We start from the raw sequence: 243,658 nt of genomic DNA, 5'->3' as shown, positions 1-243,658 counted from the left end.
CATAAGGTTGCAAGATTTGAGTTTGGCTAGTTTAGAGAAAAAAAACCTAGTGGGGTGGGGGGGACATGATAGCGGTCTTCCAGAGTTTGGTGGGCTGCCCCAAAGAGGAGGGGGATCAACTTATTTTCCAAAGCACCAGGAACGTAAGAGAAGAAACAATGGGTGGAAACTAACCAAGAAGAGAAGCAACCTGGAATTAAGGAGAAATTCCTAACAGGGAGGGCAATTAACCAGGGGAACAACTTGCCACCAGAAGTTGTGGGTGGTTCTTCCCCAGTCACTTGTTTGAAATTGTATAGGGAGTCCTGCTTGAGCAGGGGGCTGGACTAGAAGACCTCCAAGATCCCTTCCAGCTCTATTCGAACAGACTGGGAGTTTTTGTGGGGGCAGCATTATTGCCTATCTGAGCCACTCCAGGTAAGCTAGCGTCTTTGCTGACACAAAGGTGAACTTTCCAATCCACCCACAAGTAAACAAGCCACAGCTTAGCGCAACCAGTGAAACTGACTAACATTTGTGGTTAGGGTGAAGTTTTAGACTCCCAATTTGAGTCCCGAGTAGCTCTCAACGTACAACTGTTCACTTAGCGACCCTTTCAAAGTTACGACGGCACTGAAAAAGTGACTTTGGGGCTGTTTTTTCACACTTACGAGCGTTGCTGGCATTCCCATGGTCAAAATTCAAACGCTTGGAAACTGACACCGATGGTAAAAACGAGGCAAAACTTTACTTGACGAAAGTCTCACTCAGCAACGGGAATTTTGGGCTCAATTGTGGTCGTAAGTCGAGAACTACCTGTAGACGAACCCCAGGCCAATTGCTTCGTTTACCTCTTGGGATTCCTTCTGTGATGAACGGTCCAGAAGGGAACCTCGCCTTGGATAAACACGGAAATAAATCGGTAAAAGACAGTTGAGTTCAGACGACCCGGAAAGCCAACAAATTAATTTGCGTCTCCTCTCCAGCGCTCATCCAGGGAATTAAAAGAACATTAAGGAGGATTGTTAGGTTTGACATTTATGTGGGCTTTACAGATTCAAAAAGTTTCCCATGGATTATTTTGGCCTAACCCCAGCAAAGCCCCCTCCCCTCCCCCAAGATCCAGCCTAGACAAAGCATTTGGGACAAGATAACTGAGCCTAACTCCAGCCTATTCTCCAAATTCCTTTACAATGGCTTGGCCGGTCATTTAAAAAAAGAAAAAAAAACACGTACAAGGCGTATCCCATACGAATGGCGGCTCATTTTTTGTAATTTGCAGCTGGAAAACAGCCTTTGCAAAATGGACAAGCGGCTGATTTTTATCATGTGCTTTTTTTGGCAGGAATCTGCTCACGCACCAAAAAAAAAATCCCCCTGCAAAAATAAAGAATTGACACCACATTTAAGCATTAGGCAGTCAGTCCCCTCTGAACTTTCAGAGGTCTGTTGTTAAACAGGAACCTGAATCCAACTTCTTACTTTGTCTTTCCATCAATGGAGGGGGGGGTTTTTGCAAAAATAACGGGACAGTTTCTCATGCTGGAACAGTCAAGGGACTCCCTTCGGGCTGGGTGGCGCATTTATAAACAAGCCAAGTTTCTAGCCCTCGTGACTGCAAGGCGATTTGAAAAAACACAACCGGGAATGTCCCTTGTTAAATTCTTCCAAAATTTACTTGGATGATGATCCATCCCACCACCACTGTCTTCTTCCTAAGCTTCTTAAGCAGGGGCTCTTTTTAAAGGAGCCGGAGAAACAAGGATCCAATGTTTCACACACACACCTCCTTTGAGGGCTCCAGATTTGTGAGGGGCAGTGGGGTGCATTTGAGGCCACATCCATCTATCGATTCTGTGTTTGCAATGGCTGGTTGGGGCCCAGATCAGATGAATCTAGAATTGAGCTAAGGCCTCAACAGCTACAGGCAGCAGAGGGCGACCTGTTTAATCCTCACCCTTCATCACACAAAAATCCGTGGGAACCTTTTTCTCCGAAGCCCAAGCGACACACAAACTTGATTGTTAAAACGGGGCAATCATTTTGTCACCGTAGCCCAGCATTTGTGGAGCACTTTGTAGATGTCAGTTATTGATGGCCTTATAAAAATCAGGCTTACAAGTAGCTGCCAAAATTGTGGAAACCTTTTGGGACAAGTGTATTTTCTAAAATGAGCTAATAACACCACTTTTTTTTTTTTTGGAGTAGTAACCGTAAAATCATATATCAATGGAAAGATAATTGAATCAAGAATGCAATGCAAGAATTTTTAGGAAGGATTTGCTATTAGAATAGCAGTGACAGTATAAGGAAGAAAACTGAAACACGTAGAAAAAAGGAGATATACAAAAATGATCACCATAGAAAAAAACGAGATATACAAAAATTTATCCCCATGTCAATTAATGCTTAGTTGGGTAACCTTTAGCATGAATGATGGCCTTCCCATGGAGTGAACCAAGCCTTTGAGTTCTGCAGCTGTTATCATGTGAAACCAAGATTGAAGGATGGCTTCTATTAACAGGGTTTTATTGCTGGGTCGTTTCTGACTAACAAGTTTCTTTAGTCGGCTCCATCGATTTTCAACTGGGTTAAAATCTGGGCTATTCCCAGGCCATTCCAGCAGTGGAATAGGATTATCTTGAAACACCAAAAAAAAATCCCCCTGCAAAAATAAAGAATCGACACCACATTTAAGCATTAGGCAGTCAGTCCCCTCTGAACTTTCAGAGGTCTGTTGTTAAACAGGAACCTGAATCCAACTTCTTACTTTGTCTTTCCATCAATGGAGGGGTGGGGGTGGGGTTGCAAAAATAACGGGACAGTTTCTCATGCTGGAACAGTCAAGGGACTCCCTTCAGGCTGGGTGGCGCATTTATAAACAAGCCAAGTTTCTAGCCCTCGTGACTGCAAGGCGATTTGAAAAAACACAACCGGGAATGTCCCTTGTTAAATTCTTCCAAAATTTACTTGGATGATGATCCATCCCATCACCACTGTCTTCTTCCTAAGCTTCTTAAGCAGGGGCTCTTTTTAAAGGAGCCAGAGAAACAAGGATCCAATGTTTCACACACACACCTCCTTTGAGGGCTCCAGATTTGTGAGGGGCAGTGGGGTGCATTTGAGGCCACATCCATCTATCGATTCTGTGTTTGCAATGGCTGGTTGGGGCCCAGATCAGATGAATCTAGAATTGAGCTAAGGCCTCAACAGCTACAGGCAGCAGAGGGCGACCTGTTTAATCCTCACCCTTCATCACACAAAAATCTGTGGGAACCTTTTTCTCCGAAGCCCAAGCGACACACAAACTTGATTGTTAAAACGGGGCAATCATTTTGTCACCATAGCCCAGCATTTGTGGAGCACTTTGTAGATGTCAGTTATTGATGGCCTTATAAAAATCAGGCTTACAAGTAGCTGCCAAAATTGTGGAAACCTTTTGGGAAAAGTGTATTTTCTAAAATGAGCTAATAACACCACTTTTTTTTTTTTTTTTGGAGTAGTAACCGTAAAATCATATATCAATGGAAAGATAATTGAATCAAGAATGCAATGCAAGAATTTTTAGGAAGGATTTGCTATTAGAATAGCAGTGACAGTATAAGGAAGAAAACTGAAACACGTAGAAAAAAGGAGATATACAAAAATGATCACCATAGAAAAAAACGAGATATACAAAAATTTATCCCCATGTCAATTAATGCTTAGTTGGGTAACCTTTAGCATGAATGACGGCCTTCCCATGGAGTGAACCAAGCCTTTGAGTTCTGCAGCTGTTATCATGTGAAACCAAGATTGAAGGATGGCTTCTATTAACTGGGTTTTATTGCTGGGTCGTTTCTGACTAACAAGTTTCTTTAGTCGGCTCCATCGATTTTCAACTGGGTTAAAATCTGGGCTATTCCCAGGCCATTCCAGCAGTGGAATAGGATTATCTTGAAACACCAAAAAAAAAAAGTGGTGTTATTAGCCATCAAACCTCAAAAATACACTTTTCCCAAAAGGGTTCCACAATTTTGGCCACTACTGTACATGTGCCAATGAATGTGTGTGTATCAGTGTTTTCCTTACGTGGAAGAATTTAAGCATAATTTTAACTGTACCTTCCTGCTACTTCTATTACAGGTCTTCATTTTAAAGTGCTGAGGTTTGTTTGTTTGTTCTCTGACTTTTCTTCCAGATGCTGGCCAGCTGTTTTAGCTGTACAACAACCCAGGAAGGCAGGATAAACTAAGGACAGCAGCTTTCATGCCTGAATGGGAATTCTCCATCTTGATCCCCTCTAGAAGAGCCCGAATTCAATCGCATCAAGCCCAGAGAATGTACACAAGAGAAGGTATCTCCTGGCAATCGAAAGGGATAGAAGCTTGTTTATTTTTTAAGCCAAAGCTCGAATTTTCACCCAGGCAAGACGTCTGTGGTGGGTATCATATTGGGTGGTCTCTTTTTTAGAAGCGCTCATGCCTGATAGTTGCCAAGCCTTGAAGGCTTGCTGTTTATATTTGTTTCATTTCTGTTTCGTTTTTTTCTGTCTGGAAGCAGAGTTGCCAAAAAAAGAATTGCCGGCCCAAGTAGGAATTTATTCTTGGCCTGTTCACAGAATGGGAGAGTTGGAAGGAAAAAAACAAAACCCCAAGCAAACAAACCCTGAACTAACCATGGCTAGCATGTTATAATCAGTATCCACCCATGCATTCTCTCTCTGGCGTCACTCAAAAAGGTAATTCTCTACGTAATAGAGAAAAACGGGCATTTGTTATAGATTCTATTTGGAGAGTGATTGATCAATTTAAATCAATCATGATTTATTTATTTATTTATTTTATTTTATTTTATTTTTATTTTTTTAATTTGCATTTATATCCCGCCCTTCTCCGAAGACTCAGGGCGGCTTACACTATGTTAAAGCAATAGTCTTCATTCTATTTGTATATTTATATACAAAGTCAACTTATTGCCCCCCCAACAATCTGGGTCCTCATTTTACCTACCTTATAAAGGATGGAAGGCTGAGTCAACCTGGGGCCTGGTGGGACTAGAACCTGCAGTAATTGCAGGCAGCTGCTGTTAATAACAGACTGTCTTACCATTCTGAGCCACCACAGTATATATAAGCATAAGCATGAAATAACTTTACAATATATAAGCATATGTATAAGCATGAGTATGTAATAATTATATTAATTGGATATAACGAAAGGAAACAATAGGACAGGAACGGTAGGCACGCTGGTGCTCTTATGCACGCCCTTACTTACTCATTTTATTTATTTACTATTTATTTATTTATATTTATTATATATTTATTATATTATTATAATATATAATGTATATTATTATATTTACTCATCGTCATTCTTAAGTTTACTCTTCATCATCCTTTAGCAAAACCTCCATTACCCAAGAGAGTCTACCTCAATAACAGGCAGAGGGGTAAATAATTAGGGTTGGGTTTGCATCCAACACAATCCACCCAACAAAACAAGGATAATTCTGTGCTTTCCCAGCCAGAGAAAGAATTCTGCACATGGTCAGAGGTGTTGAATCTACACACACACACACACACACACACACACTGCTTGGATCTTGGGGTGGTGGTGGTTGTTTTTCACAAAAGAAATTGGGCGTTTTTCTGCGAGGTTGAGAATTTTCCCCGAGTCCCTTGAACAAAAACTCCGGCTGACTCAGCCCCGCCCACTCCTGCCCGCCGTTCCATTTATAGGCGAAGGTCGCAATCAAGGCGCGACGTCTCCCTTCTTTAGGCCCCCTTGCAATCGCCCTATCTTTTCGACAGAACCGAATTTAGGCGGCCGGCTGACTGCCTGCAAGAGGCAACCACTTGGGGAGGGGGCAGGGAAATATCCAATTACCGGGCCGGGGAAAGAGGAGAAGGGAAATCCTCACGCGAGAAGGAAATATCCCGCGTGGGGGGGGCGTGTTTGAAGACGGTCCCGCTAATGTATTCGAGCGGGGGAGGCAATCGGATAGACACCTGCATGGGGGCCTTTATCTCCAAGGAGCCTAGAGCGTCGAAAAAGTCCCATTAGGTTAGGAGGACAGGCAGAGTAGCTGGTAGATTTGCCTTGTTTCATGAATAATCCACTTTTAAAGCGGGGGACAAAAAAGAGCAATATTTATTTTGCAAAAATCTTCATTTTGCAAAGCAATATTTATTTTGCAAAGCAATATTTATTTTGCAAAGCAATATTTAGTTTGCTTGAGACTGAGCCACTTCTGGGCATGCGTTTTTGCAAGGGGTGTCGGGGGAGAGAAACAATCAAAGTCGAAATTGCAATTTTATTTTGGTGGGCCAACGCAAACCTGAAATGAACTCTGCCAAAACTCGCTACTTAATATTCTTTCAGTACTTCGGGGCCAAATATAGGTAAGATAAACAGCGCGCAATACAACTTGCAAGTCTTTTAAAAGGGGCGGCAGGGAAATAAAAACTTAAGGTTGGTGGGGGGGAGAAACCCCACCAGGGGTAAAACGATGATTGACATCCTTGGGTCATCAAAGAAAGAGAAGGATAGTTGCAAGAAATTTAAGTTTTTCTTTGCAATCACTAATAGTGCCCTTAATGTGTTAGCCAGAGAGAAACCACCCGGCCCATGTGCCATGCATGGACTTCTTGGCTCCAATTCTCAAGATATTTGCTTCTCTTCCATCAATTCTATTCTGATATTTTGTTTTGGAGGAAGAGAATTTTTGCTTAAATGCGTGTAAATATCCCCCCCCCCCACTCTACTTTTGCATGTTGAGTAAAAGTTACAACCTTGGGTCCGGTGGTGGGTTTCAAATTTTTTTACTACCAGGTTCGGTGGGCGTGGTAGAGGAAGGATACTGTAAAATCTCCATTCCCGCCCCACTCCAGGGGAAGGAGACTGCAAAATCCCCATTCCCTCCCCACTCCAGGGGAAGGATACTGTAAAATCTCCATTCCCGCCCCACTCCAGGGAAGGTTACTGCAAAATTCCCATTTCCTCCCTACTCCAGGGGAAGGATACTGTAAAATCCCCATTCCCCCCATACTCCAGGGGAAGGATACTGTAAAATCTCCATTCCTACCCCACTCCAGGGAAGGTTACTGCAAAATCCTCATTTCCTCCCTACTCCAGGGGAAGGATACTGTAAAATCTCCATTCCCGCCCTATTCCAGGGAAAGGATACTGCAAAATCCCCATTCCTGCCCCACTCCAGGGGAAGGATATTGCAAAATCCCCATTTCCTCCTGATCAGCTGGGACTGAGAAGAGAAACAACATAGTTTGAACTTTTTTAATAAGACAGGAACGGGAAAAGCCATCCAGGTTTCCAGAGACTCATCTTTCAGGAACCACAAAGCTCGAAGTAGCCATAGTAAACGAGATGGGGGAATATATGGCATTTCCATATTGTTGGAACCCAGCCAAGCCTTCGTGATTCTGAGTCTGCTTCAGAATTTAATTTTGAAGTCCTTTGTTGGGGCACAGCATAGATCAAGCCAGCCATTGGGGAGAATAAGGAAGGATTATCCCATTCACCCAATTTTGACAGTCAAGGTAATTTGTTAGCCTGGACAAGAGATTTTCCAATTATTTTAGGCCAAGGAACCTGTTAGATTTTTTTTTAAAAAAAATGTTTCTCAGAATACCCAATAGAGAGGCAACGCTCTCGGGATCGAAAAACAGCTGGGATCAAGTAAACTTTTGTTGTTGTTGCTCTTAGCCTTTCACAAAACCTCAGGGCTCCCAGAACAGAGTCTGGGGGCTGGGTGGGAAAAACCCCGTTCTCAGGCAGTGAGAAATTTGCCAGGTTGAGTGATAGCAGGAAGAATTGGAATAATTGGAATTTAGCATGTCGGTGACAGCTGTTATTCATATACGGATTTGTGTCTGCACCTGCCACTTTAATATTTTCATTTGCTTTTTAACTTTGTTAGGCATTTTATTATTAAAAAGGCAATTATTTCACACAAAAGCCCCTGCCACTCATTCTTAGCAAAAAAATAAATAAATCTTCTTTTAACCTACCCCGAGTGGGTATATTTTGGTTCTTGCCTTCAGAACTATCGCTTGCTTTAACTTCAAGACTGAAAGGAGATAATGAATTGGGAATAATAATTGTTACCATAATTATCTACATTACGCTTAAAAAGTGGGTTTAAAAGCTGCTGTTGGAATAAGAGAAACAGCCAGAAGTGCTAAGGCAGCTGAACAAGTTAATTTTGTGGGGATGTACCTGCTCAACCGCAACAGATAGGAAAGAGTACGATGCCCTGGGTATTGGGTTCAAAACCTACCACAGTTACCAGTTTTGGCCTGTCTCTCTCTTCCTTTGGGTGTGGCAAAGATGAGCACACCTGGACATGGACATGTGATATATATGTGTGTGTGTGTGTGTGTGTGTGTGTGTGTGTATGTGTATATATATATATATATATATATATATATATATATATATATATATATATATATATATATATATATAGGTCTTTGGTTGTTCGGTTTTCTATATATATATATATATATATATATATATATATATATATATATATATATATATATATATATATATATATAGGTCTTTGGTTGTTCGGGTTTTCTCCGTGTAAAATTGGAAGTGTCTTGGCGACGTTTCGTGAAGTCTCATTCGTCATCTTCAGGCTTGAGCTTCGTGCTTCTGGGAGCAATGTGTGATCGCAGCTGTTTCTTCCTTTTAACTGCTAGTGGGGTTTGAACTGATTGGGTGGGAGCTTGGCTGTGCTCTGATTGGATGGGGTTTTCTGTGCTCTGATTGGCTGGGGTGTGTCCTGTGTTGGTGGGGGCTTGGTTGTGCTCAGTCTAATCTGTGCTGCAGGGGATTTGAGCTGGTGAGCTGCACTGCTGCTGTTTGGCTTTGTGGTCGTGCTACATCTTCATAGTGGGTGTCAGTCTGCTGCATGTATGGATTGGAGGGTTTGAAGTGGCTAATGTTGCAGCTGCGGTCTGGCTTCTGGTCCTTGGTCGTGCTTCCTGATCAGTGTGGGTTTGGGTGTGCTTTCTGGGTGGATGTGGTGGTGACATCCTGTGTGGACCTCGTGAGTGTGGGTCTGGTGTCATTCCTCGTGTTAGGGACACGTTTGTCAATAAGGGCAGGTTTCAAATGGCTGGTAGGCGGAGGTATCATCTCGCTTGTTCATGCTGTGTGGGCGTTTTCTATCTCGATGGCTTCTCTGATTATTCTGTTGTTAAAGTGTTCAGTTTTGGCGATAGTTCTGGTCTTTTAAAGTCAATATCGTGTCCTGTGACTTTAAAGTGTTGGACCAGGGAAGAAGTTGGTTCCTCTTTTGAATGAGTTCTTGTGTTCTTCAATGCGTGCACTTATTCTTCTGTTGGTTTGTCCAATGTATGTGGTGGGGCAGGCGGTGCATGGGATTTCATATACTCCTTGATTTTCTAACTCAATTTTGTCTTTGGGGTTTCTTAGGATGGTGGATATTTTTTGGTTTGTGCAGAATGCTGTCTTGATGTTATGTTTGTGGAGGATCTTGCTGATTCTGTCTGTGGTGCCTTTTATATATGGGAGGAGGGCTGTGCCATTTTCTTGTTCTCTGTCTTCGCTTTTAGTGGGGGGTTCTTTTTGTATTAGTTTGGTAATCTTATTTCTGGAATCCATTGGATGTTAGTACGTTAGTGAGAGTGTAGTTCGGTTTTAGGTGTTGTTCGTCAGCTAAGCATTTTGTTCTAGAGATGAGTGTCTTGGCTACGGAGTTGATCTGTGCTGGGTGGTGGTGTGAGAGTGCATGCAGATAGCGGTTTGTGTGTGTTTTCTTCTGGTAGATGGTGTGTCCTAGGGAGCCATTGGGTTTCTTGTAGACTAAGACATCTAGGAAGGGAAGTTGGTTGTTAACTTCTGTTTCCATGGTGAACTGTATTTTGGGGTGTAGGCTATTGAGGTGTGTGAGGAAGTTTTCAAGTTTTTCTTTTCCGTCAGATTATGAAGGTGTCGTCACGTATCTGAGCCAGAGTTTGGGTTTGTGATCAGATTTTTCTAGTGCTTGGGTTCCAAAGTGTTCCATGTAGAGGTTGGCAATGACAGGTGAGAGGGGTGATCCCATGGGTGCGCCTTCTATTTGTTTGTATTTTTGTCCGTTATAGATGAAGTATGTGTTGGATAGGCAGTGGTTGGTCAGATCTAGTATGTGCTTGGGGGGGTTATATTTGTTTTGGATAGCTGTCAAGGCTTCTTTGATTGGCACTTGGGTGAAGAGGGATATGACATCAAAGCTCACGAGTAGGTCGCTGGGCTGTAAGTTTTGTTTCTTTATGATCTCTATGAACTGGAATGAGTTTTTTACGTGTGAGGCGATGGATTCTGCATAGGGCTGTAGTTGTTTGGCGAGAAATTTGGCTAGGTTTTGTAGAGGTGAGCCTATGGAGCTGACTATGGGTCTGAGTGGGGGTTCCTTCTTTGTGTATCTTGGGAGGCAGAGCTTAGGGCATCTGGATGATTTCTCTGGGAATGATTCTTTGTTGGATTTCTTCGCTGATGGGGAGGCTTTTATTTTGGATCTAGTGGTTTTTCTAGGTAGGTGGTGGGGTCTGTTTTAGGGGCTTGTATGCAGGGTCTTGGAGTAGGTTGGTTAATTTGGTTTGGTAGTCAGATGTGTTCATAACCACCGTGGCGTTGCCCTTGTCTGCTGGTAGGATTATTATGCTGGTATCTTTTTCAGGTTAAGTAGTGCTGTCTGTTCCTCTTGGGTAAGTTGCTTTTGGGTGGCTTGCTGCTGCAGAGGATGTTGGTGATTTCGAGTCTGATTTTGTTAGCGTCATCGGGGTTGATTTTGGTCAGGCTGGTTTCAACTCCATATAATGGTCTCAGTGGGGATGTATTTGGGAGTGACTGCAAAGTTGAACTTTGGAAAGGACATCGGTTTCAGCTTTGGTGAGGATCCTATCTGAGATGTTATGCACTGTTTGTTTCATGTGTTGCTGTGAGGGTGGAGGGGTTTGTTTCTGGCGTTCTTGTAGTCTTCGGAGTTTGTTGGTGTGCGTGTCTGTCTTGAGGGTGGTCTGTGTTTCGGCTCTCCAGACGGCAAGTTGTTTGGATTTGTCCCAAAGTGCAGGGTGCATCTTGTTGCTGAGTTTGAGGTGAAGTGTGAGGAGATCTTTGTTGATTTGATCTAGGAGGAATCTTTTTGTGTGAAGTTCATTTCTGATTAAGGCCAATTCTGTTCTTTTTAGGATGCGTTTGGTGGCTGCAGAGTTGGAGTGGAATTTCAATTGGAAGCATTTGGGGATTAAATTTTCATCGCGGCAGTTTCGTAGGAATGCGAGGTCACATAAAATGGAAGCTCTTTGGACTTCTAGTTTTTCATAGGTCCTGGTCAGATGGTGGATTTCCTCCCCGTAGAGGTGCAATATTTGTTTTCTGAGGTTTTCACTAAAACCCAAGACAGAGAGCAAGAAAATGGCACAGCCCTCCTCCCATATATAAAAGGCACCACAGACAGAATCAGCAAGATCCTCCACAAACATAACATCAAGACAGCATTCTGCACAAACCAAAAAATATCCACCATCCTAAGAAACCCCAAAGACAAAATTGAGTTAGAAAATCAAGGAGTATATGAAATCCCATGCACCGCCTGCCCCACCACATACATTGGACAAACCAACAGAAGAATAAGTGCACGCATTGAAGAACACAAGAACTCATTCAAAAAAGAGGAACCAACTTCTTCCCTGGTCCAACACTTTAAAGTCACAGGACACGATATTGACTTTAAAAAGACCAGAACTATCGCCAAAACTGAACACTTTAACAACAGAATAATCAGAGAAGCCATTGAGATAGAAAACGCCCACACAGCATGAACAAACGAGATGATACCTCCGCCTACCAGCCATTTGGAAACCTGCCCTTATTGACAAACGTGTCCCTAACACGAGGAATGACACCAGACCCACACTCACGAGGTCCACACAGGATGTCACCACCACACATCCACCCAGAAAGCACCCAAACCCACACTGATCAGGAAGCACGACCAAGGACCAGAAGCCAGACCGCAGCTGCAACATTAGCCACTTCAAACCCCTCCAATCCATACATGCAGCAGACTGACACCCACTATGAAGATGTAGCACGACCACAAGCCAAACAGCAGCAGTGCAGCTCACCAGCTCAAATCCCCTGCAGCACAGATTAGACTGAGCACAACCAAGCCCCCACCAACACAGGACACACCCCAGCCAATCAGAGCACAGAAAACCCCATCCAATCAGAGCACAGCCAAGCTCCCACCCAATCAGTTCAAACCCCACTAGCAGTTAAAAGGAAGAAACAGCTGCGATCACACATTGCTCCCAGAAGCGCGAAGCTGAAGCCTGAAGATGGCAGAATGAGACTTGATGAAACGTCATCAAGACACTTCCAATTTTACAGAGAGAAACCACCCGGCCCATGTGCCATGCATGGACTTCTTGGCTCCAATTCTCAAGATATTTGCTTCTCTTCCATCAATTCTATTCTGATATTTTGTTTTGGAGGAAGAGAATTTTTGCTTAAATGCGTGTAAATATCCCCCCCCCCCCACTCTTCTTTTGCATGTTGGGTAAAAGTTACAACCTTGGGTCCGGTGGTGGGTTTCAAATTTTTTTACTACCAGGTTCGGTGGGCGTGGTAGAGGAAGGATACTGTAAAATCTCCATTCCCGCCCCACTCCAGGGGAAGGAGACTGCAAAATCCCCATTTCCTCCCTACTCCAGGGGAAGGATACTGTAAAATCCCCATTCCCCCCATACTCCAGGGGAAGGATACTGTAAAATCTCCATTCCTACCCCACTCCAGGGAAGGTTACTGCAAAATCCTCATTTTCTCCCTACTCCAGGGGAAGGATACTGTAAAATCTCCATTCCCGCCCTATTCCAGGGAAAGGATACTGCAAAATCCCCATTCCTGCCCCACTCCAGGGGAAGGATATTGCAAAATCCCCATTTCCTCCTGATCAGCTGGGACTGAGAAGAGAAACAACATAGTTTGAACTTTTTTAATAAGACAGGAACGGGAAAAGCCATCGAGGTTTCCAGAGACTCATCTTTCAGGAACCACAAAGCTCGAAGTAGCCATAGCAAACGAGATGGGGGAATATATGGCATTTCCATATTGTTGGAACCCAGCCAAGCCTTCGTGATTCTGAGTCTGCTTCAGAATTTAATTTTGAAGTCCTTTGTTGGGGCACAGCATAGATCAAGCCAGCCATTGGGGAGAATAAGGAAGGATTATCCCATTCCTCCCACCCCCCAATTTTGACAGTCAAGGTAATTTGTTAGCCTGGACAAGAGATTTTCCAACTATTTTAGGCCAAGGAACCTGTTAGATTTTTTTAAAAAAAAATGTTTCTCAGAATACCCAATAGAGAGGCAACGCTCTCGGGATCGAAAAACAGCTGGGATCAAGTAAACTTTTGTTGTTGTTGCTCTTAGCCTTTCACAAAACCTCAGGGCTCCCAGAACAGAGTCTGGGGGCTGGGTGGGAAAAACCCCGTTCTCAGGCAGTGAGAAATTTGCCAGGTTGAGTGATAGCAGGAAGAATTGGAATAATTGGAATTTAGCATGTCGGTGACAGCTGTTATTCATATACGGATTTGTGTCTGCACCTGCCACTTTAATATTTTCATTTGCTTTTTAACCTTGTTAGGCATTTTATTATTAAAAAGGCAATTATTTCACACAAAAGCCCCTGCCACTCATTCTTAGCAAAAAAATAAATAAATCTTCTTTTAACCTACCCCGAGTGGGTATATTTTGGTTCTTGCCTTCAGAACTATCACTTGCTTTAACTTCAAGACTGAAAGAAGATAATGAATTGGGAATAATAATTGTTACCGTAATTATCTACATTACGCTTAAAAAGTGGGTTTAAAAGCTGCTGTTGGAATAAGAGAAACAGCCAGAAGTGCTAAGGCAGCTGAACAAGTTAATTTTGTGGGGATGTACCTGCTCAACCGCAACAGATAGGAAAGAGTACGATGCCCTGGGTATTGGGTTCAAAACCTACCACAGTTACCAGTTTTGGCCTGTCTCTCTCTTCCTTTGGGTGTGGCAAAGATGAGCACACCTGGACATGGACATGTGATATATATGTGTGTGTGTGTGTGTATGTGTATGTATATATATATATATATATATATATATATATATAGGTCTTTGGTTGTTCGGGTTTTCTCCCGTGTAAAATTGGAAGTGTCTTGGCGACGTTTCGACGAAGTCTCATTCGTCATCTTCAGGCTTCAGCTTCGTGCTTCTGGGAGCAATGTGTGATCGCAGCTGTTTCTTCCTTTTAACTGCTAGTGGGGGTTTGAACTGATTGGGTGGGAGCTTGGCTGTGCTCTGATTGGATGGGGGTTTTTCTGTGCTCTGATTGGCTGGGGGTGTGTCCTGTGTTGGTGGGGGCTTGGTTGTGCTCAGTCTAGTCTGTGCTGCCGGGGGATTTGAGCTGGTGAGCTGCATAGCTGTTGTTTGGCTTTGTGGTCGTGCTACATCTTCATAGTGGGTGTCAGTCTGCTGCATGAATGGATTGGAGGGGTTTGAAATGGCTAATGTTGCAGCTGCGGTCTGGCTTCTGGTCCTTGGTCGTGCTTCATGATCAGTGTGGGTTTGGGTCTGCTTTCTGGGTGGATGTGCAGTGGTGACATCCTGTGTGGACCTTGTGAGTGTGGGTCTGGTGTCATTCCTCGTGTTAGGGACTCGTTTGTCAATAAGGGCGGGTTTATATATATGTTTTCTGAGGTTTTCGCGAGTGTTTGTATGTAGGTTTTTGGTTATTCGGGTTTTCTCCCGCGTAAAATTGGAAGTGTCTTGGCGACGTTTCGACGAAGTCTCATTCGTCATCTTCAGGCTTCAGCTTCAGAAGACACTTCCAATTTTACACGGGAGAAAACCCGAATAACCAAAGACACACACACACACACAAACATATATGTATATATATTCATTCTGAGGTTTTCATGGGTGTTTGAATGTAAGTCTTTGGTTATTCGGGTTTTCTCCCGCGTAAAAATGGAAGTGTCTTGGCGATGTTTCGACGAAGTCTCATTCGTCATCTTCAGGCTTCAGCTTCGTGCTTCTGGGAGCAAGCCAAGACACTTCTAATTTTACACGGGAGAAAACCCGAATAACCAAAGACCTACATACATACATACATACATACATACATACATATATATATATATACATATATATATATATATATACATATATATATATATATATATATATATATATATATATATATATATATATATATATATATATATATATATACATACATACACATACATATACATACACAAAGTTTTATTTTCTTTTAATATAAACATTTCATCATTCATTAAACAGTGTGTCGTCTGGGTACAAATTTTTTGTGTCATAACAGTTAAAGCTTACCACCATATTCATTATTTATATCTACTCTTATCTTAATAACATGTCTTTCGTTGTAACATTTCTCTTCTTATTTAATTTTATAATACATTGCTTTCTTATTTATTCTCTTAACTATTGATAAAATAAATCCCATTATTATAGTAATCAGATTCTTCCTTTCCTTTAATTGCAAGTGTTATTCTATTCATTTCTGCACATCCTAATATTTTCTTAATCACATTTTCACCTGTAGGAATCTCTTCACCTTTCCAATTTTGTGCAAATCCAATCCTAGCTGCGGTTATTACATGAATAATCAAATATACATTTTCTTTACTATAAGTTTCTGGTAAAATCCACAACAGGAATATCTCAGGTTAACCTGGGCATGTTGGTTGAGGGACAACTGGGCATGTTGGTTGAGGCCAGTGGGATTTCCAAAAAGGTTTGGAGGGAAATATAAATAAATAAAGGAATTCTAGATAGCCAGGAAGGATGGGGATCTATTTAGAGACTGCTGGACGGGGAAGTCTTTGACCAAAAAAAAAGGCGACTTGGAACAACCAAGACTGGGGTTACCTCTCATCTTCTCAAGGCACCGATTTTGTCCAGCAGGTGTTGCGTTGACCCCGTTGTAAAAAAAAACAAATAGTTTCACTTGTGTTTTGTTTTTTCCTTTGTCCCCTGCAGTGGTGTGATGGCTTTGCCCCCCAGCGTGCCAGCTGTTGGTGTGGAAAATCACTTGGAGGTAAGGAAGTGGCTTAGGATTGATCCAGCATCCGGGGGCGGGAAGGGGAGGGAGGGTCCTGCTTCCTTTCAGGAGAGAGGGGGCTCGGCTTTTCCCCGCAGCCAGAAAAGAAGCACCCAAAGTCATCGTCTACCTTGAGTTTGAAGCCTAGGTTGGCTTTGGCTTCCACGTGCTGTTTGGCTCACAGTCGCCCCCTTCTGGTTGGTTTGGGCCTCCCAACCACGAATCTGCTGGTCCAACCCTGCTGGGATGTCTTTTAAAGAGATCAGCTGTAGCGGCTGTGCGGTTTGCCTTCCTCCGGGGCTAATCCACTGTTGAAAAAGAAACAGCCGCCTGAGCAGTTTTATTACCCAAACTAACCAGGGGGGGGGTGGTGGTGGCAAAATTGGGCTCTCCCCGAGTGCGATTTCAAAAATCTGGAGCTCTCCCCAAAGAAAGCCAGCATGGCTGAACGGTCTACTTTGCTTTTCTTTTTTTTTAATGTGCCGGCTGGGATGGGAGGAAATGGGATGTCTGCTTTCCTGGCTGGGATTTTTTCATTTTCCCCTCCCCGGTTTTCTGGTGTCTTTTTTTTTTGGCAATAAAAGCTACCCAGAAGAGATCTCTGGAAAGAAATCTTTTTTTCTTGGACCCCAAAAGTCTGTGCTGGGGCCAAGAATTTCTTCCCAGGCAATCAAAAGCCGCAGGAGAGGCTCGGCTCCTTTGGAGAAACAAAAGGGAAAAAGGAAGGGAAATGCAAGAGAGGTTAAAAAAAATAATAATTGGCTGGCCTTGGGGCGATTATCTGCAACCAGATCCTACTGGATCCTGCTCCCCTTCCCCTTCCTCTCCCCATCCGTGAGAGTTTTGCCAATTGTTCTCTGCCTCTGTGACCCTCTTAACTTGCCTTAAAGGAGGAGGGTTTGCAACTAGCTCTTTGCACCTGGTCACCTAGTGTAAAAGTAAAGGTTCCCCTCGCACATCTGTGCTAGTTGTTCCCGACTCTAGGGGGCAGTGCTCATCTCCGTTTCTAAGCCGAAGAGCCAGCGCTGTCCGAAGACATCTCCGTGGTCATGTGGCAAGCATGACTCAACACCAAAGGCGCACAGAACGCTGTTCCCTTTCCACCAAAGGTGGCTCCTATTTTTCTACTTGCATTTTTTTACGTGTTTTCAAACTGCTAGGTTGGCAGAAGCTGGGACAAGTCACGGGAGTTCACCCCCTTACACGGCACTCGGGATTGGAACCGCCGAACTGCCGACCTTTCGATTGACAAGCTCAGCGTCTTAGCCACTGAGCCACCGCATTCCCCCCCGGTCACCTAAGGCCAGTTTAAAAAAAAAAACAAAAAACTTCCAGACAACCAGAACTCCATAAAGCAAAAATTCGTGGCCCTTTCTGTGTTTCTCCTCCTGCTTTTTCAGCTAGAAATGTGTAAACCTCTAAAACAGGGGTCTCCAACCTTGGCAATTTTAAGACTTTGTGGACTTCAAAGCTGGCTGAGGTATTCTGGGAGTTGAAGTCCACAAGTCTTAAAGTTGCCAAGGTTGGAGACCCTTGCTCTAAAACTCCCCCATATGTGAGGGTCTGTTTCTTCCCCTATTTCCAGAAGGCTGCAGAAAATCTCAGAGCATCTGAGCCGGTCAAATTTGTCGTCTCCAGCCGCACGGACGCTGGGGTACATGCCCTGTGCAACAGTGCCCACCTTGACATCCAGAGGAAGGAGGGGCAGCCCCCCTTCTCCGAAGACCTCCTTGTCCAGGTGCTTAACAAGCATCTCGGTTCAGAGCCCATCCGGTGAGTTTCTTAAAAGTTTCCAAAAATGTGGATCTTAAATCGCTTTCGTGGCCCAGTAGTGAACCAGAGACCCGACTCTTCAAAATCTCTGCTCCCCTGGGGGCATGAATGGGATTAACTCCATGGGTTGGACTAGAAGACCTCCAAGGCCCCTTTCAAGTCTGCTATTCTGTAAGAAAAAAACAAACAAACGTGGCTCTGGTTTGCGTTTTAGTGCAAGGCAATTCCTCCATATGGGTGTTGTGACCCAGGCTCAAGTAGGTAGTAATAAACTTAGTCGGTGGAAAAACAAACTTTATTCGAACAGCTGGGAATTACTTCATTCCCAGCGTCGTTCAACTAAATTAAAGCAAATTCCTCCCAACACAAATTCCTCAGTCCTATCACAAACCTTGGTCCAATTAGGCAAACTGCCAAAGGCCTTTCTTGGCAAACGTTCAGAAGTCACAAAAATAAATGCAAGACGTAGACGAAGCAGAAGACGAAGCTAACAATGTTGTTTTCCGGCAAAGCCCAAACGCTGTTGCTGGTCTGTTTTAAGCCTTATGGGAGGGGCCGATCATCTCTTGGCCTTACTCCTGAGTCGTCCTCTCTGCTTGAGCTGCTCTTGCCTTCTGGCAGCTCTTCTCATGCGTGCATTAGGAACCACTATCGGTCTCTGGAGACTCTGGAGTCTGCACCTCACTCCTCGATGGCCCTGGCCTCACTTCAGCCTCATCGCTGTCCGACTCCATTTCCAACTCGGTAGTCTGCTGATGGACCACAACAATGGTTTTTTTTGTTTTCAGTGGCCCCTGAAAGTAAAACTAGAGTGGGATCACATCGCCAGATCGTTCTCCACCGCGATCTCCTTGGTTGTCATGGCATCCATGCAACTTGGCACCCTCTCAGGGCGCACACACCTACTCTCCTGGCTGGCTGAGCCACTTGGGGACAAGGGCGGAAGCTGCATCTCATTCAGACGTTACATAAGCTGGGTGCTCTCACCCCCCACGCTCTGCACCACAAGTGGGAGAACTGGTTCCAGCCCGCAGAAAAAGGGCAGAACCGGCGTCTCTTCCCACACTCCTCCTCATCTCTTCTCTTTGAGTTTCCTCTTCGGCCTCCAAATGCATAAACATAACAGAATAACAGAGTTGGAAGGGACCTTGGAGGTCTTCTAGTCCAACCCCCTGCCCAGGCAGGAAACCCGACACCATTTCAGACAAACGGCTACCCAGCATGTTGTCGGTCCAAAGCGTCTTGAACTCTGAACCTGACGCGAAATAAAATCCGTGCCTCCAACCATCACGGCCGACGTTGCTTTTGGGTTTTTGTTTTTTTGGGTCTTTTCTCCTCTCTCTGGTGTGAGGTTTTTAAACAAAAGGCCTGTTTGAAAAGCTGCTCTCCCCTTGTGGGATCAACCCCTCCCTCCCCTCGGGCCCCTGCTATGCCAAGAGAGCATAGAAAAAAGGGGTTGGGTCACTCACCCAACACTTGTCCTTCCGTCCTCCGCTGCTTTGTCTCCCTAAGCTGTGTTTTGTTTTGAGAAACCCAGCTTGGAGGCCGACCGAGCGTGTTTTCCATTTGAGTGCGCTGTTTCCTGGATTCTCTTCCCCTTTTCTCCCCCCCAACCCCACCCAAACCCAGCCTGGACTGGAGAAGAATTTTTGGCCAGTGCCTAAGATTTTTTTTTCATGCTTTGGCCTGAAACATCGAAGGCTATGTTGTTTTTGTCCCCCTAAAATAACAAGAATCGGAAGGAATGAATGAATATGAATGAATGAATATGAATATTTTAATTTGTATACCGCCCTTCTCCCGAAGGACTCAGGGCGGTGAACAGGCAGATAAAATACAGATACACACAATAGTTAAAATATCCCTTAAAAAACTAATTTAAATTTGCCCAAATATTAAAATAACATACACCCCCATAAAATTTATTTATTTTTTATTTATTTATTTTTCAAATTTATATACCGCCCTATCTCCCTAAGGACTCAGGGCGGTTCACAGGCAGTTAAAATACATATAAATACAGATTAAAAACAACAATTAAAAAACTTATTCTATTGCCAAATTTAAAAAACAATATAAATAATAAAAAAACCCTTAAAACCAATAACTTTAAAATCTAATCCAGTCCCGCGCAGATGAATAAGTGCGTTTTAAAATTACAAAACTTTAAAAACCCATCAAATCCAATTAAAATTTAAAGGTAAAAATCAAGCTAGAAGGGACCTTGGAGGTCTTCTAGTCCAACCCCATACCAGTGACGGCTAACCTTTCTCTTCTTCGGGTGCCAAAAGCGTGCGCGCGTGCCACAACCCATAATGCAGTGCGTGCCGGGGGTGAAATGTAAAATTTGTCACTACCAGTTCTGTGGGCGTGGCTTGGTGGCGGTAATGTGGGTGGGCGTGGCCAACTTTTTTTTTTAACTTTTAAACGCATTTTTTCTACAACCTCTTCGGCCGAAGAGGTTGTAAAAAAAAAAAAATGCTTTTAAAAGGCTCCTCTGACGATCCCAGCTGAGTTGCCTGATCGTCAGAGGAGCCTTTTAAAAGCATTTTTTCCACAACCTCTTCAGCTGAAGAGGTTTTAAAAGACTCTGACGATCCCAGCTGAGCCGTATGATCGTCAGAGGCTTTTTTTAAAAAAAAAATGAAAAGCATTTTTTCGACCAAAGAAAAAATGCTTTTAAAAGAAAAAAAAACCCCTCTGATGATTGCGCAGCTCAGCTGGGCATGGGGGGACGGGGAGGGGCAGGGATTTTTGCTACCGGTTCTCCGAACCAGCCGCCACCAACACTGAGGACCTGCCTAGACTTGGCAATTGAATTCCTCAGGAGAACGTTTACCTCTTAAACAAGGACTTGAGAAGTCTTGGGTTCAAGTCCTGGACACTCGGCAGGTAACTTTGTACCAGACAATTTCTGTCTCTCTCTCTCTAAGATGGAGGGAGGATAAAACGAAGGGAGATCTTCACATAAAAGCAGGGAAGAAATGCTCCCGGTTCAAACCAGATTGCGTGATCTGGTAGCGATCGTGGCTGGTGGTTTGGCGATCCGGTAGCGATGGCGGAGCAAAGCTCCATCCACCCACCTGGGTGTCATTACTTCCTGGTTTTAACCAGGAAGCAATGTGTTTTTTACCTTCTGCGCATGCGCAGGTTTTGCGCATGCACAGAAGGTCTGCGCACGCACTTCCGCACCGGTAATGAAGGTAAGTAGATTTCATCCCTGCGTAAAAGCCACATTGAATGAAAGACGGCGGAGAAATTCAATCGCTACCTCTTCTCCTTTCCTTTCCCCAAAGCGTTCTGAGCGCTTGTAGGGTTTCCAGCAACTTCCACGCCCGTTTCTTGGCCCGGGCCAGGACATACGTTTATCGGGTGGCCACAGGCTGCACAGCCTCTTCTGATCTGCCGGTCTTCGAACGGGATCTCTGCTGGGCAAACTGGCGCGGGTAAGTCGGTGTTTCTGGATCTGGCCACTTGATTTCCCCCCCACACACACACACTCCCACTTTTGAGCCGTAACATTTCCGATGTCGAAGCCACAAGACCAGGTCTTGTGGATCTCCAGCCGGGGGGGGCCTGCAAGATCTTCTTCACCAATCTGGGTTGAGTTAAGTAATTCAGAGCCGGCTGGGAGAGAAAACAACCCTGGACCCTGGCATCTGCAGCGTAACCAGGTCACCCATAAATTATGCGGTGACAGGAATGTGCCAGGACATGCGTGAAGATACTTCCGCAGTCTGCTTCCTCTCCATGAGTCGCTGTTGAAAGAGCCACTGAGTCGCCTCGCTGGGGATCGTCGGATCTCGATGGCTCAGCAAGTTTTCTCTGAGCTGATAGGGAAAAGCTGGCGGTCTCAACAGTGGAAGGAGCCAACAGTCTGCTGTAGCTGCTTAATTCAATCACTTTAAGAGTGTTGTTTTTGTTCCCCCTGGATTGGTGGGGGGGGAACCTGCTCTCTTGGGGCCTTAATAGATGTGGCTGCAATTTTCTTCGGTAGAGTTGGAAGTACATTGTCCTCGCCATTGCTTTCTTGCAGATTTCTGCTTTTATCCGTAGAGACAGCTTTCTCGGGGGTCTCCCACTAAAGGGTAGCCACCACACACACACACCTAAATCCTAACAAAATCCTACTCTGGATGGTGGCCCATTTTAGTAGGCACTAGCTGCTCCTGCTGTAGAATTAAGGTGCTCGTATTTCAATCGGCGTAAGAAAAAAACCACACAGGTGAAAAATAGACTGAATTTCTAAACAGCCAACAGTCAGAATTCCTTTCTATAAACTGCTTTTTCAAATACCAGGGCAGGGGTGAGGTGGGAGCTTCAGCTGTTATAAAATAGACAGAAATTGTGTCTTCCTATCCTGGGGAATATTAGCTTTTTCGCTGTTCACTTTGAAGTCTCCGGGCTGTTTCAAAGAGCCTGGCGAGTTTTGTTGTGGCCCGCCAGCGGCCAGCGGAGCTGGTGGCAGACTCCGACAGTGAGGAGGTTGGGGAGGAACATGGGCCAGTCCTGGAGTCTGGGGAAGCCTCTGATGAGTGCTCTGCGTCAAAGGCGGAGATGGGGCCTGGGCCGTCTGACAGTTATCAGCTGCCTTCGGAGTCGGACATCAGTGGGGCAGAAGAACAGCTGGAGCTTGTTCCCAGTGTGCGCATGCACAGAGCTGCCAAGAGAAGGGAACAGCTAAGGAACAAGGGTCGACTCAGGAGTAAAGCCACAGGTGGACGGTGAATGGCCCCTCCCACAGGGAATAAAGAGGAGCGAAAGGGGAGGGGAGCTTGCAGGAGACAATTAGTTCGCTTCATGACTGTCAAAGAGATTCCTTGCCAAGTTTTGAAGATCTCAACCTGGCAGCTCTCCAAGCCAGAGAAGGTCTGTGACTGTAAATTCTCCCATGAGAGTCTTTGCTGGATGGGAATGAGAGGAATTCACAGTAACTTAATAAAAAGGGGGTTTTGTCGGGACAAGGAGTCTGCTTCATGCTCCATGGGAAGCCTAGGTCAGACACAAATTTCCCCAAAGAAATTCAATATTGGGGGGGGGAGAGGACCGCTAGGTCTGCTTTGTAGAGATGCTGGAACAGAGCAATTGAAGCTGATTTTTTTGCAACGCATTTTCCTTCTCTGAAATCTTCAGGGGACGAGTTAGGGACAGGTGGTCTCTCTGTGTGGTTGCTAGGAGTCCAGAGGGACTTGGTAACACATCCTCCGTCTTCTTCCCCTGGTTTAGCCACCTGAACTTGGCCGCCATGCAGGAAGCAGCCACGTTTCTGATGGGAACCCACAACTTCTCCACTTTTTGCTCAGCCAGTTCAGAGACGTCCGCGAGAAACCCCATCAAGACCCTGAACTTGGTCGAGGTGAGGCCTTCCCAGGGCTTCCTTTCCGAGCACAGCAAGGACAGGTGAGCCTGCCTGGACCTTCAGTCGTAATTTTGCACCTTTTTCTCTTTCTCCCCCCCCCCCCATAATTCCCCCCCATTCCCCACGATGGTTGCTAGTTTAATGAGCAGCGGTTAGAGTGCAGTACTGCAGGATACTTCTGCTGCCTGCCGGCTGCCTGCCTACAATTTGGCAGTTCGATTCTCACTGGGCTCAAGGTTGACTCAGCCTTCCATCCTTCCGAGGAGGGTAAAATGAGGACCCAGATTGTTGGGGGGCGATAGGGCTGACTCTGTAAACCGCTTTGAGAGGGCTGTAAAGCACTGTGAAGTGGTATATAAATCTAAGTGCTCTTCCTTCCTTCCTTCTTTCCTTCCCTCCCAGTGGTTAGAATGCAGTATTGCAGGTTAATTCTGCCCGTTGCCAGCAGTTCGATCCTGACCGACTGGCTCAAAGTTAACTCAGCCTTCCATCCTTCCGAGGTGGGTCAAATGAGGACCCAGATTGTTGGGGGCAAGAGACTGACTCTGTAAACCGCTTAGAGAGGGCTGTAAAAGCATTGTGAAGCGGTATATAAGTCTTAAGTACTATTGCTGCTAAGACAATATTTTGCTGGAGTATTCCATATTATGTGACTGTAGCAATGGCTTTTCTTAACCCAAGTTTGTGTGGCGAAAAGCTTCTTTTGAGCCATGCAGGAATCAGCCACTTCTTTTAAGCGGTGACTTTGAAACACCAGGATTGACAGGTGTCATCTGGAGGCGTGTCAGGAAGCAAGAAAGAAAAGATGGGGGGAGAATATTAATGTTGCTAGAAATGGACCAAAAATGAAACAGAAGATCTCGGAGGAACGGGATCTTCCCAAGGATAAGAAACCTTCCTTTGAATGTTTGACGTTAAGCAATTTGCGTCTAAGAAACTGAGTTTTGAAGGATTTAACTATAAGTGTGAGATGGAAAAAGGCTCCACTGGCAGGGAAGGTCCCAAGAGCTCTCCGTGGTCCTGAAAGCTCTGCACTCTTCAATTTTGCTGAAGCTCAAGACTCAGAAAGCTCACACTCCAACCCTGCCCGAGCGTTTGCCAGCTTCGCTGCGAACCTTAAGGACTAGAAACTCGTCTGTCAAGAGTGGCTTCCGAAACGCAAAGACTGCGATGGTCACTCAAAACCGTGTCTTGTGACTTTTATTTCAGACTGGGCTTGTGGTGGGGGGACTTAGGGAAGGAGTGGGCAGGGCCAATAAGACACACACACACATACACATCACATAAGCCATGTGGCTGTTGAAAGGACATAGCTGTAAATTGGGGCTCCCCCAAGTTGCTTGAAGGAGACCAATGAGAGGATTCGATCTCTGCACAGAGGAAGCTAGCTTGTCGGGAAGAAGGATGCGAGTTGAGTTGAGTTGAGCTGGCTTTCTATCTGCAGGAAGAAGCTACAGTTCCTTTGTGCAACACAATCGCAACTCACTTTTGAGCGAGAGGGTTGAGTCAGGCCTTTGGGGTTGGATTTCACAACCTGAGCGCCATCCGAATGCGGGAGGAGGGGAAAGGATTTGAATCCGCATCTGAAGCCCACAGCTTCAGTGAGAAGGACCACCTGCTAAGCTGAGGGAGGCATTTCCATGTGATCCGGGGGAAAAAAATAAAAATAAAAAAAGTCCTCGTGGTTGAATCCATGAGTTTTCCGAGGGAGTTTCTCCTACGCGGATCCATCTCTCTGGAGTTGGCAATTTAATCTTGAGTTTTCCCCACCCACGAACGCTTGCCCGGCCTTTGCTCAGAAATCTAAGCAGGGAATTCATCATCAAACTGAAGTTTCTTCTAATGGTGGCTTTGTGCTGGCTGTGCACTGTTTAAAGCAACCGAGCACCAGCAGGGCAGTCCGAGGTAGACTGCCGCTGTACATGAGGGGGCTTTTTTAACCCTTACAGATTAACCCACAACGGCCTTGTGGGTGAGTTTGGGTGGGAATCGGGTGAAATGCGACCAGTTCGTACCAGTTTGGGCACACCGGTAGTGATAAATGCTACAGGTTCGGGCAAACCAGTAGTTTTAAAAACTACCGGTTCGTCCAAACCGTTTTTTCCGATGATCAGTTGTGCTGCGCGATTTAAATTCTGCTTTCTAGCGAATCTAAATCGCACAGCACGGCTGTTCCCCCCCCCTTCACTGTTCTACTTACCTTGTTAAGACTCCTTTTTCCGTGCGAAGCGTGCATTCGCACGGAGGATCACACCACTGGTGGGAATGTTTTGCTGATGTTGTTGCAGCCGAGGGGCTCAAGCCGAGGTTCGGCATTCAGTTCAGCTGAAGGCTTTGCGGTCGGTTAGATCCTCTGAACATTTTTAAAAATCGTGCTAGGGGAAGAGTTCGAGGGGCTAAACTGAGGCAGGAGATGAAGACCCCCCCCCAAAACACACCCATTTCTGAATTGTGTTACAAAAGACCCGTTTGGGCCTGTTGCTGAAATAATGAAAATAGCCAGCCTTAAAAAGAAATCAGGTTCCTAGACCTTAAGATTATTTCAGAAGCTACTTTCTGAAAACTCTCCAGCCAAGGGGACATTCTCCCCTGCATTAGAAAAGCACTTGCAAAGCAGGTGTGAGACTGGAACACAGCACAATAATTTCAGTTTGCTCAGAAAGGAAACCCATGGCTGCAGAACTACAATTCCCCCATTAATTCTGTCTGGAGAGGAAAAGGGTTACAGATTTCCTGGTTTTGACTTATAAGTCCCAAATCTGTAGATTAATGCAGACTCCTTGACAAATGAATGGGGAAAGACAGGTAACAGAGTTGGAAGGGACCTTGGAGGTCATCCAATCCAACCCCCTGCTGGCGCAGGACACCTGTACTAGGGATTCGGACAGATTTGGGAACTGCTGAATTCGACCTCTTCTTCCAAATTTTATACAGGTTTTGGATTAAATCCCAGATAATTCTTTGCTGTTGCATTCAGAGGTAGACAGCTTCTGTCCGCAGAGGATCTGTACAGGTCTCCTGCATGAGCAGGGGGTTGGACTAGATGACCTCCAAGGTCCCTTCCAACTCTGTTACCGTTACTAGTCCTGAGCAGACACACTGACTGACCCAGGGAAGGAAGGACAGAAAAGGAGGCACCTTGCAGAGGAGAAGGGAGGCATAGAAATGTAATGAATAAATAATAATAATAATAATAATAATAATAATAATAATAATAATAATAATAATAATAATAATAATAATAATAATAATAATAAAGTAGCATCTTTCTCTCTGTATGGATTTTAATGCTGCCTATTGGCCCAATCTTTTTTTTACCCCCAGCAACCTGAAGTTTTGGGAATTGGAGTTTGTAAGCCGATCTTTCCTCTACAAACAGGTAGGGAGAATTTTCCCAACTGGACAACTTTGAATAGCGGCGTTAGTCGAGACGGGTCGTTTGTGGGCCTTGCTTTCACCACAAAACCTTACTCAACGTCACTCATTTCCACCAGTCACATGACCACCACCACCTCCCCCAGCTGGTCATTAGGAGAGAGAACCAGTTGTTAAAAAACACCGGGAATCACAAAACCTTTTTATTATTATTTTATTTATTATTTATTAGATTTTTATACCACCCTTCTCCCGAAGGACTCAGACATCTCCCTCCCTCCCTCCTCCCTCCCATTCTCTCTCTGTACCTCTGTCTCTGCCCTGGCCGCTTCTCCATCCCCCTCCGTCGCCCTTACCTGCTCAGGCCAGGCGAGGAATGACCGGGAGGGGAGGGTGAGAGGCGGGGCCAGTGGTGGGATCACCTGACAGGGAGCCACAGCAGAGAGCCCCAAGAGCTCTCTGGAGCCACAGTTTCCTGACACCCGTCCTAGATCATTTCAAACGAATGGTTGTCCAATCTCTTCTTAAAAACTTCCAGTGTTTACAACTCCTGGAGGCAAGCAGTTCCACTGATTAATTGTTCAGGAAATTTCCTTAGTTCTAAGTTGCTTCTCTCCTTGATTAGTTTCCACCCATTGCTTCTTGTCCTGCCTTCAGGTGCTTTGGAGAATAGCTTGACTCCCTCTTCTTTGGGGCAGCCCCTGAGATATTGGAACGCTGCTATCATGTCACCCCCTAGTCCTTCTTTTCATCTGACTAGACGTACCCAGTTCCTGCAACCGGACTTCAAACTCCCATCATTCCAAACCAGCCAGCCCAAGAGTGAGTTTTGCTCAGGGCACCACGTGAGGCCACGTGGGCAAACAGGGATAGAGGCTTCTCAGCAGACCCCAAGCATAGCTGGCCCTGCCCGCTTAGGTAGAATAAATGGATCACGGTGCAGATGATTCAGAAGTGAAGGAGAAGGCGAGGCCGGCTCTCGTGGAAGCATCCGCCTACATTGGGTTAGCCACGAGGAGAGGAGGTGGCGGTCTGTTTTTCAGCCGGTACTTGCAAAAACAAAAAGTAAAAAAGCCTTCATGAGTTTCAATTCCCTCCCCTACACACACACACAAACACACAGTCTTGTGGCTTGCTTCAAAATAGCTCCGAAAACAGCTGCCAAAACGCTCCCGGGCCTCGCCTGCCTCCGACAATGGCGAGTGGGCGACAACGTGCCGCTTGCAACCTGCAGGAGCCCAGCTTTTGCGGCCGGTTGAAATGACGCGAGGGAATCGGGGTGGGTGGCAGTCTCGCCTCCTTTGCCGAAGGGAAAGAGCTTGCTTTCCCCAAACCCACCGAACCCACCTCGGTTCGGGTTGAAGAAAGGTCGCCGGGCGCTTGCTTCTTTCTTCACAACCCACCCTCCCTGCGGGGAAGGCCGTCTTTGGGAGCTTTGGGGATTGGATGGTGGCTGAAACAGGCTTTGAGACTTAGGGCACGACGGCTGCTTTCGTGGACCCCGAACAAAAGTCTCATCCGTTTCCTTGAGGCCACATTGTGGTGCTTTGCAAGCTAAGCTTAAAGATAAAAGAATCCAGACAATTTGTGTTTTAACTGCACATCCTCAGGAAGCAAACCATGGCTTCTAGGATCTGTAAACAGGTCACGGCTTACTTGTGGGCTGCAAAGAGGGAGGAAAAGGAAGGTCCTAAAGGTTGCCTAGTTTAAGAGATACAGGGATACTGGTAATCCTCGACTTACGACCGCAACTGAGCCCCCCAATTTTTTTGTTTGCTAAGTGAGATATTTGTTAAGCGGGTTCTGCCCCGTTTTACGACTTTTCTCGCCCCGTTCGTTAAGGGAATCCCTTGCGGTTGTTAAATTGGCAAGGTGGTTGTTAAGCGAATCTGGACTTCCCCCGGGGACTTTGATCGTGGCAAGGTCACAAAAGGGAGATCACCTGGACCCCCCCCCCCCACAGGACACTGCGACCGCCATAAATATGAGCCACTTGCCAAAACATCTGAATTTTGATAGCATGTCACAAGTGTGCAAAAAACAGTCGTAAGTCACTTTATTCAGTGCCGTCGTAACTTTGAATGGTCACTAAACGAACAGTTTTTAAGTCAAGGGTTGCCTGTATTATTCTCCCAAGAAGCGAAGTCTTGTTGAAGAGGGGATCAACTGGGATCCAATACATATTTGAGGTGAAGATTAAGTAAAATCTTGTTCCTGATAAGAGGGGTAACCCAGAACATAGGTCGCTTCTCCCTCTCTTTCAAACAGACAGCTATGTTGTGGCCCGCCTGTGGCCAGCAGAGCTGGCAGCAGAGTTGAAGAGTGAGGAGGTTGGGGAGGAACCTGGGCCAGTCCTGGGGGCTGGGGAAAGCTTGGACGAGGCTCTGCATTGGAGGCAGAGGAAGGTAGACAGCAGCGAGGCAGAGGAACAGCTGGAGCCTGTTCCCAGTGTGCGCATGTGCAGAGCTGCCAGAAGACAAAAACAACTAAGAAAGCAGGGTCAACTAGGGAGTAAAGCCACACCTTGGAGGTGATTGGCCCCTCCCAGAGGAAACAAAAGAAGAGCGAACGGGGAGTTGGCTTTTGCAGGAAACAATTTGTTCGCTCCGTGACTCTGAGAGACTCTGTGCCAAGTTTTGCCTTGTATTGTGTTTGGAAACTAATTACCTGGCAGCCTGCCAAGCGAGATAAGGTCTGTGTTGATAAATATTCCTTTGAAAAACTGTTTGGACAGGCCTTGCTGACTGTGAATGAAAGGAATTCACACGCCAGGACCAATTCCTGCTTACCAATTCCTGCTTCCTGCTTTTTTAAGGGAGCCTAGGTCAGAACAGGCTATTTCTCGGGGGGACTCAGACTAGATGGCTTCTGAAGGACTCACCCAACCCTCCAATTCTGTGTTTCCATTCCCCAATTTTGCCCACCAATTGTGCCGATTATGAAACTTTGGTGTTTTCAACCCTTTTTAAATTCCAGGTGCGGCGGATGGTCGGGGCATTGGTAGCCGTGGGTCAGTCCCGGTTACAACCGCACCACATCCAAGAACTCCTAGCGGCCCGGGACTTGATGGCTTATCCGCCAAACATCATGGCGCCCCCGGACGGACTCTTCCTCAAGCATGTGGAATACTACAAAAGTGGTGAGCATCCAGGAAGTCTTTGGGTGTCTGGTGTTTCTAGTCCTCATGAAGACTCGGAACCAGCTCAAACAGCTGTACCGTCAATATTTTTCTGTTTCCAAGGTTTGTTTGTTTGTTTGTTTTTTGCACTGCGGTCTTCACAACGGACTTCTTGGTTTTCTCCCCAATATTGCAACGGGGGAAGAAGGTGGGGGGGATTGAAAATTGAGGCTGACATCCACCATTTGCCTGAAGTTGAAACTAGTTCACTGCTCAAGTCTTCCAACCAGGGGTGAAATGCTCCCGGTTCGGACCGGATCGCTCGATCCGGTAGCGATCTCGGTTGGCGGTTCGGAGAACCAGTAGCAATCGAGCGTACGAGGCTCTGCCCACTCACCCAGCTGTCGTTACTTCCTGGTAATGTGTTTCGTACCCTCTGCGCATGTGCAGAAAGGGTGTGCGCACGCATGTGATGCACGCATGCGCACTTCCTAACCAGTAAGGAAGGTAAGTAGATTTCACCCCTGCTTCTGTAATTCTTTTTCTCTTCACTGTCTTGCAGATTTGGAGACAGAAGATTGAAATGGACTATTAATTTCTGCTTAGAGGGTATATTTATATATATATAAATAAACTTGCTTAATCCGAAGTTTTTATCTGCCAAGAAATGATTCGTTTTTGGGGTGGCTAAGGAAGGCATGGACTCGGAATGATTTCAGATTTAGATTCTTCCTGGCTATCCTAAAATGTTCTCTGATAAGCAGATGAGAGAGAAACGTCGTTTTTAAAGGCTGTTTTGGCTGTGTTGTGGTCCACATAGCCCCCCCCTCACCTCCAAAAAAAAACATTTGTGTACTCAGAAAAGCAAAAAATAAATCCCTTTTAAATCCTCCCCTCACCTTTTCAGGTATCCATCCGAGATCAGCAATGTGATCTTGAAGTCAAGTGAGATTCTTGAGTAATTTGTCTTACTAACAGGTGAAAAATACATGCAGTTAATGAGCTTTTTTAGCGCTAATTTTCTACAATTCTGCAGAATGACATGCTATTAAGCAGGGCTCTCCAACCTTGGCAACTTTAAGACTTGTGGACTTCAATTCCCAGAGTCCCTCAGCCAGCAAAGCTGGCTGAGGAACTCTGGGAGTTGAAGTCCACAAGTCTTAAAGTTGCCAAGGTTGGAGATCTCCACTATTAAGGCTCCTTCTGTATTCTCCATGCTTGTTTGGCAAGTGTATATATCACCTTAAGGGCATCCCCCTTTTAAGTGTTCTGCCCTCAATTCATCTAGCAGTCAATTCACCAGGTAAAGTACCATCTTGAGCTTCTCAACTGAATTTTAAGTTTCTAGTCCCTAGTAATAAATGAAGAAGAGCTATTGCTCGGTACAGAATCTGGTCTCCCCTCCACTACCGCAACCACCAGCAAAGCGCAAGCCTTTGCCAGCTTTTGCTTGTGCCACACCAACCCTCCGTTGGGTGAGAATTTGCAAAACACTTTTTTTTTTAAAGACTCCCTTTCAAAATAATGCATCTTAGCAGAATGTAGACTTAGTCGCGTTTTTACACGTTAAAACACTTGACCGCTGCGGAAAGAGTGAATCTTTTATTCCGTTATTATTCTGCTGTCTTTTCACTCCCTCCCCTTATCGGGGGGGAAAATTGTAAGGTCAGGATGCAGAGCTCATAAATTCTGTAAACATTTCGGTTTTTCTGCTCTTAAATCTTGGGGATCTGCGCCTCGGTTGCGCCTTTGCAAACCGCAACCTCGAACTCTCTCTTCCTCTGCTTCCTGCGCAAAAAGGTGTCTGGGAGGCCCCCTTCGGTGTCGGCTGACACGTAGGGGAGGGTTGGTGGGGGGGGGAGGGCAGGGGAAGGTAACATCCTAAAAGTCAAAAGGAGACGAAACTCAAGCTCAGATATCTTCACAGAACACCAGGACGGCTGAAGACAGATGCAAACAGGTAAGTTTTAATGTGTGTGTTTTTTTAAAATAGCGATGAAAATGCACCAATGTTCCCTTAAAATAAACCATCCGCCACAATTTGTTAATAAAAAGTTTTTTTATTTTGAACACATTAAAACACAAGACAAACATACACCATTTATATACGTAAATGTTTCTTAGCAGCTATTCAAAGCGGTCCTTTCTTACTATTTATACATATTTTAATTCTATCTTAGTCTACTTTTATATTGTCCATCTTCCTTTATTTCATCTACATGTCATCTACATTCATCTACATTTTCTTTATTTCATCTACATACAGATTTTACCCTGTTGTTCAGTTTTCATTATCTTTCCTATTTTCCAACCATGCGTACCATCTACACCAGACCTTATAATATTCTGTATTCTCTTTTTCTTTGATTTTTTTGGTGAAAATTGGCGCATTCTAGGATTTTCTTAATTAAATCTTCTTCTGTTGGTGGGTTCTCCTTCTTCTGCGCGTAAGCTATACGTGCTGCTGTTAATATGTGTAGTATTAAGTATTGTGTATCATTTGTATAGTTTTCTGTTGGGATCCCCAATAAGAATTGTTCTGGCTCTCCCTTTATTGATTCTTGTATTATCTCCTCTAACCACTTTTTGTTTTTTAGCTCAGAATTGTTTTGCTACCGGACAGGTCCACTTGCCACAATTTGAGTGTTCCGGTCATCCTTTCTTTACTTCTCTCTCTCCCCAACCCCTTAAGATTTTTCATAGTCCTGAAAACTTTGCCCAAACTTGCTAGGAACTTCTTCCTTTTCTGCAAACTGGTGTAATTCCTGCTTTCTTACGTCTACCGTGGTTGGGGGATGATGGGTGCCCCAGTCCAATATATAAAGAGAGGGGACTCCTGGGGCCCAGCTAGCCTTTCAGTGGTTTGGCTAAGCCATGGTTTTGCCCACCCCACCAAAAACTCAACCAAAGTCAGGCTAGCTAATCCCAACTGCAGGAATGCAGCCAGCCAGTTTTATTTTTATTTTTCAATTTTCCAAGTGGGTTCCTCCAATTGGCTCCCTTGTTTTCCAAGTTGACTAGAGGTGGGCTGCAGAGCTTGAGCTCGCCCGGCTGCCTTCGCTCTCAGCATGATGGGCTGAGAGAGGCTTCCTGCAGACGACCAGGCCCGGGTACGAATCCTGCTCCAGAGAAGATGGAAAACCAGACGGCGGCCAACGTCAGCCACGAGTGCAGCCTTCGGGCCGACTTCCAGTATTTCCTCTTCCCCGCCATCTACATTCCCGTCTTCGTGCTGGGCTTGCTGGAAAACGGGGCCGCCCTCTACCTGCTGACCTGCCGGATCTCGCACCCGCCTCGCTCCTACGTCTACCTGCTCAGCCTGGCCGCTGTGGACACCTTGTTCGTCTGCATCCTGCCCTTCAAGATCCACTACCACCTTCACCACAACAACTGGGTCTTCGGGGACGTGGCCTGCCGCCTCACGGGGAGCATGTACTTCCTCAACATCTACCTCAGCGTGGCCTTCTTCACCTCCATCTGCGTCGACCGCTACGTGGCCGTCTTGCACCCCTTGACGTACGTCCGGATCAAGAGCGGGCACTACGCCCTGATCGCCGTCGTCCTCTGGGCGGTCGGGCTGAGCTTCGCCGGCTCTTTGATCCTGGGAGGCCCACTCGACGCCAACGTCAGCAACGCCCATGTGTGCTTTGAGAACTTCGGGGAAGCCTCCTGGAAGGGGCGCATGCTGCCTTACAACATTTGCGTGCTGATCTTCGGGTTTCTCATCCCTTTCGTGGTGATCTTGATCAGCTACCCGTTGATTGCCCGGCGAATTTCCCACATCTCGGAGAGCGCTTTCAAAAGGAAGGCGTTGAACACCATCTACCTCATCCTCTTCATCTGCGTGTCCTGCTTCCTTCCCTTCCACCTCACCCACCTCCTCCATCTCCTCATGCGCCTCGGCCTCATCCGGAACTGCCACTTGGCCACCTCCATCTACCAGCTCCGCCGGGTCACCTTAGCCCTGGTTAGCTTCAACTGCTGCCTGAACCCCGTCTTGTACTACTACACCGTGGCCAACAGGCGGTGGCCCTGCTGCCGGCTGCGTTGGCAACGACGAACTTCCAAAGTCTACACGGTTTGCGGTGACCGCAGAGGACGCCTTGACCAGAGAGCGGCATTAAGCCTGGCTGCCGATGAGGTGATGCTGATGAAGGTGCCAAGGAAATTCGCTGGGGATGTCGTTCGTCAGGAAGTTTCACGTGTCGGTTTAGGTTGTGGAGAGGGGCTACCGCCGTCTGGCTTTTCAGTTCAGTGGGGCGTTTAAAATAAGAGTGTCGGCTTTGGCTGAGACGGGCAGGCGTGCTTAAAATCGTCCCGTCGACATTTCAGAAAGCAAAGTGATGGTTTAAATCAGGGGTCCTCAAACTTTTTAAACGGGGGGGGGCCAATTCAGGGTCCCTCAGACTGTTGGGTGGGGGGGTGGGGCTGACCGGCTGGGTGGGTGTGGCTAGGTCATGTTGCTAGGTGTGTGTGGCCAATTTAATAGTCCATTGAACTATGTTTAATGTGTTTTATTTGCTTTTGTTTGCATGTTGTTCTTTTGGTTAACTTTTCTTTTTACTAGATCGTTTTTTCAGTTGTTTAGGAGTCTAGTGGTCCACTTCAGAAAACTCGGCTTGGAGCAATTTTTCTCAGCCCCAAGGAGCATGAGAAATCTCTCTGTCTCTCTCTCTCTCTCTCTCTAAAATGGGCCCTTTTCTCTCTTTCTCTTTCTGTCTCCCTCTCTCTGTGTCTCTATCTAAAATGGGCCATTTTTTTTCTCTGCCTCTCTAAAATGGGCCATTTTCTCTCACTGTCTTTCTCTCTCTCTCCGTCCCCCTTCTCTTTAAAATGGGCTGTTTTCTCTCACTCTTTCTCTCTTTCTCTCTCTCTCTCTGTCCCCCTTCTCTCTAAAATGGGCTGTTCTCTCTCACTCTTTCTCTCTTTCTCTCTCTCTCTCTGTCCCCCTTCTCTCTAAAATGGGCTGTTTTCTCTCACTCTTTCTTTATCTCTCTCTCTCTGTCCCCCTTCTCTCTAAAATGGGCTGTTTTCTCTCACTCTTTCTCTCTTTCTCTCTCTCTCTCTGTCCCCCTTCTCTCTAAAATGGGCTGTTCTCTCTCACTCTTTCTCTCTTTATCTCTCTCTCTCTGTCCCCCTTCTCTCTAAAATGGGCTGTTTTCTCTCACTCTTTCTCTCTTTATCTCTCTCTCTCTGTCCCCCTTTTCTCTAAAATGGGCTGTTCTCTCTCACTCTTTCTCTCTTTATCTCTCTCTCTGTCCCCCTTCTCTCTAAAATGGGCTGTTTTCTCTCACTCAGTCTCTCTATCTCTCTCTCTCTGTCCCCCTTCTCTTTAAAATGGGCTGTTTTCTCTCACTCTTTCTCTCTTTCTCTCTCTGTCCCCCTTCTCTCTAAAATGGGCTGTTCTCTCTCACTCTTTCTCTCTTTATCTCTCTCTCTGTCCCCCTTCTCTCTAAAATGGGCTGTTTTCTCTCACTCAGTCTCTCTTTATCTCTCTCTCTCTGTCCCCCTTCTCTCTAAAATGGGCTGTTTTCTCTCACTCTTTCTCTCTTTATCTCTCTCTCTCTGTCCCCCTTCTCTCTAAAATGGGCTGTTTTCTCTCTCTTTCTCTCTCTCTGTCCCCCTTTTCTCTAAAATGGGCTGTTTTCTCTCACTCTGTCTCTATCTCTCTCTCTCTGTCCCCCTTCTCTCTAAAATGGGCTGTTTTCTCTCACTCAGTCTCTCTTTATCTCTCTCTCTGTCCCCCTTCTCTCTAAAATGGGCTGTTTTCTCTCACTCAGTCTCTCTTTATCTCTCTCTCTGTCCCCCTTCTCTCTAAAATGGGCTGTTTTCTCTCACTCTTTCTCTCTTTATCTCTCTCTCTCTGTCCCCCTTCTCTCTAAAATGGGCTGTTTTCTCTCTCTTTCTCTCTCTCTGTCCCCCTTCTCTCTAAAATGGGCTGTTTTCTCTCATTCTGTCTGTTGTGACTCCGGCTCCCGAGCCTGTCCTCACGGAGGAAGATGACTCTAATGATGGGGAGGAACTGACAAGGTCTCCCTCGCCAGGACCCTCCTTTCTAGCAACGCCTCAGGTTCCAGGTGATGGCCAGGAGGGAGGCATGTCGGAGCACTCTCTAATAGGGAGTGACGAAGATCAATCATGGATAGATCCCAAGCAGCGTCGGAGGGAGGCATGCGCAGCAAAGGAAGAGGTGTGGAAGGGCCAGAGATTGCTGAGTCACTGAGCTACACCCCACAGGGGATAAAAGTGGGTGGGGTTGCTCTGTAGGCTCTGTGACGGACAAAAACTGCAGATCGTGAGCTTCGAATGAGACAGTTTTCGGATTTAAGGCTTGAACTTCTGACTATTCTTGGAACTCTTGGTTGCCCCAGCAACAGACTGCAGCTACGCTGACTCCTGGAGGTGATAAGAAACTTGGCAGGCATTTGGAGAGCAGCTGCCAGAACTTTTATCGGCCAAAGGAAATTAGGTCGGCTTATAAGAATAAATTACTGGCAGACGTCCTTGCTCGTGTGTTTTTCCTAGGTGAGGTGAGGGGACAGAACACTGTCTCTCTCATCTCCCATTTTAGAGAGCAGGGGGACAGAGAGAGAGAGAAAGAGAGACATAAGGAGAGAAAACGGCCCATTTGAGAGAGAGGAGGGACAGAGAGAGAGAGAGTGAGAGAAAACGGCCCATTTTAGAGAGAAGGGGGACAGAGAGAGAAAGAGTGAGAGAAAAAGGCCCATTTTAGAGAGAAGGGGGACAGAGAGAAAGAGGCAGAGAGAGAAAGAGTGAGAGAAAAAGGCCCATTTTAGAGAGAAGGGGGACAGAGAGAGAGAGGCAGAGAGAGAAAGAGTGAGAGAAAAAGGCCCATTTTAGAGAAGGGGGACAGAGAGAGAGAGGCAGAGAGAGAAAGAGAGAGAAAACAGCCCATTTTAGAGAGAAGGGGGACAGAGAGAGGCAGAGAGAGAAAGAGTGAGAGAAAATGACCCATTTTAGAGAGAAGGGGGAGAGAGAGAGAAAGAGAGACAGTGAGAGAAAACGGCCCATTTTAGAGAGAAGAGAGAGAGAGAGAAAGTGAAAGAAAACTGCCCATTTTAGAGAAAAAGAGAAAGACTGAGCCTTCTTTCTTGGTTCTGAGGCCCGGTGAGACTCCTCCTAACCCTGGGCCAAGGGCATTTTTCTCACAAGATGCCTGGCGCTTGGAGACTGATTTATTTGCGACCAGGAAAACCAATAATACCGAAAGTAAAACGTCTTTATTAAAACAGGAGAGAGAGAGAACACAAGTATTTTACACTGCTCCTTCTAGGGTTGCCATCACATATTTGGGGACAGGATGATTGTCCTGCATGCAGAAGTGTCCTGTGCCCCAAAATTTGCGTTTTTGGGGCACGCGCCTCTTGGCCAAGGAAAAATGAAGACATTTCGTTTGTTTGCAGAAGTAGGAGGGACCCAAAAGAAAAAAAAGGAAAACAAAGGGCATTGAGGAGGCAGACGGAAAGGAAGACGAAGTGGGAGAGTTGAGGGAAGAAAAGATGCTGGGAAGATGGGCGAGATGTTCCCAAACTCCCAACAATGACGTAAAACAATTCAATTTTATTTTTTCCTGTCGACCCACAACTTGCTTCTCTTTTTGCAAGCCTCAGCCCTTCTCGACAGCTATCAGTCTGTGGCAGCAGCCGGAGGCGCCCAGAGGCTCACCCTGTAATCTGAGGCAGGGCTTTCTTCAGCAGAGACGTCACGTAGCTCCCCATTTCTTCATCCTGCACACAGAACCCAGGTTCAGGGTTTCGATACTGGCGGTCCTTGACTCACGCCCACCACCACGGAGCCCAACCTTTCCTGCCGCTAAGCGAGAGAGTTGCCAAGTTTTGAGCGACGACCTTTCGTGCCGCGGCTGTTAAGTGAATCGCTGCCGTTCTTACAATTAAGGGAACGACACAAGTTGTTGAGGGAATCTCACTTCCCCCTGGGCTTGTCAGAAGGCTGCAAAAGGGGAACGCATGACCCCCCGGGACAATGGCAACCGTCATAAATATGAGTCAGCTGCCAAATGTCGGGGTTTTAATCGCATGACCATGGTGAAACAGTTATTTTATTCAGTGCTGCTGTAGCTTCAAACAGTCAGTTAACAAGTCCAGGACTATCTTGCTTTGTGGACTTCCAATTCCCAGAATTCCCCAATGACCTTCACTGAGGATTCTGGGAAACGAAGTCCTCAACTTTTGGAGCGGGAACCTATATCGGGGAAGGCCGTTCCAGATTCGCACAGACAGACTACTGGGGGTGGTACAAGATACAGATCACCTCAGTGGGTGAAATCCAATTTTTTTAACTATTGGTTCTGTGGGCGTGGCTTGGTGGGCGTGTGGCTTGGTGGGTGTGGCAGGGGAAGGATACTGCAAAATCCCCATTCCCTCCCCACTCCTGGGGGAAGGATATTGCAAAAACTCCATTCCCACCCAACTCTGGGGCCAGCCAGAGGTGGTATTTGCCAGTTCTTCGAACTACTCAAAATTTCCGCTACCGATTCTCCAGAACCTGCTGGATTTCACTCCTGGATCACCTGCAGCTGGAAGCTCAGTTCTCTTATTAACAAAGGAAGCCAGATGTAACATTTCAGCCCCTCCTCTTCCCCCCCCCCACCACACATCTCCTCTCTTAAAAATCAGATTTAAAACCTTACCTGGTACGTCCAGGATACCAGCAGTAGTTTGGTGGCGGGATCTTCGGACTGCACCGTAACCTGGATCAAGATGGATTCCACCATGATAGAGGTGTCTGAGAGATGCTGGACGGAATAATCCTTTAAGGCGCTGCGGAGAAAACAGCCCCGAGCTGAATCCCTCTCAATCTCTTCCCAGGGCCTCCAAGAGTGGCTCCACTACACACAAACTTTTATTCTGGGATAAACTTCTCTACCCAGACAATGCCAAGGTCATCATCATTGTCGTTTAACGAACCCCATAATCCCTTGCGGGGTGGAGTCTCGGCAACCGAATGGAGCTAGCAGAGCATTTTATTGGCCGGATGCCCTTCCTGACGCCGGTACGGAGTTTTGTTCAGCAGATATATTCTCATTGTGCCCAGAGAGAAATATCTGCCTCTACCCAGGATCGAACTCGCAGCCTCCTGATTGTGAGGCGAGAGCTCCACCTCTAGGCCACCGCACCACTCCCCAGACAATGTCAAGATTACCTGATTTAATTAAATCCCATTTGTCTCGCATTTTTAAGTGCATTTAATGTGACATGATATTAAAGCAGGTTTCAGTGGAGGTTCCCGTCCATGTGAATTTTCTCTTTCCAACCAAAGCAAATTTCTAGTCCTCAAGGTGAAGGAAGATCGTGGCTCTTACCAAATCCTGTCCCTACCCCCGAGCGCTTACCTTTTCAGGTGGTTGTAAACACGCAGGCCGGTCTCATGTTCCTTGCGGGGGTCTTGGAAGTGGATCCGGCAGGTGAAGCGCAGCTGGTGCTCCCCCAGCCCCAATTCCTTCAAGGCTTGCTCAGACGAAACCAAGCGGAAACTCTGTCCGTAAGCAAAAGAGCAAAGAAAAAAAAAAACTCCTTCGCGATTCACAGGCGGCAGCATCGAGGGCCAAAAAAGGACTGTTCTGCCCATAGACTTCCTTCGCTGTGGAATTCCTTTCACCCAGACAATCGCAGCCCCTTTGTCTGGGGAGGCCACCTCATTTGTCTGGATGACACCTCACCTGGTTTGCTTGGCCAGGAGAAATCGTCACAGGGTGGCTGAGGTTTTGTCCTCTCTGTACCAGGTGAGGTTATAGGTAGGAAAACTTACCAAGCATTGGGGGGAGGAGGGGACTACACTGCATGAAGATTCGTACTGAGCTCGCTGGGGAGGAGACTCAGTCCGACACTGCTGGTTCCTCCCAGTTTTGGCATAATGTATTTACCAAGGGTGGGATTCTACCGGTTTGCCCGAACCGGTAGCTCCGATGATCAGCTGGGAGCGAACCAATGGGCCCACCCGCCCGCCCCTGCTGTTTTCCTATCTTTATATTCTCAGCTGATTCGCGCGACAGAGCAGATTGCTGCGCCTCAGCTGTGTTTCTCCTCCGAAGAGGCACGGAAGAAGCGCGCAATCGCCGAACCGGTTGTTAAATCGGAAGGATCTCACCACTGGTATTTACCCAAAAGGAGAACTTTGGGCCTCTAAATAAATTCTTTAAGCAATGTCTTTTGGAAAGGCTCTGGAATAAGAGCCTTTAATTCTTATTAAATTATTTGCCAGCCTTACGGAGCTCCTCGGATTCCCTTTTCCCTTTACTCACATTATCCTTGATAATCAGGGTACCATGCAACAGCTTCGGCTTCTTGGAGGCCGGCGAGGGGCCTGGAGAGAAAAAAAGAAAAGTCGAGTCTTGGGGGGGGGGGCTTGGATTTCCAGCTCTCCTGCTCCCCAAATTCCTTCCCTCCAGACCATGTCCCTTGGCCCCTTGGAGGCTGTAATGGATGGTGGCTGTCAGGGCAGCGCCACCACCAATGCTCCCTCCCTACCACACGTTCCACCAAGTTCCCTTTTCCAACATATTCCAAAACCTTGGGTTACTTCACCCCATGGCCCCAGGCCTCCATCTTCACCACCCACCCTGAGTATTAATCCAACCAGTTCAATCTTCAAACTCTTAACATGCTGCTCAGGTTCCAATCAAGGAGAGTATTTTTAGCTCGGGGTTAAAATGGGTCCCTGGTGTCTTCTTGCAGACATCAGTGCTAGGAGGAGGAGGAGGAAGTGGACTGTGGGGTCCCTGGTGCTCTCTCAGCTTGGCTGTTTTCTCGCAGATGTTTCATTCCCCAAACTAGACGACGTCATCAGGGAGGACTTCTCAAACTGCCTGTTATTTGCCTTGCCCTGTCTTCCCTCCATTGGCCTAGCCCACCCTACAAATAGCCTCCGGGTTTTAAAACACTGGTCCCAGATGGCTATTTGGGGACAGCTTCCTTTCCCTCTCTCCCTCCGGAAGGTTTTATATTACTGTGCTGATCTTAGACCCCACAAAGGTTAGCCTGAATCTGCTCCCATTAGAAACAAGTGGTATTTTTTTCAGCTAGATAAGGGCTGGAAGTCAGAGAACGTGCTGGGAATAGAAGCCTCGAATCCAAGGGTGAAATGCTACCGGTTCGGCAGAACCACTAGCGACGGCCGCGGATGGTTTGTAGAACTGGTAGCGGCAGCAGCACGAGGCTCCGCCCACCTGCCCTGTCGCCGTTTACTTCTTGCTTTTAACCAGGAAGTAACCTATTTTTTACCCTCTGCGCATGCACAGAAGGGTTTGCACATGGGCAGAGGGTCCGAGCGCACGCGCGCGGCACGTGCATTTCCGAATCGGTAGGGACGGTAAGTAGATTTCACCCCTGCCCGAAGCTCATGCCTTCCAAGGCAGCTGGATTACCACTCCCATCGGCCCAACCTATTTAGAAAGCACCAAGTTTGGGGGTGGGTGGGGATGCTGTGCCCAGAGCAAAAAAAGGCTGCAAGATGAGCAACAGCGTCAAAGAGTGGGTTTTCCTCCCCGTAGGATAGTAATGATGGCTTTGCCCCGTGAGACCTACCAACAGCCAGCTCTCTCTTCAGGAGCCCGAGAGAAATATCCACCGGGATGTTAGGATTGGTGAAGACAGAGACCGTTTCCCCATTGGCAGGCATGTAACACTGGACCCCTGCAAGCGAAGGAAAGCCAGGTCTTGGGTTAGCTTGGGTTGGGGCTTCTGGTTTAATCCCAGGGAGGAGCAGAAGGACTGCCGTCTGAAAAGGGCCTCTGGTGGCTCAGACTGGTAAGACAGTCTGTTATTAACAGCAGCTGCTTGCAATTACTGCAGGTTCAAGCCCCACCAGGCCCAAGGTTGACTCAGCCTTCCATCCTTTATAAGGTAGGTAAAATGAGGACCCAGATTGTTGGGGGCAATAAAAGCTGACTTTGTATATAAATATACAAATGGATGAAGACTATTGCTTGACATAGTGTAAGCCGCCCTGAGTCTTCGGAGAAGGGCGGGATATAAATGCAAATAAAAAAAAAAAACGCTGGTGAATATCATATCCATAATATCTAGGCGGGGAAACGGTTGCAGATCCCAGCGTCTGTTACTGCAGCTGGCATTCCCAGCCCCAAGTCAGCAAACGAGACCTAACCCTGCCAGCCCTTTTGCTCGTCCCCGACTGGGCTCTGTTAAGAAGAAGAAAAACCAAGTTACCCAAATGTAGCGGTGGCATTTCATTAACCCCAACGTCCGGCTGCTTAATAGCAATAGCGCTTAAGACTTATATACCCGCTTCACAGTTGCTTTTACAACCCTCTCTTAAGCAATTTACAGAGTCAGCCTATTTGCCCCTCAACAATCTGGGTCCTCATTTGACCCAACTTGGAAGGATGGAAGGTTGAGTTCCACCTGGAGCCCGTCAGGATCGAACTCCTGGCTATGGGCAGAATTAGCCTGCAATACGGCAATTCTAACCACTGCGCCACCACGGCTCGGTGTCAGTGCTGCTCCCAGGAAATGCAGAACTGAATCGGAAAACCAGCCGATCACCCCGCTTGCGACCCAGCACTGGGCTCCCTCTTCCCGCTGAGCCACTCCGCCTTTCTTCGGCATCAAATCCGTTCCAAGCTTTCCGCGTTTCGAGAAGCCCTCGGTGAACCTCAGGGGGCAAAAGGCTGCCCAACAAACCCCACCCACCCACCCATCCCAGCATTCCTGCTCAAGACTGGAGACGTACGGAACTCTTGCTCGATTTTCTGCTTCAAAAACTCCATCTTCTTGGCCTCGCCGTGGACCAGCAGGACGTTGCGAGGCTCGGCTTGCCGAATCAGCTGCATGATGCCCTTGGCGTCGGCGTGTGCGCTGAAGGACATGTATTCCACCTGCATCTTCACTTCCAGCTGTGGGGAGCAAGGCAGAGGGGGCAAAAAAAAAAAAAGTGACTGAGGTCGGGCCCGACAACCTCTATTTTTGTGCAATTTAGAACGTAGAATGCAATGGCTCAGTGGCTACGACACTGAGCTTGTCGATCGAAAGGTCAGCAGTTCGAATCCCTAGCGCCGCGTAACAGGGTGAGCTCCCGTGACTTGTCCCAGCTTCTGCCAACCTAGCAGTTCAAAAGCAGGTAAAAAATGCAAGTAGAAAAATAGGGACCACCTTTGGTGGGAAGGTAACAGCGTTCCGTGCGCCTTTGGCGTTGAGTCATGCCAGTCACATGACCACGGAGACGTCTTCGGACAGCGCTGGCTCTTCGGCTTTGAAACAGAGATGAGCACCGCCCCCTAGAGTCAGGAACGACTAGCACATAATGTGCGAGCGGAACCTTTACCTACTTTTAAAAAAATCACCCTGTATGTAGCAAACTAGGCAGGAGTGAAGACCTGTGCTGAGATTACTTGCTAAACAGCTAAGATTTCAACACTTAATCTCCCCCCCCCCCCATTTTAAATTGTAGTTTTGGACCTAACCGCATCCCTTCACTCCGCAAATACTCCATCGATAGTGAAGTAAGGAAGCAGAGATTGCAATCCATCTCCTTTTTAAAAATAATTAACTGTCCCAGTTTTTAAAAAGCAGAGATCCTTAACAGCAGTAAGTTGTTTTGGATACACACCCACACACACCCCGTCCTCTCACAGAAGGTTCAACTCACAATTTGTCTTCCTTCCATTTCTAGCTTCCGTTGCCCGCCCAAAATTTTGTGGCCCACCGTTCCTTGGACACAATACCCTGGCATGATGACCTGGGGGAGAAAACCCGGAAGGAAATTACAGCAGGGCATAATGGTTTTGAGAATACAAATAGTAGTTAACTCTCCCCACCCAAAAGCACGTACACAAATAACAAGCGAATTAAAGATCTTAAAAAAAAGATCCATCTCATCCTGGGCTCCCTTTTTTTGAACTATTACCATCTGGCAGACGGTACAGGTCAATAAAAACAAGGACAAATAGGCTGAAAAACAGCTTCTATCCCAGGGCAATAACCATACTGAATTCTACGGTATATAGTGCCGTATCGGGTTTTCAATTTCAATTATATAGAATGCAAAGGATGCATGTTTGTGTTTTTATTTTTATAGTTATAACGTACGCTGAAGACGGCATTTAATTTCGTTGTACCGTGCGCAGTGACAATAAAGTAAACTAAACTGAACTAAATTTTCAAGGCAACTGAATGCAAATTCACTTTCACACAGAGTTAAAGCAGCCGAAAGCGGACAACGCAACATAACAGACTAATTTGCCTTGTTAATTCTTTTCTTAACCCGCTGTTGGGGGGGGGGGGGGGGGCTAGCTCTTCAAAAACCAATGGAAATTCCTTGTAAAATATGCTCCTTGTTGCACTCTTCCTCCTATGTGCATTTTAAACACTGGATTGCCGTCAAGAATTAAAGCACGCAGCAAAACCACTTGCAACTGCCAACCCAGGTTGTGGATAACTCAAGACACCATGCTGACTTGTTTTCTAAGTTCACTCGAGGTGAGGTGCCTCCAACTACCCCATCAACAAGGAATCCCAGAAAATATCACAAAGGTCTTCGATGGCTCAAAGGAGGGTTTTATTTTTGTGATGCCATTGTACAGAGTAGCCAACAGCTACCATTATTGTTGTGGCCCACCAGTGGAAAGCGGAGCTGGCAGCAGATTCAGACAGTGAGGAGGTTGGGGAGGAACATGGGCCATTCCTGGAGTCTGGGGAAGGCTCTGCGTCAGAGGCAGAGAGGGGGGCAGGACCGTCTGACAGTTGTCAGCTGCCTTCGGAGTCGGACATCAGTGGGGCAAAAGAACAGCTGGAGCCTGCTCCCAGCGTGCGCATGCACAGAGCTGCCAGGAGAAGGGAGCAGCTAAAGAACAAGGGTCGACTTGGGAGTAAGGCCACAGGTGGATGGTGAATGCCACCCACCCCAGAGGAAATAAAAAAGGAGCGAAAGAGGAGGGGTGTTTGCAGGAGACAATTAGTTCATTCCTGCATTCTGGCCAAGTCGGCCTGGCCACTCTCCAAGCCTGATAAAGGTCGGTAATTGTGAACTCTCTTGATAGACTGTGGGAGAAGAAAGACTTTGCGGGAGAGGAATTCATTGTAAATTAAATAAAAGGGGTTTATCGGGACAAAGACTCAGCTTCGTGCTGCTGGGAAAACCTAAGTCAGAACAATTATTAGATTGGAAGAATGAGCCCACTCACCCCATTTAGTAGCAGCCTACTGCCTAGCTAAGGTTGCCACTAGCTAAAGCTGAATGAACTGTTCTTTTCGGAACAAGACTGCTGGGCTCAGGGGGCTTTAAGGACTGATCCAATAGATAGCCTGTTTTTAAACATTTAAACATCCCAAGCACCCAGGCCATTCAAATAATACTTTTAGCCTTTCTCAGGCTGAAAAATGCAAGCAAATCTTAGCTCAACCTCTCTGGGCAATTCATTCCTTAAACGGTGGACTTGACGTCTCCCTCCTACCATGTTTTTCTCGTTGCCAGCCCATTTCTTGAAGATATGGAGCGACTGGCCCGCATGCAGCATCCCTGGCGTAGCGAACACAACCTAGTCGGGAGGGTGAAGGAAAAGAGCTCAGATCAGTTCCTCCAAGATTACATCGGTGGTTTCATAAAGATTCCTCCCTTGGCAATCCGAGTTTAGAACAAGTTGCTGTAGCCAACTTGCCCCGGGACAACTTGCCATGGCCAATTCGCTGCTGGACAAGAGTTACATTTAACATCGAAGAAATAGCAAATACAGTGCTTTTACAGCCCTCTCTAAGCCCAGGGGTCTGCGAACTTGGCTCTTTTAAGACTTGTGGACTTCGACTCCCAGAGTCCCTCAACCAGCAAAGCAAAGCAAAGCAAAGAGCCAAGTTCGCAGATCCCTGCTCTAAGCGGTTTACAGTGTCAGCATATTGCGCCTCAACAATCTATGTCCTCATTTCATCCAATGGTGGAATTTAATAATTAAAGGAGGGACAAAATGAAACACATATGACAAAAATTAAAGCATGTTTAAAAATCATTTTAAATAATGAAGTCGAATTGTTCTGCGGCGAGTTGTCCCATGGTAAGTTACCTTGTCAGTTTTGGAAGGCGATTTTCTTTTTGCTTCTTATATTTTAGCTGGGGAAGTTGGGAGGGGGTTGTTGTTGGAGCGGTAGAAAGTTAGTCATAACAACATTCCGTATTCAAGGACTTTTACCTGCCCCTGATGTAGACTGCCTGAAGATTGTATCCAATTGAGTGTGAAGACTTGATTGGACAATGTGTTGAACTTGTGGGCGTGGGGCAGGGGTGTGAATTGTCAACTGGGTGTGGAAAACCTGGAAGCTTTCAGTTTCGGGTTTTTCCAGCTGTGCCAACATGACATCTCTAATAAAGTGGAATTTTGAAGAACCTCAAGCCTTAGAGCTTTATTTCGTTGGGGGGGTGTTCCTTGGAACCCTGACATTATCCTGTGGCCAACTGGCCTTGGCGAGTTAGCCGTGGGAAATTCTCCCATTCTGGCCTTTACACAAGCACGCCATGGTTTTCAGTGCCACCCCACCCCTTACCCACCTACCCCCTGCGTTCATACCATGGGCCCAGGGTTGTCAACATAGGTCCTCTCAAAAGCTTTGATGTGCTTGAATTCGAACATGTTCCTCTGGACAAAAGTCTTCCGGATCTTCTGATTGGTCCATGTGATGAAGAGCTTGTAGTAGTGGTTTGCCTTCTCCGTCAGCCCCGTTGAGAAGTAGATGGGCGCCTTCAAATTCATGCGCTCCCTGGGATTGGGGGGGAAGGGGACACAAACCGTGTGACCTTCGCTCTTTCTATGTGGCCCCCACTCCCATCCCATGTTCTGCGCTACTGGTGAAGTTGCAAGCAAAGCTGCTTCGTCCCCTTAACTCGGCTTTCAATGGGATAAAGGAGGGGAGGATTTAAAACCTGACTGGTGGGGGAATTCTGGGAGTTGAAGTCCACCAGTTGCTAAGGTCGGACACTCCTTGCTAACAAGCTAATCGCAACGCTTTGGGAGTGAAGATTCCGACAAGCAACGTGGGTTTTCTCTCAGCAGCGAGAGAATAATGATTTTAAGGCAAAGGACAAAGGATTGCTGCCTACCAGAAGGTCTCCAGCAAAATGCAGAGTTCTTGAGCCCGGCCCAGAGCAAAGACTGGGATCAGGACCTGTAGGGAAAGAAAGCAAGAGGGAGGGAGGGAGGAAGGAAGGAAGGAGAGAGAGAGAGAGAGAGAGAGAGAGAAAGAGAAAAAGGAGAGAAAGAAAGAAAGAGAAAAGGAAGGAAGGAAGGGGAAGGAAAGGAAGAAAAAGAAAGGAAGGAAGAAAGAAAAGAAAGAGGAGGAAGGAAGGAAGGAAGGGGCAGGAAGGAAGGAGGGAAAGAAAGGAAGGAAGGCAGGAAGGAAGGAAGGAAGAAAGGAGAAAGAAAGAAAGAAAGAAAGAAAGGAAAAGGAAGGAAAGAAGGAAAGAAAGAGAATACCAGCATTAATTTCAGATGGAAAACGGAATTAATTTCATTTGATGCTGCTCCCGTCCCATTTCTCTCTTTTCTCCAAACGGCTGCGAGACAAGGAGACACGAGTGGGCCCCAAAGAGCAAAACTGCCTCCCCCACACCCCACACCCCATCCCTCAGAAGCGAGCCAGCTTCTGGTATTTCCGCCCACATTGGAACGTTTCCCACTGCAGACGGTTCCGTCTTTGGAGCAATCCAGTTCAGAGTCTCCGGGGTCCCCTACCTTCCCTCCACGCTCGATGGTCTCATGGACCTTCTTCAAAAAATCCCTTTCTCTGCAGCGTTTGGAATCCCTGATGGTGGTGGCATAGGTGGATTCGGAAATCAGCAGGTCGGGGCGGCATTTGTCAATCCAGGCAGCCCTGAAAAAAAAGCAAAGCGCAGAAGGTTTCAACACCAAAATATGCCACTTGCTAGATTACCTTTTTTCCCCCCCTTAATATCTGTCAGGGTATAAAGAGTTAATAGCTGTAAGCTGATGAGAGGTTGTAAGCTGAGGCAACCGGAAGCTGATGCAACGGGAATGAGGCAGCAGGGATACTACCACTTTAAGAAGCCGGATAAGAAGCTGCCTATATAAGGGAACCCATTAGAGCAGGGGTCTCCAACCTTGGCAACTTTAAGACTTGGGGACTTCAACTCCCAGAATTCTGGGAACTGAAATCCCCAAGTCTTAAAGTTGCCAAGGTTGGAGACCCCTGCATTAGAGGGCATTTTCTTGTCCTCATGCCTTCTCCTTATGTTCTCTCTCGTGTATCTCAATTGCTCTCCCTGTGTAGCTGTATGATAAGGTATTTAACCACCTATAAGTCTGAAGATATTTTGCTGTAGATAAAACCGCTGTTAAGTATCTAAAGGCGCTGCGTCCTGTGTGTTTTGCTGCTGGGTTTATCTCGTAAATACTAGTCACGCTGCCTAAACTCTGACATCATCACCCTCTGCCAACTTGGGAGTGTTATCAAAGGCAACGTTTTAAAAACAACTGAATTATGAACTCACAGGTTATCTTTTATTACACCCCCTTCAAAATAAGTGGAATTAAAATCAGTTCTCCAAATCAATTTCTCCCACTCAGTGGTAAAATCCACATTTTTTTTTACTACCGGTTCTGTGGGCGTGGCTTGGTGGGCGTGGTATGGCTTGGTGAGCGTGGTAGGGGAAGGATATTGCAAAATCTCCATTCCCACCCCACTCTGGGGCCAGCCAGAGGTGGTATTTGCCGGTTCTCTGAACGGCTCAAAATTTCCGCTACCGGTTTTCCAGAACCTGCTGGATTTCACCCCTGCTCCCACAGAATCCAAAGCACTTACCCCAAATGCCGGTCTGGTGTCATGTTATAGTCACCCTAATGAGAAGAAGGAAATTTAAAAAAATATTTTATTTATTCCATTTACATCCTCTTCTTTTCGTATCAAAGTTTACACTCTAGAAACATCAAAAACACCAAAGATAAAAATCAATAACTTAAAACAAATGTTAAAAAAAAACAGATTAACCTTTAAAATCTGATTAAAGAGGTGTTGTGCCTCGCCCGCCCGCCTCTCCGCAGCCAGGCCCCTCTCATCTCCTGTTATCTCAGCCAGAGACTGATAGTGCAGACGAATGGCCTGGCATGCCTTCAGCCCCCAGTCCTGGCACCATGCCCGACAGACTGAGCAAGACGAATGGCCTGGCATGCCTCCAGCCCCCAGTCCTGGCACCATGCCCGGACAGACTGAGCAAGACGAATGGCCTGGCATGCCTCCAGCCCCCAGTCCTGGCACCATGCCTGAACAGACTGAGCAAATAACCCCCCCCCCCAACAGCGTGTGAGCGTGAGGAGCATGAAGCCAGTCACGAGCTAGAATTGCCGGCAGCTGGAGGGTGGACAGATCCACGCTTCCGGAGAATGGAGAGGCGACGTCAGCAAAAGGAAGGGTGGGGCAGGCCTGTATAAGTGCTGAGTCATGGAGCCGCACCCCATGGCCTATATAAAGGACCTGCTTTCTGGCTTTCTTTGAGTCAGGCAAAGTCTCATCTGATTGCTGAAGTCACACCTTGGATTCCTGCCTGCCCTGAGAACTCTGACAAGACTTTGGCAAAGCTGCGGAGGCTTCGTGGCCACGCTTGATACAGACTTTCCAGACCCGGCCGTCAGAGGAGGAGTGGGACACGACCAGAGGTGTGCTTTAACCGATCTTCTAAAGAGTACATAGACAAATGCAACACTGCAGAGAAAGTGTTTGCTAGGGGCCTAAAACTCAAGGGGGCCTTCCCAAAGATTCAAATTTATAATCCTTCAAATTTATAAACCTCCACTTCTTCTTCTGCAGTAGCAGTACCTTGCCACAGCTGCAGGAGGGCAGTATTTACTCACATCTGCACTTTGTAACGACCAGGTATGTCCACCAGGGGCAGACTTTACGGTCCTTTGCATTTGGTTGCTTTTAAATCAGGCTAGCTGCCTTGAGCGCTTATTATAGCAGAATAGAATAGAATCACAGAGTTGGAAGGGACCTTGGAGGTCTTCTAGTCCAACCCCCAGCTTAGGCAGGAAACCCTACACTACTTCAGACAAACGGTTATCCAACCTCTTCTTAAAAACCTCCAGGGTTGGAGCATTCACAGCTTCTGGAGGCCAGTTGTTCCACGGATTAATTGTTCTCACAATTAATTTCTCCTTAGTTCTAAGTTGCTTCTCTCCTTGATTAGTTTCCATCCGTTGCTTCTTTGTCCTGCCTTCAGGTGCTTTGGAGAAGAGCTTGACTCCCTCTTCTTTGGGGCAGCCCCTGAGATATTGGAAAACTGCTATCATGTCTCCCTTAGTCCTTCTTTTCATTAAACGAGATATACCCAGTTCCTGCAACCGTTCTTCATACGTTTTAGCCTCCAGTCCCCTAATCCTCTTGGTTGCTCTTCTCTGCACTCTTTCTAGAGTCTCAACCAGTTTCTAGATGAAATCAGTTTCATTTAGAAGGTGAAAGGATTACTGAAACAATAACAATAAAAGCAGGGCCTCAAAGGGTAACCTCTGCTGTCTTTGACCAGTGGTAAATATCACACTGAAGATATAATTTTAATTGTTAGTTCCTCAATGCCTGAGCCTTAATGAGAGTATAAGAATATTAAGCCTCAAGAGATCAGCCTTTGGAGTTCTTTGTCATGTCTTCATTTCTAGCCACGTTTCTATTGGGAGGTGCAGTTCCTTAGTCAGCTCCTAAAATACTCAGGGTTTGAACAATTAAACCAACATCTTACTCCATCTCTGCAAATCTTTCAGCCCAGGAATGACGGGATGATGGTTATCATGCCCAGGTAAGCAGTGAGTTCCATCTTACAAGAAGGACCTTGCAGAAAACAAGAGTTTGGGTTGAAAAGGGATCGTGGAGAGAGATGCGACGGTTTCGTCCAAATCACTTACAGTATAAACCACCGATTCACAACCGACTTTGATCTGGAACATCGCGGCCCCAAGGACGTGGCCAGCATAATAGGCCTTAATCTCCAACTCGCTGTCCACCTAAAAAAAAACAGATACGTGATCGTAAAGAGATTGAAGGCGTTTTGTGAAGGCTTGCGTAACTATTTTTCAAAGATTTCCCAATTTGGATCATCTCCCAAATTTAGTCAGAACCCAAAGAACCTGACCAGACCTAGCCAGCTACTAAACCAGATAATAAGAGTCATCCCAACTGTTTGTTTTTTTTCCCAATAGCAAATTTGGCCAGTTCGCCACTACTGGGTGAATAAGTGTCCGGTGTAAACCCCGACATCGCAAAACGTGTCTAAATTGTGCACCTTATGTAGTGTGTCATTTGTGCCATGCGGTGATCCAGTGTGTGTGTCATTTCCTGTTCCTCCAGGACTAAGAAATGTGAGGATTTACAAGATACATTTATACAACAAATGCTCTTTTCTTTTAGCTCGTTTGTAGTCAGAATTAAGACTCCTCCCCCTCCGCCAAAGAATGGGGTGTGATATGTCTTTCTTGACCAAGTACCCCATTCCTTGGTCTCACCACATCTTGGATGATCCCAGAGTAAATGCAGCTATAAATATGAATGCCATCACTCTGCTAAACAAATAATTCCCTCAACACTGTCAAACGATTTACTAAGTCTGCACTACTATTAATCTTCTCCTCGTTCCCATCACCCATCTCCTCCCACTTATGACTGTATGACCGTAACTTTATTGCTTGTATCCTTACGATTTATATTGATATTGTTTCCTGATTTCTTATTTGTACCCTATGACTACCATTAAGTGTTGTATCATTAAGTGTTAAATTTGTACCCTATGACTATCATTAAGCGTTGTACCTTAGGATTCTTGATGAACGTATCTTTTATGTACACTGAGAGCTTATGCACCAAGACAAATTCCTTGTGTGTCCAATCACACTTGGCCAATAAAAAGTTCTATTCTATCTATTCTATTCTATTTGATATGATTGCTTATTTGTTCCCTATGACTACCATTAAGTGTTGTATCATTAAGTGTTAAATTTGTACCCTATGACTATCATTAAGCGTTGTACCTTATGATTCTTGACGAATGTATCTTTTCTTTTATGTACACTGAGAGCCTATGCACCAGAGACAAATTCCTTGTGTGTCCAATCACACTTGGCCAATAAAGAATTCTATTCTATTTACCTTTGTTCAATATGCAGGGTGAGATGGGTGCCCAGATACTTTTCCGACTTGGGCAGAAATCCCTCCACTACTGCAGAATGTTCTGGAAATCTGAGCTACGTGGTCCAAAGATTGCCCTCTCCCTACCTGCACAGTCTGATGAAGGTGGACAGCCACCACCTTCTTCATGCAGTCTTTGATCATCTGGGAGGTGAAGAAGTTCGTCTCCCCTTTCTTGTCCACGGTGATTTTCCGGAAATCTTCCAGGAGAATGGGGCAAATGGCTTTCGTCGGGTGGGTCATGTAAATCGGCCCATCGTAGCCGACCATCTCGCTGAAGTAGGGGAGGGCCCCACAGTGATCCAGATGGAAGTGGCTGGGAAGGACACACAAGGAATCCAAGATGAGCTTTACAAAGGACTCAATCAGGGAGTTTCAGTTTCAGTTCAACTCTACTTTGGGTTTGATTCATAATTCTACAAACCAGTTTCAGAACTGATCTATAAGACATGATAATAGCATTTAAATTACTATATTTTTTGAAGTACAAGACGCTCCGGACTGTAAGATGCACCTAACTTTTTTGGGGAGGAAAACAAGGGGGGGAAAAACTGCCTCTACCTCCCAGCAATTTGCGTCCTTGCAGCAAACGGCGGAGGGCGCAAAGACACAATAGGCAACGGCAATCCCTGCAGCCTGAAACAGCTGATGATTGGAAAGCTGATCCAACCGACAATCAGCTGCTTCTGCTAATCAGGCTGTGCTGAAGCTGAAACTGAAATGGGCTATTTGCTGCCAAGAGGCAAATTGCTGGGAGGCAGAGGCCAAAGGATGCAGCGGGGCTACATTCGGTGTAAATGACACACCCAAATTTTCACCCTCTTTTTTTGGGGGGGGGGGGAGTGCATCTTATACTCCAAAAAATACGGTAATAGAACTACAGCAGAGACTGTTTTGCTAATTGTTGATTCAATTTCTGAGCACTGTAAGAACAAAAGAACCTCTTTACAGACGGATACAGCAAATGGAATTAATCTGATGTGCTTGTTTAAAAAACTGTCCCCCAAATGTCAATCAAAGAAATAAACCACTTCAAACAACTATCTTCCGGCAAAATTTCCAGCCCCAGAAAATACTATAAATAAAAAATCTCCGAAAAACACAACAAAGGGGCAGAACTGGAAAGGCACAAGCAGGAAAACCTGTGTGAAGTTTACAAGAATTCCAGAGGTTTTTACATCATCATCATCATCATTATTATTATTATTATTTGAAACATCAGGATCTCACTGACATCTGCAAACTTGACTGGGAAATAGGAAAAAAAAATGACAAAGCGCAACAGTGCAGTCAAACCTGTTCTACAGAAGGCATCTCGGGCAGCACAGGCCAATTGGGTTCATAGGTAGTAAAGGTTTTTTTTCACCTGCTGAAAACACAAGACAGATGCGCTCACCTAATGATGACACAGTCCAGGAAGTCGGTCAGCCTTCCGTTCTGAGTGATGTAGGAAAAATCAGGAAACCGCCTCTAGAAGACACAAAGGAGGACAGCATGTCTGGGATTTTTTTCTCCCTCTAGCTCTTTGCTTTCCATTCCAGCTAGCCACAGATCTCAGGCTGCCTGGACCATTTTGAGCCAGAGATGCAAGAGGATGAGAGTTCAGAGCCCGGTTTACAAGATGAAACACAGCATGGCTTCTTCCATTGGCATCAGAGAGGCTGCCTAGCCCTGACCGCTCAAAAGCCAAGAGGACTTGGAATGGGCTCCAATTATTTTGAGAAAGTAGTTTGCTATGCGGCCGCCATTGCTCTCAATCTGCCTTAAAGACAGATTTTTTTTTCCTGCCGGATTTAAGGGGTTCAGCTTTTATTTTCCTGGGCTCCAATTATTTTGACAGGGAAACCGCCGTTCAGAAAGTAGTTTAGGATTAGGGTTAGTGGGTTTAACCCTAGTTAGTGGGGGTTAGGGACTGTTCAGAGATGGATAGATTGACATTGATAAAGAAGATACAGAGAATAGGTTTTATCAATGGTTAGAGATAAGAGGTAGACGTTAGATGAAGAAACATTGTAAAATATGAATGTTGTCTATAATTATAAGCATGCTAGTACAATTAATATGATCATAAATAAGTTAATATAAGTATAAATATTGGTGTAATTATTATGTGCATTATTATTACCACTATCAGTGTATCTGTTCTTTTCTTTTTTTTTCTTTTTGAAAAAAAACAAAATGCCTGGACAATACACAGTCTTCAAAGTATTTATATATAAATAAAAAACTTGACTTGCAGAAAAAAAAAAGTGATTTGGGTGGGGCAAATTTGCCCATCTCACAAATTTAAGGAGGAGAACCCACAAGCTATAGCTCTACAGAAGGGGTCGGCAACCTTAAACACTCAAAGAGCCACAAAAGTCCTAACCGGAAGTTCCCATTCAATTCTGGAACTGACCAGAAATTCAGTTCCCCCACCATAGAGTCTCCTTCAAGCACAGTGTCCTTTTTCCTCTGCTGACCAGAAGTCCGGTTCCCCCCACCATAGAGTCTCTTCCTAGCACGGTATCCTTTTTCCTCTATCTGTCCTAACCGAAAGCTCTATCAATTGTGGAGCCGACCGACAACAGGGAGCTGCAGCAGAGGGATGAAGGAGCCACATGCGGCTCCAGAGCCCCGGGTTGCTGACCCCTGCTCTAGAGGGACTACAAAAGCCATCTTCCCACAGCCTTTTACTTGGACGGCTGAAGTTCACAGAAGATGAAGCTCAGCCTTTCTATGCTCCAAGTTGAACCTTCCACGGAGATTTTTGGGAGTAATCTCCAGCCAGATCAATTAGGGTGCCACACCATGCGCCAATCTCACGTACATCATCATTGAATCCCATGTGCATCCCGCAATCCAGCATGACGTTCTTCCCTGCAATGGACACAAGGATGCAGCTGCGACCCACATCTTGGCCAGCTCCTGAAAAAAAGCAAGCGAGAGGGAGAGAGAACAGACAAGTGAATTGATTTAATTAAAAAAATACAGGCTTTTATTGATATTTCATTGGTATCGCTCACATTTGCATTCATTGCTGCTTTCTCTAGTGTAGTTAAGTTAGCATCCACCCCTCTCCTAGAAGAATGAAATGTTTTAGGAAATATTAAAAAGGCAGAATATTATATTTTCCCTAAAGGAGGAACGTGTTTCTAAAGACAGAAACTCAGAGGTTCAGTTCCCTGCCCCCAGCAGATATTTGGTGCCCATTGAGAAGGACTGGGCCAGCCTATCTACAAGACAAAAAGATCTCCAGCTCCAGGGTGATGGGATTAAGACATGACCCTCCAGCACATTATAGGATTATCTAGCAGCTGGGCTCACCACATGGCACAACCACCTGGGGACATTGCATCACCCTCCAAGATTCAACCAAACCTGGGAGCTCGGATAAAGTTAGCTATGACCCCTGCATAGCCCCATGGGAGCAACCAATAGAATACATGCCCTTGTCACAGGAACAGGAAGCTCAAGGGCAAGGCCCAAGAGAGAGTATAAATAACCCTCAATCACTCCATGTGTTCAGCTGTCCGTGTCCATCAATAAATCATCTTTCCAATCAGCCTCCATGTTTCCAGTGTTTTTCTCCAGGCTTTGACCTGAACCAGATGGATATTTCTTCCAACGCTGGCAAGCCAGGAATTCCACAGACGAGCAGAAAAACTGATAAGATGATCACTGGATGACTGTTTTCACTTTTTTTTAAAAAAAAAAATCAACCTGTGTTGCTTGGCCAACTTCCATACAAGGAATTCCTGCTTCAGTATCTCCAAACACAGCATTGAAACATGTATTTGGGTCAATCCAGAGCCAGGAGTGCAAACAAGCCACTGTGTTGTTTATTTAATCCACTGATCCTTCTCTAACCAGCCTCTCCACGGTGCTTAACTCAGGCACTGCAATTCTCCAACCTGCACAAGGCAGGGTATAGAAATTTGTGATGTCTGGATTTCCCCACTTTTGAAGGAGACTCGCTTAGGGCAGAGTCTGCTGGTTCAGTTACTCCAGATCCCCATTTTTTTTCTGACCGCCCCCAAAAGGAAAATTACCCAGGGGAGTGACTTTTATTTCAGGCATCCCGGAAGGACGAAGACTTCCCAAGGCTCTGCAGTGATCACCGTCTCGGCATTACCGGCGAGCTCGAACAAAGTTTCCTAGAGAGACGAGAAAGACGGTGCTGAGCCACGTAAGCAAGGGGAAATATGAAATCTTTAATCTTTATTTCTTTAAGTGTGTCCAATCACACTTGGCCAATAAAAAATTCTATTCTATTCTATTCTATTCCTATTCCTATTCTATTCTATCACTAGTAAAAAGGCTTGATTTAAACCAACTCAATTTAAATCATAATTTTTAAAAAGCCGCCGTCATCTCTGTCCTGCAGCAACTTCTCCTCTGACCTGCTGTTGATTCATCGACAGTCCCAATATTGCAGAATATATAAATAGATAGAATTCTTTATTGGCAAGTATGATTGGACACACAAGGAATTTGTCTTGGTGCATACGGTCTCAAGTGTACATAAAAGATACGTTCATCAAGAATCCTAAGGTACAACACTTAATGATAGTTATAGGGTACAATTAAGCAATCAAAAAACAATATAAATATAAATATATACTGCCTCATGCTACATAACTAAGCTCTATTTCATGTGGAATAAACTAAATTATTAAGGTAAAGGTTCCCCCGCACATGCGTGCCAGTCGTTTTCCAGCTCTATACATTAAATTATTAATAGAATAGAATAGAATAGAATAGAATTTTTATTGGCCAAGTGTGATTGGACACACAAGGAATTTGTCTTTGGTGCATACGCTCTGAGTGTACGTAAAAGAAAAGATACCTTCATCAAGGTACAACATTTACAACACAATTGATGGTTGTACCTTGATGAATGTATCTTTTCTTTTATGTACACTGAGAAAAGATACACTGAGAAAAGATATATCTTAAGTAGAAAACTATCTTTAGATAGATTTTTTTTTTACTCCAAAAGCATTTTATTAAAATAAACTTGATAAAAATAATAAAAAAATCCGATTTAAATTTTTTTAAAATCCGTTTTTTTTGTTTTTTTTTAAAGAAGCATCGATTTTTATCCACCCGGCTTTGTAATAAGTTACTTGCAAAGGCCAGAGAGAGGCCAGTACCCGTCGCCCAAAGTCTGGACTACAGTTCCCATCGTCCACCACCACCCTCCATGGTTGCATGGCCATGCAGGCGGACACAGGTCCTAAAAAGGGAGGGGGGACCCCCCCCATTGTTCGACACATCCCCCAGCAGGGCGGGGATGCTGGGAACTGTAGTCCAACCTGGAAAAGGTGGAAGGGCCACCTTGCAACGAGCAACCCGCCTTTCCCCGCTACTCGCCTGACTCCGGAGCCCATCGCGCATGAAACTCCCCCGCCCCCACCAAAACCTGGAGTAGCGCGCATGCGCAACAGGGGACTCCTTGGTATCATAGATAAACGAACAGGGTAGATCGCCCCCATAGTGACTTCCTCTTCCGGGTCCAATAATAATAATAATAATAATAATAATACTATAAAAGACAGAAAGAGAGAGAAAAAGCGCCTCTGCAGCAAAGAGATGGGTTCCTTCGGCCTCTTTCCAGATTATTTATTACATAAAAGTGAAGTCAGGCGAATGAATAATCATCCAAGAAGAGGCTAGTCCAGGGGTCGGAAACTTGGCTCTTTTAAGACTTGTGGACTTCAACTCCCAGAGTTCCTCAGCCAGCAAAGCTGGCTGAGGAACTCTGGGAGTTGAAGTCCACAAGTCTTACAAGTGCCAACTTTGCAGACCCCTGGGCTAGTCTGTTTTACACTTTTATGTTATTTTTTAATTTATTTATGGAGTTTAGTTTACGCTTTTATTTTTTATTGATTTACTTTATTTTACCCTTTTATTGTACACTGGGAGTACAGGCACCTAAGACAAATCCCTGGTGTGCCCAATCACAACAAAGCCAATGAAGAATTCTATTCTATTTTTTTAAATTAATTTTTTAATTAATTTAATAAATTAATTTAAACAAATTAATTTAAATAATTTAATAAATTAATTTTAAATTATTTTTTTTAAATACCTACATATATTGTTATGACAAAATAAATAAATAAAATAAAATAATTTTTATCAGAGACGAGAAAACAGCCTCCCGCCCACCGCTGAAGAGTCGCGCATGCGTACCGCAGACCCGCCTTCCCCGGAAGCGGGCCGCTCTTCTCCGAGCCCGTTTTCTGAAGCCGTCATTGGCCGGCAGCGGCAAAAAAACCCCATAAAAATAAAAAGCCGGCCAGCCGGGAGCCTATTGGCTTAGCGGGAGGAGAAAGAGGCGGGTCGCGCGGGCCCGAGGAAGGTCCTCATTGGCGAGTCTGAGGAAGTGGGCCGGCCGAAGCGGGGAAGGACGAAGGGGGTTGCTAAGGTGAGTGAAGGCGCCGGCCGGGCAGAGGAGGGGAGGGGGAGGGGGAGGGAAGCCCCCTGGGAGGAGGAAGAAGAAGCCCCTCCCATTGCAAGGCTGGGCGGGGCTAAACCTTGGGCTGGGGGGGCAGGGACCTAGAGAGTTGGGGAGGGGGAGGCTTCTGCTCTGTCCCATCCCTCAATCCTAGACAAAGTTCTGAGTTCGAAACAAGCCAGGGAGCTGAATTCTTATGTATGAACAATTTCAGTATTTGAGAGTACAGATCTCCTGGGTGAGCAGGGGGTTGGATTAGATGATCTCCAAGGTCCCTTCCAACTCTTGTTACTGTTAAACCCAGAATAAGAGGCTTATTAACCTGGATGATGATGGATTACCGGCTGATTGTTCGGAGCCGAAGCAGATCCCGGGTGGAATTCGGCACTTCTGGTATTTCTGGTTTCCTTTTTTTAAACATTAATCGGAAGAAGCGAGTTGGAAAATCCCCGATTCCAGCTTTTAACTCTCTCTGCTGGATTGGTTCCCGCAGAGAGTTCGTGGATCGGCTGGATCCACTAGGATCACATCAGGTTGATCTGCTGTTGAAAACCATCCTGGCTTTGGATTTGATTGCCTTGGCACGCTTGGACTCTGCCCTGGGCAAAGTGGTTGTTGCCTTGGGACACACACACACATACACCCAGCAAAGCTTCACTGGTTTTAATTGGGACTAACTGGGGCCGGGGGGGAGAATTAAATTTTTAACCCGATCGCTTGGATCTGGCTGCCTGCCTTCCAGGCTAACCAAAGACTTAAAACCAATCGATAATATTTGCAACTGAATGGGACACAATCTCAGCAAAAGTACTGATTCATAGTTCTCGACTTACAAACCCTTCGTTGAAATGACCGTTTGAAAAAAAAAAAGGGACTTGTGTTTTCACACTTAACGACCGCCGCAGCGTCCCCGTGGTCACGGGATCCGAATTTGGGACGCTTGGCCAACGGGCATGGATTTTACGATTCATGCCTTCGCGGGATCCTTTTTTTTTGCGACCTTTGGACAAGCAAAGTCAGTTGGGGCAGCCAAATTCCCCTGAACCGTCGTGGGACGAAACGGAACGACCCGCAGAGATTCCCTGAACAAAACGGAGCTCATCTCACTGAACAAATTGCCTTTTTCATTTAGCGGTGGAAATTCTGGGAAATTCATGGTGGCCCTAAGTCGAGGACTACCGGCACCTATATTGAGGCAGGACTTTTCCTTTCAAGCAATTCTTTCGAGGTTGAGGTTGTTATAAGGGGGGGGGGGAAGGGAGGGAGAGAAAGCAAGCTAGACCAGTTCAACCGGCTAAACACCGATGGATCATTCCACCCCGTCTCCCCCACCACTCCGCACTCCCCAAAAAACAAACACATCCTTTTAAACTGGCTGTTTTGACAGCTCTGAATCGCCCTTCCCTTCACCTTCTTGTTCAAGATTTCGTTTCATTTCCACCGAGGGCCCCGGGCATCTGCTTCCGACTGTTGCAAGTAATAACAGGAGCTCTCTTCTTACCCTTGGAGGTTCTCCTGAGGCTCTGTTTCCATCTGCCTGGAGTTCTCGCCTCCGTTTTTTTTTCCCAGCGTCACCACCATGGCCGACCGCGAGGACGTTCACGGCTTGAAAGATGTGCTGGTCATGTTCCAGAGCTGTCTGAACGGCAAGGAAGAAATCCTCATGGATCCATATTTAGGGGGCTGGAAAGGATTAGTCAGGTAAGAAGCTTGGTCGTTCGATCTGCGCTTTGACCTAGGCTCAGAATCTGAAGCTGGGTTAGAGAAACAAAAACGGTGGGGTTAGAATACATTTTCGAGATTTTTCTATAAAAGATAGGACGGGTCAACGGCATTGCCCAGAGGATCATTGGTTGCCCTCTCCCCATTTTTGGGAGAGCTTTATAGCTCCCGCTGCCTTAAGAAAATTCAAAACGTTCTTAAAGATCCATCTCATCCTGGGCACTTTTTTTTTTTTTGAACTATTACCACTGGCAGACGGTACAGGATAATAATATAATATAATATAATATAACAACAGAGTTGGAAGGGACCTTGGAGGCCTTCTAGTCCAACCCCCTGCCCAGGCAGGAAACCCTACACCATCTCAGTCAGATGGTTATCCAACATTTTCTTAAAAATTTCCAGTGTTGGATCATTCACAACTTCTGCAGGCAAGTTGTTCCACTTATTAATTGTTCTAACTGTCAGGAAATTTCTCCTTAGTTCTAAGTTGCTTCTTTCTTTGATCAGTTTCCAATAAAGTCAAGAACAAATAGGCTGAAAAGCAGCTTCTATCCCAGAGCAATAACTATATTGAACTCTACTGTATAGTGCAATTTTTCAATTCAATTGTATAGAATGTGAAGGATGTGTCTTTGTGTTTTATTTTTATGGTTATAATGTACACTGAAGATGGCATTTAATTTCACTGTACAAGGTGCAATGACAATAAACTAACTAAATTAAAGTTAGTGACGGATCAGTCTAGCTGTCATGCCCTGTACAGTCAAACCTTGAGCTTCTCTGACAACTTTTTAGTTCAGACCTCACCCCGTGAGAAATGTTCTGTTGTTTCCACAACTGCCTGGATAATTGATGCGATTACATAAAAGACATAAATTACACTAAAAAAAAACACCTTTCCAACCTGAATTAGTTTGTGATTTTATTGAATTCAATGAATAGAATAAAATAGAGTAGAGTAGAGTAGAGTAGAATAGAATAGAATAGAATAGAATAGAATAGAATAGAATAGAATAGAATAGAATAGAATAGAATAGAATATTTTATTGGCCAAGCGTGATTGGACACACAAGGAATTTGTCTCTGGTGCATAGGCTCTCAGTGTACATAAAAGAAAAGATACCTTCATCAAGAACCATAAGCTACAACACTTAATGATAGTCATAGGCTACAAATAAGCAATCAGGAAACAATATCAATATAAATCGTAAGAATACAAGCAGCAAAGTTACAGTCATAAGTGGGAGGAGATGGGTGGTGGGAATGATGAGAAATTAATAGTAGTGCAGACTTAGTAAATAGTTCGACAGTGTTGAGGGACTTATTTGTTTAGCAGAGTGATGGTGTTCGGGGAAAAACAGTCCTTGTGTCTAGTTGTTCTGGTGTGCAGTGCTCTATAGCGTCCTTTTGAGGGTACAATGCAGGCATTATTTGCATATAGCCCCCCCAACAATCTGGAAATGGTCCAAGGATCTCCTGCTTGAGCGGGCGTTGGGACTAGAAGATTCCAATTCCGTTATTCTGTATCTGTATCCATTTATTCTATATCTGGCTCCTCATTTTACCTACCTCGGAAAGATCGAAGACTTGAGTCAACTTTTGAGCCCTGTCAGGGTCGAACTACAGGCGGGTGGGCAGAGTTTGCTGCAATAACGGCACTTAACCACTGCCTACGTCCAGCGGGTGTTGACTAAATCTGGAAGGGGGCATCCATTCCCATTACTTTATCATGACGAGGTCTTTCGGGTTTTTTTGTTGCTCTCTCTCCGTGCAGATTTCTGAACACAATGGGGCCAATCTTCTCCTTTATCTCCAAAGACGCGGTGACCAAAATCCAGATCATGGAGAACTTCCGCAGCAGCGAGCAGCAGGAGGACTACGTCACCTTCCAAGCCATGGTGAAGTACGAGCTGGCCAACGGGCTGGTGGATCTGAGGGAGCTTGGCTCCTACCCTGCCTCAGGCTGCCGAACTATCCTTCGCCTCCACCGGGCCCTGCGCTGGCTGCACCTGTTTTTGGAGGGCCTGAGGACTAGCGGCCCGAGTTCCAAGACATCAACGTTGTGCACAGATTCCTACAACGCTTCCCTGGCCAACTACCACCCCTGGATCGTCCGCAAGGCAGCCACCATGGCCTTCTACGCCTTGCCCACCCGCGACGCCTTCCTGGAAAACATGAGAGTGGGTACCACCGAGGAGGCCATTGAGATGTTGGGGGAGGCTCTGCCCTACATCAGCAGCGTCTACGAGATCACCGAAAACCTCTATGCGGAGCACAAGCTCCTCGACCTCCCCTGAGGTCCAAAGCTGAACCCAGAGCGGCAGCTCTTCCTGCTGCTGAAGCCCCCCCGGATTGCCTCGAAAATCATCTCCTGCTCTTATCAATCAGGTTTCTTCTTGGAAAGCTTTGAGGCCTTCAAACCATCCCTCTGTTTGGGTTTCTGGCACTGAAGCCTTTATGCCGTTTCCCCGATCAGAAAGCTCTCTTCCTGCCCCCTTTCCTCCTTCCAAAAGCTTTGATCCAGAAATGCATCCAGTCCCTGATCTCTTTCTTTTTCTTTCCTTCCTTCCTTCCTTTCCTTTCTCTTTCTTTCTTTTTCTTCCTTTTCTTTCTTTTTTCTTTCTCTCTCTCTCTCTTTCTTTTCCTTCCATCCTTCTTTCCTTCCTTCCTTCCTCCCACAGCCCACCATTACAGCCAACTCCTTTCCCGGATGAGGAACAACTTGGAACCGTGGCAAGGTTTTCCTTTCTGCTCTTGACAACCAATCAATCAGTCAACCAACGCCGGAGATGGCAGTCCTGCCAAAGTGCAGCTTTATTCCCCCATCCAAAACCTGGGAAAGTGCAGGCGGTAAGAGAGCGGGAGAATTTACTTAAGTGTAAAAGGAGACACGAGAGCCGAACGACTCGCCTTGCCTGGGTTTGGTTGAGCCACCCCTCTCATCCACAATCAAGGGTGTGGGTTTCCAGCCCAAGAAATGCAGTGCCTTCGACGAGGGTTTGTATCTAGCAAACGGTTAAAAGAGCTGGAGAAATATGGATGTTTTTGATCCCCTGAGATCGCTTTAGGGCAGGACTGGGCCAAAGGAGCCCTCCTTCTCAGCCTGTATCTGCCCATCTCAGTGATGGGAAGGATGCTGGGAATTCTAGTTCCAACACCTGAAAGGCCACTCCTGAAAGCAGTTTTAAGAACAGAAGCACTGCTGGATCCTCTTGCCAAATCTACAGGTGGAGGAGGAGGAGGAGGCAGTGCCCAAAAACCCTGTGAACAATCTCTCTTGAAGGCTGGAAGCTTAGCTAAGCGCTCTTACGACTCTTTGTCAAGGAGAGGTTTGAAGAAGGATCCTGGGATTATCCACACGCTGGTTCCTTAGCAGTTGCATCATCGCTCATCAACTGGAAAGCACGCAATCTTTGGAGCGGGGAGAAAAATAATAATAGCCATGAAGACAATCCATTGATTAGCACCGACAATGTACATCGGCAACGCCTTTTCTGCTTCCATCGCTGTTGTTCTTGTCGTCTCCCAACACACATCTCTTAACCTTTCTCCCTTTATGTTGGCAGTGCACTTAAAAAGAGTCTTTTAGGGCTACACTTCCGCAGCCTCCTACTCAAGGGCATTGGCTTGGTTCTGAAAGAGGCCTCAACCAAGCGAGACAATCAAGACAATTTTCTAGGGCTTCACTTCTTTTCCTTGACGGCTGAATTATTGGGCACACCTTGTTCCACACACTCCAAAAAAAACACACCAAAAAAATTGTGCCGTTCAAGCAGCGCAGGGCTATGCTAAGAGATGAAAAAGACAGACTTTTCTGCGCTACGGGCTAAAAAAAAACACAAAACAAAACAAGGAAACCGCCGGTGACTTGAACATTTTCATTTCCTTTTGTGATCTGGTGACCCACCTCTCTACTTCATGTCGATCCTTGCAACTTTTAGGCAGCTAGCACATCAAAGGAAGAGGCTGGGCCACCAATTGCTAAGCTTACACTTCCAGCTTTGAAGGAATCCACACACGTAAGTCCTTTTAAAGCCAGGCCAGTATTTAAAACCGGTATTCCTTCATTTGCAACCAACCGTACTGCTGTCGCTTCATTCTGTTTGAAAAGTGAGCTTAGCGGCTCACCCCTAACAATTGGAGCTATTGGTTTCAGCCGACTCTGAGCAGCCCTTCTACCCTTCCCGATTATTTATTTATTACAGCCCGAATCTCTGCCTGCCGATTATTATTTTTATTTCAAAGGGAAGTAGTCGGGCGAGGGGGAGGATCCTTCCTCTTCCACACCATTGCAAAACATTAAATTCAGCACCGATTAAAGGCTGCCGCTGTACCTCTGATATTAAGACAATCCAACGGCGTTCGTTTATATGTGTGTATGTGTGTCTTTCAAAGTGGGAGTATTGGTTGTTGTTGTGTTTTTTTTGTCACAGTGTTTTGAGAAGATTCCCTGTTTTATTTCTTTCTTGGTACCGATGTAATTTAAGGTATATTTTTTTATATTTTCTACCTCCGATCTGTTGAAATTACAAGTGCTTTTTTTTGGGGGGGGGTGCCCTAGAAGGAGATTTCCCCCTAGAACCTGGATGTATTCTGCATTGACTCTTGTCCTTTACCGCTTGCATTGCTCGGCCTGAAATAAAACATCTCTACTGCAGCTCAAAACAGATGTGGTTTTTTTTTTCTGCCATTCCAGCAGCTGGAAGATGGCAGGAAACAAATTGGGGGGGGGGGAAGAAAGGCCCTTCTCTCCATCTTCACCCCACACTTCCCTCCTAGTTTTTTAGAATATGAGCAGACTGGCTTGTCCCATTCCAAGGGGTTCATCTGAGTTAAGATCCAAACAAAACTCGTATTGCCAGGCTGCGGCAAATGGAAGGATGGCAAATACCAGTTGAGCCACCTGGAGGTGAACAGAACGTTCCAGCATTGCAAAATTATGACATTCTGGACATCATTTAAGCATTTCAGACGCCGAGTTTCATCCTTTGATGAACGCTTGACATCATGACATTGTAATAATATTATACCACATCACAGACAATTGTATATTTGATATTTGCCCTACAGTCTTACCTGTTGTGACCCAGGCCCAAGTAGGTAGTCAAAAACTTAGTCCGTGGAAAAATAAACTTTATTCGAACAGCTGGGAATTACGTCATTCCCAGCGTCGTTCAACTCAAAAGTAAAACAAATGCCTCCCAAACACAAATTCTTCAGTTATCTTACAAACCTTAGTCCAATTAGGCAAACTGCCAAAGGCCCTTCCTGGCAAATGTCCAGAAGCTACAAAAACAAAGACATACACGAAGCAGAAGATGCAGCTACAACGTTGTTTTCTGGCAAGCCTTATGGGAGGGGCCAATCATCTCTTGGCGCTACTCCTGAGTTGTCCTCTCTGCTTGAGCTGCTCTTGCCTTCTGGCAGCTCTTCTCATGCGTGGATTAGGAACAGGCTTCTCCTGTTCCTCTGCCTCACTACTATCAGTCTCTGGAGGCTCTGGATCCACACCTCACTCCCCGATGGCCCCGGCCCCACCTCAGCCTCATCGCTCTCCGACTCCGTTGCCAGCTCTGTAGGCTGCTGACGGACCACAACATTACCTGCCGAGAACCCATATCCTGCCTTTGGGGAAACACCTCCGGTTTTGCATTCGAACACAAAACCTGGAACGCAAGCTGGCCAAGCGGAACGCTGCATTAGCACGTGGATCAGTCAAAGCGTCCTCTGTGCCTATTTTGCTATTTTGCTAAACAAATTCACTCAGGACGGCCCTTCCAGGCAACTCGCACAGCTTTTTAGCATTCTTAAGAGGCATCCGGTTGTGAATCGCTGCTCGCTCAAAAGCTGCTTTGCAATGCAGCACAAGAAAACAATGCTCCTGCTAGTGGTCGGCCTTGCCTTCGATGTCGCCCCAGCCCTGCAACACAGCTGCTTGTCTTCCCAGTTTAGAAGGCCCGGGGACTACATCTTGGGTGGCCTGATCCCATTCACAGTTGGCACTACCAATCTGTCCAGCCAGACTTTGCCAGAGCTTCAGAACTGTGGGAGGTAAGAACAATGCCAACAGAAGCCGGTTATGTGGGGCAAAGATCCAGGATTTTTGGGGTCCAATTAAACACTTTCTGCAGTGCTGCTCTTTGCTCTAAATCAGGGCTGTCCAACCTCAGTGACTTTTAAAAGGTTCATGGATTTCAATAATGATGATAACGGTTACAGAGTTGGAAGGGAGCTTAGAGGTCATCTAGTTGAACCCCCTGCTCACACAGGGGACCTATACTAGGGATTCGAATTGCCGAACCGCCGACCTTTCTGATCGACAAGCTCAGCGTCTGAGCCACTGAGCCACCTAGCCAGGCTCAACTCCCATGCTTGGCTGGGGAATTCTGGGAGTTGAAGTCCACACGTCTTACAAGTCTCACCGAGGTTGCACACCCCTGTTCTACGGCCTTGTGATGTATCTGTATGTTGGAAGAGTGCAGTACTGCAGGCTACTTTTGCTACCTGCCGGCTGCCTGCAATTTCGCAGTTCGAATCTCACCAGGTTCGAGGTTGACTCAGCCTTCCATCTTTCCACGGTGGGTAAAATGAGGACCCAGATTGTTGGGGGCTAGAGGCTGATTTTATAAACCGCTTAGAGAGGGCTGTAAAGCACTGTAAAGCAGTATATAAGTCTAAGTGCTATTGCTATTTTCCTCCCTCCCTCCCTCTCTCCAGTTAGAATTTAGTATTGCAGGCTAACTCTGTCCACTGCCAGGAGTTCGATCCTGACCGACTGGCTCAAGGTTGACTCAGCCTTCCATCCTTCCGAGGTGGGTCAAATGAGGACCCAGATTGTTGGGGACAATAGGGCTGACTCTGTAAACTGTTTAGAGAGGGCCATAAGACACTGTGAAGTGGTATATAAGTCTAAATGCTATGGCTATTGCTATATAGACACTTTGAATACCGATCCATTCCGTTCTAACATTTCTAAAACACAGCAAAAGTTGAAATGCACATCGCATCTGCTATATCCTGAGGGTGGGCGTGTAGGAGTTGCATGCCGATCATGGAACAAGCCAATTAAAAGACAGAGACAACAGAAATATATATATATAATATCTCGGAATAAAATGTTGCCACCACCAATGAAGAAAGATCACAAAAGTGCATTTGTCACATAAAAGTAATAGCTTCTTTTAGAGTTTAAAATAGCATTTACACATAAGCAGCTATATATTAACTATACAGACAACTGGAGTTTTTCATACAATATCTACAAAGAAGCCCTCCCCAAAATTCAGAAAAAAGGAAGATGATATTAGAAATAAGGGGAGTGGGCCATTCACACATCATCAAGAACACAGTCTTGGGTACGACCCAATGCGAAGATATTTTAGAGAGTTGGTGGGCAGGGATTTCATTTCCTGCCTTTTAATTTCATTTACTTCAATTATTTTTTCCTCTACTGTACATAAAATTCTGTCTGCGTCATTCTCATTTCTGATTAGACTTAAGATGTTCCTGGGACTTCGCTCCTTACTGTCCAGTAAAATGCAACAAGCGGCTAACTCAAAATATCCAATTTCAATGTTTTCTCCAGGCCCAAAACAGACTCCCTAGTTGGCAACGGGAAGGATGAATGGGGAAGGCAGACATCCACAAAAACGTGGCTGGCTTATCCCATCACAGCTAGGTGCAAAACTTTGGGGAGTTGGGGATCTCCCTGAAGCAGAAAAAGGAGAATGTGTCAGAGATTTTAAAAGGGTAAATGCATCTTTCCCAAACCTTGTCTGAATCAATAAGCTGGAACATGCTTGCTTCGATGAATTCACAAGGACTAGCTTCTCTGCACGATTGATATCGGATCATGCTGGCCAGCAAGATAAAACAGCCACGTGGAACCACAATACAATGTTCTTCAAAGAGAAACATTTGCTACAGTTTGCCATTAGCTCTTAAAATCCAAGTATTAAGTCAGAATGGTTTTAAAAAATAACAACAGCCAGAACAAGGGGACCTGTTTCACCCCCACTACCATAGAGGACTATATAGAGAGAAAACCAGTGTGTGTTTGTATCAGTAGTGGGTTTCAAAACCAGTTGCTACCAGTTCGCTCGTGGGTGCGCACGTGATGTCCAGGCGGGTGGGCGGAGCCTCCCGCCGCCGCTACTAGTTCGCCCAAATCAGAGCGAACCAATAGCAACCCAAAACTGGTTTGTATGTTTTATATATATATGAAGAAGCAACTTGGGGCAGCAGTTGGGAATAGATTCCCTAGCTCTCTTTGATTACCAGATCTGGGAAAACAAAGTTATCGCCAAGTGCTTGGAGATTCACAGAGACCCAAGTGCCTGTCCTTGATATACATAGGTGCGATTGAAGATCTGCCTTTGCCAGATTGGTGCCCACTAATTCCCATCATCCACATCCAGGGAAAGGGGACAGCAGCAGGAAGGTTCTGCACTGTTCACACAGGACAAAAGCTGCCTTGTGTTGCGTTTGCATCACACTCCCCTAGCCAATGGTCAAGGTTGGAGGGAGGCACGGAATGGAGCCCCTTGAGGGAAGGGCACAGAAGGCCGTCTGGCATCTGGAATTCCGTAACAAGACTGGTTCAATTTTCCTCAAATTGTCCTGGGAGGTTGTTTTTTTTTCCCCCCCTCTCTCTCTCTCCTTCTCTGCCTTTTCACCATTTTCCCCTGAAGATCAAAAATGCGGCAGGTGATAAATGTCACACAAATAAGAGAACAACTGTGTAATTCCTCACCCCCTTCCTACACAACCCCTCTTCTTTCCTTCCTACTTTGATTGGCCTTTCAGAAAACCAGGATCTAGGCCACTTCCCCCCCCCCCTCAATGAAATCTTCTTAATTCAGAACGGGGGGACGGGACATAAACTGCAAACAATATCCAGATGCAAACACAGCCAGCAAAGTGCAAAAGTGGGGAAAGGCAGAATTTTCCTCATGTCAACAAAACCGTTGCACTTTCTTGCCATCCGGCTTGGAAACCTGGGTAGTGTGGCGGCTGTGTGTTTTTGTGTTAATGCTTCGGCCGTTTGCAACGTGTCAACGTGCAGGTGTCAAAGGAAAGGATTTCCCTTGGGCCAAATCTTCTCTGGAAACAGGAGCGCCCACAAGACATGCTTTTCCAAGGACAGCTGGACCGCTGGCTAGCAGAACAGCCAGAGCATAATAACAGAGTTGGAAGAGACCTTGGAGGTCTTCTAGCCCAACCCCTTGCTCAAGTAGGAAATGTTATAATTTCAGACAGGTGGTTACCCAATCTCTTCTTAAAAACCTCCAAGCGAAGGGGGGTTTCATTCTGCCATGGGAAGGTTTGGTCCAGTCTCAAAAAGGAAGGCAAAATTGTGGCGAGAGAGAGAGAGAGAGAGAAAGAGAGAAAGTGGCAAGACACAATTTAGGGTGTGTGACCATGAAAGGCAGGAATCCTCTTTTCTGTCTGTAGCAAGGAGAGGGATGGATGGAACACCACTTGGCAATAATTGCCTGCTGGACTGCTTGCTGAAGCCTTCGCAACCATCAGAATCTTCTTTCAAGGTGTAAAATCCGGCCACCCAAAAAAAGGTTCGGAGGAGAAAATTAACCCGTCGGGTTTCTCACAAAATGGTCTTCCCTTCTTAAGGGGAAAGGCTCAGCAGCTACAAAGAAAACCCTTAATGAAAAATAGCCCAAAGGAAGGAGGAAACAGACCTGCAGAGAGATCTTCACCCATCCTTGCAACGGGGTTCAAAAAAAAAAGAAAAAAAAGAACCCAGGCACACCCAATGTCACCCACGCCCCAGTTAGTTGTGTTGTCTTTATCAAAGCAAATCCTCGTCGTTCTAAGTTTTGATTTCCCCCTAGACTGGAAAAAAGGGAACCAGAATATATATATATAAGATATATATATATATATATTAAAGGTGCAAAATACGCAGGACCGGAGAATTGCCAATGTTGCTTCTGTTTCGTTTCGTTTTAAACCATGATATAAAATACAATCCCTTGGTTAAGCCAAAGAGAACACAGTAAAATTGCACTGAGAAAAAGTGCCACGCATAACGAAAGCTCATTTAAGAGATATCTAAGAGAGAACATCTATCAATCACATTCAGAAAAAAACGGAAGGGAAGGGAAGGGAAGTGGGGGGGGAGTGGAAAGGAGGTGGGAAGACAAAATATGCCCGATTGGCAGATTTAACATCCTGGAATCTCTCTTCCCCGTTTTTTTTTTGCTGGCAAAACACAATCAAGAGTCAGAAGGGTGTGACATGCAAAAGATTGTCAAGAGGGGTGGGGGCGGCGCATGGTGATTGGGAAGCGTGTAAGGGGGGTGTGTGTGTCGCTCTCTTTCCCCCGTTGCTTTGAAAGAGTCCTCTGCATGGACTCTCTAGGAAGGCACTTCTGTTCACATGATGTCCACGAAGAATTCGCACGGGTTGCCCATGGCTTTCTGGAAGGACTGGCGGCTGCCGGTCAGTTCGGGAGGGATGGAGCTAAGTTCCCGCACGGGGGGCCCTCCGGGCGGCCCGCTGATGGCGTAGATTTTGCCACCCAGCTTCGGGAAATTCCCCAGAGAAGGCAGCCCACCTGGCGGGCCGTAAGAGTGGTGGCTGCGAGGACTTCTCTCGCTGAGAGTGGCCGAGACGTGGCTGCGGTGGCTAAGCTGGCTGGGGGGCCGCTCGTGTCGCAAGACGCTCCCTCCACCCCTGCTCCAGGTGGCTGGGTCCGAACCGCTGCTGCTGCCGCCGCCTGCTGACTTGCGGTCCTTCTCCCGACGCCGGCTGTTCTCGCTGTTGCTTCGGTTAGAGCCGCTACTTTTGCTTCCTGCAAAGGGGAGGAGGTGAACGAGGAGGAGGAGGAGAAGGAACTGGATTAGGCCCGGGAGAAAAGAAGGCGGTCGGCATTTGCTCACCCGTAGGATGATGGGCGCCACGGAAAAAGTCCTTGGGAGTGATGAAGCAGAGCCCGCGGGATGAAGGCGGAGGAAGATGGGATGCGGAAACATGCGGAGATGCGCAAGCGAAGCAAAGCGGGAGCATGAGGTCAAAGGTTGGGTGCGAAGGGATGAAGCGAAGCAAATCAGACACTGATACGTCAGGATAAGGTACTGTGCAAATAATGGAGTCCCTGGGCTCCAAAATCCCAGGTTCGGGGGAGATTAGATTGACAGAGGAAACCCTGTAACTAAGGTTTTAGTTTTAGCAAGGTTCTCTGCCCGGTTGTTGGGTGGGCGTGGCCATGGTGGGTGTGGCTGAGTCAGCCTCCTGCACCATGGTGGGGGGGGGTTGCCCTCTCCAGGCCCCGGAGGCTTTCCTCGAGCCTCCAGGAGGGCGAAAACTGCCTCCCCAGGATCTGGAGGCCCTCTGGAGGACGGCTTTCCAAATTTCTGGTAGGCCTGTTTTTCGCCCTCCCCGAGCCTCCGTGCGCATTCTGCACTTTCCTGCATCCAAAACGGGCCGCGTGGGGGGCTCCTGGGAAAGGTGGGCTGGGGTGAACGTGGCCAGCCAGGAGTGGGATTTGGGGGTTCTCTGAACTGCACCGAATCTTAGCTAGAGGTTCTCCCGAACCCCTGCGAACCTCCAGCAGCCGACCCCTGCCTGTAACACAATGTTGCAGTGTTGACTACTCTCCGGCGGTTTTCAGCCCTCGCTCATAAAATATCCTATTCTTTTTTTTCAATAGCCCCTCTGCTCTCACAAGCTTGTGGGTGTGGTTGTCCCTCCCTTTGTTGTTGTTGTTTTTTTTGAAAAACAGGTCTGTACTTTATATATTTGGGCATACATCAAGGAAAACAGTGGCCCCCTGTGCTTCTTAGTTGCCTTTTTCGGCTATGGAGCCGGTTGGCACTCGCCATGGAAGTTGTGTGTTAGGAGAACTCGGCTGACAAATGATGCAACTGATTGAAAAATGGTTCCCATCAGTGGTAGAATTCAATTTTTTTTACTACCAGTTCTATGGATGTGGTGTGGTGGGCATGGCAGGGGAAGGATACTGCAAAATCCCCATTCCCGCCCCAGGAGTGGGGGAAGGATATTGCAAAATCTCCATTCCCTCCCAACGCCTGGGGGAAGGGTATTGCAAAATCTCCATTCCCACCGCACTCTGGGGCCAGCCAGAGGTGGCATTTGCCAGTTGTCTGAACTACTCAAAATTTCCGCTACCAGTTCGCCCAAACCTGCTGAATAGCACCCCTGGTTCCCACTGAACTGGCTGTTTTGAACGATCAACCTTAGGCAGGAGAGCTGGGGGTGGGAAGTCTGAACTAAGAAAAAATATGTTCCCCCCCCCAAAATGCAAGGGCTCCAAAATTAGTTGCAAGGCAGAGAATAGATAAAACCTTTTAGGGTTACAAAGGAAAGTGCTTGGATTCCTATCTTCAAAGGTCGTGCTCAGAAATTCAGGGATGGACAATGAGGGAGAGGCTTTTGAGTGCGTTGTGATAGGATTCCTAACACAGAAAACAGACTATTGGCTTTCTAGCAGAAAAGTGGCTTCCCTGGATGTATTTTCCTTGAGAAAAGAACTAGATGGATCCCCCCACCTCTCCAGCTACCTGTTTTTCCTTCCTTCTATTGTCAACTTCCATTGGGAAGATGCTCAACGGCAGCAAAATACGAAAGCTCAAGAGCTAGCTTGCCATCCTTGCTTGCCCACAGGCTGTTGTGGTCTGCCAGCAGCAGCCTGCGGAGCTGGCAATGGAGTCGGACAACCATGAGGCTGAGGAAGAGCATGGGCCAGTCCTGGAGGCTGGGGAAGGCCCAGAAGAGGGCTCTGCATCGGAGGCTGAGGTGGGGCCAGGGCCATTGGGGAGTGAGGACTCCAGAGCCTCCAGAGGCGGACAGTAGTGAGGCAGAGGAACAGGAGAAGCCTGTTCCTAGTGCACGCATGAGAAGAGTTGCCAGAAGGCAAGAGCAGCTCAAGCAAAAAGGACAACTCGGAAGTAAGGCCAAGAGATGATTGGCCCCTCCCATAAGGCTTAAAAGACCAGCAATGGCGTTTGTGCTCTTTGCCGGAAAGTTGATAGCTTTGTCTTGTTGCATTTGTATCGGTGTCTTTTGAACTTTTGCCAAGAAAGGCCTTTGGCAGTTTGCCTACTTGGACCAAGGTTGGTGATAGGAGTGAGGAATTTGTGTTGGGAGGAATTTGCTTTAATTCAGTTGAACTACGCTGAGAATGAAGTAATTCTCAGCTGCTTGAATAAAGTTTGTTTGTTTTTACACTGACTGAGTTTCCTACTACCTACTTGGGCCTGGGTCACAACACAGGCTAACTTTGCTGAGTGATGTCTTCTAGAAACCACCTCTTTCTGAGCACAGAACTTTCCATGGTGCTGAAATGTCCACAAAAGGTTGAGGTGTGATTTAAAATTGTTGACTTGTGACTTTGAAAAACTCTAGCTCAGTGTTGGGATTCACATATTGTAGCAACCGGTTCGCCCAGGACCAGAAATGTGAGCGTGCGCGCATGCACGCATGCTTTTCTCGTGCGCGCGCCATCCGCGCATGCTTGCGGCATCACAAAACACGGCAATCCGCTCCCGCGTGCCATCCACACATGCGCGCGGTGTCAAACAACACAGTAATTCGCTCATGTGCAGCGTTCAAAACACAGCGATATAGGATCCAGAAGCCCACTGCAGGTTGCTACTACCGGTTCGTCCGAACCGGTCCGAACCGGCTGAATCCCACCACTGTTCTAGCTGCAACCGAGATTGGTTTCTGATTCTCTGGGAATTCTGCAAGCAGTAATGGCAGGGCACAGGGTGCTTTTTAAATACAGGGTTTTTTTAAAAAAAAAAAAAATTAAAGGACTTAGATGAGGAAGCGGGGAGAAACAAGTTCAAAATTCCAGAGGACGGGAGAAAGAAAAAGAGATGAGAATCTACATGGACTGAAAATGAGCTTTGGAAAGGGAGGAAAAAATATGCTTACCAATCCTTTATGAATCCTTCAATCTAAGGCTTGCTCGGGATAAAACAAGGGAAGAGCAATTACCGAAAGCAAAGTTCCTTACCCAAGAGGAACGTCAGAGGAGCAACACTTAAAACAACAACACATATCAGCCAGAATAGCTACTTAAATGACTCTGGCCCTCTTTTCACATATACACTCATAAAACAGCTGCGTACAAAGTACTGCTTGACTTACAACCACAACTCAGCCCAAAATTTCTGTCGTTAAGCAGGATATTTCTTAAGCGAGTTTTGCCCCCAGTTTACGACCTCTCCTGCCATAGTCATTAAAGTGAACCACTACAGTTGTTAAGTAACATGATTGTTAAATAAATCTGCCTTCCCTCTTGGTTTTGCGTGTCAGAAGGTCGCAAAAGGAGATCACGTGACCCCCCCGGAGGGACACTGCGACCGTCATAAACATGAGTCCCAAGTGTCTGAATTTTCAGTCACGTGATCTTGGGGATGCTGCAATGGTTGTAAGTCATAGAGTCACTTTTTTCAATTTGAACTGTCGTTAAGTCAAGGACCACCTATACTTTGCTGGCAAGCTGGGAGCTCTGCAAGAGCCAGCACTGAGTTCAGAATTCAGGTTGTTGTTGTTGTTGTTGTTGGGAACAATGCTCATCCTTGGACACTTGCTGGCTGGAACAAACCCCTTTGTCGACATTTGCACGGTGTGTCGTGAATCGCAAAGGCATCACCCCGGAGGCGCAATCTGAAGAGCACCGAGCTAAGGATCAGCACAGTTTGCAGCTGCTAAAGGTTTCCCCTGATCAGGTTAAGGAACCCGTGTGAATCCAGGCAGGGCAGCTCAGCTGAACGTCGGTCCCCTGACCTGGCGGCGGTAAGCTAGGAGTCGGAACCCCGTGCAAGATGGACGCAAGGGGTCCGTGAGGAGGGAGAGGCAAAGCGAGCGCAGGGACGGGGAGAGAGGAAGAAAGAACGCGGAACAGCCAGGTGAGCAGGAAGGCAGAAGAAGCTGGCATCCGAGAGAGCCTACCTTCGCTGTGCTGGCTTCCCGCGCTGCCACTGCCGTAACTGAAGCCAGGGTCCTGGTAGGCTGGCGGGAAACACGGAGGGCCAAGGGGATACTGGTAAGGATAACCTTGCCCCAGCGGCCAAGGCGTGGAGGGGTGCGGGAGGGGGCCCAGGGTGTCTTGGTCAGAAGCCCCGCTGGAACCGTTGTTGAGGTTCATTGCAGCCATATCTGGAAGAAAGGGGGGAAAGGGAGAGGGAGAGAGAGAGGGAGGGAGACAGAGGGGGAGGGCGAGAGAGAGGGACGGAGACGGAGAGAGAGAGGGAGGGAGAGGGGGGAGGGAGGAAGAGCAGGAGGAAGGGAGAAAGATGGGGAAGGAGAGAGATGGGGAGGGAGGGAGAGAGGGAGAGGGAGGTAGAAAGAGGGAGACAGGGAGGCGAGGGAGGAAGAGCAGGAGGAAGGAGAAAGATGGGGAAGGAGAGATGGGGAGGGAGGGAGAGGAGAGAGGGGGAGGGAGGGAGGGGAGGGAGAGAGAGGGAGGGAGAGAGGGGGAGGGAGGGAGAAAGAGCAGGAGGGAAGGAGAGAGATGGGGAGGGAGGGAGCAGGAGAGAGGGAGAGAGGGGGAGGGAGGAGAAGAACAGGTCAATAAGCAGAGAGCTCGAGTGAACTCCTACCTGAGAACCAGTAGTTTTCCCTCAAACTGGATCAGATAAAATTTAATTTTAATTTTTTAGATTTTTTTTTTAAAAATCCCACCTTTATTCTTCTATTATTTTTATAAATAACTCCAAGGTGACAAGTGTATCTACTATCCCTAACATTCTTCCTCCTCCTGTTTCCCCACAATACCAACCCTGTGAGTTGGGTTGGGCTGCAAGAGAAAGACCGGCCCAAAGTCACCCACCCAGCTGGCTTTCATGCCTAAAGCGGGACTAGAATTCCCCGTCTCCTGGTTTCTACCAGGCGCCTTAACCGCTAGACCAAACTGGCCTTTCTTCGCTCCACGAAAGGAAGTCTTTTCAATAGAAACGCTAATATCTGTTAAGTCGGCAAGTTTTGACTCTCGGGAGGAGTTAGGGAAGCAGCTTGCAACTCTCTTTTGGGGAACACTTTTTCCTTTTTTTAAAAAAAATAAATCCCAATCTACACTTGGGATTTCCTGGTGGTCTCCCATCCCAGAACAGACCAGCTGTTTCGTGATTCCTCACGGTCAGATAGCTGCTGTCCACAACTGAAGCAAGAATGGGAAAGAGGCAATGATGATGTTTTTTACAAATAGAGAGAGAGAGACACGTGGGAAGTTGATAGTTTTAAGTGTCAAGGTTCCAGGTAATACATCCCCAGCAATGAGAACTCCGAGGCAGGCACATTCCTCAGCAAACAGTCGTTGTAGTATCTCAAATGCCCACTGACATTCCAAAGTCCAGTTGAAGGGTTGGCCAGGCCAGGCTTTCTGGTTCCCTCCCCAGTTTTTAGTAGTTCCGTGATACGAAAGCTATTTTGGCAAAGGAGAGTCATCTGGACCATAGTGGATTTGTTTTAAAAACAAGCCCGTTTCACCACCTGCCCAGGGCTCCCATCAGCAAAAAAAACCTAGCTCAATTGTTTATGAAGCAAATGTAAAGGCTACATGGGCACGCGGTGGCTCAGTGGCTAAGACGCTGAGCTTGTCGAGCGAAAGGTCGGCCGTTCAGCGGTTCGAATCCCTAGCACCGCGTCACGGGGGTGAGCTCCCGTGACTTGTCCCAGCTTCTGCCAACCTAGCAGTTTCAAAAGCAGGTAAAAAATGCAAGTGGAAAAAAATAGGGACCACCTTTGGTGGGAAGGGAAGGGCGTTCCGTGCGCCTTTGGCGTTGAGTCATGCCGGCTACATGACCACGGAGACGTCTTCGGACAGCGCTGGCTGTTCCGCTTTGAAACTGAGATGAGCACCGCCCCCTAGAGTCGGGAACGACTAGCACACATGTGCGAGGGGAACCTTTACCTTTTATAGGCTACATGGAGTTCCCTGCAGAATCATATCAGATGGGAGGAGGGTCCAATTTATAGCAAAATTTTGGAGGGGGTTTATAAAGTCCATTGGTTGACATTAAGGGCTTGCTTTAATTTCAAGGTGAGTTCCCCTTTTCTAATTGTGTAGAAAGAGACATGTGCATAAATACAAATAGACCAAAAACAGAACACGCCAGCCGAAGTAAGCAAAGGGAAAACTACCCAAAAGAGCAGCTTTATCCAAAGGAGACGTGCCACAGAGGCTACTTACTGCCACAAAGATCTCCAAACACATAATAGCACTGCTCCGAGAAAGTAATCTTATTCACAGTGTGTCTGAGGTAGCCGTGCTTCAGCATGCTGCTGGCGTATTTCCGGGCTTCTCGGCGGTCTTTGAAATCTTCCACGTGGGTGTAAAGCCAGTCTACGACATCTGCTCCTGCAAAGAAGAAGCAGAAAGATATCTATCTATCTATCTATCTATCTATCTATCTATCTATCTATCTATCTATCTATCTATCTATCTATCTATCTATCTATCTATCTATCTATCTACCTATCTACCTACCTACCTACCTACCTACCTACCTACCTACCTACCTACCTACCTACCTACCTATTACCTACCTACCTAATTTATCTATTTATCTAATTTATCTACCTACCTACCTACCTACCTACCTACCTACCTACCTACCTACCTAATAGAACAGAATAGAATAGAATAGAATAGAATAGAATAGAATAGAATAGAATAGAATAGAATAGAATAGAATAGAATAGAATAGAATAGAATAGAATAGAATAGAATAGAATAGAATAGAATAGAATTTTTTTATTGGCCAAGTGTGATTGGACACACAAGGAATTTGTCTTTGGTGCATACGCACCAAAGTATAGTGTACTTTGTGTACATAAAAGAAAACGTTCTCTCAGTGTACATAAAAGAAAAGATACGTTCATCAAGGTACAACATTTACAACACAAATGATGGTCAATATATCAATATAAATCATAAGGATTGCCAGCAACAAAGTTACAGTCATACAGTCATAAGTGGAAAGAGATGGGTGATGGGAACGATGAGAAGATTAATAGTAGTGCAGATTTAGTACATAGTTTGACAGTGTTGAGGGAATTATTTGTTTAGCAGAGTGATGGCCTTCGGGGAAAAACTGTTCTTGTGTCTAGTTGTTCTGGTGTGCAGTGCTCTATAGCGTCGTTTTGAGGGTAGGAGTTGAAACAGTTTATATCCTGGATGTGAGGGATCTGCAAATATTTTCACGGCCCTCTTTTTGACTCTTGCAGTATACAGGTCCTCAATGGAAGGCAGGTTGGTAGCAATTATTTTTTCTGCAGTTCTAATTATCCTCTGAAGTCTATGTCTTTCTTGTTGGGTTGCAGAACCGAACCAGACTATAGAGTTATAGTTATAATCTACCTATCTACCTAATCTACCCTATCTATCTATCTATCTATCTATCTATCTATCTATCTATCTATCTATCTATCTATCTATCTATCTATCTATCTATCTATCACTTCTCTCTCTCTCATCTAGTTTTATCTACCTACCTACCTATCTATATCTACCTACCTACCTACTTACCAACCATCTATCATTTTTCTCTTTCATCTAGTTATCTATCTATATTTACCTATCTATCATCTATCTATCATTTCTACTGTAAATCTCTATCTCTATCTCTCTATCTATCATTTCTCTGTTTCGAGATAGATAGATAGATAGATAGATAGATAGATAGATAGATAGATAGATAGATAGATAGATAGTCAGTCAGTCAGTCAGTCAGTCAGTCAGTCAGTCAGTCAGTCAGTGGGGGGAGCCGGATTCACTTAATGAGGGTAGGTGATTCGCTTAACGACAGTGGCAAAATAAGTCATAAAATGAGGCCCAACTCTCTTGACATCTGTCTTACTTAGCAACAGACATATGGTCGTTAGACAGGGACTACTGTAAGTTGCCATTCAAAATCAGATACTCTGACAACTGCCAAGGTACAGCCTGAGTTATCCTCTAATCATCTGTCAAACCTAGGCAATGAAACTTTTCTTTGTAAATCCCAAAGGATGTCCGGGGTCATTCTGGATTGATCGGGGATAAAATCCTGAGCAACGCTTCCACAGGAAGTTTATTATTTATTTTATTTGTTTTATTTAGGAGGTTGATACTGCCACCTGTTCGCACATGGCGACTCAAGGCGACTTACGAGAACATAAAAACCTCATATAAAAAACAATAATAAAAAGAGAATCATGTAATCAATTAATAAAATATAATAAAATAACCCTCCACAACCCGCCCTGGTGAAAACATATTACACAAGCCATTGAATGGGCTCCACCTCACTCTGCGTTCCCCAAACCCGCTGGCATAATCAGGTCTTCAGCGCCTTCTGGAAGAGGGACAGAGCGGGGGCCATTCTAATCTTTGGGGGGGTGTTTGATGTTCCAAGAGAGAGGGAGCCACCACAGAGAAGGCCCTTCTTCTGGGACCCACCAGGTGTATCTCCCTAGGGCAGTGATGGTGAACCTTTTCGGCACCGAGTGCGCATCTGGGCCACAACCCACGAAGAGGAGCCCAGGGCACATGCGCGCCCCCGAAAATGAACTTCCAGTTTCAGCTACTGAAGTTCTGGTTCCAGCCAGCTACTCTTCCGGCTTTCTGGCACGTATGCATATGCGACGATCAGCCGGCCGGCGCACATCCTCCCAGAGGAAAACGGAAGACCAGCTCTTCAAGTTTTCGGCACTGCCGCATGCAAAAAGGCCAGTGGATCGTCGCAGATGCTTGCACGCCAGAAACCCGGAGGAGGAACGGGCGACGCCATGCGTGCCAGGCGACATGGCTCCTCGTGCCACTTCAGGCACACGTGCCAGAGTTTCAGTGGTGGGTTGCTACCAGTTCTCCCTGGTTTGGGAGAGCTGGTAGTGGAAATCTTGACCTGTGAGCGAACCGGTTCTCTCCGTCTGTCAATTGGGCCCTCTCGCTCATCCCCACGCTATACATACCTTTATTCCTTCGTTTTTAGCCCAGCTGTAAGGCATGGCAGAGTGGATTGCCATGCCTCAGCTGTATTTTTATTAAATGCGCTTGCGCAAAGCGCAAGTTCGGCGCACGTGCGAGCGTAGCAAGCAGGTGCGTGGCGATCACGCGCAAAGCATGTGCATGAACCGAACTGGTGGTAAAACTGCTTAGAAACCACCACTGCAGAGTGTTTTGTCTGCGCCCCCCCGAGCCGGGGGCCCTGCCAGAAAGTGAGGGGGAAGGGCCATCAGGACTTACCTCTGGAGCACCGGCTTCCCTGGCTCAGCTCCAGGAGCCAGAGGCAGGCTAGGTGGGAGAGATAATGAGGCCTCCGTCCCCTGACTCTTTCCTCCCCCCAGGCCACGCCTCCAGACCCGACTGATGGCAATCAGGCCTGGCTGGACCCTAGGTTTCATAGGCAGGAGAGGCGGGAACAACAGAAGCAGGGGTGGGGCAGGCCTAGGAAGTGCTGAGTCATGGAGCCACACCCCACAGGATATAAAAGCAGTGAGGGCTGCTATGCTTCTTCGTAGCAGGCAAATCAACTGCTTAACTAGAGCTGAAGTACTGTTTGTTCCTGGTTGACCCATCGGCATCAAGCGAGATAACAGAGACACTCGGCAGACACTCGCTAGTTTGCTGCCAGAAGCTGATAGTTGTCGGCTAATTAAGTCATCACTCGGACTGAGGCGAGGGGGGAAAGAACACAGAGGTTCACAAACACGGCCCTAGGGGGTGGGAGTTGCTGAGGGCAAACAAATTATTTTTTACCTGGTTCCTCATAGCCGCATTGAAAAGAAAAAAAAAACTTGGGAGACATTTGAATACCGAACTGGGAAGAGCTTACCGATCACCGCGTTGGAGATGGTGATTTTCAACCACATCCTGTCCCGAATTTCCAGCCCTGAATCCGGCAACTGCATCACTTTGACAATGGTGGCCATGTCGGTTTTCACTGTCAACGGAGTCTCGTCCAATTCTGAAAGGGGGGGGGAAGGAAGATCGGAGATGCTGATTCCGCGGAAGGAGGATTGGTCAGGAGAGGAAAAAGAAGAGCAAGGCAGAGGGAAAGAAAGCAACCTCACACAGGGGCAGCCTCTTGCGAGAATGGAAGGGAAATTTCTGCTTTGGGTGTGTGTGTGTTTGTGTCTGTGTGTGACCATAATAAAATCAGATTTGGTTAGCTTGTTTCTGAACTTTGTGGGACTTGGGCAGGGTGCCAAAGAAGACAAAGTTTTGTGATAAGGCCGAAGGACTTTTTCTGAAGGACTTTGTTTCGGGCTTCATTTGGACTAAGCTGGGAATGAAGTAATTCTCATTTGTTCTAATAAAATACGTCTGTTTAGGACCGATTTGTGTCTGGTAATAACTACTCGAACCTAGGTCACAACACTCAGCGCCTTAGCCGCTGAGCCACCGTGTCCTTTTCCTTCGGTGGGAGTTTTCTTCCTAGGCCTTTTTTTTTTTTTAACTGCGCTCTGTGCTCAGAAATTGTAAATAAATTGTAAATCTGTCATCCTTGGGATAGACTTGGTAGGTAGGCCAAATCTAGCCTACACATCTGGTTAACCAGCCGTCATAATATTGCAGCCCAAAATGAGGAACAGAACACGAACGTTCAAATGGCTCAGGCAGTGTAATGCAAGACGCCCCACCCAGGCTATTTTGCCCCCACCCATCCCCCAAGGCTCCTGGCATCTGGATGCAACCAAGCCTTGACCGGAGGACACTAAATGATGGAGGCAGTTCGGTTAGTAGCAAGAAAAGCGGTGTGGATTTTTTGGCTTTGCCGTGTTGACCGTCGGAAAGGGAGGTGGGTGGGCGCTGCTGACTGCCGTAATTCCGAGTCTTGTTTCATTTCCTTTGAACAGAGTTGGAAGGGACTCTAGAGGTCATCTAATCCAACCTCCTGCTCAAGGAGGAGACCCTGGCCTATAAAGTGAAATTCCAACTTGGGGGTCTGCTTTGGTCTCCTGGTGTGGGGCTTTGGGTGAAGGCTGGAGGGAAGCGCCGCTGGTGGCGAAGAACCGGAGGGCCTCGTTCCAGTGGGACTGCATCATGGCCTGGAACTGGCTGACCATCTCAGCCCACTGAGCCTCCAGGCGCCGGTACCTGGCCTTGCACTCCCGCAGGTCTTCCCTCTGCTTGGAAAGCCTATGCTCCTAGTCCTCAGTGAGATGCTTCTACTGAGCCTCCTTCTCGGTCAGATCCTGTTTTGCCAACTCTTTCTCCTGGTGGCTGCTTAGCTCCAACAGCTGCTTCCTGTTGGGGCCCTAAGGAGCCCAGGTAGGCAGGCAAGGAGTGGCTGGGAGGGGAGGGGCGAGTAGAGGCACCCCTCGACGCAAGTGACATCAAGTTGGCCACGCCCACCTAGTCACATGACCACCTAGCCACGCCCACCCAGCCAGTCAGTAAGCAGATCACATTAGTGGTCCGCGGGATTTAAAATTATGAATTTAGTGGTCCCTGAGGTCCGAAAGGTTGGTGACCCCTGGACTAGAGGACCTCTAAGCTCCCTTCCGACCAAAGAACTGCTCTGGATGGGAACCTTCAGAGAGGCCCTTTAATCCTAGAGTGCACTAAGCGTCTGGACTGGTGATTGTTGGGCAAAGAAGAATTGGTCTTCTTTTAGGGCTCCTCTCTCTTAAAGGGCCAGAAATCATTTTAATGTGTATTTATTTGGGGGAAGGGTTAAGGTTTGAGGGCCAGTGTGATGTGTGTGGTGGGAGAGGGCACTGTCTCTTTTTATCTCTACTCTGCCAGCCCTGCGCAGGAAGGAAACCTGCCTGGTCCTGGCGGCAGGGTGACTTACTTTCCGAATCGGGAATTGAGCTTGTTAGTGAGGAGCTGGTAGAAGTGATGATGCTCATGGAAGGACTCATACCGTAACGGGGGTACGCTCCCGTCAAAGCCGTGGTATGAGAAATCCAGGCCGCGGGGTCGATCGGCCGCACCGGCTCAGCTGGAGGGAGGAGGAGGAGGAGGAAGGAAAGAAGAAAAACAAAGCAGTCAGCCCAACATTGTTTCAGTTTCAGTTTCAGTTTCAACCTCAGTGGGGGGGAGAATAATAATGTTTTGAACCAAGAGGCCATGCGAAATGTTCACAAGCCCGCGCTTCTAACCACATCACAGAAGGGGCGGGGGGGGGGAATCCCCTTCTCTACAGCCAGCTCGAAAACGCAGATTGCCAATGTTTTCAAAAAGTATGGATTCCTTCAATCAAGCTCAGCTCTTAGTAAGCACAGAAGCAGTGGGCTTTTGATCTGGTAGGGGATGTTTTGCCTATTTGTCTTGAGCTTTCCTAGTTAGTTCCTCCAGAACTAACCGGACAAAAATCCTGCATCAGCTAAGATGGGCTATGATCTACTGTATAGCTGCGCCATAAAGGTAAAGGTTCCCCTCGCACGTATGTGCTAGTCGTTCCCAACTCTAGGGGGCAGTGCTCATCTCCATTTCAAAGCCGAGGAGCCAGCGCTGTCCAAAGACGTCTCCGTGGTCATGTGGCCGGCATGACTCAAGGCGAAAGGCACACGGAATGCTGTTCCCTTCCCACCAAAGGTGGTCCCTATTTTTCGACTTGCATTTTTTTACCTGCTTTAGAACTGCTAGGTTGGCAGAAGCTGGGACAGGTAACGGGAGCTCACCCCGTCACATGGCACTAGGGATTCGAACTGCTGAGCTTTCGATAGACAAGCTCAGCGTGTTAGCCACTGAGCCACCACGTCCCTGCAGCTGCACCATGGTAAGCTATTAAAAATTGATCTCTCTTCCTCTGGCATAGTTTTCCTCCATTGCCACAACCTGCCCATCCATCCATCCATCCATCCATCCATTCACTCACTCACTCACTCATTCATTCATTCATTCATATTGAGCATTTTTGAACCTCCCTTATCTTTCAAAGAAAGAGAATACTGACTGAATTCCATCCCTGCATATTACTGTATTTCTGATCACCCAAGGAAACCAAACAATTCATTAACCATCAGGGTGATTTCAAAACATCTTCCTTGGCTCTCTATAGAACGTCTATATTTACAATACAGGAAAAACTAAGACATACCTCACCATCATCATATTCCTATATAAAAAAAAAAAGTCTGAGAAGATTTGGTAACAAGAGTAAGGCGCTCCCAAATATTTATTTATTTACTTATTTATTTATTAAATGCATAGGCTACCCATCTCGGCTAGAAGCGATATGAATATGAAGCATTGCTCTGTGCAATTTTTACCAAACGTAGAAGGATGTTGACTAAAAAAATACTTGATATTCCTTAACGCCGAAAACTGTAGCAAGGAGTGGTCACTCACCCCTGGGGATTGTGAAGTAACTCCTGGGGGTAGGGTCCCAGCATTTGGCCACTGTTAAGCTGATGGGTCTGGGAAAAGAAAACCATAATAATAATGATAATAATGATAATAATGATAATAATGATAATAATGATAATAATGATAATAATAATAACAACAACAATAATAACAACAACAACAATGTACAATTTATTGACATCGCGGTATCAGGAGATGCCAGAGTCGGAAAAAAAGAACTGGAAAAAATCACGAAATATCACGGCCCGGCCATCGAAACTACATGGCTATGGATGAAACATGTCACAGTGGTACCCATTGTCATCGGGGCACTTGGCACCATGTCCAAGAATTGTATAAGATACATCAACCAATTGCAGCTTCCTGCAATAACACCAGTGGAACTGCAAAAAACTGCACTACTTGGAACATCGTACATCTTAAGAAGGTACTTGGTTGATACCAAGGACGCTGGCAGCAACCCCTATCAATCACTAGCACCAGTCAGTGGTATTTGTGATGCATTTTTGAATGTTCAGTTGACTGAGTTTCATGTTTAATGAATAAAGTAAATAATAATAATAATAAAGTAAATTATTATTATTATTAGGGATTCGAACCGCTGAACGGCCGACCTTTCGATCGACAAACTCAGCGTCTTAGACACTGAGCCACCGTGTCTCAAATCTTAGGCGCCCACAAAAGAAAGAAATATTAGTCAGAATCCACAGAAATTTGCCAAACGGAAGAAGCTGGCTTCCTCCCTGCTCAAGCCCTAAGCTTTATTTTCGCTAGGAAGAGAAGCAGCACGGCTTGGATAGTATTCCCTCATTCATTTACTCACCCGGGCTTGGAGACAATTTCCCGTAAAACCCGCACAGCATCATCGTTGCTCATGTTCTCAAAGTTTACCTCATTCACCTGCAACATATCAGTGTATGGATCAGCAAGGACGCGGCCCAAACCTTCCCCAATGCTATTTTTTTTCAGGTTACACTGCCCATCATCCTCACGAATGCTGGCTGGCTGGCTGGTTGGTGGGGGCCTTATATGGAAACAGCCCTTCAAAATTTAAATGAGAAAGCGGGCATGCCAAGGGAGGAAAATGAGGCCCGGTTTAAGAAGTCACCTCTGCCGCCACCTTCTCAGTGGTGCGTTTCAATTTTTTTTTTACTACCGGTTCTGTGGGTGTGGCTTGGTGGGCGTGGCGTGGCTTGGTGGGCGTAGCAGGGGAAGGATACTGCAAAATCCCCATTCCGTCAGAGGTGAAATGTGAAATTTGTTACTGCCAGTTCTGTGGGTGTGGCTTGGGGGGGGGGGGTTTAATGTGACTGGGTGGGTGTGGCCAACTTTTTTTTTCTTACTTTTAAAAGCATTTTTTCTACAACCTCTTCAGCAGAAGAGGTTGTAAAAAAATGCTTTTAAAAGCCTCTGATGATCAGGCAACTCAGCTGAGATCGCCAGAGGAGCCTTTTAAAAGCATTTTTTTAACAGTCTCTTCGGCCGAAGAGCTTGTAGAAAAAATGCTTTGAAAGGGTTCTGACGATCCCAGCTGAGCCATGCGATCATCAGAGGCTTTTTTTTTAACTTTTAAAAGCATTTTTTCGGGGGGCCCCAAAAAAATGCTTTTAAAAGTAAAAAAAAAATCTGTTGATCACGCGGCTCAGCTGGGCATGCGAGGGGAAGGGGGGGCAGGGATTTTTGCTACTGGTTCTCCAAACCACCCACTGCCATCGCTACCGGATCAAGCGATCCGGTCCGAACCAGGAACATTTCACCCCTGCATTCTGTCCCAATCAGCTGGGACCTGGGAGGCAGAGAATAGATGGGGGCGGGGCCAGTCAGAACTTTTACTACCGGTTCTCCGAACTACTCAAAATTTCCGCTACCGGTTCTCCAGAACCGGTCAGAACCTGCTGAAACCCACCTCTGCACCTTCTCAACCAACCTGTAAAAGCATGTCGCCTGGCTCGATCCGTCCATCCGCCGCCACTGCCCCGCCCTTCATGATGGAGCCAATGTAAATGCCGCCATCGCCCCTGTCGTTGCTTTGTCCTACGATACTGATGCCCAGAAAATTGTATTTTTCTGACGTCAGGAAAGAGAACAAAAATATAGTACACAAAGAGTGTTAAAAGCAGATTTTCTGTCAGGCCTGGAAGACATCTTTTGCATTGGGCCTTCAAGCCTGCCACATTTAGTGCTGTGGGAAACTGGGAGGGGGGATTGTATGGAGCAGGGGCAATATGTAGTCATAATGACATTCCTTTCTCAGAGTCAAGGACATCTTGCCCTGCAGCTGGAGGGCTAGAACTGGGAGGCATCTTCAGTTGGGACAGTGCTGGGATTGGACCATATGATGGACATGTGGGAGCTGGGCAGGGACCTGGACTTTCCTTTGGGTGGGGAAAACCTGGAAGCTTTCCGATTTGGGTTTTCCCCGATGTGCCAATATGACATCTCTAATCAAATGGAACTTTGAGGAACTTCAAGCCTCAGAGTTTTCTTTCATTGGGGGTGTTACTTGGAACCCTGACATTTTCCCTGTGTGACCTCCAAACCAGAGCGAAAGGCGGCAGTTGCCCAATGCGGATTTGACACCGATCGTAATATAATTTTTCGCGTTCTCAAGATTTCAGTGCCCACGAATCTTGCCCAGTGGGGCTTACCCATGTTGAGGGTGACGGTGATGATGTTGAGGGACATGGTGGAATCGGTGATGCTGCTGAAGGAGGAAGACTGGAAGACAGAAGAAGAGAGAGAGAAAGAGAGTCAAGATGGCAAAGCTTCCAATTCTTGGCGGCCAGAGTTCAGCTGCAAAACACCCCAGGTTGTCTGGGAGTGCCTGCCATTCACCAGCGGCGAGTACCTGCTGCTCGTCACAAGTTTATTTATTTATGTATTTTGTATTTCTGAATACGCCTATCTCCCTCAAAGAGGGGCTCTGGGCAGTGTGCGATATAATATAACTGATAAATATGACGACGTATCAAAAATCAACATTAGAAATTAAACATTTAAATTGGGGTTAAAAATTTGCAAAATTATTGAACGATTCAACATCAAAACAAGGGGGCGGGGGGGAGCCTAAGATGGCCATTTAGTGTTGGATTATTACAGGCGAGGTGGGGCTCCCCAAGGGATGAACCAGCCCCAGAGTTGTAAGGTCCTCTGGGGCCCCCATACAAGACCACAAAGCCACGGTTGGACCCCTCTGTAGAAGGACAAGAGACTGATGGCTTCAAATGAGGAAGAGGAGGAACCAGATGCCACAGTGCTTTCTGTAAGGCCATAAAAAAACCTGTTGAATTGTTCTATAACAGGGGTCTCCGACCTTAGTAACTTTAAGGTTTGTGGACTTCAACTCCCAGAGTTCCTCAGCCAGCAAACCAAAGCTGGCTGAGGAACTCTGGGAGTTGAAGTCCAACAAACCTTAACGTTACTAAGGTCGGAGACCCCTGTTCTATAATTTTGCAATTTTTAACCCCAATTTAATGTTTTAATTTCTAATGTTGATTTTTATACGCTATCTTTGCCACCACTCGCTGAAGCCATCTCTGACCTACGTCAGAGACCATCACCCAAGCTGGGAATGTCAGCCTGATCCAAAGAAGAGGAACCGCTGGGACATTTTCAACCTAGACTTGACAAGCGCTGCAATCCCAGCCTCTCACCCGGTCGATCTGTCGCATTTTCTGTTTCCGTCGCCTGCGCTTGTGCTTCCGAATCAGACGGGATGACGTGCTCTGCTCCGTCGAGCTACTCAGCCTGGAGGGAGAAGAAAAGAGGGCCGGATTTGAGAAAGCAGAGCACAGCTCAGCCGCTTCGGTTCTTGGATGGTTGGTGCTTCTGGGCCGCGGGAGGAAGAATGGATAGAGAGAGAGAGAGCAAAGGAGGGAGGGAGAGAGGGAGGGAGAGAGGGAGGGAGAGAGAGAGGGAGGGAGTGGGAGAGAAAGAGAGAGAGAGAAAGAGAGAATATGGAGGAATATGGATTAGCTCCAAATCATTAATTTAATTCAATTCTGTTTGGCTTCAACAGGCGGGTCAGACTGGAACTAATCCAACCACCTCCCATAAACTGAAGAATTGATGATCAGTTGTTGTTGTTGTTTTTTTACTAAAGTTAGGAAAGAATTTTATGTGTCAAGAGCAAGCCCTATTTACAGATTTAATATTCCAAGGCTTTAGCAGTTCTTTTTCGCCCAATATTGTTGTTTCTTTCACCAAGGAGAAACAATTGGATCAGATCTACTCTCGTCCTGAGACTGAATTACCTAGTGGAAAAATAACTCCCAGGTCTTCACGTTATAAATCCGCTGAATGGAGTCACTTGGAATCTTACATCCAAAAATACTGAAGTGGGCCGATTTGATTTTCCAAACTGTTCTGGAGAGAAAGTGAGATTTTGCACTCACAAAAGTCTTTCTCCAGAATCAAATCCGTTAAGAGGCAATTTGACTCCATTTCAAATTTCAGTTCAGCCTGGGAAATGGATTCAGAAGTTCTACTGAATTGGTGCTGGAGTTCTGCATGATCCTAAGGAGACAAATACTGCACCAAAACAAATAAGGGGAGACAAAAGTCAAGGAAACTCAGGACTACTGTTGGCCTCTTTCCAATTTCGGCCTCTTTCCTTACAGTCCCAGGCGAGAACTCTTCACATGCCTAGAAGCACCCTGCCCAAGCCTCTGGTGAATTAAAAAAAAAAAGACAGAGTTCGCAGCCCTTATCCAAACTTGAACCTGATACATTGAAGATAACAGGAAGGAAACATGAATGAAAAGGACAGAGACACACAAGAGAGATCAAGAAGAAGAAGGAAGGGAAGGAAGGAAGGAAGAGGAGAGGGAGGGAGGGAGGGAGAGAAGGAGAGGGAGGAAGGAAAGAATAATGGGAAGGAAGGAAGGAAGGAAAAAGAAAGAAAGAGAAGGGGAAGGAGGGAGGAAGGAAAGAATAATGAGAGGGAGGGAAGGGAGGAAGAGAAAAAGAAGGGGAGGAAGGAAAGAATAATGGGAAAGAAGGAAGGAAGGAAAGAGAAAGAGCAGGGGAGGGAGGGAGGGAGGAAGGAAGGAAGGGGAGGGAGGGAGGAAGGAAAGAAAGAATAATGGGAAAGAAGGAAGGAAGGAAAAAGAAAGAGAAGGGGAGGAAGGAAAGAATAATGGGAAAGAAGGAAGGAAGGAAAGAGAGAGAGCAGGGGAGGGAGGGAGGGAGGAAGGGGAAGGAAGGAGAGGGCAGGAGGGAGGAAGGAAAGAATAATGGGAAAGAAGGAAGGAAGGAAAAAAAAGAGAAGGGGAGGAAGGAAAGAATAATGGGAAAGAAGGAAGGAAGGAAAGAGAAAGAGCAGGGGAGGGAGGGAGGGAGGAGGAGGAAGGGAGGGAGGGAGGGATGGAGGAAAGAATAATGGGAAAGAAGGAAGAAAGGAAAGAGAAAGAAGGGGAGGGAGGGAGGGAAGGAAGGAACGGAGGGAGGGAGGAAGGAAAGTCCAATACTCACATCCAAGCGGAACCGCAACGTTGCTCCCTATTTTAACGGGACAAGCTTTGAACCCCCACCCCACCCACCCCCAACTGGCACAACAGGCCTCCCCAATACCGACTGCAAATGCCCCTTTCGCAGCAGTGGACAAAAGTCTCCTTGTCTCCCCCGCCGAGCGCAGCCCCTCCTTATTCGCTCCCCTCCTTCCCGGAACATCTCATGGTCTTATGAAAATCACCTTTGTGAATACGGGAGAACATACCTGGAGACATTCCATTCTCTTGCTCTGCCTGGCTGCCTGGCGCGGCGTTTTTTGCACACGCCAGAAAGGAAACCTGCTATGCTCGCGGCTTCTGAGTTTTGGGGGGGTTCGGGTGTAAAAGAGGGAGGGGTTTTGTTTTTATTTTTCCGTTCGTTTATTTATGCAACGTATTTACCATCCGTCTCACCTGGAGGCGACTCTAGGCGGCTTATCATCATTAAAAAAAATAATAGTAATTAAAACCTAATTGCTGGAAACGCAAACAAGTACAAGGTACCTACTTCCATATATGGTGGCTTTGCCCAGAAGTCAAAAATTTTTTGGATTAAAATACAAAAATGGCTAAAAGAAATCACACACTGTAATATAGAATTGAAACCTGAACTGTTTCTTCTGGGGATTATTAAAGGAAATTAGCCTAAAAGGATTAAATATTTGATTATTCACATAACCAGAGCAGCAAGAATTGTACTTGCACAAGCCTGGAAAATTTCTTCTATACCAACAGACTGCAATAATCCGGAAAATTTTCGAATGCAGAAATGGACAAACTTACCTTAGAATTAAATAATAAGGAAGACTCGGAATACAATTTAACTTGGGAAAATTGGTATCGATGGATAGAAATTAAAAATAAGGAATGTATAGAATAAAATAAGATACAAAATGTGTTTAAATCTGTTGATTAAGTAGGAATATTTGGGAACAGACGTACAAAGTTAAGAATTATGTACTGTCAGAATGACGTTGAGTTGTACAATTATTATGGATGTGCTTTTGTTATAGATGTATTTTGACTTGTATTTTAGGATTTTAAATGTTAATAAAGGTTAAAAATTAAAAAAATAAAGACAGACTAAAAGGATAATATTAAATTTAGTGCTGGATTCATTTTGGGTATAAGGCGAGTGGCCTGATGGACCCAGTCACAGCAGCCCATGATGTCCGTCTGAAATGGCCAGTCCTAAACAGAACAGCACAGATGATGGGAGCTACAACCGAACGTAGGAGGACAAGGCAAGGCAAGGCACACATAGGCAGTCTGCGAGAGGTTTGATTTCACAACCACAGATGTGAAAAGCCTCTCTAGATTGCAGCAAACCAGAGCCAAACCTCAGCCAGTGGGGCGACGCTGTGACAAAATAGGCCAATGCGGTTCCCAGCACTAGTCATAGACTTACAGTAGCTCTCAAAATGGAAGAAATGATGGTTCCCTGTTAGGAGTAGAATAAGAATAACAGTCGGAAGGGACCTTGGAGGTCTTCCAGTCCAACCCCCTGCTTAGGCAGGAAACCCTACACCCACTTCAGACAAATGGTTGTCCAACCTCTTCTTAAAAACTTCCAGTGTTGGAGCATTCACAACTTCTGGAGGCAAGTTGTTTCACGGATTAATTGTTCTCACTGTCAGGAAATTTCTCCTTAGTTCTAAGTTGCTTCTCTCCTTGATCAGTTTCCACCCATTGCTTCTTGTCCTGCCTTCAGGTGCTTTGGAGAATAGGTGGACTCCCTCTTCTTTGGGGCAGCCCCTGAGATTTTGGAAGACTGCTATCATGTCTCCCCTAGTCCTCCTTTTCATTAGTACTGTGTTCTGTTCTGGGTGCTGTGAATTCTAGCTTCCATGGCAAACAGTGAGGGATTAGGTATTCTATTTTTTTTTTTGGAGCCCAATATCTAGTGGACATTCAATTGTTTAGTACTGACCTAAAGGGAAGGTGTGCTCTGAAGCAGAGGTTGGTTAGCCACTGCTAGGGGTTCCCACATTCAGCAGCAGGGGAAACCAATCTGGATCAGAGTCCCACCAGCTCAGACGCCATGTGGACAAAGCAACCCCCTGTAGCATCTTCAAAAGGCTTGGAGTTTCAGCTGCCATCAGCCTCAGCAAGCTAACTCAATGGCAACTGTGCTCCAAAGTATTTATAGGACCCACCATCGCCCAGGTGGAGGGGTGGGCTGCTGGGGGTTCGCAGGGGTTTGGGCGAACCTCCAGCTAAGATTCTGTGCAGTTCGGAGAACCCCCTAAATCCCACTTCTGTCTGGCCCCGCCCACTCCACCCCACCCCTCCCAGGAGTCCCCACGCGGCCCGTTTTGGATGCAGGTAAGTGCAGGGCACGCGTGGAGGTTCGGGGAGGGTGAAAAATGGGCTTACTGGAAGTTCAGGAAGGCCATTTTCGCTCTCCCGGAGTCTCGAGGAAAGCCTCTGGAGCCAGGGAGGGAAAAAACACCACCACCCCCGCCATGATACAGGATGCCGACTGGCCACGCCCACCATGGCCACGTCCACCCAGCAACCGGGCAGAGAACCCCTTGCTAACATTTTTGAAGCCCCACCCCTGCTCAGGTGAGGTCTGAGAAACGCTCCTGAAAAGCGTGGTGGGGGAGGCTAAGGACTTCCTTACCTGCTGGTGTTTTCTTCATTGTCCGAGTCTACAAAGCTGCTGGATTCAAGCTCGCTACTCATCACGGTTGAGGAGCTGTCATAACCGGGCGGTGGCTCCCAGAGTCGGTCAAGTTTTGGGTGTCCATTGATGCGAGAGACTGCAGAGATCAAAACAGACGGAGGCAAAGGAAGCAGAGGATGGACAACGTAAATAACCCTTGCAGAAAGGAAGTTAGAAAAGACAACCACCAATCCTCAATTTACAGCCATTCGTTTAGTGACTCAAACGGCGACTTGTGATCAGCTTCGCACTCACGGCTCTTGCGGGCCTCCCCATGGTCATGTGATCAAAATTTGGATGCTTGGCAACTGAGATGATGGCAGGGTCCCGGGGTTCATGTGATCCCCTTTCGTAAGAAGCCAGGTTCACTTAACAGCCACCTTGCTAACTTAACGAATGCAGTGACTCGCGTAGCAGCCGTGGGAAGAAAAGCCATCAAATGGGGCAAAACTCACTTAGCAACATAAATGTTGGGGTCAATGGTGGCCGTAGGTCGAGGATTACCCTGTTTCCCCCAAAATAAGACCCAACCAGAAAATAACTCCTAGCATGATTTTTCAAGATGCTCGTAATATAAGCCCTACTTCAAAAATAAGGCCCAGTTAAGATTGTCAGCCAGATGGAGGCATTTAGTACCGTATTTTCCCCAAAATAAGACCTAACCAGAAAATAAGCCCTAATGTGTCTTTTGGAGCAAAAATTAATATAAGACCCGGTCTCATTTTTGTGGAAATATGGTACCTGTTTTTAATTATTTGATTTGTACTGGGGTTTTTTCCCTTCTCTAGTGAGCATTCAAGGCACCTAACATGTTTTGTCACAATCTAAATGAATATCAACCGTTAACATTCTGTAATAATAGTTCAGACATAAATTCTTTTTCTGTAGGTCTTGGGAGACTTTTGTTAGTACCTTCTTTCCCGCAGGATAATTGAGACAGCTGGAGAACATGTGGCAAAGAACACAGCAGAACAATTGCAAAGAAAAAGAGTCCCCTGGAGTTGGTTGCTATTAGTTGATCTGGTAAGCAAGTTCGGACATCTTTTTATTTCCCGGAATCTCTGCCAAACTGAACTTACGGACTGGAAGGGTGGGAAAATATCTCTTATAGATTAGCAGGATGGGCAGCTTAGCCCACGACAGATTCCTCATTTTTTTTCTAGGTGGGTCGTTTCCCACAGAGAAAGAGAGAGAAAAATATATCGGTGTCCGTTCCCACGTAGTAGAGAATTAATGGCCCACACACATTGCTTGCTCACACCGTCTATTTCTAGAAGGAGGAAAGAGAAAGGAAAAAGGGAAGGGGTGAATCTGCAGCCAGACTCTGAAGAATAGGCTGGATTTTCTGTGTTTCTATTTGGTCACCGCTGTGTGATTGCTACCGGTAGATGCTCAAAACTGAAAAAGACCCTGAAATCCCCACGTTACCAGAAAGGTTGGTGAAGATGATGAAGTAGCAGAGATGGCAAAATTAACTTAGGGAAAAATCCAGAATGCAGCTGCGCGGGTGATTGAGGGAGCACCACGTTGCTCCCGGGTAACACCACTCCTGCGCAGTCTGCACTGGCTACCTGTGGTCTTTCGGGTGCGCTTCAAGGTTTTGGTTACCACCTTTAAAGCGCTCCATGGCTTAGGGCCCGGGTACTTACGGGACCGCCTGCTGTTACCCTATGCCTCCCATCGACCCGTACGCTCCCACAGAGAGGGACTTCTCAGGGTGCCGTCTGCCAAGCAATGCCGGCTGGCGGCCCCCAGGGGAAGGGCCTTCTCTGTTGGAGCACCTACTCTCTGGAACGACCTTCCCCCCGGTTTGCGCCAAATATCTGACCTTCGGACCTTTCGCCGGGAATTAAAAACTCACTTATTCATTCAAGCGGGACTGGACTGATTTTTTAGACTTTTTAAATTTCTAAATTTTAATTTTAAATTTTTAATCTTTTGTAATTTTATATGGGGTATTTTAGGTTCGTCAATTTGACGGTTTTAATTCGGCCACCATTGAATAAGTATTTTAAATTGATTTTTAACTTTGTATATTTATTGTTTTTTATCTTGGCTGTACACCGCCCTGAGTCCTTCGGGAGAAGGGCGGTATAAAAGTTTAATTAATAAATAAATAAATAAATAAATAAACAACTACAGTTTATGGCAACTCCTTACGGGACTAACAAAGCCCCTAAAACAGTGATGTCTAACCTGTTTGCTGTCGCGTGCTAAAAGCGGGGGGAGGTTTGGGGACGTCGCAGGTGCGTGTGCCCACACCCATAATTCAGTGCCTCTCTGCACATGTGCGCACGACACACACACACACACCCCATGCCCCGTTTTGGGCCTAGCAGGCCTCCCTGAAGCCTCCAGAGGCCGGAAATGGCCCGTTTCCCAACTTCCGGTGGGTGTGGCAGGCCTGTTTTTCACCCTCCCCAGGTTCCAGAGGCTTTCTTTCTCACGCGTGCCATAGGTTTGCCATCATGGCCCTAAAATGAACGATAGCTACATATTTTGCGGCAGGGAGTCCCGCACAAATTAATCGTGCACCAATCCCGAGGGAAGTCTTGCCAGCTGCTCGTCTTTAGCCACCTCTCAGTTGGTTTTCTAGGACTGAACTAACATATATTGTGATTAAGACACCAGGATTGGAAAAGCCAGACGCAATCAGTTGGCCCACCCCTCATCCAAATAACCAATATTTGCAGCAGAGGTGGGATTCACATAATTTAACAATCGGTTCACCCAGCACTGAGCGCATGCGTCTTTCGCGCGCCTTCGCGCGCCCAGCCTCAAAAACGTGCCTAAATAGGACAGCATAGAACCGTGGCGGGTGGGCGAGCCGACCTGCAATTTCCGCTACCGGTTCGTCCGAACCGCTTCGAACCGGCTGAATATCAGTTCTGATGTACAGTGATGTACAGGAGGCGGAGCTTCTAGGCAGCGTTTGATTGGTTCCAAAGGCTTCAAACAGCACCATCCTAGCCCAGCACAGTGCTTCCTGCTGCAGCCAGATCTGAGAGCAACATGGCAGTGGAGGAGGGTCTCGTGTGTCCCTTCTTGCCTGTCCTGCAGTGGCTGACCATGGCCCAAGCATGCTGAAATCCCAGCAATGACCATCGCGGAAGCTCCACTCCCCACCCTTGGAAATCTATTGAACCCACCTTCAAAACACCTTATTTTATGCCCGGGTAAGTTTCTTTGAGAGAAATAAGGGATTATTATTGTGTCTTTCTCCAGCCTAGGGATGATCAAACTGTACGCCCAGCAGTTCAAGCATTATGGCAAAGTATACGTGGAGTTGGCATTTTTCCCCCCGCCACAGGATCAGGAAGCGCTTTTTCCTTCCTCTCTTCTCATGGGACCAAAGCTACTGCCAAGCACCAGATCCTGCCAAATGCACACTCTGGTGCAAATACCGTTTTTTCCTCTGCTGCATTCTTACACACCCCGACTCCTTGCATTCCCAACAAGACGAACTATCATGTAGCCATCACTCTCAGCAATTCCCAAAGTCTGTAATTTTTTTTAAAAAGAGGATTATTATTTTTTTTTTTTAAAAAGCCTCTTTCATATATAAAAACCGGTAGGGCTTCTTTCAAAACCAGTTGCTGATTATAATCTAGAAGGGAGCGATGTCAGAAGCACTAGGAGTTCAGAATTTGCGACTGGTGACCAGTTTTCACATACAATATATGACCGTTGGAGCATTTCCATGGTCACACGATCAAAATTTGGCTGCTTGATCCCACGATTCAGTTAAGAACGGCAGTGATTCGCTTAACAACTGTGGCAAAAAAGGTCATAAAATGGGGCAAAACCAGGGGTGAAATCCAACAGGTTCTGGAGAACCAGTAACAGAAGTTTTGAGCAGTTCGGAAAACCGGCAAATACCACCTTTGGCTGGTCCCAGAAATGGGGTGGGAATGGGGATTTTGCAGTATCCTTCCCCCAGGAGTGGGGAGGGAATGGGGATTTTGCAGTATCCTTCCCCCAGGAGTGGGGAGGGAATGGAGATTTTGCAGTATCCTTCCCCCAGGAGTGGGGAGGGAATGGGGATTTTGCAGTATCCTTCCCCCAGGAGTGGGGAGGGAATGGGGATTTTGCAGTATCCTTCTCCCAGGAGTGGGGAGGGAATGGGCAGGAGTGGGGAGGGAATGGGGATTTTGCAGTATCCTTCCCCCAGGAGTGGGGAGGGAATGGGCAGGAGTGGGGAGGGAATGGGGATTTTGCAGTATCCTTCCCTCAGGAGTGGGGAGGGAATGGGGATTTTGCAGTATCCTTCCCCCAGGAGTGGGGAGGGAATGGGCAGGAGTGGGGAGGGAATGGGGATTTTGCAGTATCCTTCTCCCAGGAGTGGGGAGGGAATGGGCAGGAGTGGGGAGGGAATGGGGATTTTGCAGTATCCTTCCCCCAGGAGTGGGGAGGGAATGGGCAGGAGTGGGGAGGGAATGGGGATTTTGCAGTATTCTTCACCCAGGAGTGGGGAAAGAATGGGCAGGAGTGGGGAGGGAATGGGGATTTTGCAGTATCCTTCCCCCAGGAGTGGGGAGGGAATGGGCAGGAGTGGGGAGGGAATGGGGATTTTGCAGTATCCTTCCCCCAGGAGTGGGGAGGGAATGGGCAGGAGTGGGGAGGGAATGGGGATTTTGCAGTATTCTTCACCCAGGAGTGGGAAAGAATGGGCAGGAGTGGGGAGGGAATGAAGAGTTTGCAGTATCCTTCACCCAGGAGTGGGGAGGGAATGAAGATTTTGCAGTATCCTTCACCCAGGAGTGGGGAGGGAATGAAGATTTTGCAGTATCCTTCACCCAGGAGTGGGGAGGGAATGGGCAGGAGTGGGGAGGGAATGGGGATTTTGCAGTATCCTTCCCCCAGGAGTGGGGAGGGAATGGGCAGGAGTGGGGAGGGAATGGGGATTTTGCAGTATTCTTCACCCAGGAGTGGGGAGGGAATGAAGAGTTTGCAGTATCCTTCACCCAGGAGTGGGGAGGGAATGGGCAGGAGTGGGGAGGGAATGGGGATTTTGCAGTATCCTTCTCCCAGGAGTGGGGAGGGAATGGGGATTTTGCAGTATCCTTTCCCTGCCACGCCCACCAAGCCACACCACGCCCACCAAGCCACACTCACAAAACCGGTAGTAAAAAAAAATTGAATTTCACCTCCGGGCAAAATTTATTTAATCTCTGCCTTGCTTAGCAATGGAAATGTGGACTCAGTTGTGGTTATAAGTGGAGGACTACCTGCGGTGAGAAAAGGAAGGTACACTGTCGATCCCAAGGGAGGAAATCAAATTATTTTCTGTGTTGTTGTTTTTTTTTAAAAAAGCCCACCACACTTATACAAAAAATTGACTTAATCCCCAACCCTAGTAAAAATCAAAGAGTTTAGATTTAAGCACACATCATCCCCATAAGCTGCTGCCCGATTAGGCAGAGCTACAGTCAAATGTTTTTTGTTTTTGAGGATTTTGCTGGTGCAGAGAATAAAAAGACTCGCTGCGCTCCTAATTTCACTTGTAAACCCTCTGCAACGGGGCTCTGCGTCTCGTCGCTTCTCAGTTGCAAATTCAAAAAGCGTCACCTGCAGACTGCTAGTGCCTAGGTGCCATTAGCTAGGTAAGTAGAACCCACCCCTGTATCAGACAGTCCAATCCACCACGTTGCCCTTCGTGGAAAAATCGAGTGGGGTAAAATGATGAGAGTGACATTTGACACCCACCCACCCCCATCCGCGTCCGGAGTTCTGAACAAAACTCAGATTCTTAATTACCTCTCTAATTGGAGCTTTTTCTCTTTCGTGCTTCTCTTTAGGAAACACGAGAGGCGGGGTTGGCAGCTACAAAGAACCCTCAGTTCATAATGAGGATTCCAAATAGACCCTCCTAAACTTCCAATTAAGTATTCTGCTTTTCCCTTTTTAATCGGAATTGGTCAATTGTCTCAACCTTGCATGGCGTTTATTGTTTCAAACCAGGGCGAGGGACTCGTCCCCTCGCTCCTGCTGTGGCAGCAGGCGTATTGCTTCCCATTAAAGTAAAATAAAACCAGCAAACTCGCAGACAGAGGCTCCCTTAATGAGACCCCAAACAGGGATAAAAGCAGATTTTGGCACATAAGGAAAATACAGCCCATTTCTGGCTTGTTTCCATGTACCCCCCACACTCCCTGTCAGTGCAATTATTCCTCAGCAGAAAAGGACTCGTCCCCTCCTGCAGGCTTGTGTTAGGATCTGTGTGCCCAAGACTGAGGCTGGCATTACAGAAGAAAGCTGCTGCCTACTGCTTCACAGATGGCCCGGCTCCCCTCCGAAGAAGGAAAAGGGTGAAGAAGAGGACGTGAAGACAACTGGAGAGGGCATCGTTCAGAAGAGAGCTGTTTCTCTGACCGGCTTCTGACCTGACCAGCATTCTCACAAAAGGCAAGTAAAAAGTGATACGCTCACGGCGATACAGGCAAACCAGCCAAAATGAACTACAAGGTACTAGAGAGAGGTTCATATCCTACCATTCGTGGGTAAGGCTGGAAGAAGTCCTATAAAATCCCCTCTAAATCTTGAGGGAATGTTTGGAACACCAAAATACACCCCCCACACTTCCAGGAAAGTGGGAATCCTAAACGGAATGTCATTACAGTACGGAATCACAGATTTGGAAGGGACCTTGGAGGTCTTCTAGTCCAGGGGTCGGCAACCTTAAACCCTCAAACAGCCACAAAGGTCCTAACTGGAAGCCCTCCATTCAATTCTGGAGCTGACCGGAAGTCCAGTTCCCCCACCATAGAGTCTTCTCCTAGCACGGTGTCCTTTTTCCTCTGCCGACTGGAAGTCGGTTCCCCCACCATAGAGTCTCCTCCTAGCGCAGCGTCCTTTTTCCTCTACCTGTCCTAACCGAAAGCCCTTATCAATTGTGGAGCTGATCAGCGACAAGGAGCCGCAGCAAAGGGATGAGTCACATGCGGCTCCAGAGCCCCGGGTTGCCAACTCCTGTTCTAGTCCAACCCCGTGCCCAGGCACCACTTCAGACAAATGGTTGTCCAACATAAAAACTTCCAGTGTTGGAGCCTTCACAACTTCTGGAGTTGTTCCACGGATTAATTGTTCTAACTGTCAGGAAACTTCTCCTTAGTTCTAGGTTGCTTCTCTCCTTGATTAGTTTCCATCCATTATTCCTTGTCTGGCCTTCTGGTGCTTTGGAGAATAGCTTGACTCCCTCTTCTTTGGGGCATCCCCTGAGATATTGGAACACTGCTAAGACATCTTCTAGTTCCTAAAAAGGCCATTAGCCATTAGCCTGGGAAGTTAAACCAATACCTGGGATAAAACAAGCAGGAAGCTACTTCCACCTTCTTGCCAAGAAAACAACACCAAACGGTCCATGAAGTCACCAGGAGTTAAACTCAAAAGGAGATTCTGCATTTTTAAAAACGATTTAGATAGAACCTCTTTCTATATGAACTTGCATGCTCATTCAGCACACACGGGGAATGTTTGCTTTTAGTCATTACATGCCTGTGGATACTGTAGCATTGAGTGTGTGCTGATGCTGCCCCAGACCTTTGCAACAGGCACCTTAAAAGCTTTTCTGATTATTTCTTTTCTCTGTAACTCCTCCTAACGATGTGTTTTAGGCTCCCGGCTAGCCTCCGAAATGCAGGCCAATCCAAGGCAATCAGAGGCAAAGGAAAAGAGCTCACTTACCATCTTCATGGCCTTCGCGGTTCCTCCGCCGGTGACGATCCCGCCGGTGGCTGACGACGGACTCGGTTCCAGTTTCGTTGTCCAGCCCATCTCGGCTGCTTGAGGCATTTGGGCTGGGGAAGAGGAAGAAGAGAGGGCAATCAAATGCGGCGCGTGCTCTTAAGGCAAGCTCTATCACCGTGATGGCGAATCACACAGAACCATGTTGCCTGGCACGTGTGGAATTGCCAGTTCCTCTTCCAGGTTTATTTATTTATTTATTTATTTATTTTTCGTATTTTTATACCGCCCTATCTCCCTAGGGACTCAGGGCGGTTAACAACCAAATAAAAATATACATATAAATACAGATAAAAACATCCATTAAAAAACTTATTATAATTGGCCGAATAATTAAAATGATGATAATAAAAATAGTAAAATCCCCATTAAAACCAATTCGAATTTAAAATCTAGTCCAGTCCTGCGCAAATAAATAGATGTGTCTTAAGCTCGCGGCGAAAGGTTCGGAGGTCCGGAAGTTGACGAAGTCCTGGTTTCTGGCGCACATGCGTGTGCGACGATGAGCTGATCTTTTTGCGTGCAGCAGTACCAGAAACTGGAAGAGCTGGTCTTCCATTTTCCTGCATGAACATGCGCGCCAGCCAGATGATCATGCGTGCCAGAAACCCGGAAGACTAGTTGACCGGTGCGCATGTGCCGGAAACCAGAAGTTCATTTTTGGGGGGGCGCATGCGCCCTGGGCAGCTCCTCTTCCGGGTTGCTGTCCAGACGAGCACGCCTGCACTCCGATTCGCCATCACTGCTCTCTATCATTTATATGGAACCTGTTAATAAATCTTCATTATTATAACCTCACCAAAGTCTTATGACACATTTTAATAAAATGTGTTCGCTTGAAAAGGCGCCACGGATTGCTTCTGATTAATAAATCTTCCACTATTAAACCCATTATAAATTGTGGACATGCTTCAAGGCCAGGAATATATCAAGAAGACTATATGAAGAAGACGAATACTCAAGGAAAAGAAACAATGACATAAAATGGAAAAGTATTTATTTTAAGAAAAGCAAGTCCCTGGCTTAATTGGAGGCGAATACACTGTTGCAGCTTTATGGGATGTATCAGCTTTTTGCTTTTAAAATATAACAACAACAGAGTTGGAAGGGACCTTGGAGGCCTTCTAGTCCAACCCCCTGCCCAGGCAGGAAACCCTACATCATCTCAGACAGATGGTTATCCAACATTTTCTTAAAAATTTCCAGTGTTGGAGCATTCACAACTTCTGCAGGCAAGTCGTTCCACTTATTAATTGTTCTAACTGTCAGGAAATTTCTCCTCAGTTCTAAGTTGCTTCTTTCCTTGATCAGTTTCCACCCATTGCTTCTTGTTCTACCCTCAGGTGCTTTGGAGAACAGCCCGACTCCCTCTTCTTTGTGGCAGCCCCTGAGATATTGGAACACTGCTATCGTGTCTCCCCTAGTCCTTCTTTTCATTAAACTAGACATGCCCAGTTCCTGCAACCGTTCTTCATATGTTTTCGCCTCCAGTCCCCTAATCATCTTTGTTGCTCTTCTCTGCACTCTTTCTAGAGTCTCAGCATCTTTTTTACATCGTGGCGACCAAAACTGAATGCAATATTCCAAGTGTGGCCTTACCAAGGCATTATAAAGTGGCACTAACACTTCACATGATCTTGATTCTATCCCTCTGTTTATGCAGCCCAGAACTGTGTTGGCTTTTTTAGCAGCAGCTAATACATATGTTGTATCTTTTTTTAAAAAAAAAGCAGATTCATAGATTGTTTCTATTTGGTTAGCATACAAGGCTCAAAGAACTGAAAAAAAAAATGCTTTAAATTCCCTTTGGTTACAAGGTGGCATCTTTTGTTATTTTTCACCTGCTCATTTAATCCCAAACTCTATGAGGTCTGATAAACGAAGTGGAAGCTCCGTTAATCCGCTGGATTAAGTTTGGAGAGCGGAGAAATGTTATTTTTCTTGGGTCTTTTTAACTGCTATCGTTCGGCTGGGGGTTCACACAATGCATTCAGCACTGCGCACTGGTGAACGGGGTGGATAGGCTCAAAAATGCGAGTCTTCAAGTTGTTCATGTATGTGTTAAAGATAAAGGTTCCCCTCGCACATACGTGCTAGTCGTTTCTGACTCTAGGGGGCGGTGCTCATCTCCGTATCAAAGCCAGAGAGCCAGCGCTGTCCGAAGACGTCTCCGTGGTCATGTGGCCGGTATGACTCAATGCCAAAGGCGCATGGAACGCCGTCACCTTCCCACCAAAGATGGTCCCTATTTTTCTACTTGCATTTTTTACATGCTTTCAAACTGCTAGGTTGGCAGAAGCTGGGACAAGTCACGGGAGCTCACCCCGTTACGCGGCAGCACTAGGGATTCGAACCGCTGAACTGCCGACCTTTCGATTGACAAGCTCAGCGTCTTAGCCACTGTGTATTGGCGAAACTAAAAAAAAAAACATTTTCTCTGACCATGCAAGGGAACAGCCAGGAGAGGGCAGAAACATCAATGCAAAAGAAGGAAGCAGGCTGGCTGAAGCAATCAATCTCCCTGTCACTAACTGTTCTAGGCGGGAATGCTACACGCAGGGTGTGACCCATTCCCAGGACGGGGAGGTGGGTGGGTGGGTGAGGGAACAAAGTAAAAAGATTGTCCTGGACGCAGAATTCCTGATTTTATCAGCTTTAAGTGTCGTACTCTTTGTTTTATTATTATTATCGCCGTTATTTTTAACTTTCTGATTCACCCTTGGTTAGGATATCCCACTCAGTACGAGCCAAACTCTTCTCTTTTTTAGAAACTGTTTTATAAGAATGTTTGAAATAGGAACAAGAAACCCGTAACCCCTCCAGATGTTGGGCTGCTACAAAACAGGATAGTCCTTTACTTGCAACCATTCGTTTAGTGACATTCGAAGTGCAATGGCACTGAAAAAGGTCACCTGAGATGGATTTTTCATATTTATGACCCAGTGGTGAAGTCCAATTTTTTTTTTTTACTACCGGTCCTGTAGCTTGGTGGGCATGGCTTGGTGGGTGTGGCAGGGGAAGAATACTGCAAAATCTCCATTCCCACCCCACTCCAGGATAAAGGATACAGCAAAATCTCTCCTTCCCTCTCTATTCCTGGGAGAAGGATATTGCAAAGTCTCCATTCCCACCCCACTCTGGGGCCAGCCAGAGGTGGTATTTGCCGGTTCTCTGAACTACTCAAAATTTCCGCTAGCGGTTCGCCCAAACCTGTCAGAACCTGCTGGATTTCACCCCTGTTATGACCGCTGCAACATCTCCATGTTCACGTGATCAAAATTCAGACCCTTTGGCAACTGGCATGTACTTATGACGGTTTTAGCGTCACGAGAGCATGTGATCACCATTTGTAAACTTCCCATCTGGCTTCTGACAAGCGAAGTCAATGCGGGGGGGGGGGGAGCCAGATTCGTTTCATGACAACATGATTCACTTAACAACTGCAGTGATTCACTTAACGTGGCAAAAAAAGGTCATAAAAGCTAAACCTTGGGCCGGTTTAGCTCTGCCTGGTAAGGCCTGTTATTAAGAACACAAAGCCTGCAATTACTGCAGGTTCGAGCCCGGCCCAAGGTTGACTCAGCCTTCCATCCTTTATAAGGTAGGTAAAATGAGGACCCAGATTGTTGGGGGGGCAATAAGTTGACTTTGTAAATATATACAAATAGAATGAGACTATTGCCCTATACATTGTAAGCCGCCCTGAGTCTTCGGAGAAGGGCGGGGTATAAATGTAAACAAAAAAAAAAAAAATGGAGTAAAACTCCCCTAACAACTGCTTTGCTTAGCAGCAGAAACTTTGGGCTCGATTGCAATCGTAAGTCGAGGACCGTCTATATCTGCAGGGACACAAGTCCACTGACTTTTTGAAAAAGATGTTAGTTAAAGACATGTTTCTAAAATATATGTAGGCCTGAACTTACAACAGTTCATTTAGTGACCGTTCAAAGTTACAACCGCACTGGAAAAAGTGACCTATGACCGTTTTTCACACTTACAACCTTTGTAACATCCTCATGATCACGTAATCAAAATTCAGATGCTTGGCGACCGGTTCATACTTATGACGGTCACAGAGTCCCAGGGTCACACGATCCCCTTTTGGAACCTTCTGGCAAGCGAAGTCAAGGGGGGGGGGGGAGAAACCGGATTTGCTTAACAACCGTGTGACTAAGTTATCAACTGCAGTGATTCGCTTAACAGCGGTGGCAAGGGAGGTCGTAAAATGGGGCAAAGCTCGCTTAAGAACTGTCTCGCTTAACAACAGAAACGTTGGGCTCAATTGTGGTCGCAAGTCGAGGATTATTTGTACCCCATTAATACATTATTTCTTAAAACCTGTTTTCCACCAGCCCTGTTTTTTCACTAATTTAGCATGACAATTATAACGAACATTCTGAATAGAGGGAAAATACTTTGTCGATGTAGAGAGTTGCTGAGTCAAAGTTGCCAGCGTTTTTTTCACAATAGGGACAAACCAAAACTTGCACCACAGTGGATATTAACATCTAAACCCGCGTTATGTGACGCCTGTCATTAAAGGCAATTAATCCCTGCTCGCTTCTCGCTATCTGATGACTTGCGACAACGCCACCTTCTCCTCTCACCAAGGCTGTCAAAGTAGCACCCGAGTAGGAAACATTCTTCTCCGTGGGAAAAAAAATGACGCTTTGCACAAAGCAATCCTAGCATCCTATTTATCAATCCTATTTACTAAGACTGTATTACAGGGGTGAATCCAGCAGGTTCTGGACAACCGGTAGCGGAAATTTTGAGTAGTTCGGAGAACTGGCAAATACCACCTTCTGGCTGGTTCCAGAGTGGGGTGGGAATGGAGATTTTGCAGTATCCTTTCCCTGCCATGCCCACCAAGCCAAGCCACGTCCGCCAAGCCATGCCATGCCAAGCCACGCCCACGGAACCAGTAGTAAAAAAATCTGAATTTACTATTCTTCTTCTCATCCTTCCTATTACCTATCTCCTTCTACTTATGACTATAACCTTGTTGCTTGTATCTTTATGATTTATATTGTTTTATTTAGTTTCCTAGTATGATTTTGATTGCTTATTTAGTATCCAAGGACTATCAATAAGCATGGCATCTTGTGAGTCTTGACGAATGTATCTTCTCTTTTTATGTACACTGAGAGCATATGCACTAAAGACAAATTCCTTGTGTGTCCACTCACACTTGGCCAATAAAGAATCCTATCCTATCCTATCCTATCCCATCCCATCCCATCCCATCCCATCCCATCCCATCCCATCCCTATCCTCCACCTATCCTATCCTATCCTATCCTATCCTATCCTATCCCATCCCATCCCATCCCATCCCTATCCTCCACCTATCCTATCCTATCCTATCCTGTCCTGTCCTGTCTTATCCTATCCCATCCCATCCCATCCTATCCTAACCCATCCCACCCCTATCCTCCTCCTATCCTATCCTATCCTATCCTATCCCATCCCATCCCATCCTATCCTAACCCATCCCACCCCACCCCATCCCATCCCACCCCTATCCTCCTCCTATCCCATCCCATCCCATCCCATCCCATCCCAACCCATCCCATCCCATCCTATCCTATTTCTATTGAGATCAGCAAAGAGTGGACAGCTTGAGGCTTTCCAGCTTTTGCTGGATTGCAGTTTCCACCTTATCTGACCATTGGCCATTCCAGCTGCTGAAAGTGGAGAGATCCCCCCCCCCATTTTTCGCAGATTCCCCCCCATTTTTCCATTTTTTTTTTAAATTCTGGAAAACGCCCATGTTAAAATCGCATGCAGCAGAATGAGTGTGGTGTGTTGAAATGTTTAAATCGAACCATACTGAAAGGAAGGGGGGCGAGAGTCTCCGATGCCTCCGGTTCGCTCCAGGGGAGGAGGAAGATCGGTGTGGCTTTCGGCGCACTGCGATCCGCCATCCGAATGGGAGCTCTCGGCCAGGACCAGCTGCAAGACAAGGAGGTGAATTAAATGAGGACGTCAGGACGAGGATACGCAACTTTCCGTCCTCAATGTTGTGGAGGAGGGTGCCTTGATAACCATCATCCTGACTTCTGAAAACAACCACCTTGAGCGGCTTGCTTGACCGAAAAAGGACTATTGCCCATCTGACCCTGTATTGATACTAAACAATTATACTTGGGGGAAATCCAAACTTTTTTTTAACTGCAGGATATGCAAACAGAAGCCAACAGAACCCCTCTTTGAGGGATGTCCTTGAATATGGAATGTTATTATGACTAACTTTCTACCGCTCCAACAACAACCCCCTCCCAACTTCCCCAGCTAAAATATGTGGCAGTTAAGAAGCAAAAAAAAAAAAAAAATTGCCTTCCAAAACTGACAGTCCATGGGCCAGATCTGGCCCGCGATGTGGTCGGATCCGGCCCGTGCGTGCGGCCATCCTGGAAACTGTAAGGGTCCAGCCCACCCCATCCCGGCATGCGTGTGTGCGCATAGGAGCTGGTGAGCGCACGGGCGCACAGGCCTGATCTGGGGTGGATCACCTGCACCAGCATCTCTGGCCTTTCACGCAGAGGTGGGTTTCAGCATGTTCTGACCAGTTCTGGAGAACCGGTAGCGGAAATTTTGAGTAGTTCGGAGAACCGGTAGTAAAAATTCTGACTGGCCCCGCCTCTGTCTATCCTCTGCCTCCTGAGTCCCAGCTGATCGGGAAGAAATGGGGATTTTGCAGTAACCTTCCCCTGCCACACCCACCAAGCCATGCCACGCCCACCAAGCCACAACCACAGAACCGGTAATAAAAATTTTTGAAACTCACACTGCTTTCGTGTGTGTGTGTGTGTGTGTGTGTGTGATATGCCCAATCAGCCATGGCCACCCCAGCCACGCCCCTCCCCTCCTGACCCCAGGAAGGCAACCGCAATGCTGATCCGGCCCTCGAGTTTTGAAATCGCGTTTTGACACCCCTGCTCTAGGCACGAGAAGCAGGATTGTATTCAGAGCTATCCTGGGCCTCAGCTCATGTCTGTTTACCTTCCAACCTGAGAGAGATCTTACACTAACAGATTTTTCTTCCCTTTCTTTCCACGCTCGTACTAGAATGAGGTTCAGCGCAAAATAGCTGTGTGTTTCTCATCTCAGCGAAGCCCGCCTTTCGAAAGAATTACCCCGGGGGGGAAATGCTAAAAGAATACCAAAGGCAAAACCCAGCCAGTGACAGAAGGCACCAAATTGCTATTCCCCGAGCTGATCTGCAGGGGAAATGTTCTTCGGAAAGAAAATGTCAGAGAGGTGGACTGACAGAATGGCGGGGCGGAAAATACCAGGGGACCATCTACCCCTCTGGCATCATTTTTGCTGATGAAAAGGTTTGCATGAATTAAAAGGAGGCGGGAGGGGGGGAGAAATCAAAGAAAAATGCAAATGTTACATGTGTTTTTTTCCCCCCCCTTCCCTGTTAGGTTACTAACAGGAAAATGCTTCCCCGAGAGGGAGTGAGAATTCAGCGTAGGTGGGTTTTTTTGAGGTGGGCGTGAATGACGTCTTCATTAAAAGACTAACAAGACAAGTGAGCGCAGAGAAGAAGAAAAAATATTCTAGGGCTGGAGGGAAAAACACATAGATCGGAGCAGTTCACGTTAGCGAGCCAAGTTCTACAACGCACCCTTTAAAAAAATCTATTTTTTTGTTGTTCTAAAAATATGCTGTAATGTGGGTAGGTAATGTCTTTTAAAAGATCTGAAGACCTGCCAATTCTAATTTCTAAAGGGACAAGAAACAAACAAACAACAACCCAAAGGCTTAATACTTTACTGGACAAATTGAGAATTTAAAGCTAAGGCATTAGGTAACTTTGCCCATTGCAGCCATGTTAAAAAGGACAAAGCCCAGGGGTGAAATGCTACCGCCTCGCATCGGTTCAGGCGAACCGGTAGCAGCGGTGGGTGGTTTGGAGAACCGGTAGCGGGGGCAGCACGAGGCTCCGCCCACCCACCCGGACGCTGTTAAAACCAGGAAGTAACCTCTTTTTTTATCCTCTGTGCATGCGCAGAAGGGTTTGCGCCAGGGGTGAAATGTAAAATTTGGTTCTGTGGGCGTGGCTTTGGGGGGGTAATGTGACTGGGTGGGCGTGGCCAACTTTTTTTTTTTTAACTTTTAAAGCATTTTTTTCTACAACCTCTTCGGCCGAAGAGATTGTTAAAAAATGCTTTTAAAAGCCGGTGATGATCAGGCAACTCAGCTGGGATCGCCAGAGGAAAAAATGCTTTTAAAGAGCTCTGATGATCCCAGCTGAACCGCGCGATCATCAGAGGCTTTTTTTTTTACTTTTAAAAGTATTTTTTTTGGCCGAAGAAAAAATGCTTTTAAAAGTAAAAAAAAAACAACAACCTCTGATGATTGCGCAGCTCAGCTGGGCATGCGGGGGGGGGCAAGGTTTTGCTACTGGTTTTCCGAACCACCCGCCGCCATCGCTACCAGATCGGGCGATCCGGTCCAAACCGGGAACATTTCATCCTTGGTTTGAGCATGCGCAGAGGGTCCAAGCGTGCACACGCCGCGCACGTGGCACGTGTGCCCTTCCAAAACGGTAGGGAAGGTAAGTAGATTTCACCCCTGGCAAAGCCTATAAAACACAATATGAGAGCTTGCATGGATTTTAATCATATAAAGAACACTGGGTGCTTTTATTTTTACAACAAAGTAATTATTTAAGATAAATCTGGATTTAGATCTAAACTTAAAAGATCGGAAACCTTGGTTTGAAGCTGACCAGGAAGGCTGTAGAAGACATGATCAGTTCCAAGGGACAATTCTCTATAGAAGAGGCCACTATGCTAAAGTACACGTTTCCTTCTATACAGAAAAAGCCATTGTTACTCCATGATGGATTGCTTGGCAACCATTTTTTCCACCCATCCCTCTGCCTGGCTGGTTTTTTTAGAACAATCTTAAGGCTGAACAGATTTTATCCGTTTGTCTGAATTAGTAGCAGACCTGGGAAAGAACCATGCATGAGAAAAAAAGAGAATCATACCACCGAGGCTTACCGGGGGTGGGGGTGGGGGGAGTACCACCCTGCATGGCGGGATGCGGTTATTGGGAGAGGGGAAAAAGCATGACATCATCTTCGGCCAATCAGGAACCAGTGCCAAAGCGGCAAATCAGGTGGGGTTTTCCCAAAGGTTGGGGGGGGAGGAAAAATGACATCCCGTTATTGCAGCCGATGAAACAGAAAATTGCCTACAATGGCCAACCCACTGTGCGCAACCTGTGTCAGCCGGCACGCCGCCCCAAGACAGACAAGGGGCGTTTTGGCAAACAAAGTCAACCTCAGCAGGGTGGCCAAGCATGGTTTTTCAGCCGAAAAATGGAGGCGGCTTTCAAAAGAGGGGGATTCAAAATCGCCAACTATTGAAGGCAATTAGCGATGAATTTGCAGAACGGGCTGCGGACGGGAGGCTAAGAACAGGAATGGAAGAATTCATAATCAAACCAAAAGGAGCTCGGAAACCCGTAAGATACTTGAACCTCAGAGCTGTGGCTGGGGAAAGAGCCAAGTCTTGCAACCTCTCGTGTTTTTTCTTCTTCTTCCGGAGATATATATGAAATGCACGCAAGACCTGGCAAGTGACGGGTCCCATTTTGCAAAGACACCCCCCCTCCCCGCTCCAACCGTGTCTTTTGCCCGCGTCAATGATCTGGCAGAAGTGACTCCACGTACCCAGGACACGACACGTCCGTTGAAACATGGGAGTTTGGCGTTGTCATCCGAGATCTCTTCCTTCACCACCCTGGGAGAAAAGAAAGGGGAAAAAAAAAAAGGAAACATCAAATCTTTCCATTGGATGATAAACCTGACAAAACCTAGGTATAAAAGGTGACACGGGAGCGCACAAAGGAACAGCTGACACCTAAATATCGGCATCGTTCAGGTGCAAAAATCCTCAAAACGAGCACTTCACACACCAAGGTCAAGCCAGCGAGCCAAAGTTTCAGATTCCAAGACAGGAAAAAGGAGCAATGCCCGCTCCCATAAATGGGAGGGGCAAAAAATGTTAGAAGGGGTGGGGGAAAATAATCAAGAAATAAACCACATGCTTTGAGAAAAGTTAAGCATCAACTCGTCACTGCTAGGAAATGCCCTGTTCTTAATGATGCCCCTTGCCAGGGAGTGCACCAGCTCAGTGGGAAGCATAGATCGACAGCAGGGGTCTCCAACCTTGGCCACTTTAAGACTTGTGGACTTCAACTCCCAGAATTCCTCAGCCAGGCTGAGGAATTCTGGGAGTTGAAGTCCACAAGTCTTAAAGTGGCCGAGGCCTTAAGGGCGGAGCAAGCAGATGAAACTGTTCCCACCTCCAACCCACAACAACCCCATTTCAAGTAACCGCACTTTTGCCAGCTATATAAACACAGCTTTTAAAAGGGCCATTGCTCAGCAATAAAATATTCAGCAGTTCCGTGGATTCAGAGAAGAGCTTCATCTCAAACGCACAACTACTACCCGGCAGTTGATAATTATTCCCAGTTGCCGCGAGAGCATCTTTTCAGAGACGTTTAAGGCTCATCATCAGGATAAAATCCGAACTTTGCTTTTCAAACTATCTCAAAATTATCTTTCGTTTTCACCACAGAGCCAAGAAGTATATAGGATTAAATATAATCCAGAAAGCAAGAATTCGACGATTTGGAGCGTATTTTTCTGAAGTCTCAGTGGACGGAGGCGAAGAAACCGAGGAAACGACATTCCTCCTGTTTTATTTTTATCGCATAACCCTTTTCCAAGTTTTCCTTCTCCCCTGCTACCTTTTCTGATCTGTTATTCCCCTGCCACCTCCTCCAAACTTTTATTTTGCCAATTTTCAATCAGTGCTTCTCTACATATGAATGCATGCACGCAGTCTGAGCCACAAAGCATTCCCTTCTGCAATCCATTTGTTGTTGTTAGTTGCAAAGTCGTGTCCGACCCATCGCAACCCATGGACAACATTCCTCCAGGCCTTCCTGTCCTCCACCATCCTCCGGAGTCCATTTAAGCTCATGCCTACTGCTTCAATGACTCCATCCAGCCATCTCGTTCTCTGTCGTCCCCTTCTTCTTTTGCCCTCAATCTTTCCCAGTATTCGGCTCTTCTCCAGGGAGTCTTTCCTTCTCATTAGGTGGCCAAAGGATTTGAGTTTCCTCTTCAGGATCTGGCCTTCTAAAGAGCAGTCAGTCAGGGTTGATCTCCTCTAGGACTTGGATCGTCTTGCAGTCCAAGGGACTCGCAGGAATCTTCTCCAGCACCAGAGTTCAAAGGCCTCAATTCTTTGGTGCTTAGCCTTTCTTATGGTCCAACTTTCACAGCCATCCATTGCAACTGGAAAAACCATCGCCTTGACTAGACACACTTTTGTTGGCAGGGCAATGTCTCTGCTTTTTAGTATGCTGTCTAGAATTGCCATAGCTTTCCTTCCCAGGAGCAAGCGTCTTTAAATTTCTTGGCTGCAATCCATACAATCCATCAAAGAGATAGGACTCAGGAGCGCCAACGGCAATTCAAAATGACCAATTCAATTCCAATCTTATGAAAGTAAAACAGCAGGCTCCCCACCCCAGCAAAAAAAAAAACAAAAACCCACCAAGTTGGGAAACAGCCACAGACCATATTTTTCAAAAATCGATGGGTAGAGGGGGAAATTATTTTTCACCAGGGAAGTCATCTCCTGCAGTTTGCACAGATTACATTTACAAAGGGGCTGCGGGACAAACCGATTGTCTAATCGCAACAAAAAAAACAAGTCGACAAGGCCACAGGGAGGCTGATATGAATTTGAAGTAGAAATGCATCACACAATAAAACAGGGTCTGTTTTTGGAACCAGGTTGTCTGTTCAAATGTTGGAATGTCAGGGTCAGTGGGTGGCAACCTGGATTGCATTCGTTTGACTGCATCACAAATTAAAACAGACTAACAAGAGTTGGAAGGGACCATGGAGGTCTTCTAGTCCAACCCCCTGCTCAGGCAAGAGATCCTATATCATTTCAGACAAATGGTTGTTCAGTCTCTTCTTAAAAGCCACCAGCGATGGAGCACCGGCAACGTCCTCTAACTTATCAGGAAATTTCTCCTTAGTTCTAAGTTGCTTCTCCTTGATCAGTTTCCACCCATTGCTTCTTGTCCTGCCTTCAGGTGCTTTGGAGAATAGGTTGACTCCCTCTTCTCTGTGGCAGCCCCTCAAATATTGGAAGACTGCTAGCATGTCTCCCCTGGTCCTTCTTTTCACTAAATTAGACATACCTGCAATTCCTGCAACTGTTGATCGTATGTTTTAGCCTCCAGTCCCCTAACCTTCTTAGTTGCTCTTTTCTGTCTCAAAAGCAGCATCCAAATGTGTGTAATCAAGAATTTAAAAAGCAGAGGCTTTTTAAAATGTCTTTGCCTCCGGGCCCCCTAATCATCTTTGTTGCTCTTGTCTGCAGTCTTTCTAGAATCTCAATGTTTATATATACATATATATTTGTTTTCTGAGGTTTTCACGGGTGTTTGTATATAGGTCTTTGGTTGTTCGGGTTTTCTCCCGTGTAAAATTGGAAGTGTCTTGGCGACGTTTCGACAAAGTCTCATTCGTCATCTTCAGGCTTCAGCTTCGTGCTTCTGGGAGCAATGTGTGATCGCAGCTGTTTCTTCCTTTTAACTGCTAGTGGGGGTTTGAACTGATTGGGTGGGAGCTTGGCTGTGCTCTGATTGGATGGGGGTTTGTGCTCTGATTGGCTGGGGTGTGTCCTGTTTGGGTGGGGGCTTGTTTGTGCTCTGTTTAGTCTGTGTTTAATCCCCTGCAACACAGACTAAACAGAGCACAAACAAGCCCCACCAACACAGGACACACCCCAGCCAATCAGAGCACAAACCCCCCATCCAATCAGAGCACAGCCAAGCTCCCACCCAATCAGTTCAAACCCCACTAGCAGTTAAAAGGAAGAAACAGCTGCGATCACACATTGCTCCCAGAAGCTGAAGCCTGAAGATGATTTAATGAGACTTCGTCAAACGCCGCCAAGACACTTCCAATTTTACATGGGAGAAAACCCGACCAACCAAAGACCTATATACATATATATATATATTTATATGTAGGTCTTTGGTTATTCGGGTTTTCTCCCGCGTAAAATTGGAAGTGTCTTGGCGACGTTTCGACAAAGTCTCATTCGTCATCTTCAGGCTTCAGCTTCGTGCTTCTGGGAGCAAGTGTCGCCAAGACACTTCCAATTTTACACGGGAGAAAACCCGAATAACCAAAGACCTACATACAAACACCCGCGAAAACCTCAGAAAACAAATATATATATATATATATATATAGAAGTTCTCTTTCTCTTCTACTTAATAACTGAAGTAGAGCAACTGTTTTGTTTCCCCCAAAACCCAGTTAAGGTGCTCCATTTTCACTCTGCAAAACTGGGCTGTGTGAAGATCCCCTTCAGAGATTCGATTCGCAGAGGTTTGTCCCCCATTTCTTCATGACACGGGAGCAATTTAATCCCCCCCCCTAAATGAGCCAAGAGAGGCCTTCCAACTTCTCGCCCTCATTTGGAAGCCTCTCTAAGCAAATCTAGACAGCATACTAAAAAGCAGAGACATCACCCCAGTGGTGGGTTGCCACAGGTTCGCCCCGGTTCAGACGAACCGGTAGCAGTGGTGGCTACCGGGAGGCTCCGCCCGGACGTCATCAAATACGATCTGCGCAGAACCGCATAGTCAAAGCTATGATTTTCCCAGTTGCAACGTCTGGCTGTGAAAGTTGGACCATAAGGAAGGCTGAGCGCCAAAGAATGGAGGCCTTTGAACTTTGGTGCTGGAGGAGACTCCTGCGAGTCCCTTGGACCGCAAGGCCATCCAACCGGTCGATCCTAGAGGAGATCAACCCCAACTGCTCTTTAGAAGGCCAGATACTGAAAGTAAAACTCAAATCCTTTTGGCCACCTAATGAGAAGGAAGGACTTGCTGGAGAAGAGCCTTGTTGTGGTCCACCAGCAGCCCTGCGGAGCTGGCAGCAGAGTCGGACAGTGAGGAGGCTGGGGAGGACAATGGGCCAGTCCTGGAGTCAGGGGAAGACCTGGATGAGGGCTCTGCATTGGAGGCAGAGATGGGGCCAGGGCCATCTGGGAGCGATGCGCAGACGCCGGAGCCGCCAGAAGCGGACAGCAGAGGAGCCTGTTCCACGCATGCGAAGAGCTGCCAGAAGGCAAGAGCAGCTAAAGCAAAAAGGACAACTGGGAAGTAAGGCCAGGAGATGATTGGCCCCTCCCATAAGGTTTAAAAAAGCAGCAACGGCTCTTGGGCTCTTTGTAGGAAAGCAACGTTGCTACAGTTGTTCCTAGTTGGCATCTCTTGTTTCTGAACTTCATGGGGCTTTGCCAAGAAAGGCCTTTGGCAGGGTGCCAAAGAAGACAAAAGTTTGTGATAAGGCCAAAGGACTTTTTCTGAAGGACTTTGTCTTGGAATTAGTTTGGACTAAGCTGAGAATGAAGTAATTCTCAGCTGTTCTAATAAAATACGTCTGTTTAGGCCTGATTGTGTCTGGTAATAACTACTTGGGCCTAGGTCACGACAAGCCTAATGCTGGGAATGACGGAGGGCAAAAGAAGAAGGGAACGGCAGAGAACGAGGTGGCTGGATGGAGTCACTGAAGCAGTCGGTATGAGCTTCAATGGACTCCAGGAGATGGAAGACGACAGGAAGGCCGGGAGGAACGTTGTCCATGGGGGTCACGATGGGTCGGACGCGACTTCGCAACTAACAACAACTCAGCACTTGTGGAAAGGAAACATTTTTTAAGCTTGAAGACAGTGTGGGAAAGAAGCCGGCAAAGAAGAGCACGGCATCAAGGCCTCTTTCCACTTTATTCCCCTGTCTGAGCCAAGTGGCAAATCTGTACAGGCCTGTACAGAAAACAGCCGCTCACCCCAAGGCGAAAAGGCATTGCTGCCAAGCAATCAGGCGGAACAAAGCTGACAGTTTAGTGATAAGGCGGCTGAACTTGATCAAGCAGGCAGCTCTGGCCCTTAGCAGCTTTTTCACAACGTCAGGCACGGCACTCATGTCTGGGCATCACACCAGGGAGGTTGGCCCTCAACGCGGTGAAATCAAAACTGTCAGCCTTCCTATATAAAGAGACCATAGAGGCTGGAAAAAACTTTCTCCCAGTCTGGTTAACACAAAAACTTTGACGTCTGACTCAGCCTCTCTTCCCAACACAAAGACATCTAAGGTCAGGTCAGGCACAAAGGAGGGGAGAAGGTTCCTCCAGATCAAGCTTTCAGGCTAGCCTACGGTCCGGGAGCTCCTGGTGGTCTTCCATCCCAAGGACAAGGAATAAAAAGAACAAAGAGAAAGATGAGGGGGGGGAAAAATAGTCCACTTCTTTTCCTAATCAAATACAGATACAAGACAAGAAACAATGGGTGGAAACTAACCATGGAGAGAAGCAACCTGGAATTAAGAAGAAGCTGCCTAATAGTGAGGACAGTTAACCAGTGGAACGGCTTGCCACCAGAAATTGTGGATGCTCCAACACTGGAGGCTTTTAAGAAGAGACTGGACAGCCACTTGTCTGAAACAATACACGAGCACACAATAGATTTAAGCTTAATGTGAACCGCTCCAATCTTGATTGCAGAAAATATGACTTCAGTAACAGAGTTGTTAATGCCTGGAATGCACTACCTGACTCTGTGGTCTCTTCTCAAAATCCCCAAAGCTTCAACCAAAAACTGTCTACTATTGACCTCACCGCATTCCTAAGAGGTCTGTAAGGGGCGTGCATAAGAGCACAAGCGTGCCTACCGTTCCTGTCCTATTGTTTCCTTTCGTTATATCCAATTAATATAGTTATTACATACTCATACTTTTATATATATGCTTATATATTGTGTAGTTATTACATGCTTATGCTTATATATACCGTGTGACAAAATAAAATAAATAAATAAAAAAATAAAAATAAAATAAATAAATGGAGTAGGGTCTCCTGCTTGAGCAGAAGGATGGACTAGAAGATCTCCAAGGTCCCTTCCAGCTCTATTCTGATTGATAAGATACATTGCAACTCTTGAAAAACCAGCATGAATGACCAAACCAAGCGACAATCTCTTTGAAACCAGCTCAGATGTGGACGCTTGTGGTTTCAAATGCAAAAGAAAATATAAAATAAAAACCTTTCCGTGAGGCAATGAAGTTAAAATGGAAGATGGTATACCTATCAAAAAATTATAGCCAGCTTAGCCATTTTAACTCTTTCCTGCCTCGTCCTTTGGTTCCTTCTAGTGCTCATCTGCAGCCTTCATCAAGGCTCAGTTCCTAATATGGATTTAATTCTGGTTCAGTGGTTTCCCACGAGTATATTATTTAGTTATATATTTGCTTTTCAAGTCTTGCAACAAAAATAACCAATATTCCAAATCTGTCTGGTCTCCCAATCTGTTTAAGACTTTCTTAAATCAAGACACTTTTCTTCCCTGCTTTTATTGCAGATTATTGTAAATTTTTGAGACTCTGTTTAAAATTTCTTAAATAGTGTAAGCTGCCCCTGAGTCTTCGGAGAAGGGCGGGATATAAATGCAAATTTTAAAAAAAAATCCTAAAAAAAGTAACACTTACCAGATAACAAATTAAGCTTGCTGTTTTGAAGGCCTTTAGCATGCACATTAAAGTAGCTAAATTGAACATTTCCAAAAGTGAATAGAAATGGTACTATAGCAGCGGTAGGTTGCTCCCGGTTCGCCCCGGTTCAGGCAAACCAGTGGTGGCGGCAGTGGGAGGCTCCGCCCACCCGCCCAGACATCATCAAAAATGCTCTGTGCATGTGCAGAAGCGTGGTGCGCTTGAAAAGCGAGCGAGCACGCCCGCATGTTATCGATAGCAAACCGGTAGCACCAGGATTTGAATCCCACTACTGTACTATAGAGTTTCCTGCATGAGCAAGGGGTTGGAGTAGAAGACCTCCAAAGCCGCTTCCAACTATATTATTAATTATTCAGAGTGACTGTGTTCTTATGAAAGGCTCTGCCATTCAGAGCATTCATTCTCATCTCCCAATCCTCCAAAGCAGGGGTCACCAACCTTTAGGATCTCAGGGATATTCGTAATTTTAAATCCCATGGACCACTAATATGAATTAGTGACAGAATGGGGTCCTTCAGGCACTTAGCTTGGCCATCTGTTAGTGGAGAGAAGTGCCCGGGGTCAACCCTAGCTTTGCTCTACATTGCAGCTAAGAATCTCAAATATGGCCAAGAATGAATGTTTGTCTTGTAGTCAGCCTGGGTGCTAGATCAGTCCCCTGCAAACTCCGTCTTTCAAGGAGCCTGGCCAAAGTTTTGCGCGCTCCATGCTGAAGCGCTTAGACTCCCAGGGAGGGAAGGGAAGGGCTGGAGCTACTAAACAGGTGGCCACACTAAGTGCCTGAAGGACCCCATCCGATCAGCAAGCGGGATTAATCGCTTTGGTGGGCCGGATCTGGCCCAGGGGCCGTAGTTTGAGGATCTCTGATTTAGTGCAATATATAAAATGCAAAAATGCAAAGATTTTTCTGCAGACCACTAAAATATTCTCATGGACCACCAGTGGTTCACGGACCACTAGTTGGTGACTGCTGCTCCAAAGCATCAGTCTAACTCATTGGTCTTTCATTCAATTTTGGAACGAGTTGCCTCCGGATTTACGCCAACTTCCCGACCTCCGGACTTTCAAGCGGGAATTGAAGACGTTACTATTTCATCGGGCGGGACTAGCCTAAGTATATTTTAATGTGCATTTTAACTGTATTTTAAGCCGGTCTTTGACCGTTTTAGTTGATGGCCTTATTAATATTTGTTTTTAAAGTCTTTTAAATTTGCTATTTATCTGTTGTATTTTAAGATGGCTGTACACCGCCCTGAGTCCTTCGGGAGAAGGGCAGTATAAACATTTAATTATAAATAAATAAATGAATAAAATACAACGGTTCTTGTCACCACTCATTTGCAAAGACATCTTCAGTCAGCCATGACCCGCACCGGAAACCTGATCTTGTTTGGATCCGAGACCACCAGGAAAGCTGACGACGTCAACTAAACGAGGGAATTGGAAAAGGTTCTGGAAGAAGGCAGGTGAAAAGCCAGGCACCGAGGTCAACTTGCTGTATTGCCATTTTTAAAGACAAAACGCTAAACGCTAACTTAAAGTAAGGTTTAGTAAATTGTCTGGGTCCAATGAGGTTACCCACCCTTGTTTTGTGAATGAAATTTAAAGTGCTGCCCAGAACTCCGGAATGAATCTTTTTTTTGGCTTTATATTGCAAAATGAATCGCTCGGGAGAGTGAATTGCAAGAGGTTGGCAGTATTGATCCACATGTGGAATTCCAGAGACGAGGGGTCCTTAAGTTATGGCCCGTGGGCCACATATGGCTTGCCGAAGCCATTAATCCAGCCTGTATGGGACCACGAGGCTACCCCACCCACATCGCCCCACCTACCTGCTGCCCCCCCACCTTCTGGAGGCAAAGGGGGCCAAAAACGGGCTCGTTTTTGGGCGGCAGAGTGGTCCCAGCCAAAAGAAAGAGGGAGGGAGGGAGGGAGGGAGGGAGAGAGACAATGCAGCCACATCCCTTCACTAACTTCCTTTCCACCCCCAGGAGCATAACAAAGTTTAATTTCTGCGTATTGTATAATGGACTGCTAAATTGGCCATACCTACCCAGTCACATGACCACCTAGCCACGCCCGTCCAGCCGGTCCAGCCATGCCCACCATCCGGTCCCGTCCCCCAACAGTGTGACGGACTGTGAATTGGCCCCCTGCCTAAAAAGTTTGAGGACCCCTGGCAGAGACCATCAGTCCTCCCCACTGCTAATGGAAAGGGGAGGATAACACTCAAGAGGCTTAAAAACTCCAAGCAGCCATCCATTAAATTTCTGCCATTTAACAAGTCAGGGGCTCAGGGCAAACGCCTCCCCTGTGGCTGCCAGCTTCGTTTTCATTTTCTTTTAGTAGCAATTACAGGCAAGCCAAGAGAACATCCAATTCTTAAAATAGCTCCTACTTCTTCCTTTTTTTATATTTTTATCTCCACCCCAAAAAGTGCTGAGAGAGATTCCAGGAACAGGAGAGGATAGGAGTTAGTGCGATAGATAGATAGATAGATAGATAGATAGATAGATAGATAGATAGATAGATAGATAGATAGATAGATAGATAGATAGATAGGTAGGTAGGTAGGTAGGTAGGTAGGTAGGTAGGTAGGTAGGTAGGTAGGTAGGTAGGTAGATAGATACAGTAGATAGATAGATAGATAGATAGATAGATAGATAGATAGATAGATAGATAGATAGATAGATAGATAGATAGATAGATAGATAGATAGATAGATAGATGGGGATGGATGGATGGGTGGGTGGGTGGGTGGTAAGTCGAGGACTTCCTGTGCAAAATATTTGGTTGTAAGGAACTTCGAAGGTCATCTGCTTCAACTCTCCATTAACAAAAAATATTTACTGTGTTCTTGAAGCAGTGGAAAAATTCCTTTTTCTGAATTCCCCAGACACACATCAGACACACAAAAGCATACACAGCTATGCATGTCTTCTAAGGTTTCCATCTGTAGGAAGTTAGTATCAGGGGTGAAATGCTCCCGGTTCGGACCGGACCGGCCGATCCAGTAGCGATGGTGGTGGGTGGTTTGGAGAACCGGTAGCAAAAATCCCTGCTCCAACCACCCATGCCCATGCCCACCCAAAGCTTGCCGCTTCTTTCCAGCTCACTCGCTTTTCACACAAACACACACACACACACACACACAAATGCTCATCTTACTGAGCATCACACCTGCCTAGCTTATAGGGTGTTTTTTATTTTGTATTTGATTTCATTGGATTGTATATATTTTTGGCAGCGGTGAAATGCTCGCGGTTCGGTCCGGTTCATCTGAACCGGTAGTAAAAAATGTAAAAAAAAATATGTTCCAATGATCAGGTGAGCAACACGCCATCTTCTGAACTTTTTTTTTTTTTACTTTTTAAGCAATTTTTTTAGTTAAAAAATACTTGTGAATGAAATTTAAAGTGCTACCATTTTAGTTAAAAATGGTTTAGAAAGGACTTTTTTGGTTAAAAATGCTTTAAAAAGTATACAAAATGTTCAGAAGATTGTGCGTCGCTCAGCTGATTGTCGGAACTTTTTTAATTTTTACTTTTTAGGCATTTTTTTACTACCGGTTCTCCGGAACCGGTAGTAAAAATGCTTTTAAAAAGTTTTTTAAAAAAAGGCTCCAGGGATCACAGCTGTGGCACGCGATCGTCAAAGCTTTTTTTTTTAAACTTTTAAAAGAATTTTTGGTTGTTAAAAAAATGCTTTTAAAAATAATTTTAAAAAAAGGCTCTGAAGATCGTGCGCCACAGCTGACCCTGCCCTCCCGCCCTGGCACGCTATTCTACTTACCCCATGCCTCCTTTTGGCGTGCACTGCGTGAGCGGGCACCTTGCATTTGGTGCGTGGTGCGCACCGTGCATATGCGCTTGGCGCTTGGCGCACATGTGCAGCCAGCGAACTGGTAGTAAACCGATGCAGATTTCACCACTGGTTTTTAGTCAGATTGTACTGCATTTCACTGTTCACTGCTCAGAGAACTTCGATTATTGTATTTGTTTTTTAAAAAATGACATAAATAAATGAATGCTTGGCAATTGGCAAGGACTGCCTTTTTCAAGCTCGCTACTAGCCTTAACAATTAGCTTTTTTTTTCTTCTTCTTCTTCTTCTTCTCTTCCTCCTCCTCTGTGGAAGAGCTGGGAAAAAGTTCTCTTAATGCTGTCCTTCAGGTTTCTTGTTGAGGCAGGTAATGCCATTAACAAGCTCAAAAAAACAAAACAAAAAACCAACCCTACCAAAGCAGTTATTATTATTATTCAAATCTGTGAGATAAACAGCAGAGAATTGGTTTTGCGCCCCAGGCCAGGCGATATCTTTAGGATTTTACATCTAAGCCTAAAACCCTTTTCTGGCAATGTGGGAAGGAAAAGACCAGTTTATCAAAGGGCATTTCATGTAGCAGAGATGCCACGAAAAACCACTGTGGCCCAGGAAGCCAGAGTTGGTAGAGTGGTAAAGATGGATTTTGGCATAAAATGGAGTTGTTGGGGGCAGAAATGAGAAGAGAGAGAGAAGGGAGTCAAAAAACACTCCCTGATCCTCTTAGTGGGACAATCGTTCTGTTCCTTTCCTGTATCAGCAACTCCGAAAAGTTCATTGGGAGTATTGGAACATAACCCCCCAAAAAAGAGCCAAGTGCCAAATTTTACATAACAGTTTGCCAAGTCTGCCACAAGAATCTTTTGACTCCCTTAACAAAAGTTACAAAATGCCTGGGGTTGCCGTAATAAGAGGAAGAACTGTGTATTTATTAATAAGCAGAATGTCTACATTTGCTAATCCAAGGTCATTTAAATTGAGGCTTTGTTGTACACGCAATAGAATAGAACAGAACAGAACAGAACAGAACAGAATTCTTTATTGGCCAAGTGTGATTGGACACACAAGGAATTTGTCTGTGGTGCATATGCTCTCAGTGTACATAAAAGAAAAGATACCTTCATCAAGGTACAACACTTACAACACTTAATGATAGTCATAGGGAAGAAATAAGCAATCAGGAAACAGTCAATATCAATATAAATCGTAAGGATACAAGCAACAAAGTTACAGTCATACAGTCATAAGTGGAAGGAGATGGGTGATGGGAACAATGAGAAGATTAATAGTAGTGCTTTGACCGTGTTGAGGGAGTTATTTGTTTAGCAGAGTGATGGCGTTCGGGGGAAAAACTGTCTTTGTGTCTAGTTGTTCTGGTGTGCGGTGTTCTATAGCGTCGTTTTGAGGGTAGGAGTTGAAATAGTTTATGTCCAGGATGCAAGGGGTCTGTAAATATTTTCACAGCCCTCTTTTTGACTCGTGCAGTATACAAGTCCTCAATGGAAGGCAGGTTAGTAACCATTGTTTTTTCTGCATTAGCCTGTTTCTGGCAAGGAGTTATAGATCCATCAACAAGCAACACTCTTCTTTGAATTCTGAATCAGCGCGTAATTAATAAAAACATTCTTACCACTTAGTGCCACACACACATGAAAAGGGGAAAAATCAAAGTTTGTAACTGTTTGACACCTCCCTCCCTCTCTCTCTCTCCACCCCCCCACTTTTTCCCCATTTGGTCTTTTTCCTATCTTCCATTTGAGCAGCTCCATTTTCCTTCATGCTCATGGAAACCCCTTTAGACTTGAAGAGTTTGTCTCAGTAAGCCACAACCATCCTAAAATAACTCAAAAGCTGAAAAGCATGGGAAAGGGGGGGAGACAAACAAAGCTGGAAATGAGAAGAGTTCGAAACTAGGGCTTGCCAGTTTATGTTTTATCTCGGTGAGTGCCAGTGAATTCTTACTTTGGATAATTCAAATACGGGTTTGGCCAAGACTAATTTAAAATAGATATAAGATAATCATCCTAGATTCCGTCTAATGCTGGCAGATGGATTTTTTGTCACTCTGCAGATGGATGCGTGCTGCCAAACTTGTTTAAAATCCCTCTTGATCCACCGCTCTTCCTCACTTTTCTGGACAGGTCAATTTCATCTACTTTTGCCTCCTGCTGGATGAGTGGTTTAAAGTGCTTATTGGATGCTCACCAAAAAAAAAAAAAAAAGACATTGGACAAGAAGTGCTTACATGGCTTAAACAATACAATTATCTTAGTTCGTGTTCCAGGCACCCCGACTGCAAACATACCATCCGACCGTCTTTTTGATTAACAGGATGTCGGTCTGGTCTACAAGCTTTCGAATTATTTACCCCTCGGTAAAATGCTGATTGCTACGAAAATAAAGAGAGGCCGTGGAAAGAAACAATTGAAGGAAACAGCAAGCCTGCTTTTTAAATTATGGCGATGTTTCCTCTTGTGCAGGTTTTGGGACTGCAAATCCAATTTGCATCGACTTTTTTAGGAATGACGTCCCACAGTTCTTGGCCTCTTCAATTGTCCTATTCTTGCGGTCTGTGCACATCCTTGGAACGAAAAGCTATTTACCAGAACGCATTGAGATGGGAGGTCTCAAACCTTCTCATCTTTCTAAACTAAAGAGCTTCTTGATGCGGGTGAAGGAGGAGAGTGCAAAAGTTGGCTTGAAACTCAACGTTAAGAAAACTAAGATCATGGCATCCAGCCCTCTCCATTCCTGGTAAATAGATGGGGAAGAAATGGAGGTAGTGACAGATTTTATTTTCCTGGGCTCCAAGATCACCGTAGATGGGGACTGTGGCCAAGAAATTAAAAGACGCTTGCTCCTAGGGAGGAAAGCCATGGCGATAGCTTACTAAAAAGCAGAGACATCACCCTGCCAACAAAAGTGTGTCTACTCAAGGCTATGGTTTTCCCAGTTGCAATGGATGGCTGTGAAAGTTGGACATTAAGAAAGGCTGAGCGCCAAAGAATGGAGGCCTTTGAACTCTGGTGCTGGAGAAGACTCCTGCGAGTCCCTTGGACTGCAAGGCCATCCAACCGGTCGGTCCTAGAGGAGATCAGCCCTGACTGCTCTTTAAGAAAGCCAGATCCTGAAGAGGAAACTCAAATCCTTTGGCCACCTGATGAGAAGGAAGGACTCCCTGGAGAAGAGCCGAATGCTGGGAATGACTGAGGGCAAAAGAAGAAGGGGACGGCAGAGAACGAGGTGGCTGGATGGAGTCACTGAAGCAGTCGACATGAGCTTAAATGGACTCCAGAGGATGGTAGAGGACAGGAAGGCCTGGAGGAATGTGGTCCATGGGGTCACGGTGGGTTGGACATAACTTCGTAACTAACAACAACAACCCCCAGTTCTTTGCCTCTTCAATTGTCCTCTTCTCGTGGTCTGTGCACATACTTGGAACTAAAAGTAATTTACCAGAGCGTATTGAGACGGGAGGCCAAACCTTTTCAACTTTCAAATCCAAAAAGCGCCCTCTCTCCGTTCTCTGGCCAAGAGGTAACTGCTCCAAATGCGCCCTTTTTCAGTTCCAATTCCCCCCATTCGGGGAGATTTTTCTGTAGCCAATAAATGCACCGACATAAGGTGCTTCAAATATGCCCCACAAGTCAGGCACAATATTTTCCCTGGCAAGGGGCTAACAGCCAGGATTCAGGGGTCAAAATATGAGGGGACTGGCGAATGAAACCTTAGTAAGGGGGCAGATTTTTCCCCCCCAATCATTGGTCATCCTAAATTCAGGCTCGTCGGATCGAAATCAAAACTGCTTCCCTGAAAAAGCTGAGGCTTCCTTTAATTTATTCATGCCTCTGTGACTTGCTCTCTCTTGCCTTCTTACCACGGCCCAGAAGAGTTAGCAAATGTTTCCTAGCTTTTCGGAATGTTGGGAATGGAAGTCGCTCCTTCTGAATTGAAAAAATGTTCTCATTTTGTTTACACAGCATCGCTTGGTTTTTTTACATATTTGCCGTTTCTCAACTGTTCCAAGTTCCTAAGTTCAGAGGGTGCGAGTGGGCCATTTCTCACCAAAAAAAGCAGGAAGATTCCCCAGCCCAAAGTTCATTCTTTTCTTTTCTTTTTTCCTTAAACATCATCCTTTTAAAAATGGGTGGAAAGGTCTTCACGAAGACTTTTTTTGGATCAGGCTGTTTGGAAGAGGTTACGCCCTCCTCCAAGCAACATTTAGTTAGCACTTCAGCGCACAATGGGTGAAGAAGCTTTACAGGAAACATCTGATGGAACTTCCACAGCCAGGGGTACTCCCTCTCCAAACGCACAAGCTGGAAACAATCGGGAAGGATTGGCTTTTGCACCAGGCATGAAGAGCATGAAGAGGTGGGATTTGTTTACCTTCCCAATGGGTTCGCAAAAGTGAGGGCGCGCCACCATCCACGCATGCTCAGCCTTCCGCACAAGCTCTTTGCTCCTGCGCAGCGCATACACATGGCCTCCAAAATGTGGCTAAATAGGACGGTATTAAGTCCAGGAAGGGGGGGGCACCGCAGTCGGCACTATCGGTTTGCCCAAGCCAGACAGAACCGGCACCAAGTGCCTAAAAGGTCTCACGGAAACGTCACGCGGGTACTCATTAGGGCTGCGCTCTGGGAAAGCCAAACTTCCAGATTCTAGCTGATCAGCTGGCCGGTGCACATGCAAAGGCCAGTTTTCACCACGGCCGCGTGCACGATCGCACTCCAGAAAAGCCGAACTTCCGGGTTCTAGCGAGCATGTGCGCCCAATGATCAGCTGGCTGGTGCATAGGTGCAGGCCAGTTTTCGGCACTGCCATGCACAGGAAGAACAGCTGACTGTCACGCACGCATGCGCGCCAGAAACCCGGAAGACAAACAGGCAAGGCTGTGCGTGTCAGCCGATACGGCTTCGCATGCCATAGGTTCGTCATCACGGGGATAGGGGCTCAAATTTGAAAGAATCACTGAGACAGAATCGAGACTGTCAAAGGTTTCCCCCGCGCAACCAAGGGTTGGGACTTTCATTCTCTGCCCGTAGAACTGCGTAAATTCTGCAGGCTGTGCTCAGCGGGATGGCCCTCAGGCTGAGAATTTAGATAGCGACACATCAGGAGGTCAAGGGTGGGGGGCATTGACCAGGCCTAGGTGCCCTGGCATCCAAATGCTGGCCAAGAGTCCAGACTAGCCATCTTCGCACAAACGCAACGGTGCGGGAGGCACAACGCACAGTTTTGTCTCCGGGCCAAAGCAACGTGGATTACAATTGCTACACAGACCCCAAGGCCTGTCAGAAACAATCAGGCACTAAAGGCACATTCAGGGCCTGTTCATTCTCAGTCTGTCGAGCTTGGAAAAAGCTATTACGTCTCGGGCGGGCAGGCTGCTGCCACAGACACGATCCAGCCTTCTTCCCTCCAATTAAAACATTTTCCCTCTGCATAATTCTGCCTGCGATTGCCTTGTTTTTGTTCATAAAAGTTTTCTTCTTGAAAACAACAGCCAGAAGAGAAGAAAGACACGCACCAGGAGCAAGGAGGAGGCAAAAGTCGATTCCCTTTAAATAGGGGGTTTGTTTCTCCTTGCCCCTTTCTCTTCTCCCCGTCCCTCCTTCAAATATCTATGATTGACACAATCAATCTTGCCGATGTTGTGGCAGAGGGGCTGGGGTTTGCAAGGCTAGGCCCACTCAAGAGATCTGCAACACGTGATGAGGCATCCTAACACACACTGCTGCCTTTTCTCTCCCCTTCTCTTCCAGGGAGGGATCATACCGCATTTAATTCTCCATTAATTTGCCAACCAACAAAGGTTTCTAAACTTTGCAGACTCGGATCAAGGGGGCAAGACTCCGCTGATCTGGCAGATCGTGAAACATAAACCTTGATTAGACCTTGGATAAGATGCCATGTAAGCATACTAAAAAGTAGAGATATCGCCCTGCCAACAAAAGTGCGTGTAGTCAAGGCGATGGTTTTCCCAGTTGCAATGGATGGCTGTGAAAGTTGGACATTAAGAAAGGCTGAGTGCCAAAGAATTGAGGCCTTTGAATGATGGTACTGGAGAAAACTCCTGTGAGTCCCTTGGACTGCAAGGCCATCCAACCAGTCAGTCCTAGAGGCGATCAACCCTGACTGCTCTTTAGAAGGCCAGATCCTGAAGAGGAAACTCAAATCCTTTGGCCACCTAATGAGAAGGAAGGACTCACTGGAGAAGAGCCGAATACTGGGAAAGATTGAGGGCAAAAGAAGAAGGGGACGGCAGAGAACGAGGTGGCTGGATGGAGTCACTGAAGCAGTCGACATGAGCTTAAATGGACTCCAGAGGATGGTAGAGGACAGGAAGGCCTGGAAGAAAGATGTCCATGGGTTGGACACAACTTCACAACTAATAACAATAAAGACGCCACCAGGAAAGTCCAGGATGGAAGGCTAAGCTGGAAAATACAGAAAGCTATTAGAGATGAAGCCAGTAGCAAGTCGGAGACTGCTGAAAAAAAAATAAAACTGAGAAATTTCCTGACACCGAAATGAATTCATCAGCGGGAAGGCTTGCTTCCAGAAGTTGTAGGTGCTCCATTACTGGAGGTTTTTAAGAAGAGATTGGACAGTCAAATGGTATAGATTCTCCTGCTTGAACATGGGGTTGTATTAGATGACCTCCAAGGTCCTTTCCGACTCTGTTATTCTATGTTCTATGTCATGGCTTTGCCCATGCAGCCCTTTGGATCCAGTTTTGATTCTACCATGTTTTTCCCCCTGCCCGTTTGGGAATTCATCCAACTCCTCTTTTTCCCCCAGCACTTTCCCTATTACCACAATATTGGGTAGGGGGAGGAACTGGCAGGGGGAGGCAACTGTTCCTGGGAGACAGCAAAGGACCTGAAGCCAATAAAAAAAAAAATGCATGTGGCAAGAGAGATTCCTTATTTCAGCACTTTTAATCAAGGCGAACCAACCACACCGGAAATAATTGGTTAGCATTTACCTCCATTGCTTGTTGAGCCCAGATGATTGTTTATGACGCCAAATTATATAGCAAGAGAGGCATCTTTTATTCGTTCCAGAAAAACTGACCCAGAGCGGATGGCTTCTTCCACCGAAACCAGGGAATGATGATTATGCCAAGTTGATATTTAGCAGATGGGAAAGTTTGCATTTATTGGCAACCTTTCTTCTCTTAGGGTTAAGTAATGTTCGCAGCCTCATCCAAAATGTGGCTGGCTAGAAAGAAAAATGATCTTCCACTCCTTTTTTTTGAAAGCCACACACAGATAATTAAAGTCAGGGGGGTGGAAAATAATAATAATTGCAGAGTATTTGTTTTACTTTCAAACCTCGGCTCTGCACATAAAGCTCCTTCACAACCCAGTGACGGAATTAACGGAATTTAATATTTAATTTGGTGTTTTTGTTATTCCTGAAAACCTTCAAGGCAGCTATTAATACATCTATTTTTAAAATGCAGATAAAAAAACTTGAGCGTTTCGTCTTTGTACGATGTATGTCCATTAAACAACAACTGAGGGTATAAACCAATTTATAAATAAACCTGGTTTGGACACTGCGTCAAATCAAAAGGATGTACTGTAAATTTGACTTTATGCTGTATCTCTAGTTTTTATGGTTTGTGCTCAGTGTACTGTGCAAAACCAAAAAACAGTGTAACATAGTGTAAGCTGCCCTGAGTCTTCAGAGAAGGGCGGGATATAAATGCAAATTTTAAAAAAAGTGTCAAAATAAACAAATCATAACAGAATTATAGAATAACAGAATTGGAATCGGGGATCTTCTAAAATCTAGTCCAAGCCCATGCTCAAGCAGGAGACCCTATACAATTTCAAGTTCAAATTTCAAGAGTTGTCCAATCTTTTCTTAAAAGCCTCCAGTAATGGAGCACCCAAAACTTCTAGAGGCAGGCAGTTCCGCTGATTAATTGTTCCAACTGTCAGGAAATTTCTTCTTAGTTCTAGGTTACAATTGCTACCAACCTGCCTTCCATTGAGGACTTGTATACTGCACACGTCAAAAAGAGGGCTGTGAAAATATTTACAGACCCCTCACATCCTGGACATAAACTGTTTCAACTCCTACCCTCAAAACGACGCTATAGAACACACAGCACACCAGAACAACTAGACAGAAGGGCAGTTTTTCCCTAAACACCATCACTCTGCTAAACAAATAATTCCCTCAACACTGTCAACTATTCACTAAGTCTGCACTACTATTAACCTTCTCATCGTTCCTATCACCCATCTCCTTTGTTGCTTGTACCCTTATGATTTATATTGATTGTTTCCTAGTATGATTTGATTGCTTATTTGTACCCTATGACTGTCATTAAGTGTTGTACCTTATGATTCTTAACGAAGGTTTCTTGTCTTTTTGTGTACACTGAGCCTATGCACCAAAGACAAATTCCTTGTGTCCAATCACACTTGGCCAATAAAGAAGTAAAGAAAGAATTCTAAAGAATTCTAATTCTACAGGTTGGTTGTCTCCTTGATTAATTTCCATTCATTGCTTCTTGTTCTGCCTCCAGCTGTTTTTGAAGAATAGATTGATCCCCTCTCCTTTGTGGCAGCCCCTTAAGATATTGGAACATGGCTTGATGATCCTTTAAGCCATAATAGTCCTTTGCATAACATTGCATTGAAGAATGAAATATTTTAGAAAATATTTAAAAGGCAGGATATATTTCCCTGGATGAGAAATGGAGAAACATGTTTTAAAGACAAAGCAACTCCCCCCCACCTTTGTCAATGGGCCATTAAGGCCTGAGCCAGTCCATTGTCTACATGACAAAGATAGGATTAGCCCCTACCCATCTAGCAACGGAATATTACCACATGGCAAGGCTCAAGCAAGCTTGAGAGACAACCTACAACATTAGCTAAGACCCCTAGACCACCTGGGAGTCTGACAACCAATCAGGATACTCTTCCTGTGCCCCAGAAAGTTCAAAGCTCAGAAAAAGCATAAAACCAGGGAGCACACAGGATCTCAGCCTTTTCTGTTCAGGAACTCAAGCCATGTGATCCTGACCACCATTAAACCATCTTTTCAAGCAGCCTCCATGTTTCCAGTGTCTTTGTCCCCACTTGGAACTGAACCCAGATGGATATTTCTTCCAACACCATAATAGTCCTTTGCATAACATTGCATTGCATAACAAAAGTACAGTGTTACACATTAGTCTACAAGGAAGTCCTGGGTCCAGGTTGCTCATCAAAGTGAACATTTCCAGAAGAGGGAAGGGGCTTGGCACAGGTTAAGCAAGCTCCCCCCACAAAGTTTTCTCTATCTGCTCACCACTGAATTAAAAATTTGGCACAACCAGCCTCCGATAGCCACACGCTGCAGACCGGAACCTCTTATGCAGGAAGAGGATGCTCAGAATGGAGGTGGCAAACTATAAAGGTTTTGCCGTTCCTCCCTGAACTTGGTTTATTGCATTGCATGCGGGCAATTTTCCTTCATCTGCAAGCACCGATGAACTTGCATTGCTTCCAGATTGAGTACAATTACTCAGATAATCACCTCCAGGAATGGATCCCAGCCCCAAGTCAGTCATACTGTAATGAAGGAAAACATCTAATATCCCCCTGGAACTCTCCGAGGTGCTGAAATGGGTACATGATTGTGTTAGGATGTCCCTTGGATCTCTCAAATAGATGGGCTGAAGCCAGATATAAAACCAAGCAGCCAAGGATTTGGTTCAAGGTAACGTGGCGACTGAATGGACAATGACCCTCATCCAGAATTTCAAACAAAATTTAGAATTTAAAGAGGTAAAGTCAGAAGTTAGCACTGGGCAGCTATTATGGTCAATGGATGTACTTATCGTCTTTTAAGAAAGCCAGAGTAAATGAAGACACAAAGCCAAGTTAAATGAAGATGCAAATCTCAAAGAATGGGCTTTAAACAAGAAACAAAAGAAACCTGTCAACTTGCAAAGCATAGGCAAGGGGGGTGGGAAACCGACGAAGCAACACAGCAGCCAAAGACAGGAGCACATTCCAGACATACCTTTCTCGAGGCTGTCTCCCAGGGTTACCCACAGCGGCCGGAGAGGAGTGATCTCTACAACCCGCAAAATCGCTCTGTCGGCAAGGAACCCTGACAAAACCTTAATCAGACTCTCAATCCTAGGATCTTGACTTCCTGCTCTTGACTTTGCTGATTCTACAGGGTGACTCAAGTCAGAACTTTGTAATGGAGCCCTGACTTTGTTCACAGAAGTGGTTCAATTTTCAGCTTGTCCATTTTAAAGATTCTCAAAACAGATGATGGGGGGGAAAAACGCTCTCTGACCAAGAGCCTTTGATTTGATGGCTTTATCAATCAGGAGGAGGAAGAGAGGAGATGGTGGTTGTTTATATGTTGTAATTAAAAAGTAGGATTTTTTTTTTTAGAATTGAGCCAAGTCTTGGTAACAGATACGTCCATATGGTTTCCTTGGCAATAACATGGAGGCACTTTGCCAGCATTGTTTTTCGAACATTCCAATCCAGCTTCTAATCATGGTATTCTGTGGTATTTGCCACTCTAACTCCTAAATAAATATGAACTTGCTTAGCATTGTCAGGTCATCCAGAGGTAGCTAAGTGCTGCATTTTAATGAGGTCTTCCCACGTTACAAATACGTACCTATTTTCTGTGCCCGAGCTTTACCTCGAGCAGGCCTTTGCCAACTTTAAGACCTGTGGACTTCAACTCCCAGAATTGGGTGGTGGAGGAATTCTGAGAGTTGAAGCAGCTCAGTGCCCTGAAGCTCCCCAAATCCCAGATTCTCCCCAATGGTAGAAGCAGTGTACACATAATATATATTAAAAAATGGCTATGTGTGTGTATGTTCCAGCATAACTCTGGAACGCCTCGAGCAATTTCAACCAAACTTGGTACACAGATGACTCATTCTCTGGAAACAAATACTGTGGGGATAAGACATCCCTAACACCCCTTGGGGTGAATATAGTGGCCGTGCTGCCCAGCTGATGGGTCCCGGCAGCCTTCTGCATTGGCCACGCACCACCCACTGGACCATTCTGGATGGCGAGGAGGACTGTTGCTGCCAGATGGGTGTCAGCCCAGGCAGTTACTGCAGTAGCTGGCCATGTGCAGCCCTAACACCGCTAGGCGCCGGATGGTGGTTACCGGTGGGCATGGGCAGCCGGATGGACAGGGGGTGGGGCCCAACAACTTATAGTAATTTGTGTATGGTTTTACTTTATAATGTGTATACAGTACGTATACTTTTAAAAGCCTGTAAAGATTGGGATATATAAATACCTGGGCAACCCTGGGTTATCAGTTAGTATTCTTTAAAAAAAAGAAAAAAAGAAACCAGAATTCTAAAACAACCCAATAATGAACTAAAACTGAACTTTTGCAGTGGGAAAAAAAAGACCTCTGCAAAATGCATTTTTACTACAATACCAATCATTATAACAAAAGACTCCCTTCCAGTACAAAATAGAAAGGTCCAACGCACACACCCCAGATAATGTTATCAAAGTCAGCAGGCTGGAGTCATTTTCCATACTTAAGGAGAAGGGATGAAAGGTAAATTCTATTTCTCGGAGGACCTTGATCCAAAAAGTACAGACGTAGGGAGAAGGCAACCTTCTTGATCATTTTTGCTCTGACAGATCTCGCCAGAAGGAACCCCACAAAGACAGGTAGGTGACTTTATTAAGCGGGAGAGGCAGCCAGACAGGAAATGGAAGAAGGAAGAAAAGGGGGAGGAGGAAAGAATTAAGACAGCCAATATGTCTTTTCAATCACGCTCCTGGAATGACAGAGGAATGGCAGAGGGAGAAAAAAATCCACTTCAATTTTTTTTTAAAAAAGGGGGGGAGTATAGACCAGTGTCACAAAAGCTGGTAGAAGAACAGCCCCCATTTCTAAATCATGCAAAAGATGCTCCTTTGAGCGGTAGCACAGAAATTGATCCCCATCAGATCCCTTGCATGTAACCAATGCAAGAATTCTTAGAATTCTTGACGAAGGTATCTTTTCTTTTATGTATAGTGAGAGCAGATGCACCAAAGACAAATTCCTTGTGTGTCCAATCACACTTGGCCACTAAAAATTCTATTCTATTCTATTCAATCAAAAACCTCAGGAGGCTGAGAGGGACTCGTTCACCTAACTAAATTCGGTTTGGTTCTGTTCCGATGCAGCCCCTGAGATCCAAGTCTTTGCTTTCTAATTTGCCTTTTTTTTTAAAAAAGATTTTATCGTTAAAAGAAGCCTAATTCCCAAAACACATTTTGTTTTGTAGAAATCTTTTTAAAATGCAGGTGGATTTGGATATCTGTCTAATTATGGCTAGTGGCTCAGCAGTGTGGATAAACCCACCAACTATAGTTTATTCAAAGAATCATGATTTAAGCAGAGCAGAGCTGAGCTGCATGTGCTAAGTCCAGGGCCTGATTTTCTGCCCCTGAAAGGACAGGCTAGAACTACTAGGTCAGGGGTCGGCAACCTTAAACCTTCAAAGAGCCACCAAGGTCCTAACTGGAACCCCCCAGTTCAATTCCGGAGCCGACCGGAAGTCCGGTTCCCCCACCATAGAGTCTCCTCCTAGTGCGGTGTCCTTTTTCCTCTACCTGTCCTAACCAAAAGTCCTATCAATTGTGGAGCTGACTGTTAAACCCGCCTCTTGCCATAGAGTCTCCTCCTGGCATGCTATGCTTCCCCCACCCCACCCCCAACCGGAAGCTCCTCTCAAAATTGTGGCACCGACCGGTGACAGGGAGCCGCAGCAAAGGGATGAAAGAGCCACATACGGCTCCAGAGCCACGGGTTGCTGACTAGGTTAATAAAAAGTACAGGGAAGTGGATTTTAGCAAAATGTTCTGGAAAAAGCATCAACAAAAACTTAAGAAACGTCCGCTAGGGAATCAATCCATGATCCCAAAGAAAGAGTGACTCTCTTCTAAAAGCATTTAAACAGCTGACTTTTCTGTATTTGATGCTGCCTTGCCAATCGCTTGTGCCTTCAAAGGGAAACCAAATGACCTCAAGGAGAAATACCATGTGCTGTGCCTCCTCCTCCTCAGCTGGGCCCCTCCCGGGCCTGTTATCAGATTCCGAGTCTGATAATAAAGATGAACGGCCTGTCATGCCTCCAGCCCCCGGCCCTGGCCCCATGCCCAGAGCAGAGTCAAGGAGTGAAAACAGAAACCCAATACAGCTCACTCATACAGTGTGTGTTCCTTCGATGCAGCCTTCAGAGCAGGAAGTCAGCCAAGTGGTGCAATTACTCGGACCTGCTCCCTCTGACCCCTCCCTTTCCCAGATGCCGACAGTAGAGACAGCCGAAGACAATTCAATGTGGGGTGGACCCTCTCTTCCGGAGATCTGAGAGGCGACGCCAGCAGAAGGAAGGGTGGGGCAGGCCTGGATAAATGCTGAGTCATGGAGCCACACCCCACAGCCTATATAAAGGACCTGCTTTTGGCATTCCAACCTTGAGTCAAGCAAAGTCTCATCTAGTTTGCTGAAGTCACAACTTGGACTCCTGCCTGCCCGAGAAACCTGGAAGGAATTTGGCAAAGCTGCAGAGGCTTCGTTGCCACGCTTGATACGGACTTCCTAGACCCGGTCGGTCGGAGGGGGAGGGGGACACGACACCATGCTTTGCAAACCCCAATGCAAATGCAAAAACAAAAATCTCCAACAGTCCCCGGTCTTTACAGCATCACTCCCTGCTCCGCTCCCCCACAACTGCCTTTCTGACTTTTCAGAATCCAATCCACCCAAATCCATCTGTTAAATCCATCTGTTGTTTTCCCGAATCCATAAAAATACACTTTAGGGCCCCCCCCCTCACCCGACTCCCTCCTTCCTTCCAATCTTCTGCCAATCTCTCTATCAGTCTCACCCAGCCTCGACCTTCTGATTGCACCCCTGCGGCTGCTCTTCACAGCCCTTTCCTCCTATCTGAACTGGAAATTTTGAACCATTCGTTCCCCCCCCCCCCTTTTAAAAATTCACATCCTTGCACCCTCTCCTTGGAATTTCTTCCCGTTTCCCAGGGCCAAGCCCTGCTCCAAATAAAAGCTGTAAAGCGATTCAGAGCTGTCCAAGCTGACCAAGATTTGGGCTGCATCTGATTGTTTCTCCTGACCTACCAGCCATGAGCACTGGGTTAAGGTGCAAGAGAGGGACATGTAAGAGGAGGAAAAAAATCACTTGCGAAGTTAAGAAATATCCCAGGTGGAGGAGAGAAGGACACACCTTGGCCAGCGCCCCAAAAGGCACGTGTTTTGACCCTTAGATTCACCTTCTCATGGTCAGTGCAAAAATTCACTCCAAAATAAATCTGGTAGGTCTGGTAGGTTTCCAACCTTTCAGGGACCACTAAATTCATAATTTTAAATCCCATGCTAATATGGATCTGCCTAATGACCGGCTGGGTGGGCGTGGCTAGGTGATCGTGTGACTGGGTGGGTGCGGTCAACTCGATGTCACTCACGTCGAGGGGATGCGTCGCCGGCTTCTACTCGCCCCTCCTCTCCCAGCCCCTCCTCGCCTGCCCACTCGGGCTCCTTAGGGCCCCAAAAGGAAGCAGTTGTTGGAACTAAGCAGCCAGAAAGAGTTGGAAAAAAGAGTTCAGTTCCAATTGGATCTGACTGAGAAGGAAGCTCAGCAGAAGCACCTCACTGAGGACTAGGAGCATAGGCTTTCCAAGCAGAGGGAAGACCTGCAGAGTGCAAGGCCAGGTATCGGCGCCTGGAAGCTCAGCGGGCTGAGACGGTCAGCCAGTTCCAGGCCATGATGCAGTCCCACTGGAATGAGGCCCTCCGGCTCTACGCCACCAGCGGTACTACCCTCCAGCCTTCACCCAAAGCTCTGCACCAGGAGGCTGAAGCAGATCCCAAGTTGGAATTTCTGCCCCCTTGTGACCCGCACAAAAAGACCCCGAAGTAGGAGACTCTCCGCAGCAACACAAACTTCATTGCACGTATCCATCCCAGGGACCGTAGTTTGAGGACCCCTGATTTAGTGCAATATAAAAAATGCAAATAATTTTTCTGCGGACCACCAAAATTTTCTCACGGACCACCAGTGGATCCACGGACCACCAGTTGGTGACCCCCGTGCTAGGTGGTCTTAGCTACCCACTTTGCAGAGTGCAGTAGGCTATAGATCAGCCACAGATCCCTTTTTAAGCTCAGCCACTTCCTCCTCCTTATGCAAAGAAAGCCCCATTAAGTATCTGCTCTGCCTGGCCCCCACCCGATTCTGTTTTTGGAGAGTGCTTGTCAGAATCCTTTGGGAAACTGGGACAAGCATGTGTTGTTGTTTTTTTAAGAAAGGGGGCAAACTGTTTTCTCACTGCATCTCCTTAGAAGTCGGTGTTCGCTTAGTATCCAGCTTCTGGAGACAGAGGCCCCCTTTAGCTCCTTCAATATTGGCAAAGGAATACTTTTTTAAAAAAAAAAAATCCTTTAACCAGGGAAAAATACTTCCTTGGAAAGGGCAGTGCAGGAAGGCCTTGCCATTTGTTTGTTTTTCTAAGGGGCCTCTCCTCCAAACCCACACGGCAGGAAGCAGTCATGGTCTCCGGGCATCCCCTTGCTGTGTTTTCCATAATGTTTGTGTGTAATAAAGAACGTGCCCCACCCAGCTCCGGTTGAGAAAGGTTTTTCCTTGGTTCAGCTGCTTACTTAGAACCGTTGGCCTGGAGTAGCTTGCAAACACCCTGCCAAGGGGAACGGTTCCAAGAAAAAGAGCCTCCCATCTCTATCCTACAACTGTGTACCAGGATGCCGGCCAGCTGAAATTGCCCTTTTTAAGCACCCTCCATTCCACTCCCCCCAATCCAATTCTCCTGCACCCTGCCCAAAACTCTACCCTTGAGTGGCGTCCTGGTCTTTTAGTTCCTTTACTGTACATCCCTCTGCAAGTCCACTTTATCTGCAGATCACAGTAACAGAGCTGGAAGGGACCTTGGAGGTCATCTAGTCCAACCCCTTGTTCACGCAGGAGACTTACACTAGGGATTCGAACCGCCGAACTGCCGACCATTCTGATTGACAAGCTCAGCGTCTTAGCCACTGAGCCACCTAGCCAGGTTTTATCATCATCATCATCTTCTTCTTCATTTAAGGACCCCATAATCCCTTGTGGGTTGGAATCCGGGTTTTTTACTGGCCGGATGCCCTTCCTGATGCCAATGAGGAGTTTTGTTCAGCAGATATATTCTCGTTGTGCCCAGAAAGAGAAATATCTGCCTCTACCAAGGATTGAACTCACAGCCTCCTGATTGTGAGGCGAGAGCTCCACCTCTAAACCACCGCACCACTCCCTTTTCCTTTATCTGTAGATAGGGGGGATTAAGTAATGGAATTTCTTTTCAGGATACAGCAAAAGTGGATTGGATCCCAGCTTACAAAATCTGTCATATGTCGGAACAGGAAGAGAGCAGAGTCCACCATGCGAAATGTTAACACCACTTCATCATGCATTGATAAGACCACTCTTGGAATCCTGCATCCAGTTTTGATTGTCACGAGATTAAAAAAAAAAGATGTTGAGGCTCTAGAAAGAGTGCAGAGAAGAACAACAAAAATGATTAGGGGACTGGAGGCTAAAACGTACAAAGAACCGTTGCAGGAATTGGGTATGTCTCGTTTAATGAAAAGAAGAACAAGGGGGTGGATATGATAGCAGTATTTGAGTGGCAAAGAAGAGGTGGCAGGGTCAATTTATTTTCCAAAGCACCTGAAGGCAGGACAAGAAACAATGGATGGAAATTAATGAATCAAGGAGAGAAGCAACCTGGAATTAAGGAGAAACTTCCTAACGGTTAGAACAATTAATCGGTGGAACTGCTTGCCTCCAGAAGTTGCGAGCGCTCCCAACACTGGAGTTTTTTAAAAAAGAGATTGGACAATCATTTGTCTGAAATGGTATGGGCTTCCTGCTTGAGCAGGGAGTAGAAGACCTCCAATGTCCCTTTTTCCAACTCTGCTATTCTGTTATCTCCAACCACAGCTCCGGGATGTATTATTTAAATATTCAGCCGACGAAATATATACAGAGGAAATAGATCCTTGATCGTAGGTGCCTTCTATCTAGATACTGGCTGAGCTCCAGTCCATGCCTGACCACAGTTTCCCCCTTAGCCTTTGTGGACAGGAACCAATTCAGCAGTCCAGGGAATTCTTGAACCATGTCGTACTGTTCCAGGATTGGATCCGAGAGGAACCAGGAAAAGGATATGCTTTTATGACAATATGTCCGATATTGCATCGCAGATCCAGCCAGGCAGTGTCTCTGCGAGGTTCAGCGCAGGGAGTGGACTGCTGGGGGTTTGCAGGGGTTCGGGAGAACCTCTGGCTAAGATTCTGTGCAGTTCGGAGAACCCCTAAATCCCACTGCTGGCTGGCCCTGCCCACCCCACCCTGCCCTTCCCCTCCCAGGAGTCCCCATGTGGCCCATTTTGGATGCAGGTAAATGCAGGGTGCGCACGGAGGCTCAGGAAGGACGAAAAACGGGCCTACCGGAAGTTCTGGAAGGTCGGAAATGGGCCTGTTTCCAGCCTCCAGAGGACCTCCGGAGCCTGAGGAGGCTGTTTTCACCCTCCTGGAAGCTCAAGAAAAGCCTCCAGAGCCTGGGGAGGGCAAAAACACCTCCCCCCACCCTCCGCTGTGGTGCAGGAGGCCAACCAGGCCACGCCCACCATAGCCACACCCACCCAGCAACCAAGTAGAGTACTCCTGGCTAAAATTTTTGAAGTCTTCCTCTGGGTTCAGTGTCCATTTGACTTCCCGATAGCAGAGTATTTTCCCCTCTCCAAGCCTGGCTGTGCCTCTCAATGGGGGAATGAGAAAACAAAACCAAACCAAACCCCACCAAGCCAAGCTAGAAACTACTTGCCAAATTATAGCTCCGTGCAGCCACCTTGTAACTGTGCCAAGAAAATGAGCTTGGATTTTTATTTCAAGCTGTACAGTTAATCTAATTGCCACTTGCAGTGGGATGGGGAGAGGACCTTAAAGAGAAATATTTTACGGAAGAGTAAGAGCTGCCCGTTATCATTTACAAGGAAAGCTGGGATCCCCCCCCCCCTGTGAAAGGTCAACAACAGACTCACTTATAAATCAGATTATAAAGTTGGTAAAGTGCTTTTCATCCTTAAATGCATTGTACAAGGCATCACTTTCAAGTGGAAAGCATTCATGGAAGGATCTGTTTGCATGGTATGTCATAACGAGAGGAAGCCACTGACACAAGAAATCGCAATGGCCAAGTATTTGGGTAGCTTTAGAGAAGAGACATCATCCTGCCAACCAAAGTGCGTATAGTCAAGGCTATGGTTTTCCCAGTTGCAATGGATGGCTGTGAAAGTTAGACCATAAGGAAGGCTGAGGGCCAAAGAATGGAGGCCTTTGAACTCTGGTGCTGGAGAAGACTCCTGGGAGTCTCTTGGACTGCAAGGCCATCCAACCGGTCAGTCTTAGAGGAGATCAACCCTGACTGCTCTTTAGAAGGCCAGATCCTGAAGAGGAAACTGAAATCCTTTGGCCACCTGATGAGAAGGAAGGACTCCCTGGAGAAGAGCCTAATGCTGGGAACGATGGAGGGCAAAAGAAAAAGGGGACGACAGAGAAGGAGGTGGCTGGATGGAGTCACTGAAGCAGTCGGCATGAGCTTCAATGGACTCCAGGGGATGGTAGAGGACAGGAAGGCCTGGAGGAACGTTGTCCATGGGGTCGCGATGGGTCGGACACGACTTCGCAACTAACAACAACATACCAGGCCAATTCATAGAGAAGAAATTGACCATATGCATATGCCATCCAGTGGTGGGTTTCAAAAATTTTTACTACTGGTTCTGTGGGTGTGGCTTGGTGGGCATGGCAGAGGAAGGATATTGTAAAATCTCCATTCCCTTCCCACTCCAGGGGAAGGTTACTGCAAAATCCCTATTTACTCCCGATCAGCTGGAAGTCGGGAGGCAGAGAATAGATGGTGGGGCGGGGCCAGTCAGAGGTGGTATTTACCGATTCTCCGAACTACTCAATATTTCCCGCTACCGGTTCTCCAGAACTGGTCAGAACCTGCTGAAACCCCACCTCTGATGCCATCTCCAGGATCGGAAGGGATCTGAAGGGAAGAAATACCATCTTTCTATGTATTATTTATGGGATGGCTACAGTGGAAAACAGTAGCATTAGTAGCCCTCAACTTACAACCATTTGTTTAATGATCGTTCGAAGTTACAATAGCATTGAAAAAAAGGGACTGCTTTTCACACTGAGTCCCAGCCGGGATTAAAATTCAGACGTTGGCCACTGGCACGTATTTATGACCGTCGGCACTGCCCTGAGATTGTGTGATCAACTTCTGACAAGCAAAGTTAAGATTCACTTAACAACTGTAGTGATTGCAGTGACTGCGCCACCGAGGCTCTTATCAACTTCAGGGATTCCCCTTAGCAATTGTGGCAAGAAAGGTTGTAAAAGGGGTGGCAAAACTCCCTAAACAAATGTCTCACTTAACAACAGAAAATTTGGGGTGAACTGTGGTCGTAAGCCGAGGACTGCCTCTATGAACTGACAGCAAACTGCACTCCTTACTAGCGCCGATGATGTTTGCCTAGTTTGGATATGTCTGCAAGAAAAGAAGCGAGCTGAGAGAGCAAGTATTTTATGGAAAATACTATTTGGCCATCAAGCTCCATTGATTTTCTCTCTGTGGGCATATACATCTTTCTATAAGCTGAAGGGCTTGGAATTGATTGCAGGGGGGAATCAAGGATTAAAAAAAACAAGAATACAAAGGCACAGAATTTTACCTCATGTTTACAGAATCATAGGGTACCAAAATTTTTTTTAAAAATCCATTGGTGCTTTTCCACAATCTTTCTTTCCTTGGTTCTGACCTTTGCAAGTGATACACAACACCAGTTCCTCAAACCTAGAAATAGATCCAGGTACTACAGATCCAAACGATTTTATTACCAAGCAATTATTACATTTCAAATGCTGATTCATGACCCGTAATAAAAGAAGTGGGCGTTAACGATTCTTTTAAAACAAATCATTTAAATGCCAACAGATCAAAACATTTCAAAAGCCAGGGGGCAAAAAATAATTAAAAAAAAAAAGACTCCACCTTAAAGGACTTAAACTAGGCCCCTTCGTATTTCAACTCATAGTTCATTTCGTTCGCATATAATAAGCACGATTTGATCCAGTTTACTGGGAAAGGGAACAGCAGCTACTTCTGGAGAACTCACAACTAAAAATAAACTAACAGCTATCTTTTGTTTATCCTCCCGCATTTGGAACCATTTTCTAGGTCTAATCCCTCTTTCATCAAATAATGTCAATAATCACCAGGAGACATTTTCTTTATAACTGTGTCCAACCCATTTTTTATTTTAAAAAAGCCAATTAAATAAGTTTGTGTTGAAAGTTCTTTAAGCTAGACTGAACGCTAATTCAGAACACTGAAAACATTGTATGTAACCAAAAAAAAAATGGGAAAAATTCAAACCAGGATATCGTGTGTAAATTTATAGTGTTAAGCCACCCGGGGCAGATACGTCGCTAAAGATATTTGGGCGCTTGCCAAGGTACAAATTCAGATCAAATCCAGTTTGGGAAAAACCTTATTTAAGTAGTAGTCTGAAGACTGAATCATGGCAACTGGACTTTTTTTGGTGGTGGTGTTAGTTTGAGACATTTTGCTGCATCTTCATTGCCATATTGCCGTGATGGCAAGACTATGGCACGCGTGCCAGAAGTCAGCACACAGAGTCAGCTCTCCGGGCACACAAGTGTTGTGGTCCATCAGCAGCCTGCAGAGCTAGCAACAGAGTCAGACAGCGATGAGACTGAGTTGGGGCCGGGGCCATCGGGAAGTGAGGTGAGGACTCCAAAGCCTTCAGAGACTGATAGTAGTGAGGCAGAGGAACAGGAAGAGCCTGTTCCTAATGCACACATGAGAAGAGCTGCCAAAAGGCAAGAGCAGCTCAAGCAGAGAGGACAACTCAGGAGTAAGGCCAAGAGATGATTGGCCCCTCCCATAAGGCTTAAAACAGACCAGCACCCGTGTTTCACCTTTGCCGGAAAACAACCTTGTAGCTGCGTCTTCTGCTTCATCTACGTCTTTGTTTTTGTGGCTTCTGGACGTTTGCCAGGAAGGGCCTTTGGCAGTTTAGCTAATTGGACTAAGGTTTGTGAGATAACTGAGGAATTTGTGTTGGGAGGCATTTGTTTTACTTTGAGTTGAACAACGCTCGGAATGAAGTAATTCCCAGCTGTTCGAATAAAGTTTGTTTTTCCACTGACTTAAGTTTATTACTACCTGCTTGGGCCTGGGTCACAACAGCGAGCCATCGCCCGCTGCTCTTCCGGGTTCCAGCATGCCAGCCAGTTGGTCTTCATAAACGTTGGAGTGCCAGAAAGTGGAAGAGCAGCCGCCCGGCGGGCATGTATGAGCCAGGAAGATGATCTTCCGGTTTCCGGCGCGTGCATGCACACCAGGCGGCTGCTGTTCCGGTTTCTGGTGTGCATGTGCATATGAAGACCAGCTGGCTGGTGCGCCTACGTGTGCTGGAAACCGGAAGATCATCTTCCCGGCTCATACAATGCGTACCGGGCGGCTGCTATTCCGGTTTCTGCCACACGAGTGCACATGTTCTCCCGTTTCGGCACTCGGTGCTGAAAAGGTTTGCCAACACTGCCATATTGCAACCAATCTGGGAAGGAAACCCCTGAGGTTGCTGCGGGAAAAGCTGATACATTCCAATGGCTCTCTACCTAACTAAGTTTGATTGCTGATGCTGATGCTGATGCTTGGATGAACAGTGAAATGTCTCAAAAGGAACCAGAAAAATAAGTTCAGTTGCCATGACTCAACCTTCAGACTTCAGCTGGCTGGCTTGAGAATCTTCATCAATCTATTTCAAAAGTAAGATATAATCAGCCAGGTAACCAAGGGGAGTTATGCAACTAGAAACAACGCTACAGTCAGAGAAATAAATAATAAGGGTAATCTTTTCCCGCTATAAAAACAATTGAAAAAGCAGTGGCTACCAACCTACCTTTCATTGAGGACCTGTATGCTGCACGAGTCAAAAAGAGGGCTGGGAAAATATTTACATTAAAAACATTCTCATGAGCGATCTCCAGCTAGATAATTGGGAGCAAAGTTGGGCGAAAATGGCTCCTTATATCTCTGGAAGGAAAGGTAGGAGAAATGTGAAACTTTGTGCGTAGTAACATAGCAACACAAGGTTGTGGAATATAAAATGTCATTCTCCTACTGCTTTCCAATAGTTCACAAATTGAGTGTGAAATTGGCAGTTTTTGTAAAAACGCCAAAAATAGAGTATTTTCAGCCCGCTTTTACCAAAAAAAAGGCATTCCAGAAACTCTGTTAAATCATTCTCATTAGAATGAGCATGTTTCAAACCCCCCTAAAAACTAAAAAAAGTTCACACCAATTTCATGGGACCCCCAGACCACTTAACATGGAACGACCCAAAAGCCAGACCATCCAAAGGATTAAGTTTTAAGTTCAGACAGACAGATGGGTTGGTCATAGGTATCTTGGGTACGATTTTGGCTCTGCACAAAGGAAGCTGTGATTGGCTTTAACCATGATTCATTGAATAAGCCCCAGCGGCCTAGTCTACAGATAATATGAAGCTAACATACGACACTCCATGAATTGACATGAGTTGTTTCATTTTGGCAGAGTGTGCAGGGTATGAATACAGTCCCTGTGGTTTCTAAGCCATGATTGATGGGTTAATTTTAAAGGTAAAACTTGCCAATTATGGTTGTTGTTGTTTTTTCCAAAACACCATGCTTAATGAAATGTGTCCACTCCCAACAGACCCTGCCACTCGCATTTTACGTTAGTGATAGTTTCTAAACCCTACATGGCAGGAATGCATTCAATATTTTTTTTTCATTTAATTTAGTGAAGTTTATTTATTCAATTGTATCTAAATATCTATGTACAGGTAGTCCTTGAGTTACAACCGTTCATTTAGTGACTCAAGTTACAACAGCACTTTCAAAAGAGATTTATGGCCTTGTATTCACACTTAGAGGGACGCGGTGGCCTAGTGGCTAAGACGCTGAGCTTGTCGATCGAAAGGTCGGCAGTTCAGCGGTTCGAATCCTTAGTGCTGCGTAACGGGGGTGAGCTCCTGTTACTTGTCCCAGCTTCTGCCAACCTAGCAGTTCGAAAGCTGGTAAACAATGCAAGTAGAAAAATAGGGACCATCTTTGGTGGGAAGGGAACAGCGTTCCGTGCGTCTTTGGTGTTTAGTCATGCCGGCCACATATGTGCGAGGGGAACGGAACCTTTACCTTTACATATTCACACTTATGATTGTTGCATCATCCCTATAGTCATGTGGTCAAAATTCAACCGCTTGGCAAACTGGCTCATATTTGATCGTCATCGTTTGCTATCTTCTGACAAGCAAAATCAGTGGGGAAGCCAAATTCAACTTAATGGCCGTGACTAACCTAACAACTGCAGTGATTCACAAAACAGTTGCTTTTCGAAGGGGGGGAAGAAAAGCACCTTTACGGCAAGAAAAGGTTGTAAAATGGGGTAAAAACTCACTTAAACAGCTGTTTTGCTGAGCAACAAATGTTGTGGTCATAAGCCGAGGACCACCTGTATCTCTATACAATTGATATTACATCCAACCACAGCCATCATTGGGGAAATTACCTTTTGCTGCTGTGCAGTTAACAAAGACTGAACTCAATATAAATTTTCCTCAGTACCATACACAGCTTGGTGATCTAAGCCCCTTAGCCATTCTCTACTCCTGTACCACAAATAGTAGCAAAAGTAAACTTCGGGAACTGAAGTGTTCAGTTTTATTCCTAGCCATCCCAGGAGACCCTCACAAGATCAGGCCAAAAGTCCACTTGGTCCAGCAGTTCCTGTTTTTCACAACATCCAACCAGATGCTTTTGGGGTGCTGACAAGGGGGGGGGGGTTAATGTCAGAAACATTACCCTCTTCCCACTATTGTTCTTCAGCAACTGGTATTTACAGGCATGGTGCTGCTGATGTCAAAACGACATTAAGGCACAGCCTTTCTTTCCCCCCCCCCCACTTTTGCAGTCTTTTATTAAGGAGACACAACCATTCTTGGGGGGCGGGGTGTTCCTTTCCCCTTGACACTATTACATTGAACTACTTTTGTTTAATTTATAATTTTGCACGCCTGGCTGACTCTCTCTTACATAAAAGCCTTTGGAAACACACAATTATCATTCAATAGAAATCTCAATCTCCATCCGTCCGTCCCCCCCCCACCCGGCAGTCTATCAATGCCCAGAACAAGAACGCTTTGTAAGCCCCGGAAAATTGCTCTGACGTTTTCCAGCTATTGTCATCTTCAGCCCACAACAAATTAAAGATCCGACGCTTTTTAAAGCACAGCACTCCTACACTGTTAACGCCATAGATCTTATTAAGAGGTATCCAGGCCAACGAAGCCGAAACAGGCACCCCCATTCCTTAATATAAAACATCCCAAAGCCGAAACATCGCACCTTGGAAGAGGATACGATCGATACGATCCACACAGATTCCCAGTTCTTTTTAGCCGCCTAAGTTTATTTCTGGTCCCTGCTTAGATGGCATCGCCCGGACAGAAAGACAAAAACCAACCTCAATTGTTTTCCTTTTCCCAAGAAAGAAAAGGAACACGATTCGGGTTTCAGAGTATCATTCTCTCTCTCTCTCTTCCCCCACCTATAGGAAAAAATAGATCAGCGGGGGTGGGGGGGACCTACATATTTCCCCAGTGTTGAGCTTCTCTTTATAGCGAGGGCAAATCAATCAATCAAGTAGGCCTAACTGACAACTCAGAAACAGCAACTGGCGGCAGAAAAGCTAGCCCTGCCCGCTGCTGCCTACCTGGCATTTGAAAAGCTAAACTTCAGGCTGCTTTGGCAGGAGGTGGAGTGAAGGGACAGCCCCCCCTCTACACCCCCCCCCCACAACCTCTTGCAGAATCGCCTCCCAAAACTTTCATAATTCTAAGCCACCAGAGTGTCACACATGCCCAGCTTCTGTCCAGGGCCTCCTCCTTCAGAAAAAAATCTAAGCTCCACCTCTTTAAATTTCATATTTCTGCCCTTGCCGTCTGAACGTGCCCACCTATGCCAGTGTGGCACACAACGTATTTTTTTTCCTTTCCACGTGTTTTATCAACATTTCTACCCAGCTGCCATCAAATGACTCTTGACCTTAAATCTGATGCCAGACCTTCCCATATCCCATTTTAGCTGAGAGCACACACACACAAAAAAAGACTCTCTTCCGTAAAATATGACATTTGATGAACAGATTGGTTGTTGTTGTTTTTTTCCCAAGACAGGAAAGGATTACACAAGGGTTCAGAGCACGCATATAATTTGCTCTTCCCCCATAAACAGGTGCATGGCAAGGAAGCTCCATAAAACCAAGCAGATTCGCCCCCAACCCTAAAATGTTAAGAAACACGCTTGTTAAAAGGCAGGGAGGGAGGAAGGGAATGCCAGCTGTTCTCAAATGCCAGCAAAATCAGGACAGTTACAATGCTGACCAACCTCCGGGGGGGAAAAAAAAACACACAACAACCCTTATAATTTAAGGGGAAAACAAACAAACAATAAGGCAAGACCAACTTACCCAAAATCCTGGTCCATCGACTTGAAGAAAAATTTGTAGCTATGCACCGGCCGGTTACTGAGGACATTTTTAAAATCCGCCAAAGTGACTTTTTCCGGAGAAACGGGCAATTTCACCAAATAAGGGGTCTCCTCTTCATCGATATGGTAAATTATTTTTGTCTCCGCCATGGAAGAAGGAAAAGGAGGGAGGGTGGGTGGGTGGAAAAGGGGGAGGAGGGGGGGGGGAAAGAGGGGAAGGAGAAAAGGAGGAGGAGGAGGAGGAGGAGGGAGAGGTTTGGTTAAAGAGAGGAGCGGAATGGGGCGAAAGGCTCGCGAAAGGAGGTGGAAAGGAAGGGAGAGAAAAGGAGGGGCGGGGGAAAGAAATCAAGGCCAAGTTCAAGGTGCCAGTCCCTCGGAGTCTTCGGGGTTTTTTTTTAAACAAGGCAAGGTTGGTCTCCAAACAGGAAGGGAAAATGCCTGCCTGCTACGGTAGCGCTGCCTGCGCGGAAGGATTGGGGCGCCCCATACCGCCCTCCAGCGGCTGATGGAAGAGAGAAGGGGGGCTCGGCCAGGCCTCCCCGCAAAGCATCCCCCCCCCTCTAGAGAGGCAGCGGCGGCCGCATTCAAATTGTACCCAAAAGACTCGGGAAAGGGGAGCCGGTACAACACCCGCAGCTGCTTATTTCTCTTCTTTCGGTTGCTTTCCCTCGGCTGCCTTTGAACAGCGAAGCCGAAGCAGAAGCGGGACAGCAAATATTGCAACTGTTAAAAGGTTGCCAATGCTTTAAAAAATAAATAAATAAATAAATAAATAAATAAGCAAGCGAGCGAGCGAGCGAGCAAGGCAGCTTTGGATTGGGAGGGTTATGGCTTGCGGGGGGGGGCTGAGAAAGGCAACCCCCTTCCCCGCAGCTGGATGGATGTAGCCGAGCAGGGCGAGCAAAAAGCAGCAACGCTTGCCTGGCTGGCTGGCTGGCTTTCTCTCTCCTTTGCAAAGCCCCTCCTTTCTCCTTGACAGTCTCCTTCTCCGCCCACCCAGTTTTAAAGGGACCCGCTTTTATTTGGGGTTTTCCGTTTTGTTTATTTTATTTTATTTATTTTTTTTGCAAGCAAGAGAACGCGCACACATTAAACACCCCCCCAAATAATAATAATAATAATAATAATAATAATAATAATAATAATAATAATAAACCGACACCCGTCTCCCCTAGGCAAACACACACACACACACACACAAAAGGCTCCGCGCTGTTACGCACGCGCGGAATCTCGACTCAAAGGGACAGGCGAGGTGAGATGACAGGGGTTATGGACCCCCCCCTTTCCTATTCAGACAGTGCACGCGCTCCGGGAGAGGGGGGGTCGCTTTAAGAAGCCCCCCCCTCCTCCTCCTCTGCAGAGCCGCCCAATGGAATCGCTCCTCGGAGATCAGGTGCTGCCTACACCCTCTTTCCCTTAGTTGGGATGGGAGTTCCCGGGAAGGGTGCTTTTTTTGGGGGGGGGGAGACCTACAAAGAGAAGCAGGGCTGAGAAGAACACTGTGGGTGCGGTGGACTACAGATCCCATTGTTCCCAAGCAGCGGGGTTGGGGGGGAGATGGGATCCCCCTTCCTCTCCAGGAGCCGGGAGCGGTGGAAGGCGAACTAACTCCGTCTCTAACACATGGGTCTTATTACTTATTACTGTAACCATGTTGCGTGTATCTTTCAATATTGTTTTTATTTCTTTCCTAGTACGATTTGATAGCTTATTAGTAAGCTTGAATTACAACCTAAGTGTTTGTAGCTTTTTAATCTTGAGGAATGTATTTTATTCTCCTTATGTACACTGAGAGCATCTACATCTAAGACAAAATTCCTTGTGTGTCCAATCACGGATTCTATTCTATTCTATGATCAGATCTTCAGACAAATACCGGGAAGAGATCCTAAGCACGAAATGAAACCACCTTCCCTTTCCATCCTGGATGCCACTTGGATTCCGGTCTGTTTCCAAAGGGGCTGCCTGGAGACAAAGGGGCCACTGCTAATCGGTCCGTGGTGGCTGAAACCAAGTCTACAGTCTCTTTCCCCCAATGGGTTTAAACCAGATGTTGGGATTAAAAAAAATCCCAAAGCACACTTCCCTTTCCGGGTAAAATGGGAGAGCGCCTTTGGCCTCCAGGAGTTCATTTATTTTATTTATTTATTTATTTATTTAGTCACAACAGTATATATAAGCATAAGCATGAAAGTAACTATATAATATATAAGCATATATATATAAGCATAAGCATGCAATAACTATATTAATTGGATATAATGAAAGAAAACAATAGGACAGGAACGGTAGGCACGTTTGTGCTCTTATGCACAAATTATGTTTAATTCCCAGAATTTCCACCTATCCACAAACGTTTCCCAAGAGCAAACCCTACTCCCTCCCGACACTGATGTCATGAAACATCTGCAAAAAAAGCACTCTGAGCACCAAGGGCCCTGCGTCTATTTTTGTTTTCCTGTCAGTCGCACCGTTTGGTTGCACACCGATGACACTCCTCACCTAGCACTTAACCTCACCGCAGCTGGATTCACACATGGCACTAAAAGCCTCTGGTTTAATGTGTGGCATGAAGCCAAGCGCTGCCGTGTGGAAACCAGGGTGCCTCTTTTTCAGGATCTTGAGCAAAGTCAGCCCATGGCCAATTAGTAAACCATGGTTAAACCCCTCAATCTCTCATCTTTGAAAACTGGGAGCTGCCTTCAATTTTAATCCAGTTCAGAAAGCTTGTAGTAAGACAAATGGCCACTAGGGGGAAGCAAACCCATAGAACCAAACTAGTTCTCTAGTACAACAGATAGCATAAAGAAAATTTCACAAAAAGTGTGTATGGAAATTGCTGGGAACAAGTCAAAAGGGACTCGATTTTGTTACCTCCGTAAAACCAGCGGCATGAGAAAGCAGATGATGCTAGCAATAAAGTAAGATTACTTATTAAATTACATTTACGTTGCTTTACAATATGTAGCTGCCATACTCATGTATTGTGACTTTAAAAAAAATTAGGTATATCGTTGCCTATTAAGACAAGTTCTCTGGATGTCTTATAATGCAGAAACAAAAAAAAATCATCATGTAATCAAAACTATTTGAAAAACCCAAGCACAATACCCTCCCCTTAGCTGGGGGAAAAAAAATCCAAATTACAGAATGCTTTAAATGACTTAAGTACAGGGACACATAAGGTGGCTCAGTGGCTAAGATGCTGAGCCTGTCGATCGAAAGGTCGGCAGTTCGGCGGTTCGAATCCCTAATGCTGCGTAACGGGGTGAGCTCCCATTACTTGTCTCAGCTTCTGCCAATCTAGCCGTTCGAAACCAGGTCAAAAATGCAAGTAGAAAAATAGGAACCACCTTTGGCGGGAAGGGAACAGCGTTCTGTGCGCCTTTGGCGTTGAGTCATACCAGCCACATGACCACAGAGACGTCTTCAGACAGCGCTTGGCTCTTCGGCTTTGAAAGGGAGATGAGCACCGCCTGCTAGAGTTGGGAACAACTAGCACATATGTGCGAGGGGAACCTTTACCTTTACCAGGACATACGGCCAGTTGAGATTTTCTTTGCTGAAAATGCAAAAGGTTTGAAAGAAAGGCACCACTTTCATCATGATGATTGCAATATAACCACCATCACCTCTGGGAAGACCATGGCAGAAAAGAGGTGCCACCACCGAGAAGGCCATGTTCCTGCCAGGTGTTGATTCACTGTGTTGGCTAAATAAGGGAAGCACGGGGGTATTTATGGCACTTTCAACCAATGGGGAACTGTCTCTCTTGCCCATTGTTGCTACAAATGCTGCCCCCTTTCACATCACAAGGGCTTCCAGTCTTGCCCTCTGCTGGTTTTGACGCCAGACTCAAACCGAGTCAGAAGAGCAGGATGAAGAAGCTATTCACCCCACCATGAACTTTCCAAGGCCATTTCATGGGTATTTTTCCCGAACAGTCTATGCAGAAATCAAACTTGGCATTTCGCCCCCTCAATGCTGGACGATCAAGGCAAGCGAGGCCTTCCACAAGTGCTGATATCTGCTCTGGAGCAGGCTGCAATGCTCAGGTTTTGTTCCCACGGCAACTCTCAACCAACTGGGGTGTGTGTGTGTGTGTGTGTGTCAGTGTCATGAAAGAATGTTCTCTTGGCTGCAAATGCACAATAAGGAAATACAGATTTCAGAGTTCCCGAAGGATGAAATAAAATAAAGCTGTCCTCTTTTTATATCCAAAATTCTTCCTTCCTTCCTTTCCTTCCTTCCCCTACTTTAAAAAATAATTCCTTCTAAATAGTTGAATGTTTGTTGTAAAATATCACATTTCCTTAAAATATATGGCAGGATAGAAATTGTTTCTTTCCCATTTCCAAAATCGCACCCCCATTTTGATAAATGTAGTATTTTATTTGTTCATTGTTACTTGAGTTTGGTTTAAAGTAAGCATGCAAAAATTTGGAAGTCTTCCCTCTACGGTGTAACAAATGTTCTCCAGGTGTAAAAAACAAAACAGAAACAAATATAAACGGTTGCCAGACTAATGGGTCATTTTGCCTTGGAGTCAGCATATCACATATATATCCAATACATTTTTTGCAAACAAGAATTCCATAGGTTTGCTAGAGAAATGGCACTTTGTAAAGCTGGTATTTTGAAGGCTGACGAGTTTTAATCTCAAGCAGCTAATCGCTTGATTTTCCTCTGGACTTTAACAGCTTTTCCTCGGAGCATTCAAAGAACTTATTTTATGAGCTGATTCTTAATGAAAACAAAACTTTCTGGACTGTTAACATTCTGTCGAATCACTGAAACAACAATTCTGTAGGATAGGTCAACATAACCGTCTTCATTTTGTTAATCTGGAATCCGCTGAAAACTACCTAATTGAATCTGGGCAAAGGAGTTAATCAGTACTATGCACTATAACACTTTGTGGGAGATTATGACAAAAGGATGCCTCTAAAATTGTGTTGTCAGGGTCATTTCTCTGTTGACATAGACAGTATGTTTAAATACACTGATGCCTGTGAAAATGCTGTCCAGAATTCTCCTCTGCCACCTAGAAAAAGTTACTAATTAATTTTACTTGGCAGGAATCAGTGGAAGAACACAAAATGTATCAGAAGAGAAGTAGTTACCACTTTTTAAAAGAAGTATCTAAATTTCATGTAGAAGTAACAGCAATCCTTTTCTTTTTTCTTTTTCCCCCTCCCATCTCTTTCTCCTTCAAGCAGTATCGAAGCCAGGCCGAGTTGAAAGAAAAATATTAACGTGGCAGAGAGATCGAATGGCCAAGTGACCCCATTCCAAATTTTGGAACGGCAGGAGATGCTTGAAACAAGCCATAACAAGCGCAAGATACACACAAAACCTCTTGCCTCGGCTAAATTCCCAGCAACGCAAAAGCAAACAAAAAAACAAAAACAAAAACCAACCACCTCTTGTCCAAACATCAGTGAGTTTGTTTAGCGTTTTATTAGCCAGATCAGGTAGTCCTTGTTAGCAATACCTCTTTAAAGAGTTCTTCTCACCATGCCTAACTGCAAAAGATCATCGTGATTTTAAGGAAAAATATTCCAGGCATACATATTGATCAAAGATAGTTTCCCCCCACTTTTTTTTTTTTTTTTGCTAATAGCCTGTTTAACAGGTTTCCTGCACCTTGTTTACTCTGAGTAGCTCAAACTCAACTCACTCAAAAGTTGTGTCCTTTCCTTCAGTTCAGCAGAGGTTAAATACAGGGAAATGAATACGTTTTCACCAGTAGGTATACCTATGAAGACTGAGGAATCTTGAGTTGGAGGGACACCGGAGGTCAGTTGTTACGTTCTCCAGCTAAGTGATGGCAATCTAGAATCAAGGCATCCTCTTTCTGTTGAAAGGCCTCCCCTCCCCATCCAGGGAGATCTTACACGGGTTCTTGTACTCAGTCAGGATATATACAGCCTGTCATTTCATCTCTTGCAATGTCCAAAGATCACAACCAACTACGGGACCAGGGATGGGCTGCTGGGGGTTCGGGAGAACCTCTAGCTAAGATTCTGTGCAGTTCGGAGAACCCCTAAATCCCACTCCTGGCTGGCCCCGCCCACCCTGCTCCTCCCTTCCCAGAAGTCCCCACGCAGCCTGTTTTGGATGCAGGTAAGTGCAGGGCGTGCACGAAGGCTCAGGGAAGGCGAAAAACGAGCCTACCGGAAGTTTGCGAAGACCGGAAATGGGCCTGTTTCCAGCTTCCAGAGAGCCTCCGGAGCCTGGGGAGGCTGTTTTCACCCTCCTGGAGGCTCGAAAAAAACCTCTGGAGCCTGGGGAGGACAAAAACGTCCGTCCCCCCCACTGTGTGCAGGAGGCTGACTAGGTCACACCCACACCCACCCAGCAACTGGGCAGAGAACCCCTTGCTAACATTTTTGAAGCCCACCCCTGCCTGGGAGCCTACATTTTGTCTCCTTTATGCAGCAGGAGATGGATGATTATCTGTCATAATCCCATGAGGCAAGAGGAAACTGGGAGGAACATAGCCACCACCGAGTTGCAGTGGGTTTCCAACACTTCCGTACAAGAAATTCTGGTTCCTTTTCAAATCCCTGTTGCTTCCGAAGTCAAAATATTGGGAAGGACGGGGTCATATTCTTAACAGAGGATTCAATCCAACAGTCAGGAAGGCTTGGAAGAAGAGGCATAGACAGAAACTTTAGATCCGACAGTGGACGTTCTTATTATTTCAGCAATCCCAGACTGGCAAGTTCATTCTAAGTCATTTTATGGTTGGTTCAGACTCCAGGGATTGGGCCCAGATATACCTCTTAAGCAGACTCTACTATCAAAAGACGACCCATTGGGTTTGAACTCCTGACTCAAACCTTTTGAAGAAAAATACACTGAGGCAGGCTTCTGATGAAGAGTACTCCATGATACAAACGTCGACGTGTCTTAAGAACCTGGTCCATGTTGTGATTGTCAGGCTCTTTTCGGGCCTTTCATCGCTTATGTTTTTATCATGACATAATGATACCTTGATAACGGCAGTTACCTCCTTGTCTCTCAGAGCTGCCTTCATCTCAGCCCCAAGCAACGGGCTTAGCTGTCCTTCATCGTAAGACTTTTAATGTAGTTCTTTTCTCCTTATTTTTGGCATCCTCAAATGGCAGTCTTGCAGAGTATAAAAATCTGTTAGGTTTTGTTACTCATTATCTTGGAAGGCAACGACTAAGAACAGAGCAAGAAAAACTGGAGAAAACTTGCCAATAATGAAAATATTGTTTTTCTCCTGATTCAAGGAGACATGGATAGCACATTAACTCAGTAGTGGGGAAAGGTCCCCTCTTCCTCGCTTTCCTAACTCCATATTTTAAACGTTGGTGCCAGGAAAAAAATATGCTCTCTGTTCTTTGTTTAACAGCAAAACAAGCATCTAATTTTTCAGCTTATTATTTTTTAAGCAATTAAAAAAAAATCTCAAATCATCAATACAATCGAAACAAAACTATTTAAAGGGGTAAAATCCTTAGGGGGGAGGGGGAAGTATAAGCAATCTCACAAGATAAAAGAACGAAGAAGCTGACCTGCACCCTCCCTTAAAAAAATCATATATATTATAAGATAATAAAGAGGAAGTTTTACAGGGCAGCCCTATACTTGTTTAACTGGTAGTAAACCTTATGAAATGAGCGTGCATAGGATTTACAGCTTACGTGTCTTGTATGCTTTCATAGGCCCAAAGTTGGAAAAAAAGTCTACAGAAACTTCTTGGTAACTGGAAGGATGAGGTTTAAAAAAAAAAAGGAAAACAAAGTTCTCTTGTACTTTTAAATTCTTAAGAGAGCTTCTGGTCCAGCCAGTAGCTTTGAGTTGTTGCTTTCATTTATAATTTTCTTTCCTGAATTCTGAAAAAAATAGAAAAAATCTAGAATTAGTGGTGGGTTAAACTTTAGGCAAGGCAGAATTTTCAGCCAGAATTCCCCTATGTTTAGGTGCTATTAATTCACTACGTTCTCTGACTTCTTTTTGAAAAATGACAGGCAAAAGCATTGTGTAGAATCTAATATTATGTTATTTTTAATTTAAAACCCTGGCTGGATGGAGGTTCACAAGACTAAATTAAAAGCCATGAAAGGACACCCAGTTTGCTTGCCAGATATGTCAGGATGTCAGATGTTAAGTACTTAGGGGAACGTGGGTCCAGGTTATGAGGCCTGATGCATTTCATTCAAAATGGCTTTTCCCAACACACTGGATTCAATCACCTGCTGGACAAAGGGTTTGTAGTCCACTGCACCAGATGGGGTTGGGGGGAAAAGAGAGGCTTTTCAAGTATTCTCAAGTGAAAGGACTTGAGGTGGTGGAGAAACATGCAGTGAATTACTGTACAGTCTCTAAGAAGAGGAACAGATCAGGGGTTAAATGCTCCCGGTTCGGACCGGATTGCCCGATCCGGTAGCGATGGCAGTGGGTGGTTCAGAGAACCAGTAGCAAAAATCCCTGCCCCCACCCCCCCATGCCCAGCTGAGTCACGGGATCATCAGAGGTTTTTGGGTTTTTTTTTTACTTTTAAAAACATTTTTTCTTCGGCCGAAAAAATGTTTTTAAAAGTTTTTTAAAAAACCTCTGATGATCGCGTGGCTCAGCTGGGATCGTCAGAACCTTTAAAAGCATTTTTTCTTCAACCTCTTTGGCCGAAAAAAAACTTTTAAAAGGCCCCTCTGGCGATCCCAGCTGAGTTGCCTGATCGCCAGAACCTTTTAAAAGCATTTTTTTACAACCTCTTCAACCAAAGAGGTTGTAGAAAAAATGCTTTTAAAAGTAAAAAAAAAAAAAAAAAAAGTTGGCCACGCCCACCCAGTCACATTACCCTCCCCCACCAAGCCACGCCCACAGAACCGGTAGTAACAAATTTTACATTTCACCCCCGGAACAGATGATATCTGGCCATTAATATACTGGACTTCAACTCCCATCATTCTTTATCGCTGCCCAGGCTCGTTCAGGAATTGGAATCCTGCTCTGAAGAACTGTTTCCCTGGAACCGAGACCCTTTTTAAAGGCTGAAGTGTGGATTTGCTTAGAATGCAATCTAGGTTCGAAAATTAGGGTGTGAGGGTCTGCCGTGGCAAAAGAGATTGTGAAGTAGCAGAAAAGAGCTCTTGGGCCTGGAGCAAAGAAGACACAGCTCTGGTCCCCCGATGATAATGTTGGCACATTGGAGCCTTGTCCCATCGGCCTTTCCTGGAGGGAAAGAATGACTCACGGTTTTGTAATAAACCCCTTGGCAGTCAGTGGTGGTGAGCTAATGAAAGACTGTGGGGAAGAACCAACTCTGCAAGGCTGAGTTTCATCAAGCAGTTTCCAAATATCCCTCTCTTCGCTAACAAAGAGGGTGACACACATTTTCTCAGAAGTGAAACAATGGGACATTTAAATGGGGGTGGGTGGGGGCAGGGGGGGAGAATCACTGTCTATTCTTGCTGCCCACTTACCTTTATCTAAGTCAATATTCTTAGCAGGGAGAATCCTATTTTGTTCAGCTTTGTCCTTCAGGATATTGTTTTTGTAATCTGCAAAGAGGGAAATTGGTTAAGGAAAAACATGAATTAGAAAAAGGAGATGCTCTTTCTTTCTTTCTTTCTTTCTTTCTTTCTTTCTTTCTTTCTTTCTTTCTTTCTTTCACTCACTCTCTCTCTCTCTTTCTAAAAACAATAAAAATAGAATAACAATGCAAGTGAAGATGCAGTTAACAGATGGGGAGAGAGGGAGCAGGATGGGGGACGACGACAAAGTGGGATTTTTTTTTAGATCTTAAATCTTCAGGTTAAAGTTAGCCAATCATGCAAACCGATGAGAATGTGAGACTGAAGAAGCCACTGCTTCAGGGTGAAGACACGTATGGAGTGAATCTTTTGGCTTTTTTAACCAGAATCTGTTGAGGAACTGGTGATGTACTGTAGGATTTGCACAATTCAATGGTTTGTTCACACACCATGCTAATGCCAAACCAAACAAACTGCTGCATGGTGTAAGGTCAGTATGCGGCTATGGAACCCTCCTCAAACCCTCCGTCCTCCAAGACTTACCCAATTTAAAATCTTCACTTTTGTAGTTTGACAAATTTGTGGCCTCAAATGGAACCTCCCTGAGACTCAGTTCTTTCCTGGAAATATAAAGACAAAATTATAATTGCATTGTTTTGATCGTCGCGGTATTACTATCAGCATAGCATATTAGCAACCAATCTTTCTCAGATAGGTTTCCAATTACTGCTTCTGTCAATTTGTAGATACAAAAAAAACACAAGAGTGTGGTGATTTTATGCAATTAATAGCAAAAGGTATCTGAGTAGCACCCCAGAATTGGATGGCTACTAGAATGCAGAAGATTCGCAGCTTTAATTATAGCTATTTTGAGAAAAGTTCTCTAGGATCACATTATATCTTTGAGCACAAGGAATATGAGCCTACTTACTCATCGTATTTTTTCACATTGTATTGAAAACCTAAAAATAAAGAACGGATATTAACACATATCCAGGGAGACATTTGCCAGCACAGATAAATAACAACAGCCGAGTAAAGTCACACGCGGGATTTTTTTTAAATGAACATAAACATGTTAGAGTTGAGACGATCAAAGGATGGAGCTTCATTGAAGGATACACATTCATATCCAAATTAAGCCCCGGTGAAATAATTTTGTTTCTTTTGCCACTCCTTGTGGCAACCGAAGATGCTTTTTGCCTCATTTTTGGGTAATTGTCTCTTGGCGGCTGCCATTTGGTCTTCCCAAAATTGTCAGCCATTGTGGTCTTTGGGGAGAAAAGGGTACCCTCCGCAATGACACCTTTGGGATGGCCATTTGCAACTGTTTATTTCATGATTGATTTAAAATGCATGCACAGTGGATGGAGCAAACTCCATCTTAACTTAATTACATGGCTGGCCCAAGGTGTTCCTGTCTAGAATTCCTTCGAAGCCAGTTTTTTTCCATCTAGCATCTGGATGAATTCACAAGCTCACTTAAGCCCTAGCGGCGGGAAATGGCATTCCGCAGGTTAAAAGTAGAGGAGAAATTATGCGATAACCACAGTTCTATCTTCCTAGGAGAAAATGGGTTCCTATAAAATGAGGAGGAAGCCATCCCTCGGAGTAGTGAAGGAGTAACAGATGCCTGAACTCACCTCTCCTGCGGTGCTGGCGAGTCACGAGAACTGCAAGGATCAAGAGCAGGATGAAGAGCAGGAGAGTGGCCAGAACATAACCCAGCTGGTGGAAGAAATGAGCCCGGGTCTCGGGGATAATGACATTGATCACATTGTGGTTCCGGCCCGAGTTAGGATCTAGATGGTAGAAGATGATTTTTAAAAAAATCAGCGGGTTGATTCACAGCTATAAAATAATTAGGAAAATTCACCTAAAGGCAATCCTACTACCCAACCAGATCCCACAAAGGGAACATACAAGCAATAACTCATTCACACTGTGGTATTCAGAGATATCCTACTTCTGAATACGGTGCTTGTATTTCGATATCATGACTAATGAACCTTGACTGACAGATTCTCCTTCTCCATTAATATATCAACCCTCTATGCAGTGGTGGAATTGAAATTTTTTTTACTACCAGTTCTGTGGACGTGGCTTGGTGGGCGTGGCTTGGTGGGCATGGCAGGGGAAGGATATTGCACAATCTCCATTCCCTCCCCACTCCTGGGGGAAGGATATTGCACAATCTCCATTCCCTCCCCACTCCTGGAGGAAGGATATTGCACAATCTCCATTCCTACCCCACTCTGGGGCCAGCCAGTGGTATTTGCCAGTTCTCTGAACTACTCAAAATTTCCGCTACTAGTTCTCCAGAACCTGTCAGAACCTGCTGAATAGCGCCCCTGCCTCTATGAGCAGGAAGTAGATAGCAGAGAGCTCTAGGTATTGCCTTCTTGTGGCACAGAGTGCCAGCTATCAATTCCACAGTGTGTCATTCTAAAGCCCTTTTGGGGGGTAGGGGCGGGGAGGCGTGTCTGTTGCAGTTTCCCTTCCGATCAATATTAGAAGAGAAAAACAGCCATGATCAGTGATGGGTTGCTACCGGTTTGCCCTGGGTTAGGCGAACTAGTAGTGGTGGCAGCAGGAGGTTCCACCCACCCAGACGCTTCTGCACATGCGCAGAAGCGTCGAGTGCACACATGCCCACAAGCAAACCAGTAGCGACGGGTTTTGAAACCCGCCCCTTGCCGTGATGTTCCATGGGTCTTTCCACAAAAGGGTATTGATTATAATCGGATGTGCCTGATGCCTATTTTTTCCATTCTGGCCACCAGTCAATCATTTTGATTTGGGACAGAGAAGAACTGTTCCGATCACAGGAAGGATCTTCAGGTTTGGTGGGTAGGGAAGGAAGGGTTCTACCCCCTCAGCTACCCCCCAATAACATTTTAGACATTCCCATCAAAAGAATTTTAAGCAAAAGCTTTTCCACGTGTTTGCTTTTAGTAGATGATGCCCCAATTTGTACCCTCCCTGCCTAGCAATCTTTCACACTAAGGTGAAACTGCCTTGGTTGATAGGAACCAATGAAGATTTCAAAGAAACAGACCATTTGTCCCTTCTGCTCTTTCAGCCATTTTAAGGGAAAAGTCCTTCTGAGCTACTCCAGTCCTTCGGTCCAATTCTCTCTACTGTCACGAATGAAGGCAAATATATGTGTCCCAGAATAATGCTGAAGTAGCAAGAGCCGATCTGGGTCAGTCACTGGGACCAGAAGTTTTGTCTTCTAAGCTTTTGGACTTGTAACAGTAACAGAGTTGGAAGGGACCTTGGAGGTCATCCGGTCGTACCCCTCCCTGCTCACGCAGGAGACCTATACTAGGGATTCAAACCGCCGACCTTTCTGATCGACAAGCTCAGTGTCTTAATCACTGAGCCACCTAGGGAGCCGCTGGAGCCCATATTCAAGGAACTTCTCTCTAGCTAGAGAGAGGCTGGAGAGAAGTTCCCTGAGGATGAGTTCCAGCACGAATCCAAAAGTTTGCAAGAGAAAATCTCCAATCCCGATGAGCGACCCAGATTGGCTCTTGCTACTGTCTCTGTTTGAGGATTACTTTATGTTATCAGACTGTCTAGTTCAGTGGAGTGACAGAAAAATGTACATACCAAAAGAATAAGTTTCAATTAAACAAAATCAAATCACAGATGTGTGCACACAGGCAAAAGAAATATATATATATATATATTAAAAAAAACCAGATTTCAAGCCAGGAATCCATTCCAATGCAGGGTGTAGCAGTTCTTTGTGTTGAACCAGAGAAGGGAAAGCAAGAGCAAGTTGCCAGTGTGAAATGCAGTTCATGAAGACGTGTGTGTGTGTGTGTGTGTGTGTGTGTGTGTGTGTGTGAGAGAGAGAGAGAGAGAGAGAGAGAGAGAGAGAGAAGGAGAGAGGAGACATTTGAAAAAATACTTGTCTGCAAGAGTCAAAGGGTTATATAAATGCAGACAACGACTTAGAGCAGCATTTTGGTTTTAGGCAGCATTTCATATGAAAAAAGGGAAGTTTGGATACATCGAGAAAGAGGAAAGATCCCAAAAGATCTCAAAGAAACTCCTTTTTGAGTAACTTTGGAGAAACCTCAGAGATGAAACACAACAACACAGCCAAACATTGGAAGAAAACTGATTGCAAAAGTTTCTAAGGAAAAGAGATCTTCAGCATGCAGTGGTTATTTTCTTCCCTGAAAACCACTGGCATATTTTTCTTGAGGCCACAATGTGCACATACAGACTGGGAAGAAACGTTCAGCACTGGACATCAAGAAGGCAGAGAAATGTTAAGCTTCAGACAAACCATCTGGAGAATCAAGAGGCTGAAATTAAAACATGAAACACAGAAGATTTTCGCTGAGGAGCAGCTCAGCCCAAAGGGGAAATCCTAGTTCAGTTATCAGCACATTGACAACACTGTAGGAGGGATCTTATGGTAGAAACTTGTACAAGTTGATTGAATGGCCTGTGAAGACTAACTTCCCGCTATCTTTCAAGCAAGCGATCATCCAAATGAGGGGTCCTTGGTGCTCTCTGAGCTGGGGTGTTTTCTTCATTACCCAAACTAGTGGTTGTCACTACCAGTGCTAGTTATTTTACAGTAACACTGATGATGTTACCTAGTTGGGTAATGAAACGTTTGCAAGAAAACACCCAAGTTCAGAGAGCACCAAGGACCCCTCATATCAAACCTGAGCTACAAAGATTCTCCTTTATTGATCCATCCAAAGAGATGCCGTAAAACTTTATTTTTCAAATTAGTGCACAGCCTGGATGACTTGGACTGTCACTGTCCTCCTTCCCAGTTCTTCTTTGACATAGTGGGGAATATAGTCTGTGGGGAACAGCAGCTGAGTCTAGGGGTGACCCTCACTTTTAACAGAAAGAGAAGTTTTAGTTTCACTGGGTTTTCTGTAACTCTTTACATCAGCTGACCTTGATGTCATGTGATTCTTTCAGAGTTGGCAGATTTTTAAACTGCACATGTTGTGCCCGGTATTATCATCCCGTCTATTTTTAAAATAATTGTCCTGGGGATCAGTTTGGAAGGTCTGTTTTCTGCAGTATCCAGGACACAGAAAAGGAAAAGGGCTAATTTGTGGCACAGTTAACATGGAGGAAGATTCTCTCAGTGACTGCTAGTCCAGGGGTCTCCAACCTTGGCAACTTTAAGACTTGTGGACTTTAACTCCCAGAATCCCTCAGCCAGCAAATTTTGGGAGTTGAAGTCCACAAGTCTTAAAGTTGCCAAGGTTGGAGAGCCCTGTGCTAGTCACCACAGTTAGAGGCAAAACGTCCATGCGGAGGATTGTTACCTCTGAATGACATTCAGAAAAAGCTGCAAGAGAAAGCAGGATTACAATTATCTGGTTGACTAGTACAAGAAAGAAGATGCTATGTTAGAAGTCCTTCATAAAGGAATTCATCAAACTCTGAGGATTTGTAATAAAATCTCCACATACAAAGCAAATCTACCTCTGACAAACCATTGCTGAGCAGCCACGTTGAGAGAGGAGAAGCAGGTAACAAAATCCAAAGAACAAACTGCCACATGTATTTAAAAGCAGCGTAGCAATAATAATATTGCACACCAAATCCCACAATCCACACCAAAATTCTGACTGAAAAAAGAATAGGAATTGAGTGAACTCAGAGCCTCAAGGGGTTAATAGTAGATCTTGATGGAAGGCGGAGTAAAAATAAATAGGCCATGTTGATCTTGTAAGCAGAATAAAATTTCCTGTTAGGAAAGGGTTCCAAAACCTTGGAAATATGCCTGGCATTAAAAGACCCAAGGAGAAGCTTCTAGCTCTCTTCTTTGAAACAAAAAACTATATCCCTCCCAGAGTTTGATCTCCAAGAGTTGAGGAACCAACCGAACTTCTCCTGCTATTTAACAAAGATCCTTGCAAATGTTAGGGAGAGGAGCTGATTCAGTTGAGTTTTCTTTGAACGGATTTTCCAACGGAAGCCTGAATTAGCTAAAAAGAAAAGAAAAAAAGATGTTTTGCACAAGATGGAAAGAAATTCTTGGGGATCTGGGACCAATTTCCTGGTTGCAGCTGCAAGAAGACAGACGAGCGGAGCAGCTCAGAAACTGGGTCAAACAATTCTTCTGTTTTCTCATTTGCAAATGACCACTGGACTGTCAAGACTTGTAACTTGTCCCCTTAAACCAAGCCGAGGTCCAGGATCATCTGCCTTCCTTGAAACTCTTAAATTATGATGCCCCAAAAGCCACCAAAAGTCATTATCAGCTTATAATTGAAATAGGAAAAAGGAAATGACTTAAGAGTGATCCTATGACCTATATTTACAAGGTAAATGAAATAAAAGGGAAAGTTCTGGGTTTGCCTTGCCAAGTTCGTTACTTTTCTGACAGCAACCCTCAACAAACCCATATCTCTAGAGCCCAGAAAGAGAAGTGCAGGCCCGCTCTTTAAGACTGCGGCTGCCATGGTAGCGTTCTCCCACCTAGGACCTGTCCCATTGTCTCTGCCAACCGTGCTGTGAAGAGAGTTACCCTGAGCCATTTAGAAGGAGCTGAGTTCGAAAGATCTGCCATATGGTCTCTGAGATCTTCTCAGCATCCCCTTCGCAGTGAAATTCTCTGAAGCCCTGGAAGAGCTAAACCTAGCAGTACTGGGCCGTTTAAAAAATTCATTGCGACGCTGCTAGGGATGTTATTAAGCAGGTAATAAATATTAAACAAGTGATAAATATTTTAGATTGTTAATAAACAAAGAACTATGCCTGACAGGTTCGTTCTTTTTATTTGGCAGGCATTTTATTTATTAAAATTGCGGGGTTCCCCCCCCCCAAAAAAAACCCTGATTTAAAATAATAATAATAATAATAATAATAATAATAATAATAATAATAATAATAATAATAATAATAATAATAATAATAATAATAATATTTTAATTTGTATACCGCCCTTCTCCCGAAGGACTCAGGGCGGTGAACAGGCAGATAAAATATAAATACACACAACCCTTAAAAAACTAATTTAAATGCCCAAAACGCTAAAAAACATACTCCCCTGTAAAATAACACAATTTTAAAAACCCATCCAATAAAAATAAAAATCAGGCTAGTCCAGCCATATGAAATAAATAAGTTTTAAGTAAGGTAAAAGTTAATCACAGAAAAGATGGAAAAACTGACTCCTTGGTTCAGGGGCAGGAAATGTGCAATGCAATAAAACTGGTTACTACCTCGATTAAAAAAATCTGCCCTGAAACATACTTTTATTCCCCAAAGCGCCTGGAATTAGCAAGTCCAAATATTTTTTTTCCCCACATCGGTCCCTGCAGTGTAATGTGTGGGCAGCTTCTGGGATTTAGAAGTGCTCCTTGGATGAAAGAGAGCCCATCCTTTTTTGTCCGACATCAATTATCAATTGCTTTAAGCGAATTGCTTTAAGTAGGTTAATTGCTTACCTGGTGCTGCTGGGGGATTGGGGCGCGTGAGATTCACCACCACTTTTTTCTCCTCTTCTGGCTCCACCACTGAGACCTGGAAGATCCTCCGTTCGTGGAGGCCGCAGTAGTGGTGGTGCAGGTGACAGGAGTAGATCCCTTCATCCGCGGCCTCCAAAGATGAGATCCGCAGTGAGAAGTCGCCCAGGGCGAAGGCCTTCTCGGTGATGTTCATCTTTTTCCGGAGGAAGAAAGGCCCGTACAAACGGCCCTCGCCAGAGGCATACAGGTCAATGAGCCGATCGGCCCGGTCGTGAGGCACCCCTGGGGGCTGCCTGTCCCAGTGGACGACTTGTTGATCCTCCTCTTCATCTCGTCCGGTCCAAATCTGGTTCCGGTTGATGCAAGGAAGTATCACCGCGCTCCCTTTCAGGGCAACAATCACCTCTTTCTCTCCATCCCAGTAATTCAGGACTTCCCCGGCTGTAGAAATCGCACACAAGAGAAAAGAATAAAATTTGCTTGCCGGGAGGCTGGGGACTGTGCCAGGGAAATGTGAAATCAGGCAGTTCGGAATGAATATAAAGATTTATTTGCAAACTTAAGCTCGCTACAAGAATCTGAACTATAAAGGGTCAAAGCAAATTGGCAGGAGATAAAAATTCGAAGGAATTCAAGGTGGGCTGGTCCTAAATCTCTTCTGGGCACAAAGGGACTCCCGACTGATATAGCTGACCCCTCCCTTGGGCTCAGCCTCAGCCTGGTCATCTCCTATAATGCCATTTCATACAGTTCCCTCCAGTTCTCATAGAGAAAACATTAGAACCAGTGGTGAAATCCACACTTTTTTTACTACCGGTTCTGTGGGCGTGGCTTGGTGGGCGTGGCAGGGGAAGGATACTGCAAAATCTCCATTCCCACCCCACTCCAGGGGGAAGGATATTGCAAAATCTCCATTCTAACCCCATTCCTGGGGCCAGCCAGAGGTGGGTATTTGCCGGTTCTCCGAACTGCTCAAAATTTCTACTACCGGTTCTCTAGAACCTGTCAGAACCGGCTGGATTTCACCCCTGTTTAGAACCCTTCACACCTATGTTGTTCAGCGTATGTTTTCTACAATAATAAGCTGCCCAGTGTCGCTTCGTAGAGAGATAGGTGGCAGACAATTTTAATAAACAAGTAACCGGATGTCAGGGAGACTGCAAAAGCAAATACAAAGGCAAAACGGATTTTCTTAGTCTTTATAAAACCGAGATCCATCACGGTTTTCCAAGTCTCTCCACCGATTCTTTGCGTGGAGGATGTGGGAGTCAAAATACTGTCTATTCTGAAGCTGGCTTTCGACATCAGCCACCCAAGCCAAATTGTCCATTAAGCGGTATCTTGGTCTCCATCACTGGCTATGTTAGGACAAAACCCAGATGGTGATCATCTGCCTTGTTTTCTCCCCCCTTTGCACAGAAGAACAGAAGGACTGTACAAATGGTGTGTTGTAACTTTGACACAAGAATGAATTACCATGAAAATATCTAATAAACATTCAATAAATAAAAATCTGACTAACTCCAGTGCATCAGATGCAAAAAAAAAAATAAATCGCGTTCCGATCCCGTATCAAGGATGTAGTTGATGGGTCTCTTACTCTTAAATCTTAGCTGAATTTAATTCTCAGGCTTGCTGTTTAAATAAAATGCACTTTTTAGGAAGTGTTCTATCTGTCTAATGAGATGCATCCTACTCCAATATAAGGTATATAAACTGCCAAAACAGTCTGGCCTTTCCAAAATAGGAAAATTGTAGATTTTTCTTTGCTTCCTTGTACTGAAGCTCTTGGAAAGTTCTTTAAAAATGTCCTGCAAATTTTTGTGGTGTGTGTAGGTGGGGATAACTCTCCCCGCCAAAAAAAAAACCCCTCTCCTCTATAAATGACATCGCTTGGTAAGAATCTTATAGAGAAAACTTCATTAAGAACACAAAATGTAAGAATTTTCCTGGATCAAGCCAAAGAGTCCACATTGGCCCTAAATCCTACATCTACACCAAGATGCATTATGCAGAGAGTTGACACACAAGGCAGGGAAAAAAGAAAAGAAAGAAAAAGAAACCCCAACAAGGATCCCTAAAGCATAATAACAGGATCAGCTAACACATTGATATATTTCTATTTTCTCAATCAGAGCAAAATTACTTCTCCTCAGAGATTGAAAGGAAAGGTTTTCTTCCAAAATAATTGTAAATCCCATTTTCTCCACTAACAAAAGCATATCTTAATTCTCCGGGCTTTTTCTCTGCAGCCTTGTGACGGGAAATGCTTGGTTGGCCACAAACATCTAAATTACAACTCCCTAGACTTCTCATCTGCTCCATGCTGAACAGCAGAAAGGCCCCTTCCAAAATTGCTTCAAACAAGGCTACATGATTTAATGACTGAGAAACACCAAAGGGGAGCAAAAATAAAGTTGCAGAAACAAGCCACGTGCACACACATTCCTCCTCCTGTTGATTCCCACTCACACATTTCTCCCTTTCACTCCCACTCAGGAGGTTCCCCACCCACCCACCTCCCACATTCCCCAAACTGCTGACCTTCTTCCGTGACCTCAAGCTGCAGCTGCACCGTTTCATACAGATGGCAATAATGGTGGTGGAGGTTACAGGAATAAATTCCTTGGTCGCTCTCAGTAACATCTTGATTAGAGGAATAAAGAGAAAGAGGAGGAGATCATTTAAACCACGAGATATTAGAACGACAGGAAGAAGGTAAATGATACCCAGTATCGCTGTGGGAAGTCTAACCTAAAATAGTGCAGGAATCATGTAACTATAAATGTTGTACCTTGATGAACGTATCTTTTTTTTTTTTTTATGTACACTGAGAGCATATGCACCAAGACAAATTCCTTGTGTGTCCAATCACACTTGGCCAATAAAAATTCTATTCTATTCTATTCTAAAGTATTCAAAACAAATGCAATTGTGATTTTAAACATCCATGAGGGGAACTTGCCACTTCTCCAGAAAGTCTCTTCTTCATGGTTTCTCCTTTCTCCATCAGAGGTGGCTGCATTCATTTCAGGGCTTCTGGTTTTAATGCCAGGGACTGGCAAGGACAAGCCTTTCTGTTCTTCATGGTCCCTTCAGGCTCTTTTCCAGAGAAAAAGGTTTTCTACCCCTTTGAGAGACACCTTTAGGGCACCTGTGGTTTATACGGTGCCCGTAAAGGCTGCATTAATTTCTGCACAGTCTGCCTTTGGGGGGGGGAACAGGTTCAGACACTCGTCGTCCTTATGCACAGAAAAGAATTTCAAAAGTTGTGGGAGCTTCATCACTGAGAAGAAGAGGCTGGGCTGGCATCTGTCAGAAAGGATGTAGGTAGGGTCTTCTGCTTGGGCCCTGGGGGTTGGACTAGATGGCCTACAAGGTCCCTTCCAACTCTATTAATCTGATTTTTTTATTTTATTTTGTCCAACAGTATACACAAGCATCAGCATAAATCAACAAAATATCATATAAGCATACTACATATGAGCAAAGGTATGTAATGATTGTATTAATTTGATATAACGAAAGGAAACATTAGGACAGGAACGGTAGGCACTTTTGTGCACTTATGCACGCCCCTTATAGTCCTCTTAGGAATGGGGTGAGGTCAACGGTAGACAGTTTTTGGTTAAAGCTTTTGGGAGTTTGAGAAGAGACCACAGAGTCAGGCAGTGTGTTCCAATTTAGGAAAACCCCTCCTTCTGGTTACAAACCCCCTTTTCTGCCATTTTAGAGAATAAGCAACTTGAAGGGAGAGAACTATCTGCAATTTTAAAAAAAGAAGCAAACTAACAGGGAAAAGCTAAACTGATGCTTCAGCCTGGTGAATTGGGCAGTGATCTTGGCAGAACTTGAAAAAACGATAAGCAAGGTTGGATGTGATTGGTCCACTGTTTCATGGCACCACCAAGAGTTCACAGCACTAGGCAAAATTGGGAAGGGAAAGAAAAACATTGTGGCTGACAACAAGTGCAAACCACTTGACTACAGTGGCTAAGGAAATTACCTGCCATAATCCATGTAGTCACTAAGAGTCAAACTCAACTTGAGAAACTTTTTAACTTTTAAACCCAAAACTAACCTCAGTATTAATAAACTCAGTGTTTATAAGGAACCCATTGGTACGTACTGTACCAGAGAGAGGAGGGCCAGTATTTTCCTTCGGTGGAAACGAGGCTCTTCAGTGGGCACATTTGGAAGAAGGAACCCCAAAGAAGGAAATGAAAACAGTTGGCATCTGAGAACAACTCACCCTGCTGCATTTTTATTTTTCATTAATGTATCTTATACAAATTTCTATCGATTCTGTGGTTACGATAACGAGTCCTTTGGCAAGCCCGTTTGGAAACTACATTTTTTTTTTAAAGCAGGAGGAGAAATAATTTCAACTGATGAATAAATCCACATTTCTGTTTTAGAAAAAAAGAATATTAACGAATATGTGCAGGACAGCAACTACCTTGGACCATCAATGAAAAGTTGCCTTCCGTAAATGCGTTATTGGGCATGGAGATCCGCCCCTGGTTGTAGGTGTGGTAGACCCGCCGATCCCCGGCAGAGTACATGTCGCACAGCCTCTCCACAGCCTGCTGGCTTCTGTAGAGATCCCAATGAACCACCCGTTGGCGATCGTTCAGGTTGTCCTGAGTCCAGACCATCCGGTAGCTCTTGCAAGTGAGAACCGTCCGGGAACCTTCCTTGGCGGTGATGTTTACTACGGACACCACCATACTTTCCAGATTAGATGCATCACCTGGGACTGCAACAGGAGGAAAGGAAAGGAGGTGTATAAATAAGAGAGGCCTTCGACTGAAAATGGAAGCGTCCATCTACATATTGATCTGAAACCTAACGAAAGTCAGGGAGGAAGATGGCCTCTGTGCTCCTTCTAGCCCAGGGGTCTCCAACCGTGGCAACTTTAAGACTTGTGGACTTCAACTCCCAGAATCCCTCAGCCAGCAAAGCTTCTGAGAGTTGAAGTCCACAAATCTTAAAGTTGTCAAGGTTGGAGACCCCTGTTCTAGCTAAAGGAGGCAAGCGCAGGGCAACAGACCAAGAGGTTCGTGTGAAGGCTTGATTGACCCATGGCACAAGGCACACAAAAGACCCAGGCTCAGTTCCTGATCCCTGCAATTAAAAGGGGCTTATGGGAAAAGTCCTTCTTGGCCAAAGGTTACAGGCAGCCTGGTCATTCCAGAGAGAATCACATCTATATTAAAAAATAATAATGTTATTCTGAAAAACCCTTGGCAGCTTCCAAGTAAGCAGCCATCTCTTTAAATAAACCCACTACGGTATTTCTGTTCCTTGACAATAATCTGACTGGTATACAAGGGGGTGGTTGTATAGAATGCATGCTTTTTATTTTAAAAAAATGCAGGAATGTTAAGCTAGATGTATTCTTATTCTCACTCACCAGAATATGGATGAACAGCAGCTTCTAAAATGGGAGAAAAGAAAGTTTTTAGTATCAGAGGCCAATTTAAAATAACTGTATCAACCACCGCCACCAGTGCCAAATCCTACACAGGATAGAAGGTATATTTCAGAGAAAGCCAAGGGATGAAGTACCTTCGATGTAGATGCATTTATTTTATTTATTTATTTATTTTGTCAAATGTGTACGAGATAACAGGAATCAGTATAAACATGGATATTAATACAGGAAATGGGTATGAATAAATGGGGAGAGTAGGACAGGGACGGAAAGCACGCTGGTGCGCTTATATACGCCCCCTTTACGGACCTCTTAGGAATGTGGGTGAGGTCAACAGTAGACAGTTTAAGGTTAAAGTTATGGAGGATTGAGGAGGTAACAACAGAGTCAGGTAGTGCATTCCAGGCATTGACCGCTCTGTTGTTGAAGTTGTATTTTCTGTAACCGAGTTTGGAGCGGTTTACCTTGAGTTTGCATCTATTGTGTGCTCGTGTATTATTGCTAAAGAACTGGATTTCCTACTGCAAGGTTTGGTTGTAGATCTTTCACCACAGGAGACCAGTCAGAGAGGGCCTTCCCATCAGCTGGACATTATTGCACGAAGCTAAAGTGGCTTCCTTACAGTTGCTGCAGTTTTTCAACCTACAGTGGCCCCCCACCCAAAAAAAAACCCCAGTGGCTGTTCCAAAGCAAAAAAAATAATAATTAAAAAGGCCTGTCAGAGGCTAGGTGAAGCTCTCCTCCCATTTTTCATAATTGATGGTCCCTTGAGCACAAAAGACAGGAGCAGCAAACGTTAACAGTTCCCCTCTTCCATGAATGTTCCACAGAGGCCAAAATTGCACCCTTGGCTTTGCTGCGGTGGTGCCAGGCAGCAACAGCACAGAATCTAATTCCCTTCTTGTCTTGCTACTGTTACTCATTAACTAAGCTGTAGTCTTGACAAGAACTAAGAGGGTTGGAGGGCAATGATCCAGACAGACAATGGACTCAACGCTGGACAGCCATCTGTGGTGATGCGATCTGTAACACCTTAAGTAAACCTTAACCATAAGTGTGGTTGGTATTAAAAAAAACAAACAAAAAAACCTTGAAACCTGCAGATCCTTGAAGTCTCCATCGCAAAGGCTGGAAGCAAGGGAACATGCATAAGAGCACCAGCGTCCCTGTCCTAATGTTTCCTCTATTTGTATCTATTTTATGCATCCAACCCATGCTTATACTTATTACTTAATACGGTCTTGACAAGTAAATACATACATCTTTTTCCTTATTCCTTGAAAGAGAAGATGTGACCAGCCTGAGTTCCAGCGTCAAAGCATGAATTTCATGCGCTCATTGGCTACATACCACAATGATTTCTTAAGAGATTTGCTAAATGGGTAGTTATGAATGTCAGGGAGGACATTCCCTGTTTGAAGAGCTCTGGCTCCTGTTTAACAAGATGAGTCTGATGGAACTCGGTGACCCTGGGACACACTTTTTCCATGGTATCTCTATTTGTGGGGCTGTGGGGAGAATTTTCACCCTTTGTTCATCCCAGGTTAATGTAAAGAATATCCTGGCATATTGCAATGATTCAATTGCGGACAAATTCATTTGGGGGAAGAAAAAAAAAAGATTGGTTGTTCTTCCAAAGAAAGCAGGAAACTCACCAGATGTGCTGTTGCTCAGAATTGCACAGATCCCTTTAACCCTTTTTTTTTCATTCTCCAAATTTAGATGCAGAGGGAACCACACACACACACACCCCTCCCCAGACCTGCTGGCATTGCTAACCTTGGTTGAAGATCAAAGCAAACTGTGTTTGTTTGGTCTATGACTCTAAATGTAATATTTTTTTAAAAAAAAATGCGCTTGGGTGTTTATAAAACAAAGTGGGCAACCTTTTTCCCCCCATAACTCCCGCCGGGAAGGCATCAGGTTACCTCCTTCCCACCTTCTTGCCTGAAGTTCTGTGGTCCTTAGAGCAATAGAACCCGGGTTTTATTGGCAGTCTACCTCAGAATTCCACTTGCTATGCAGGGACAACTTAGAAAAGGAAGCCCTCTTTTTCATGCCCTACTTCGCACTTATTGGAAACAGGATGCCGTGCTAGACAATCTAGCCAAAAATATACAACTGATGTGGTTAAGGCACAGCACTAAGGAAAAGTAAAGATTTGATTCCACAGATTCAAGGGAGCCCCACCGCCGCCTATTATTTTGTCCCATAACTGGAAGGCCACAGGAAACACCTGAATAGTACAGGAAGCCCTTTGACTTACACCCCAAAATTTCCGTTGCTAAGTGAGACAGTTGTTAAGTGAGCCTTGCCCCACCTTTGTTGCCCTAGTCGTTAAGTGAATCACTGCACTTTTTAAGTTGTCAAGTGAATCTGGGCTTCCCCATTGACTTTGCTTGTCAAAAGGTTGCAAAAAGGGGATCACGTGACCACCACCCCCCCCCGGATGCTGAAAGCGTCGTAAATGTGAGGCAGTTGTCAAGAGTCTGAATTTTGATGACGTGGACCGTGGGGATGCTGCAATGGTTGTTAAGTGTGAAAACCGGTCATAAGTCATTTTTTCCCGAGTGCTGTTGTGACTTCAAACAGCCGCTAAACGAATGGTTGTATGTTGAGGACTATATCTACATTTATATCCGTGGAACTTTTTAAGAGCTTCCGGGTCAGAATGACATCTTTGAGCCAGATAATCCAGATAATTTCCAAAATGTCAATCTGCACTCTGATTTCCTGTCTCTACAAGCAATCAATTCAATGCAAATCTTTATTGTCAGTGCACAACATATGTGCCATGAGATCGGTTGAGCTCCCTCAGTGCATTCCCCCCCCCCAACACAACACAACTCACAGTGAAGACAGAAAATCCCTAACCCAATAAATCGTATTAACAAAACACCCAGTCCTATTGCACCAGGGTGAACATGTGACACGTTGCGCCAGCCCTGCAGTCCATCATACTACATAGTCATGATGTTTTTTCCCCTTCAGGATAAAAACTGTTCTTCAGCCTGTTTGTATGGCTGGCTATACTTCTGTATCTCCTTCCCGATGGTAGCAATGGATGCTGTAAGGTATTAAAATAACTTCAGTCTTAATTGTCCTTCAGGGTTTTTTTTTTAAGTGCAGGCTGTCTTGGGAGATCCGTCTCATTGTAAGACAAAAGTTTTTTAAGTTTTTTTAAAAATTGCCAAAAAAAAAAGACTCAGATCAGATAAAAATTAAGGAAAATATGAGCCCCCTCCCAGCTGCTCAGGGAGTTCTCAACCAGGTCTGCATGAGGCAGGTAAAATCAGCTTTGCGCAATTGATGGGATTCAGCCAATTGAGGTAATCTTGCTTGATTTAGAATATCACTGATCCAATTCAGACACTCAGATTGAACTGTCCAATTGGGTTGGTCCGAGTTTTTGAAGCCATTGGTCAAATCAATTTAGAGGAGGTCTCTGATAGAATTTGACAATCAGGCTTGACTTTTCAATTCAACCCAAAAAGTAAATTTGATTCTGAGATGTGAATTACTGGATTGAATCTTCTGTTTGAATAGTTGCATATTTCTCTTATTATAAAAATAAAAAAATATTTGGTGAAAACAAAAGTGCTTAGGATGAGGGAGAGAGGACAACCATAACAACTTCACTTTTCTATTCTTATAAAATATTTTTACTTTAGATATGATCACAAACCTCTTTTAAAACAAAACAAACACAATGCTTTATCTCAGAAAGGAGGACGAAAGTACAAATAACTTCCATGGCTGAATATGAAAGTTTTTTGTTGGTTTACGATAGATACAAATCCTTAATCACAAATCCAACTTTGATTTAAATAGTCTCTAGCAAATGTAAAAGTCTCTTTGATAAAGAGAAAAATAAAAACAAGGACTGCAAAGTCTTTTGTTCTGGATCTGTGCTGCAGAAAAGGCAGAAGTTATGAGAAGGGTGTTTTTTTTATGTCGCCAAATTCTTTGTTTACTTAAGGAAGAATCCAGTATATCCAAAAGTATACATCTGCTTGCATTGGCAGATTCCGTCTTCCCAAATCTTGGCTTTAATGTTAATTGGTTAACTATCTCAGCTGCTGTGTATATTTTGGATGTTTTTATAGTTTTGGAATTGTAAACTGCCCAGAATAATTGATTGAGATAGACATAGGCATTGAATAAATAAATCTTTCTGAAGTAGCTCTTTCACCATCAAGATTTTTTTTTTTAAATGTAAAGATTTTACTTGGGGTTACAGTCAATATATCACAGATAACATCAGGATTTTAATTATTAAATAGCAACCTAATCGATTAAAATTAGCTGTCGCGTTACTTAAATTCGCTTTGACTACCATTGCTACAATTTAATATTTAAAGAGCCTTGTTTTTAAAAGTTATTTTAATACATCCTCTCTCCTTTTTGTTATGTGCTGCTTTTTTCACCAATCCGTCACATTTATTTGGAAAAACTTCTTTCCTCCAGCAAAGTATAGTTACTTGGTGGATAGCTCCATTTTGCAAACTGACAGCTGTAGCTAGAGGAATTACATTCACTGATAGAAAAGTAAGGTTCTAAGTTTTCCCAAACAGACTCTCAGGATCGCAACAGGAAGAACTACACTAATATAACATTGATTTTTCGTTACTAATTCTGTTCCTCTGCTTATGCTGGCTGAGAGACATGTACCACAGAAACTTTTGCTTATCAGATGTGCTGTACCAGAAAGACAGCATCTAATAAAAGTATATGCTTCATGCTGTCATTAAAAAATAGATCTAATACATCAAAAGTGGCCAAAATAAACTCAAGCCAAGCTTGACTTTTTTTTAGCCAGATTGTGGCTAAGGGTCTTCTTAGCCAAAACCAACTGACCAACCAATCAATAAAATTCTATTCAAGCGAAGCTGTATTTTACTCTTCCTCTCAGCAGTGCAAAACTCACAAAACATATTCTCATTCCAATGGAGGAACCCATGAAAGTTCTAAAGACGGGACAGTCCTCAAATTAACTAGGATAATGCAACCTCCCCCCCATGTCTACATATATTATCCCTAAAGTATATGCAAAATCTAATGTTCGCTGAAAAGAGGAAGAAAGAGAGCCGTGCAAGGACACACAAAGAAAATTAATCCCCATTTTTCAAACTTACCCTGGAGAACCAGCAAGAGAGCCAAAAGGAATTTGCTAGCTTGCTCCATGTCTCTCTTCCTTCTTTTCTTCAAATCTTCCCCTTGCTGCTTGCTTGAAAACACTTATGATCTCATCCGTTTACAGCCCCAAAACATGGATATACAGCAAACCTCTTTCCATCGCACAACCCTTCCCTCCTGTCTCCTTCTTTCTTTCTCTGGCTTGCCAGCCCTCCCACCTCTGTGCAATCCTATGGCTCAACTTCTACAAAACATACATACTATCTGAACTTTCCGCAGCCTTACACAGCCTAAATGACTTTTGAGGTTAACAGTGATTTTTAAAAATCTAGTAACTTTTTGCTGGCTCCGCTCCTCACAGCTCCAAGTTTCAAAGACAGTTCCGCCCACCCTCCTCCCTTTTTGGATATATGGTATTAATTTTCTGGGCATTTACAGAATCCAGCTTTCTTCTTTTCCTGCTTAGGCTGACTTTCTGCCAGATGTTGTCTTGCACCCTGTATCTTTTCATTATCCCTGTTTCCCTCCTTTTCTTAAAAGTTTATTTTTTTTTATTTGTCCATCTCATCTCGACTCTAGATGGCTTTGCTGTCAGCTTCAAAACAGCTCAGAAAAAACATGGATGAAACAAGGTCAAATTAATATTACCAACACATCCCTATTAGACCACATTTCTATAGGAATAAAACATTTGGACGTAAAGTCTTTATACCTTCCAGGGATAGGTGACTTTGCTAAGTATTCATTGTGTCTTAGTTCCATCTGTTTTCACTCATAAATTCATATTTTCAGATTTCTATGGCAGTTTGTAAACTCATTATAATCTGAAACAGATTTTCTTCTGCAGCTTTTGCTAACATGCAGGTTGTGATGTATGTCCTAATGAGTGCCATTTTCTGTACACAAACTCTCTTGGATTTCAGCGCTTTGTTGGCATCTTTCTTTTATCAATCCCATGATTGGATCTGATAATCCAATAATGGATTAAATATGCCACAATATTTAGGGATGTGCAGACATTAAGATAACGGCATTCCAATTTATCTATACATCGGAAGCAGGGTGATCAAAGCTACATCATAGGCAGGGGGTATATAGTAAAAATATTTTCCCCAAAACATACCCTTGGAACCTTTCAAAAAAGACCTTCTGAGCAATTCTGCTACAAAACTGAGGCTTTAGCTCTTTCCATTCACAAGAACTGTGTTAGTCTAAGGTCCATCTATCCCCTCCTGCCCCCCCACAAACATATTCGGGCAAAATATTATGCTGAATTCATCACTATTGTTTAAATTGCAGGACAGAAAGATTCCTTGCAACTCAGTTTCAGGCAAAGTAACCAAGATACATAGTGGGGCAAACAGCCCTGCCAAAACCTCCTTGCTATTTACACACAATCTAAAGTGTGTTAAAGACCCCTCTGCTTTCTACCTTCACTTCCAGTAAAATAAAAGGCAAGGGGCTGTGAACTTTAGAAGCAAAGCAGATCCTGATCATAGCTGAAAAACATCAGGTGCGACTGAACTGTAACCCAAGAGGCACCGTTTTTATGGTAATCCATTTTGTTGGCAGGCAAGTATCTTTCTCTAAAGCCTTGCCAGGTTAAAGAAAATATTCCCATGAGAATTATACTACAATAATGGAGTTTACCTCCTTACTCTAGATTGTGTGAAGTTGTTCGCTGATTTACTTAACTGAAATAAGAGGGCTTGCTTTTAACCAATCGCAGAAGACATTGTAGAAAATTAGCACCCACCCCTGTCCTAGAAGAATGAAATATTCTGAGAAATATTAAAAAAGCAGAATATTATATTTCCCCTAAAAGAGAAATGGAAATCTTAAAGGAGACAGAAACTCAGGGCCTCAGCTTCCTGCCCCCAGCAGATATTTGGTGCCAATTGAGAAGGACTGGGCCAGTTTATCTACAAAACAAGAGACCTTCAGCTCCAGGGTGATGGGATTAAGACATGACCCTCCAGGACATAATAGGATTATCTAGCAGCAGGGCTCACTGCATTGCAAAATCACCTGAGGGACATTGCATCAGCCCAAGGTTCAACCAAACTTGAATCAGACAAACATGACTCCATATGGCCCCATGGGAGTCTGTCTACAGCCAATCGACTACATGCTTTTGCCACAGGAACAGGAAGCTCAAAGGCAAGGGCCAAGAGAGGGTATAAATAACTCTCTACTCCATGTGGTCTGCTACCCAGAATCACATGTGCTTGGTGGTTCTGCTTCACCATTAAACCATCTTTCCAATCAGCCTCCATGTTTCCAGTGTCTTTCTCCCCATTTGGGGATTGGATTAGAAGACCTCCAAGGTCCCTTCCAACCCTATGATTCTATGTTCTGTGTTCTAAAAACTGTTTCCTTGCTATTGCCAGAGGAGGTGGTAGCTCCACAACGACCATTATTTTTTGGAAAAGAGCCTACAAAATAACATTTATTGTTATTGCTCACTGGATCTCCATAACAACAGACAATATTTCTTACTCTCAAAAATTATATTAAAACATATCTGGAGTAAATGTTACGGCAAAACCAGGACTTTGTATAAACCTCTAGGGTAGATGAGCATTATAACAATGGCTTCACATTACACCACAAAAAAGACTAACTTAACTGACAATAATGTTAATTCATCCTTTAACTCGGCTGAAGTACCATAATTGAATCTGATCCCCATTTCATCCTCGAGAAGAGAAGAATAGGGAAAGCCTGAAGGAATTTAGAAGCATCAGGGAGAGAGGAGAGGAGGCATGTGGGAATCTGGTATCTAGGTGTACTTTACAGATCAGGTGTCATTAAACTGAAGTACTCTGATCCTTTTGGCTGATCTCAAAATGCCAAGTAGTGCTGGATCTGATCAGTCCTTGAATGGGGGGAGCATCAGATAACCACAGGACTTGCAAGCCAGGCAATAAGTCAAAAGACTTCTTGGAAGAGGGCAGCAGCAAACCATGAGGACAGCAAACTACAAAGTTTGCAGGAGTTGACCTTGGACTCAAAGGAGTATTTCTCCCCCAACCCACATGCCCTCCTTTTTGTAGAAAGGATCAAGGTTTCTCGATAGAGGAAATTCTTCACCAAATAACCCGAATGTTGGAGCAACTGTGATATGGTTTAACAATATTTTATCGGCACCTGTTAGTATCCCAAATCTTCAAGCCAGGCATCTAAAAGGAATCCAGCTAGCAGGGTTAACAAAATTCTGCTGCTGGCAGGGCGGGTTTCTTGCGCAATAAAGGCATCCCTTGAAATATAGCCACAATTATAGGCCTGCCAGACGTAATCTGCTATTACTCCCATGACTTCACCCATCCTGGAATCTATTGGGGATGTTGTGTTATAGAAGTCTTTCTGTGCTCTAATTGCTCCCTACTCTAGCCCCTGGTTTACCCCCACCCTTACAAATTGACACTTGGGGGGCAAATTGATCCCTGCGGAAGGCTGCCCACCTGGACCTGAACAGAAGCAGTAATGCAAATCTAAAGGTCTCCTCAGAAAATTCTCACCGAATCAAAAGAAAACTCAGCTGACAGCTCCTGTGCAGCATTTCGTGCGATTACTGCTTGCTGCTATCCAAAGGTGAGAATTCTGTGCGCAGTCAGAGGCATTCTGTCATGTAGAAAGCTTGAAATTGTTGCTGGGCGGCCACCTGTGGCTTTTCCATCTCTGTCAGAGACTTAAGCCTTATTATGTTGTTAAATTAAGCCTTGACTCTTGGTCAGAAACCAAATTTTGCATCTCCCTTTAGGGTGCCTTTGCAATAGCCTCTTATTTATAATGTCTATCATAGTTTTGACTCAAATGAGGCTTTATTTATTTATTTATTTATTTAATCACATTTTTATACCGCCCTATCTCCCAAGGGACTCAAGGGCCTGCTATGGACTCAGTAACAGATTTGACCATGGCTGTTGTCTCCAAAAAACTTCTAGGAATTGGACTTGGGCAATTAGGATTCCCAGAATTTCTCAATTTGTATCATATAGTCAGGAAAGCAGGCTTGAATATTAGCCAGAGAAGTTAAGAGGCTTTAATAGCAGTAACCACCAGTTACTGATAGGATTTATGTAGATTACGACTTTCGATGCTCACAGAGAATATTTTTCTTATATTCCATATTACTTCCTATGGGATGGAGTAAAACGTTCAAAACTCAGCTTTTCACTTCTGGCAAGCATTAGTTTTAATTCCTGGAATTCATAAAAACAGCAGTAATAGGAACCATTTACAAAAACATTAGCTTCACCCAGGATTTTTTTTAATGTTCCAAAACAATAATACAAAAGCATTACCCACGAAAAGGGAAAAAAAGAAGAAATTGATATTCTTCTGCCCTTCTTTAACCACTTTCTGTTTTGCAGCTGTGGGTATGTGTCTTTTTAAAGACTATAAATCAATATAAAAAACATCATTTGAACATGTATAGCAGCCTAACCTGGCAGGAAATCAACATTTACGCTGATTCCTTCTATTTAAGGGAACTGGCTAAGTTTCACTGCTGAAGGAATTCCTTTGACCACAGGTAGAAAAGGGCCACATGGGTTCTCACCATTCTTGCAATCAGATTCTACTTCAGAGCAAGTATTTCTTTTGTTTGCCAAAAATCTTGGGTTCAGTTTCCTGCAAAGATGAGAAAAAATTCTGCACGGAACCCCGGAGAGCAATTGCTAATTAGGGTAGAAGGAGACAGATTGATTCAATAAAAGGTAATTTCTTATATTTCTGATTCGTCTTTTTGGGGGAAAACCATCTCTCTGAATAAATCAGAGACAGAGAACTGGGAGGAAATAACAGTGCAATCAAATCAGCATCATCGAGGCCTCATCCCACCGGCTTTGCTTCCAAAATCTCCCTAACAGTCAGAAAGTAAAATTCCATGCTCTGTTACTCATCTCTTGTCCAGCAGTTTTGGAGATAATGTTTCAAAAGTAAGTCAATCAAGTATTTTTTAAAGAAATATGCTGTTTACCAGAAATTTTGAAAATCCAGATTGCCACCAAGGCTTTGTTCATACACTTCCCCAGTTGAAGACAATAGTGGCATTTGATGTGCACAACATACTAAACATGGTTAAGTGTTTTTGTGGTTAGGGTCAGTTGCACAATCTTATGAGTCTTTTGCTTTATCTTATGAGTCAACCTGCTGTGTAAAGCCAGAAAATGAATTTAATTCAGTTGCCAAGATGCTTTGTGTGAGAACAACCCATGTGGTCCAGTTTTACTCAAGCTGGTGGTTTCCAAATGTGCTGGGTATCAAGTCCCATAATTCCCAGCCACTTGTTGGAAATTACTAGATAGATAGATAGATAGATTATAGACTGTATTAATATTCTTCTTCTCTTCCTTACTAGTATCTATCTCTTCCCACTTATAACCATGTTGCATGTATCTTTCAATATTGTTTTTATTTGTTTCCGAGTATGATTTGATAGCTTATTAGTAACCTTGACTATCACTAAGTGTTGTATCTTTTTATTCTCGATGTATTTTATTATCCTTATATACACTGAGAGCATATACACCTAAGACAAATTCCTTGTGTGTCCAATCACACTTGGCCAATAAAGAATTCTATTCTATTCTATTCTATTCTATTCTATTCTATTCTATTCTATTCTATTCTATTCTATTCTATTCTATTCTATTCTATTCTGAAAACTCTGCATCAGCAGATTTGGGGAGGCTTTGCCAATGCTTTAAGCCACAGAATCTTTACCTCCTCCATTCCGAAACCACATGGGGCATCTCTGTCCTTTTAAAGAGCATATTTGTTCCCTTTTAAATTACTCTCCACCTTGTAAGCCTGCCCATTATCACAGCCTACTGGAGAGCCAAAAAAACGAAGGGGTTCCCAAACCACCCACAAGACCAATTATTTTTTGGTGGCTGTGTTAGAAGTTATTGTTAGAAATATTGTTTTTAACAGTTGCCTGGGCTTTCCAAACCACTGCGTTTTATAAAAAAATAAGATCAAAATAGATCCCTGGGATGCAAAAAAAAGGCCACGCATGGTTCGGTTGGTAGAAGAATTCCAGTGCCAATTGTAAAGGCCTTGAGATGGAGTACAGCCAGGTTTTTTTTTTTCCTCTGATCCCAAAGCTGCTGAGGAATTGAGGGGACCACCACCAGGATACCATTTTAACCCTGAAATTAGCAAGTTTCATCTTGAGAATAAATAACTCTTAGCTGTGTGACTCCAAGTTCAAGATGTTGAATCAAAGAGGCAGATGGCTGCACAAGGCCAATAAGCTGAGGACGGGTAAGTGCCCCAAACCAACAGTGTAACTGAAGCTGGAATATCTCTCAGAATTCCAGTCAAAGCTTAGCCTCTTTTAGACATATTTTAAAGAATATTCTTCCTTATGGCTACTTAAGAATTCTTAACAACATTACGTAACAATTCATGAGGGAAAGGCACAGGTGGCACATTTTTAATTTTTATCCACCTCTGGTGTCAGCACTTAACCAACCTGATCTTAGAAGACTAAGCAGGGTTGGCTCATACTTGGAAGGAAAATATCAGGAAATTCCAGGCTCATAGACTAGACTGGAATGTTGGAAAAATATCTTGTGGTTTCTAATCATCTAAGCCCAGACATTTCTAGATTTTGAAGAGGAAGGTTTAAGGATAGGCTCACAAATTGCTCCATAACGAGGAATAATTTTGGTTTTGATTCAGATTTGGATCTCATGCCTTTTGCAATTGGTCTCAGGCTACAGTGGTAGTATGATGTTGGAAGGAAGAGCTCAGAAGCCTGACCAGTTCTGTGGCTGGTCAGGAAGACAAACTCAATGGAGTAACCAGCTGCCTTTTCCCCAGCAATTAAGTCTCCTTTTTTTTTTTTTGTCTCAGGCAAGATGACTTGAGTTCAAAGTACTGGTCCTGTACAACAACTTTGCTTGAACTTTTGCAGATCGTATCTTTTACACCCGCCCACGATGAAATCACCAGGGTGGTGAGAAAGGAAATAGACTTGACTCAGAAATATTAAAGTAACTAACTGCCGTGAAGATGAAGGATAAGTCCATAACCACAATGCTTTTGGCTTTCTCCCTGTTCTTCCAGTCCCCTGTATACACTTTGCTGATGACTCTTCCTCTTTGCTCAGCTTTAAGAGAGGCCATACATCCTTCAAGTTTGAGCCAAAGTTTCCACGCCATCATCCTTTATGATTTCTCAGTGATATCCTTATTTGTTTCCTGGAATTTGATGAATTGTTAGTTCCTATAAAAGCTATTTTTAATGAGAAGCAAAGAAGTGCCTCGCTTCCTGGAAGGGAAGAAAAAGATTATGGAAGGCTTACTAAGCCATTGGAAAAGAGATCAATCAGTGCCCTTTGTTAGGGAATCCCTCACATGCAAGAGATAATTGATTATCATGGACTGGAGTCCAACAACCAAAGAAAAGTACTGAATCCACAGCTCCCTTACCCTAAGGCTGGTAGGCCTCAATTTGCAGGGAAGACTAAATAAATCTTGCATCTCATACAACCGCACTCTTCCTATTTATTCACACCAATTGTTTGTACCCCACATTGGGCCAAAGAAATTAATGCAAGACTGTCAGTACAATTTAACTTGCATTCTAAAAGACCCAGAGGAAAAGTATCAAGAGAGAGGATGAAAAATGTAAATGCAGGCACATGGTTACCATTATCTGAAAGACAACTGACATAAATAGAAATACTTAATGGAGAGGAGTCAAATCTTGGCAGAGCTGGTGATGATCGTGTTAATTCCCTTATCCTTTACTGCCAGCTACCATATGCTTTAAAGCAATCAACCTCAACCAGCGGTACATGTACCCCAGGGGGATCTCAGAAACAATCTGAGGTTTGGGGTAAGGTGGTAAAACTTTAAGCTTATGCATTATATGGCATAAATGGTGGCAGAAGGTTTAGAAACAGCTGGTGGCTTTCCTGGTATCTTTGGACAGGAAATAGGAAAATCATTCCAACAAGAACATTCTTTTGCTGGTGTTCTCATCAAAATTCAGTTCCCGCTGAAATGTTGCCCAGCAAAATTAGGATTAGGTTTTAAGGGGACACGAGTGGTCCAAGTCTGTTGTGCTGTTGATATGCCCCCATTAGAGGAACAAAATTTCAAGATTTGTTGCAGTTTACCAAAAAAGCAATAGTCCAAGTTAGATCACTGTTACACTGTAGCATTTTTCTAAGTAAACAGAACCCTCTTAGAATTTTATTTATTTATTTGTCATATATAAGATAACAGGTAAAAGTATAAACATAATTTGGATACATGAAAAGAGTAAGTAAAAAGGAATATTAGGACAGGGATGGTAGGCATTTAGGTGCACTTATGCACGCCTCTTACAGACCTCTTAGGAATGGGGTGAGGTCAACAGTAGACAGTTTAAGCTTAAAGTTTTGGGGGTTTGGAGAAGAAACTAGAGTCAGGTAGTGCATTCCAGGCATTGACCACTCTGTTATTTAAGTCATATTTTCTGCAATTGAATTTGGACCGGTTTACCCTGAGTTTTTATCTATTATTTGCTCGTGTATTGTTGTGGTTGACGTTGAAGTAGTCCTTAACAGGTAGGAAAGTGTGGTAGATAATTTTATGAACTATGCTTAGGTCAGACTGAAGTCGGCGTAGTTCTAAGTTGTCTAAGGCCAAAATTTAGAGTCTGGTGGCGTAAGGTATTTTATTGCGAGCAGAGGAGGGGAAAATTCTTCTTGTGAAATATAATTATTACAAATTATATAAATGTTTAAGATGAGAAAATTTCTAGATAAAAACAATCTCACTTTAACCATTTAAAAAACCCTATTAGAGTGTAAGAATTGTCTATTGTTGAAGTGCTTGGTAAACTATGTAGGTTTGGGTAATGTATATATATTTTATATTGGCCTGAGTCATCTAATCTGCTCTGCCTTTGTCTATTTAACTATTCCTATCGTATTTCTTCAGTAAGATGAAGAGACCTCCCTGTCTCTTCTTTTAATTATTGATTCTTCTAAGGCTTGTCTCCCTAAGACACTATTTTTGGATTGACAACAGCCTTAAATACATGCTTGGAAAAAACTCCATACATTCATAAAAACGGGACTTTCTGCTATTTTCATAGTGGGTTGTTTGATGGAAGATTTAGTGAGATCTAAGCACCAAAGCTGCAAATTGCTGTTCTAGTAAAAGTGAGTCCTATGCCCACCTATCAGACTGCATTAAATATATTTAAGAAATGTCATGAAAAGGGAGCAGGTATTTAGAGAACTATCATGATTGTTTTTTTAAAGAGGCCACAAATCTAAATGCCTCTTGTTTCCATTAACACATTATTGAGCAATTGGAACTTCTGGACTGTTTGTAAATTTCCAGCCAGGAGTTGGCAAACTGAACCCATCTGTTTATTTTGTTGAGAGGCTGTTTTGTACATCAGGTGCTTGTTAGGGGGGAAAAAAATGGGGGGGAGGGATACACTACAAAAGCGATCAGCAAAATGTAAGAATATCTACATTTCAGTTTCTCTACAACAGTTCTGCAACCAATTTAAAAGATTATAGCAATGCCTGATGGCTGGGGAATTCTAGGAGTTCAAGTCCACACATCTTAAAGTTGCCAAGATTGAGAAACGCTGGGTTAAAGTCAAGACAACTACATTCCAAATCTCCAAATATATTACAAGAGGGAATAGAAGAATTTCTATACATTGCCCAAATTTCCCAGCTTTGCAGGGAAAAAGAATTACATTGTTCCAAACTTAAGTGTTTATAAAACTATTAAGAGAATTGGGCCATATATAATTGCAGCAGACAGAAAGACTTGTGTGATATTTTCTTGGAAGCTATCAAGTGTATTAAGCTGAGGATGGGCTCATCCTTGTGTGGCAAAAGCCAGCCATCTTTGGCTAATCTTAAAAACTCAAGGTCAGATCTGGGTAGTGCTTGGTTGGGAGGAAAGCAACAGGAATGTTCAAGTAGATAAGAAAGAAAAACGTCTCAGAAGGCAACAGTGATAACATGAATACAATTTTGTGTAGATGTCCATGTACTCACCAGGAGTCAAGGGAACTTCACCTTACAGCTGCAGCCCAGCTCAGACTCACTGGCCTTCTGCTTACAAATTCCTTGTGTGGGGGCTCCCCCTACTGCTCCCAGCAGTTAAACCATGGCCAATATTAAATACACACACAATCCATGAACTTTTCATATGTAAATGTGAGTGGGTTGATGTATTTCTGCATTTAACATATATTCAAAGAAATTCAAAAAGATCTGATTAAAAATATTAAGAAAATGAAAATAATTATTTGCCCAACAAAATTTTTTACTGTATACAGTATGCTTATAAAAAGGGACGCAGTGGCTCAGTGGTTAAGACCTTGAGCTTGTCGATCAAAAGGTCAGCAGTTCAGCGGTTCGAATCCCTTGCGCCGTGTTATAGGGTGACCTCCCATTACTTGTCCCAGCTTCTACCAACCTAGCAGTTCGGAAGCATGTAAAAAATGCAAGTAGAAAAATAGGGACCACCTTTGGTGGGAAGGGAATAGCGTTCCATGCGCCTTTGGCGTGGAATCATGCCAGCCACATGACCATGGAGACGTCTTCGGACAGCACTGGTTCTTCGGCTTTGAAACAGATGAGCACCGCCCCCTAGAGTCAGGAACGACTAGCACATATGTGCGAGGGGAACCTTTATCTTTTATGCTTATAAAAGCTAACCAAAGAATAACATTTATCCTCTTTGTCTATGCAACTTTATCATACCATCCATAAACAATGCCACTTTTATCTAGATAGAATTGATAAATACTTACAGAATTCAGTATATAAATGATGTGTGAATAAAGAAGGAATAGAGACGTTTTGATCTTGGGAAACTGCATCCATACTAAAATAAAGGAATTTTATGAAATCATCCCTTTGGCCTGGCTGTGGACTCTTTCCACCTTGATGAACTGCTGCCTTGATTCTTTCAATATGCTCACATGGACTTACCTTTGAAGGTCCCTTGGACGAAGGGGAGAATCTGTCGTGTTTTGTTCCAGCCAGTCAACCCACCATCCAGAGCGTGCATCCGTTGACCACAAATACAGTGGTAGCCTCCTCAGAAGTGGCGGAGCCCAAAAGCTCAGCTTTTGGGAATCAAGATCAGAAGCTGACATCTTTAGGCACAAAAATAGTTTAGATGCATCAACTCCAGCCAGTCCTAACTGGTACTCCAGAGCTTTGACTCAGGCAGCTGCTGCCTGGGATAAATACTCCTATTGATGATTAGGGATGCTTTGGCCAAAAAAAAAAAACGGGAGTTGTATGATGTAACTTTCCAGCCTGAGAATGACATTCCCCTTATCTTATCACGCTTCACTTTTTCCTGCTATTGTTAAAATGCCCATTTAGCTATTTCACACATTTAAAAAAACAAAACAAAACCCAAGCCATCCCAATACAATGTCATCCCCTTCAACTCAAATCACTGCATTTTATTTATTTGTTCGATTTCTACAGCCACCCATCTCAATCAATGATCCTGGGTCCAATTCAGAACAGGTTAAGGCCATTACACTTTGCAGGGGGCCACCGCTTGCAAATTTTATATTTCTCATGCTAATCCCCCTCAGCTAAACCATAATAAACATCCCTCAATCAACTCATTTAATACAGGGACAGGCCTCAAAGCAAGCCCCATTAAGACTGGCTCATTGTCTCAGTGTAAACCTGTGTGTAGCAACACAGCATTTGTAATTCTGTCAAGAGCACTTCCTGGTGTAAAAGAAAAGGCAGAAACCCACTAAGTAAAATAAATAAACTAGCCAATTAACCAAATAGGCAGGTTTCCTTAGCAGCCTTAGCCATTCTCAGCCCTTCTGCAAATGTATTCCGATCTAAATTGGAAAGCCTAAACCTTTTTTGAGGTGTTTTTTTTTTATATTTGCATTTATATCCCGCCCTTCTCCGAAGACTCAGGGCAGCTTACACTATGTTAGCAATAGTCTTCATCCTATTTGTATATTTATATACAAAGTCAACTTATTGCCCTCAACAATCTGGGTCCTCATTTTACCTACCTTATAAAGGATGGAAGGCTGAATCAACCTTGGGCCTGGTGGGACTTGAACCTGCAGTAATTGCAAGCAGCTGCTGTTAATAACAGACTGTCATAACAGTCTGAGCCACCAGAGGCCCACTCAGGCTTGTGAAAACTGATTGAGGGTGCTCTCACAAAATGGCTGACATGGGGGCTTGCCCAGATTTACACTGAAAACATCCAAAAACCCGTAAGGGGGGGCTAAAAAAAATAAGCCTTTTCCACATCTCTTGGCTACCCCTAGGTGGGTTGGCAGCCCTCAGGGACCACACGGCTGCTGTCACCGGCCCAGCCAAACTAAAAAAAACAAACATATTTTCCTGAGGCAAAATGGGGCAAATTGTGATTTTCCTTTGCAACTTCCAATTTTTGCTGTTCTACTTTTGCAAGAGGCACTTTTGTGGGGCCTTTTACGGAGTTAATTCAGGCCTTTCTTACCTATCTGTACTAATACCTATCTTATTTTAAATTCAAACAATCCAGGTTAACCTGGATTTAACCTGGATAAACTCGGCAGGGGATCAATTTTAGCCTGGAAACACACTGCTTTGCAAATGAAAAATTAAAATAAATCAGCTTAGCAACCTGGTTTGAAACAACCAGGATTTGAGGCCTAGCGCTCCTCCCTGCCAGCCTTCCCATGAGGGCTCCGACGACAGGGTTGCTCCACAAGCCACAATTAAGCAAATCCTGGCTTAATGTGAGGCACGCAACTGCTTTTTTCTTTTTCCCCCCTTCACGGAAAACTCATTCGTCCCAACATCAGGGTTGCCGGACGGCCCAAATTTTAATGGCCTTAAAAACAACACACATCTCACACACAAAATAATAATAATAAAAAATTTCCCCTCAGAAACGCTCCTCAAAACTCCCGACGCTGAATTTGCCCGCCAGAGCGCGCGCTCGGGGCCACAGGCGGCCGACTGCGCGTGCGCGGGGGCCAAGGCGGAGGCGCTCCAAGCGCGCGAACCGAGGTTGGAAATGGTAGAAAAATGCCAGCGACAGAACCGGTAGGTGGCGCTGGTTGCCGGGCAGCCCGGAGCCTCGCGCAAGCGCACGAGAGAAAGCGACGCCTTCCGGATGCCTCCGCTTGCCAAGAGCGTTTCTTGCTTTTCTGCAGATGGTGCAATTCCCGGGAAGTGGGGTGTCCTGTTTTCGAGGTTGGGGTAGAAGATCCGGAGCTGGGCCGGTCCCATAAAGGGGTAGAAGGGGGCGTGGGAGGAGGGAGAGAGGCGGCTTTTGCATCAGAGTACCAAAAGTTCATCAGAGAATAGAATAGAATTTTATTGGCCAAGTGTGATTGGACACACAAGGAATTTGTCTTGGTGCATATGCTCTCAGTGTACATAAAAGAAAAGATACGTTCATCAAGGTACAACATTTACAACACAATTGATGATCAATATATCAATATAAATCATAAGGATTGCCAGCAACAAGTTGTAGTCATACAGTCATAAGTGGAAAGAGATGGGTGATGGGAACGATGAGAAGATTAATAGTAGTGCAGATTTAGTAAATAGTTTGACAGTGTTGAGGGAATTATTTGTTTAGCAGAGTGATGGCCAATATATATAGCACAGACTAGACCAGAGGTTCCCAATCTTTTTCGCCCGCGGCTCCCCCGGAAATCCGACCTGCAACTGCGCATGCGCATCAGACCCCCCAGAAATGGCGCATCAGCGCCAGACCCAGCGGGCGCAGATATTCCGCGGCGCCCCCATGACGATAGCGCGGCTCCCTGGGGAGCCGCGGCTCACACTTTGGGAATCACTGGACTAGACTGAGCACAACCAACCCCCCACCAACACAGGACACACCCACAGCCAATCAGAGCACAGAAAAAACCCCATCCAATCAGAGCACAGCCAAGCTCCCACCCAATCAGTTCAAACCCCCACAAGCAGTTAAAAGGAAGAAACAGCTGCGATCACACATTGCTCCCAGAAGCACGAAGCTGAAGCCTGAAGATGACGAATGAGACTTCGTCGAAACGTCGCCAAGACATTTCCAATTTTACACGGGAGAAAACCCGAACAACCAAAGACCTATATATATTGCCCAAATATTAAGGCATGTTGGAGGTTGCAAAGCATGAAACCCACTCCCCCCCCCCTGTTTTTTCTCAAAGGGGGAGAAGAGATGGAAAATGTGAGGGTTGGGGTGAGAAATGAGAAACTGGATTTAGTGCTGGGGATGCAAAACAAGGGGAAACTCCCTGCCATGCCATTTTGAAGTTTAGCATTCCTGGATGTTTTGATATCTGGCCCCAAAACTCTACAAGCTCTTCAAAGTAGCCCAAAATATGTTCCCCCACCCACCCACCCCCAAAAAAAAATATCCTTGCAACTGATCTCCAAAGCTAACCTGATTGGGTGAGAAAACCTGCCCACCCCAACATTCCCAATGGAGTTTCCTGCACCAAGCTGCCTCCTTCGGCAGAGGCGCTGAAGTCACCCTCACTATTTAAAATCGGGATAGGAAAAGAGGAGAGGATATAACACATACAGATTAACAGAGTTGGGAGGGACCTTGCAGGTCATCTAGTCCAACCCCTGACACCCAAGCAGACTCTACACCATTTCTGACAGATAGCAGTCCAGTCTCTTCTTGAAAGCTTCCAGTGATGAAGCTCCCACAACATCCAAAGGTCAGCTGTTCCATTGATTGATTGCTGTCAGAAAACTCGTTTCCAGGTTGAATCTCTCCTTGATCACTTTCCATCCACTATTCCTTGTGTGACCCCCCCTCCTCTCTGTGGCAGCCCCTCAAATATTGGCAGACTGATATCCTATCACCCCTTTGTCCTTCTCTTCACTATACTAGCCATGCCCAGTTCCTGCAATCATTCATTGTCTGCTTTAGCCTCCAGTCCCCTAATTATCTTGGTTGCCCTTTTCTGTACTCTAGAAAGAGTATGATGCTTTAATGCAGGGGTGTCCAAACTTGGCCCTTTGGAGAGTGGTGGACTTCAACTCCCAGAATTCCCCAGCCAGCATGAGCTATAAATTTAAGCAAGTTGCTAGCTGGAGAATTCTGGGAGTTGAAGTCCACCACTCTTCAAGGTCCCAAGTTTGGGCATCCCTGCCTTAATGGATCAGCTGGAAATTTCCATTTCATGTTGAAGATGGCACCTTAAATAAGTTGCATAAATAGAATAATTGTGTCTGATTAGAGCCACAGAGGGTGAATTCCTATGGCACAAATTGGAGATAGAGGTTGGCAATGCCCAATTGCCAACATTTTTTTCAGGCTTTAATTAAAAAAAAAAAGGACCAACTGGAAGCAGAAAACAGATCAATTTTAGGAAGCACCGAAGCACTCTTTTTCTTGCATTATTACGATGTCACTACTGAGGTTATTTTTTGCCCGTTCCTGTCTGGGGGAGATATACCGCAGTTATTTTCTCTCAATCCCAGGACATTTGAGAAAAGTAATTTGATACTCGGTATCTCCCGATGGCATAAAAGAATTAAGAATTGACCTGCACCAGGCAAGCCATTTCTGTATTTCCTCTGTATCTTTTTTAAACAGAACGGCAGAATTTTCTTATTATTGTTTATAAAAAATTATCAGCATGGTGGGATTCACTAAAAGGTGGATCCACAAAAAATGGAGGTGATTAATTAAAGGAAATAGGAACCTATGGGGAACATAGGTTTCCCCTATGGGAAACATGGTGGCTCAGTGGCTAAGATGCTGAGTTTGTTGATTGAAAGGTCGTCAGTTCAGTGGTTCGAATCCCTAGTGCCACATAACGGGGGTGAGCTCCTGTGACTTGCCAACCTAGCAGTTCGAAAGCTGGCAAAAAATGCAAGTAGAAAAATAGGGATCACCTTTGGTGGGAAGGGAACAGCGTTCCATGCGCCTTTGGCATTGAGTCATGCTGGCCACATGACCATGGAAACGTCTTCGGACAGCGCTGACTCTCCGGCTTTGAAACAGAGATGAGCACTGCCCCCTAGAGTCAGGAACGATATGTGCGAGGGGAACCTTTATGGGGAACAATGATTTGAAGTGGAAATTAAACTAAAAAGACACCAGAAAACTCAATTTTGCAACAATGCTGAATCATTTCCTAATTTCCCCCTTTTCTTCCTCCTTTCAACATTTTTACTCCATCTCCTCCTTCCTCAGCAACTGACTTGTCCAAATGGCTTTCAGTGAGGAAAAAAAAAGATTTGCTAGGAAACCATTTTCAAAGTGTCTTTTCTTTTTCAAGTTAGAATTGTGTCACTTGCACAAATAAAAGTTTGTGCTCTCAGCCTGTGTTTCTAACCAACTGCCCTTTACTCACTGTTAAAAGGACGCACAATTACCTTTGCCTTTTAAATAATGTTTTTAATTAAAGACATGTCTACTCAAAGCAGCATCAAGATTTCACATTTCTGAGATAAATCTTCGGAGTTACCCAACCCTCTGGAGGGTTTTTCAAGCCGGCTTTTTTCCACATCCTTTTCAGTTCATTTTCAAATTTTTTCTATATAAAGAAAGGAAAAACAGAAAATGAAAGTCTAACTTGGGAATGATGCTCAAAACCCCAGAATTCATGACACATCGTCTGAGCTTCGGTTAGAATCTTGTATCACCTGGATATAACAAATTCCCATGATAAGGGTTGCTGTAATGGTCATGTAAAAAATGGTCATAAGTCACTTTTTTCAGTAAATGAATGATTGTTAAGTCAAGGACTATTTGTACTAAATCTGTATCTTGGGGAAAAATGCCCCAACCAAGTCAGATTTGGTCAAAAATACTCAGGTGGCAATTTTCTCATATTTATAATAGAGATGACATCCTAGAAAAGCCAAGGCAAAATTGGAGTCTCTCAAAGTATTCCACATCTATGTTTTTAACCTTCCCCAATGATGGCCCAACCTATTTATGGCTGCATCAATTATGATCATGCTGTGTTGATAGCTGGATGAAAACATGGCCTTAAGAGACAAGGGCTGGGGGTCAATCACTACGCAATTTTGCTGCACAGAGGCACATATATAGTGTCAACTGGTAAAGCATTCCTGGCCTGCTCTCAAGTTGCCATAAGCGGTGGGGGGGAGGCAACATGGCAGCAACCAGTAGCACTTTCCACGCATTCCATACCTTTCTCAAGACTGCAGCCTAGGTAACCAGAGCCAGCTGGAGAGGCATGTTTTCTACAGTCCAGGAAAGTGCTCTGTTGGAGAATGCGATTTATGACACACCCTGGGAGGAGGGGGGAAACAGGGTCATAGTTGGGATGTAAATTATGTGGGGCAGAGCTGACTCCACTTGGGTATGTGCCACATGTTGCTCCTAATAAATAACTGGATTTCTTTTGAAACTTGGCTCGAGGCTCATGAATTAATTAGGGCATCCGTGGAACCCTGACAGCGAGTCAGCTCTACCCCACGTAATTTACATGCCAACTATGACCCTGTTTCCCCGCTCCTCCCAGGGTATGTCATATCACATTCTCCAACAGAGCACTTTCGCAGGCTGTAGAGAACACGCCTCTCCGGCTGGCTCTGGTGACCTAGGCTGCAGCCTTGAGAAAGATATGCGTGCAATGTGCTTCTGGTTGCTGCCATGTTGCTCCATCAGTTTTCCCCCCTCCTGCCTATGGCAACTCGAGAACAGGCAGGAATGCTTTACGAGTTGACATTTGGTTCATGTGTGCTCATCAAGAGAGGAGAAACTTAACCATGCTGTGCAAACACAAACACTCTTCTTCACCTAGAGGCCAATGGGCAGGAAAACTCACCTGTTTCCGCCACATCCGCTTTTCCATGACTTTTCTCCGCAAAAATTTCGTACGTTTCATCAGCTTCTTGTACTTGTGCCTATTCATCTTCCTCCTCCGGATCTTCAAAATGTTTCTGCATTCTATTCTGGGCCGGTTCATCTCCCCGCTTTGCTCTGCCTCCTCTTCTTCCTCTGCCTCAGTGCCCCTAGAAGGAGCAGGGAGATCGTACTGTTGGAGTGGTCGGGGAGTGTTCCTCTCATGAACGTTTATGATGCCTCCATTTTTAGGGAGGAAATACTGAACCGTCAGCCAGCTTTCAAGAGGTGAGATGGACATCTTCCGAGGGACCAACATTTCTTCCAGTTCAGGGTCAAAGGTAAACCACTGGTTGGGCCTGGTTCCATTTTTGCTCGATGGATGTGTGCTGTAACTTGCCAGAACGGTTGCTCTAGGAGGTGGCAGGACAACAGATGGTCTCAAAGGAAAGCACCCTATGGACAAAGTGAGAACGAAATTCATAAATAGGTATTTGCGAGAATAAACTCCCGTTTATTTTATTTGTTTGCTGCTCACATGCCAAGAAGAGACTCTGCCTGGCCTGCGTTAAAACAATCATCGTTATTTAACAACCCCATCATCCCTTGCTGGGTGGAATCTTGGGCAACTGAATGGAAACTTTCATGGCCAGATGCCCTTCCTGTCGCCAATGCGGAGCTTTGTTCAGCAGATATATTCTCACTGTGCCCAGAGAGAGAACATATCCGCCTCTACCTATGATCGAACTCTCAGCCTCCTGATGGTGAGGCGAGAGCTCCACTCTTAGGCCACCCGCACCACTCTGCCTTACATTAAAACAATCAAATCATAAATATATTTGTGGAGCTGAAGTCCACAAGTCTTAAAGTTGCCAAAGTTGGAGACCTCTGATTCAGAGGATGGTTGATCTTTAATTAACGAGAGAAGGAAAGGGACCTTGCAGGTCATCTAGTCCAACCCCCTTCCCCAAGCAGGAGACCCTACCTCTGCCTCTAACCTAGGATCGAACTCACAACCTCCGCTCTTCATCCCCAGCCAAAGGAGACACGAAATGATGGGAAAGGCCCTTTTTTGAGGGGGGGGCATCCCCCATCCCTTAGCAAAGGCCGTCCTTTACCTGCACAGCGCGATGCCCTCACGAGGGGACCCGTCAGCCGAGAGACCAGCATGTCGAAGCCGGCTAAGTGAAAACGAGAAAAGAAGCAGGATCGTCAGAGAAGCGAGGAGGCCCAAACCCGGACAGGTCCCTCGAGTTAAAGGCCCTATTCGAGGCCAAAGGCGGCTTAAGGGAAAAAAAAGGCCGAGGCTTCGGAAGGGCCTAGGCCCCGTTTTGAAAGAGGCAGGAAACAGCGCGCGCGCTCTCCCACACATACACCCCGATATAAATACGCACGCACGCACACAAACCGTCTTGTATACCTCCTTACGGAGGAGCTTACCATCAATTTGAAACCGGGGAAACGATACGAGGGTGCACTTCCGGTCAGGCGCTTGGGACCGGCTGTCTTAGAGTCCCTCCCGGAAACGCGGGCTTAAAAGGAAAGGTTCCGCCTCTTGTATTCCTTTCCCCTATTCGTCTCTGCTTCCCTCTAGTGATCGAATGGCGCAGGTTGATGACGAGGGAGAGGGGGGGAAAAACCCGGTTCTATTACTAAGACAGGGGTCTCCAACCTTGGCAACTTTTAAGACTTGTGGACTTCAACTCCCAGAGTTCCCAAAGCTGGCTGAGGAACTCTGGGAGTTGAAGTCCACAAGTCTTAAAAGTTGCCAAGGTTGGAGACCCCTGTACTTTTTCGCAATAAGGATCTCCAGTGTTGTAATAATGATCGTTGCCTAATGTAAGGAAATATACTGAAATACTAGAATTAGTAGAAACTTGCTAATTGTTTCCTGCAACATAGATATGTATGATATATGATGTCTTTGTATACCTGCATGCTGCAAATATTTGTTTCCCGTTATGCCCTTAGTAGTTACAACACAAACATGCCACATTGACTAACTTCCTGGACCAGGAGTCTCCAACCTTTTGCAATTTTAAGTCTTGTGGACTTCAACTCCCAGAGTTCCTCAGGCAGCTCTTCTCATCCTTCCCATCACCCATCTCCTTCCACTTATGACTGTAATTTTGTTGCTTGTATCCTTACGATTTATATTGATATTGTTTCCTGATTGCTTATTTGTTCCCTATGACTATCATTAAGTGTTGTACCTTATGATTCTTGATGAACCTCTCTTTTATGTACACTGAGAGCGTATGCACCAAAGACAAATTCCTTGTGTGTCCAATCACACTTGGCCAATAAAGAATTCTATCCTATTCTATAATTGAGGAGGGTGGGGGAAGAGTAATTGCTACTCAATAGTTGACAACTAGACAGCTTTAGAGTTCCTAAATCATCCAATCTTAGTGCCCTACCTGGCAGCAATAAGAATACTCATGAATCCAGTTCTGTTTGCCCTAGGGATGTCTAGGGAAAAATAGGGATTTAAGGATCATTTAGTAGAATTCACATTGAAATGCTTCTTTAAAACCAAATGAAGTTTATTAAGAGTAAAAATAACCTAGAAAATAAAGTCTTTAATAATAGTAGAATAAATTATTTTCACATTGTCTGCTCCAAGCCAAGAATCTTGAGATTCAGAACATCTTCAAAGTGGACTGTATAGTTTCAAAAAGTTCAAAGTTTATCCCATTGGGCTATTACCGGGCGAATTTGGAATCTGGAAGCTGCCGTGCCAAGTTCATACAAAACATTTTTCTATCCTTTTTTTCCCCCAACAACGACACTTCTTCCTGGCCTCTGCTCCATCCATCCAGCTCTCATCGTCAACAGTTTAAAAAAAAGAAAGAAAAGAAAACCAAACCAGCTTGCTTAAGGTTTTGGGCATCATCCAAGGCCAACTACGTGTTATGAACTGTTGTTATGTGCTTTTTGCGGAAAACCACTTGGGAGCATGGAAATGTTTTTTGGATAATGAAACATTAAGGCAAAATGCACGGTTACTAAAAAAAAAAAAACTTTTCAGAAACCAAAACTATGTCCCCCTAGATCCAATTTGACACCAAACTTCAACGTTCTGCTCTGTGTAAAAAGACTTGCAATTGGGCAAAACCAGTAAAAATCTGGTACTGGGGAAGAGAAAAAGAAAACATATCACAAACTATAACAGCCATTCAACACAGGTTGAAGAGTCAAGAGTCCAACCGTTTAAATACAAAATCAAATACTTTAATGAAATTAAGGAACAGGAAAACAGCTCAGATATACCACTAAAACGGATATTCTTATGCTGCACACATTTCTCTCTTTCATATAAACACCTTTTTTCTTCAGCAAGCTAAGAACAGACAAAAACAATCATTTCTTTCAGACTTTTTGAAAAGATCCTGAGTAAATTTTTTATTAACTAAACCACGTAAAAGGTTAAGCTCTATGAAATCATCCGCAGCTTGGTATTTGGTGGCCAGCACCAGGATTTTTTCTGTTAAAAAAAACCCACTTTCAATATGTGGAATTTAAATACTATTCCATAGTTCCTTCTGACGGGGATTAAAAAATAATAATAATAATAGTAATAAGAAGTAGGCCTGTGGGGGGGGAAAAACCTCCTGTTAAGGAACGTAAACATTTGCATTCTCAGGATGCAGGTTCCTAGTTCCAAAAATTACTTGAAACACATCTGCACTTTGAAAGGGTTAAAGCTTTTCCTCCATCCTTCCCATTTCAGCATCAGATACTTCTTCCCTCCGAGACTGCCTAATATAGGCACTAGATTTTAAGAATCTGGAAATCACCTTTTCTGTAATAGCAATGCAAACAGGTTCACTATAAGAAAAAAAAGAGAGAGAGAGAGAGAACGGAGAGAAAAGAAAATGCTCTTAGCACCAAACAAAATGTTGTTGGGGTGACCTTCGAAGATCCTCTGTGAAAGAGAAAAGAAATATTTTGTTTTTAAAATTGGGAAGGGGGAATCTCAACCCTCCGAACAGTGTCCTGAGGTTTTTTTTTCCCTCCATAGAAACCGACGCAGGCCACAATCCCGCTCTGACAGTTCAAAGGGACATCACACCAGCAGGAAGCAGACACAAAATCCAGCAGACAAGCAACAGCCCTATATCAAGACAAGGGGGGAAACAGCCAAAGAGGGCCCCGCCCCTCAATCCTCATCGTTTGCCCTTGTAGGGTCCATGCCCTTAACTAGTAGTCACGATGTTTGTAAGGCTCCAGAGTCCAGCCTTAGGCAAAAGAGGGGCTTGGCTGAGGCCGGGGAGGGTGGGAGAGCTTTGGCTGTGTTGTCTGACTTCATCTTCGGTGTCGGCTGTGGCCGGGGTGATCTCTCTCGTAGCGATGGCTCGGCCTGTCATATGGGTGGTGCCGTTCGGGCCTTTGATCCCTGCAGTAGTGGCTCTTCTTCCGGTACTTGCCGGTGTGCTCGGAGCGTTCCCGCGAACGGCTGCGGGATCTCGAGGAGCTGCGGCTGCGGGACCTCCGGGCTTTGGGAGAACCATACTTGTATCCCTTGTCCTTCTTGTAGTTTCGCATCTTGGAGCTTTGGTAACCGGAGGAGGCGGTGTGGCCGAACTGGCGGGGAGGCGAATCGCTGCGGCTCCTCGAACGGCTGTGCGACTTGGAGCAGCTGGAGGTGGAATAGCTTTCACTTTTCCTAGAGGGGGAGGGGAGAAGAGAAAGACAGGTTACTTGTCGTTGCCCCACCAGGACAGATTTAAAAACCATTGAAAACTTGGAAACAATTTGCCTGGCTAATCATTTGCTTCCTCCTGCGCTTATACTGGTTAAGGCAGGGGTGTCAAACTCAAGGCCAGGGGGGCAGATACGCTCCATGGGGTGCTTAGATCTGGCCCACAGGGCCGTCCTGAAAATAGCAAAGGACCGTCCTGTGATACCTCTGCCAGCAAAAACACAGCCCTCCCGAGCTCCGTTTTTGCTGGCAGAGGGTTGCAGGAGGCCGTCCCAGCTGAAAATGGAGCTCAAGAGCCCGTTTTCTCTGGTAAAGCAATCGGGGGACAGTGTCAGCTACAAGTTTATTGTTTTATTGCTCCGAGTAGTCTGTCTCCTGATTTATGCAGTTACTACTTTGCTTGCTACGGCTGTCATGGTAACGGGGGTGGGAGGGAAGGAGTGCTGGAGAGTGCCAGAGGGATGAAACCATCTGAAGATGCACCCCACGTGCCACGGGGGGGGGGGGGGTGGATTGCACAAGACTGACTACAGGGAGGAAGGCTTGGGGCATATTTCTTATATGTGTATTCCGCGCCAAATACCTCAGAGCTTGCCTTCATTTTGTTTGCTTTCAGTTCATACTCAGTAAAAGTACCTTTCTCTACAAACAATGGAGTTGGGGGTTTTCTTTCTTGAGTATTGAATGAAGGCATACCTGACAGAAAGACACCCTTGACACGAGTGATGTCAAGCCATCCCTTACCCCTGAGGTCAAACACAAGCGGCCCTCAGTGAAATTAAGTTTGACGCCCCTGGGTTAAGGCATACAATCTTGGGGTGGAGACCGAAAAGGCCAGCTTCCTATTACAGGTGGTCCTCGACTTACGACCACAAGGGAGCCCCAAATTTCTGTGGCTAAGCGAGACAGCTGTTAAGTAAAGTTTGCCCCCCCCTTTTACAACCGTTCTTGCCACGATTGTTAAGTGGATCGCTGCAGTTGCTAGGTTAGTCATTCGTTGGCGAAGTGAATCTTGTCAGAAGGTTGCAAAAGGGGATCACATGACCCCGGGATACTGCAACCGTCAAGTGTCTGAATTTGGGATCAGGTGACCACAAGGATGCTGCAACGGTTGTGTGAAAAACGGTCCCAAATCCTTTTTTTCATCGCCGTTGTAACTTCAAACGGTCACTAAACAAACCGTCGTTAAGTCGAGGACTACCTGTAATTGACTCCAACCATTAAAAGTGAGAGCCCAGCCAGCAAATGTCATCGGCTAAAGACCCTTTCGATTGTTCGTGTCCTACAAGCAACCGCCGGTACAACCAACGAGGCAGCTCCAGTCTTTCGGCAACCTACCTCTTCTTTGGAGAAGGGGAGTGTGACGTGGATCGAGAATAGCTCTGGTCTCTGCTTCTACTGCGACTCCTGCTCTCGCGGCCTTTCTGGACGCTGCGGAGTCAAAGAATAAGGGAGATGATGCTGTGGATATGTTTTTCCTTTTTTTCCCCAGTGAAACGATGAACTTGCACGACAGAGGGTAATCTTAAAAATGCAGTAGTGGCCCAAATTGTGGAAACGTTTTGGGAAAAGTGTATTTTTGAGGTTTGATGGCTAACACCACCACTTTTTTGTTTTGTTTTTGGAGTTTCAAGATAATCCTCTTCCACTGCTGGAATGGCCTGGGAATAGCCCAGACCTTCATCCAATGGAAAATCTAGGGAGCCGACTAAAAAAAACTTGTTAAGTCAGAAGCGACCCAGCAATAAAACCTGGTTAATAGAAGCCATCATTCAATCTTGGTTTCACATGATAACAGCTGCCAAATTCAAAGACTTGGTTCACTCCATGGGAAGACGTTGTAAGGCCGTCATTCATGCTAAAGGTTACCCAACTAAGCATTAACTGACATGGGGATAATTTTTCTATATTTCACTTTTTTTCTTTATACTGTCACTTCTATTCTAATAACAAATCCTTCATAAAAGTGATTGCATGACATTCTTGATTAAATTATCTTTCCATTGATATATAATGTTATGGTACTACTCCAAAAAAAAAAAAAAAACTGGCGTTATTAGCTAGTGTTTGAAAATACACTTTTCCCAAAAGGTTTCCACAATTTGGGCCACCACTGTAGGATCTCACTACAGCAAGCTTCCCCAACCTGGGCTCCTTTAAGTGGTGTGAACTTCAACTCCCAGAATTTCCCAGGGCTGGCTGGAGAATTCTGGGAGTTGGTCCACACATCTTAAGACTGGCCCAGGTTGGGAAACACTGCATGAAAGAGAAAGAGAGTGAGAGAAAAGTATCTGGATCCAAACTGGGGGGGGGGGAACCCTCCCCAACATGACTCCTGTTAAACAGAGGAGAGCCTCCAGCCCCGAACCTTACCCATTAATCGGACTTTTCGACCTCAATCTCTTCATCCCTTCGGTCTTCCTCTTTGAGTTTTTGACTGCCTGCACAGGCAGCGGGGAAGGCTTAACGCTGCCTTTGGTGTCTTTGGGAGATTCTAGAGAGGGGGAAGAGACAGAGGTCAGGACACCCAGCCAATCCGGGAACATTAGAAATTTAGGTAAGTGCCATCCGATTCTTGGGTTATGGGATAGGAAAAAGAACTGTCGGGAAACAGAAAACATGGAGGGTCCTGTAACCCAAATTTAAGGACGCAAGTCCACCCTCCAATGCCTACTGGGTGTGTAACATGATCATTTACAAATTCTTGCTGGGCCAGACGTTTCATTACCAACTAGGTAACGTCATCAATGTTAGTAAGGAATGGGATTTGCCCTGAGTTTATATTCTGGTGTCTGTGCTTGTCTGTGTGGGTTAGGGATTTTTTGGTTGGGCCATTTACTGACGGCTCTTTGGCAGTTTCTTCATTGGGGTATTGCTTACTCGATGGTTGGTCTGAAGCCAAATAGAAGTAGAGGAAACTTACTAACCTACCAATTCCCAGGCCCGATGGCTGGTTTTACCTACTCCGCGTTCTGACCTAGGCTTCCCAAGAGCATGAAGCAGATTCCTTGTCTTGACAAAACCCTCTTTTTATTAAGTTACTGTGAATTCCTCTCATTCGCATCCAGCAAAGACTTTCAAGGGAGAATTCACAGTCACAGACCTTATCTGGGCTTGGAGAGCTGCCAGGCCGATATCTTCAAAACTTGGCAAGGAGTCATGAACCAATTAGGCAAACTAATTGTCTCCTGCAAACTCCACTCCCCTTTCGCTGCTCTTTATTCCCTGTGGGAGGGGCCATTCACCGTCCACCTATAGCTTTACTCCTGAGTCGACCCTTGTTCCTTAGCTGCTCCCGTCTCCTGGCAGCTCTGCGCATGTGCACATCGGGAAGAGGCTCCAGCTGTACTTCTGCCCCCCTGACATCCGACTCCGAAGGCAACTGATAACTGGCATATGGCCCTGGCCCCCTCTCTGTCTCTGACACAGAGCCCTCATCAGAGCGTTCCCCAGATTCCAGGACTGGGGAACAACCTCCTCACTGTCTAAATCTGTTGCCAGCTCTGCTGGCTGCTGGTGTGCCACAACAGACCGTTCTGCTTAATGGCAAAGACAAGCAGCATTTCTTTTGACAGGCTACAATCCCCTTATGTTCAGGACATTCCCGCCTATGTTTCACGTCTTGTATATTGGAGGTGGAGACCCTTTAGAGGGCTGCTGTACGCAACGAAATTTCATTTTAATGTGTGCCGATTAGTGTACGTCCAAAGTGACAATAATGTTATTCCAAGACGAGAAACACCCACCTGGTTTTGGGACGGGAGAAAAACCTGACACAGCAAGATGGGGTGTTCCGTCAGGCACGAGGCCTTTGGCCTGGGCTTTCTCCTCTTCCATGGCCAGCCTCTGCTGCTCAACTCGGCTTTCCAGGACGGCCAGGTCAATCTGAGGAGGCAGAGAGCGCGCCCGGGCTTTAGGGCTACCTTTGCTTACCCGGAAAAGGCTGCGCCAAAGGGGAGGGCAGGTGGATGGCGAGCAAAAGGACCCAAGAATATGAAGTACAACTAGTCCTCGACTTACAATATATCGCTCAGTGACCTCTCAAAACCATGGCACTGAAAAAAAGTGACTTGGGACCATTTTTCAGACTTACAACTGTTGCAGCATCCCCACGGTCAGATGCTCGAAAACTGACTCATATTTATGACGGTTGCAACTGTCCCAAAGGTCATGTGATCCTCCCCCTTTGGGACCTTCTGACCAGCAGTCAGTGGGGGAAGCCGGATTCACTTAACCCGTACCGCTAAGTTACCAACGGCAGGGATTGACTTAACGACGTTGGCGGGAAAGGTGGTACAATGGGTCAAACGCATTGCTTGCTAAGCAACATAAATTTGCTGAGGATGACCCCACAGAAAATCAGAGCAGGGTTCCCATCGTAGGCTTGAGAAGGACTGCTGGATGGACGGGAAGGTGGATCTCCGTACCCTTCCCAGCCCCAAAGTTGATCAAGGAGCGAGAAGAGAGTCTCCTGCTAACCGACCACCCTGGCCTCCCATTTCACAAACTTGCCCCAGGAAGTAGCTACTGACCTTCTTCACGGTGTAGAGCTTTAAAATTCTCAGGCAGACCTCTTGAATTTCCTCCTCGGAAGCTCCAAAGAGAAGAAACCAGTGAGGACGGTTTGGAAGAGGAATCTGCAAAGAAAAGGCATCGCCCATCCATCAACTAGGACAGGGGTCGGCAACCTTAAACATTCAAAGAGCCACAAAGGTCCTAACCGAAGCCCCCGTTCAATTCTGGAGCCAACCGGAAGTCCGGCTCCCCCACCATAGAGTCTCCTCCTAGCACGGCGTCTTTTTTCCTCTACCAGTCCTAACCGAAAGCCCTATCAATTGTGGAGCCGACCAGTGACAGGGAGCCGCAGCAGAGGGATGAAAGAGCCACACGCGGCTCCAGAGCCACACGGGGTTGCTGACCTCTGGACTAGGAGAAGGCATGCGCCTCCCTTCACATGCTCCCCTCCCCCCACCACCACGGGGCAACTCTTAGTAGCGTTTATGGCAGGTAGTAATGGGCCCCAAATCGCAGCTCAAGATGGCTTCCTTGGGGAAGACATTACAAGGGCTGACCTAACATCCAAGTCACAAATCTTTTTTTAAGAGCCCTGGTGGCGCGGGGGTTTAGGATTCAGGATTGCAGGCTGGCTCTGCCCACTGCCAGGAGTTCGATCCTGATGGGGGGGGGCAGCTCAAAGTTGACTTAGCCTTCCAAGGGTAGTCAAATGAGGACCCAGATTTTGAGCTGCTTAAGAGAGGGCTGAAAAGCACTATGAAGCCCTTCCAACTTTTATTCTATTGTTCCTTGCTTCGTTTCCACCCACTGCTTCTTGCTCTGCCTTCTGGTGCTTTGGAGAATAGGCTGACCCACCCACCCACCCACCCTTCTCTGTGGTGAAAACGATTCACTAAAAAGCAGCAATCCTGCTAGGAAAAGCAAAGGTCTAATTTTTTTTTAAAGACACCAACCTGAAGGGTCCGAGCAGCAAGGTAAATGCAGGCACAAGCAATCGTTTCCGGTTGATATCTCATAAAAACATCCGTCCGCAGGCTGTCGTTCATGTAATTCCTGAGATAATTGGGGGGGGAAAGAAGAGAAAGAAGTAGGAGTTGCTGCTAGCCTGCCCACCCCGCCCCGAAAAATTACTTTCTGCACAGTACTAAGCCTCCTCCTTTTGCAATTTAAGGGAGCTCATTTTTTTCCCTGCTAGCTAACCCTGTGAACCCCAACAAGGGCACGAGCTGCTTCATCTCGCAGAAGAGCATCAATCTAGAACATCGATCTGGAACGTTATCAACTGCAACGTGGGTGTTTTTTATGAATGAGAAAACCTGTTTTAACTTTCCTCTCGGCTACAATCTACCGGGCTGGTCTTACGCCAAGCACAAGGTTTACAGCGATCAAGTCGTAGCAGGTCCGAAGACTCTCCCACCACAACACGTCCGCAATGCCAACACAAACAAGTCTGCGGGAACAGGGTTCAACGGTTTTGGAGACGGAGGCAGGTGCAGAAATCCAGAGTTTTGCCCAACAGCCGCCCTCTTCCGTCGCAAGCCGCTTTCCGATGGGGGAGATTCTCCGTTTGGGAGGGAAACCACTGGACCCAAATCCGTTTTGGGGGAATCGGCGAGAAAAAACGTCCCATCCTTTGCCAACAGGGTGCGCATGAGTCAAGTCGAACATGGCTTTTGGGGTTCTCCTTGGGCTGTTCCTTTAGCCGCCTGGCTGTAACAAGGTCTCTCGAAACAAATGTTCACAGCATAAAGTAAGAATACACAGCACGTGACCCTCCGATCAGTCCGTTTTTGCACACACTGGAACACGAAAGGCAATGCAAGCAACAACAGTACATTTTCACCACCTATGATTTTTTTAAACTATATTTTTTTCCAAGTTGTCATTCGCCTGATGGGGTTTTGGAGCCTAGGTTGTATTATGCTATGGGTGCCTGCCTATTTCTTCTGAAGATTTGCTCATGGGGGGGGGATTTTAATTTCTGAGCTGCATTTTGTTACCCCCACAAGAATCTTATCTATTAAATCTGGGTATGCTGGGTCTACAATGATGAAAAAAAATGGCTCGGGTACAGCAAAAATGGAAGAACCACCACCAAAAAGGGCAAACCAACAATTATTTAACAGGAAATGCCTTTTCTCCTCCCGAATACAGGTAGTCCTTGAGTTACAACCACAATGGAGCCTAACACTTGTTGCTAAGCGTGACGTCGAGTGAATTTTGCCCCGTTTTATCACCTTTACCACAGTTGTTGGGTGAAGCACTGGCAGTTGTTCAGGTAGTCACGTGGTTGTTAAACGAAATCTGGGCTTCCCCGTTGACTTTGCTGGTCAGAAGGTCGCAAAAGGGGATCACATGACTTGGGGACCGTCATAAATAGGAGTCAGTTGCCACAATTTTTCCTTTTGGGAATTGTAACGGATTGTACAGGGACTGAGACTAAACTGATTCTGAATTTAATAACAGCAGCAAGACTGTTGATTGGACAATACTGGAAGAAAGAAGAGGTACCTACAATAGAAGAATGGATACTGAAAGTCATTAATTTGGCTGAGATGGCTAAAATCTCAGCGTTTTTAAAAGACAATACGCAGGAAAGATATTTAATTGAATGGAAAAAATGGATTGATTATCTACAAAACAGATATCAGATTAAGAAATATCAGATTGCCTTTGAATAATTAGAAAGTTATTTTATTTAATGGGGAGGGGGTTGGGAGATGAAAAGCTTTGGATGAGGCTAATTGGATTGGAAGGGAAAATTTTATTCTATGTTTGGTTTATGTATAACAATACCTTGTGATTGACCCGGGAAGCCGGGGGGGGGGGGAAGGGAGGGAGGAAGGGGGTTTTCTGGGAGGCAGGGGGGAAAAAGGGGGCGAAAATGTCCTTTTTAAAAAACCTTTTCAATAAAAAAAAAAAATAAATAGGAGTCAGTTGCTGAGTGTTTTTCAGTTTTGATCATGGGACCATGCTAGCACGGCCGGGTGTAAAAATGGCCAGAAGTCACGGTTTTTTCAGTCCCCATCGTCAGTTCACACGGTCGCTAAACGAATTGTTGTACGTCAAGGACTACCTGCATTTATACCCACCCATCAGAATGTTCTGAATGGCATCTTTCAACTGTCTTGGGGCAGGGAAAAAACTGGTCCATGGGATGAAAAGAAGGACTTGATAATAACCATTCTTGGACGATGGCAGTCTAGATCCACAAAGAGGATGGGACCCATTGCCCAACTGATCTTTGAATGGAGCTACTTCAGTTTAAGATTAGAAGAGGCGCCAAAATGAACTAATTGTGGTGGCTTCCCACAGTTACAGGGCAATTAAATGATCAAGGGCAGCACCTGGAAACAACTGAAAAGTGTGGTTATGCAACATAAGTTCTTGGATTCTTCCCCCCGACTTTATCAGACAGCAATAATTCCAACAGAGAATCAAACATTCTAATTCAACAACAATTGAAGGCATTTTGTTCTGGAAGGCAACGGTGAAGATCCAACTTTTGAAAGTCCAAATAGAACACCTGGGCCATACGATGTACGTAAGGCAGGGAAAATTGACATCCGTTTTTTTTAAACAAAATAATAATTACAATACAATACAGAAGCATAATAGATTTACAGATGCAATGACCAGCGTTTATAGAGCCCCGTTTCCTCCCTCCCTCCGCCTCCCAGCCCAAACCTCAGTGACAATTTAAGAAAAATAAATAGCCCAAGTTGAATCAAAACATTTGCATTGAACTATTGAGATATCAAACATGAGAGCATCAGAGCACCTGGACAGTAAGTATAACACAGGCTCACCTGGGAAAAGTGTGCAAACAAAACGGAAAAGAGACTGGAAACAAAGGAAGTGGGGAGGGGGGGGGGGAAATAAAATAAAAATAAAATCAACAAGCAGCAGTTCGGCCAGTTTTTAACTCTACTAGCGGACGCATACCACCTGTCTAGAGAGTCAGCCTTCTCTCTGTTGGAGCCTGCTCGGGGTTTGACTGAAGACGCCAGTATTCCCTGCACCATTGTTCGTGGGCAGCAGAGGAGGTCTTAGTCACTTACCCTCAGAGGCTACCCTTCGATCAAAAGAGTACAGAGAAAAAAAAGAAAGTCAAAACAGGTTCTCCTTCAAAACCACGCCAGACAGTTCATAACAATCGCTTTCGAGATCAATGTTTTACACCCTGGTAAGGTTCACAGGTTTAGCGGCTACCTTTCTTACTACCGGGGACGGGTGAGGGTCTTAGTATGAGGAAAAGGGAAGGCTGGCTAGGACTGAGATTCGGAAAACACCAACATGGAACAGAACGGAGATATTTAAGGATCTTAAAAAAACCTGGAAATGGGGAGAGGGACAAGATGGCTGAGACCCATCTTGGATGCTTCAGGGTTGCCAGGGCCTGGCTGTTGTAAGGTGACAGGGAGCTACTAGTCACCCAAAAGGTGGGTGTTAAAAACAGAGGTCCCCCAACCGTTGTGGCTTGGTGGCCTGGCTGGGGGGATGGGAGAGGGGAACTGGGCCATTTGAGTGTTTCACCAGCCCGTCAAGTTGCACACTCATACACGGGCTGCTTGTGTGCGCCGGCCCACCATTTGCATGGCCCAATTCCAAGGAGGCCATGGGCTAGTAGTGGGCTGTAGCCCACAGGTTGGGGGGGGGGGGGCTTGCTAAAAGATTGCCATCACCACACCTAGAATAAGACCCACCCAGGGCAATGTGTTTTTCAACGACAAACACTGTTTGTGGAAGCTGCTTTCATGCCCTTCCAAGGTTATTTTCTTCCGGTGCCCTCCCTCCGTACGCAAAAGGGAGGGGGGACGTCCTCATTCCAAACACATAGTTCTCCCTCCAAGCCCCCACTCAGAAATTTCCCTCAAAATTCCCCACAGCAGGAGAGAAAGGAAGAGCAAAAGGAGTGGTGGTGGGGGAGAGATATCCGCTCTCTTACCATTTAAGACACAGTGTGTGTGTTTTGACTCTTTTAGCAAAGAGGCCCGTCCACGCAGAGGGACAAGAGGTGGCGTTCCGGGATTTTTTTTAAAAAATAACAAAAAAAAACGGAAGGCCACGAACACGGCAGTGGTGCACGCGCACAAAGCCCCCAATTATGACACATTCCTGCCACTGCCCCGCTGGCCTCAAGAGAAACAAGAAGCGTCAACTCACCATGAGGTCTGGACCAGGTGCTGGTTACGTTCACATTCTAATACCTGAAGGTACATAACGATTATCTGGAAGATACGGGTGACGGAGTTATACAGATGGTCAAGCAGCGGAGAGAGGTATTAATTTAGAGAGGAGGCCAGCTGAACTAAGGTCCTCTTTGTCAAGCTGCTCTGAGCCACAGCTAACTCTAGATATATATGCCCTCCAAAAGCCGAGAAGGGAGAGACAGAAGTACAGATACATAACGCAAAGTTTTCTCCTGGGCATTTCATGTTCCCAGCTCTGTCCCTCTTCAGCCTGCCTTCCTTATCCAAAAGAAGTTAAAAATGGAGAGAGCTTTCTCTTTCAGTAAGTAAGGGAAAGGTTCCCCTCGCACACATGTGCTAGTCGTTCCTGACTCTAGGGGGCGGTGCTCATCTCCGTTTCAAAGCCGAAGAGCCAGCGCTGTCCGAAGATGTCTCTGTGGGTCATGTGGCCGGCATGACTCAACGCCAAAGGCGCACGGAACGCTCTTCCCTTCCCACCAAACGTGGTCCCTATTTTTCTCCTTGCATTTTTTACCTGCTTTCGAACTGCTAGGTTGGCAGAAGCTGGGACGAGTCACCCCATTACGCGGCGCTAGGGATTCGAACCGCTGAACTGCCGACCTTTTGATAGACAAGCTCAGCATCTTAGCCACTGAGCCACCGCACCCCATCTCCTTCAGTATCTACCCCAAAAACTGTACAAGTTTTTTTTTTATTTACATTTATATCCCGCCTTTCTCCGAAGACTCAGGGCGTTGAAGTTGAAGTTGCTGAAGAGATGAAAAAAGAACTAACCTATTTTACTTTGGGCTTCAAAGTATGCCCAGAAATGAGTAAGCCTGTCCAGGGGAAAGAGGCTTAGGGCACTCAAATTGATTCCCAAGCTGGAGCTTATATTCTGAGAACTAACAGCACTTAAGACTTATATACCGCTTCGCGATGCTTTACAGCCCTCTCTAAGCGGTTTACAGAGTCGGCCTATCTCCCCCCAACAATTTGGATCCTCATTTTACCGACCTCGGAAGGATGGAAGGCTGAGTCGACCTTGAGTCGGTCAGGATCGAACTGCTAACAGTGAGCTTTAAGCCTGCAATGCTGCATTCTAACCACTCCGCCACCACGGCTCAGTAATATATATGAGCCACAGTATATAGGAAATGGGTATCTCTACCGCTCCAGATAGCCCTAAACTATGGCTGCGATATCTTGGTACCTGAAGCTGACAAACCGGATTTTATTAATGCAAAAAACATTTTATCCGGGATTTTTTCCCCACTCCCCTCTATTGTATAGTGAGGGACAGTACAGGGTGAGGGTCAGCCAGCAAGTTTAGGACAGACAGTCCACTCACTGTGCTCCGCTTCCGAAAAACTACCAGGACTTTACTGACAGATAATTTACTTCCTTAAGATGCTGGGCTCCGATCGCAAAGATTAGAGAGAGGGATGCGATTTGGTTGGGAAACTGTAAAAGGGCCCTGAATGGGAAAGCCTTGTGCCCTTTCCTGGCACGACCAGAGACAAAGCCAAGCTCTTCGTGAGGCGTAGTGTAATTCACGCACACCTCTGATGGGGCACCCTTGCCAAAGAGGCTCAGGATTAAAAGCACTGAGAAGATGCGGTTTTTCCACTTTCCCAGGTTGCCAGCTTGTTTCACTCTCAAAGGGACAGTACTTGAATGTTGTGGAGTTCCTCCCCACCCCCCAAAAAAAGGGAAGCCATACAGCAGAGAGGAAGAAAGAGAACACACTCCCTTTGCACAAGGATGTGAGCATCTGGGAAGATTTGATGCACAACCCAAGAAAAATTACAGCGTTACCTGGGCATACCAAAAGACACTTCCTTGTCACGTGGATTGAAACGAGCAATCCTTAAGACAGAAAGGTGATCAGCGGTTAAAACGGGAAGCCATCCGTTCGGTCATGGGCCCTAAGTGGTATTTCTTTAAATGAGGTTGTGGGGGGAGGGAGGGGGAAAGAAACCCCAACTCTTTGGTCTGTCCAGGCAACAGATATATAGGAAAGAAAGAAAAAAAAACAGGAAACCCAATACAAACCTTGTGAGGATGCTTCACGTGCACGCAAAATCCAAGTTCTTTCAAAACTCTCCTCTCTGCCTTGATGATTTGGTTCTTCAAGTTAACGTATTCTTGATCCAGTATGAGGGGTCCAGGTTTCCTGCGTGAAGGAGGAGGGAAGGAGGGAGGTCTTGGCTGAAACCTCGACAGCCTAACGCCACAGCGGGAGTCTTAGTGCCAGCTTTTGTACAGTCTGGATGGAAAAATCAGCTCAATTGAAGCCACAGCCCTCATGTTCTGACCCAGCTCCCCAAACACGACAAACCCTCAGAAGTGAACTCGAAAGATTCCTTTATTAGGAGCGCCGGCAGCCCCGGCAAAAAGTTTCTCTCTCACCGCAGGCTAACAAGATCGGCCGGCTGGAAGATGAATAGTTATCTGCTACATCTATTTATCTCCGCCCCCTGCCTTTTATCCCCAGAGCTAGGGTGGGGCTTCGCTAGCAGCGGTGGCTCTTCCATCCCAAGGACCGGCCCATAGATTTCCACTGCTCTCCTCTCCTCTGCCTTCTGCATGTCAGCCACTGGACGCAGCTATTCCTCCTCTTCCTCATCAGCCACCTCTAGACCTGGGGGCTGTTGACTCTCCACATGAGGACTGATGGACAGCCCCGACTCTGCCTTTGTCTTTGTCTCTCTCTCTCTCTCTCTCTCACAACTCCATTCACTCGGAGCTCTCAGGTTGCCTTGATGTTGGCCCTGACTCCCACACCTCCTCCTCTGATTCGGCTGCTGAAGGGGCCAGCAGGCCACAACACCTCATCCCTTGGTGCAAATCCAATACAGTTGAAGGGAACCAGATCGAGAAAGGTTTAAATTCTCCATCTGGAACCCTCAAGATCCTTTTGGTGAGTGCCAGGCACCCGATTCAAGCCCAAATTCCCCTTCTTTAACAGATCCTTCAGCCCCAGAATGAGTTTTTCTCCCGCGCAAAGCTTCACTCCCGTTGTAGCACCTCCAGCAATTATATTGTTCTCTAGCAATATCACTGCGGTCTCCCTCTTGCCAAGATCAGGAGCGAAGAACCTGGAGATAAGGACCCCAGCAACCATCTCCTTCATGAACAGAAGGGGAAGAATTGCTGCGAACCCCCTTTCCAGATTGGATGGGAGCCACAATCCAAGAAAGACAGGATCCTTAAATCACCCTATATTGCGTGTGGATGCAGGAAAAGTGGCCAGAACATGAAAGACAAGGCAAGTGTGTGTGTGTGTGTGTGTGTGTGTGTGTGTGTGTGTGTGTGATGACTGAGGCTTACAAGAATTCTTGCAAGAAGGCCAAACTAGAAACCGCGAGAACTGATCCTCAAGCCCGCCGCATTTCAGACTTACTTTTTCTCTCTCAGTAACCGGAGTCTGTGGAATACATTGATCACATCTCTTATGCGCCGTGGGGCTTCTTCAATTTTGGAAGCCAAATGAAGACAGGCCATCGACACATGCTGGAAAGAGACAACGGAAATATCATTCTGAGCTGCAGGCGAACGATTTGGACTGACTGACTTTTATTTATTTTATTTATTTATAATTACATTTCTATACCGCACCATCTCCCGAAGGACTCAGGGCGGTGTACAGCCAATATTAAAATACACATACCACTATAATATAAATATAATAAATAAACACTATTTAAAAACAATTTAAAAACAAATATTTAATGGTCGAATCACTAAAACGGTCGAAGACCGATTAAAACCCATTAAAATTTTGAGCTGGTCTTCATGCAGCCCATCCAATCTGTCGCCAAGCTGCCCCTTTTGTTTCTGAGCTCAATCGAAATCAATCTTTCTGTCAACTCGCAAAGCACCCCTGGCCTGCTCTTGAGTTGCCATAGGCAAGGGGGATGGGAAACCTACGAAGCAGCACGGCAGCCAAAGACAGGAGCACATTCCAGACATCCCTCTCTCAAGGCTGTCTCCCAGGGTTACCCACAGCGACAACCCACGAAATTGCTCCGCTGGCGAATGTGACTGATGACACATCCTTTTGGGGGGGGGGGAGAACAGGGTCATGACGGGCGTAAATTACGTGGGGTGAGAGTTGGCTTCATTTGCCGACACGAAGCTCCTAATAACTGGATTTCTTTGAGGCTCATGATTTAATTAGGGAATCTGTGGGAACGCTGAATTTTTTTTTACAGGTAATCCTCGACTTCTAACCATTCTTTTAGTGACTGAAGTTACTATGTCACTGAAAAAAGGGACTTATGACCGTTTTTCACACTTATGGCCATTACAGCATCACCATGGTCACGTGACCAGAAGTCAGACGCTTGGCAACTGGCTCCTATTTATGGCCATTGCAATGTCCCAGGATCATGTCATCATCCCCTGTTGCAACCTTCTGAAAGTTAAAGGCAGATTAAAGGGGAAAGCCAGATTCACTTAACAACCGTGGGACTAACTTAACTGGGGTGACTCAATTAGCAACTGTGGCAAGAAAGGTTGTAAAATGGGGCAAAATTCACTTAACTCTCTCGCATAACAATGGAAATTTGGGATCAACTGTGGCTGTTAAGTCAAGGACTAGCTGTACTTTTAAAAAGGCTCTGCCATTATAGGACCCAGAATGTTAACTCTTTTCTCTCTCTCTCTCTCTCTTTCTCTCACACACACACACACCCATCTGAGATTCAGGAATCTCAGATCATTATCATTAAATTCCTCCCAGTGAAACTCCAAAAAAGGTCTTTCCAAATGACCTCAACATTGCTTTCACTATAATTTTTGAAAGGAAGTTTTTAAAAAGGCTTTCCTTAACGTATTTGATGAGTCATCTTTTTCTGACGCAGGAGGTAGAATTTCTCAATCTTTTAAAAGTTGCTTAAATATCAGCAATGAAAGAAAAGCATGTATTTCAATCAACCCCAAATTTAGCGTCAATGTGAGACATTCTCGATGTGGCCCAAGAGGAAAAAGACACAATCGATTCATATTAAGACAAAACGGAAGGCCTGAAAACATTTGTATTAGAGATACAGCAGGACCTACTGGCAAGTAATATCAGCTCAGGATTTCAGGCAGAAAAACTTCAATAGTCTGATGTTCCAAACTGGCAACTGAGCTTACAGCCCCTCCCACCTACCCACCCACCCACCCCCCCATTTCAAAAATTAAACCAAGTACCTGCATGGAATGCTTCACAAACGATTTTGTATAAAAGAAACGCTGGAACAGCACCTGCCCTGTAGCCATGGCCACCTGGAAAACAAAAAAAAGCAAAGCCAGAATATATATTAATGCTCTTTCAATTAAAAAAAATTAAATGGAACATGAGCATTTATAACATCTATAAAGAATCTGCAGCTATATTTTTCCCCATCATCTTCGTCTTCTCATAGGTGAATGTTATACCTAGCTCAACTTGGGAAAAACACTTCCGAAGTAAGCAGGTTTTTTTCTTATTTAAGGGAAGTAACTTTAAAAAAAAAAATTTATTGGCAATCAAGCACACGTTAAACTTCCCAGTGCCCAAGGAAATGATGGGGAGAGACTATTTAATGTATGTGAAAGGATGGCCCTGGGTCCACATCACTCCTGGTTTCTAATAGCAGGCAAGTGAGAAAACGGCATTGTTGTTTATTTGGTGTGGGCAGACAACTTAAAAGGATTCTGAGGTGGAAGACACTCAATCAGCCTTCCGCCCACTTTCTCTGAAAAATGAAAGGGCCGGGTGGCTCTTTATTGCTCAAAATGCGCAATTTAAAAAAAACACAACCAAGGGGCAATTAAAAAAACCACTCTGCCTAAGAGGAGAAACCAAAACAAGATTCCTCAACAAGGGGAAGGGAATTGGGGGGGGGGGGAATGAATCAGCCAGAGTGCAAGCCGGAGTTGTAGCTCCAAAAATACTGTCATCCAGACTGCCCTCAAAAGAGCAGCAATCAGCTGGTTTCCTTGGCAGACAAGGAAGAACTTGCAAGGGTGATTCCCTATCACTCTCATTTCAGGCCAAAGGGCTGTTGCGTCACACATTTCCTGGAACAGAATGTCGGCTTGCCTGGGCTGTGTTAGAAAACTTCCAATAAAGCAGTATTCCTCCCTCAGCCTCTCCCCCACCTCCATCCCAGCCTCTCCCCCACCTCCATCCCGGCTTCCTTCTCAGCACTCCCCCCTTAAGAAGGTTTTTTTTAAAAAAGCCTGGGTTTAACTGTTTAAAAAAAAAAAAGAAGAAGTCCTGAGGTTTAATCAGCCTGGGAAACAAAAGAAAGCAGAAACAACTAACTCAGAGGCAGCCCATTTGTACTAAGTTCCTAAATACTTCCTGGATTTAGAACAGAGCACGCTACACAAATTCTCTGGTTTTTGAATACTTTTAAAATAACTAGGATACGGGTTTTTTTGTCCTGAGATATTTCATCTTCCCGTTTAAATATATATATATTTAATTAAATAAGTAATTTAATTAAATTACATATATATATATATATATATATATATTACTTTTCCTTATTTGGCTTCAAGTAGAAAGACTGCCCTCACAATCCTAATGACATACGTATAAATAGCAAATGTCTATGGAGATTCTCAAGTCATCTAGATCAGGGGGTCTCCAACCTTGGTCCCTTTAAGACTTGTGGACTTCAACTCCCAGAGCTGGCTGAGGAACTCTGGGAGTTGAAGTCCACAAGTCTTAAAGGGACCAAGGTTGGAGACCCCCTGATCTAGATCATGGTTCTCCCAAAGGTGCTTTTTTTAATAAACAACTGGACTATCTGGGAGCTGAAGAAGCTTCTTGGATGAGAAGCGAAATGTCTTCAAAGAAAAACCACAGAAAGTCCAGTTGCCTCTTGAAAAAGCACCTTCGGGACTATCAATAACAAAGTTGGAAGGGACCTTGGAGGTCTTCTAGTCCAAGCAGGAAACTCTAGACCAATTCATATGGAGACTTTATATAAAAACATTGTCTATTAGCAAATGCAAACAAGAATTCCACAACCACATTTGTACATAGAAGGCTCACAAACATCCTATGATCAGCATTGCCCAGTGACACACATCCAAAGTATTTTGGAAGGATGAACCAAAGAATGAAACAAAACTTGAGGAATACATGTATGATTATCACCACTATTATATTTCAGTTATCTGAGCAAAGAAAACTTTGAATGACTACAGGACTATCATATAAGAGAATTAGATTAGTACTATATATGTCAGTACCATTGATGTCATAATAGTACAGATCATAATCTAATATTGTGTGGAATTTTGAATTTCATTCTGAAGTTTCAGTATTGTTCAGTCCTGGTCTGGATTTGTACAGATCCAAACTGGCAACTCTGAAAAGAATATCCTCAAATTCCAAATTTTGGAATTAGCTCCTAAAAGTACCAGAGGCTACAAAATCCCTCATTATTATTAAAAATGAGCTGAGATGGTAAATGTCCACAATTCAGCTTAATGGTAGCCTCTCTTCCTTCACAAATTAGGACAAATCATTATCTAACACAAACTTCCTACAAAGAGCAGTACTACACCTTAATTTTTGTCTATTTCTATATAACTAACAGGCTTAGAGGACCTCGGTTTTCCTCTATTTCTGAGAAGGGCAGATTTTGCATATTTGAGATTAGGCTAAGGTACAATGACAACACAATGGTGCCTCAATTGATAACAATGCCTTCCATCTCCACCCAGCACAACCCACACACTGGTGAGGGAAGATCAGGTGCCCAAGAGGCACTGTTTTCCCCCTCTTTTTCTTTGATCCTGGCCAGGTTGTTTAAGGCATCTGCATAAAGGTTTTAAGGCATTCTTTTAAAAATGCTAATGGGGACCATTGTCCCCAGCTCCCTTACAACTGATAAGATGGCAAAAAGAGGAAGAAAACAGCTGTAGGACCTCTCAGGGACTCTCCCCCCTCCCCCACTTAAAAGAAGATGAAATTATAAACAGCAATAAAAGAGCAGAGTTTTTTTTAATTTGAATTTATATCCCGCCCTTCTCCGAAGACTCAGGGCAGCTTACACTGTGTTAAGCAATAGTCTTCATCCATTTGTATATTATATACAAAGTCAACTTTATTGTTTTGACATTCTGAACGATATACGACTATCTTAATAATCTGAAAGCATAAACAGTAACTCTAATAAACAGTTAAGGTTGGAAGACAGCAAGGGCAGTTAAAGGGGGCTTCAAATGGGGTGGGTGGGGGAAGAGCAGGAAACAGTACATTGGACTACAATACCCATCTTCTGGGGAAGATGTAGTCCGCCAAGATCTTAACGGATTAAAAAAAAAACAGAATTAAGTCAGCGTAGAAATAGAATAAGTCAGAATAGAATAGATCAAAAGAATGAGCCAGTTTCTCAACCTTGGGTCCCCTTGAAGAGGGGTGGACTATAACTCCCAGAAAGCTGGAAAATGGGGAATTCTGGGAGTTGTAGTCCACCGCTCTTCAAGGGCCCCCAACGCTGAGAAACACTGACTTTTTCTATTTCTACACCGACTTTATTCTGGTTTTTTTTTTATTAATCCGTAAAGATCCCGGCCGACTATAACTCCAAACTTCCCTTAGGCGAAGATGGGTATTGTAGTCCAAACGTCCACCTCACTAACGTTCCCTGCTCTTCCCCCCCCCCTCATTAACCGCCGTCCAACGTTAGTTTATACTTCCCCAGGCGAAGATGGGTATTGTAGTCTTTTCCCCGCTTTTTCCCCCCACCGACCATGATTCGAAGCCCCCCCCCTTTTTTTAACCGCCTTCTAACAGCCCGGGGGGGGGGGAGAAAGGGCTTCGAACGAGGCCCGAGGCCTCCTCCTTCTCCTCACCTGAGGGATCCGGAGGAGAATGCCGCCCGACTGGATGAGCTCACAGCCCGTGATCCGGAGCTGCGCCTCGGTCTCGGCGTCGAGGCCGTTGTTCATGGAGGGCGTAAAGCGAAGCGTCTCCTCAGGCAGGAGGCAGTTCTCCAAGGTGAGCAGGACTCCCGAGTAGAGCCGGTCGCCGATGCGGAGCACCCCGGGCGGAGGAGGCGCGGGAGGCGGCGGGAGAGGGCCCGGACCGCCGCTAGAAGACGACGACGAAGAAGACGACGAGCAGCCGGCCGAAGCGGCGGCCGGCCGAGCAGAGCCGAGTCCGAAGCCGGCCGGGGCCGCTGTAGCCGCCGCGGGCGCCAACATCGCCGCCATCTTGTCCGGACGACGTCGCCACCTCCGCTCCCTCTCCGACGGGTTCTCCTCCACTTCCGGCCTCCTCGCGCCGGGCTTCCGGCTCGCGCCTGGCGTCTGGTCCCGCCCCGAGGCCGCGACGTATCCGATTGGCCCGCCTTCGGGAGGCGTCGGCTTTCCGATTGGCCAGCGCCAAAGGAACATTTCCTTTTTTTTTTTTTCTTCCCACCCCCGTTCGGGTGACGCAACGTTGGAAATTTTCGATTTTCCTTCTCGGCGGAAGTTTCGCACGAAAGTGGGTGGGGGGGGAGCGCGAGAGAGACAATCGGAGCTTCCCGGCATGCAACGCGCGCGGGGCTCCTTTTACTTCTTACTTCTTCCCAAGGAAACGTTGGGTTCTACCACTTCAAAATTGCGGGGGGAGGGGAAGTGTAGCCGGTGTGAGAGAATTGGCGGTATTTCGTTTCGTCAAATATCCGCAACGGAAGAAATAACAACTTTTTTTTTGTAATCTTTCCCCTTATTTTTAACCTTTCAAGAAGGGAAGAACTTCTCCATCGGCTCCCCCCATGCGTTGTAATGGTACAACCCAGATACAAGGCAAAGAGTTCTGAATTCTCAGCTTCAATTGATTTTGCTGCCAAGAATGGCAGAATTAAATCTATCCTGGTTATTTTATTTAAAAAAAAACAAACACCTTGTGATGATAATTCCCGTGCTAGCTCAGAGCTATAGGCATTGTAGTCCTCCTTTCCCATACACCAAATGAACATGCACCAAATCACCCATCCACTGCAGCATTTCCTACTATTCCTGGCATATATAAAGGTTTGCAAAGTGTTGTGCTCATAATGGGTGGTGGATTTCCTTATTTGGTCCTTGCCCTGGTTGTGATGGCATAGGGCAGTGGGCCTGATCAATGAAATTCACTTATTGAATTGAAGGGAGTTGTGCAACCACCCCCCAACTCACCATGTGGGGCTGAACTGCCCAACCTAGTTAAAAACTAACCCTGGTTACGAATGAAGGCAAATATACAGAGGTTTTTTTTTTTTTCTTCTGAGCTTTTGAAGCCCATATTCAGGGGACTTCTCTCTTAGCAGTGCTGTTGTGGGTATGGTATTGATGAGTCTGTCACTTGCACCTCTACAACACTTTGGTTCTGCAACCCAACAAGACAAGACTTCAGAGGATCATTAGAACTGCAAAAAAACCCAATGGCTACCAACCTGCCTTCCTTCCACTGAGGACCTGTATACTGCACGAGTCAAAAAGAGGGCTGGGAAAATATTTACAGACCCCTCGCATCCTGGACATAAACTGTTGCAACACCTACCCTCAAAATGACATTATAGAGCACTGCACACCAGAACTGGACACAGGACAGTTTTTTCCTGAATGCCATCACTCTGCTAAACAAATAATTCCCTCAACATTATCAAACTATTTACTAAATCTGCACTACTATTCATCTCATCGTTCCCATCACCCATCTCCTCCCACTTATGACTGCAGGACTGTAACTTTGTTGCTTTATACCCACGATTTATATTGATATTGTTTCCTAGTATGATTTGATTGCTTATTTGTACCCTACAACTATCATTAAGCGTTGTACCTTATGATTCTTGATGAATGTATCTTGTCTTTTTATGTACACAGAGAGCATATGCACCAAATTGCTTGTGTGTCCAATCACACTTGGCCAATAAAGAATTCTATTCTATTCTATTCTATTCTATTCATACACTGCCTGTTGTACATAACTTTTTAGATGATGATTGGGGTGTATTGATGGCTAGCTTTTAAATCGTTGGCCCTCGCCTTCGAAAACTAGGAGCCTTTAATATTAATTTGGTTGTTCAGTTTTAATAATTGTACTTGATAAACTGGTGATAAATCAACACTTCTGTTCACCAAGGAAGGGCCTCGCATCTCAGGCTTCAATCACATCCCTGGCTGTTTTTGTGCCTGCTCGTCCAACAATCTTAGTAGCTATAAAATTGAATGTGTGTCCTTGTTCGTTGAAATGCGAGGCTACCGATGAGTTCGGTTCTCCTCGCCTGACCTCTCGCTTGTGTCCTTGCTGTCATTAGCTTCCTTCCTGTCTGTCCTACATAGTCATAGGGGCAATCCATGGAGGGGATCCAGTAGGTTACACTGGAGGTATCTCCCACCTCCAAGCGATCTTTACAATGCGTAATTTGTCCTCATAGGGTTACTCTGAATTTTTTGTGTGTGAGAACTTGGCTCCAGAGAAATGTTAATCTACACCCTTTCATGTCACCCTTTGCTCTACTTTAAAGTTCATTTTATGTATGTGTCGTATTCTTAAACCTTTGTTTTGCTTCCGTTGTTTTACTGAATAAAAAACTGGGGGGGAAAATGAAGTCTCTGAGCTAGATTTTACCCAACAACTTAATGTAGATGGGACATATCTACATATATGCCCCAAGTTGAATTGCCACAAGCCTACGGACCAAACTGGATGACTTTCAGAAATCATTGGTTCGGCTCAAGCAGGGAGAGAGAGAGAGAAAAAAATCAACATTTTTATTTTTAAAATGTCTCTTTTTCATTTGAGCAGCGCTCATTGGGGGCATGTCCCCTTCAAGGATGTTTCAATAGGCGGGAAAATATTCCTTCGGATTCCTTTCCTTCTCCTTGGGCTGCAAGCAGTCCTTCTTCGCCTCTTCTTTTTGCTAAGGCAGCTAAAGATTTGAATGTCTTTGGTTCATAGATGGCCAGATCAGCCAGGGATTTCCGGTTCAGTTCTACTTGACACTGCGATGTGGGAGAAAAGACAAAAGAGAGATGAGCTGGTCTGATTCTTCAATTCAATTCAACCTTTACTGTCAATGCACAACGTGCGTACAATGAGATTGGCTGAGCCTCCCTTCGTGCATCCCACATCCCCACCATACATATCAATAACTCAACAGTGAAAAAAAAGAAAACCCCTAACCCAATAATGTTGTGACCCAGGCCCAAGTAGGTAGTAGTAAACACAATCAGTTCAAAAACAAACAGACTTTATTAGAGCAGCTGAGAATTAACTCATTCTCAGCGTCATCCAAACTAAATCAAAACAAATCCTTCATAGCACAATTCTTCAGTCTTATCACCAACCTTGGTCTAATTAGGCAAACTGCCAAAGGCTTTTGTTGGCAAAAGTTCAAAAGCAGAAGATGCCGACAAGAAATAAATGCAGCAAGACAAGGAGCAAGTCTATCAACGTTGTTTTCCTACAAAGAGCCCAAACGCCGTTGCTGGTCTTTTAAGCCTTATGGGAGGGGCCAATCATCTCTTGGCCGTACTCCCAAGTCGTCCTTTTTGCTTGAGCTGCTCTTGCCTTCTGGCAGCTCTTCTCATGCGTGCACTAGGAACAGGCTCCTCCTGTTCCTCTGCCTCACTACTGTCAGCCCCTGGAGGATCCAGAGTCCGCACATCACTCCCCGATGGCCCCAGCCCCACCTCTGCCTCCGATGCAGAGCCCTCATCTGGGCCTTCCCCAGCCTCCAGGACTGGCCCATGTTCTTCCTCAGCCTCATCGCTGTCCAACTCCGTTGCCAGCCCCGCAGGCTGCTGGCGGACCACAACAAATAAATCGTACTAACAACACACAATCCTCTGTATACATATATGTGCGTAACATTATATTATAATATATTGCACCAATACGAACATGTTGCGCCGCCCATGCAAGTCTATCATACTACCTACTTATGATGTTATGCTGCATTCCCACGGATGACAGCCCACAGATAAAAACTGTCCTTCACTCTGTTCATACGGCTGGCTGTGCTTCAGTGCCCAATGGTAGGCGAGTAAAGAAATGCTGACCAGAGTGTGAGTAGTCCCTGAGGATTTTCCAAGGCAGCAAGTCCTAGTTATTTCATCTACTGTGTTTCTCTGAAAATAAGACCTCACTGGATAATAAGCCCTCCCTCTAAAATAAACCCACCCCTGAAAATAACCCCACTCCGGAAATATTTAAAGGCATGTGCAGCCGGTCCCCACCATTTCCTCTGGTTAGGGAGACAGACAGAGCTGGAAATCAGGTAAGACGGCAAGAGGAGCCCCGTCTTGCTCCACGCGCCCCAAGATAATAAGACCTCCCCGAAAATAAGGCCAAGCGCTTATTTCAGGGTCCAAAAAGTATAAGACAGGGTCTTATTTTCGGGGAAACTCAGTAGTGATATCAGGGGAGAGCCCATGATGTTTTGTGCCATTCTCATCACTCTCTGTAATGTGTTTCTATCTACGGACGCTACATTTCCTGTAGTTTTTTTTTATCCCATCCAACCATGAAAAGCTCAAGAAAGAAAGAAAAAACAGAACTGAACTTTGTACAAAAAAAAAAAATGGTTTGTAAACTTCAACGGCCTGCTACAATCCTTCCCCATTTTTAAAAAATTAGATTTAAAGTCCCTCATGCTCACAGTGATGAACCGCAGCCCTATGGCCAGAAACGAGACCCCCCCCAAAAAACCCCACCTTAAAGTAAAGTAAAATATTCAAAATATACGGTAAACTTAAAAGGATAACATAAAGCAATACTAACAAAAGTAATGATAAATCGATTTCATTGCCTACAGGCTTTCTGGAAGAATGCAACATTGAAAAGCGTCTGGAAATTTAAAATAGGAGAAAAAAAATAAATAAAGCCAATTACCTTGTAAAGGCCACTCATGAAATTATGATACTTCACACCATGCTCCAGCGATGCCGCTTCGATCCTGGTTTCCCAAAGCTGAAAGAGAACGTGCAATATTCGTAAGATGTTGGTAAAGAACAGGAGTTAAAATGTTTGCATAGCTGCGGGCCATCCCTGGCATACAAACCAGGGAAAAATCTGTTTTCCCCCTGGAGATGCTAAATTAAATCTAGGATTTTTACCGGGTTTACTTATTACGTGGAAACTACAGTACGTGGTAAACCAGCATATTGACTGACAAGGGGGCCTGCTTCCCAGGCTTCAATCATTTCCCCGGCTGTTTTTGTACCTGCTCGGCCAATAAACTTAGTAACCGCAAAATTGAATGCTGAATAAATTGAAACTTGAATGAATTTATGGCTATTATTTAGTGAGTTGAGACTTTTGACACTAGGAATTATGTTGCTGACAGTTGTAACTTGGACAATGGCTATGAAATACGATCTTTAACTGAAACTATTATATAAAATGACACATACAGACGCACACACATATATATATGAGAGACATTTTATGTAATATTCAATTAAGGGTGATGGTATTTCATATCCCCCCCCTCTCTCACACACACACAATTTACATAGTTGTAATTGTATCGCCGCTTGTTTTTCTGTTGGTTTGTCCTGCTCTAGTAAACAAATAAAGCACATTTTCTTAAATGAGCACCCAGCAATTATAGAAGGTAGAAACCGAGCAGAAGATGGGCACTTCAGGATGCGCAATACGTTATAAATATCTCAGATGTCTTTCGCTCTTCCTTACCGTCTTCATATCTCTCTTTTTCAGATATCTGGCCCAGGTGGCGTACACGAAGGCCCTCCGAACAGCTCGGTACGCCAAGCTATAGCAGCGGTTCTTCCGTCCACGAAAATGCTGGAGAGAAGGAAAAGGACGCAAAGATAACAAAACAAAAATTACAATTGCAAGAAGTCCCCCAACTCTCCCAAGCCACCCTTGAAGGTGGCTGGATGTGTTAAGACAATACGTGGCACAACTGGAAGTTGGCATCCAGGGGTGGGTTGTACTTACCTTTACTATTGGGTCACATCGTGCTCACGCGCGCTCTTCTGCGCATGCACAGAAGAGTTTTGATGACGTTTGGGTCAGTGGGCGGAGCCTCCCGCCGGTTTTACTACCGGTTCTATAGAATAGGTCCGAACCGGGGGCAACCCACCACTGCTGGCATCTCTGTGCCAAACCTGAAATTGCTACTCTATCCCTTCAGCCCACCCCCATCAAGCACTGGCGCATCCAAGACTTTGGGCATCTGTAAGTAAGGAAGTTCCATTTCAACAGATCAGGCTGCTGAGAACAGGGAATTCTGGGAGCTGTAGTTCTAAACATCTACAGAGGGGGGAAACGTAAGCAAAGCCACCAGTCTGTGAAAGCAAATTTATTTGTTTTTTATTTATTTATTTTGTCATAACAGCATAGCTAAGCATAAGCGTGAAGCAACTACATAACTTATAAGCATATACATGAGTATAAGCATGTAATAACTATATAAATTGGATATAATGAAAGGAAACAGTAGGACAGGAACGGTAGGCACGTTTGTGCTCTTATGCACGCCCCTTAATTTGATTAATTTAATTAATTAATTAATCAATCAAATGCCTTAATTTGCAATTAATCAATGAATTTTTATTTTTAATTTATATATTAATTATATAATAAAATCAATTAATTTGCAAGAGCAGTAATAACCATAGCAATAACAGAGTAAGCCGAATGCAGTACTAAGAGCCATCCTATTAGTAGTTGCGGATGCTCCAACCCTGGAAGTGTTTAAGATGTTGGATCACCATTTGTCTGAAGTGGTGTAGGGTTTCCTGCCTAAACAGGGGGGGTTGGACTGGAAGACCTCCCCTCCCCTCCCCAACAATTAGTTCAATAGCTCTACTCTTCTTCCTCTTCTTCTTCCTAGCATATTCCCACAGATGCAGGGTCTGTTTTTCGGATCACTGAAGGCCACGCAGACGTACCGCTTGCACGTCTTTGCTGAGGGTGTCTTGTCATATCTATTTTGGATGCCCGCAAGGTCGCCGGCGGGTGACTTCTAGTGCAGGGGTCTCCAACCTTAATATAACTTTAAAAAGGCTTGTGGACTTCAACTTCCAGAGTTGAAATTATAACTCTGGGAGTTAGAATTTCGTAATAACAGAGTTGGAAGGGACCTGGGAGGTCTTCTAGTCCAACCCCCTGCCCAGGCAGGAAACAAATCTTGAAGTTGAAGTCCACAAACCTTACGGTTACTAAGGTTGGAGACCCCTGTTCTAGTGGGTCGGCTGTACTACAAGGGGTAAATTTCCAGCAGTTCTTAAGTCGATATGCCCATCACCAATCTCTTTCAATTTATGACTGTATGACTATAACTTGTTGCTGGCAATCCTTATGATTTATATTGATATATTGACCATCAATTGTGTTGTAAATGTTGTACCTTGATGAACGTATCTTTTCTTTTATGTACACTGAGACCATATGCACCAAGACAAATTCCTTGTGTGTCCAATCACACTTGGACAATAAAAAATTCTATTCTATTCTATTCTATTCTATTCTATTCTATTCTATTCTATTCTATTCTATTCAACTCCTGATGTTCATGTTGCATTCCAGGCAACCACGATAAGGAAGCGGGCTGCCCTTGCCTTCTTCTGGGTTGCTTCTTTAACCCAGAGGTCTTCAAACTTGGCCGCTTTAAGGCTGGTGGACTTCAACTCAAATAAATATATATGTTTATATATTATAGAATAGAATAGAATAGAACAGAATAGAATTTTATTGGCCAAGTGTGATTGGACACACAAGGAATTTGTCTTGGTGCATATGCTCTCAGTGTACATAAATCCTCTATGTTATACTTGTTTATATTGTTACAACGAATAAATAAATAAATAAATAAACAAACTCCCAGAATTCTCCAGCCAATTCTTCTGGGAGTTGAAGTCCACCAGCCTTAAAGCGGCCACGTTTGAAGATCTCTGCTTCAACCTCTAGCATCGTCCTTTCCTGGTGGTCTCCCATCCCTGGGTCCCAGGCCTCCTAGCTCCCAAAACATCAGTTTATTGAACACCCGCCCCCCATTTTCCTCGGGACTCAAAGGAGGGAAGAGGGCGGGAAGGAAGGCTGGGGTGTTTTAGGGTGTGGATGAAGACCCTCTCGCCTTACCCGGGCATGTTTGAGGATCAGCTGCTTGCGCCAGAATCGGTCGGTCACCCGGCTCCGGAGCCACAGCGAGCAAGTGAGGAAAACCATGCCAGCGATCCGGAGTTTTGCAAAAAGAGGCGGTCCTCGGGCTGCAGGCTGGAGGTGACCGAGCCACGCGGTGCAATTCCTCTTCCTTTCCCCTCCCGGCCGCCGGCCAGACTCGGTAGGCAATTGCTGCAAAAAAACACATATATACACACACACACAAAGGGGAAAGAGCGCGCGCTCCGCAACCCCGCACTTCCGGCGCTGGTGCGGTGTCGGGGGGCGGGATTCGCCATTTGAGTGGAAAGGTGGGGTGGAGGAGAGGAAGAGGAAGGTCGAAGCCACGCCGTGGGGTTTAGATGGGGGTCGGGGTGGGGGACACACAAAAGGGCGGTTGTCGCTTCTTTGCACGGGAGACCCGCCGTGCGTTCTTCGCCCCGTCCCTTTTTCCCGTTCGTTTTCATGGGAGTCGCCCCTCAAGGGAGGAAAAGAGGAAAGGGCGAACGTGGAGCAAAGGCAGCTGCGGTTCTGATCGACCCCCCCCCCCCCCCCCTCACCCAGGGAATTTTAAGGAAGGGAAAGGGAGCCCAATTGACGCTTCCCGTTCCTTCCCCCCCCCCTCCTTTGGCTAATTTGGAAAAGCTATTATACCGGATCGGACCTCATTAGGAAGGGAGACCACAAGGAAAGCCCAGCGTTGGCTCGGGAAGAGATACAACTTTCTGGGAAAAGGCAAACTACTTTGGTCCTGTTTGGGGAAAAAAACAACAACCCTGCAGGGGTGGATATAGATGGGAATGCGGGATGCTGGTTGGGACGGGCTGTGGCCGATGGGTCTAGAAGGAAATCCAGGGCGGGGCTCAAAGGGGCTTTTCCGGGCCCCTTGCTTGACCTGTGCACCTCAAAGTCTGCATTTGTAAAACAACTGATGTTGGATAACCATTTGTCTGAAAGTGGTGTAGGGTTTCCTGCCTAAGCAGGGGGTTGGACTAGAAGACCTCTAAGGTCCCTTCCAACTCTGTCATTCTATTCTATTCTATTCTATTCTATTCTATTCTATTCTATTCTATTCTATTCTATTCTATTCTGTCCTGTTTATTTTGAACAATTTTGAAGGTTACTGCAAAATCCCCATTTCCTCCCGATCAGCTGGGACTTGGGAGGCAGAAAATAGATGGGGGTGAAGCCAGTCAGAATTTTTACGACTGGTTCTCCGAACAAGTCAAAATTTCCGCTACCGGTTCTCCAGAACTGGTCAGAACCTGCTGAAACCCACCTCTGGCCTTGAGGCTACGGTGAGGTGTGAAGAGAAACACAAAAGAAAATTTCAAACTCCCTGGAAATCAAGAGAAAAACAGAAGCGAAGCTCATTTGCAGCAGGAAATTATCAGGCAGTTTTGACACAGCACCAAATCTCCAATTGAGCTCCAATCCTTTTGAAAAGGCTATTTAATATCTTTTTAATAGTGAACCAACCGTCAAGCCAAAAAAGACAAGAGGCCACAGGTAGTCCTTAAGTTACAACCATTCGTTTAGTGACCGATGTAACAACGGCACTGAAAAAAAACCCTGACTCACGGCCCTTTTTTCACACCATTGCAACATCCCGATGGTCATGCGCGATCAACATTCATCAGACGCTTGGTTCGTATTATGACCGTTGCCGTGTCCACACGACCTTCTGACAAGCAAAGTCAATGGGGAAACCGGATTCACTTAATAACCGTATTGGTTATGGAACGTGATCCACTGAACGACGGTGGGCAAGGAAAGGTCGCAAAATAGGGCATAGCTCACTTAACCGCCGTTTCACCGAGCAACGGGAATTCAATCACGGTCGTCAGTCAAGGACTACCTACACGTTTGGTGTCGCCCAGGGAGAGCAGAGCTAAAAACAGTTCCGACTTCTGGCTTCCACCAATGTCAAGTCTTCGGCGGTCTCCTTCCACCAAGTCTTCTGGCTAAGGTCCGCGCCCTTCGCTATCAAAAGTTCCATCAGGGGAAAGATTTTTTTCTCCGCCGCCAAATGCAAAGCGGTTTTGCCCAGCCACCCAGCCGCGTTAACGTCCGCACCGTGCTCCAAGAGACAACCGGCTATGTCGGCGTGACCACAGAGGACTGCGTGGTGAAGTGGCGTGAGCAGGAGGCCATCTTTTCGAGTAACGCTGGCAGGGGAGCTTCCTTGCAGCAAAAGGCGGACCGACGGCAGGCACCCTGCGGCCGCGGCCTTGTGGAGCGGAGTGTAGCCCCGGGAGTCCCCTAAGTTCCGATCCGCTTGGTTCTGGAGCAACAGCTTCACCATCTGAAGGGGGAAGATAGGAAAAGCTTGAGCAAAGCTGGCTGAGGAATTCTGGGAGTTGAAGTCCACAAGTCTTAAAGTGGCCAAAGTTGGAGACCCCTGGACTAGAAGACCTCCAAGGTCCCTTCCCTTATTCTGTTGCGGTAAAGCATTCCCCAAATATTTTACTAATTGTGATAAAGAATTTAAAAAAAAAACCCAGCCCTGAGTAACAATCACCCCACCCAAGCGTCATTATACTAATATAAATTATAACGCTGATAATAATAACACTGATAATTAATAATAACACTGATCTTAGTCCAGAGCTGATCTAAAAAGTCAGACCACCTCATGATGGCGGTTTTGAGCCGCGACAGAGAGCGCCGTCCTTCCGCCAGCGTCTTGGAGATTCACGTCGGCCCCTTTGGCGAGCAAGAGACGTAGCGTTTCGGCCCTCCCAATCTCAGCTGCTATGTGTAGAGGCGCGATGCCTCCCTTGCCTTGCAGATTGGGGTTCGCCCCTTGGGAAATCAACCCATTCATTATATGAAGCTGGTGGCCAGCTGTGGCCCAGTGCAAGGAAGTCCACTGGTCACAGTCGGAAGCATCGGGATCTGTCCCGTGCCGTAGAAGCAGCTGTATCATCAAGGTGTGGCCGTTGGCGGCCGCACAGTGGAACGGGGTAAGGCCCCCTCCGGTTGTGTCCATCACCGGCGCCCCCCGAGCCAAGAGGAGCTCGGCGACTTGGGTATGCCCGCTCCAGGCAGCGTGATGGAGAGGTGTGTAACCGGCCCTGTTGTTGGTGTGGACCGTTGCTCCGTGCTGGATGAGAAACTTCACCAAGGGGAGGTAGCTGTGCAAGGACGCGACGTGCAGGAGAGTCCAGCCGTTTTCGTCTCTAAAAAGTGTCCGTTAAAAAAAGAAAAGAAAAAAAGAAAGCTAAGAAGACCCCGGACGGAAAGAGAGGAATACTGGGAGGTGTAGTTCTAGATCAGTGGTGAAATCTAATTTTTTTTACTACTGGTTCTGTGGGCGTGGCTTGGTGGGCGTGGTGTGGCTTGGTGGGCGTGGTGTGGCTTGGTGGGCGTGGCTTGGTGGGCATGGCAGGGGAAGGATACTACAAAATCCCCATTCCCTTCCCACTCCTGGGGGAAGGATATTGCAAAATCCCCATTCCCACCCCACTCTGGGGCCATCCAGAGGTGGTATTTGCCGGTTCTCCGAACTACTCAAAATTTCCACTACTGATCTCCAGAACCTGTCAGAACCTGCTGGATTTCACCCCTGATCTAGATAGAGGCATAGCTGGAGGTCCGTACCCAGGGGTGGGCTGCTGGGGGTTCGCAGGGGTTCGGGAGAATCTCTGGCTAAGATTCTGTGCAGTTCTGAGAACCCCCAAATCCCACTCCTGGCTGGCCCCGCCCACTCTTCCCCTCCCCTCCCAGGAGTCCCCAAGCCTGAATCCACCCAATTATAGCTACTATGAGTCTCTCGTCTCTCTTGAGCCATGGAGCTGCCTTGAGGGAAACTGAGCCAACTCTTTGGCTCGATCTACACTGCAGGGTGGTTGTGCTGGGGATAAAGCCAAGGAGCCATTTCCAGGGAATTACAGAAGGGAATATTGGTCGCTCAGGGTTGAACTGTGGGGTCCTTGGTCCCCTTTGAGCGTGGTTGTATGCTTGCAGGTTTTGCATTACCCAGCTGAGTAACATCTTCATTGCGACAAGGGGAGACAGCAAACTCCCCCACCCCCACCCCCGCCACTTAGCAATGATGACGTTGCCTAATTGGGTCATGAAACGTCTGCAAGAAAACAACCCAAGCTCAGTGAGCACCAAGGACCCCCACACGTCTATGTAAGCTGTTTTCAAGAGGGGGGAAAAAAGAAGGCTATAAACGCAATAATGATTTTTTAAAAACAGACACCTGACCAAAAGCAATAGCAAGAAGTTTCTACCGGTGTTCTCAGGCCTCACCTGCTGTTCGTAGATGCCCCTCGCTTCAGCAGCTGTTTTACCAGCCGCAGGTCCCCATTCCTGGCTGCCTGATGGAGCTCCCTCCACCCTGGTGCCTTGGCTGTCGGGACCAAACCATTATCGGTACCCTCTGAGATAGGCTCCAAGCCTTCCTCTTTTCGGAGTCCCTCAGTGGTGGTTTCGGCCAACACCATCCATTTTCTCACCAGCTCAGCCTGGGTTTTCGCCGCTGTTGAAGGAAGGTTTGGGGGGGGGGGGGAAACCAGATCAACAATAGAGTCTGCACTTTGGCAAAATAAAATAAAATAAAATAAAAAATGATATGCAGCAGAGGTGGTATTCAGCAGGTTCTGACCGGTTCTAGAGAACCGGGAGTGGAAAGTTTGAGTAGTTCGGAGAACCGGCAGATACCACCTCCGACTGGCCCTGCCCCCTTCTATTCTCTTCCTCCTGAGTCCCAGCTGATCGGAAGGAAATGGGGATTTTGCAATAACTTTCCCCTGGAGTGAGGTGGGAATGGAGATTTTACAGTATCCTTCCCCTGGAGTGAGGTGGGAATGGAGATTTTACAGTATCCTTCCCCTGGAGTGGGGTGGGAATGGAGATTTTACAGTATCCTTCCCCTGGAGTGGGGTGGGAATGGAGATTTTACAGTATCCTTCCCCTGGAGTGGGGTAGGAATGGAGATTTTACAGTATCCTTCCCCTGGAGTGGGGTGGGAATGGAGATTTTACAGTATCCTTCCCCTGGAGTGGAGTGGGAATGGAGATTTTACAGTATCCTTCCCCTGGAGTGGGTTGAGAACTCCATGTGTTCAGCTGCACCAGAGGACCACGTGGTTGATGCTTGTCTTCCATCATTAAAACCATCTTTCCAATCGGCCTCCATGTTTCCTGTATCTTTCTCCCGGCTTGGAACTGAACCCAGATGGATATTTCTTCCGACACATGGCTGGCTGGAGAATTCTGGGAGTTGAAGTCCAGGAGTCTTTACCGTTGCCAAGGGATGACATTCCTTCTGATGTTTGGCTTCCTTCTAAAAGCATAAAATGCAGGGTGAGACATTTTTATTACTTACCAGTCATTTTTTTTTTCTCTCCTCTGCTTCTGATTACCGCACGACAACGCTGTTTTTTCCCAAGGATGAATAGGGCACACCCTTCCGTTGCTTCTTTTCTGCAAAGAAAGCGAACGGAGGAAGACAAGAAGAATCAGGCCTATTCTTATTATTCTGACAATATTTGCTCCATAAATATCCAGGAAGGGAGCCGGCGAGCTGAGTCCAGCAGATTTGTTCCTTGCAAATCTGTGCTTGAGCGTGCAAAGAGCTGTTTACTTAATAACTAAGTAGACCTAAGGAGGGAAGGAGAGATTGACTGTCTACCTATCGGTGATTGGATGTCACCTAGCCAGTTGGTCTCCCTTTTGTGTGTAAACACAGAGACGGTAGTGTGTGTATAGATTGAAACCTGTATAGATTTGAAGCAGCCTGATGTTTGAGGAACGTCGGGCTTGTAACCCAACCCAGGCATGGACTTTAGGTTCAGGGAGGCAGCTAGGAAAATAATGTAGTAGTGATGGAGTAGTAGTAATGTAGCAGGGTGTGTGTGGGTGAAAGCATATATAAAAAGAGGGGAATACTCAAGAATATGAGGCAGACCCAGAAGAAGATGGAGAGAGGCGATATCTGTGATGTATTACGACAACATCAATTAACAATGGTTGAGGCTGCCCGAAGAGCAAGAGAGCATTAACTTTGAGAAGAAGGAGGAGAAGAGGAGGAGAAGGAGGAGAGGAGGAGAAAAAGAGGAGGAGGAGGAGAAAAGGAGGAAGGGGAAGAGGGAGGAGAAATGAAGAAGAAGAAGAAGAGGAGGAGGAGAAGACAGGGAGGAGGAGGAGGAGAAGAGAAGGAGGAGGAGGAGATGAGAAGAAGGAGAGGAGGAGGAAGGGAAAGAGAAAGAAGGAGGAGGAAGACGAAGGAAGAAGAATGAAGAGGAAGAAGAGGAGAAGGAAGAAGAAGAAGAGGAGGAGAAGACGACGAGGAGGAGGAGGTGAGGAAGAGAAGAAGAGGAGGAGGAAGGGGAAGAGGAGGAGGAGGAGGAGAAGAAGAGGAGGAGAGGAAGAGGAGTTTGACTCAGTGCTGAGCTGCTGGTTGCTCTTGCGGCTTCTGGAAAAAAACCAAAACACCCTAAATGGGTAGCTTAGCGGCAAAGCGACACTTCACCTGGAAAGCACCGCAGGAAAACACACACAAACACACACACACAATGACAAGTGGGCGATTTTCTGACAGACAATCCCGCATGCCCTGACATGTCTCCTTGCTGAGGTTACTTCTCTTATTTAACATCCTGTTTTCTTTCGTTACTCAAGCCTGAAATTCCATTTTATTAAAAAAAATAAAATAAAATAAATGAATGTTACTTGTTAAAATAACAAAAGGCTCTATGCCCGAATATGTATGAATTTTTAAAAACATAAATAAATAAGAGAACAGGGATCATAAGGCGATTATACTTGGTGCCCAGTCTAGAAATTGATTTTGAGCAGAGAAAAAGCTGTTCATTAACTTGGTTTTTTCGCCTTGGTCTTGCCAGCTGGCCTCGTGACACCTTGACATTATGAATCATTACCCTGCGGATTGTAAATTACACAATGAATTTTTTAAAAGGATAACGACGGTTCCCTGAACCCAAGCGCTTTACGGGCCTGAAGAGGTAAAGTTTGGGCAGAGGTCCAGGAATTCATCACAGGCACCGGAACTGCTTAGAGATCCAAAATCTGGAAAGGAAGGTTCTTTTTAAAAACTAACTATTGGCAAGCCACGGTAATGGTCTGCAAGAATGACTTTGGGAGACAGGAGGAGGAGTGCAACCGGCATGTAAAAAAATATCACAGCCTTTTTAGGAGAGGAGCGAGGGTAAAATCCAGCAGGTTCTGACAGGTTCGGGTGAACCGGTAGCGGAAATTTTGAGTAGTTCGGAGAACCGGCAAATGCCACCTCCGGCTGGACCCAGAGTGGGGTGGGAATGGAGATTTTGCAAGATCCTTTTCCCAGGAGTGGGGAGGGAATGGGGATTTTGCAATATCCTTTCCCCAGACAATAAAGATAGAGCTGGTATGCACTGTTGTGTTTCTTGTCGAGACGACCTTGCAGGGCTAAACACCCGCCTAGAATCGGGCAGCTTCTCGATGTGCGTAAAATCAATGAACGTGCACATCTGTTAGGCCACATTCCACTCATAAAGCGATGGGTTCAATTTCAACTTGCATGAAACCACTAAAGTCTTGTGTTATGGACTCCCCGGCTGAAATAATTTATCATTGTGGTGTTTCCTTTCCCCAGCCAAGGCTTTGTGCTCGAGAACCACACATCACGGCTCGCCTTAGCAGCCCAATCTTTCATAAACAGCCAGTGACACAAAACAGAGGGAAACCATGAAATTTATGGAGCCAAAGCTGGCATATTGTACGCCCTGTTTTTAGATTGTCATTTATTATATTTGCCTCCTCTACTCCAGTGCCAAAGAATGGAGGCCTTTGAACTCTGGTGTTGGAGAAGACTCCCTTAGACTGCAAGGCCATCCAACCGGTCAGTCCTAGAGGAGGTCAACCCCGACTGCTCTTTAGAAGGCCAGATCCTGAAGAGGAAACTCAAATACTTTGGCCACCTGATGAGAAGGAAGGACTCCCTGGAGAAGAGCCGAATGCTGGGAACGATGGAGGGCAAAAGAAGAAGGGGACAGAGACAGAGAACGAGGTGGCTGCGGGAATCACTGAGTAGGCGTGAGCTTAACTAGACTCCGGAGGATGGTAGAGGATAGGAAGGCCTGGAGGAACGTGATCCATGGGGTTGCGATGGGTCGGACACGCCCCCCCACCCCCCACCCCCGTTTTCTGCTTCACGCAAGGAGGATCAGACGGCGAGATTGTGGATTAACTTTGTGCTGGGAAGGAGGGAATGGATGTCAACCCCGTTACATAGGGGGAAAAAACCCACCATTGTTTAAAACATATGAAGAACGGTTTAAAACACATACAGAACGGTTGCAGGAACTGGGTATGTCTAGGCTGGCGAAAAGAAAGACCAGAGGAGACATGATAGCAGTTTTCCGATATCTCAGGGTCTGCCCCAAAGAAGAGGGAGTCCAGCTATTCTCCAAAGCACCTGAGGGCAGGACTAGAAGCAACGGGTGGAAACTCATCAAGGAGAGAAGCAACTTAGAACTAAGGAGAAATTTTCTGACAGTGAGAACAATTAATCCATGGAACAACTTGCCTGCAGAAGTTGTGGATGCTCCAACACTGGAAGTTTTTAAGAAGATTTTGGATTTTTTCAAAAAGGCAACAGGACATTCTTGGGGTTTTTTTCTTCTTCTTGAAGACATTTCACTTCTCACCCAAGCAGCTTCTTCAGTTCTCACTTTCCCACCATTCAAGTCAGAACCGAACAAGCTTCTCAGCTGAGAAGCGAAACTTCTTCAAGGCAAAAAACAAAACAAAGGAAGCCCAGTTGCCTTATGAAATAAAAAAAAACACAGCTTTTGGATGTGCTACAACTAGGATATTTTTTTCTTCAAATTGGATGAACACAAGATGGTGCTGTGAGGTAGAGGTAAAAGTTCCCCTTGCACATATATGCTAGTCGTTCCCAACTGCTCATCTCCGTTTCAAAGCCGAAGAGCCAGCGCTGTCCGAAGTCGTCTCCATGGTCATGTGGCCGGTGTGACTCAACGCCAAAGGTGCACGAAACGCTGTTCCCTTCCCACCAAAGGTGGTCCCTATTTTTTTTCCATTTGCATTTTTTAACCTGCTTTCGAACTTCTAGGTTGGCAGAAGCCGGGACAAGTCACGGGAGCTCACCCCGTGACGTGGCGCTAGGGATTCGAACCGCTGAACGGCTGACCTTTCGATCGACAAGCTCAGCGTCTTAGCCCCTGAGCCACCCTTACAACTAGGAGAATATTTTTTTCTTCAGATTGGATGAACACAAGATGGTGCTGTAAACAAGAAGAAAAGAGAGGGGGCATCGTCCCCGTTTTTGTGGCCGCAGAAAGACCTCTGGCACCTCAAGAAGGAGACGTGCATCAAGGGAAATGCGCGTTACAATCTGCCTTCACGAGGGTCCTTCCTTTGAAAATTCATATATAGCTTCGGCCGAGGGCGGGGAGGAATAAAATGAGGATTGTTGAATTCCCAAGAGCGATAAAATGCCAAAGAAGAGTGCTATCTGTGCCAATTAAGTGATCGTTTCCAGCAGCACACGAATGCTATCGTGTTAGCGTTGTTAACTTAATTAGCACTTGGCTGACCACTGTCGGGCCTGCTAGAAATCTCTGCCCTACTTTTACTGAACCGCCAAATCAGGGGAGATGTTCTGACTCAGCCTTAGCAGAAACAAGAAACGGACTAAATGAATGATTGTAAGCCAGGGACTATCCTGAAAGTAATTGCTTTTCAGTTACGTCTTTGGCCTTTGGCTGTAATAAAGACAAATCTGTACGTTTAGTTAACTCACCGAGGAGCAGCGTAGCCTTTAAGATCGCCTAAACTTCTTCCTCTATCAGTTCTTGCAGAGGTAAAGGCACCTGAGAGGTGGCAAGAGAAAATCTTCAAAAGTCAAAAAAGTCCAAATGGCAGCAGTAATTGGACTTGTTGATGTGGGCTCTGCGTCAGAGGCAGAGAGGGGGCCAGGGCCAGATGCCAATTATCAGCTGCCTTTGGAGTCAGACATCAGTGAGGCAGATGAACAGCTGGAGCCTGTTCCCAGTGTGCGCATGCACAGTCGCCAGATGATGGGAACAGTTAAAGAACAAGGGTCGACTTGGGAGTAAGGCCACAGTTGGATGATAAATGGCCCCTCCCAGAGGGAATAAAAGAGGAGCGAAAGGGGAGTGGAGTTTGCAGGAGGCAATTAGTTTGCTTAATTGATTCGTGACTCTCCGAGATTCCTTGCCAAGTTTTGAAGATATCGGCTTGGCAGCTTTCCAAACCAGATAAGGTCTGTGACTGTAAATTCTCCCTTGAAAGACTTTGCTGGATGTGAATGAGAGGAATTCACAGTAACTTAATAAAAAGGGTTTTTTTGTCGGGACCAGGAGCCTGCTTTGTGCTTTTTGGGGAAGCCTAGATCAGAACAGGATCTTCCAATTCTGGAATTGTAATCTTCTCAAGAGGAACATCCACTGGGGAAGTCATCTCAGGAGGCTATTGGTCTTCAATTCCCCTTCATCTACCTTCTGGGATCAGAAATGGTTTCTCCAAAGACTCATTATTTTCTGTAATGGTAGCTGTTAAGGTGAAATGGGTGTCTGACCAAATACAAGTTCTTGGAGTTTCAGAATCCACTTCTTGTTCCTTAGGTAGACATTTCTACAGCCCCTGCTCAACAAGTTGCAAATTCCGGGGCTGCTATTTGGGGAATTGGGGTGAACAACCAATTCAGACTACCCTTCCAGAGGGACTCCTTGGAAGGCAGGTTGGGGGGAACATCTCCGGCTAACTGTCCCCAGGAGAAAAGAGTTTTCGACCTGTCAGGGTAATGATGATTTAAGAGCTGATCAGAAATTACGATGATGTAATGCTAGGAATAAGTCAGCAAGGTTTTTGGGCCGATATCACTTTAAGAGCCTGTAATAAGAAGAGGCCCTGTTGGGGGCATATCTCTCTCTCCCCGTGTATGCTTCATTGCTGACTGCTGTTTGTTTGAGATCTGACGAAAGTACATGTAGGTATATATTCTTCGTAGATAAAACCACTATTTGAACACAAACCTCTGTTTTTACTGTATTTGCTCCTGGGTTGTTGTCTCACATAGTCACACTGCGCGCCCTCTGACAGGTTATGGGCGCCCGGTCCAGAGAGAAGGCCAGCGTGACTAGAGAAACCAAAGAGAAGAGAAACCCAGGGAGCGCTTGGCCCCGGAGCCGGGAGGGGCTGCGCATCGCGGTTTGTTACTCCCAAAAATTGAAATCCTGGCAGAGATAGGGAAACAATGACACCACCATCCCTACCCCGCCGGTTTCCATGGCTTCCCTTGTGTCGGAAGAGGCCACTGAGTCAGGCTTCGGCTTTGTGAATGAAACAAAGGTAAACAGATGCAGTAAGGGACTTAATTGCAAGGGTTTGTTCTTCTAAGTCCCACCACTGTTTTTAACGCCCACTGGAAATGTGTCTTAAAACTAAATCTTTGTTTCTTTTTTGTTAATTATTATTTTAAAGGAGAGAGACGGTAGCATTTCTCTACGATTAAGGGCCTGTAAAACGAAAGGCCAGTGTCGTTGCACAAGAGTCGCCTCTTAGGAATGCTAATGAGGGAAGGAACAAATTGTTCCACAATCCAGCTCTCCATAATTTATTTCGGGTGGGTGAGAAGGCCCCCACCCCCGAACCTGGTTTCTGGGTTTCAGGATTGGTTTGTCAGACAAGATTCAGCTTGGGTCATTAGACTCAAGGGCCAAAGGCGTAGCCATGATAAGCTCCAAAGCCCATCTCTCTTTTTTCAAAAATAATGTTTATTGTTATTTCTCTTTTAAAAACAAAACAAACACCAGCCCAAAACACATATTTCCTTTTGACAACCGTTTCAAATCGGGTGTTCTTCTATCATTTACATTTCCCCCCAACTCTTCTAGACATATATTTATCTTTATAGTCCCCTTATTCCTTATTTATTCATATAGGCAATCCTTCACGCATAATACTGTAACTCTGTATTATTTTACTATATATTATTTTATTTTTATTATTTTTTATTGAGCCCATCTCAATTCTATGCGCCTTTTGCCTTCCTAGTGCCTCCGAGCTCCAACCGAGCTTCAATTCTTATTGAAGAATCAATAAAATCTTGGCTGCATAAAATAAGGACAAGGGACAAGGGATCAGGGGAAAAGGGATTTTGGCTACCATCTGTTTTTTTTCGGGAACAGCCAGGAAGCTTCCCGACGGACTTCAAAACCGCCGGAAGATGCAGCAGAAGAAATATAGTGGGAATGAAAAATATAGTGGGATTGCAGAAGCGGGGTGGGGTGGGGTACTGTTAAGTAAATAATTTACTTACTTTAATAAGCTAAAAAGACGGATGAAAAAAATAAATAAATCAGGTTTGAAATATTGCTTTTGAGAGTTATATACCCTATTAGATGAACTGGAATGGACTAAGGATAAAATTGGGGGTAAACAGAAATGGCAAAAGTTCCAAGCAAATATCTAAAAAGGAATAGTCAGAAAGATTAAGAGATCCTTTTCTTTCCTTTCTCCTTTCCTTTCCTTCTTTTCCTTCCCTCTTTCCTTCCCTTCCCTCTTTCCTTTCCTTTCCCTTCCCTCTTTCCTTCTTTTCCCTTCCCTCTTTCCTTTCCTTCCTTTCCCTTCCCTCTTTCCTTTCCTTTCCTTCCTTCCTTCCTTCCTTCCTTCCTTCCTTCCTTCCTTCCTTCCTTCCTTCCTTCCCTTCTTCCTTCCTTCCCTTCCCTTTCCTTCCCTTCTCTTCTCTTCCCTCCCGTCCCCTCCCCTCCCCTTCCCTTTCCTTCCCTTCCCTTCTCTCCTCTTCTCTTCCCTCCCCTTCCCTTCCCTTCCCTTCCCTTCCCTCTTTCCTTCCCTTCCCTTCCTGACTTTCTTTAGCTACGTAGCTAGACCAAATCCCTGTTCCCTTGTCTTCCTTCAGACCAAGGAAGAGGCACCCGTGCATTAACTTTCTGCACCTTGTAACCACCAGCCATTCAGGGAACGGTCGAAGTGCACACCTCTCTCCTTTTTCCCCCACTGGAAAAACCATCTTCAATGTGTGTTTTTTTAAAGCTCAGTTTTGACTTAGGAGGGCTGCAAGCACATTGTCCAGAGATGTCATTGGAGTAGACAAAGTTGGTACATTTTCCCCTATTTTGTCCCAATTTGGGGAGGCTCGGGATTTATTATGATTATTTGTTTGTTTGTTTGCAACCCCAAATATTTCAAAGCTTCAGTGCTGGAGAGAGAAATGCAATAAATAACTAAATAAATATATGCAGTGGTGGGATTCAAATAATTTAACAACCGGCTCTCTGCGCTAATGACCAGCTGAGTAGGTGTGGCTTGGTGATCATGTGACCATGTGGGTGTGGCCAACTCAACATCACTCCCGTCGATGGGCGCTTCGCCTTAGCTGTTACAATGTAATAAGGGTTAAGCAGAGAGGCAGTTTCTGTAAGTAGGGCAATAAAGATTAGGCTAGAAACACCACCAGAATGTTTCCTTCCTGCCTTCCTTACAGGATTAGCCCTGTAAAGTGGGGGGAAAAAACAAAATAAGATTTCTTCCAACACCCGGTTCTCTGAACTGCTTAGAAAGTTAACAACCGGTTCTCCCGGATAGGGGCGAACCGGCTGAATCCTACCAGTGAATATATGTATAATGAAAGCCGGGGCAAATGAGGATGTGTCTTACACTCTTCACACAGGGCCTTGTTATTTGAGATGTGCTGATGCATAAACAAAGGGAAATAAGGCCAACATGTGACAGTCTTGGTGCACTGGACAAATATTGGATTTGCGCTTGTGTGGGCGCAAAAAAATATATGCAGGGAATGAGGAAGCAGGCTCTTGTTGATTTGGCAATTACCGTAGCAATGGCGAGTCAAAAGCCTTTGGGCTAGGATCCAGCCTTTCCTTAGTTGTTCAAATGTCACTCTTCTTTATCTGCCAGACTCATTATAGATGTCTTCACTCTCTAATCCAGAGCAGAACCTACACACACACACACACACACACACACACACACCCACACACACACACACCTCTGCCTTCCTTCCTCCTTCCGGCCTCCCCGTTCTGCTTTCCAAACGGTTTCTAATTTCTGCCCTGCTTGAAATCAGGTTCGCCCACTGACAACTTTCCCCCAACAATTCAGGATCTCTGAGATTTTCCAGTAGGAGGTGTGAAAACGACAGTCTAGGTTCCGAACGAAGAATCTGTAAATAAGGGGGAGGGGGGAGAAGCCGGGAGAAAGTGGGGGAGAGTGTTGGTGGATTGACTAATGAGCAAGTTTCTTTTGGAGTGGGTGGCCAAGTTCCTACTCACAAAACAAGTCTGGTTTGGTGCAAAGTCACATAAAAGCTGAAATAAGGTCGGTTATTCAACATTCAAAAAAGGGGCGGCATCGGCATTGTCTTCCTCATTGGGTTCATTATTTTATGATTGATGGATTGATTTAGGAAATATATATGGCCGCTCACTCACTCTCAGTGATTCTGGGCAGCTTACAAAACAACAGCAACAACCACCACCCAATATTCAACAATATAACAACAACTCTCGCAACCTCTCGTTGTCAGTCAAACAAGCCCCCGGATGGACTCCATCCCACTCTGAGTTCCTGAGGCTCGTTGGCCAAACCAGATCTTCAGGGCCTTATGAAAGCTTGTCAAAGTGGAAGCTAGTCTAATCTCTATGGGGATGATGTTCCAGAGGGAAGGAGCCACCGGTTGTGGCCCGCCAGCAGCCAGCGAAGCTAGCGGCAGGAGTTTGGGGAGGAACATGGGCTAGTCTTGGAGTCTGGGTAAGGCTCTGCGTCGGAGGCAGAAATGGGGCCAGGGCCGCCTGACAGTTGTCAGCTGCCTTCAGAGTCGGACATCTGGGGCAGAAGAACAGCTGGAGCCTGTTCCCAGTGTGTGCATGCGCAGAGCTGCCAGGAGAAGGGAGCAGCTAAGGAACAAGGGTCGACTCAGGAGTAAGGCCACAGTTGGACGGTGAATGACCCCTCCCACAGGGAATAAAGAGGAGTGAAAGGGAAGGGGAGTTTGCAGGAGACAATTAGTTCGCTTCGTGACTCTCAGAGATTTCTTGCCAAGTTTTGAAGATATCGACTTGGCAGCTCTCCAAGCCAGATAAGGTCTGTGACTGTAAATTCTCCCTTGAAAGACTTTGCTGGATGTGAATGAAAGGAATTCACAGTAACTTAATCAAAAGGGGTTTTTGTCAGGACAAGGAGTCTGCTTCACGTTCTAGGTCAGAACACCACCATGGGAGTCCAACGCCAGATGGACTTCCTAAGGGGATATAGACCCACAATGATCCTTGCCTCCCCGCTCTAGTGGGTCGGGTGGACGTAACCAGGGCGAGACGGTCCTTCAGATAATCTGCTTCCCGTGGTTTAAAACTAGTTCAAGCAGACCAAGTTTCTCTACCCCGCCTCCCTTCTCCAAAACCTCAGATCACCTCTGTTTGTGTTTGATTTGGAGCCACTCGGCCTGTCCAATTACCTTTCTCCCGCTGCACCAGGAATGGCATTGACCGTTATTTTACCTAACCCCATGATTCAAAGGCAGATTCAGATATTAACCAAGGCAGCAGGCGAGCAGTGGACTTGTCCGCATAATGATAACAATTTGCGGCATAATTGTGCGGCTGCCAGTCAGTGTATTTTCCCCCAGAGGTTCATTTTCAGTAGTACAAGCTAATTAGACCCATAACTAAAAGGCGAAACGGTAGAGGCGCTCTGAAAAAGGCCACAACCATTTTACGGTGAGGTTCTTTGTCCCCCCCCCAATCATTTAAGCCTTATTTCTAATTTTTTTTACCAATTAAAAGCTCAGAGATGAAACTCGCAATAAATTGGAGTATGTGGAATACTGCATCCAGTTGGGTCACTACAATCGCGCCCAGCCACCCCCATTCCCCCAAAAAGTTGAGGCTCTAGAAAGAATGCAGAGAAGAGCAACAAAGACGATAAATTCTGCAACCCAACAAGACAGACTCCAGAGGATCATTAGAACTGCGGAAAAAACAATGGCTACCAACCTGCCTTTCATTGAGGACCTGTTTACTGCACGAGTCAAAAAGAGGGCTGTGAAAATATTTACAGACCCCTCACATCCTGGACATAAACTGTTTCAACTCCTACCCTCAAAACGACGCTATAGAGCACTGCACAACAGAACAACTAGACACAAGGACAGTTTTTCCCGAACGCCATCACTCTGCTAAACAAATAATTCCCCCAACACTGTCAAACTATTTACTAAATCTGCATTACTATTAATCTTCTCATCGTTCCCATCACCCATCTCCTTCCACTTATGACTGTATGACTGTAACTTTGTTGCTTGTATCCTTACGATTTATATTGATATTGTTTCCTGATTGCTTATTTGTAGCCTATGACTATCATTAAGTGTTGTACCTTAGAATTCTTGATGAACGTTATCTTTTCTTTTGTGTACACCGAGAGCGTATGAAAACAGGAGAAAAAGGTGCCACTACCTATCAGGGCCACCATGCCATCGCGTGCCAGGAGTAAAGGAGGGAGCGGGGGCGGGGCACGCGTGTGCGCGACCCCCTCCTTCCCCCCTGCTCCTGGCACGCGATGGCAAAAAGGATAGCCATCATGGTCAAAGACATCTTGCCCTGCACCTGGATGGATGAATGAAACTGGGAGGCATCTTCAGTTGGGATGGGGCTTTGATCGGGACATGTGAAGGACATGTGGGGTGCTGGGCTGGGACTTGAACTTTCCTTTGGGTCGGGAAAACCTGGAAGCTTTCAGAGTCGGGTTTTCCCAGATGTGCCAATATGACATCTTCTAATAAAATGGAACTTTTTGTTTTTTTGATTACATTTATATCCCGCCCTTCTCCGAAGACTCAGGGTGGCTTACATTGTGTAAGGCAATAGTCTCATTCTATTTGTATATTTATATACAAAGTCAACTTATTGCCCCCCCAACAATCTGGGTCCTCATTTTACCTACCTTATAAAGGATGGAAGGCTGAGTCAACCTTGGGCCTGGTGGGACTCGAGCCTGCAGTAATTGCAGGCAGCTGTGTTTAATAACAGGCTATCTTACAGCCTGAGCCACACCGCGGCCCTTTGAGGGAACTCAAGCCTCAGCGTTTTCTTTCATTGGGGGTGTTACTTGGAACCCTGACAACAAGAAGCAACAGGTGGAAACTAATCAAGGAGAGAGTCAACCTGGAATGAAGGAGAAATTTTCCAACAGTTAGGGACAATTAATTGGTGGAACACCTTGCCTCCAGAAGTTGTGAATGCTCCAACACTGGAAGTTATTAAGAAGATGTTGGATAACCATTTGTCCAGAATGGTCTAGGGTCTTCTGCTTGAGCGGGGGGGGGGGTTGGATTAGAAGACCTCCAAGGTCCCTTCCAGCCATATTACTTTATGTTCTAAGTCCTGAAACCGGTGAGGGTAGGGGAAGGAGAAGGGCGAAAGAAAGAGCAATTGTGAGCCACAAAACGCTACGTTATCTCCGGAGAACATTTTGTGCAATCCGTCGTGTTTTGTTTGCACCCTGGACGCCATCTGGATTTTATGCAATTAGGCCAGGCTATTTTAAGCGCAATGGCTGTGGATAAAAAAAATCTGCCGTGCAACTTTTCTTTTGGCGGCTAAGATGAGGAGGCTACGCCTGAGAAAGGAAAGGAATAAATTTATTTCAAAGCTGGAAAGAGGGCTGCGAATCGGTTTAAATATACATCGGAGGAAAGGGGTGAATTCAAAAGCTGAGATTCCCAATATTTTTAAGCTCCCAGGGGGAAGGTAATACCTTCTCACTACTATTTCATGTTTAAAAATTAACCTGGTTGGCAGCTGAATCTGACTTGAATGCTAGTCACGAACCAGGCACCGTTGTCTGCAGTCCTTAAAAGCACAGGAGTGGGGCTCCTCCAGCCGCAGTTTAGATACTGAGGCTCCCAATCCAGCCACCATTTCCTTGATCCAGCTCTGGTTAGAGGGAAGTCTTTTTTTTTTTTTTTCCATCCAGATAAAGGGTGAAGCTGTTTCAACAGGAAGCAAGTGGATTTTGGCAAGCTCAGCTTCAAATCCTGGCCAGTTGTTGCTTCCTAGGAATCTCTCGCCCAACGGGCTTTCCATCGTTCAAAAGAAGTCAACCTCGGACAGCGGATGGAAGGAGACCTGGGATATAGGAGTACATAGTAAGCGTAGTAAGCAGAGGTGGTGTTTTGTCCTTCTCCGCCTCCGTCCGAATGATGGCTTAATTAGCCGGCACTATCAGCTCTGGCGGCAAAAGAGCCAGCGTCTGCCAAGAGCCCTCGTTATTTTCCACGATGCTGGTGAGTCACAAACTTCAGCTCTAGTCAATCAGTGGATTTGCCTGTTACAAAGAGACACAGCAGCTCTGGCTGCCTTTTATATCCTGTGGGGTGTGGCTCCATGACTCAGCACTTCCTAGGCCTGCCCCACCCCTGCTTCTGTTGTTCCCGCCTCTCCTGCCTACGAAACCTAGGGTCCAGCCAGGCCTGATTGCCATCAGCTGGGTCTGAAGGCATGGCCTGGGGAGGGAAAGAGTCAGGAGACGGAGGCCTCATTATTCCACCTGGCCTGCTTCTGGCTCCTGGAACTGAGCCAGGGAAGCCGGTGCTCCCGAGGTAAGTCCTGATGGCCCTTCCCCCTCACTGTCCAAGTCACTTTCTGGCAGCAGGCCCAGCTCGGGGGGCACAGACACAACAGGTGGGTTTTAGCAGGTTCTGATTAGTTCTGGAGAACCGGTAGCGGAGATTTTGAGTAGTTCGGAGAACCGGTCGTAAAAATTCTGACTGGCTCCGCCCCCATCTATTCTCTGCCTCCTGAGTCCCAGCTGATCGGGAGGAAATGGGGATTTTGCAGTAACCTTCCCCTGGAATAGGGTGGGAATGGAGATTTTACAGTATGCTTCCCCTGCCAGTAGTAAAAAATTTTGAAACCCACCACTGGTAGTAAAGTCACACCTGGAACATTGTTGCATCCAGCTTTGGTCACCGCGTTACCAAAAAAGATGTTGAGACTTTGGAAAAAAAGTGCAGAGAAGAGCAACAATGATGATTAAAGGCCTGGAGACTAAAATATATGAAGAACGGTTGCAGGATTTGGGTCGGGCTAGTCTAGGGAAAAGAAGGACTAGGGTGACATGATCTCAGTATATCAGTATTTGAGGGACTGCCATAAAAAAAGAGAAGGTCAGCTTAGTTTCCAAAGTACCAGACGGCAGGACAAGAAACAACAGATGGAAACTAATCAAGGAGAGAAGCAACCTGGAATTAAGGAGAAAGTTCCTAACGGTGAGGACAAATTGACCAGTGGAACCGCTTGCCGCCAGAAGTTGTGGGTGCTCCATCACTGGAGGTATTTAAGAAGAGAGTGGAGAGTCACTTGTCTGTGAAATGATATAAGGTCTCCTGCTTGAGCAGGGGGTTGGGCTAGAAGACCTTTAAGGTGCCTTCGAGCTCTATTCTGACAGTGTTGACAAGCTCTTGGAGAAATCAAGAAATCAGCACCAAGGAGAGCGACAGCAATCCAGACGCATTTTCCCCAGGTCTGGCTTAGAAGAATTGACTTGATTCTGCAGGTCCTGCAAGAGGTGACCTCTAAGAAACTCCCCAAAACAGAAGTTACATATTTATTTTAGAGCCAATACCCTGTGCTTGATTGGTTCTAGGTGCTATGGACAGATATCAGGCCAAGTTGGCTTACACATTTTGCAAGCTACTGGGTATCCCCAAACTGGTTTCACTCCCTTCCTGTGATATGGGGGGTGGGGGGTTAATGTTGTCAGACCGGGAAGCCATCTTTTACAGTTGGGCCTTCAGGCCTGCCACATTTTCTACTGTGGGAAAATGGGAGGGGGGATTGTATAGAGAATGGTTGATATGTAGTCAAAATAACGTTCTTTTCTCAGGGAGTCAAGGCCACAGTGCCCTGCAGCTGCGATGAGGTGACTGGGAGGCATCCCCAGTTTTGGATGGCGTCTGATTGGATCATGTGATGGGTGCTAGGCAGGGACTTGAACTTTCTTTTGGTTTTGGGGAAAACCTGGACGCTTTCAGATTCGGGTTTTCCCAGATGGGACATCTCTAATGAAATGGAACTTTGAGGGAACTCAAGCCTCGGAGTCTCCTTTTGTTGGGGGTGTTATTTGGAACCCTGGCAGACGTATCTTTTGAGTAGGTTGATAAATACTTTGATTTTGATCCCTTGGGAATGCTTCCTCGGGACATGGTTAGACATATTCACGCTCACAAAAACGCAATTGTGCTCGCGAGTGCTCGCGCCACTTCTTTCCTCCAAAGTGCCCAGGGAATCATTATACAGCCTCTCTA

General features: G+C 45.5%; 10 protein-coding genes and 1 long non-coding RNA gene across 28 annotated transcripts; 3 read left to right on the top strand and 8 right to left on the bottom strand.

Moving 5' to 3' along the window:
• Positions 1–6,018: 6,018 nt before the first annotated feature.
• Positions 6,019–32,872, top strand: PUSL1 (pseudouridine synthase like 1). Of its 4 annotated transcripts, none has more exons than XM_058160887.1 (9): positions 6,019–6,364; positions 16,058–16,115; positions 17,704–17,891; positions 21,188–21,337; positions 23,118–23,291; positions 26,575–26,629; positions 29,602–29,764; positions 30,306–30,352; positions 32,757–32,872. In XM_058160887.1, exons 1-8 carry the CDS (start codon positions 6,306–6,308, stop codon positions 30,323–30,325), a joined length of 867 nt encoding a protein of 288 aa, XP_058016870.1. In that variant the 5' UTR covers positions 6,019–6,305; the 3' UTR covers positions 30,326–30,352; positions 32,757–32,872. The 4 variants fall into 4 exon arrangements, with proteins under 4 accessions (XP_058016870.1, XP_058016872.1, XP_058016871.1 ...); XM_058160889.1 differs by having other exon boundaries at positions 23,118–23,247; positions 32,757–32,827; XM_058160888.1 differs by lacking the exon at positions 32,757–32,872 and having other exon boundaries at positions 23,118–23,247; positions 30,306–31,565.
• LOC131186927 (uncharacterized) lies at positions 16,132–19,466 on the bottom strand. The gene is made up of 3 exons (XR_009152451.1): positions 19,361–19,466; positions 17,800–18,060; positions 16,132–16,426 (listed from the first exon to the last, which is right to left on the bottom strand). It is a non-coding gene; the product is annotated as an uncharacterized LOC131186927 (long non-coding RNA).
• On the top strand, positions 32,846–36,319 carry LOC131186923 (lysophosphatidic acid receptor 6-like). 3 transcript variants are annotated; one of them, XM_058160882.1, is made up of 2 exons: positions 32,846–33,884; positions 34,332–36,319. In XM_058160882.1, the coding sequence occupies exons 1-2, from the start codon at positions 32,877–32,879 to the stop codon at positions 34,701–34,703; spliced, it is 1,380 nt and encodes a 459-aa protein (XP_058016865.1). In that variant the 5' UTR covers positions 32,846–32,876; the 3' UTR covers positions 34,704–36,319. The 3 variants fall into 3 exon arrangements, with proteins under 3 accessions (XP_058016865.1, XP_058016867.1, XP_058016866.1); XM_058160884.1 differs by having other exon boundaries at positions 34,324–34,542; XM_058160883.1 differs by lacking the exon at positions 34,332–36,319 and having other exon boundaries at positions 32,846–34,109.
• A 648-nt stretch (positions 36,320–36,967) lies between these two features.
• Positions 36,968–57,321, bottom strand: INTS11 (integrator complex subunit 11). 2 transcript variants are annotated; one of them, XM_058160880.1, is made up of 18 exons: positions 57,262–57,321; positions 55,938–56,042; positions 54,716–54,813; positions 53,303–53,376; positions 51,994–52,222; positions 50,631–50,729; positions 48,541–48,575; positions 47,454–47,592; positions 46,823–46,887; positions 46,293–46,482; positions 45,192–45,275; positions 43,388–43,477; positions 42,473–42,635; positions 41,308–41,415; positions 40,026–40,087; positions 39,117–39,259; positions 38,415–38,544; positions 36,968–37,491 (listed from the first exon to the last, which is right to left on the bottom strand). In XM_058160880.1, exons 2-18 carry the CDS (start codon positions 55,963–55,965, stop codon positions 37,426–37,428), a joined length of 1,803 nt encoding a protein of 600 aa, XP_058016863.1. In that variant the 5' UTR covers positions 55,966–56,042; positions 57,262–57,321; the 3' UTR covers positions 36,968–37,425. The 2 variants fall into 2 exon arrangements, with proteins under 2 accessions (XP_058016863.1, XP_058016864.1); XM_058160881.1 differs by lacking the exon at positions 57,262–57,321 and adding an exon at positions 57,204–57,223.
• An 872-nt stretch (positions 57,322–58,193) lies between these two features.
• On the top strand, positions 58,194–63,883 carry CPTP (ceramide-1-phosphate transfer protein). 3 transcript variants are annotated; one of them, XM_058161469.1, is made up of 3 exons: positions 58,194–58,318; positions 59,918–60,049; positions 61,848–63,883. In XM_058161469.1, the coding sequence occupies exons 2-3, from the start codon at positions 59,928–59,930 to the stop codon at positions 62,368–62,370; spliced, it is 645 nt and encodes a 214-aa protein (XP_058017452.1). In that variant the 5' UTR covers positions 58,194–58,318; positions 59,918–59,927; the 3' UTR covers positions 62,371–63,883. The 3 variants fall into 3 exon arrangements, with proteins under 3 accessions (XP_058017452.1, XP_058017451.1, XP_058017453.1); XM_058161468.1 differs by having other exon boundaries at positions 58,282–58,318; positions 59,858–60,049; XM_058161470.1 differs by lacking the exon at positions 58,194–58,318 and adding an exon at positions 58,474–58,741.
• Positions 63,884–64,637: 754 nt separating this feature from the next.
• On the bottom strand, positions 64,638–147,268 carry DVL1 (dishevelled segment polarity protein 1). Of its 2 annotated transcripts, none has more exons than XM_058161465.1 (15): positions 146,413–147,268; positions 109,959–110,028; positions 106,098–106,219; positions 100,206–100,318; positions 92,481–92,619; positions 88,019–88,112; positions 87,014–87,083; positions 86,293–86,432; positions 85,189–85,265; positions 84,348–84,415; positions 82,846–82,995; positions 80,881–81,012; positions 77,256–77,423; positions 75,017–75,223; positions 64,638–70,886 (listed from the first exon to the last, which is right to left on the bottom strand). In XM_058161465.1, exons 1-15 carry the CDS (start codon positions 146,580–146,582, stop codon positions 70,468–70,470), a joined length of 2,139 nt encoding a protein of 712 aa, XP_058017448.1. In that variant the 5' UTR covers positions 146,583–147,268; the 3' UTR covers positions 64,638–70,467. The 2 variants fall into 2 exon arrangements, with proteins under 2 accessions (XP_058017448.1, XP_058017449.1); XM_058161466.1 differs by having other exon boundaries at positions 82,918–82,995; positions 146,413–147,263.
• Positions 147,269–151,861: 4,593 nt separating this feature from the next.
• Positions 151,862–174,360, bottom strand: MXRA8 (matrix remodeling associated 8). Its single transcript, XM_058161467.1, has 10 exons — positions 173,983–174,360; positions 168,827–168,850; positions 167,870–168,169; positions 165,955–166,056; positions 163,390–163,851; positions 157,588–157,746; positions 156,876–156,906; positions 156,488–156,564; positions 155,894–155,971; positions 151,862–154,303 (listed from the first exon to the last, which is right to left on the bottom strand). The coding sequence occupies exons 1-10, from the start codon at positions 174,029–174,031 to the stop codon at positions 154,278–154,280; spliced, it is 1,308 nt and encodes a 435-aa protein (XP_058017450.1). The 5' UTR covers positions 174,032–174,360; the 3' UTR covers positions 151,862–154,277.
• A 16,005-nt stretch (positions 174,361–190,365) lies between these two features.
• AURKAIP1 (aurora kinase A interacting protein 1) lies at positions 190,366–193,334 on the bottom strand. 2 transcript variants are annotated; one of them, XM_058161392.1, is made up of 4 exons: positions 193,246–193,334; positions 192,924–192,986; positions 191,789–192,261; positions 190,366–190,525 (listed from the first exon to the last, which is right to left on the bottom strand). In XM_058161392.1, the coding sequence occupies exons 2-4, from the start codon at positions 192,973–192,975 to the stop codon at positions 190,418–190,420; spliced, it is 633 nt and encodes a 210-aa protein (XP_058017375.1). In that variant the 5' UTR covers positions 192,976–192,986; positions 193,246–193,334; the 3' UTR covers positions 190,366–190,417. The 2 variants fall into 2 exon arrangements, with proteins under 2 accessions (XP_058017375.1, XP_058017376.1); XM_058161393.1 differs by lacking the exon at positions 193,246–193,334 and adding an exon at positions 193,208–193,229.
• A 1,683-nt stretch (positions 193,335–195,017) lies between these two features.
• CCNL2 (cyclin L2) lies at positions 195,018–215,489 on the bottom strand. 8 transcript variants are annotated; one of them, XM_058161110.1, is made up of 11 exons: positions 215,068–215,487; positions 211,420–211,494; positions 209,624–209,733; positions 208,273–208,393; positions 206,192–206,256; positions 201,979–202,078; positions 201,043–201,147; positions 200,257–200,395; positions 198,884–199,004; positions 197,849–197,941; positions 195,018–196,474 (listed from the first exon to the last, which is right to left on the bottom strand). In XM_058161110.1, exons 1-11 carry the CDS (start codon positions 215,425–215,427, stop codon positions 196,114–196,116), a joined length of 1,650 nt encoding a protein of 549 aa, XP_058017093.1. In that variant the 5' UTR covers positions 215,428–215,487; the 3' UTR covers positions 195,018–196,113. The 8 variants fall into 8 exon arrangements, 6 of the variants coding, with proteins under 6 accessions (XP_058017093.1, XP_058017094.1, XP_058017096.1 ...); XM_058161111.1 differs by lacking the exons at positions 209,624–209,733; positions 211,420–211,494; positions 215,068–215,487 and adding an exon at positions 204,971–205,100 and having other exon boundaries at positions 208,273–208,346; XM_058161113.1 differs by lacking the exons at positions 209,624–209,733; positions 211,420–211,494; positions 215,068–215,487 and adding an exon at positions 204,974–205,100 and having other exon boundaries at positions 208,273–208,346.
• A 2,456-nt stretch (positions 215,490–217,945) lies between these two features.
• Positions 217,946–223,539, bottom strand: MRPL20 (mitochondrial ribosomal protein L20). The gene is made up of 4 exons (XM_058161117.1): positions 223,298–223,539; positions 220,886–220,996; positions 220,082–220,159; positions 217,946–218,190 (listed from the first exon to the last, which is right to left on the bottom strand). Exons 1-4 carry the CDS (start codon positions 223,382–223,384, stop codon positions 218,017–218,019), a joined length of 450 nt encoding a protein of 149 aa, XP_058017100.1. The 5' UTR covers positions 223,385–223,539; the 3' UTR covers positions 217,946–218,016.
• Positions 223,540–224,840: 1,301 nt separating this feature from the next.
• ANKRD65 (ankyrin repeat domain 65) lies at positions 224,841–228,777 on the bottom strand. The gene is made up of 4 exons (XM_058161262.1): positions 228,656–228,777; positions 227,579–227,807; positions 225,951–226,500; positions 224,841–225,623 (listed from the first exon to the last, which is right to left on the bottom strand). Exons 1-4 carry the CDS (start codon positions 228,660–228,662, stop codon positions 225,210–225,212), a joined length of 1,200 nt encoding a protein of 399 aa, XP_058017245.1. The 5' UTR covers positions 228,663–228,777; the 3' UTR covers positions 224,841–225,209.
• Between the last annotated feature and the right edge of the window lie 14,881 nt (positions 228,778–243,658).

This window comes from Ahaetulla prasina, chromosome 18 (assembly GCF_028640845.1).
Source record: "Ahaetulla prasina isolate Xishuangbanna chromosome 18, ASM2864084v1, whole genome shotgun sequence".
In the NCBI taxonomy this organism is placed as follows: domain Eukaryota; kingdom Metazoa; phylum Chordata; class Lepidosauria; order Squamata; family Colubridae; genus Ahaetulla; species Ahaetulla prasina.
The sequence above is the reverse complement of the archived record's forward strand: the minus strand, read 5'-3'. Positions and strand labels throughout refer to the sequence as shown.

Coding starts and splice junctions, on each gene's coding strand:
- MXRA8 (XM_058161467.1), bottom strand. CDS start 174,031: ATGGAGCAAGCTAGCAAATTCCTTTTGGCTCTCTTGCTGGTTCTCCAG. Junction 156,907..157,587: donor TCGCCAGCACCGCAGGAGAG/GTGAGTTCAGGC, acceptor CTTTATTTTTAG/GTTTTCAATACAATGTGAAA. Junction 155,972..156,487: donor AAGTGAAGATTTTAAATTGG/GTAAGTCTTGGA, acceptor CCCTCTTTGCAG/ATTACAAAAACAATATCCTG.
- DVL1 (XM_058161465.1), bottom strand. CDS start 146,582: ATGGCGGAGACAAAAATAATTTACCATATCGATGAAGAGGAGACCCCT. Junction 92,620..100,205: donor CCGCGAAGGCCATGAAGATG/GTAAGTGAGCTC, acceptor TGATCTCTGCAG/TCTCTCGCATCAATGGACAC. Junction 77,424..80,880: donor CATCTCCAACGCGGTGATCG/GTAAGCTCTTCC, acceptor TCTTCTTTGCAG/GAGCAGATGTCGTAGACTGG.
- INTS11 (XM_058160880.1), bottom strand. CDS start 55,965: ATGCCTGAAATAAAAGTCACTCCCCTGG. Junction 50,730..51,993: donor ACCTTCATCAGACTGTGCAG/GTAGGGAGAGGG, acceptor GTTTTTTTTTAG/GTGGACAGCGAGTTGGAGAT. Junction 45,276..46,292: donor TTGACAACCCTGGGCCCATG/GTATGAACGCAG, acceptor CCTCCCGACTAG/GTTGTGTTCGCTACGCCAGG.
- CCNL2 (XM_058161110.1), bottom strand. CDS start 215,427: ATGGCGGCGATGTTGGCGCCCGCGGCGGCTACAGCGGCCCCGGCCGGC. Junction 197,942..198,883: donor TCGAAAAGTCCGATTAATGG/GTAAGGTTCGGG, acceptor TTGACTCCGCAG/CGTCCAGAAAGGCCGCGAGA. Junction 196,475..197,848: donor TCCCCTTCTCCAAAGAAGAG/GTAGGTTGCCGA, acceptor CTCCCCCTCTAG/GAAAAGTGAAAGCTATTCCA.
- CPTP (XM_058161469.1), top strand. CDS start 59,928: ATGGCCGACCGCGAGGACGTTCACGGCTTGAAAGATGTGCTGGTCATG. Junction 60,050..61,847: donor GGCTGGAAAGGATTAGTCAG/GTAAGAAGCTTG, acceptor CTCTCCGTGCAG/ATTTCTGAACACAATGGGGC.
- MRPL20 (XM_058161117.1), bottom strand. CDS start 223,384: ATGGTTTTCCTCACTTGCTCGCTGTGGCTCCGGAGCCGGGTGACCGAC. Junction 220,160..220,885: donor AAAAGAGAGATATGAAGACG/GTAAGGAAGAGC, acceptor GTTCTCTTTCAG/CTTTGGGAAACCAGGATCGA. Junction 218,191..220,081: donor TCATGAGTGGCCTTTACAAG/GTAATTGGCTTT, acceptor CCCACATCGCAG/TGTCAAGTAGAACTGAACCG.
- LOC131186923 (XM_058160882.1), top strand. CDS start 32,877: ATGGAAAACCAGACGGCGGCCAACGTCAGCCACGAGTGCAGCCTTCGG. Junction 33,885..34,331: donor TAAGCCTGGCTGCCGATGAG/GTGATGCTGATG, acceptor TCAGTTGTTTAG/GAGTCTAGTGGTCCACTTCA.
- AURKAIP1 (XM_058161392.1), bottom strand. CDS start 192,975: ATGCTGGTCTCTCGGCTGACGGGTCCCCTCGTGAGGGCATCGCGCTGT. Junction 192,262..192,923: donor GAGGGCATCGCGCTGTGCAG/GTAAAGGACGGC, acceptor CTTTGTCCATAG/GGTGCTTTCCTTTGAGACCA. Junction 190,526..191,788: donor AGCGGATGTGGCGGAAACAG/GTGAGTTTTCCT, acceptor TTCTTTATATAG/AAAAAATTTGAAAATGAACT.
- ANKRD65 (XM_058161262.1), bottom strand. Junction 226,501..227,578: donor GGGGCATCTACGAACAGCAG/GTGAGGCCTGAG, acceptor GACACTTTTTAG/AGACGAAAACGGCTGGACTC. Junction 225,624..225,950: donor CTCAAAACCGCCATCATGAG/GTGGTCTGACTT, acceptor TTCCCCCTTCAG/ATGGTGAAGCTGTTGCTCCA.
- PUSL1 (XM_058160887.1), top strand. CDS start 6,306: ATGAACTCTGCCAAAACTCGCTACTTAATATTCTTTCAGTACTTCGGG. Junction 17,892..21,187: donor CTCGGTTCAGAGCCCATCCG/GTGAGTTTCTTA, acceptor CTTTCCCCAAAG/CGTTCTGAGCGCTTGTAGGG. Junction 26,630..29,601: donor GATCTTTCCTCTACAAACAG/GTAGGGAGAATT, acceptor TTTAAATTCCAG/GTGCGGCGGATGGTCGGGGC.